Source organism: Cavia porcellus, unplaced genomic scaffold, assembly GCF_034190915.1.
Source record: "Cavia porcellus strain 051 isolate PalLab524CR breed Dunkin Hartley unplaced genomic scaffold, mCavPor4.1 scaffold_8, whole genome shotgun sequence".
NCBI lineage: Eukaryota > Metazoa > Chordata > Mammalia > Rodentia > Caviidae > Cavia > Cavia porcellus.
The window spans coordinates 5,336,493-5,618,844 of NW_026947491.1; the positions used below are offsets into that span (position 1 = coordinate 5,336,493).

A 282,352-nucleotide genomic window follows, 5' to 3' on the forward strand; every position below is an offset into this window, starting at 1 on the left:
TCCACAGCGGCGGGCCATAAGGCCTGGAAGACCCCAGAGCAGCGGCGGAGCCAACCCAGAGACCAAGCGGCGCCGAGCCCCCGCGGCGCGCGGTCCCCGAATGATGACGCGTTTCCTGCGCCCCCGGCGCTCGGGGCCGTGCGCGCGCGCTCGCCCTCGGCTCTAGTTCCGCGCCCGGAGCCGGCGGCGGCGGTAGCGGCTGAGGAGCTGAGCGGCGTCCGGGCGCGCGCGGGGGGGGGGGGCGGGTGGACGCGGGCTGCACCCTGGCAGACACTCTGCAATGAGACAGTAAATGCATCCCCCGGTAAGGCGCACGCCTCGCTCGGGTTTCCCTCTCCCTCCAGCTGCGCGCAAGCTGCATGAATTTCGCTCGTCTTTTCCCTCCTCTCCAGAAGGAAAATGTGGGTGGTTTTTCTGCCTCCCTTTTGCATTTCGTGCGCGGTGTCAATGTAGAAAACAACTCCTCGGGCGTCCTGGGCTCGTGTTCTAGGCGGGCTTTCTGCAGGAAAATAAAGACACACGGGCACGAGTGCACCTGTCCCAGCACACATGTGTGTCTCACGCCGCGCTCGCCCCGGGCGCCGCGCCTGGCACGGGCTCGCTCCCCGCCGGCGCCCGGAGCGCATTCCTGGTCGCGGGCAGCGGGGCTGGCCGGGGGCTCCCGCCGGGCTTCCGGCCGGGAACCGGGCTCTGCGGAGCAGCGCCGGGCGCAGAGCGTCCCCTCGACCCTGCCGGGCGGGCCCCGCGCCCAGAGTTGGCGAGGGCGGAGCGGCTTCATTCCAGCGCTGGCGCCGCCACTCCAGCGCCACTTTGCGCACGAGTCTCCCGCCGCGCACGGGGCCGCTGCTCCGTCGGGGCTCGGACCGCCGTCCCCACGCAGCCCTCTCCTCCCAGGCTGCCCCTGGCGACGCGAGTAGCGTCGGCTGCCCGCGGGCCTCGCCTTCCCTGGCTGCACGAGCTGTGGTTCCGCGCCCGCGGGGGGCTGAGGGGCCCGAGCCGGGGCCTGCGGGGGCCTCCGAGGTGCGCGGCCGAGGGCGCCATGTTCCCGGTGGGCGTGAGGCCCCGCGGGGCGGCGCGGGCAGAGTCAGCGAGGAGTCGGCCGGCGCGGGCGGGAGCGGTCGTCGCCGGGAAAGTTTGCGCGCCGATCTCGGCGCTGTGGCTGCGATTCCAGCCAGGGCGCGCGCGCGGCTGCCGCGCGTCGCGTGCCGCGCAGCCCTGCGTGGCCGCGAGTCTGGATCCAGGACCCAGCGCCGGTTGTCCCCGCTGGCCCTGTCCCGCTGGGACGTGGCGCCCACACTGCGAGGCCAGGGAACACGCCCCCTCCCCGCCGCCTCCCGGCCGAGCGCGGTGCGCGCAAAGCGTCCAGGCGACGGGCTTGCGGGGTTCATCGCGAGGCGGGAGGGGGCGCCCCGGGTCGCGCACCCAGGTAAGGGCCTGGCCGGGGCGACTGCATGCCGGGCTCTCTGCGCGATGCCAGCTGGAGAAGGCGCGGGGAGGGCGGCGTTGCCAGAAGTTGGGGCTTCAAGGGGCACCTGGGAAACTTGCGTTCCTGCTGCTGCGGGCGAAAGAGCCAGGGTGATTTGGGGAAAGGAAGTTGGGTCAGAATCGCTGACGCTGGTGGTGAACGCGAACCCTAGGTTATTTCCAAAGTGGAGAGGGAAGTGAGCTGGAGCGTGGCTGTCAAGGACACAATTAAAGACAGCAGGGTGCGGGGGCCGTGCTGGAGAAGTGGACCCCCAAATACACGTAAACTGCAAGCACCCTGGTGCCTTGAGCGGCGATTTTGCGCCCGCGCGTTCCCGGAGTGGCGTTGTCAGCGTGCACGTGCCACCCAGCCTTCTCCGAAGCAGGGAGGCGGCAACGTCCCGGGAGTGGGGCTGCGGGCATGTGCGTTTGTGGAATCTTTTACTTTCCCAAATAGACTTTCCCTCTGCGTGCTGAAGAGGCTGGGGAGGGTGCGTTTGTCGATCTACCTTCTGCTGAATGCCTTGGGCAACCCTTTCTCTTCGGCTTTTTTTCTCTTTCAATGAAACGTTTTGCCTTCATCATTGGAGAGGATGAAAAGATTTAAAAATCCTGAAGTGGGGATATTCGGCTATCTTTGTGTGCAGAGGGAGGCGGAAGTCTTCTCTGAGATGTTAGTCTCCGATCTGCTTCTTATCCATTTCATTAAGTGCCTCCCGGATGAGTGTCACCCGCTGAGTCTCTAAAGATTGTAGCCTCAGTTGAGCACTCATTTGGCACATTTCGGGAAAGTCTGAGTCCGAATGGTGGGCTGGCTGTGAGACAGGAGGAAGACCCTCTCTGGACTGGGGATTGAACCCAGGGCTTTCATATTGACCTGCATTCCCAGCACTTTAAATTTTTTTTCTTTTTGGAGTAGGGTCTCACCAAGACACTGAAGTTGCTCAGGCTGGGCTTGAAATTGCTGCCTTCCTGCCTCCTAGAGGGTTGGGGTCATACGCATGGGCCAACACACTCAGCTCTTTTATTATTATTTTGAGGCAAGATCTTGCTATGTAGTGCTCACTATGAACTCACTATGTAGTGCAGGCTGGCCTCCAAACTCTGTGTAACCCTCTTGGCTCAGTCTCCTGACTGCTGGGATTATAAGCAGGCAGTACTGTCCCCTAGTTTTTTTTATGTTATTTTATTTTTTATTGAGCATTAGGATAGTGGAAAACAACAACGCACTATTTCTCCAAAATTAGCACAGCTAATTTAGTTGAGAAAGCAGTCGCGGAAAGCTTCTATCCCTTTTGTGAAATCTCTAGCCTTAGACTAGGTCATACTGGGAAGCACACTCACATAGACTGTTGCCCCTCTCTTTGTATCCACTTCCATTTATCTACAAAATACTCAGAAATTACCAGTCTGTATTTTCGGTGTGGATGTTGCACTTTTCCTTCTAAGGGGAAAGTTGACTTTCAAAATCCTGACCCTTCAGAATACTGTTACTGGCATTCGTATTGCGGAGGACATAGGCTACAGGTGTGTTTTGAATTCATCTTCTCCAACTGCTTGTTCAGTTTTTTTGCAGAGACTGTTCCCGAAGTGTGTCTGTTATTTTCTACTCCAGGTTCTTTCTTCTCTATCCCTAAATTATGTGGATTTCTCCTCCCTGAACTTTGATGTCCTCCCCATATCAGTTCCCACAGACAGTTCAGGGTGATGCTGGGTGGGGAAGAATATAAAAAAATTTTTAATCAAATGTTCAGAAAAAATCTGCATGCCTAAAAATACGTAATTATCATTGTACTTTGTAACTATGTATATGCCATATATATATATATATATATATATATGTTTTGTGCATGTGTTAAAAATTATATAATTAACTTAAAAGAAAATTTATGTTGCAAACCCTCCAATCTTCGGTCCTAAGTTCATTATCTTAATATTTATTGTTATGCCTCTTCACAATGTGTTATAAACTGTGCTTTGTTGTCTCTTGTCTGATTCTTATTATCATAACTTCACAGCTTGATCAAAGATCCCACATTTTTTTTCATTAGTAAGATTTTGTAACTTCAGAAGGCTGGAGAAGGCCTATGCACTTGGGCAAGTTACTTGTCAATTTACCAAGTTGTGTGTGTACGTGTGTTCCATGGCCTGATTCTTGATCCAGTGTCTCCAGTTTGTGACTTGTGACATTATTACTCCAGAAATTTTGAGTCATAGCCTGTTCCTGGGGATTTTGAGTGGTGTTTGGCTAATACAGGAAGTACTAACCAAGAGTTAAATAATTCAAAAACAGTTTTGTTTGGTACCAAAAAAAAAAAAACCTTTGACGACCAGAAGAAAAATATATATAGGCTAGAATTATAGCTCAACGGACCCAACTGGTGCCTTTTTAATTATAGTACTTTCCCCCCCAGAACTTTTTAATCCTGTTGCTTTTATATTGAATAAGGGACTAGTTAAAACATAAGCCAAACAGAACTATTACAAATAATGGGATAAATGGTGGGTATAACCAGATGTTTTCCCTCAAATTAAAAGTTAAAGAATTTGAACTCTGCCAAATCCCCCCTCCCCCACTAATAAGCTACAATTTTGACAGGTAAAGTCTTGGAGGAAGGGAGGGAAAAATAAAAAAAAGAAATGAATGCTTACGGTTGGCCTTACTCGTTGGCTGACCGTCCAGGCGACCCTGGCTGAGTGGCAGGTGCGACTTGCATGGCAGCTGGTGGACAACACTGAGTCCAAAATGCTTTAGTCCTGGGGGCCTTTATGAGTGGGTTACCCAGAGCTGTGAACTGGCACTAGGCTCATTTGACTCCCATTTCACAGTGGAGTTTACAGAGTCGGTGCCAAGACCATGGTTTTGTTTTTCTCTTAACCAACAATTTAATTTTGGCCAAACTGTTGCTGTTCTCAGAAATGTAGAACAAGAAATGAAACATTGGTTTTTCTTTTTCTAGCTGCAGTTTTAACAAATAAAGTTCTATATGCATACCATTCACCCAGCAGTGAATGTTTCCTAGGGCCCAGGGTGTCTCTGTGCTGAGACCTTGGCTACCCTCACCCCACGCGCTGTCGCTGGAGCACGGTACTCCTGTGCTTTTTGTATCTGCTGGACTGGGGAGGCGAGATGATTCCATGATATGTGAAACAGAGAACAATAGAGGAAGTGCATGTGAGAAGGTCCTCAACCTAATAAAGAGATAGAAATTAAAAACAGAGGCGTCTTGGTTTTTGTACAAGGGGCACATCTTGCAAAGCTTGGTAATGTTCCCTGTTAGGTGTGTGTTTGTGTGGGGTGTGGATCCCTGACTCTGGGTGGATGTGTGCACTGTGCAAACCTTGGGGAAGACGTGGACACCTGAAAGCTAACAACCTGCATGGCCGCACGACCAGCAGTTCACACTGGATCCCACAGCTGCAGTCCTGTTGAACAAAAATAAGAACATTGGCACAGAAGGGTGTGGGTGAGGATTTTCCCCCCCAGGCCTGGAGTTTGAACCCAGTCCGTGTGTGTGCTGGTGGGCTGTCTGCCACTGCTCACAACCCCAGTCCTGTCTGTCTGTGCATATGTATTGTGCGATTAGCACATGATTTGTGTAGATTGTTTTGTGAGGGTTGCCCATGGTATGTTAAATAAAACTTATATGTGAAATAAAAGCTGACTGCAGTGCATCATATGTAGTTTGATCCTATTTCTGATTTAAAATGAAGAAAAGCCCCTGTGTACGACCTTGGGAAAAGATGCAGAAGGACACACACTGCTCAGTAGTGTTTACAATTGGCAGAGGGGAAAAGGAGGAGATCAGTAACCTCCATGCACACCTCCAGACAATTTTACAAATTATTCCATTAGTGAGTAGGAAAATTACCAGGCACCATTTGTAAAAAGGCTAAGAAATAATCACACTTACTTTCTGATGCCTTTTGTAGCCAGCTCTTATTTCTTTGGAAATTTTCAATTCTGAGATCTTCCAACATTTAGCAGAGGAAGGAGAGTTTCAGGCAAAGCTGTCTCCCCTGCCTGGAGGAGAGGAAGGGAAGGCAGAGCTAAGCCAGCTATTGGTCACCCCTGAGGGAAGGCAGGCAGTGATGGTGTGGAGAAGCTCCCCCAGATAGCAGTGGCCTCTCATACCTGTCCCCTCCCCCGCCCCGAAGTCCAGAGTGTGCTGCCCCCAGGCTGTGAACCCTGGTCTCTTTCCACAGTGGCCCTGTCTTGGCTGATTGCTGCCCTGGTTCAACTTTCCAGTGTGTGATTTCTGACAGCTTGATGGAACTGATGAGTTCTTGCCATTCAAGGGTGAACTGGAGTTTTGAGAGCAGTGGAACCTCTAACCACATTTTTCAAAGTCTACACTACTGACCATGTTGATAAGGGGTGGGGATCCAGAATTGTTAACCCCTGGGAAGCCCTGGCTGTTTGGCTAATTTGTTTAAGAATTGTGTGTTGAGATTAGGTTGTTGGCCTTCAAATTTAAATGCACTAGAATGAAGCCCATGGACCTGGGCTGTTAAAACCCAGGTTGTCAGGCTACAGTTTCAGATTGTGAAGTTTAGGTCCAGTCATTTGCATTTTACACAGATTCTAGGGTGAGATCCATCCTGCTGGTTGGGAACTGTGTTTGAGATCCAGTCTAGAGAGGAACCATCTGCCTCTGCAGATCATACGATTGAGTTCCTCCGTTTATCTCTTTGTGGATGAAAGTTAGCATCTTAAGGCAAATTTCTCATCAGTGTCACCAAGCTAAAAAAAAAAAAATGTTCTGCTCTACTGTCTGTTTTTTTTAAATTTAGTGATAATTTTATAGATGGGTGTGAGTTTGAGCCACAATAGAAGTTAGAGTATTGCTTGAAGGGCCAGGTGTGGTGGCACATTCCTGAAATTCCAGATTCAGCACTTGAAATCCCAGCATTCAGGAGACTGAGGCTAGAGGGTCCCAGTAAGATGGAGGTGAGGCTGGGCCCCAAAGTGAGTTCAAGGCCAGCTGCATGTGAAATCCTATCTTAAGAAGACCAAAAAAAGTATCGTTTTAAATATTCTAAAATGGATTCTCATGAGAAAGAGGAAAGGGCTGTTAGAGATTCTTTTTTTACCCATCATATAAATTCAGGCTTTGATGCTGTGGATTTTCTTTTTTGAAATAAAAGATGGGCTACATGTGAGGAGGTATGGAAAAGAAAATGATGGACAGATAATAACTGTGACTTACATTGTGTTAGAATCATGATTGGTGCCATTTTGGGAGGGAGTTAAGTGTAACAGCCATTCACCTTGACGTGTTTATTCTTTTTTTTTTTTCTGTCTTTTTCCTTTTTATCGGTACCAGGGATCGAACTTATGACTGCCTGCTTGAAGGCAGGCGCTTATGCCGCTGAGCTAAATCCCCAGCCCCGACAAGTGTTTATTCTAGTGCCACTGGAGGATGGAGGGCTCTAACAGTGCTCCCAAGCCACACTCGGGACCTGGCTCTCCCCTGCAATCCTTGACAGACCTGGATGACCCCCAGCTCTTGAGGAAGGTTTCCCCAGAGCCTTCCCTCCTCACTCATCCCCATTGTAAGACTCTTCAGCAGACAAACCCTTCTTCTGTTTGTGGCCACTTGGTTTTAGACCCTTTTATTTTTTTCTGGTGATCTCACTTCTAAGTGGGAAACAGTCTGACTGGTAAGGATAATGGTGGTGGTGGTGGTCACGGGACTGGATGCGGGTCCAGATGGCTCCAGAGGAGCTGGCGCGGGGCTCCTTTGTCAGCGCCCCGGCTTCCTGGTGCTCAGACTGCCCAGAGCGCTGCTAGCAGGTCATCGAGGCGCGGGGGCCCTCCCGCGGGAGCCGAGCCAGGGCGGCTGTTTACGGCTGGCACATAAACCGCCGAACAGACCACTGAGTGGACCCAGCGGCCCTATATTCAGGCCCCGGACCCGGGCTGCGCCCAGGTGCGCGCCCGCTGCGGCCTTGGGTACAGCCCGTTTTCCCAGAGCCGTAAGGCGGCTGGAGAGGTGTGGGGAGGTTCTCCCCTGAGGCGAGGAGCGAGAGGCCGGCGAGAGGGAGAAGGCAGAGCAGGGGAAAGGGGAGAGCCCGCAGCAGCGCCTGTCCGCGGCGCCTCGGAGGAGGGGGAGGGGAGCGGCCCTTTAGCCTAGCCTCGCCCCCGCACCGGAAGCGACCACCCGGGTTGGAGCGGCGTGGGGCGCGCGTCGCGCCAGACGCAGCGCGTGAGAGCGCGCACCTGCGCGTGGGCGACAGGGAAAAGGCGGAGGGGGGGCGAGCACGCCCCCGCCCCCGGCTGCGGTCGCCCAGCTTGTGGCGGTCTCTTTCCTCCGTCCGGGCGTGGACTGAAGAACGCCCTCTCTCTGGTCTCCTCCCGCTCACCCCCTCAGGAAGGAGGCGCCCCAGAGTCTCCACTTCAGCCCGAAGAACCCTGAGGGGCAGCGGAGCCTGCAGCAGGGGAGCGGCTGTGGAGCGCGAGCGTGGAGGCTAGCGTTTCCCGTGTCCGCCCCCGCCGCCGTCTTTCCCTGCCTCGCTGGGCGAAGCTGGCAGCGGAGCGGGGTCCCGTGGCCCTGAGCGCCTCTGGCTTCTGGCTGAGCTGCCCTTGCGGCTGCCGCTGCAAGTTGCCTCTCGGACACCCCGGCCGCTGAAGTCCGCAGGTGAGCGGGGGCGGCGGCTTGGGTTTTGTTTGGGATCCGGGAGGAAACGTTTGGGAACTTCACCTCGGCTCGCGGGGCTGGGGAGAAGGGGATCTCGCGTGAGGAGGGTGGACACGGAGTGGGGGAGGCACCGCGGAGCAGGGTCGGGGCGCTAGGGTCTCTCTCCCGGGTCATCCCACTTACGTGAGTGGGACATTCTTGTGCTCACACTAGCACTAGGAGAGGCCACTACACACCTCTTTAAATATTAAACAATCCTATGGCCAATTCATTTTAAGGAACGGGACTGGGAGGGAGCTGGAACTCCTCTTTGACTGGCCTGGGATTTCCCAGCTTCTGCAGCCCCAAGAAACCCCTGTAGGTCCCAGGAGACTGCACTGAGATCAGAACCACAGTCTGAGGTCTTCCCAGAGGGTACTGGGGACCCACCTCTCCCCCTTAAGATCAGAGATGTTGACTTAACCTTGGGACGACCTGGAGAGTGGTTCCAAGTGATTGTGTCTTTCACTGTTTGTGTTATGAAATGCTTCTTCTCAGACTGTATTTATAGTCTATTAATCACTCCTAACCCAGGGAATTACCCAAGCCTTGGATGTTAGAGAGTTGTACATTGTTTTCTAGTGCCGATATATAAATCTGTTAAACCTTAAAAGTCCTTGTCAGTTTCTTGCATATCACGGATCACTGGAATCACTTGCATTCTTGATTCCAGAGGGCCAATTAACAAAAGCACCCCGTCTTCCAGTGTAGTTGATAAGCAGTAAATACCCCTCTGTTCAAGGACAGATTAACATATAGTCTGTTAAAAGTGTTTGATCAAGGTGGTATATCATAAAACTTCACAAAACTTTTAACTTACTTTGGTGAAATAAGAAATTTTTATGTTTGAAAGACATCTGATATGGTACGGTGGTTACTGTAATTATAGTTGTACAATTGTGGTTACTTGTAGTTGCTCAACCAGCACAGGTTTTATCCTGACTTATATGGAATATTTAAAAATCCTGTTGAAGTGTCACAGGGCTGATAAAGTTGATTTTCTTTGTGTGTATCATGACTTACTAATGTTTTTCAGTGTGTGTATCATGACTTACTAATGTTAAGGAATAGCTTGAAATCTAAAGTCCCAATGGGTATTCATTGGGTATTAATCTAAACAGGTACATAGAAAAGTATTAATGTCAAATTGGGATCACTGATTCATGATACTTATTTGCACATTTAGCCTGTACAAGATTTAGCACACACCTTTCAATCCTGAAATGTAGGTAACTGATCCAACTTCCTTTTCATAGGAGTGGGCAAGAAAAGTGTAACAATCTTAGGAAACAAGTTCCTCTTACTCTTTACAGTTTTTCATATAAATTTATATGTAGAACATATTTGTGTTTGTGGTAATAGGTGGAGTTTCTGCTTAAAGTTGTAATTTTGTAAGTGCTAGTAATTTTATTACTTAGGTTAAGTAACAGTAATGAGAGCAGTGTATTAGGAAGTGATCTTAACATGTTTCAGCGTTAATTTAATGAGTTTTTATTTTGCACTGCTGAGGCACAAGGTTTGTATGCTTTCTGCCTTGAGGGAGTTTGCAGTCCAGGATGTAGGTAGGAAAGATACCGATTCAGCTATTAAGTTTAACATTAAGTTATTGTGATAAGCAGTACAAAGGAGAATAGGTTTTGAGAAAGTCAGGGTGGCTCAGAAGAAGTGAGGTCTAAGGGATGATGTAGAGGTTGCCAGCTAATTAGTGTGCGTGGGTGTAGAACACAGTTCCTGTTGGTTCCCGGATCCAGAATGTGTTCTGTTAACCTTCTGTCTGATTACAAAAGTGAAAAGAGTAGGCAGGGCTTGCTCAGTTGGCTCATGCACTATGGAAGAGGTCCAGGGAATGGAAAAGTGAGGAAGGAACAGCTGGCAGAAGCTCTCAATAAATCAGATGGCATTTGTCAAATTTTATTTTTGTTAAATGATAGACTCAGAAATCTTTTTGTAGGAGTGGTAGGAAAGTGGAAATGTTCAGTAGTGAAAGGTAGAGAAAAACAAGTATGAGCACAGGATAAACAATTTTTGTATCTTAAGGTCAATGTATGGGACATATGGAAGAGGAGGAGGATGAAGAGGGAGTGGAAGGCTGATGATAGCATAGCAGATCGTCGGCATCAGGGAAGGGTTGGAAATGAGCAGGCACACAATCTGGTTTTAGGAAGAGAGGAAGGAGGAACAGATTAGTGAAGAGATTGTTGGGAGATGGCTTGCCAGAGTACCCTGTGCAGTCATTGCATGCCTTCTCAATTCAAAACCTTTTAGCTTCTGCCTGAGGCCATTTCCTTGATGACATGATTCCTTTCCTCACACAGTAGTCCATTCCTTCTTTGAAGACCTTCTAAAAGGTTTTGCTTTATGAAATACAATTCTTGAATATTTTTTTCTGTTCCTTTGCTCAGTGTCAACCTATGTGATTCATTGCTTACTTTAAGGGTTCATTTGTCTTTTCACCTTTTTCTCTCACCTACCCTTTGAGTTACCTATGTTTATCTCATTCTTTATATTCTCTCCTTGTCTTCATAGCTACCTGTAAGCTAATGAGTGTCCATTCTCTTCACATGCCAGTGGATCCCTTCACCAATAGGCTTTGGTCCTCCTGCCTGTAACTTCCCTCGCCTGTTTTCCCTAACAACAACCAATTCCCATGTGAGGGCTCTCACATTGTTGGGATGATCCTATGGATTTGTCTTGTGTCACTTGTCGTGTGGCCATCAGTGTTTATCTGCTTACCTAGTTGAGATCTAAAAGACCTCCCTCCTGTTTCTCTCATTTCCATGGTCAGTAGTTCTGTTTGGTCTTTATCTCCTCAGTATTTTGTGAATGTGTTTTTCCTCTTCATTCCCACCTGGACTAGCAGTAGTGTCTCTGTCAATCTCTTTGACTTCACTGTTACCCTCTAGAAGTCTGTCCTCTTGCTGGAATAAGCTTTTTGATGTATTTTCTTAAGCATGCCGCTAACCCCACCTAACATTTCTTGTTAGTGCTCCTCAGCTTGGGCATTAGAGTCTAACCCTCTTGGCATGAGACTGTGAGGCCCTTTGTGTTCTTTACCACCACCCCTCTAATCCCAATTTAAAGTCTCCTCTTTTGTCACCCCTAGTTTGCACCTCGTGTTCCACCAGGCTAATTAAGTTTGGCATCTCTATATCTTTGCATGTGCTGTCTTTCCTGTGAAATTCAGTTCCCATCACACCTCATCCACTTGTGAAACTCCTCATCCCACCAGTGACTTTTTCTCTACCAATCCTCTCTTCACTAAGAGTCTTCCTAGTCCTCGTTCTGTTTCTGTCCCTTTTGGGGTACTTTTTGTGCAACTTACTTTGTCTTCTTCGCCAGTCTTCACTTTGTGAAGATTGACACTGTCTTATTCATCTTTATATTTCTAGTGAAGCTGAACATCTGGCACAGGGGGATGACAGTGAACATCTGTTGACGGAATGTTGAGTTGCCTTCGTTTTTAACTCCCAAAACCATACTGCTCACATCTTGATGGCCCTTCATCTGTCTAATGGAATTTGTTTGTATGCAGGCAAGTGCGTGTGTGTGCGTGTGTGTGTGTCCCAGTTATCCTTAATCCCTTTATTCACTTTTATAATGTTCTGATTTTTTGTGTGCTTGGCCATCCTCCTGGTTATGCTTCCATTTTAGTATTTGTTGGTTGTCATCTTTCGAAAGATTATTGATCTTGCTAAGTTGTCTATAAAAAAAAGATCCATGCCCTTACGTGCCTGTCAGAATGAGTTGCAAAAGAGATCATAGATTTCTGGCATGAATGCTCTAAGCAGGTAAGAAATGTGACTGCTCTTTGTAGTATGTTTGAACATGAATAACTGATATTAAATTCATTGTGATATGGGAGGATTTGTATATGGAGTCAGGATTGGGGATATGACTCTTGGTTCTACAGTTTCGTATATCTTTAGGTTGGAGGCTCTAGGCAAGAAAGAATAATTATTTAACGGGATTGTCAGAAGAATGAACTGACATAAATAACAAATTGTATTGTAGTAAAATGGCTTTAATGTTTGTGTACTTTTAAAAATACACTGTAATTCTGTTAAAATATAGGAAGTTTTTGTTGATCCTTGTTGGTTTCTGCCTCCTGAGTTTTCTGTACATCAAGATAAATATTGAAGTAACAGTAATCTTATTTTATGGCATTTCTATGTAGTAGTTATTTTATTTCATAAGAGATTTCAATGTGATTGGGAGGTGTTTACCATGTCAATGTGTTTTGGCTACTGAGTAGTGTATCCATATGTTTGCCAGGCATGCTGCTGAGCTAAATCCCCAGCCCTTGTGCTTAAGTTTTTAAACAACTAACTTTGTTAGGCAACACAATCAAGTGAAAGATGATTTTAAAATATAGCCCAAATTTTGTATTCATTTACAATAAAAAGTATTTTTTTTAGTTCAAAACTTTTCGATATAAAATACCAAAGAGGGAATTCAGAACCATTGGTGTAATTTTGATCTCTTTCTAATCACTGTCTTAATCCTTTCTGCACACAACTTTTGATGGTTTTTCATAACATTATAACGTTTTGCTTTGTTGTCATATTTGAATCATTGAATTAAAAGATTTTAAAAATACAAGTTCATGTTTAAACACTGTTTATAACACATTTCATCACTTATACCAGAAAATTCATTTTTAACCCATGAAAAACCACTTATAATACTTTCCCCTGTTGCATTTGCATATGTGTACTTTTTTTTTAGCAAAATCTTGATTATACTATTGTTTTCAAACTCATTTTTTCACCTAACAGTGTTTTAGAGATCTTTGTAAAGCAGTACATACAGATTTTCCTATTGCTGTTTTTAAAATGTATATATCGTATTCTAGGGAATGAAGGTAATATTAACAGTGGCCAAGAATTCCTTCTGTAGAACACTCAGAGTTCCAGGCAACACACTATTCCTAGCAAGAGAGCCCCCCCCCCCCCCATTCTTTAGATGGGAAAACTGAACCTGAAATGTGAAGTGCCTTCCCAGAGTCTCATTATTGTCGTGTGGAAAATTGGGCATTTGAATACAGGTGTTTCCAACTCAAGTCTGTGTGGTTTTTTGTTGTTGTTGTTGGTGGTGCTGGGGATAGAACTCATGAGCTCCGACTTGTCAGGCAGATACTTGTGCCGCTGCGCTATATCCGCAAGGCCCAAGCCTGTGTTCTTGGCCGATGTGGTGGCACATGTGTAATCTCAGCTCTTGAAGCAGGAAAATCATAAGTTTGAGCCAAACTTGAATATTTTAAGGACTTAGTGAGGGCTTGTCGAAAAGTTGAAAAAGGACTGGGGATATATATATCTCAATACAAAAGCTGTGGGGTGAGATCTAGTGTAAGGGCAAAAAGGCTACTAGCTATGTGTTTTGTTACTGAAATACTGATCTTGAATGTATTAAGAATAACAGGTATGATTGGAAAAATCTTACATTGTTTATAAATTAATATATATGATTTTCTTTTATATGTGTAAGATCAAAATATAAGTTCCATGTTAAGTAATTATGAGTTATTTTAATGTACAGTATTATCACAAATATTAGATGCTTACTCTTAGGCTGGAAGGCGGGTAATGTAAATTGACCTGGTTATAAAATTGGCTGAAATGAGCAATTTTTGTTTTCCTTTTTGACTTTATGTGAAGAAAGGGCTGAGAGAGTTGGTAGCTTTGTATGTTATATTTTACTGAAATCAGGATTTGAGTTCTTAATAAGGAGTTAACAGTAGGGTAATCTGAAAATCAGATAGTAGGTTTTTGCTTTTTTTCTTTAAAAAATTACCATTAGAAATAACTTCTTTAAAATGACTTTATAGCAAGAATTTTTCAGCTGAATTGCCAGTCAGACTGAGCTAAAGTTTTGGCTGTGGAACAGTCTGACTGAAAAATTAAAGATACCTCAGAATAAGGACCTTTGAGACTGAGAATCACACATTGCTTGAAGCATAGCTTGCAAATTACTTCTGTTTCCCTTGTCTTGAGTTATATTCTGGGGGCAACCAGGTCAATTTCCATGCCTAAGAATAAGCATCTAATATTCATGGTGAAAGAACTGTTTGGGAATGCCTAAAACAAGCATAAGAACAGAGAGATCTTCCCATAAACAGAAATAATTGTCCCAGCCAGGATGAGAAAAATTTCCTTTCTTCTCCATTGCTGATGGACATGGCCTGCCTCTGCTCTGTCCTTTTACCTGCCTGTGCATTTGCTGGCTGGGAGATAACGTCTTGTCTCAGAAGTTTCTGGAGTCTTATCTTACTTGAAATTAGTTTGGATCCCGTTTGTTGTCTGAAATGGAAAGAGAGGGAGAGTGAATAGGATAGGAGGAAGAGAGGGGTGGGCTTTCTTTCTCTTTGTTCCCAACTCTGAACAGCGTGCCCCATAGCATTTCACTACCAGCATTGGATTGATAAGCAGAGGCACTAAAGTACATATGTGGGTTTTTAATGTTTGGATACAGTTAATTGTTTCATTTGCTTCTTAAAACATTAAAAATTATAAAATTTTAAATGGTCTGTAAAATAAAATGTGAAACCATATGCTCCAGGGCCAGGGATATAGCTCAGTGGCACAGCACCAGACTGGCAGGAGCCAGATTGTGAATTCAGTTCCAGTACTAAAAGAAAGGAAAGGAAAAAAGAAAACAAAAATCTTATGCTCCAATTCTGTTCAGAGAATTTTATTCACTTTTAATAGTTATGGACTTTATATTTTATAAATACAGTTAAATATTTAAATGACAGTGCATGTATAACAAAAATAAGTATATTGTGCATGCTGGTTTTTTTACATTTTTATTTTAAAGAGAATAAATAAAGAACAAAACAAAGCAGATCAGAAAAAAACAATGCAAGCAACACAGGATTTGAATACAACAGGAAATCAACAATGGCTACCATATCTCTTTGTTTTCTTGAAAATAGTTGTCCATATCTTCACACACAATGAATTTAAACAAAACAAAATACTATAAAACCGATCAAAATAAAAGAATGAAAGCATTACAGGCCTTCAAAACCAGACAGTAGGAGAATCAACAATGGCTACCATAATGTCTCTTGTTCTCTTCAAAATAACTGTCCGTACCTTCACATATATTGAAATTAAATAATATAAAACAGACTAAAACCAATCAAAATAAGTAATAAAAACATTCCTAGACTTTACAGCAAGATGATAGGAAATCAGCAATGGCTACCATTATGTCTCGGTTTCTTCAGAGTAGCTGTTCATACCCTCACATGTAATAAAATCAATTCTCATAAACTCTTCAGAAGTTCTAGGTTTGTATAAGCATATACATGTACATTTATTTCTGCATTAGAGTGAAAGCAAAACAAAACAAAACGTATTAGGGGAAAAACAAGAAACAAAAGAGACAAAAAAAAATAACAATAATGGAGCCCAAAACAGTAATAATATAGACTTTCAAAACAAGGTGGTAGGGACATAATAACTAAGATTGTTATTTTGCAGTTATCTTTAAAAGAGTTATTCAGATTACCAGTTATAAACCTGTGCATGCTGTTTTATAAGCTTGTTTTAGGACCTCTTTCTATCTGCATATATGTAAAATTTATCAGAGTTGTTTTGCTCTCCCTATGATATTTTGTTTTATAGATGTATCATAATCTCTATAACTAGGGGTGTGTGTTTGTGTGTGTGTGTGTGTGTGTGTGTGTATGTGTGTTTGATCACAAATTTTCAAATGTAAACTAATCATAATCACTTTCCCACTACTAGGACAAAATTCTTAACATCCTAATTTAAAGGAGGGGAATTTATTCTGGCTTATGGTTTCTGAAGGTTCTGTCCAGGCGTACTTGGCTGACTCCAAGGCAGAAGTGCATGGTGGTGTGGAGGAGGAAGGCTGTTCATCTTCTTGCAACCAGAGAACAGAGAAAGAAGGGAGGAACCAGGGTTAGGAATACACCCTCTTTCTGTGTCACACCCCCAAGTGACTTTACTTTTCTAACCCAGCCCTCACTCCTGACACATTTAGCACTGAACCCACTGATGAGTTATGTCTCAGTCATATTCCAAAACTTCCACCTCTGAACATGTCAGACTTCGGGTGGGGGGATGTTTGAGGTCTAAACCAGTAACACAAACAAATGGTGCAGTGAGCCTATTTTTTATAAATACCTTGTGTTGGTGTGCAGGCATTTCATGTAATGACTCTGTAGAGGCAGAATTGTAAAGTAGGAGTACTCACATATTACATACTGGGGGTTATTTCCAAGTTGTTTCCCCAAAAAGCTCTCTTGCCACATACAAGTTGTGTTCAGACATCATAGACTTTGCCAATTTGAGGCCGTTTTGGCCATCTTGAACCTAAGATGCTGGCAGAACATTTCTGTAAATGGTTTATAGAATGCGAGCTCTGATAAGTATAGGCTAGACATGTCTGTTCTGGAATTAGCTAATGGAAGTGATCACAGTTCAAGTCAAATAGAGCTTACTACCTAGGAAGAAAAAATATTTAGGGACAAACATTTAGGCATACATCCTTAATGGAGATTCCTAAGGAATGAAATAACCTCTATTTCTGGAGATACTGCAACAAATCTTAGAGTAAGAACTATATAAAATACTAAGCTTAGTGAGAAGCATGTATAGAAACAAATGGGATAGTTGTCAAGTATGTGATGCTGGTTCTCTGTCATGGTGTGACACTGAGTTAGATTGGTGGAGAGGATGATAGATGTGTAGTTCTGGTTTTTGGCTAGGAGATAAAGTGGCGTGAGGCAGAGTAAAGGCAAAGCAAATGGAACTGTACTTGGTCAGTAAGCGTTTCATGAAAGTTTCATTTGCATTCTCAAGTTTACCATTTGTTGTGTAATGGAGAAGTGGTTATTAGGTGATGAATCAGAACCATATAATCTTTAAATATGATCCCAATGCTAATAAAGAAGTCAGAGGAAGTATATTTGCTTCTTGTCCCTGTTTTCCATGATTTTACTTGCCTTTTTTGTCATTCCATGCTGCTTATACTTTGAGACTATAATTCTAGTTGTATAAAAATTCTGAATTATCTTTCTAGTGAGTGGGTTCTTATTGTTATTTTTAGGAATTCTATTCATCTAAAAGCTGAGCAGTCTTACTCTAATATAGCTGTATCAGCTATGTTTTGATTTGTGTATAAATGTTTCCATTTATAATTTTTTAAGCCTTTTAGTAGTCTTCTAGAACACATATGTGGAGCATGTAGTTAGTGTTTTTTGTTGTATTTGTCTGACAAATTTTGTATTTTTAATGGGACATGTCTCTTTAATGTAATAGCTGATAACTTTGATTTTACAGCTTCTAATTCATTATTCTTTGCCCTGCCTATTCTATGCTGCCTTGTCTCACTTTTCTTCTTTTATTTTTTCTCTCTTTTAGCTTGACAGTGTAATTTCTTTTATTGTTCATTTAGTGGTTTCCTAAATGTGTCTTTGACTAGACTTGTATCATTTCTTAGACAGTATAAGGTCTTTATAACCATTTGCCTTTCCCTTCTGATTTTTATATTGTTGTTGTATATTTTAGTTGGTTTTATATTTAAGATCCACAAGACATTGTTGGTTTCTTTTCTAAGTCATTATTTATTTAGATCTGCCCAAATGTTTACTTTCTCAGTTACTCTTCATTTATTTCTGTGTCTCTGAATTTCCATGTGGGACGCTTTCTTCTGCCTGGAGAAGTAGTCTTTAGTTGTTTAGTTAAGTCTGCAGAAATTAATTTTCTCAGCTTTTGACTGTCTCAAAACATTTCTATTTTGTCTTCAGTAGGGTACTGAGTGTGTAGTTGTATGATGATAGTTTTCTTTCTGTCCTTTAAATAGTATGCCATTTCACTGTTTGCTGAACTTGATCTCCTTTTGGTGAGTAGTCAAGTGTAAATCTTTTCTTCTTTTGGTTAATCTCGCCACCTCCCACTCCCAACCTTGGGCCACTTTTAAGAGTTTCCCTTTAGATATGCTTCTCAGAAATTTGATTATGTTATGCCTCCTTGTGTTTTTTCATTGCATTGAACTGTGTTTTGGGTTTCTGGTATTTGGGATGATCACTTTCATCAGCTTTAGAAGGTATTTGGCCATTCCTTTCAAATCTTTCTTTAGTCCCATTGGAATTTAGTTCACTTAGCTTTCTTTGCATACATCTCTTTCTGATAGGTTCAGAAAAACTATGCTTTTCAGATTCTGTGTCCTGCTTTGGTTGTTTAGGACAACAGCAACAGTTTTTTTTAGATTTCATACACTGTCCAGGGGCAGCATTCCATTTATTGAGTTCTTACTTTCACCCGTTGAATTTTTCTGTTCTGGAATTCCATTTTGTTTTTTCTGTAGTTTTCGGGATTTTGCTGAGCTTTCCAGCTTGCCTTTCTGTTTCTTTTTTTAATCCTCTCATAATATGTATTCCTGGAATGGGGGTTGCTTTTGTATCTTTTGGGTCTTCTGAATTCTGGTGCTACTTGTCTTTTCATATGTTTGTTTGTGTTTGAGTCCTTGGTATTAAATATGAAGGGATGATCTGCATGGTACTGTCTTCTCTTAGAAAGAATTTACATATGCTTCTGGTAGGTGATTATGTTAGAGACACTAATAATCTCAGGGCATGTTAATCCATTCAGGGATTGAGATGATTTAAAACTAAACTTTCAACCCTGTGAGCTAAAGTACTTTGTTTCTTGGATATAGTCCTTTTGGGTCCTGCTCTACATTCTAAGGGGTTTACCTGCCTTTTGGACAAGTCCTAATCCCAGTTTATTTTCTGGCAGATCCTGGATCTGTAAAAGCTGTGATCATTTCAGCCTCTTAAGCGTAGCTTTTATTTTTTTTAAATTTTATTTTTTTGTGTTTTTGAAATGAGGTCTCTCTATGCAGTACAGCAGGCTGGCCTTGAGCTCACTTTGTAGCCCAGGCTGGTTTTGAACTCGATCCTCCTGCCTCAGCCTCCTGAGTGTTGGGATTACAGGCGTGATTCACCATGCCCGGCTAAGTGTTGCCTTTAGAATCCAATACTTGTGAGCAAAAAGGAGTTCCAAACACCAGGCAGCCTCTGGGTTTTCTTGCTGTGAGTCTTCATCTCTCAATTCTTTATTGTTTTGATTGCCCTCACACATATATTTTGTATTTTATCTAGTTTCTTCAGTTATTCTCAGTGGAAGAGTTGATCTGAACAATGCCTCTTTCTTTTGTCCTTTCTCTGATTTATGTTTTTGAGACATTTTCAAACACATCTTTGTTTTTTGGTGTCATGTACAATCTACTTCTTACTGCCCCTACTGAATTTCTGTGAAAAGTTACTCAGTTTTGTGGCCAAAAGCATTGTTTCCTGATTTCAGATTGTTCTCTTTTCATATACAAGTTTCTTTAGGATTTCTGAATTTTATAATTTTAATGACATTCTAAAAATCTCTTTTCTGTAAATTTTTCAGTGGTTCTTTGCTCCAGTTGATGCAGATCACTTTTGCCATCCTGAATTGTGTTTTCACTTCCTCAATTGGTTTAAAGTTTGGTGTTTGATCCAGTAAGAAAAAGGATCTTTTAAATAAAATAATTATGAATTTGCTGAAGTACTACTAGGTTAATTAAATCCTGCCTGATAGGAAACTTTTGACAGAATAGAGAGTTTTATACTCATCAGACCGTGTGTGGGAGTGGTGACTGTTCAGGGCTCTGTCAGCTTCTGGTGTTGCAGACATGAACAGATCTCTTAAGCTTAGATACCTATTGTTGATGTGGGGATACTTTTCTCTGAAGCCAAGAGTCTTTGGGAGAACCAGAACAACAATGTGCGTTTAAGTTTTTTGGGTTTTGCCCAGTAGTTAGATTATAAAATGTACTTTTACTGGTTGTAAGTAAGATGTATGTGATTCTTCTTAGTAGTTCAAGAACTATTTCATGAACATTTGTTGTATATCATAAAAGAAGGTAATTTTATGGTGTTAAGTGAATCGTGGAAAAGCTAAAACAGAAATTTTTTTATATTAAAATCTTCCACAAACACATCAGTAGTAGTATATAATGCCATATTAAGATTAGATCTTAAATAGGAGCAGGTTACTTTAGCCAGTATCAGCATGGCTAAGTGATTATTTGTGTAGTCACCACTTTCTGGGCATTATGATACATTTATTGAGAATGAGGGATTTGGAACCCTGGGGATCTTTATTGTGGAAATCATCCTCAGGAATTCTTATTCACATAGTTTGAGAAACATTTTCTGAGTATGCCTGAAAGAACAGAAGAGATACCTCTATTTGTGGTGCAATGCAAATATTCTGAATTTACTTCCTTGTGAATTTAAAACAAATAGTGTTTTAGAATGAGTTCCCTCTCTCAGAGAACTTAACTGTGTTCCTCTCAGGGAACTACTTGTGTTACTAGTCTTCTGTGTGTATTTGTGTTGCTATTCTTTATTCATGTGTGTTTAAGAAATGTCTCTCTATAGCTGTGGACATTAGGAATATTGAAAAGAACTGCTGTCAGTTATTTTCCATGGAAATGATCATGTGTTGAATTTTTTATTTAAAAAGGAAAAAAAGCAGTAAAAGGGTACAAGTAATACAGAATTTCAAGAAAAAAATATACAGTAAGAAATCACTAGTTAATAGATTGCATATTGTCATCTTAGAAACAGTTGTTCAAATTACAAAATTAAAGCATACAAAGTGGACATTCATACAGTGAGATTGCAGACAGTTCTGTTCAATGATCCAACAAAAAAACTCAGTAATATGTTTTTATATCCTACACACTTAAATATACATGCAGTTATATCGTTTAGGCCACTTTCTTTTTTTTTTTGTCTTTTTCATTTTTATCGGTACCAGGGATCGAACTCACGACTGCCTGCTTACAAAGCAGGCGCTCATGCCGCTGAGCTAAATCCCCAGCCCCTAGGCCACTTTCTTTTCCTCTCTTTTTTACAATAACAACTATACTTTTTGGGTTTTATTACTCCCATAGTTCTTATTACTTTTTTTTAAAGAGAATAAAACCAAATGTGACAAAACAAAACAGAGTCAGTTAGAACAGAAGGATGGACATAGTATATGATGCAAAAATAGAATACCAGGTGATCAAAAATGATTACCATTATGCCTCTTGCTTTTTTGAAAAGAGTTGCCCATATCATCAGTATAATAGAATTGAACAAAACAGTACAGAACAAGGCCAATAAAACCTACACTGGAGACCCTACAAGACTTCAAAAGAAGATAATAGTGAAACCATAATGGGCATCAGAGTAAATCTTATTGCCTTCAAAGTGGTTGCCTATACCCTCAAACTTCATACTATCCAACAAAACAGAATATGGTAAAATCAGACAGAACAAGATGGGGAGAGCAATACTGGGGTTTAAATCAGGTTAATAGGAAAACAAAAATATTGCTATAATATATCCTGCTATTTTTTAATTTAGTTTTCCCTTAATTAAAAAATAAGAAAATAAATTAATTTTAAAAAGTGGGAGATTGAGATAAAAGAGGACACAGTAACAGACCAACACAGGTCAGATCTGAACAATTTAAGCATCACTGTGTTTCACCACCAGATAACCTGATATAATAGTAGTCACCAGTGTCTCTTTCCTTGAATTATTTGAGTATAACTTCGTATACTATAGCATCAAACATATTAAGACAGTGTGAAGCCATTCAAGAGAACGTAAGAATTACGGGGTATTTAGAACCAGCTAACAGAAAACGAACAACAGTTTCTGTATTATCTCTTTGCCTATAAAAGATTTTGTTTATACTATCACATATAGTAAAATATAATAAGATACAACATGTTAAAACCTATGGAAACCGACGAACAACAGCTTGATGAGACTTCAACACAAGATGATATTAAATCAGAACTAGCTATTATGATGTCTTGTTTTCTTCAAAATTGCTATTCGTACTATCACAGACAATAAAATCAAACAACCCAGATTAAAACCATTCCAATTAATGAGTGAAAACATTATATGGCTTCAAACCAATATGATTGGGAATCATGATTACCACTTTTATGTATTCTTATCATTTCTTACACTAGGGAAACTATTTGGTATTTATACATGTGAGTTTGATTTATCTCACGAGTATGGTCTCAAGCTGCGTCCATTTATTTATAAATATCTTAATGTGATAATTCTTTGTAGCTGAGTAGTACTCCATTGTATAAAAATACCACAACTTGGGGCTAGGGATTTAGCTCAGAGGCATAAGTGCCTGCCTTGCAAGCAGGCAGTCGTGAGTTTGATCCCCGGTACCAATAAAAAGGAAAAAGACAAAAAAAAAAAAAAAAAAATAAAAAACCACAACTTTTTTATCCGTTCCTCAGTTGATGGACACTTAGGTTGTTTCCAAGATGTGGCTATTACAAATTGTGCTGCTATAAACATGGGTGCACATACATCACTGTGGTATGATGCTTTCAGTTCTTCTGGGAATATGCCTAGGAGTGGAATAGCTGGGTCAAATGGGGCTTCCAGTCCCACTTTCTGAGAAATCTCCAGACCGACCTCCACAATGGTTGCACCAGTCTACACTCCCACCAGCAGTGCAGGAGAGTTCCTTTTCCCCCACAGCCTCTCTAACATTTGTTGTTGTTGGTTTTCTTGAACTTGGCCATTCTTTCAGGAGTGAGATGATATCTCAGTGTGGTTTTAATTTGGATTTCTCTAATGACTAATGATGATGAACATTTTTTCATGTATTTATTTGCCATTTGTGCTTCTTCACTGAGAATTGTGTATTCATCTCAGATGCCTATTTTTGGATTGGGTCTTTGAATTTTGGGGGTCTGATTTTTTTTTTAATTCATTATATGTTTCAGACAGAAGTCCTTTGTCTGAGGGCCAGTTCACTAAGATTTTTTTCCCAGTTTGTGGGTTTTCTTTTCACTATGTTGGAGATTTCTTTTGATGTGCAGAAACTTTTTAATAAGAGGCGATCCCAATTATTGACTGTGAGAAGTATTTCCCATGCAATTTGAGTCCTGTTCATGAATTCTCTATCTACTCCTATGTATTCAAGGTTTTTACCCAATTTGTCTTCCAATAGATTTAGTGTTTCTGTTTTAATATTTAGGTCTTTGATCCATTTAGATTTTATTTTAGTACATGGTGATAGGCATGGGTCTAGTTTTAGTTTATGACATATGGTGAGCCATTTATTAAAGAGACTGTAGTTCTTCCAGTGAACATGTTTGGCCCCTTTATCAAAGATAAGGTGGTCGAGTGTGTTTGTAGTTGTGGTTGTATCTTCTAATCTATTCCACTGATCTTCGGCTTTGTTTTTATTCCAGTACCATGTTTATTTTACTACAGTTGCTTTGTAGTAAAAATTCAAGTCAGGGATTGTGATGCCTCCTGCCTTGCCTTTGCTGCTCAGATCTGTCCTTGCTATTCTAGGTCTCTTCTCGCTCCAGATGAATTTTAGGAGTGATTTCTTGAGATCTATGAGGTATGTTGATGGTGTTTTTATCGGAATTGCATTGAATCTGTATAACAGTTTTGGACAATGGCCATTTTCACAATGTTTATTCTTCCTACCCATGAGCAAGGGATGTCTTTCCATTTTCTGAGATCATCTTCAATTTCATTTTGCAGTGTGTTATAATTTTCCCTGTATAGGTCTTTCACTTCTTTTGTGAGAGTAATTCCTAAATATTTCATTTTTTTGGTAGCTAATGTGAAGGGTATGGCTTCTCTTATTTCTATCTCTTTGATTTTGTTGTTAGTATATAGGAATGCTATTGATTTTTGAGTAATGATTTTGTATACAGCCACAGTGCTGAATTTATTTATTATATCTAGGAGTCTGTCAATGGAATTTTGGGGGTCTTCTATGTAGAGTATCAGGTCATCTGCAAATAATGATAATTTAACTTTTTCTTTTCCTATCTTTACGCCTTTTATTTCTTCTCTTGTCTAATTGCTCTGGCTAGTGTTTCCAGTACTATATTAAATAGGAGTGGTGATAAGGGACATCCTTGTCTTGTGCCTGATTTTAAAGTAAAGGCCCTCAATTTTTGGCCATTTAGTATGATACTGGCAGTTAGTTTGTCATAGACGGCCTTTCTTATATTGAGGTAAAGACCATCTATTCCAATTTTTTGCAAGGTTCTTATCATAAATAAATGTTGGACCTTATCAGAAGCTTTTTCTGCATCTATAGAAATGATCATGTGATTCTTACCTCTGGGTCTATTGATATGGTGGATTTACATTTATTAATTTACATATGTTGAACCATCCCTGCATGCCTGGGATGAATCCCACTTGGTCATGTGTATGATCTTCTTGATGATTTGCTGCATCCTATTTGCCAATTCTTTATTGAGGATTTTTGCATCTATGTGCCTTAGGGAGATTGGTCTGTAGTTCTCTTTTTCAGTTGAGTCCTCAGGCTTTGGTACTAGAGTAATATTTGCTTCTAGGAATGATTTAGGAAGGATTGCTTCCCTTTCAGTTTCATTGAAGAGTTTGAGGAGTGTTGGCATTGTCTTCTTTGTATTTCTTGTAGAACTCTGCAGTGAATCCGTCTGGGCGTGGGCTTTTCTTTGTAGGTAAGGACTTAATTACATTTCAATTTCATTAATAAAAATTGGGTTATTCAGCAGTTTTACATCTTCATGAACTAGCTTTGGTACTTCATATGCTTTTAGAAATCTGTCTATTTCTTCTGTGCTATCAAACCTTTGAGAGTAGAGGTTTTCGAAATAGGTCTTGATGATCTTCTGTATTTCTATAGGGTCTGTAGTGATTTCGCCTCTTTCATTCTTTGTCGCATGAATTTGAGCTTTTTCTTCTCTTTTTAAAATAAGGTTGCCTAGGGACTTATCGATTTTATTTATTCTTTCAAAGAACCAACTCTGATTTTTTTTTGGATTGTTTTTTTAGTCTCTATTGCATTGATTTCTGCTCTGATTTTTATAATTTCCTCTCCTCTTTTGGCTTTGGGCTTGACTTGCTCTTCTTTTTCTAGATGTTTGAGGTATAGCAACAGGTTGTTTATTTGTATTTGTTCTGTTTTCCTCATGTGGGAACTCAGTACAATAAATTTTCCTGTGAGGACAGCTTTCATTGCATCCCACAGATTCCAGTAAGTTGTATTTGTGTTTTCATTTGTTTGTAGGTATTGTTTAATTTCTTCTTTAATTTCCTCTGTGACCCACTGATTACTCAAGAGTGCGTTACTCAGTTTCCATGTGTTTGTGTTTGAGAGAGAGGGAGAGAGAGAGAGAGGTCCGCCCCTGAGGCTAGGCCCACCTCACTGTTCCTGGCTGGAAGCTGTGGCACATTCCCCAAGTGAGAGAAAGCTCTGCCAGGCTGGAAATGGAGTCCTGCGGTTAGCATTTGTTTATTTTTTAATTTTTTTTGTATTTTTGTATTTTTACTGGTATCAGGGATCAAACTCATGACTGCCTGCTTGCAAGGCAGGCACTTATGCCGCTGAGCTAAGTCCCCAGCCCCGCGTTTGTTTATTTTTTGAGACAGGGTCTTGCTATATTGGTCAGGCTGACCTTGAGCTACCTATGGAGTCCAGACTGAGCTTGAAATTATGATCCTGTTGCCTCAGCCTCCCAAGTAGTGGGATTACAGGCATGTGCCACCATGCCAGACAATCTGATGGTTTCAGCTGTGAAATGTCATTAGAATTAGATTCTATTTCATTAACTTAATATATGGAAGATTCAGAATTACATATTTTAAAATAGGTTATTAACTGCTTCAACTTTTGAAAGCAAGAACATAAACACAAAGTTAGATCTGAGATTTGTAAGTTATTTTGTGTTTGCCAAATAAAATGAATTTCAGACTAAATAGTTCAGTAAACCTTTTTACAGAGTATATGCTACATGCTGGTCACTGTGTTGGGGCAATGAAGGTAAACAAAGCTTGTATTGTGGCTTGGTAAAGTTGACACTCTAGTGAGAATGAGATAGGGAAGGAATACATGTAATTAAGTTATTTATGTGTTGTTTAATTTAAAAAATTTTAAATTCTAATAGCGGTAAGGTATTAGCTGGTATGGTGGTGTATGCCTGTAATCCAAACACTGTGGGAGGCTTAGGGCAGGAGGATTACTAGTTGGAGCACAGTCTAGGCAACTGAACGACCTAGTGAGACTCTGTTTCAGGATTTAAAACATTCAAAAGGGGTCCAGGTGTAGCTCAGAGTGAAGGTTGTGGGTTTCACTTTCAGGATTGGGATAAAGATAAGGAACTTGTGCATTGTAATACACACAAGGAAAAACATTTGTGTGTGCCCGTGTGGAGGTGAGGTGATGGTGATGGCTTCTAAGTGGGCTGTTGTAACTATCTGCAGTGATCACTTGGAGTGGGATTATGGAGGTGAAAAAAAGTTCATGGAGTGAAAAGATTTAGTTGACAAAATAGAATTTGTTAATGGACTGCCTGTGGTGGTGAGGGAAAGGAACATGTCAAAGATGATTCTAAAGATTCCTTAGGATTTTGGTAGCAAGATGGTTGGTAGTATCTTTTACTTGGAAAGAAGTAAGTTTTAATGGGCAAAAAGAGCATGAGTTTAATTTTAGATATAATGAATGTGATGTGCCTTTGAGTTTTCCAAGAGGCAGGTGTTTATACTGCCAGTGTGGCAGTTTTTCTCAGATGTGGGTAAAAGAGTTTTGCCCTAGAGTAAGTTACAGCATTGGCAGTGGGGGGTGGGGAGGCGGAATCAGGTTTACCTGTTTACCTGGAGGTCACTTCCTCCTTCCCCTATTACAACTTCCTTTTTTATTTGCCAGTGCATGCAGAAAAAAGCTCCAATCAGCTCCTCACCTGTCATCAATGCCCACCCTAAGCACCACCCCCAGACAGAGGTTATATATATATATATCCCATTCCCATGTTCCAGTCAGAGGAACCCAGACTGCCTATGGTCACGTTCTATTCTCTCACATGCCTATTCTCCACGTCCTTGGACTTTTATACTTTGCTCTTTCATTGCGCCAAAAACACTAACATCATGGTGCCATGACTCAGATGGCAGAGTGCGTTAGCTCCTGAGAGCCCCTCCCAGGACAAGCTACCCTGCCTGTGAACTACCTATTTTTTCCTCTGGAACTGTTTACTTGCCACCACTAATTTGCATGCCACAAGGACCTTCCTCGCTCATCACAGGTGTCTTTTTATCCAGTCTGTTCATACTGAACACATTGTTTGTCCATTTGCCTGCTCTGTAAACAACTGTTCCTTTTTATTTGAGCTCAACAATCTTTTTCCCTTCTCTTTTACATTTTCAGATCATTTAATCAAGGTTTATTTGGGTTATAGATTTTTAAAAAAACATGCTTTCACCTAGGTTGCCAGCTGATCAAAATGATGCTAGAATTGGTTAGACAAAATCCCTTGGGCTGAGGCGACATTGGACAGAACTTCAGTTGACAAAAAAGTGGCCACCTGGTAACTTTAACCAGCTCTTGTTCATTAATCAGAGGCCCCAGTAATCTCCATAACCTTATGGGAGACATCCCAACTGAAGTTTTTATGACTATTCATTGTTGCTGATCTGATGGTATATTCATGCTTTCATATATAAAATTGGGATTGTTTATGATGATAAATGTTTTCTTTCAGATCCAGACATATGCCTTTTTCTTGTGCTTCAGCCAAGAGATTCAAATCAAGTCAATATGAGGTCATCAAATGATAATTTTTAAACAAAAATTTATGTAATATCCATCCACAAAGGACCTAAGAACCAATGAGTTCCAATTGCTATAACCTAAAAGCAGCTTCTAAACTTAACCATCAGCCCTACTGCTCATGCTTTGATTATATGTTTTATACTTTGAGTGTGCATGCTTTGATTAAAGTTTATTCTTGACAAAAAGGTGCCAAACCCCAAAGCATCATAACACATATACTAAATTCTTTTTAGATTCCTTTTACTGGGATCCATGAGACCTTTTCCAGAAAAATGTTCTATGATGCATATTGGGGCCATAATTAACTATACTCAACTGGCCTTAACTGACACCACAGCTGATCTCTCCCCTAAATAAAAAGGTAAAATTAATAAAACAGGCCATTCTCCAAAAATCAGATGGCATTAGACATTATAACAGCACAGGAGGTACTTATAAAATTGTGAAATCTAAATACGTGTATGACAAATGAATGACCTTATTAAAGTATCCTTCTTAGAGCTCCAAGTCCCTCTGGAGGTCTTAGGTAAGACATTCTCTGTACTTGTGCACACAGAGGCCATGTATAGTGTTCTTCCTGAGTTTTCAGGCCATTATATTAAGCTCAGTCTCTATAGTGGGTGTTGATGGCCAACCTATGCAGCCTTTGCAGACAGGGCCTATCCATGCACGTTGCAGACTCTCTTCTTTACCCATAACTTCCTAGCAATTCCAACATGTCCCACACCCCTTTTAGATAGGGGTCTTCAAAAGCTTAAATTCTCCTTTACTTTCTCCCTCTCTACAGCTCTTGTCCTCCAGCCACCCTCATAGTGTACCACAAAGCCATCCCCTCCCCTACCTTCTTCGCTGGTCGATCCCATAGTTTGGGATACCTCCAATCCCACCCGCACTACCCATGCCATGCCTATTTTAATTTGTTTTAAGGACCGTTCAATTTTTCCTTGCGTTCCCCAATATCCCATAGCTCCCAAATATTTACAGGGACTTAAACCTATGATCAAGCACCTTTTAGACAATGGTTTTCTTGAACCTACCCATTTACCCTGTAATACTGCATTCTTCTGCTATTCAAACCTGTGACTCTTAACGTCTAGTGAAGGATTTTAGGGTAATCAATAACACTGTTACCCCAATCCACCCAGTGGTGCCAAACCCTTACGTCATGCTCTCTCATATCCATTCCTCCACCACTCACTCTACAGTCATAGATCTCAAAAATGCCTTTTTTTTTTTTTTTTGTCTTTTTCATTTTTATCGGTACCAAGGATCGAACTCACGACCGCCTGCTTGAAAGGCAGGTGCTTATGCCGCTGAGCTAAATCCCCAGCTCAAAAATGCCTTTTTAAAAATTCCTTTGTGTTTATGTAGACTGACTGAGACACTCTTGAGGTCTCAACAACTTACATATGTCATCTCTATATAGTATGTGTCAGGGACACATACCACCTGCTTCCTTTCCTATTCATCAATTTCGCAGATACGTCTCTGGCCAGGACTGGCAAGTAGATATTTTACACATATGCCCTGCCACAAAACTCTCAAATATCTTCTCACCTTTGTTTGTACTTTTCAGGATGGATAGAAACCTTTCCCACAATCAGGGAGACTGCTGATATAGTTACTAAAGTCCTGTCACGGGAAATCATCCCAAGGATTACAACCATGGTGGAGCGACCGCTGCCTGTCTTCTTGGCAACCCCAGCAGCGGTCAAAGTTACTGGACTGCCATCCTGGTTCCACATCACTCAAGCTAAGCAGTACCCTCCCAACCCTGAATCTAACCATCCTGAGTGATCATCTCATCTGCTATCTCTCACCCATCTCCATCTCACCAGGGCCTCACAGCCACAACTCTCAGGCTAATTCATGTTTTGTTATCCAATTTGGTTCCTAATCCCTTAAATTCTATTAAGTATTTTTTTACAGCAGGAATCTTGACAGTCTTTCCTAAAGACTCCCAGATCATGCATAAAATCATCTTCATGTTCTCTCTACCTTCAGCTGTTTAGTTAAACGTGAGATCCCTGTAGATCTATGTGCTTATGTTCCTTATATAGTGACACAGCCACAGCCCTCCCCACCCCTGGGCCGTAATTTCCTGAATATGATTCAATCATCAGGCCTTATATTTCTCATGCTTCTTACTCTTTTCAGCTCAACTCCTAGACCAAAGACAAGCCCAACCTACCTACACTTTTAACTTTTACCCTTTCAGATGGGTAACTTCACTCCTCTTAACCCCATACTTATTTTTCAGATTCTGCCTCACCGTGCGCTGATGGAATAGCATATTTAAATCAAAGACACCTTTCCTTCTACCTCTCTTGGGTCCTTAAATCTGATAGTGCCTGCCTCCTCATAGCACCTTGTCTCTTTGTTTTTCTAATCTAGGATGCAGACATTACCAATGATAAAGTTGTCCTGGCTAAAACATCTGGTACCAGCTTCCACATGGTCATCAACGATATCCCATCAACCTTTCTAAATCAAAAGATGGTGCCCCCTTTCAGCACTCTTCAGAGTGAAAGACTTCACCCTGTTCCTAACAATAAAAAGACAGGAATGAAGTTTTGCCTAGAATAAGTTACAGGATTGGCAGTGGGAGACGGAATCTGAGGATGTTTACCTTAAGGTCACTTCCTCCTTCCCCTATTACAACTTCCTTCTTCCTTTTCCAGGGCATGTGAAAAAAAGTTCCAATCAACTCCTAACGCATCATCAATGCCCTCCCTAAGCACCACCCCCAGACAGAGGTTATATATATATATATCCCATACCCAAGGTTCCAGTCTGCCTATAGTTATGGACTCCTGTCCACGTCCTTGGAATAAAGGTTACTTTTTACTGTTATACTTTGATCTTTTACTGCGCCAGAAACACCAACAGTGGGCAGATGTGGACTATAGACTTGGAAGTCATTTATTTAGATAATGGTTGAACTGAGAATGGTAGACTACTACAAGACAGAAGCATGTGGAGAAGTAATGGGAAGATTGGGAGAAGGGTACTCATAGGAGCAAGAAGGGAGCCTTAGATTGTGTTGGTGGTGATGAAAGGTGAATATCCTTTGTGTTTCAGTACTCTCAGTCACCAGTGACCTTATTGACAGCCTTAGGTAAAATTTAGAAACAGGTTGAAAGTTTAGTGGGAAGGGAAGAAATAAAGGCTTAAAAGTTGTACAAATTTAGCTGTGAATGAGAATGAATGCACTGGTTGGGAATGTGTTTAATGGGCAACAGGTTTGAACATACTTAAAAATTAAAAACTATTTGACATAGTTTGATTCTATAAGAAAATGAGATAGTGTCCAATTTTTGAAAAGGAGAACATGGAGTTCTGAGTGCTAACTGAAATCTTCACATTTGGAGGAGCAATAATGCTAGCCTTCAGCCAGAGGAAAGGAATATTAAGACAGATAAAAATTTTAACAAAGCTGTGAGATCTCTTGCTGTGTACAAGCAGGAAATTTTCTGGAGAGTTGGAGAGTTAGTTGACCAGACAAATAGGATTACTAGTACTGTAGCAGTGCTAATATGGCTATACTGTAGGAGGAGATAACATAACATTGTAAGTTCTATGGGGATAGCAGTGTGTGTGTGTGTGTGTGTGCATGCACGCTTTTCTCCCCAGAATAGGAATAATGGTGTGAATAAGAAATCCAAGAATACTTTCACTGAGTACATACATTGGAGATTGGGGATTCCAAGTCAGTAAGGACATTGAAGAATGTAGGTTCCAAGTATATGTCTACCTACTGTGCAATCTTAAGTGAAAATTTAAAAACTCATGATACGGAAGCTATTTCGAAGCTAACAAGATATATTATGGTAGCCATTTCTGATCTCCTTTATCTTGTTTTGAAGACTAATATCACTTTCATTTTAAGCTTTGATTGGTTTTATTCTGTTCTGTTTTACTTGATTTTATCATGTCGTAAGGTGTGGACAGCTATTTTAGAGATAATGAGGAATTTTGGTAGCCATTGTTGATTTTTCTGTTACCTTGTTTTAGAGTCCTGTATTGATCTAATTGTTTTGCTTTAATTTGTTTTACTATTTCATTTTGTTCTGTTTTGTTCTCTTTAAAATAAAATTTGAAATGTCTAATCTCTTTTAAAAAATGGTTATGTATAAGCAGTGGTTAATATTGATTGATTTGAATTTTGTAGACTCAAAAGTGAAGGCTTTTCCTGTAACAGTATTTAATTCACCATTTCAGCAAATCATTCCCTGTGGCCTACTGTTTCTTTAACAGTACCTCATCCATGCAGCAGATTTTACTCATTTCAGGACTAATCCTTGTCTAAACAGATAATGGTAACATGTTAAATACATGGTAAATGAAATAGATTTTTACCTCAGGGTAATTTATAGACATCCTTCTCTAAAATCCTGTTGTCTAAGAACATAAACTTTTACAACCAATTCTTAGCTTTGTAGAGGCTAATTATCTATTTTACTTATATCAAGGTAACAAAGTACCCTTGTTTCTCACCCCTAAGCTACCTCTCTGTTTGTCTATTTTGTTATTGTAAACTCATGAGTAAGATGAGAAGTAGAAAATGCAGATAAATTAATGACTAAAGTGATTTTTTGCATATTTCTTTTTTCTTTTACTTTGATACTTATTTCTTTGGCTTATTGAGTTGTCAGAAGTGACTGTCATCTAATATTCAATGTGATAAACTGGCTGCTTTGTGGCAGTAGTACAGGCCTGGCAAGTGCAAGGTCCTGAGTTGGTTTCCTAATAAACACACACACACACACACACACACACACACACTGAGAAAAACTGGATTCTTGATGTGTGAGGATACCTCCACTTTATTTTGCTCATGAAAACAATTAATAGTTCCAGATAATAGTTAGAAATCTATGGTATTCTCAAGTGAAAAGTAGTTCATGGCACTTTATGGGCAGGAGCAACCTGTCTCTCCTGTCCATCTTTAGCATTTCTTTTTCTGACAGTCTTGTCCATAGTCCCAGGCATCCCCTGCTTCCTTTCCTTTCTTATCACTTCACATACTGCAAGCACATGAAATACTGGCACCTAGTAACCAAGGTAGATAGACTACAGTGAACATCTGGCTGGGTACAGAAGCATGGTAGACAAATTCAAATTATTATCACTGGACTCCGTTAACTCTAGGTAATGACCATGACTTTTAGTTCAGTACCATCAAGGCCTAACTCAGTTCTTGACATGTCTCCAGAAGTATTTTAATTTTGAATGAAAGACTTTCAAAATTATGTTTTTGCTTCTATAGGTTGAGAAGATGAGGCTTAGATTTAGTTGCATCAAGATTTATGTTCCTGTGACTTGACTAGTTATGCTTTAGTTTCAACTGTTCAAGGAGATAAGTGAATATAGTATACAATCCCAGCTGCCTAGGAATCACAAGTTGAAAAGTGAGGCAAGCAGCCATTTGTCTAGCAGGGAATTGGGGGGGGAATGGTAGTAGTAGTGTATAATTTTATTTTGTTCTCGGTGACCATATGTGCTGAATACTGTGCTATAGGAGGTACAGTGTGGAAGGCATGGCCTTTGCCCTTGAGGAACTTGTGTAATGTGCTGTAACGTAAGACACCATGTAAGAATGAATATGTATCAAAAGCAGTATGTAGTAAATTATATATATACACCTTTGTATTTGCCAGTTCCGTAAAATGAAAAAAATTTTCATGGTCTAGCATGAAGAAACCATGCATTTTCAGTTGATCTCCCAAAAGTAGGGACACAGAGCAGTTGGGGGAACTCTGTCTAGAATTTTATATTGGTGGCTTCTGCCCATTTGGTATAAGAGTAGAAAGGGTTTCTCTGTGACAGCCGTGTGGAGATTGAGCCTTTTGATGGTTTCTGTTGTATCGTGGGATGCCATGTTACAGCTAAGGAATTCTCCCCATCAGTGATGTTGAATAGTGCTCGGCATATTGTAGAGTTATTAATGTGTATGTTTGCATGTGCTGAAATTTAAGTCCTAATTGGTTTTTTTCAATTTTTGTTTTGTTTTGTTTTGAACTGGTGGGGAAATCAGCAAGCAAATCCAGTGGGAAGCAGCGCCATGCATGGAGTCCCACTGCACTGGAGCAGCTGACCCCAGCCTTTCCCCATGAGTCAGCGCTGTTCCTGGACAGGGGGTAGAGATAACAAAGGACATATCAGCCAGCAAACCCAGTCTGGGAAGCATCCCCATGCATGGTGCCCCACCTGACTGGGAATAGACAGACCCTAACCCCTTAAGGCATGTGGGCTGGCAAACAAGAAGTACCAGCCCACATTGGGGTATGGAATACCCGCCTCATCCCTCCTGCACCCCCCCCCCCTTCCTCCATAAGAGACTGGCATATCCAGAGAAATACAGGCTGTGATAGCTGTGGAGTGAAATGCAATTGGATGCCTGTGATGCTTTGGAGCTTCGCTAACATTGCAGGTCTAGGGCCAGTGGTGGGATCATGGGTTCAAAAGATAGTGGTACGCAGTGTGGCATCTAGGGTAGTCTCCTTCTGAGGGTTGTAGCCATCGATTCTCTATGGTCTTGTTTTGAAGTCCTATATCATTTCCATTGCTTTATGGATTCGGTTTTATTCTCTTGTTTGCTTTGATTATGTCAAATCCAATGGCAGGAGAAGCTCTTTCAAAGATAGCAAGGTACATTATGGTAGCAATTTTGGATTTACTACTGGCTTGGTTTGAAGTGTGGAATTCATTGTCTTATTTTTATTGTTTCTGTTCTGTTTGATTTTTTACTATGTCCAAAGTTATCTGCAGCTATTTTGAAGACATCAAAAGGCATCATGGTATCTGTTGTTGATTTTATAATGTTTTTAGGCCTGTGTCTCTTACACTAGTTTGTTCCAATTGGTTTTATTGTGTTTTAGTCTCTTTAAAATAAATGAAAATGAACTGGTGGGAATCTTGAAGATCCTCAGTGTATTACTTGGTTTTCCTTTGGCTGGAACAAAATGCCTAATATGTGCAATTTAAAGGAGGAGAGATTTATTTTGACTCACAGCTTCAGAAGTTTTGTCCATAGTAGGTTGGTTCCCAGATGCAGACATCATGTCCAACTAATTGCATATGGGAAGGAGCTGGCAGGGAAAGGCTGAGGAAAGGTAACTCTTCAAAGGCAAGCCCCCAGGGATCTGCTTCGAGGTCCCACCTCCTGACAGCCCATTCAGCCTTGAACTTATCACTGGATAAATCTGTTTTTGAAGTTAGTGCCCCATGATGTAATCACCTTCCAAAAACCCATCCTCTGAACATATGAGCTTTCTGGGGGACATTTTTTTTTATCCAAACCATAACAGTATGCTTGAACCTCTTTCTTGTGTTAGAGGTTGTACTTCACTTGAGCTGTGACAATGTTCTCTTGTAACTTGTAGCTTATTTTCCTTTGTGTTGAATTTTCTTTCTTTTTACTAAGTTCTAGCACAAATATTCCTAGATAGAAAATGAGTGTTAGGGGCTGGGAATTTAGCTCAGTGGCATAAGCACCTGCCTTGCAAGTGTGTGGTCATGAGTTCGATCCCCGGTACTGATAAAAAAGAAAAAGACAGAAAACAAAAAAGAAAGAAAGAAAGAAAGAAAATGAATGTTGTATTTGCACTAGTTGTGGGGAATAGCTGAGTATAGATAGAAAGAAAAGAAATTTGGGGAGGGAAAAGGTGAAATGGTACTTCCAGTGGGTTTATGAGAAGCACAAAGGAAAAAGAATTAAGGTACAAACACTTGGTTGGCTCTTTTTGTTTGCAAGCATGATGACTGGTTTCATTTTTACTGATAGCAATGGGGGGTATGAACTGATCCTATGATATGTTTGAGTTGCCAAACTCTTTAAGATAATTATATTTAGCATCTAAGTTTTATGCTACTCTCATGGTGTTTATAATTTAGTTAAGAGATAGTGCGTTCAACACCTTTACATTCTGGGAATTAAAGGACCAAAAGAAGTTAAATAGCAGTATAGTGTGTATTTGTATAAACAAAGGCTCCTTACTGTTGTCCTAGTGTCTGCAGTAGTGCTTGGCATATAGTAGATTTTTAGGAAATCTTGGTTCTATGGGTAGATAATGGTATTGATGGTAAACTAGAGGTTCTCTAGGGGCTGTGAAATTTGGAGAAAGTCTGGCATCTTGTGGAGTGCAAAGGATAAGTAATTTCATTCTGCTGGGTGTTGGAGACCACTACAAAGAGGCTCTGTGCAGCATTTAAAATTAACTAGTTGGCTTTCTATATTTGTGAGTCTGTCCTAGGCCTTGGCCCCTTGCCTGGCAATGGGAGTTGATTCATAGTAAGTGAACCTCTACGAATCACTGGTCCTGGCTGAGGCCTGTACTGGCCTATGAGGCCAGTACAGGCCAGAGATATCTCAAAAGCGAGACAAGTCCACAGCTGCAGACACTCAGCTCAAATATCAGTTATCAACTATCCCTGTCACATAGAGCATCGTTTTCTCATCTTTGACTTTCAGTTTATTAACCCTCTTTCCGGTTAAGTATGTTTCCTATTCAGAGCATCTTGATGGCTCCTGCCTCCTCATCTACTCTGCCTGTGTTTCTTTTTGTTAGTGTATCAAGGCTGTCTATATTAGAGATTATAGCCCACCTTCTCTACCTCATCTCTGCTATTCTATTTTTCTGCTATTATTTGTCCACTTTTTTCCTTCATTCCACTGTCTGCCCTGTTCATTGGGGCCTCTCTGCCATGGCTGCTGGAATCCTGGCATTTTTTTCTATCTCTCTCTAGAATGTCCTTCAGTATTTTTTGTAGGGTTGGATTGGTGGTCATGAACTCACACAGTTCCTCATGATCATGGAAACGTCTTGTTTCTCCTTTAATTTTGAGAGTGAGTTTTTCAGGGTACATCAATCCGAGTTGGAGTTTATTTTTTTTCAGGGCTTGGACTATTTCACTCCAGGCTCTTCTTGATTTATTAGTTTGTGTTGAGAAGTCTTTTGTTATTTTGATGGATTTTCCTTTATACGTAATCTGTTTCTTTTCTTTGACCACTTTTAATATTCTGTTCCTGTCGTGAATTTCTGGGATCTTGATTATTATATGTCTGGGTGTAGATCTTTTTTGGTTGCAGTTGGCCGGAGTTCTATATGCCTCATTTATCTGGATATCATTTCTTTTTCCTATGCTTGGGAAGTTTTCCTTAATTATTTCTGTGAATAGCCTTTGTAATTCATTTGTGTTTACTCCTGCTTCTTTGCTCATGTTTTTTATTCTTAAGTTATAGATCCTCTTGTCATCTTCTAGCCTTTGTATTGCTACTTCCTGGTTCCTTGTTATTTTTAAGAGGTCTTTTCTTTCATGATCACACATTGCAAATCTATCTTCAAATTTTGAAAGACTCACTTTGGTTTCTGTCAGGGCATTTTGCCAGCTTTCAATGGCATTTTAAATTTCCTGGTAATCTCTTTGGATCTGTTTCATGTATTCTAGGTTTTGTTTATATTCTTCACCAAAGGTTTCTCTTCTTTTTCTGGGTCCTTCCATTTTTTCATCTGTGTCTTCTTGAGAGGGGCTTAGCATTTCTTTTATTAATCTTTTTATGTCTTGCCTCACTTGGATTAGAATTTCAGTTTTAAGTTCATCTATGAGGTCATGAATGTATTTCTTTATGTCCGCTGATGTTGTGGCCAATATTGTACGATTGCTGTACTGGTTCTCTTCTGTATTTACCTCTCCTGGACTTACTTTCTCAGAGTCAGCGGCTGGAGGCTTTTTCTTATTTCTTTCTCTTGCCTTGTTTTTGGTTTCTTTCAGACAGGTGTATGGTGGAGGTCTCAGGCCCTTTCCTTATTGCTTGTGGTTTTTCTGAAGCGTGCTGGCTGGGGGCTTGCTGCCTTCTCCAGTTTGCTGTTATGTGAAGTGCACGCAGGGACAATGTGGGCTGGCCCCTCTTCTCTGAGCCAGTCAACGGGAGAGTGCCCTCAACACGTTAGTCTGTGCTGTACGGATATCACAGGTTCGAGACAGTTTCGTCCCTGGCCGTTGGGTCCCGACCAGGGACATGACTCAGCCCAAGCATGTCCCACCAGTCCTCATTGGGCCAGCGGTGACTGATTGACGCCCCTGAGGTTCCAGGTTCAGGCCTATCCTACCGGATTCCCATATGTCCTTCAGCCAGCCCCTACCGCGAGACCCAATTTCCAGCATTCACCATGAATTAATGCAGCTCTCTACCTTGGCTACACTCTATGCTGTGCCACGTCCTCCTGCCAAGGGCCCCAGACTCAACAACTCCTATTATCGGTGGTCAAGGCTTTAGTGCGACCATGAATTGTCTGATTCCACGGCATGCCCAGCACAGCACCGGACTGGTCCCAGTGAGCGCGTCTGGTTCCAGCCTTTTATCCACGTTTTTGCTTCCTTTCTTTCTTTTTCTTTTTCCTCAGTTTCTTCCCTGTCACGAGAATCCCTCTCCTTTCGTCTGGTCTTCTCCATGGTGTTAAATTCTAGCGTCTGAGTTGTTTTTCTCAGAGACTCTCTACCCTGCTACCTATCAAGCTGCTGTCTTCAGAATTCCGGAACACCTATTCTTTCTGTGCCTTTCTGTCCCCTTTCCTTATTCTCTTCCATGTTCTCTCTCTTCTTCTTGCCCCACTTGCCCTTCCAGGTGGGTCTGTCTGCCCTGGGGACCTCGTGGCCAAGGAGTGGCAGCCATATGCGTGTTCCACAGTTGGGCCTGTCTGTTGGCGACTGCGGTCCAGGTCTCGTCTGAAGTCAGGGCCACCATGGTGCTTTGGTTACCTACTCCCCAGGGTGCTGGCTCTGCAGCACCCTCTCCATGGGGATCTGCCACTGTGTGTTTCCACATCTCTCTGGTTATCCCGAGTTGTCATCATCGCAGTTCGTCTGAGATGATGAGATGCAGCAATTAATTTCGTTCTGTTCATTTTGGCTCATTATGCTTTCAGTGCTCTGAGGACAAGTACGTGACAAGTGCCTACCAGTGGATGGTGCCCTTCCTGCATCGCTGTGAGAAGCACTGTCCTGGCACGGCCAGTGAGCTGCTACGAGAGTACTTAGTGACCTTGGCTAAGGGAGACTTGAGGCTTCCCCTGAAGATATTTCAGCATTCCAAGCCAGATGTAAGTAGAAACCGCAACTTCTCAAATTGTTCAGCTGTGTTTTCTTGATAGAACTAAGTTTTATTTATAAGCTTATGATAGGCATTGTAAATGATTTTCCTGTAAAGTAAAAGACAACAGTTGTCATGCTGTTCCTTTTTCAGCAGCGTTTTGTATCCATTTCACCAGCATTGTGAGCATTGAAAATTTGTTAGTGATTATTAAATAGAAACACAAGGAAGTGTTATCCCCAGAATTCAATGTTACTCTGAACTAGAATCCAGGATTTAAATATTTGGAGCTAGTTTTAGAATTGGTGTAATTTGATAAGATAGGATGAGCTTTGCTTCCTGATATATGATTTTAATTGTTCACGTGCAGCATTTCCTTAAATTGCTGGAAGCCTCCATTGGCAAATGGCTCCACCTTTTAAAGCACATCTAGGTTGCTGTGTGGGCTCTCATTGCCCTCGGATCACCCTGCAGTGATAAACACACAGAGCTGAGAAAAGAAAACACTCATGATTCATTAGTTTGAAGGGGGTGTGAAGATTTAATGTTACATCTCATGCATTGTGTGTAGAAATGAGCTATGAAAATCATTTGAGTCATTGTAATAATTTTATTTTCTAATTTACATATATTCACAGTAACAATAAAACAGCTAGATGTGGTGGCACCTGCCTGTAATCCCAGCTCTCAGAAGGCAGGAGGATTGCAAGAATGAGACCAGCCTGGGCTACACAGTAAGTTCAAAGCCAGCCTGAACTGCATAGTGATGTTGTATCTCAAAAAACAAAACCAAAAACACATTAATAAAACAACTTAGGGAAGCATGTTGGCACATACCTGTTATCTCAGCACTCAGAGGCTGAGGCAGGAGATTGCCGTGAGTTCAAGATTAGCCTGGGTTTATAGTGAGTTTTCCATCAGCCTGGGCTACATAGTGACACCCTGTCTGAAAAAAAAAACTAAGTTCAGGGCCAACCAATATCCACAGAGTTACCCTTGGTCCTTTTCCACCAGAGGGCACACAGCAGGATGGCACAGGCCCTGTGGGACTGACTTTGTGACTATGTCCTGCACAGTAGACTGCGGTGCATGTGGGGGACCCTCAATGCCGTTCCCATTTGAAATTCCAAGTGAATCTGCTTCCCGGTGCTTTGATAAAACGGGAATGTCAGGAAATAATAGTCTCAAGCTGAAGTAGAAAGGAAAGCATTGCCTTCTCCTGGAGTAGAGCGTTTTTGTGTTTGGGGAGTTTCAGGGCCACTCTGGCTGCCTGTGTGTGGGCCTCTCCTGGAAGGACACTTCTTTGCTTCGGGCCCCCTCTGCAGCTGGCTTCTCCTGGCATGTGATTCTCTGGGCACTTACGCGCTCTGCATCACTGGGCTCTTTTCATGGTGCTTTGTAGCTGGCTTGCTTGCTTTCTTTGAGACAGAGTCTTGCTCTGGAACATCATTCTAAAGACTAGACTGGCCTGGAAATCATAGCAGTTCTCCTGCCTCAGCCTCCTGAGTGCTGGAATGACAGATGTACGCCAGCACTTTGTGTTTTATGGCCCATTTCCTTTTTTTTATTTTAAAAACAAAACAGTAAAAAGGGTAGAAATGATACAATATATTTTTAAAAGTAGGAAATTAACAGTAATTAACATATTGTATATTGCATCTTAGAAATAATTGTTCAGATTATAAGATTTAGGCATGAGAAAAAATGGCCAAACAATGAAAGCACAAACTGTTCTTTTGGATGAACTAACAGATTCGTAGTATAGTTATCTATCATATGTATATTCATATATCTTTTTCCTTCTTCCTCCTCTCCTTTCCTCCATCCCAGTTGTTCTTTTCTTTTGAGCATTGTCTTTCACTATCACAATATCTATTGTTCATTTTGGATCTTATTACTCTTTCAGTTTTTTTTTTACATTAGGGGGACAATATGATATTTACAAATGTGAGTTCGATTTATTTCACTTACAAGTATGGTCATGTGTTTTCTCCATTTCCCTTGAAAAAGCCTCAAGATTATCCTTCTTTGTAGCTGAGCAATATTCCATTGTATAGAAAGGCCACATCTTTTTTATCCATTCCATGGTTGATGGGCATTTGGGTTGCTTCCAAGATTTAGCTGTTACAAATTGTGTTGTTATAAACATGGGTACACATATATTGCCATTGTTTTCAATTTTGCTGGAAAGATACCTGGAAGGGGAATAGCTGGATTGAATGGACCTTTAATCCTAGTTTTTTGAGGACTCTCTACACTAGTTTCCACAGTCTACACTCCCACCAGCAGTGGAGAAGTGTTCCTTTTTCCCCACAGCCCTGCCAGCATCTGTTGTAGGTTGATTTCTTGATGGCAGCCATTCTTTCTGGAGTGAGCTAGACTCTCAGTGTTATTTTAATTTGCATTTCTTGAATGACTGGTGACTGGTGAACATTTCTTCCTGAATGTTTTTGTACAGTCCATTTCCTCTGGTTCGAGTGGTTCTTCTCTGTTTCTGATCCTTTGAGTCCCTGCTCTCTGGGAGCTTCTCTCCCACAAACTCTTTCGCCATCTGTCTGCCAGGAGGGGTCCTTACGCTTTTCCACTCCCGTTGTGCCCTTCCCGCCGTGTTGGGACAGTGGTCCATGGCTGTCTGGCCTCTACTTCTCATTGATCTCCATGTGAGCAGGAATGAACCCAGGGCTCCCAGAGTGGGCGTGCTCAGTGCGGGTGGGGACAGACTGGCTCTGCACAGGGCTGTTGCCTGCTGAGTCCCTTCGTGTGCTTCTCCAGGATTGTGCCACGCACCAGTCTCGCTTCTCTGAGGGCCCTGTATTTGTCCAGATGGCACAACATTCTCAGCCATGAAGCCTGGCAGAGAGGAGTCCACAATCCAGTTTACAGAACACAGAGAGAAAGTCATCTACGAGCCAGACCCTGCGGTGGACCTCTGTGCCCTCTGCAGTAGGTCATTTGGTCTGGCCACTGAAATGAATGTTCACAGATTGAAGGCATCGGGAAGAGATGGAACTGTGCCACGGAAGGCCACCGAGTGAGGACAGGAGCGTAAGAGTCAAGAAAGAGCTGGATATAATCACAGGGACGGGAATGTACGGGATGGCCTCAAACCAGTGTATGACACAGTGTGAAGAAGAGCTGAAATCAGAAAATAGTTAAAGAGAGAATGTGTTTTTAAAGATAAATGTAAACTGAGCTTGTCATTACAGCCTTATCCTGAAAGGATTATCTGCAAGTGTTCTGCATAGTAAGGAAATAATCCAAAAATAGAGTAGATATGAGAGTGGGGAAATAGTACTTAAGAAATAATAAATATGAGAATAGTATAAGTGAGCGTTCCATTATTAATCATGAAAATAGCAGGTCAGGAAGTGAAGACGAGGGAAGCACAGTGAGCATGTGGTCAGGGTGGGCGAGGCGGGTGTGAGGCAGGGGTCTGGCATCAGAGATCACAGGGTCTGGGGCTGTTGCTCAGGTGCTGAGGACAAATGGTGACACTGGCAGGGACTTTGATGGCTCCAGTGCACTCAACGCCTGGCCTGTTACACTTCACTCTGAAGTGCACAGCACTTGCAGTAGTCAGAATGACGACCCCCAAAATACGTGCACTGTCCATCTGGACCCTGTTACAGTGACCTGTACTCCCAAAAGGCTGGGCACATGGGGGACATCAAGCCACTGGAGGTCTCCCTGGTGTCCAGGTGAGCCCAGTCTGATCGCATGAATCCTTTGAGCCACTGACCTTGATGATCTTCAGCTCCACTCACAGATGACTGCCCAGTGTCCCAGCCCCGTTTCTTAGGCAGCTTCTCCCTGCCAGAGCCGCCAAAGGTGCCGTTTGTGTTACCTCTCCGAGTTCCCTTGATTATGGGCTGATTCCAGAGTGTCTGTGCTGTTGTGTTGGTCCGATTGTCCCTGCATTAGCACAGTACTGTTTTAATTATGAAGATTTTAGAGTATGTTTCAGTGTCAGATAAGGATAGTGTTTCCTTGCAGTTATTTTTCCTAACTCTTTTTGTTTTGAAGCTATTCTCAGATGTTTGTTTTTTCTATGTGAACATTGGTATCGGCTCATCTGATTCTAAAATTGGCTTACTTATATTTTTATTATGATTATGTTGAACTTGTAATGGTAAGTCACCTTATTTAAGAATAGGAGACATTATTACATTTGTTTATGTCTTTTTAAATGTCTAGTTTGGCACATCTCTTGTTAAATTTATTCCTGTTTTATTGTTTCTGTTATAGATGGAGCTCTGCCACCTCATTTCCTATCACTCTTTATTCCTGTGTGTGAAAGCTGTTGACTTTATTTGTTCATTTTGCTCCTTCAGTCCTCTTTCTTACTTGCTTGTCTTATCATCTGCCATTCATTATAGAATTGAGCATTCTACAGTGCTCCATTTTAAGACTGTTTTTCTCAACTGTGATTCTCTTGCGTTTTGCTTAGTGTCTCATATGGACAGTGGCCTGCTGCCTGTGATGCAGGAAACCTACATAGCTAAGCTCTTAGAAAGCGCCAGGTGAGCTGGCACCCTTCTTCAGTTCAGAAAGGGCAGATAATGGTTTTATAGAGACTGCTGAGATACTAGGACTAGAATGATCAAACTAAGGAACAGTGTGTGGGTAGGTTTTAGAGTTTGGCATCACGTGGGTGAGAGGGACAAGTATGCTGTAAATTTGAGCATCATGATTCATGGGTAGCATATATCACATTAGAAAAATATGCTGAGTGGCATATTCCAGTACCAAAAGAATACAGAGAAAAAGCGCTTCATGCATTAAGGTAGAAAAGGATTTATTCATTGACTAGAATGTGTTGAACGTATGCACAGGATCATAGAGATCTGGGAAGTTCCAACTGAAGTCAAAGTGAAATGGAGTTAACACTGAATTATTAGATTGGCAAGTTCTTGAAGAAGACATGTTAGGTGAGCAGAGGTTTTCAGTTATTCCTGTAGTATTTAGGTGTGTGGAATTCACAGCTCTGATCTCCTCATCCTTTAATTTAATCAAACTTGTTGGTTTACCAAACCCTAGGTCAAAATACTTGAAAGAAAACTTGTGTTTATGCTGAATATTTACAGCCTCTTTTGTTATCATTCCTAAACAGTGCAGTATGACAACTACTTAAATAGCATTTGCATTGTGTCAGATATTTTAAATAATAGAGTGGGAATTAAGCATGTAAGAGGATATATACCAGCAATATGCAGACATTATGCCATTTTATACCAGGCACTGGGGTGTCTGCAGATCCGGGGTCCACAGGGCCCCGGGGACCAGTTTCCTCAGGTGCTTAGTGACGTGGTTGGTGTAGGGACGTGGTCTCACATGCGGCATCAGGAGTGTGAGCAGAAGGCAGGAACACATCCTCTGCCTTCTCTTGTGCACAGAAGCACCGCTGCAGGGCTTTCACAGGGGGCTTTGAGCAGACGCAATCAAACACAAGACTCTAGAACGTCAGACTTGAAAGCAGGCCTGTCGTGTCTGTCTCCAGGAGGAACAGCTATGGAGCAGGGAGATGGAATAAAGCATTCAGGGCTCTGGCTCCTGAGACGGATGACTTCCCAGCTACCCGTGACTGGCAATGGTGTTCGGGGCTCGCGGGTCCTGGCGCCTCCTTGCCACATGTATGTTTCATCCCCACCTTCCCTTGGGCCTGGCTCCTCCTGCCCAGATATCCTGCAGGAATGCCAGAGCCCATGCTGCTGGATGTTGGTCCCGGCCTTGCCACTTACAGCCTCTAGCAGCTTGAGCACATCACTCAGCCTCTCAGCACCTCAGTTTCTCCTTTGTATACAATGGAAACAATGTAGGGTCATTATGAAGATTGAAAAATTAATACGGTACATGCAGAGCACTTAGAAATGGAACCCAGCACAGAATAAAAAGAGTTATCATATTAATTTTTTTTTTATCTTTTTAAGACAGAGTCACTATATAGTGTGCTGGCCTTGGGCTCACTTTGTAACCCTACTTGGTCTCAAACTTGGCGATGATTCTCCTGCCTCAGCCTCCCAAGTGCTGGGATTACAGGAGTGCACCACTGTGCCTGGCTGGTCATATTAATTTTTAATAGACTTTATTTTTCTGGGTGGCTTATCCTTATCTCACCAGTCACTTTGCTGCTTTGGTTCCCTCTTTGTCAAATGCTAGTGCCAAATTCAGGCTGTTACTTGTTTTCTTAGTGCCTTGAAGCTATATATCTAAATCCTTAACCTAGCTGCTTTATTTCCGTAGTAATTTTCAGTATTTTTTATTTATATCCACTGGTGTGATTCTCCTAAGAAAATGCCTTTGCCAGCGTCTGTCACTTTTCTGTTTTATATGTACTGTAAGTTTCAATTAGAATACAGGAATCCGTAGATAATTATTATAGAAATTATATTAATTTCTTTCTATATTATTATTATTATTATTATTATTATTTTTTTTTTTTTTTGGTCTTTTTCCTTTTCATCGGTACCGGGGATCGAACTCACGACTGCCTGCTTATAAGGCAGGCGCTTATGCCGCTGAGCTAAATCTCCAGCCCCTTTCTTTCTATATTAACTTCGCTGTTGAAAAGCGCTGTATGAACGCAGTTTCAGGCTTCCGCTTTAGTTTCTGTGGTAAAAGCATAAGGATTCCACATGTATTAATTTAATCTTCACAGTCACCCTCTGAGGGAGGCATTGTTAGTCCCTTGAGATTGCAGCATTTGGTTATTTTCATAGTTGAGGAAATGCTCCCCGGCTGGTTTGCAAGGGAAGCGTGGTATTTGATATAAAACGAAGCTGGAAGTAGCCACGCCTGTGCTCCAGAACACGGAGCACTGTCTGTGGTTTGTGTGACACTGTGTCCCGTTTGGCTTGTTTTGGATGGAATGTCAGCCCGTGGTAGTTAAATGAGTAATACATACTTCATATTTAAGAAGTAATAGGTTCTCACATTGTTGAATGTAAGTTAAGGAATTTTGTGTATTTTTGTAATTAAAACACAGAATTTGGCTTTAGGGTTAGAAATGGTGTTTTTAATGAATTGCCTTTCGAATGCATTGCGCTTTTCTGTTTTATCTTGAGTGGATCATAATGTTTTCGGCAGATGCAAAGCTAGGGGTTACAAATGATCTTTTCTAGCTGATTCTGTAATTAAAGTGTGATTCCATTTAGAATTATTAGAGACCCCAAGGTCTGTAAGCTAAAGAAAAATCGAAATTGTTTCTGTGGCTGATTAATTGCAGTGTTTAATATTCCATTGACAATAGTACTTGGATAGGGAGAGCCTGTAAATCTCTCGACATTCAGTACATGCTCTCTTTTCCCCAGCTCCAACAAAAAATTATCCCCGATCAGGACCAGCTGATGGCCACGGCGCTTGAGTGCATCTACAGCTGCGGGCACAGCAACAGCTCCCCCTCTGCTATGGCATCCTGGAGTGCCTGCCACAGAGAGGGCCTGGGTAAGCAATGCTGGGAGCCGCCCTTCCACCCGAACCTTAGCACGTTGCTCTCCCAGATGTTCAGCACAGTGGATGGCTAGAAAGTATAAAAAAGAAAATAAAATCATGAGCTACCCTGTTGTCTGCTAGTAAACTCCTATTCTTTTTACCAATATATGAGAAATTCTGAATTTTTAGTGTTATTATAATTGCTTTGCTGTAATTGTGCTAAACTTGATAATTATCCATTTAAGCAAAAAATTCCACCACCACAACAAAGAATCCTGTTAAAAATGGATTAATAGTGATTTATTTGCCTTTAAGTTGCATTTTTAATTAAGTGCTTTCTGTATTTGTAAGGTAATGGTATTTGTGATTTGTGTGTTCTAGGTCTGTCCTTATAGTAATCTTTTTAAGTAGTGATGGATGAATATTTATAATTTTTAAATAACTTTTGTTTCAGTGGAAATTTATATAACATGCTATTGGATTAGTTGTATGCAACTCAAATTTTATTTTCTCTTTGGAAGCAAATAACATTATTCCTCTACTCTTTAAATCTAGTACATGTTATAAACTCAGCATCTGGAGAAGAATATATGATCTTTGCAACACATAAAACAGCACTGAATGAAAAATCCAACCTACTTTAACCATTTGTGATTCTAACCAAGTTGCTTAATTTTTCTGCTTATCAGTTTCTTCATTTACAAAACACAGATTAGACAAGAAATTTCTTTATTGTTTTCTGTTTCCCTTTTTCATATTGCCTTGTCTTCTTTTTTTCTTCCTTTTTTTGAGGTAGGGTCTCTCTATGCAGTTCAGGCTGACCTTGAGCTCACTTTGTAGCCCAGCCTGGTCTTGAACTCACAACAATCCTGCCGCAGCTTCCCGAGTGCTAGGATTACAGATGTGAGCCATCACTCCCGGCTCTGCCTTGTCTTCTTTCAAGAAAACTCTTTTCTTTATGAAACAAATGATAGCAATCACCACTTTTATAATCACTGTGAAATAATTGTTCATGGAGTCTTAATAGTACTGAAATCAGGTGAAAGATTAATGGTTAAAGATTAATTTGCATGTTAACAGAATCTTATTCCAGAAATTTGTTTTTTTTTGTTTCTGATTTTAAAGGTTAAAAAAAATTTGAAGGTGAAATTGGTCAATTGAGGTTTGACTGCCATTATTCTAACCAATCAAAGTGGCATTCCTCATGGCCAGACCACCTGATGATATGTGCCCTGATGCAGAGTGGCACGAGTTGCTGGTTTTGCAGCATCCCTTCCAGGCAGTTGCACTGAAATTGTTCACCTGAATCTCACTAATCTATGGGCTGGGCTTCTAGTTACTACAGAGAATAGAAGATCACATTTTATAACACCATGAAGGAAGCAGCAAGTGCAGAATGCAGGTTCTATAAGTTACTTGATCTTCTTTGCTATAGAAAGTTAGTGACAGTTAGGAAACCAGATTGTTGGACAGGTGTAATTGCAAAACAAAGGAGTCCAAAGGGATGCAGTCCCTTTCTAATTTTTTTTAAGGAGAAAAAGAAAACAGAAAAAGGGTACAAGTAATACAAAATTTAAAAAATAAAGAGTAAGAAATCACTAGTTAATAGATTACATATTTTCGTCTTAAAAATAGTTGTTCAAGTTACAAAATTAAAGCATATAAAGTGGACTTTCAAACAGTCAGAGTGCAAACAGTTTTGTTTAATGATCCAAAAAAACTCAGTAATATGGTTATCTATCTTATACACTTAAACAGTTATAACTTATGCAGTTATAACCTTTAGAGCACTTTCTTGTCTTTTTTTTTCTTTTGTACGATGACAATTACACAGTTTGGGTTTTATTACTCCCACAGTTCTTACTACTTATTTTGAAGAGAGTAAAACACAAATGCGGCATATCAGAACAGAGTCTGTCAAATCAAAAGGACATAATAGATAATGTAAAAACAAAATACAAGGTGATCAACAATGGTTACCATACTGCCTCTTGCTATTTTAAGAATTGCCAGTTATAATAAAATTGAACAAAACAGTAAAGAATAAAACCAAAGCATTGGAGACATTACAGGACTTTAAAAGCAGGTAATAGTCAACCAGAATGGGCGTCATAATGAATCCTATTGTCTTCACAGTTGTTGCCTATACTTTCGAACTTGGTACTATCTAGCTAAGCAGAATAGGGGAAAATCAGTCAAAACAAGATGGTGAGGGCAATACAGGATTTCAAATCAAGTTAATCGGAAATCAAAGTAGGTTACTATAATGTATCCTGCTATTTTTTATTTATTTTTCCCTTAATTAAAAAGATAAAAATAAAAAAGTAAATAATTAAAAAAAGGGAAGATTGAGATAAGAGAGGGCATAACAACAGAACAGTGCAGGTCAAAACATAACCATTTAAGCAAAATAGTGTTTCACCACAAGATACCCTGACATAAAAATAGTTACCATAGTGTCTCTTTCCTTGAAATCTTTGAGTATAACTTCGAATACTGTAGCACCAAACATATCAAGACACTATAAAACCATTCAAAAGAATGACATTATTACAGGATATTTAGAACCAATTAACAGAAAATGAACAATGGTTTCTGGATAATCTTGTCTATAAAAGTTTTTGTTTATATTATCATCTTGTCAGCCCCATCCGTGCCTCCTCGGGGGTCTTCGTCCCCCCGAAATCTGGACTCCCTGACCTGCGCAGGCTGCCCCGATTGCCCCCAGAGACTGTTCCGGGACTGCAATACTCCCAGCACTTGCCCGGCCGCCACGCACCCCCTGCTAGGGGCCGTACAAATACCTTGTGTATTTCAATAAATAAGCATTCCGTGCAGGGCATGGTGGCGTATGCCTGTCTTCCCAACACTGGGGAGACTGAGGCAGAAAGATCGCTGCGAGTTCAAGGCCTGCCTTGGCTACATAGTTCGGGGCCAGCTTGAGCTATATAGTGAAACCATGTGTCAAAAACAGAGGATTGAGGGGCTGGGGATTTAGCTCAGCGGCATAAGTGCCTGCCTTGCAAGCAGGCAGTCGTGAGTTCGATCCCTGGTACCGATAAAAAAGAAAAAGACAAAACAAAAACAAAACACAGAAGAGTGACAGAGAAGCATTTAGTGATTGCGTGTGCGCGTTCATGTGTCCAGCCATCCATGTGTTCATTTCTGCATGTATCCACGTGTACATCTGGTGGTGTCCATATGTCCATCCAGCCATGAATCCATCTGACCATCTGTCTTATATCTGTGTGTCCCAGATGCTCGACGAAGTACCGAGGATACGGAGATAACTGAGCTGCTCTGGTTCCTCCAGTCTAGAGGGGAGAACCTGCAGTAAAGTTTCCACCTAATCTAGCATAATCTTATGCTCACAGTGCTGGAGGAGCAAAGGGAAAGGAGCTTCTGACTGGTACTGGGAGCTCAGTAGGGGAGAAGTTATGGTGTTAGAAGCCCAGCTGTCTCCATGGCAGAGACTTTAGGTACAGGGTGAAGAGTATCAGTCAGACTTGTGTATATTCATCAGGCCTGAACATGGAAGTATTTAATATACCAATTTTGTAGTGGGGTTTCGTTAGTAGCATTGTTTGTGTGGGTATAGGATACTCAATGGACTTGTGTCAAGTCGTGGGTTAATGAGCCCTTGTAACGGTCCTCCTGTGAATAAAGCTTCTTAGAGGTCTCTGTCACTTTCCTGCATAGACCTTGATGAGTGGGCTGAGGATTTAGGTCAGCTGCATAAGCGCCTGCCTTCCAAGTGCGTGGTCATGACTTCGATCCCCGGTACTGATAAAAAAAAATAATAAAAAGAAATACTTTAATGAGCTGCAGCCAGCCTGGGCTTTGCCTGGGCTTTTCCAGCCTTTCACTTGGTGTTTTGGTGTAGAAACAGTTCTAGTGTGGTCCTGTGAGCTTTGTCCTGATGTGGGCCATGCTCAGTCTTGGTACTGAGTCCTGATTAAACTCGTTTCTATTTTGACCTATGAGTGGAACCTTTTACTCAGTGCTCTTGAGTATTAGCAAGTGTTCCTTAGGGTTATAAAATGATCAAATGTGTTTTTTAATTGTAGCCTCGCGGTAACCGTAAACATGGTGCATCATTTATCATCACAAAAGCAATCAGAGGTAAATCTATTTTTTGTTTTGTAAATGATATAGTTACCTGTTTCTTTATATTTCATTCGTAACTGTGTTGTTTTAGAACGTTTAGGGATTTTGAAATGTGTTCTTTGGACTTCTCAAGTGGAGCATAACAAAACAAAGTAGTGTAGGTGTTGTCTCAGTTTAATTTTGTATACACGTATATAAGCAGATGCATGTATGCATGCCTGTGGATTTTCATGCACACGTATGTTTAAAGCAGGTTAGAGCCAGAGTACAGGAGTTTACCATTATGGGTGTTAGAAGAGCTAACATACTCAATTTTCATTATCACAAATGCTTTGAAGGTTTGAACGTTTAGACGATACACACAAATAATAAAAATTCATTACAGAAAATATAGAAAATAACTGAGTTTGAATTTTTTTTTCATTTTACAACCTAAAGACAATCTATTGTGCTTGAGACTCAGTGTGTAGACACACATGTATTCTAAACCAAATCATAAGAAGCACCATTACTATTATCTTGTGTTTCTTAAGATGGAAACTAGGCTTGCTAGGCAAATGCTCTGCTGCTGAGATATTTTAGGTATTGCTATTATGTTTTATGTCTTTGCAATAAAGCGTAAATTGGTATTTTGGTTTAATTTTTATACAAATAATTTAGCTCTAAGAGTAATTACTGTGGTTTTTCACCCATGGCTTCATGATAGCTTTTTGGATTAAATTTGACATCTCTAACCATTGTTACATTTTTGTAGTTAGGAAATACTTCAGAGTTCTAACACATAAGCTTAGAGATGATGTAAACAAATATGTGACCTCGTAACCATTCGAGTGTATACATTAGATTATTCTGATTTTAGGAGTTGCCTTCTCAATGTTTGGTTTCATAATGACTCAGCCTGTAGTGTATTTAAATTTTTCCTCTGTATAACTAATTTGAAAATGATTCTTAAAGGACAAATGATTTATATTTGGTTTTATTTTTCTTTTTATTACAGATTATTTATTATTTTTGCGCCAATACCTCTGGTACAGGTGAGACAGTGGTTTTTCAGAGACGCTGAAAATCAGACACAGATGTTATTCATAATTTATAATTATGTTCTCGTGACTGAACCCCAGGTTGTGATGGGTTTCTCAAGTGGAGCGTAATGATACTCATCTGAGCCCATTTCTAAGTAGAGATTTTTTTTTTGTCTTTTTCTTTTTTACTGGTAGCAGGGATTGCACTCACGACCACACATTTGCAAGACAGTACTTATGCCGCTGAGCTAAATCCCCAGCCCCCTAAGTAGAGATTTTAAATGTTTTGACCTGAGCTGAGGTCTTCTCCATGGATTGGTAGCTTCTGCCTCCTTCCTCCTGGTTAGAAATGTTACATGATGACCCTGCTGCTCTGGATAAGTGGGGACCTCATCTTGGGCCCATGTAGAGGCTGGTGATGTCCCTGGCTTTTCAGAAGCATTTTTTTGTCTTTACGTTTCCACCAGCTCTTTGCTGCTTAGTGTTCAGTGGCCATGCAGTGGTGAGGTTTCTTTGGGTTTCATTCTTGTGTGCTTTTGAATTCTTGAGTGGTAAGTATCTTTTCAGGCAGGGTGGTGGTTTTCAGCCTTAAAATTAGACATGTGGGGATTGCTTTGTAGACCTAGGTACTGCAGATTGCTTTTTCCCAGCCTGAAAAGCTCCCAAGGATGGGTAGCTCTGTGAACGGGACCTCAGCTTGTGTCTGTGCCTGCCATGGTTGTGTCTGCCTGTGCCTGTCCCTGTCCCTGCATGTACTCTGGGCCTTTTCAGCCTGCTTTCGGGATCTGGTGTTACAGGTGGAGAAGAAGATTGAGGAGAATCAAGGGAGGGGAGCCTGAAGCCCTTCTCACTGTGGGGGGGGGGGAGTGACTAGAGGATATGTCACCTGCGCTGCTCTCGATGGCCACCTTGTCCTCTCTGAAAGCGCACAGGTCAGGCCTCATAGGTGACTCTTTATCTCCCTCTTGAGAAACCTTTCTCTTTGAATTGGTCATCCTTGAATGACTAATTCAATGAAATTGAATTCTTCTTGAATTTTATTTTGAAATAAAGTTATGCTAAGTTGCCCAAATTGGACTTGAACTTGTGATCCTCCTGCCTCAGCCTTTCAGGTAGCTAGGATTATAGATGTGAGCTGTGCCCTAGTAGTCTTTTTCCCAGAAAGACTGTATTTTCTAGAAATAGAGAACTGTCCATGGTAAAATTTCAGATATTAGTAACTTTTGATTTTCGGTGTGCTAATATTCAAATTTTTTATTCTAATGGGGAAAAAATAGGTATCCCTCCCTGTATGCACATGGCAGTATTTACAATATTTACTTACTTGTTTGTGGCGTTCTTGATTAGATTAAGGCAAGCTAATGTGTTGTGGTTGGTTTTAGCCCTGCTCCTTTTTTACTCCCTGATGGCCTGGTTCGCTTGGTGAATAGACAGATAAACTGGCATTTGGTCCTTGCAAGGTAAGGTGGTGTGAAATTCACATAATGTGCTTCTATTTGAATTGACTATTTTTATTATGGGTGTTCATTTAGGGCCCCTTAAGACTTTCCTGCTCAGCTTTTATCTGTATACATTCTTTGTTGCTTGTATTGGCTAGAGGATCAGTATTGATCAGTGACAATAGGATGATAGGATCAGTATTGTCTAGAGATGTTCAGTCAAGCTATATTGAGTCATTTTTATGCTTTTTACGTACCTAGATGCCTACATTCCAATTTATTAAATTGGAATGTAGATGCCTATATGCATCTAATTATAAGGTTGAAAGATAATTACCGACCAGGAAGAGGCAGAGAGGAATGTGACTCCATTCTGCAGAGTCCATTGTGTCGACCCTTAATAGCAGTTTCACCACTGAAAGCCAAGGGTGAGAGATGACAGTTTTCTTAGGCAACATGGTTTTCATCCTATGATTGATAAACAAAACAGTTTCATATGCCATGTCTTGCCTCAGAGAAAAACTCCAGAGATGCTCTTTGTAAGAAATGTTGTTAACTAAACATGTAAATATAAAACCAGCCGTATGTCAACATAGTAATGTCAAGCAATAACATGTGGAGAAATGTTCAATCCTTTAAAAAAAAAGATGGGCAATTAGAGCTAAAAAGTGTAAAAGTTATTGTAACTTTGAAAAATAATTTACTCTGTATTGAAGGTATCAAATGAGTAGCTGTTGACTTGGGTTTTACAGTGCAGATATTCATAATGAGTTTTCGCATTCTTCTTCCCTGGGAAAGCAACGGGAAGCTGCTGGCTGCTGTTCAGGACCAATGTGTGGAGATCAGGTAATGGTTAATGCTGCTACTCTCTAAGGCTTTCTTTTTTTTTTTTTTTTTTGTCTTTTTCCTTTTTATCGGTAATGGGGATCGAACTCACGACTGCCTGCTTGCAAGACAGGCGCTTATGCCGCTGAGCTGAATCCCCAGCCCCTCTAAGGCTTTCTTTGAGAGAACCTTTACCTGAGAGAACCTTTACCTGGTTTTAATTTTTCAAATGATTGAACTGCTAAGTCGCTTACTTTTGTGTGGTGTCAGACACTGGCTGGTGGATAGTGCTTTTTTGAGGAGCTCCTCATGTTTCTACTTCCCCAGATCTCTGCAGTCTCCACTTTTTCAGTGAATAAGGCTCTTTTGAGTTCCAGAAGTCGTTCCTGTTTGGCCTGTTACTAAGAGAGCTAAACAGGTGCTCAGAAGGTGCAGAAAAGAGCGGGACAGCTTTTGCTCTGTCGGCCAAGGCTGCAGGTCAGGCTAGGGTGGCTGAGGATGATGGTTACATTAGCCACAGTAGTGGTGCTGTTGGCCCAGAGCACCCAGTGCTGTCCTGTGCTCCTTAAGATTGTGAATCTGGGGTCTTTGCTTTTTCTTTTCGGTGGTGTTGAGGATTGAACCCAGGGCCTTTGTATGGGGCTCCCCAGCCTCTTTTATTTATTTATTTTTGTGTAATTTTAAGGCAGACCTTGCCGAGTTTCCCAGGGTGAGCTCAAACTTACACTCTTTCAGCCTCAGCCTCCCAGAGGGCTGGGATCGTGGGCCTGCACCATCACCCCTGGCTGCTGCTGCGCCTTGTTGGCTCATGGTAGTTACCAGTGTGAAACCGTTGTCTTCATTTTGCGTATATTTTTCAGGTCTGCAAAAGATGATTTTACGTCTATTATTGGGAAATGTCAAGGTAAGGGTTTCTAAAATATTTCAAAAAAGAAAATTTTATATCTCCAATGCTTTGCAGTATTTATTAAATTGGAATAAATATTAAAGAAATATATATATTAAGGATTATGACTATTAAAAGTTTTAAAATTTGTGACTGCCTTTTCTTAATTCCTTGAATATTTTGCATTTTGGGTGGGTTTGAAATTTAAACTATTTTTAAAATATATAAGCCAGTTTGGGGAGGAAATATTTGTAAGTATCCATATTCTTTTACTTTGAATTCTTATTTAGTTATAAGTCAAAGTTGGTCAGATATAGTCTAATAAAAACATCTGGGGTTGACAGTTTTTTGATATATTTAGCAAAAATTTATTGAGTATAATATGAAATGTAATAAAAATACGGTGAATACTTACAATAAAGGGTACATTATAATTAATCTCCATGAAAATGCTTCCTTGTGCTTTGAAGGTACTTATTGAATTATCTTTGCCACTTCCTGCAGCAGCTGTGGAGTCGTCTTTCATGAGGGTCTTTTGCTTTGCTATTCTGGCTGCCTGGCTGCCTTGACGTCCTGAAAGAATTAAAAATGTTAAAAAAGGAGCTAGGTATGGTGGTGCATAGCTATAAGTCCAGCAGTTGGGAGCTGAGTCAGGAGAACTGTTGCAAGTTTGAGACCAGCTTGGGCTATAAAATGAGCTCAAGGCTATCCTGAACAGCATAGTGAGACCCTGTCTTAGACAAAAACAAAAGAAAACAACTCCCACACCAAACTCCAAAATGTTTCCATTTCCTGGTCATTGTGACTTTGGGGAAGAGCCAGGAGTTGCACTGCACCAGATCTGGTGACTGAGGTGGCTGAGGACACAGCATTGTGTTTTTACAAGGCGGCCTTTCCTCTGGATGGCATTTGGCAGCAGCACTCATCTATTTCTGATCACACCTGGAAAGACCCTCAGGAAAGAGGATTCTGGAGCTGGTACAGAAAGCAACCAGGATGATAGGACTAGTGTGTGTGAGCCGACGGGAGGATACTGAGGGAGATAATAGCAGTGTATCTTTCACTGTACATTTTTGAAATTTTTATTTAGTGCTTGCTGTATTTCTTCTCTGTAGTTTTTGATCTTGCTTTTTGTGAGCATGAGCTACCCTGCTGGGTGCTTGTGCTGTGACTGTGAGCAGAAGGCGTGGTCTTCTGTGAGAATGTGGAAGACGGGGCTAGGGGGTGAGACTCAGCCCCTGGGGCTGCACATGCTGCCATGATCTCCTCCCTCAGCTCTGCTCATCCTTTGATCGCTGCCTTGGGGTTATGAGTCTGTCTGTGGTTTGATCCACAGTACACATAGGTCTTCGTGATCTGCTCACTGTCTGAGAGCCCTGTCTCTGGGTCCAGGAACCTGCATGGGGACATGTTAGCTCCAAACCACAGCAGAAATGGGAGAACACGATGAGGAGGGTTGTGTTTGGTGAACAGCTCTGTTGCCTTTGTCTCCTATGCACGCCTGCAGTTCCTGTGTCCATAGAGCCAGAGTGGTGCTCTGGGAGTCACTGTGAGGATGACACAGTATGCTGGCATCGTATGGAGTGCTTCGCATGTGTCTTCTCATTTAACTAAAAGAAAAGAGCCTGAATGTTTTATCTAGAGCAATAATAAACATTTGACCGTGAAAGAGAACAAGGTGGAGGAACCAGGAATGGTGGAAGCCACGCGGGGTGGGGGAGCCTGCCCAGGCGCTGCAGCATGCCTTGGTGGTGTGGGCCAGCTTCCTTCCCAGGTCCCTCTCAGCCTTGTAGGTGTGTGGGGGAGCCAGATGGCCCTGGGAGTGTGTGCGACGCTGCTGAACTGCACAGCCCCCGTCCCAGCCCCGAAGCTGAGTACTTACCCGGTTCTTCCTTCTTCGAGGTTTTTGCTTCTCTAGCAGCTCTAGGAAGACTTTTGAAAAGTGCTGTTGGTGATCATCTTGTAAAAGCTGCGCTGTTCGTTCTTTTCCAGAACTACATCGTAGGTAGCTGGAAAACCCAGGGATATAGGCTTTGTTTCTGGTGGTAACTGAAATCTTAGCTCTTGATGAAAAGGCATGCTCTTGGGGACACGGGCTGAGGATGGTGGATGCGCTGTTGATAACCGCAAGTCTCCGTGAAAATGAGGCCCCCAGAGGAGTTTATTTCCTAAATCCACTCATCCCGTCAATACGAGATGAGGTGGGGAATGGGGACAGTGGAAATGTGTTTGCGGAGTTTAGTCAGCACAGGAATATTTTCTGGGCAAAGTTGTTCTCTTGCTGTTTTTTTTTTTTTTGTCTTTTTCCTTTTTATCGGTACCAGGGATCGAACTCACGACTGCCTGCTTGCAAGGCAGGCGCTTATGCTGCTGAGCTAAATCCCCAGCCCCTTTTCTTGCTGGTTTTTATGTAGCATCTGTGTATACATCGGTGTCTTTACTCTCGTTATCATTTTGTGTGTTTACTTCCAAATTTGATTTTTCTTTTTAACAGTCTAAAGACAGGGAACTGATTTTCTTTTCATTTTCTCCTATTGAAAAAACAAAAGCAAAAACAAAAAAGCTTTGTTGCCGGGTATGGTGGCACAGGCCTGTAATTCCAGTGTTCAGGAGGCCGAGGCAGGAGAATTGCTGAGAGTTCCAGGCCACAAAAAGATCAAGGCCAGCCAGCCCTACTTAGTAAGACCTTGTCTCAGAAAAGCAAAAGCAAAAACAGCAGAACAACAAAATGTTAACTGAGTGTTTGCAGCATCTTGTTTGGATTTAGTATAGAGGACCTTTCTTGGACTTTTTTTTGTAACAGGATTCGAACTCAGGACCTCACACTTTCTGTACAGGGGCTTATGCTGCTGAGCTAAATCCCCAGACCCTCTTCTTGGACTTTTTAAATATACTTCCGTTGTTTTGTTTTTTGAGATATGGTCTTGGTGTATAGTTCCGGTGGACCTTGAACACTCAGCGATCCTCTTGCCTCAGCTGTCTGATGTTGCAATCACAGACATGCACTACCATGCCTGGTGCTTTTTGAAATATACTTTTTGCCTAATCATAGTCAAAATGCAGAAATTTCTATATCAGGTATTTTTGCTTATATACAGAATATATGGCACAGAGGCAGATGGAGTGTGAATAATTTCCAGCCCCTTGTTAGGTGTGTGTGTGGGGGAGACTTCTATTAGACGTCTTGGGGACGGCAGGCCTGTTCTATTACTGTGCCCTATTGGCAGAGATGTTCCAGAAACAGAAGCCTCCTGTGTCAGGGTTGTGACACGTGCTCTGCTCCCCATCTGGAGTGGCGGTATCTAGGCAGACCTTGTTTCTGAGGGTGTCCAGAGTCCTCTAGGCCAGATAGTTAGGAAACAGCGATGTGCTATGACAGATGTACCTAGAGGTGTGTCGATGGCCTGGGGGTCACACAGAAGAGAGAAGTTGGCTCTGAAAATGTGGAGGGAGTAGTGGTGACCGTCACAGAGGCCTAGCAGGAGGAAGAGGCCAGAGGGAGCCATTTGGGGCAGAGGCTGCTGTGTGGAAGGCACATAGGTGTCCAGCGTGCAGCTGGGGACATCCCCGGGGTGGGCTGCAGGGCATGCACTAAGGGGCCTCTGCACCGTTTTCTACATGCCTGGGCTGCATGTGTTCCCTGCAGTGGCGTGCATGGCCCTTCTCACCAGCACTCCTTATGTGTTGTGCCTTTTGGGGGTTCGTCATTCTTATCCATTTTTGGGAAGCCAGTCCTCACTGGGCTTTGAATGAGGGCTCCCGGGTGACCGCTGATGTTAAGTATTTCCTCACCTCCCTGTCGGCCAGTTGTCCGCCTTCTTTGAGAAACATGGGTTTAGATCTGTTTCCTGTTTTAAAACTGAACTGTTAAAAAAAAAACAACAACAACAACAACAACAAAACTGAACTGTTTTCTTGTTGCAAATTTTGATTTCCTTGTATATATATTCTAGGAATTGACCCTTTGTCAGGTGGTCATTTTATTTAAATACTTTCTTTGTTTTTTAATTTTAAAGAGATTAAGACAAAAGAGGACATAACAAAGCAGATCAGAACAGAACAATGTAAGCAACACAGTTCTTCACCATAAGACAACCCGTAATTAACAGTAACTACCATAATGTCTCTTTCTTTGAAATAGTTGAGCATAACTTCATATACAATAGTATCAAACATAACAAAATAGTATAAAATCATTCAAGAGAGTGAAAGTATTACAGGGCATTCAGAACCAGATAACAGAGAACCAACAATGGCTGCTATATTTTCTCATTTTCCATAGAAAATTTGTTTATACTATCACACATAATAAAATCCAATAAGGTGCAGTATGATAGAACCAATGGAAACGGAAGGACAAAAGTATAGTAGGACTTCAGAGTAAGGTATTAAATCAGCACTATTATAAGTCTTATATAAGTTTTATATAGTCTTGTTTTCTTCAAAGTAGCTGTTTTCATATTATGACAGATAATAAAATCAAACAAGCCAGGATAAAACCATTCCAACTAATGAATGCAAACATTATAAGGCTTCAAAGCAATGAATGGGGAATGATTACTATAAACTCTTATGTACTCTTACCATTTCTTACTCTAGGGAGACTTTACGGTATTTATGTGAGTTTGATTTATTTTGCTTACGAGTATAGTTTCAACTTGTGTCCATTTATTTATAAATATCTCAATGTGATCATTCTTTTTTTTTTTTTTGTCTTTTTCCTTTTTATCAGTACCAGGAATCAAAATGTGATCATTCTTTATAGCTGAGTAGTACTCTATTGTATAAAAACACCACAACTTTTTAATCCATTCCTCAGTTGATGGACAGACACTAGGTTGTTTCCAAGATCTAGCTATTACAGACTGTGCTGTTATAAATATGGGTGCACATGTATCACTGTGGTATGATGTTTTGAGTTCTTCTGGGAATATGCCTAGAAGTGGAATAGCTAGGTTGAATGGGACTTTCAATTCCAGCTTTTTAAGGAATCTCCAGACTGACCTCCACAGTGGCTGCACCAGTCTACACTCCCATCAACAGTGCAAGAGAGTTCCTTTTTCCCACAGCCTCTCCAGCATTTGTTGTTGGTAGTTTTCTTGATCCTGGCCATCCTTTCTGGAGTGAGATGGAATCTCAGGGTTGTTTTAATTTGCATTTCTCTCATGATCAATGATGATGAACATTTTTTCATGTATTTATTTGCCATTTGTATTTCTTCATCTGAGAAATGTATATTTATCTCAGATGCTTCCCATTTTTGGACTGGGTCTTTGAATTTTGGGAGTCTGATTTTTTAAAATTCTTTATATGTTTTAGAAGTCCTTTGTCTGAGGGACAGTTCACTAAGATATTTTCCCCAGTTTGTGGGTTTTCTTTTCACTATGCTGGCGATTTCTTTTGACAGGCAGAAACTTTTTAATAAGATGTGATCCCAGTTATTGATTCTGAGAAGTATTTCCCATGTAGTTTGATTCCTGTTCATGAATTCTCTACCTACCCCCATGTCTTCAAGATTTTTATCTACTTTGTCTTCCAACAGATTTAGTGTTTCTGTTTTAATATTCAGATCTTTGATCCACTTAGATTTTAGGTTAGTACATGATGATAAGCATGGGTCTAGTTTTAGTTTTTGGCATATGGAGAGCCAGTTTTCCCAGCACCATTTATTAAAGAGGCTGTCGTTTTTCCAGTGAGTATGTTTGGCCCCTTTATCAAAGATAAGGTGGTTGAGTGTGTTTGCAGTTGTATCTTCTAATCTATTCCATTGATCTTCAGATCTGTTTTGATTCCAGTACCATGTTGATTTTATTACAGTAGCTTTGTAGTATAACTTCAAGTCAGGGATTGTGATGCCTCCTGCCTTGCCTTTGCTGCTTAGAACAACTGACTTTGCTATTCTGGGTCTCTTCTGGTTGTAAATACTTTTGGTCATGCTGTAGTCAGGGTGTAGGTTTTCTTTTCATGCTGATGACTGTTTTCCTTGCTTGGCAGAAGCTGTTTTAGTTTGATGGAATCTCATTTGTCTGTTTACTTTGGTTTCCTGTGTTTTCAGTGTCCCCACCCCCGCTTGCGCTGCCCAAGGTCCTGAAGTACTTCCTTCTGTTTCCTTGTAGTAGTTTCACTGTGTTGGATCTCACATTTAAGTCTTTAGCCTCTTTTGAGTTAATGTTTGTAACTGCTGAGGTGTAGAGGTCCAGTTTCTTTCCCTTGCGTGTAGATACCACTTATATTGGAAAGGTCAACCTCCCCTAGTCTTACTCTTACCACGTGTGTTCACAGTGAGCTGACTGTAGATGTGTGTTTTTTCTTGTGACATGCTCTTTTCCTTTGGTTCTGGTGTTGATATTTATCCCAATGTCATTCTGTTTTTATTACTTGGCCTTTGTGGTTTATTTAGAAATCAGATGACGTAATGTTTTTGTTCTTTTGCTCAACATTTTTAAATACGTGATTCCACACAAATTTTAACCTCTTTTTTTCTAGTTTTGTAAAGAATGTCATTAGCATTTTGATAGGAATTGCTTTGAAAGTGTAAATCATTTGAGTAATTTAAACAATTTTGGCTCTTCCAATTCATGAACATAGAATGTCTTCCCATTTTCTATTTTCCCTTCAGTTTCCTTCATCAGAGTTCAGGGTTTTCAGCACTCGGGAAGCCTATAGTGGAGGCTTATACCTGTAATCCCAGCACTCATGAAGCCAAGGCAGGAAGTTCGCCACAAGTTGGAGGCCAGTGTGAACTACAGAGTGAGACCCTGTCTCAAAATACAAACATTGAACAATTCATACTTTTCTTTTTGGAGCACTTTCACCTTTCCTTTGATTAAATTTGTTCCTAAGTTTTTTATTACTATTTTCCATTGCCATTGTAAATGGGATTGCTCTCTCATTCTGTGTTTCTGGTAATTCGCTGTTGGCACGTTGTGGCTCTCCTGGGTTTTGTTTGTTTTTGGTAGTGCTGGGGACTGGATCCATGAGAAGTCGTTTTCAGCTCAGCTGCCCCCTGCTTATGCTGCCAGTTCTGTGTGTTGATTTTATATCCTGAGACTTTGCTGAATTAATTTATTCTGGCAGTTTTCTTGGTGGAATCTTGGGGTTTGCCTGTGTAAGGTCATCTGTATGCAGCAGCAGTTTGGCTTCCTTTTTTCTGAGTGAGATCCTTGCTTCTTTCTCCTGTGTGCTTGCGCTGCCTGGTCTGTGTTGAATAGAGGTGTAAAGGCAGGCAACCTTGTCTACTTCTAGATCTTCGAGAGAAGACACTCAGCGTCTTGCCATGGCTGTTACATGTGGCCTCTGTTCCACTGAGTGGCTGGACCTGCTATGTCCGGTGTTCTCCTCATGGAGGCAGGTTGCATTTTACCATGTGCCTTTTGTGCTGCTCTTGAGGTTTTTCTGTTGTGTTTACAGATGTGTGATAAAGAAATATGGTAAACATTTAAAAAGACAGTATTTATTATAGTAAGACATTTGATCACCCCTCCCCCTATACTGCTCCCTGCTTTAAACCCACTCACCTCACTGTGCCTGCAACTTTTTGAAGCAGCTCCAGATGTCCTCCTCTGTGTTTTTAGTTGCACTGTCCTACTGCCTTGATGTCTTAAATTGATTCAAGGTATTGATCTTTTGTGGTCATTTTGACTTCGGGGAGAGCCAGGAGTCATGTGTGCCATGTCCTGTGCCATGTTTTATTTATTTATTTAATTAATTTATTTCTGTCAGTGTGTGAGCCACAAGGTAGGATAAAGACATTTGGTGACTGTGTAAATGAAGAGTTGGTAGAGAGAGGGCACTGGGCCTCCTACCTGTCTCTTTAGTGCTGGGCTTCTAATAACAGGAAATGGGAGCACAGAAAATAAACAGTAAGAACGTCAAACCTAGCACGGTTTAAAGTTTCTCAGGCCTTTCTTTCTCTTCTCTAATAGCTAGCAGCCTTTTTGTTGTGCCGAAAAATTCAGAATAGGAGAGAATCGAGGAGCTGGATTATTAGGATTATGAAGGTATTGATTATCGCAGTCTTATGATTGTGTGATTGTCTAAGGACAGTTCTAGATTTGTCTGCCTGTGTGCCTGTGCTCCCTTACTCTCATGCTGTGTTAGCATTGGCATTTGATACAGCTGAACTTCTCAGTTTTTGGTGTTAGAGGGGCTGAACTCATTGGGTTGGAATTATTTTCTGCCCATTCTTTCCGCTGCTTCTTGGTATGTAAGCATTTTGCAGTGTGCTATCCCCGAGCCTTTCCTGGCGAGGGCAGCGCGTGTGATGGTTTACATCTGTGCTGTGCTTTGCTACTAAGTGAGGCATTAGACAGCGCTGGGAAGTGGTGCATTATGCTTACTGTAACCACAGTTACTAAAACTGTTACTGATTTTTGTAACCTCTTCTCTTTTCCTTCTAGTTCCGAAAGACCCCAAGCCCCAGTGGAGATGGGTGGCGTGGAGCTATGATTGTACGCTGCTGGCCTACGTAGAGAGCACGGGCACTGTGCGGGTGTTCGACCTCATGGGAAGCGAGCTGTTTGTCATTGCCCCGGTATGATCCGCCGCAGACTGGTGACTGTTTGGGGGTATGTGTGATATCTCTGTATGGATGCTCCAGCGAATGAATGTGAGAAGGGAAGAGACAGATATAATAAACTATGACATTGAGACACTCAGGATCTAGCTGGGGATTTCCATCTGGGTAATCCTTAGTTTTGTATTCTGTGATGCATTGTGCAGATGTAAACCGCCTAGTAGTAAGTAAATTCTCCATGGAGGCTGTTCAGCCAACCCTCATGAGGAGGCGTGTCCAAAACAGGAGAGTATACTGAGCCATTTTCAGGCCACAGGAAGAATGAAGGGCTGGCCCTGGGGCAGGTCCCATGATGCTGGGGTGCGGGGTCCACACTGGCAGCAGGTGGAAAACACTGCCTAAGCCAAGTGCTTTTTGAATTTTGGAGAAGGAAAGGTCCATTCACATTTTCTCTGTATCAGCTGTGGGGAGCAACAGTGGAATAAGGTGAGCTTGAGCAGGCTTGGGACAGGAAGCTGGGTCATAAGGAACACTTGCTTCTGGCTGGATAGCGCTGGCATCCGGACAGCCAGCCAGCTGGGTTTTAAGTCAGGGTTTTGACATTGACTGTTGTCTGATTGTCTTTTGCCTGTGTTAACTGAGGATGCCCTTGTCTCTCCCCAGCCTTCCCTCATCTGGCCTTTTAAAGTAATTTTAGAACACTCCTGGGTTTTATCATAGCACAAAATATTGTTATAAAGTTCCATCAATGAAACGTCCATAGCAGGGACAACTTGGGGAGTTCAAATTTATTACATGAATGGAATAGAAATTGAAAGAGAAAGTGAAAAAAAAAAGAATGGTTGTAATAATTTGTAATTGTGTTCTGCTATTAAGGATTGTATGTACATTCTCAATATTCACGGCAGTTATGTGAGTGGATTGGTGTCAGTTTTTGAAGTTTAGGAAGGAGATTGAGGGGAGCAAAGTGGCAGCCCCTCTCCCTGGGTCTCTTCTAGGAATCGTGTGCACCTTAGCATCTGTATTCATGTAGATAGGACCACGGTGGGCAGAACAGTGCCTCTGACTCTGGCTGTGTCTTAGCATCTCCGAGGGGCTTCACAGAGAAAACCAAGGCCAGGACCCAGATGCATGCCTGGCCTGCCTGTACTTTCATGGGCTCTGCCTAAGTGACCCCTGCAGGACCTGGAGCTCATGGTGTTTTCAGGCTTTTTAGTGTGTTCTCATAAGTTTAGCACTGAGAGCCAGGAATTCCGAGAATGGTTTTCATTCAGGAAATGAATATGCATGGAGCAATCTGGGCAAAGTACACTGGGCTCAGGTTACAGGAGTCCCACAGCTCCTGGACAGGTTCTGAGGAGCTGTCTGGAGACGGAAGCTGGTGCCATGTGCTTGGCCCTGCAAGCCCTAAGGTCTCGGCAGGAGCAGCCTTGTGAGAAAGACTCAGACTGGCCCGTGCAAAGGAAGGACTGCTTCTGTGGGCTGCGGGGCAGGCTGGGCCTGGCCAGTTGTTGTCTGCGTCCCCATTGTGTAGGGTGTCTCCTGGGAAGAGTTGGCTGTCCCAGGGGCAGCGGGGCCTTCTGAGATGTCTGTTCCTCTGCAGAAGCCTCAGTTTTGTGAGGTTCTGCCTCTGGAATCCAAGGTGACTGGAGGCCAGAGGCTGTGACAGGTAGGTGAGCGTCCCTACAGGTCTCTTGCTTCCCTGTCCTCAGCCGTCCGAGTAGGCGAATGGAAGTGAAGACTTTTCCATTTAGACTACTGCTGGCAGTGGATGCTGACATTGGAAAGCTGCTTCTAGAGTTCTCTAGGGTGGAAGGGTGGAGAGTTCTGTCTGTGTTGCAGTGGATATACGGTTTGAATAAAAATGTGCTTCTCTACCCCTCTACTTCAAAGTTATGTATTGTGGTGTTGCCTGAGTAAATGAAAGATTACAGGTAATTAAAAAAACCAGAGCTGGGAGGACTGCTGTAGACCGGGCAATTGGCACTGGGCTTTCACATGCCCCCCAGTTGTGCATCGTTATTTATGGAGCATCTCTTTAGTAATGCAGTTTTCTTTTCTCTCAAAGGCATCGAGTTTTGCTGGTGATTTGAGCTGTGCCATCGCCGGGTTGATATTTTTAGAATACAAAGCCAGTGCGCAGTGATTAGCAGAACTCTTGGTCATCAATTACCGAGGAGAACTCAGAAGTTACCTTGTCAGGTAAAAGGCGCTTTGGGAAGTGTATTTGGTGCAGTGTTATTTCTCTGTTTCACATCAGTTAGTGGTGCTGCTTTATGTCCTGGCATGTTGTTATGAAAAGTTGGAAGTACAATTTGATAGTTGAAAGAATTGTATCTTAAACACTCATGTATTTCCAGTTGGATTCTATAATTAGGATTTTACTATACTATCGATCATATTTTTACCATTTATCCATCTCTGTGTCTTCTTGTATTTTAATGTATTTCAGAGTAAGCTGGAGATGTCAGCAGTTAGATTTAGCATGCATATCATTAATTAGGGTTCAGTGTTTGATGAGTTTTCTTTCCGGTAAAATTTATATTCTGTGAAATGCACAAATCTCAGTTGTACCTGTTGTGACTTAGTACCAGTGTGTACATTTATGCAGTCAAAACCCCTGTGGGGATTCTGGACGGTGCCACCATGCTAGGACGTTCCATCTTCTCCTTCCCAGCATCCCTTTCCACGTCTACCCCCAAACAAGTAACTGTTTAAAAAACTTGTTAAAAATCACAGTTGAGGGCCAGGGATTTAGCTCAGTGGCATAAGTGACCCCTGGTACCAAAAAAAGAAAAGAAAAAAATCACAGATGAGTTTTGTCTCATAATTCATAATTCATAATAGTGGAATCATGTATATGGATCCTTTTTGTAAACTTTCCTTTAATCAGCATAATATTTGAGATTCATCCATAGTTTATGCCACTCAGTAGTGTATTCCTGTCTTACTAGTGGTCAGTATTTTATGAATACCGTGAATAAATGTGTAGGTATCTGTGTGTGGCTACATGAGTGCTGAGTGGTTGGTTTATCCATTTTTCTGTTTCTAGACGTCCAGGTTTCCAGCTTAGGGCTGCTGTCATACAGCAGCTATGCCTATCCTTTATAAGTATTTATGAATATATATCATCATATCTCCTGATGTTTCCCTTCCAATGAATCATACAGTCAGTGCAGTTTATTTTTGTAAGAAACTACCAGACTTTTTACCAACAGGACTGTATCCATCAGTCATGTTAACACTGTCAGAGTTCTGATTGTTTTACATCTTTGATATTACGTGTCTTCCACGTTACAGATATCGTATTGGGTATGTAATGATGTCTGTTGAAGTTTAATGGTATTTATTTCTTGCTTACCTTCTGAAATTTAGTGTTGAAACAAATCAGAGCTACCAAGAGAGTCACAGTTTCAGCTTCAGTAGTCATTATCCTCATGGAATCAGTACTGCGATTTACCACCCTGCTCACAGGTAAGCAGCTGTTTGTGCTCTGACTCAGAGGATTACCGGGTGGGTCCAGAAACCTTGGCGTAGATCCAGAGGGAAGAGCCTCCCCTCAGTGATTCTCCTGTGGACCTGTTCATTCCATATTCCTGTGCGCAGTCATGTAGAAGACCTCGGCAGCCTGTTCCGATCATGCATGCACCTTTTCCTGCCTGACTGGTCTTCTCCAGCCAGCCAGGGCACTGGCCTCTTGGTTGAGGAAGTTTTCCTGCTTGCTCACCCCACCAAAGCACGTCCTCCTCGTTGTAACAAGAGTGCGACGGCACGGAGCTCACAGCCTTGTCCACAGAGCCCATGAAGGCCATGTCTTCTTGTGGAGGCTGCAGTAGGCATCCCTCTTGCAGGCTTCCTTCCTTGCAGGCTGAGGCTCTGCTGTCTGTCTGTCTGTCTGTCCGGCTCCTCCAAGTCCTGTGTCTGTTTCCCCTGCGGTGCCCCACCCTCTGTTACTCAGCTTTGTCAGTGAGTTTGACTGGAAGCTTTTGGCATTTTCTGCTGCCTGCTATTTGCCCTTTAGTTTTGTGGGTTAAGTATATGTGTATTTCACGAGTCAGCCAAGCTCTTTGGGTTTGTAACTAGAAAGAGTGTTCAATTTTGAGTCAGATTAAGCTAGTTAAGTTCTGGATTTTTGGACTAATCAGTGACTGCCGGCAACTCCTTACACTGACTCTCTTCTTGGTGGAAAGTGTATGCAAGTTTCGTATCCTGTTTATTCATCAGAGAATTTTATTGTGGAATCTTTTTACTGTGAAAGATTCCCCTCTCTTTCCTCTCTCCCACTCCTTTCTCTCCTTCTCTCTCTCCACCCCCCCCCCCTTCTCTTCCCCACACTCCAAAATCCTTTGGGCTGTCTGCTAATGCCATTTTGTCTCCCTGAGACAATGACCGAGATAATGACCATCTTGACTTTTGTTTCATCCCCTTGCTTTCTTTAGAGTTTGAGCACTTATAGTTAGCTTGATGTTCTGACTTTATGGAAATGGAATCATGTGCTCGTAAATCTTATTGTGTGACTTGCTTTTTCTTTTCTTTTTTTTAACAAGGTATTGGAACTGGAATGACTTGCTTTTTCATTCATGTTGTTGTAGTTCATTCAGTTTTTTTTAGTTCATTTTTAACCACTGAGGATATTTTATGAATAATACGCAACATATTTAGCCGTTCTCCTGTAAACGAAAACTTGATTTGTTTCAGCTGCTTCTATGTTATAAAAATAGCACAGTGGTAAAAGCTTCTATGTTATAAAAATATTACAGTGGTAAAAGTTATTGTGTACTCCTTTAGCACACATGCTGGCTGTGGAAGGAGAAGTGACTCTTCAGACTTCTGGGAGGGAACAAGGTCCTGGCAGGTGTGTCCCACGGTGGTTGTTCTGGATGATGTTCATCCTCTTGATGGTGAGATGTACGGCACTTTTAAACATCTGCTGGTCGGTAGGTGTAAAGGAATATCTCATAGCTGTTTTCAGTGATTTGAAAACCTGTGGGAGCTGTGTAAGAAAAGAGGGTTTCATGTACAGGGCCATCTGAGCCCACCCCCGAGGAGGGCATGTTCCAGGAGCAGCGCTGTGAGAACGCAGTGCAGGAGCCCTTGGGGCCAGGGTGTGTGACGCCGATGGAGGTGTGATTGGCAGGCCTGTGAGCAGTGGTGAGCACTGATTTCTGCGTGGTTTTGCAGCCCACAGAGCCCCTGTTCTCACTTGTGTTTATTCTCCTGTAGTTCATCCCCCCGCCGCCCCATGCTGGGGTCACACTGAGGACCTTTCTTGTGTGAAGAGAGGGCTGCACGCTGAGGTACATTTTCAGATTTCCTTTCTCCTTTTTCTTTGTTTTAAACTGCTGAGTTTTATGATGTACCTGTTATAGATTTACCCCTAAATCCACCTCACTGGTGGTATAAGTCTCTCTTCAGTGCATCATATATATTTGTGTCGTGCAGGTTTTCTCTCTGTGGAGAGGTCTGTCCCGGAACTTCCCAGTGTGCTGCAGTGTAAATTTACAATGGCTGATAGCTGTTGTCCTGGAGTCTCTGCCACACCCTGGGAATTGCATTCATGTGTTGTCTGGCTGCATTCTTGTTTCCTAGGTCCCTTGTGCTCTCTCACTTTCTGTTTTTCTTAGTTTATTTCACTGTTTTGGCCACTCACAGCCTTCTGTATCTTCCCAGAAACAACATGTGGTATATCAAAGACTTGCATGTCTGAAAATGGCTTGTTCTGTCTTTATGTTTAATTGATGATTGGGTTCAACAGAGTTGTAGGCTGGAAATAATTTTCTTTTAGAATTTCGAAGGTATTTTTTCTAGCTTCTAGTGTTGCTCCTGAGAATTCTAATGTTATTCTGATGTAAAGCCCAGTTTTGTTTCTCTGGTGTTTGTCCCCTTCTCACTAGACTTTCTTATTCATCAGTGTTCTGCTATCTGACCTTGTAATAGCTCACAGCAGATTTATTACTATCTACATGCTGGCTTCTTAGTTTTGGGTTCAAAATGTAACCACCCGAGGGAAGTTTAATTTAGTGGGCGGGGACAGCCTCTATTTAAATAAACATCTTAGAAAGTTGAATATATTCTTTAATCAAAAAGGAGGTTCTCTTTTTGGTTCTGCAATCATTTATAACTTGATAGCAGTCAGTGTGGAGATAGATGACATTAATGTTTCTGTGTGAAAATTACTATAAAACAGAGAATGTGTATAAATATTCTATTGTGGATGACGTTTTTGCTAGGTTGTTTATGTTTTCCATTATGTGGTCTTTTTTAAAAGAAAGAAGGTATTATTTTCGTCCTGTTTTTATTTATTTCCAGCTTATTTTTGCAAATAGTAGTGTGGGGGTGTGCTATTTATCATCTATAAGAATTTTACAGATGTGAAATAAATCAGCCAGGCTAGAGCTTGGTTAAATAGGGAACACGAACTCAGGGTTTTGTGTGATGCGTTTTTTTGTCTTAATACAGAGAGCACTGCTGAGGAAGAGAAATTGAGTTGATAAACTGGGTGACAGGAAGCAAGAATTAACTGAGAAGCTGTGGACTAAGCTGGGTGGGTATGCTGATTTTTTCCATATCCTGAGTCACAGCCTCATGGAAGCCCTGGAGCCATCTCATCCCTCGGCCCTGCCTCCCCTTATCTGCCCCCCCCCCCCCATTCTCCTGCCTCCCCTGCCTCCCCTGCCTCCCCTCCTCTTCCTTCTGTCTTTCCTTTGCTGTTGTTGGTTTTCTGGAGAATCACACCCAGGCTCTGGTGGAGAAAAATCCCTCTGCTCCTTTGCATTGTGGAAGAGCCCATGTGCAGTAACCATAGCTCTGCCATAGTAGTGTGAACCACCAGAGACGGCATGGAAATGAGCAAACCTGGTTGGGTTCCAATAAAGCTTTATTTACAAAACATAGGTGCTGGTGGATTTGGGGTGTGTGTGTGTGTGTGTGTGTGTGTGTGTGTGTGGTGGCTGCCGCTTGCTGACATTCGTCTTATGTAACTAACTGCAGGCATATTTAAATTCATGTATTTCTTGAAATGTCTTTGTTCTTTAAAGTCTTCATGGTATCAGACTGAGGCCTGCTGCCTGTGCGCACAGAAACTCATAGTATGGCATCAGTTTCTGCAGAAAGCTTCATTGAAGGTCAGCCAGTAAGGGAGAGGAAGGGCTTTGAAGATGGGACTCATTACTTGGGCAGTGCCTGTTATGGTCCCCCTGTTTTAGTCCAGAGGTGGGCCAGTCACAGGCAGCACCCTGGCTCCCGGCTCATGCTTGGAATCCCCATAGCTTTGGATCCTGGATCCTCTTATGAGTAGAAGGCTATGGCCCGTGGAGCAGACACAGTTTCATTTGTGCTTCCTGTTGCTGTCCCCTGCCTGGAATGTCCACTAAAGTAAAACTGTCTGCTCGGCCCTGTTGGGTTGGACCGACCCACTACAGCTTTGTGTGCTGAGGAGGAAGGGAGTAGGGAGGGGAGGGCAGTGGGCGGGGGAGGGAGAGCCTTTTGCTCAGCCAGGGGTGGGTAGGACAGATTTGTTCAGGCAGCACCTTATACCTGACAGTTACGGGATATTTAAAAGTAGCTAGACTTGCTGGAAATTCTCCAGACTGACCGTGGCATGATGTGTTGTCGAAGTATACTCCATGAACACGCTGTAGAGCTTGCGTGGTTTGATAGAACAAGTGTTGGTTTCCTCCAGCAAATGGTGGTTGCAGCTCCTTGGGCTTCTGGCAGTGTGTCAAGCCTGTGAGAGAGAAGGTGAATGGAGGTCCAGGACCAGGGTCTGTGTTGTCCACGGATCCACTTTCCACAGCAAGACAGGGCCTGGCACTCGATGTGTTGCTCAGCAAAGGAGCGGGAGCCTGATTTTGGAGGAATTGGTGTTTAAGGCTCAGGTGGAACATCCTGTAAACACAAGAGCTAAAGTAGGTCATTTTCAGATGTTTCTTAGGTGAAATGTGAGTCTTGTTAACTCCTGAGACTGTGAACTCCATGAGGGGGGAAGCTTGGCTCCTTCATGCTGTCTTTCCTGCACTGCTCGCACCGAAGCTCACATCTGAGTAAGTGTAAACACTCCTGAGATGGATGCTGCATTGACTTCAGTGGAAGTTGGTGACGTTAGAGAAAATGTCGGTGCAGATTACTGAATCTGCATGTGCTGAGTACTGGTCATCAGGATGCAGTGTCCTACTTCCCTGCTGCTGCTGCTGTGTGTGGGGCAGAGCTCCGGGCTAGGAGACTTTCCTAGGGTGGTGCGACTATCAGGGCAGCTCCCGTCCTCCGTTCTTGGGGTGGAGGGACTGTGACCTGGACGAGGGCTTGGTACACCGCAGCCTGTGACCTGGCTCTGCCCCATTGCTAGGAATACAGTTGACATTTTTTAGGTAGTTGAAAAATACTCAAAGCAGGTTCCTTGGTGACTCATGAAAATTGTGTTCAGGTATCCATAGAGTTTCTTTTGACACCCTGATGTGGTGTTTCCTTCTGTCCCGTAAAGGAGGTGTTATGAAGTAGATTCTGTGGCCCACCAGGGTCAAAATATTATGAGCTATCCTTTTTAAGAAATTGTTAGCTGGACTGTTCTGTGCCAGCCAACATCTGTGTGTCCAGTTTTGCTTGGGGGGTACAAAGCCAGAAGGATTAAATGTTACACATGTTCCCATATTTGATTCTGAATTCTGAATTACGTCCTAAGGAATTTAGAACCAGATGCCATGCAGTTTTAAGCAATTCTATATCTATTCATCAGGTTGCTAGGAGAACGATTTCATTATCAAACTGAGTGAGCAGAGGAGGAAAAATTTCCTGTTTTGTTTTTAATAAGCAGCCTTTCAAAAACCTAATTGATTTCTGTGATCATCCTTCAGCACATGTCAACTACTCAGTCGAGTGCTTAGTCACAATGTGACTGATAATGAGCTGTGTCTTCCAGACCCCAGGTGGTTCCTTTAAACATAGGGTGAAGTGGATCCTTGACCAGCAGCAAGATTCCCGGAGGCGTGGGGAGTTGGAGATTGGGCTCCCCATGCCTCTGCCTCCTGGACCCCAGGTCTGGAAGGTGTCCCAGTGTGTGTGTGTTCCGGGCCCTCCGGGATTCTGCTGCATCCCTGCTGTTTGACAAAGGCTAACTTTGTCTTGGCTATATGTATTTCTGCTTAGTTCTTCATCTAGTTGGTAAACATAAGCAAACTTTAATGAAGACACTGAACTAGTGGGTAAGATGTAATGCATCAGATAGGTGATGTTTCAGGTTTCCGAAGGGAGGAACTGCTTGTAGCTCTGACGGTTTGATCATGTGTGTGGAGCCTTAACTTTATGGGCCTGGTCCTGTCAAATCTTTCCAAGCCCAGGCCGCAGCTGTGCTAGTTCAGGTGCTGTTCCACTGTCTGACCCCTGCCCTTTCCATGTTGTAGAATTGTGGCACATAGAGCCTGCCCTTTTAAAGCATGGCTCCCAGCCTCAGTGTCCTCAGCGTCTTAAACCGTGATACTTAGGGCCTTGTGTCTGCCTCTACTGGTTTTTTTCCCATGTCTGGGTTACTGTCTCCTGTTCTTTGGTCTCTGCCTTTATTCGGGCTTGTTTAATTCTTTCCTCGCATGCGTGCATGTGGGTACACACTTTCTCTATCACTTAGTTTATTTTTATCGTCCAACGTCTGTGCCTGCTTGCAGCTTTCCACTCTTCCAGCTGTCAGAGCTGGGAGACTCAGCCCCTTCATCGTCAGGCCAAGACCAAGGACCGCTTCCTTCACCTCTGTGCACCTGTGCGTCTTGGCAGGCGTGCCCTGCTTGGCCTTTCATGGCTGAGACATGTCTGTGCTCAGTAATGTATAGGACAGCTTAATCTCCAAGGGTTTTTATCTGGTTTTGAGCATTTTAGATCGAAGAGAATATAGTATTCTTTGAAGATACCGGTGCACAGTATAATAACTGCTATTTTTGTTATTTGGCTATGAAAATTTGTTTTATTTTTTTCATAAAAAAGAAAGAAAAATCAAAGCCAGGGCCTCCACATTGCAATACACCCCCATCTTATTTTTATTTTTTGTTTTGAGACAGGGTCTTAAGTCATTCAATTACCCGATTTGGGTTTGAACTTGTGCCTCCTGCCTCAGCTTCCCAGAGTTCTGGGGTCACAGGTGTGTGCCTCCGTGTTCAGCTTGTCGTTTCTTTGTGACGTGCTGTGTGGTGCCCGTGTGCATCAGGTGCAGATGATGTGCGTATGCCTAGTGAGGCTGCACAGATGCTCACTGGTGTCTGCAGCATGCGGTGGCCAAGCTTCAGACGTTCCCCATGTCTCTGAGTGTACCACTGAATATTTAAGCGCTGCCTCTGCCCAGGTGAGGCTGTGGTTCCCATTTGAAAGCCGTTTGATTTCTCTTGGTGGTTTTGCTTAAAATGCTGACCTTCTAGGTTTAATATGTAGTCATTTTAATGTAAATTTTCTCATGCAGGTGGCTTTCCATGATGTGATGTTTCACTGCTTTTATCTTGTTCCTATTTACAATCTGCATCCTTTATTTTCTTGCTTGCAGACTTCTGCTTGTGGGTGGCTGTGAAGCCTCAGAGCCAGGCATCTGGAAGGCAGCCAGCTGCGGCCTGTCTGTGTGGAGAGTCCTCTCAGGGTCACCATATTACATGCAGGTCGCCAGCGGTGGAGACAGGGTCACAGTGGTAAGTGCTTGCCACAGCATTTTACTGTCCTAATTGGCTTTAAACAAATACATTGTCTGTAAGACTTAGAGGAAGAAATAATTTTGTCTTCAGCGAGGAAGACTAATTAATTCTGGTGCAACTATAATACTTCTTTCAAATATCAAATTTAATAATGTATGTTGAAGTGAACAGTATTTTCAGATATTAAAAAAATGACCTGGATTTGCTTATTTAGGTATCAGCATCTATGAGGCCCTTTGTGTTTGAGCAGCTGTTCTTAGCTCGCTCATGGACTGGCCCATTTCGCTAATGCTGTTTCCAGCCCTAGTCTCCTCATGGAGAAGCTGAGTGGGCTCTGGAGAAGCTGTCCTGGGCCCACTCACCACACCACTGGAGCTTGCAGCCCTTGTTCATAAGCACCATAGTGCACTTCTTCCTGTAGTGTTCAGTCTTTCTCAACTCTTCACCTGTGCATTCATTGATTCTTTCTATAATTTTTTATTGGGTCTCTCTCTCACACCAATGTTAGCCAGCTTTCTGTGGCTATGACAAGATTCCCAAAACAAACACTTCCTAAGGTATAAGGGTTCATTGTGGCTTGCAGTCTCAGAGGTTCAGTCCGTGGTAGCTTGGTCCTGTTGAGGTGTAGTCCCTCATAGTACAAGTGTAGCACTTAGTGTGGTTCCTGTAAGGCGGGTGGAGAGGGAAGGAGATGATGAGGTCCTCAGGGCCCCTTCAAAGGCATGGTGCTCAGTGGTGTGACTTCTTCCACTAGACCCTCACCTCCTAATGGCTCCCCCACCTCCTAGCAGCACCACAGGCTGGTGACCGTGTCTCTAACACATGGGTGTTTGGGGACCGTATCATGCTATGATGCACTGTGACAGCTAATCTCCATGGCAGTTTGGTGAATTCATAGCAGATGAGTTCATAGCTGAATGGACTGCTGGGAAGTAGGGCCTCATTGAGGGAAGAAGGCCTCTAGGTGCCTGTTTTTGAAGGCCTCAACTTGTCTTTGGCACTCTCTTGATCTCTGCTTCTTAATTGCCTTAGTGTAGGCCAACCTAGGGAACTTGTATATGACCAGGGGGGATGAAGATGAAACACAGACACAGAATTAGTTTAAAATGTGTGCTTAGGGTGCTCTTGTCTCCCTTGACAGAGAGTCCCGAACAACTGGCGTACCTTGGCTCTATTCACTCAGAATGGGCACAGGCAGTAAGAGTCAACCAGGATTCATCCATCTTCTACCATTCATGGTACATCTTTTAGTAAGCAAAACGATCTCAGAGACACTAACTTTCCCTGCCACCAGTGTGTCAGCACGCACTACACCGCCTTTCTCTCTAGGGCTCACAGAAGAGGCCTGTTAGGCCTTAATCTTCCAATCTGGTCTCCCACACCTTAAAGAGACAGCTTTCCCTGGCCACATGCCTGACATGTTGTTATTACTTCACCACAGACCTGGAAGCAATGGGATTGCATGTCACTGACTGAACCCTCTGAGTCCGTAAGCCAGGGAAGCTTTTCCTCCTTTAAGCCTTTGTCTCAGGTGTTTGTCATGGCAAGGGAAAGCTAACTCACACAGCTTCTTTTAGACTGCAATAGTGTTAGTGTGTGCTTGGCCCCTGCACACTGTGCTAATCCAGACAGTCTCATAAGCAATCAGTGAAAAGCCCTAATAGTTCTGTCACTTGCCACATAAAAATTGATAACCTTATTTGAGGCAAAGCCTGCTGTTGATACTGTCTGTCCTTGGTCCCTTGTTCTAATTGATGATCATAGGATTTAAAGAGAGTGCCCTTTGGAGGCTCCTCTGCCTCAGTTTATGACTTTAGAAGGGAGGAAAGAAGGAAAAAGTGGAAGCAGTAGCACCTCTCATTGTTTAAAGCTAAGCATGTGGCTGTTCCTAGTCTCAAAGGGTCTCAGAGTAGTTCTTCAGTGCCCAGAGAAGTGATAAAAACGAAGTGTTGGTGGGCACTACTTGGCTTACACGTCACCCCCCTGCATAAGTGACACAAAAGCAGGCGCTTGATCAGAATCACACGCCTCATGCTTGGCATGGTGCCTGTGATAGGCAGCAGTGCTGTGGTGGGCAGTTAGATGTCTCTCAAGTGAGGGAAGAAGCAGAAAATCAAGCTGAAGCACAATACAAATAAATGAGTTAGGCCATTTGCTTCAGTAGTGAGTTTGACATGTTATTTTTCTTAAAATAGATTGATTTAAAAATAATGTCCTGAAAGAATAAATGGTTTGGTATTGACAAGGAAGTAATGCAGATGTGCCTCTGAAAAGAAATCTCCAGCAGTTAAAGTAGTCCTCCATTATTATTTTTTAGCATCTGGCATATGCTGGAATCTATGTGATTTCACCCGCCAAAGCTATCTTTTTTTTCCCCAAATGAGATTGACTTAGTGTCTTATATGGTACCAGATCTTACATTCATTTGTTTGTAGCTCAGCTTATGCAGTGCGGGGCTTTTCTGTTTTTTCCCCACCTATCTACTCTGCCGCCTTTGATTCTCTCAGAAGGTGGGCTGGAGGACAGTGTGAGGGTTGTCATCACTGGCTTTCAGACAGGAGCTGACAGCTGAGAGCTCAGGGTAAGCGGAGGAGGGAGATGAGCTGGACTGACTCTCCCACTTCCTGTTAACTCTTCCCTTCCTGCAAAGCTGTGTCCAGGTCTGATTTGTGCTACAACGATTATGCCATTGTCACGAAGAAAATAAGGTTAAGGTAGGAGTTACTTGTACATGCTGGGCACACTGTTTCCTGTTTATAGGGATGTCTGAGCCGTGTTACAGATTGTAGTTTTATATGGAACAAATCAAGGCAAATCTTGGAAAATGTTAGAAGACTTTTTCTCCCTCAAATCTTACTTAAAGCAAATATGATGCCTGCAGGTTATTTCCAATGGTTTAATCAAAATACTGGTTTTTAAAACACTTAAGAATCTGGGTATGCAATGAAAATACCATCAACAAACCTCATAGATCTAGAGAAATCACTCCTAAAATTCATCTGGAACCAGAAGAGACCTAGAATAGCAAAAGCAATTCTAAGCAGCGAAGGCAAGGCAGGAAGCATCACAATCCCTGACTTGAAGTTATACCTACAAAGCTATTGTAATAAAATCAACATAGTACTGGAATCAAAACAGATCTGAAGATCAATGGAATAGATTAGAAGATACAACTACAAACACACTCAACCACCTTATCTTTGATAAAGGGGCCAAACATACTCACTGGAAGAACGACAGCCTCTTTAATAAATGGTGCTGGGAAAACTGGCTCTCCATATGCCAAAAACTAAAACTAGACCCATGGCTATGACCATATACTAAACTAAAATCTAAATGGATCAAAGATCTGAATATAAAGACAGAAACACTAAATCTGTTGGAAGACAAAGTAGATAAAAATCTTGAAGATATAGGGGTAGGTTAGAGAATTCATGAATAGGAGTCAAACCACATGGGAAATACTTCTCAGAATCAATAACTGGGATTGCATCTTATTAAAAAGTTTCTGCATGTCAAAAGAAATCGCCAGCATAGTGAAAAGAAAACCCACAAACTGGGAAAAAAATCTTAGTGAACTGTCCCTTAGACAAAGGACTTCTGTCTAAAACATAAAAAATTTTAAAAAATCAGACCCCTGAAATTCAAGGAACCAATCCAAAAATGGGCATCTGAGATGAATACACAGTTCTCAAATGAAGAAATACAAATGGCAAATAAATACATGAAAAAATGTTCATCGTTAGTCATTAGAGAAATGCAAATTAAAACTAAACTGAGATTCCATCTTACTCCAGAAAGAATGACCAGGATCAAGAAAACTACCAACAACAAATGCTGGAGAGGCTGTGGGAAAAAGGAACTCTCTTGCACTGTTGGTGGGAGTGTAGACTGGTGCAGCCACTGTGGAGGTCAGTCTGGAGATTCCTTAAAAAGCTGGGATTGAAAGTCCCGTTCAACCCAGCCATTCCACTTCTAGGCATATTCCCAGAAGAATTAAAAACATCATACCATAGTGATATATATGAGCCCATGTTTATAGCAGCACATTTATAATAGCCAGATCTTGGAAACAACCTAAGTGTCCATCAACTGAGGAATGGATAAAAAAGTTGTGGTATTTTTATATAATGGAGTACTACTCAGCTATAAAGAATGATCATATTGAGATATTTATAAATAAATGGGCACAACTTGAGACCACACTCATAAGTGAAATAAATGATACTCACATGTATAAATACCGTATAGTCTCCCTAGTGTAACAAATGGTAAGAGTACATAAGAGTTTATGGTAATCATGATTACCCATTATATTGCTTTGAAGCCTTATAATAGTTGCATTCTTTAGTTGGAATGAGTTTATCCTGGTTTGTTTGATTTTATTATCTGTGATAATATGAACTGTTATTATGAAGAAAACGACATTATAATAGCCAGTGCTGATTTAATATCATCTTACTCTGAAGTCCTACCATGCCTTTGTTCTTCTTTTTCCATTGGTTGTATCATATTGTGTCTTACTGGATTTTATTATGTGTGATAGTATAAACAAATTTTCTGTGAAAAATGAGATAATATAGTAGTCATTGTTCATTTTCTGTTATTTGGTTCTGAATGCTCTGTAATACTTTCATTCTCTTTAATGGTTTTATGCTAGTTTGTTATGTTTGATACTATTATATATGAAGTTATGCTCAACTATTTCAAAGAAAGAGACATTATAGTAGTCACCGTTAATTATGGGTTGTCTTGTGGTGAAATACTGTGTTGCTTACATTGTTCTGTTCTGATCTGCTTTGTTATTCCCTGTTTTGTCTTAATCTCTTAAAAAAAAAGAATCTGGGTATGTTGGTGTACCCCTTTAATCCCCAGCCATAAGGAGGCTAAGGCAGGAAAATGTGAATTTCCTGCCAGCCTAAGGCAACTTAGGTTGTAAGATCTGGTCTGAAACCAAACCAAGGCAAACCTTACAGCACAACACAGCAGAAACAGCGTATTAGTGATAAAATAATGTGGCAAAATATAAACAACCAGTTACCCCCGGTGAAAGATTTGCTGACAGTTTATTATGTGATAATTTTTACATTTCTGTAGCTGTAAAATTTGTCAAAATTATACATTGAGTAAAAAGGAGGAGATCTGGAGATGCAGAGGAGGCGAGGTGCACGTCCCTGAGCGCTGTGACTGAGTGCTCTGGGCCAGGGCATCCTGGGGGCTGCTCGCCTGGGGCCTCTCTCCGGGCTGTGTCCTGGCTGCGCTGGAGTGCTGCAGGCTGCTGCATTGTGCACGGTCCTTGTCTCCCAGACCCTGGTATGGGACTGGAGTCCCACAGAGCGGGATCGCCTGTGCACTGAGAAAGCAAGTACGAAAAATACTGAACTGGAAATGAGTGCCCTGCTGTCCGATCGACTGCTTGAAATGCTGCAAGTGTATTTTAATTACATTAGTGATTTTTAAATGACTTGCAGCTGAACTCAGTTGTTCTGCAGAGACATAAGGGCATTTGAGTTTCAGGATTGGCTGCTTTTGTCAGTGGCAGGTGGTGTTCTCATCAAACCCCTTAATGCTGGCTTGTAGCTGTGGCGGTAACTGGGGTAGCTATTGACAGGAGGACACTTCTGGTGTGTGTATTCTGGCCTCTCCCCAGGCTGCCAGGCTGTTCAAGAGACTGCAGCATTCAATACCTGCATTGAACAAAACTTTGAATTAATGTCAGTGCCGCTCCTGTATTTTTATGTGTTCATTTGTTCAGCACTGAATCGAGGCTACAGGCGTTAGGGATAGAAAGATGATATTGCCGTGTCCACAGCTGAGCACAGTGGGGACAGGAACCAGGCCAGAATTCAATACTGGGCCAAAAGAAAGGCCCAGCCTTGTCGAAGGCTGGTGCCTGAACTCCTGCACAGTCATGTACCAAGCTGTCTGCTAGGATCAAATGAGTTAATATATGTGAAATCACTGATAAACCCTAAGGTGATATCTGAGGGTAACCATTTTTGTCCATTTGTATTCTTAAAATCAAAATTTCAGATAAAACTACATTTAAAATAAAATTTGATGATGTTTTTTGGTGTATGTAGATCTGGGAATTGAGCTCTATTTAACACTTTAAACATTTTCTTATGTTTTATTTTTGAGATAGGATTTCAATAAGTTGCCTAGACTGGCCTCCGACTTACTATTCTCCTGCCTCAGCCTGCCTAGATTTGGGATTACAAACCTTTGCCATTCACTCAACTGAATTTGTTAATGTTTTTGATGCTACCACTTTACCTTGTTTTGACATCTTACTGTGTTTAACTAGTGAAATTTCCATCTAGATCTGAATTTATCCCTGATGATGCTAGGTAATAAAATGGTAACAGGAATGGTCTCAGTTGGGAAAGAAGCACAGTTGATTTTTTTTTTTAAGACAGAGTCTTGCTATGTGATTCAGTCTGGCCTTAAATTCACTATGCTGGCCTTGAACTTGCAGTGGTCCTCCTGCCTCAGCCTCCTGAGTCTGGGATAACGGGCATGTGCCACACACCCAGAATGCAGTTGATTCTGATTTGCGTCAGTTGTCTTAGAATTTCTACCTGTAGATTTAACGCAGGATGGTTTTGATCATGGATGTGTTTTGTAAGAATGTAACACCTGAATTTTTTTCCATACCAGACAGAGTATCACCAAGATCCTTGATCTCTACGAGTGATTTTTCATAACTACTTAAAGTCTGATTTCATTTCATGATAAATGGCTTTGTACATAAGAAACCCTTCCATTAATCTTTGTTCATGTGTTTTGTAGGTACCCAAGACACTGGGACTGCTGAGGATGTTAAATGTCAAGCTTCACAGCCGCCAGGGCCAAGAACAGGTAATGCAGATCTGCTTAACCTTGAGTCCTCAGATGCTGTCTGCAGAGTCCCTGCACAGTGGGTGAGGTCTGTGTGAACCCTGAGCATTTTCAGCTGAGTGTGTTTGTAACTGCACAGTATGAGTGTGTGCCTTAGCAAGCATTCCTAGAGCTGTTCACTCAAAGTTTGTGAATGTATTAATCAGTCTTTTTGTTTTGTTTTGTTTTTGAGACAGGATCTTGCTAAGTAGTATGGGCGACCTTGAACTTCCTTATGTAGCTCAGGCTGGCCTTGAACTCACAATGATCTTTCTGCCTCAGCCTCCTGAGTGCCAGGGTTCCAGATGTGTGGCACCACGCCTGGCAGTATGTATCAATCTTAACTCAAAAAATACAAAGAGAAACCATAGCAAATGAACTTATTCCTCTTGGTGATGGATGATACAGCCTAAAGAACTGTAGAGGCATCATATGCCATTCTTATTTTATCTTAAAAACTTACAAAGTTTTCATCTTATCCAAATTTTTGTTTACTGTTAAAAAAAAAAATCCTCTCTAGATGTGAGATCACTGGTGCTCCAGGGGAAGAGAACCCTGCAGTCCAGGGTTTTGGATAGTTCCCTTTGAGTTCCAGTGATGGGCCTGGAGAGTCACATCCCCTTCCTTTGTTGGGCAGAATCATGGCGCCTGGCAGTTGTACCCCCGCATATTCTGTACTGAACCACAGGGAGATGTGTGGAGAGCGCGCTGCTGCTGTGTTCTCATGCATCGTGGTACTTAGGCCTTGAGCTCGGGGCCTGCCTCTGCTGTGGACTTCCGCCAGTCAGTGGTTCCGGACAGCTCTCCACTGTCTGGCGCTGGGCTGGTGACACACTGGGTCCGGAAAGCGAATTGCGCTGTCTGTGGTTAAAACCTGGGGTTGCTCTCCTTGCGGATGCAGATACACAGAGCGCATCACTCACCCACCAGGGCCTTTGTTGGTTCCCTCTGCCCTTTGGCTCTGTGCTCTCCTGCTCCTGTAGTGGTGTGTGGGCCATTCCTCTGCCTGTGTGATTCTCCTTAGTAATCCCAAAGCCACTTCAGCTTGAACAGTGTTCAGAGGAACGCTGTTGTGCATAACCAAGCAAGAATGTGGCATTTCAGTGTCAGTTCATCTTGTTTTGTTTTATGTTTTGAGACAGGGTCTTGCTCTATAGTTTAAGCTGGTCTTGAACTCACTTTGCAGCTCAGGCTGGCTTTGAACTCATAGCAGTCCTCCCACCACAGCATCTTGGGTTTAGAGGCCGGCTCTCTACATGGGGCACTGTTCACTTGTTCAGTAGCCTCACTTTGAGCAAGTTGTGGTAGGCTGATACTGGACAGGCCAGTGAGTGCTGTGAACCTCCTCAGGCGTCTGCAGTGGACAGCCACAGATCTCAAGCCCTGCTTAGCCTGCAGGGTGCCTTGCAGTAAGTGCTGTCCACTGCTGTACCTTGCAGAGTGTCGGCGTGCAGCAGAGAGGCACTCACCTGCAGGGAATGCCTGGCTGGAAGCAGGTCATGGTGACAGCACGTGTCCTTGGGACTCCTGCTTGCCTGGGTAGAGAACCCCCTGGCACTTGCTTTTGGTGTTCCCTGCTTATGTTATCTGACCAACATAGTAACAGTGATACTCAGAACAGGAATCATTTGGGTTTGCTGCATAGGGCTCTTTATGTCCCATCTGGTACTCAGAAGAAACAGTTGATTGTGAGTTTGGCATGTGGACTGGCAGAAAGGAATTGGCTAGGTATCAAAAGCGCCAGTTTGCCTTCTCCACCCCCTCGAGGGGAGCCCACTGCTGGCCTTCCTTTTGGGGAGGCTTTGGCTCCTTTGCACACTGTCAGGGTCCTCCATGATAGAGCAGAGGCAGGGCAAGCGAGTAGTCTGTCCGTGTATTTGATCCTGCGCGGCACACTGGGCTAGAAGCCGGAGTGTTTGGCTTTTTAAGAAGACCTTTTGCGTTCAGTGTGCTATGCCCAGTGCTTCCCCCTAAGCATGTGCTGTCACGCATGTTGCCTCATTTGTATCAGTCTTATCTGTGGAGATGGCTGGTGCTCGCCAGAAGGGCTGGGGATCCTCTGAACACTTCCTCACTTTGGGCACATCATCTGATGAGCAGGAGCCTCATGGTCTTGTGGGGCACTGGCATTGCTGGGAACAGGACCTGTGTGCTGCAGCGTCTGGACACAGGCTTGGCCCAGTGGGTGCAGACAGGAAGGGGCAGCCTCAGTCAGGGGCAGTTCAGCACTTTCTTCTAGCTCGTCCGCTGACTGCTGTGTAAGCTCTCAGCGAGCTAGCTGAAATGGAAGCCAAGATGTATTCTTAAAAATAGCCAAGATTCTAAGTTACTTTTTATCTCTGGAAGAATGAACTATCTTACCACTCAAAGGTGGTGGCAGTTATGTTTCTTTTTTAAAATGTGTTCCTCCGAACTATTATTTTTTTAGGGGAGGGCATTACTGGTAATTAAACCTAGGTACCACCAAGTTGCAGCTATGGGTCTTTTTTACTTTAATTTTTGAGACAGGGTCTTGCTAAGTTGTGCAAGCTGGCCTCAGATCTCTGTTTGTCCTGCTTCAGCCTCCCAAGTAGCTAGTGCTAAATACACACCATGACTTGTGGCCTTAAGTGTTAATATATTTTTAAAAGGGACCTGCTTTTCTACATAGAATCATGCTGTTACTATGTAGTTCATTTCATACTATTCACTTGTCCAGGTATACAGTAGGCTAATAGATTGGACAGTATTAGAGGTTTAATAAATCAGACAGCCGGGCGTGGTGGCTCATGCCTGTAATCCCAGCACTCTGGAGGCTGAGGTGGGAGGATCGTTGCGAGTTCGAAACCAGCCTGGGCTACAAAGTGAGCTCAAGGCCAGCCTGAACTGCATAGCGAGACCCCATCTCAAAAAAGACAAAAAATAATCAAACAGTTAAGACAGTGATTATCATATGATCAACATTTGGTGAATAATGTTGGTGACACCTGTATTAATCCATCAATTTCATTATATTCATAATCATAGAACTAATAATTAGCAGTTTATTGGTTCTTTTCAAATTGCAATTTAATATACCCCAAACTCATATGCTGTAAATGTTCAACTTCTGATTGGCATGTCTTACCTTCTGAAGAGTATTACTCAGAGTTACTTATATTGCTTTGTAAAAGATAGTGGCTTGGAAATTTTTATAAATTTTTGGACAGGGTTTTGCTGTGTATCCTCCTGTCTCAGCTTCCTGAGTGTTGTAATTACAGAAATGGGCCACCATGCTGGCTGCCTTGAAATTTTTAAAAATCTTTTTTTCTTTTTCTTTTTATAGTGTTTTTGTTATTGTTATAGTGTTATTAACTAGACTTTTGTGGAAACTTTTTCTTAATTTGAAGGGCACCTTTTCGTTTTTTGTGATCCTGGGAATTGAACCCAGACCCTTTGCACTGAGCTACATCCCAGCTCTGTTTTTGAGGTAGGATGTTGTTAAGTTGAGCAGGCCAGACTGGAGCTTGGTGAACTTTTGTCTCAGCCACCCAGAGTGCTGGGTTTCAGTTGTGCACCATCATGCCTGGCCTCCTCCCCCCACCCCCTGTACCGGGGATCGAACTCATGGCCACATGCTTGCCAGGCAGACACTTATGCTGCTGAGCTAAATCTCCAGCCCTTTTTCTTTTTTTAAAACTAAACTTCCAACTTGAAATGGGCTAAAATGTCCACTGACCTCTGCGAAGCAAGGATTTACGTGTGTCAGCTGTAGATTCTGGAATGTGTGAAACAGTGCCTGGTGTGTGTGATATTTATTAGTGAAAAAGTGATATTCCTTAAGTGTTTGTGGGCTGTTGGAAGAGCTGTACTTATAAAATTACCTTATAATGATCTGAAGTTTCTTTGTTTAAGAATATGTAGTATTTCAGGATGTTTTGAATGTATACAGTATAATTCGTTACTTTCATTTTAACGTAAGTTGTATACTTAGAAGATATAGGAAACAAGAGATCACTGATTTTTGTTTTATGAAGATGGTAGGTAATTAAAGAAAGTGAGGTAGTTTTAGCTAATACAAGGATTTGACATTTAACATTAAAAACCCTCTCAAGAAAGTACGAATAGAAATTTTATAACGATATTTGAAAGAAGGTACAATTCCTACTCTAAATGTTGCTGCCCATAATTAGTGTTTTTAGTTAAGAGAAGATGGTTTGGACATTTGAGCTTATGCTTTAATGGGAGGAAGAAGGTATAAGAAATCCCATTAAACAAATGCGTGGCTTAATGACTTTTTGGGGAGCAGCTTTTATGGAAATATGCGCGTAGAGTACAGTTCACTCATCTAAAGTGTACAATTCATTGGCTTTTAGTATATTCACAGGAGACAGTCAATTCTGGTTGCAGCTTTGTTACCCTGAAAAAGACACTGTACCCCTTCACCATCCCTTGTTACTGTGGGCCCAGATGTCAGGGAATTCCATTCTTCTGAACACCAGCCCCACTGAGAACTTGTGACAGCGTTCGTGTAAAGTGGTATTTTTGGTTCAGTACATGTGCAGATTAGACCCTGTGAAGTAGACAGCAGAGTCCTCTAGGAGGGCCCCTGTTTGTGTGTGCAGAGCATATTCACAGTGAAGTGGGGGCGCCGCACCCCAGGGAGTGGCGGTAACTGGGGTGGTGTCTGCTTACCCACAAGCTGTGCTCTGACTTTGTGGTTTTCATGCGGGACGGGATTTTCAAGATGAGCCTCTCTCCAGATGGGAGCCTGCTTGCCACCGTCCACTTCTCAGGGAAGCTGAGTGTCTGGGCTGTGCCGTCCCTGAGGCAGCTGCGTGCGTGGGAGCAGCGTGAGCAGGTGGGTCCTACCTTGGTGTGGTGCCACGTCCTATGTCACATGGCTGTCCTGCCCCGCAGGACCTCGTAGTGTTGGTTGGTAACACTGTAGGACAATGAAGGAGGCACACACAGGACAACCTGTGTCCAGTTCTAACTGACCATGCAGTGCTGTGTACTAGGTGTCATCTGTTCATGGCATGCACTCCTTTTTCTCCTTGACATTCTCAGCCTCCAGATGAAGGTGTGAAAACTGCAGCAAAGCCCACGTGGTCAGGGTTGCAGGCTCAGACCCTGAAAGGTTGCAGTTCTTTCCAGATCTTGCAGCACTAGTGGTGTGCTTACTTCATGCTTCAAGCAAGTTTCCTCCTTGTCTCACCATGGTGACGGGCACTGACATTGTGCAGTGTGTTGGAACGACAGGGTCGCGGGAACACATGACTTTGTTGTTCAGTAACGGAGAATCCATCTCTTTCGGGTTTAATTTACAGGGGGACTGAAAGGGCTGCTCATACAAAGCCCTGCAGTGTGCCTGGAGTGAAGTTTAAACAAAAGCTTTCCTTCAGCTTGGTGGAGCTGATTAGTTTGTGTTTGTGTCCTTGAAGGTGAATTCTCTCCCAGTGGTTCCAGATGTGACTTGGCAGGTAGCTTCACCATCTGTTGTGGGTCAGGCTTCCCGAATGCCTGGAGCAGGTCGGTGATGTAATAAAGACAAATAGTATGAGGCAAATGGTAGAGGAATGGAGGAAGTGGTTCTCCATTTTCCGACGCTTCACACGTTTCAGTTGATTCCTTAGGTGTTGGTATTCTTTTCACTTTTGTGACACTTTTGGAAGATTTCCCCATTGTAGTTCCTTTCCTCATTGCTGAGACAGAATGTCCAGCAGCCAATGTTAAAGGAGGAGGAGTTTATCTCAGCTCATAGTGTGTAGAGGTTCCACAGTCAGCTGGCTCTGCTGCTGAGTCAGCAAGTTGCTTGGCACAGGGGCATTGCAGGGAAGGAGCAGTTCATGGTGTGGCAGGGCAAGGCAGAAGGCAGTAATCCACAGCCACAAGCAGACTTGCCTTCTTTCTGTCCCTTGTATTCTATCCAGGCTACAAACCTATCAGATGGTGCCACCCACAGCCAGGGTAGAGGACCCTTAATCCCAGCATCACAGATCCTAATTCAGGCACCTTTGAGATTCCCCACCTATGACTGCCTGAGGCTTTGGGGACCATCTAGACACAAGCTATAACACCCCCTATTCAGTTGCTGTGTTATATCTCTCTCACTCACTGGACCTTAGTTGAAATGGAAGCAGTGATCCTGGGCCTGCAGCCTTGCCAGCCACAAACAAGGCACATCCCCTCTGTGCTGCAGTCAGAGTGGGTGTGACTAATGTCCTCCCAGCAGAAACGGAGCATTCGCATCTCAGAGCAGCTCAGTGCCCTGGCTGGGGAGGGGCTCTGCTGTACTCACAGGGCGTCTGTTCCTTAAGTTCACATCACTCATGCTCCCCAGGGTGTGAGATGTGCTTCAGACCCACATTCAGGAGAAAGCCATTGTCCAGTGGTGAATGGATCCAAAGACACCGTAAGTTCTTGGTTAGGAGTGTGGGCATGTGGCAGCACCCTGCTGTTCCTTCTGAATTACAGAACGTTTACATTGGTGTAGTGTTTTCAGGTGGCAAAACTCCAAAGAATAAGGGCGCTCATTGCTGCTCCCTGTTCTGTTTTCTTAAATTATTTTCATTCCCCTAAATGAAGTATTGATCAGCTTCTGAGGCACCTGAAGGTTACACTTGTGGACGTCCTCGGGTATTGTGCCTGTCCTGGGAGGGCTGTGCATAGCAGATTGATAAGCAGCCTTTGCTATTGGCTTAGGTTCTAGGGACCCTTGTTCACCCGCAAAGATTAGTTGCGTCTTGTGGTCCCTGTGGGCACACACTCAGCCTTTTTTATTGGTGAAGCCTTTTATTCTTTGTCATTAGATTTATTTGATACCATTGTGATTTCTCTTTATTGTCATTTATTGACTAGATTTTATAGTTGTTCTACTCAAAAAAACATAAAAACTGTTTAAAAATCTCGCAACCTGGGTGTGACTAAGTGAGATTTTGTCAGGAGCTTTACACACACCCCCAGGAAAGTACCAGGGTAGGAAATCAGGGATTTTCAAAGTGGAAAGATAGGCAACTGCTGTGTCCATCATGCCTCGGTGGTGTCTTCTGCACAGAGACTCCTCAGACACTGGCGCCCTTGGCCACTGAGCCGCCATCCCTGGCCTGATCGCTGATCCCCAGCAGTCCTCAGGTCCCGCATCCATTGTAGCAGCCAGTGTGTCCGTGGGGCAGCGGAGGCAGTATGGCTCTTGGGCTGGTGGTACCTCTCACAGGGAGTCTGGGGGATTACACAGAAGCTGCTCCTAAGCTCCTTGTGACTAGCGGTTTCCCATGAGATCCTGAGTGACCAGGAGGAAACAGCTGCCTGGAGTCATGGAGGGGGAGCCTTGGTTGCTGTCACCAAGGACACTTCCTGGGCCGTGGCCATGGTCCCCATCACTACCCAGCATGCCCTGCCAGTTCTAGCCTTGGCAGAAACTTTAGTCTGAAGTTGGGAACATGGAAGGTATTTACTTTTATCCAGTTTTCCCTAAGAACCCTGGGGCTGTGTAGTATCATGACACTGGTTCCCCTGTGCAGCTTCCATTCTCCCCGAGTCCTCCTCCCTGTTCCCCGCTGTTGTCCGACTCTCCTGTGCTCTTGAACCTGTGATTTGTTGTAAACACACCGTGGATGTTGGGACCTGGCAGTCACCTAATCTTAAGGATGTTTAAGGATGAGCATATGGCAAAGAATAAAGGACAGTAGACTAATATGGGATACAGTGGTCCAGGAAGGTCAGAGCTCTTGTGCCTCAGACAAAGATGTCTCTGAATTGTCCACAATTTGCTGGGTATATAACATTAGAGGTGTATAGAAAAGTGCAGGAATAGCTGAGGTAAAAGGCCACAAAAGAGAACAGGGCCTTGTGAAGGTGGATCCAAGACATTCCACGCAGCACAGTCTTCACCTAGTGAGAGAGTTCTTTAAGCTCTAAGGTTGGCAGCTTTTGCTCTGGAGTTCAGAGGCAGAGTCAGTGCCCACAACTGTTGTCATCCTGCCTTCAGAGGTGTCACAGGGTCACAGGTGCTACTGGCCTCTACCATGACCGTTGTCATAGAGTGTTCTGTGTCTGCATGCCAGCTGCTGGCTCTTTAAGCAGTTTGCTTGGGCCTGGGATAGACTCATACGTTAACAGAGAAAGCCAATTGATTAATTCTAAAGCCTGCTCAGTGCTGCCTCAGTGTGGTCTCCGTCACAGGATGTCAGCTTCTGCACACGCACTAGGTGCCTGCAGAACACTTGTCTCAGACCACTGCAATTTAGTGGGATGGAAGTGCATCGGAGTTTCTCGGGCAGTTTACAGAGTGTGCGTGCTTCTCAGCATCTCATTCCTTAATGAGTACTGTTCTCGCTTGGGTCTGCGTTATACAGCAAGAAAGCAGTATGCCGAATTTCGATGTCATGTCCCCGATTCGTATGCCCAAGCGCTTTCTGTGAGCAGGTGAAGGCATAAATGCACAGAGACATGTGGAAGAGAGCTGCTTTGTTAGGCTGGTGAGTGCCACCGTGTCCAGCACACACTTGCATCCCCACAGTGAGTTTAGGAACATTCGTTTATGCGTAGTGGGTTAGGAGTTACTTTTTGCTCACTCGTTTTTTTACACGGTGTTTTTGTTATTCAACAGTGTATAAAAGCCCAGGGATAAACCCTTTTTCTCAGTGGATGTAATACAGATTTCTTAGGCCCTGGCATATGTGTGCAGCTCCATGTGCCCTGAGCCAGGAAAGAGACTTGTGAAGCTGTCCTTGGTAAGCCTGTCGCTTCGTAATAGGGGTTGGGGCCCTTGGGATAGAGTGCACAGAGGTACCCTGAGTTTTCTAACTGTATCCTGGGAATCTAGCACATTAAATTGAATATTTTAGTTTGAACTTTATGTATTACTAAAGTCATGCGTGCTGTAGAATGGTCACAAAAGCTTATATACATAGCGGTTCTTTAAGATAGAATACCTTGTCCTTGTATCTGTGATGACATGGGATTCCTGATTTATGAACATGTGGGCTGTGAACTTTCACAGATATGAACGAACCTCACATTTACTCTTTTTATGCTTTATGTTGTGAAAATTTGCTAATCAAATGTTTGTATTTTCGAGACTTAGTGTATTTATGTCAAAGGTGTATTGTCAGACTTAGGAATGAATCCAACTTATAAGTGTTCTCCTGCAAAGGAACTCATCTGTAAGTCGGGACTTACTGTGATAGCAAATATAATAAAGTTCAGCTGCTTATTGAATCTCTACTTAGCTCTTGAGCAGGAAGAGTGGACAGTCTCAATTTTTGCCTTTAAGGTATTCATAGTTTGAAAGGGAAATGGTAAACAAAAGATTAAATAGCATGTTAAGATTATAAAAAGATAACTATCTCACTAAATTGCCCAGGCTTGGCTCGAATTTTAGGTCTGCCTGTCTCAGCTTCCCAGAGTGCATGGATTACGGGTGTGTGATGCGTCTCCTGGCTCAAGATTCCATTTTGATGCAGGGTTTCTGACTTTGTAAGCTGACTCTTTGTTTCAGAGTATCTACTCACAGTTGCTACATTTGGTCCCAGCTTTTATCTGGTATCTGAGGTGTCAGCATATGAGGTGACTGCAGTGCGACACAGGGCTGTCTCCTGGTGTCTGTTGAGTGACAATCTTTGGCTCAGGTGAGTGACTCGTTGTGTAAGGGACTCAGAAGTGTGGAGCTGTATGAGGATATGTGAACAGTGTCACATTGCCACTTAGCAGAGCCAGAGGTGTTTGTGTGTCGCGTCGCCGAGTTCCTTTACAGATGGAACTGAGCTAGCCGCAGCCTTTTCTGCCCAGGCAGGACTGAGGGGCTGGGCCGGCCAGGGGCAGAGCTCTGCATCTCTTGTGGCCTTGCTTGCCAGAGGCTGTGGTAATACATTCAGGACCTCAGCAGGTGGGGCGGAGCTGAGGACTCCCTGTAACTTTGCTGGAATGGTAAACACAGCTTGTCTGGCCATTCTTCGTGCAGTTTGCTGCTTTGTTAGTTTTTATAATATGCATTGTGCCACTGAGCATTTTCTCTGTAAAACCTAATGATTAAAGATGGTTGTGGAGGCACCTATTCTGATTTACTTCTATCCAGTTTGGGGTTGATTAAATACCTCAGCTTTCACTGTCAATATGAAAACCCATCTGGCCAGAAATCTGTGAGTGTTAAATTTTGTTCATGTCTGGAGTAGACTCACATTGCTTACATGATTTTCATTTCAAATATTTCTCATATGTTTGTATCTGTACATGTTGTGTTTGGCCTTCATTTTTCTCTAAGAAAGTTTATTTTTTTGCCTCTTCATACTTCTCTTCCCTGTTGGTATTTTCTCTCTACGCCTAGTAGGTGTTAGCCTAATTCTGCTGAGGGCAAGTTAGGGAAAGGGAAGCAGGAGGATGGCAGTTTCAGGAGTCGTCTGGGTGGCTCCCGCAGCTGTCTTCACACCTTTGGGAACTGTGAGCTCCTGGAGAATTGGCACAGACTGTGTCTCACCCATGGGCTGCAGGGTCGGTAAATATTTGTGGCATGCGAAAGCACAGGAAGTGTTTGGTTTGGGAGTGTTGGCGGCGCAGACTTCATTATATTTGGATTCTGGTGGTTCAAGACGTTCAGCAAATCCAGTCCTGTCCAGAGCAACACTACTGTCACCCCATGGCCTTCCCCGCTGCAGCCTCCTCTTGGAGCCTGCTATCCTGTGAGGCCTCTGTGGTACGTTTGACTTTGCAGACGTGTGGCAGTGGGGTATATTGGGGCAGAAGGCCCAATTGCTTTCCTTACCATTTTCCTAAGGGTCACGCCATGCTGCACACAAGAGACAAGAGCACGACTTGTTTGTTTAGTAACAGATGATTTTCTCCAGCTCACCTGAATGTAGAAGCAGAAGTTTTACTTTCCTGACCTGGCATCACTCCAGGCTGGCACCATGAGGGCATAAAACACTGTTCCCTCTCTATGCTGGCCAAGTACCATACATTGGGCGTCCTGTTCCCAGCCCCAGCAAAGCCATGAAGCCATGGGTGGGCTTCCTCACCGATGAACCCAGCACCCTTTGGTTTCTCCAGATAGTGGTTCTTCAGCTTGTTGCGTGGGATCCCTTGGGAAATTTCAGTATGCTCTGTGTGTCTTGTGCAAGGCTCAGTTGTTATTTTGCGGTTGTTGGGGAGGAGTCGGGATTAGGTTTCCTCCATGTGGCTGGTATGCTCCAGAATGGGTAAAATAGGTGCCTGGGCATTGTGGATGCTCATGGTTTGTGCAGGGGCAGTCACAGCCTCAGAAATTAATTTGAAAGAGCCTTGAAAATGACCAAGTAAGATACCAGTTTAGTTGATTGCTTTCTGTAACATGTACCTTATTGGATTCTAATTCTTTAAAACTTCATCTTTTTTTTTTTTTTTTTTGGTGTTTAAGTTAGAATGTCTCATTTTTTCCTTTGGCAGATAAATTGCCTTTCATTGAAACCTTTTTTTCTGGTAAAGTTTAAAGATTATGCCTTTGTTCTCAGGGCTAGCGCTAAGTGAGGTGCAGTAGTAAAGGTTGGGAAGTTTTTTTAGCTGATGGGAAGAAATAGATTTCCTGATGTTCTAAAGCATGAGCTATTAATAAGTTGGCAATAAAATATGTACACTTTCTGCATTAGATGACAAAGTACATTTTGGTTGATTTCTTTAGTTAAAATGTATTTCTTTTTTTTTTTTTTCCAAATCCATTTTATTTCAAGAGAAAAAAAAATAAAACAAAATTTCAAAACATACCAATCAGGGGGCAGCATACACGGTGCACTGTCATCCCCAGATCATTCACCCAGAGCGTAAGACATCTGCATACAATGTCCTCTTACCTCAATCCCACCCTTTTTAAAAATTAATCTATTTTTTTCTTACATTTTTTTTCAATTAAGGGAAAACTAAATTAAAAAATAGCAGGATATATTATAGTAACTTTAAAAAAATTTTATTTAAGGAGAAAAAAACAGAAAAAGAGTACAAGTTATACAGAATTTCAGAAAAAATAAACAGTCAGAAATCACTAGTTAATTACATATTGTCATCTTAGAAATAGTTGTTGAAGTTACAAAATTAAAGCATATAGATGGGACTTTCAAACAGTGAGACTGCAAACAGTTTTGTTCAATGATCCAACAAAACTCAGTAATATGGTTATCTATCTTATACACTTAAATATACATGTAGTTGGGGGCTGGGGATTTAGCTCAGCGACATAAGCGCCTGCCTTGCAAGCAGGCAGTCGTGAGTTTGATCCCTGGTACTGATAAAAAAAAACGAAACAAAATATATATATACATGCAGTTATATCCTTTAGAGCACTTTCTTTTCCTTTCTTTTGTACAATGACAGTTACACATTTTGGGTTTTATTACTCCCACAGTTCTTATTACTTTTTTTGAAGAGAATAAAACCAACTGTGACGTTACAAAACAGAGTCTGTCAAATCAAAAGGATGGACATAATACATACTGTAAAAACAAAATACAAAGTGGTCTACATTGGTTACCATAATGCCTCTTGCTATCTTAAAAAGAATTGCCTATATCATCAGTTATAATAAAATTGAACAAAACAGTAAAGAACAAAACCTTAAATATTGGAGACATTACAGGACTTCAAAAGAAGATAGTAGTCAACCAGAATGGGCGTCATAATGAATCCTATTGTCTTCAGTTGTTGCCTATATCCTCGAACTTGGTAATATCAAGCAAGACAGAATAGAGGAAAATCAGTCAAAACAAGATGGTGAGAGCAATACAGGGTTTCAAATCAAGTTAATAGGAAATCAAAGTGGGTTACTATAATATATCCTGCTATTTTTTATTTATTTTTCCCTTAATTAAAAGGATAAAAATGAAAAAGTAGATAATAAAAAGGAGATTAAGATAAAAAAAGAGGGCATAACAACAATACAGCGCAGATCAAAACATAGCCATTTAAGCAAAATAGTGTTTCACCACAAGATAATCTCGACATAAAAGTAGTTCCCATAGTGTCTCTTCCCTTAAAATCTTTGGGTATAATTTCGTATACTGTAGCATCAAACATATCATGACAATGTAAAACTGTTCAAGAGAATGACAGTATTACAGGGTATTTAGAATCAACTAACAGAAAATGAACAATGGTTTCTGTATAATCTCCTTGTCTATAAAAGTTTTTGTTTATATTATCACATATAATAAAATCCAATAAGATACAAAAGGTTAAAATTAAAAAATAGCAGGATATATTATAGTAACTTTTTTGTTTTTCTATTAACCTGATATGATCCCCAATATTGCTCTCCCCATCTTGTTCTGTCAGATTTTACTATATTCTGTTTTGTTTGATAGTATCAAGTTTGAGGGTATAGGCAACCACTTTGAAGGCAATAAGATTCACTAAGATGCCCATTATGGTTTGACTATTACCTTCTTTTGAAATCCTGTAAGGTCTCCAGTGTAGGTTTTATTGGTCTTGTTCTGTACTGTTTTGATCAATTCTAATTATACCTGACGATATAGGCAACTGTTTGAAAAAATAGCAAGAGGCACAATGGTAACCATTTTAGATCACCTGATATTCTATTTTTACATCATGTACTATGCCCATCGTTTTGTTCTAACTGACTGTTTGTTTAGCCACGTTAGGTTTTATTCTCTCCAAAAAAATAATAAGAATTGTGGGAGTAAAAAAACCCAAAAAGTGTAATTGTTACTAAAAAGATAGGAAAGGAAGGTGGTCTAAGGGATATAGCTGCATGTATGTTTGAGTGTGTAGGATGGAAATCCATATTACTGAACTTTTGTTGGATCATTGATCGGCACTGTCTGCAATCTCATTGTATGAATGTTCACTTTACATGCTTTAATTTTATAATTTGGACAACTATTTCAAAGATGACAATATGTAACCTACTAACTAGTGATATCTTACTGTATTTTTTCCTTGAAATTCTGTATTATTTGTACTCTTTTACTGCTTTTTAAAAAATTTTATTTCCTTTCTTTTTTTTCTCTTTAAATAAAAATGTTAAAAAAAGATATCTGCATTCAGTTGTCTGAACAAGCACAAATCTTTCTTTTCAACGAACTCAGAGAAATCAGCAGTATAACTACTTTAACTACTTTTTATATACATGTTTATACATATATAATACATATACCTGTATTGTTTCTTTCAGCTTCTTACATTACTGAGATAAAAAATGTTGATTTATCTCACTTATGAGTGTGCATCCATTTACCTATAAAAGTCTCCAGTTTGCCATTCTTTATGGTGGAGTAGTATTCCATTGTATAAAAATACATTTTTAAAAATTCCTTCCGCAGTGGGCATTTAGGTTGTTTTCAAGATTTAGCTATTACAAATTGTGCTGCTATAAACATGGATGCATGTGTATCACTGTGGTATGATGTTTTTTAATTTTCTTGGGAAGATACCTAGAAGGGGGATAGCTTGTTTGAACAAGACCTCTAGACCTAGTGTGTTGAGGAATCTGCACACTCATTTCCTCAGTGGTTGTACACAGTCTCCACTCCACCAACAGTGAAGAAAGGTTTCTTTTTCCTGACAACTCCTCCAGCATTTGTTATTGGTTGATTTCTTTGATAATAGCCATTCTTTCATAGGTAAGGTGGAATCTAATTTGTATCTCTTGAATGCAACATGTGAACATTTTTTCACATACTTATTTGCTGTTTGTATTTCTTCACCTGAGAAGTGTATATTCATCTGAGATGCTCATTTTTTGGTTTTTAAATCTGGGAGGATTGATTTTTTGAGTTCTTTGTAAGTTCTCTATAGTAATCCTTTGTCTGGTGCAGCTGGCAAAAATTTTTTCCAACATTGTGGGTTATCTCTTCACTGTTGGTGGTTTCTCTTTTGCAAAAGCTTTTCAATAGGGTGAGATCCCAGTTGTTGGTTTGTTTTGATAGTTCCTGTGCAATCTGGGTTTTGTTCTTTGCCTACACCAATGTCTCCAAGAGTTTTACCTACTCTATCTTCCAGCAGATTTAATGTTTCTTTTATAATATTAAGATCTTTGATCTATTATGATTTTAGCTTAGTACATGGTGAAAGATATGGGTCAAGTTTTAATTTTTGGTGTGCGTAGAGCCAGTTTTTCCAGCTATCTTCCAGTGAATGTGTTTGACACCTTTGTCAAAGATAAGGTGGCTTAGTGTGTCTGGAGTTGTTTGTGAATCTTTCAATCTGTTCCATCGATCTTAGGGTCCGTCTATTTGTTTTGCCAGTATCATGCTATTTTTATCACACTTTGTTAGTATAATTTCAAGTCAAGGATTGTGATGCCTCCTGTCTTGTCTTTGTTGTCCAAGATTGCCTTTGCTGTTCTAAGGACTCTTTAAGTTCCAGATGAATTTTAGGATTGTTTTCTCTAATTCTGTGAGATATGCTATAGGAATTTTTTTTTTTGTCTGTTTCCTTTTTATCGGTACCAGGGATCGAACTCATGACTGCCTGCTTGCAAGGCAGGTGATTATGCCACTGAGCTAAATCCCCAGCCCCTGTTATAGGAATTTTGATTGGGGTTGCATTGAATTTGTATAACAGTTTTGGAAGTATGGCCATTTTCACTGTATTGGTTCTTCCTACCCAAGAGAATGGGATATCTCTTAGTGCTGATTAATATCCTCTTGTTTTGAAGTCCCATCAAGCTTTTGTTCTTCTGTCTTCATCGGTTTTAACGTGTTGTATCTTATTGGATTTTATTATATGTGATAATATAAATAAAAACTTTTATAGACAAGGAGATTATACAGAAACCATTGTTCATTTTCTGTTAGTTGATTCTAAATACCCTATAATACTGTCATTCTCTTGAACGGTTTTACATTGTCTTGATATGTTTGATGCTACAGTAATATGAAGTTATACCCAAAGATTTTAAGGGAAGAGACACTATGGGAACTACTATTATGTTGAGATTATCTTGTGGTGAAACACTATTTTGCTTAAATGGCTATGTTTTGACCTGCGTTGTTTTGTTGTTATGCCCTCTATTTATCTCAATCTCCTTTTTATTATCCACTTTTTCATTTTTATTCTTTTAATTAAGGGAAAAATAAATAAAAAATAGCAGGATATATTATAGTAACCCACTTTGATTTCCTGTTAACTTGATTTGAAACCCTGTATTGCTCTCACCATCTTGTTTTGACTGATTTTCCTCTATTCTGTCTTGCTTGATAGTACTAAGTTTGAAAGTATAGGCAACAACTATGAAGACAGTAAAATTCATTGTGACACCCATTCTGGTTGACTATTATCTTCTTTTGAAGTCCTCTAATGTCTCCAATGTTTTGGTTTTATTGGTCTTATTCTTTACTGTTTTGTTCAATTTTATTATAACTGATGATATAGGCAATTCTTTTTAAGATAGAGGCATTATGGTAACCATTGTTGATCACCTTGTATTTTGTTTTTACATTATGTATTATGTCCGTCCTTTTGATTTGACTGACTTTGTCCTGGTATGTCACATTTGGTTTTACTTTCTTCAAAAAAAAAAGTAATAAGAACTGTGGGAGTAATAAAACCCAAAATGTGTAATTGTCATTGTACAAAAGAAAGGAAAAGAAAGTTCTCTAAAAGATATAACTGCATGCATATTTAAGTGTATAAGATAGATAACCATATTACTGAGTTTTGTTGGATCATTGAACAAAACTGTTTGCAGTCTCACTGTTTGAAAGTCCCCTCTATATGCTTTAATTTTGTAACTTCAACAACTATTTCTAAGATGACAATATGTAATTAACAAATGATTTCCTACTGTTTATTTCTTCTGAAATTCTGTATAACTTGTACCCTTTTTCTGTTTTTTTTCTTTTTTCTCCTTAAATAAAATAAAAAAAAAGAGAGAGAGAGAATGGGATATCTCTTTATTTTCTAATATCTTATTCAATGTGCTTTTTCAGAGCACTGTAGTTTTTAATGTAGAGGTTTTTTATACCCTTTGTTAGATTGATTCCTAGATATTTCATTTTTTCTGTGTGTGAAAAGTGTTGTTTCCCTAATTTCTCTTTCAGTGAGTTTGTTTTGTGTACAGGAAGACTATGATTTTTGAGTGTTGACTTTGTAACCAGCTATGTTACTGAATTTGCTTATTAAATATAGTAGTCTTTTGATGGAGTTTTTGGGGTCATCTACGTAGAGTTTCGTATCATCTGCAAATAACGATAGTTGAACTTCTTTCTTTTCTATCTTTACTCTTTTTCTTTCTCTTGTCTAATTGCTTCTGCTAAAGTTTCCAGGACCATGTTGAATAAGATTTGAGACAGTGGACATCCTTGTCTTGTTCTTCATTTTAGAGAGGAACAAGCTTTCATTTTTATCCATTTAGTATGGCTTTTAGCAAATTGAAATAAAGACCATCTGTTCCAATTTTCTGTGTTTTTTTTTTCTTTTATCATTAATAGGTGCTGAACTTTGTCAAAAGCTTTTCTGTATCTTTTGAGGTGATCCTATGATTTTTGTCCTTGGCTCTGTTAATATAGTATATTACATTTATGGATTTATATATGTTGAACCATCCCTGCATCCCTGGGATGAATCCCACTTGATCATGATGTACAATCTTCTTGACAATTTGCTGCAGTCTGTTTGCCAGTATCTTATTGAGGATTTTTGCATCAATGTTCATTAGAGAAATTGGCCTGTAATTCTTTTAGTTGGGTACTTCTCTGGTTTTGGTATCAGAGAATTAATGCTTGCTTCTAGGAATATATTCAGAAGTATTGCTTCCTTTTCAATTTCATTAAAGAGTTTGAGAAGTAGTGGTGTTAGGGTTAAATTTCTTGTAGAATTCAGTAGTGAATTCTTGTAGAATTCAGTAGTGAATCAGTCAGGGCCTGGCCTTTTCTTTGTTGATAGGTTTTTAATTATATCTTTGATTTGTTTTATTAATACTGGATTATTCAAGATTTTTATATCTTGATTCAGCTTTGGTAATTCATATGTATCTAGGAATCTGTCTATTTCTTCTGTATTTTCCATCTTATTAGAATATATGTTTTCAAAGTAGGTATAGATGATTTTCTGGATTTCTGCAGGGTCTGTTGTGATTTCACCCTTTTCATTCCTATTTGCATGGATTTGAGTCTTTCCTTTTTTGGATAAGATTGGTTAAGAGTTTGTCAGTTTTATTTAATCTTTCAAATAACCAACTCTTTGATTCATTGGATCTTTGCTTTTTAGTCTCCAGTGTGTTAATTTCTGCTCTGATCTTTATAATTTCCTTCCTTGTATGAGGTTTTGACTTAGTCTTTTTTTGTAGAAGTTTAATATTTATATGTGCTTGCACTGTTTTCCTGATGTAGGTATTTAATATTATAAATTTTCCTCTTAAGATTGCTTTCATTATGTTCCACAAGTTCTGATATGATGTATTATTATCATTCAACTGTAAAAACTGTTTAAGTTCTTATTTAATTTCAGCTGTGACCCATTGAAGGGTGCAATTAATTTCCATGTGTTTATGAGGTTCTTATGGTTTCCTTTGGCATGTGTTATAGATTAAAAACTGGCGGTCAACTTAACACCAGCGGAATTAAATCACCATGATGCTGAGCATAGATGTTCCACCTGAGGAAAGTTGCCAGCAAAAATAGAGACATGGAGAAGAAGAGAGGCATTGAGGCAATGAGGCATTGTGGGTTTCACTAAGTGTTGATGTTTCAGCTGTTGGTTCTCCTGGAGGAGTTCTTTCCTTTACATTGAGTATTGCTTCCTGGCTCTGGAGGGGAGGAGGTATGCCACTTAATCTCCAGGACAAACTTGTGCTGACTTCCTGGCATCAATTGACTGTGCTTGTTGTCGGAGGAGCTCGGGACCTCTGTGTTGCTGAGGATGACTGTGGTGCTTTTCAGGACAGCTTTGGTCTTTGTTTTGAGCATGACTTCTTGCCTCCAGCATAGAACCTATCAACCTATCAGCACAGCTCCTTCAACTCCTTCAACTCGCTTCCTTTCTAGCTTCCACTGCTGACCTTTGGGCCTTCCCAGCACGGATTGGTAAAAGAGACTGGTGTGGGTCCTTCTTTTGGGCTCTAGACCTCCAGTTGGACTTGTGGGAGGCACTGTCATGCGTTCTGGGTCTTCATGTGGACTCATGGAAGACATTGCTGTGGGATTCAATTGGTTGAATTGGTTGAATATTTTATGTCTTTGGTGTTGTGGATAGATTTCTTACAGTTTCTTATGTTAACTCTTGGGTGAACGTCATAACATAATATTATAAATTCCATGTCCTGATTTTAATTGTTCTCTGCACAGCCCCTGACTGCAACAGCATGGATTTCCAAGCTTATTACACTATGGTCTGATAGTATGCATGGGATAGTTTCAATTCCTTTGCATTTACTTAAGCATGTATTATGAGTCTGTATTGTGCATTTTGGAGAATATTCCATGTGCAGCTGAGAGGAATGTGTATTCTGATGTTGTAGGGAGGAACACTCTAGAGATATCTACTAAGTCCATTTGTTCAAAAGTTTGATTTAGTTCTAATATCTCATTATTGATTTTTTTTTTGTCTAGTTGATCTATCTTTTTGTGACAGTGGGGTATTGAGGTCTCCCAAAACAGTTGTGTTAGGGCTTGATTTTTCATGTCCATTAGTAATTGTTTTATATAGTTGGGTGCACTAGTATTTGTTGCATATATATTTGTGATTGTTATCTCTTTCTCTTGGATTGTTCCCTTCACAAGGATGTTGTGATTTTATCTCTCTAAATCTGTCTTGGCTTGAAGTTCACTTTGTCTGCAAATAGAATAGCTACCCCTGCTTTTTTCTGGATTCTGATTGCATGGAATATTGTTTTCCATCCTTTGAATTTCAGTCTGTGAATTTCTTTTTGAGTTAAATGTATTTTTGTATGTGGCATATTGTTGGACCTTGCGTCGTGATCGTTCTACCAGTCTGTGTCTTTTGACTGGTGAATTAAGACAGTTAACATTGATGGTTATAACTGAAGGGTATTGACTTCTCCTTGTCATGCTGTTTTCCTGATGCTGGCTCTCCCCCTTGCTCTTATTTGTTTGCCTTCCCTGGTGTATTCCTTCTGTTGGGGTTCATAGAGGTATAGTCCTTTTTATCTCTTCCTAGAATGTCCTTCAGAACATTTTGGAGTGCTGGTTTGGCGGTCGTAAATTTCCTCAGATGTTCTTTGTCATGAAAGTATCTTATTTCTCCCTCAATTTTGAAACAGTTTTGTGGGTACATCAATCTGTGTTGAAAGTTGTTTTCTTTTAGAACTTGGAGTACTTCACTCCAAGCTCTCTCTGACTTGAGAGTTTGTGTTGAGAAGTCAGCTGTGATTCTGATGGGCTTTCCATTATAAGTGATTTGTTTCTTTGCTCAACAGCTTTTAAGATTCTACTCTTGTGTTCCCAGTTTCTGGAATCTTGACTATGATACGCTTTGCTGTAGTTTTTTTTTGATCATGGCTAATTGAAGTGCTGTATGCCTTACTTCCTTGTATGTTAAATTCTTTTTCTTTACCAAGAAAATTTTCTGCCTTGATGTCTGCAAACATTTTTTTAAAAATGTCATTTGTGGTATTTCCTACTTGTTCACTGACTTCAATTAATCCTGTTATATCCTTCTTTGTTTCATCTAGCAGCTGTTGGATTGATTTCTCATGGTCCCTTGCTATTTTTGAGAAATCTTTCTTTTTCTGGTTACTAACTGCCTATCTTCAATGTCTGAGATCCTGTCCTCACATTGTCCTAATTTTCTTTAAATACTTTCAATGGAGTTTTTATTCTTCTGGATATCTGCTTGAATCTGCTTTATGGATTTCATTTCTTTCCTATGCTGAGCTTTTCTTAAACTCAACTATTTTTGTCTGTGTCTGCTCTAATGTTATTAAGCATAGTGTGTATTTTGGTAATCTCTGTAGTTATCTGAGAGATTATTTCTGATTTCGTTTTTTCCAGAGCCTCATTCAGTTGCTTTGTTTTTACTACTTTAGGGATGCCCCGTGGCAGATTTTCATACTGTCCTACCTCATTGTCCCCTGGATTTGCCTTTGGTGAACTGGATGCCTGGAGTTGTATTTTGTTTAGTTGTCTTTTCATTTCTTTTCTCTCTCTCTCTCTCTCTCTTTTTTTTTTTTTTTTTTTTGTCTTTCTCCTTTTTTTCGGTATCGGGGATCGAACTCACGCCTGCCTGCTTGCCAGGCAGGTGCTTATGCCGCTGAGCTAAATCCCCAGCCCCTCTTTTTCTCTTTTAATTCCTGGCATGATGTTTGTAAGTTACCTATGATGGGTTGCTTTTTTGGTAGTATTTACAACCGTTAGGTGATGACTACGTCTCTGAGGTATCTTCTAGGTGTAGCTGGTTTTGGGTTTTGGATCTGTTAGAAGATCTTACCGCTTCAGTTTGTTGGGGATGAAGTTGTTGCTTGTTTGGCCTAGTCTCGGGTTCTGTGGCACTGTGGCACTGTATTTTCTGTGACCCTTAGTTAATCTCAGTCATGGAATACCAGGACCAACCATGTCAGTTTTGGCTATAGTGGTACCAGTAGCATCAACACAGCCTAGAAAACAACAGACTGAGCTCACCCTTAATTTGCCACTTTTAACTGTATGGACTAGACTTGTGATTATATCACAAAATGTAAAACCAGAAAGTTACATGCAGTATATAAGACCTTCATGTGTCAATTTTGGCCTTGGGCATTAAATTTAAAATGCATTAAGGAGAGAATAGAGAAGTGGGAGAAAGAGATTACAAGTAAAGTTGGAGGATGAAGACTAAAGGAAAAAAGATGGAAGAGATAAAAGCAAGAACAGAACAGAACCACACCCACAAAGAAGTTAGGAACTCCCGTTCACTCATATAAAACAGTGAAGGAGAAAGAGGGAAAAAACATGAAAAGAAAAACAAACGATCTACTTTCAGGATTTTCTCAGATTTCACTAATAGACAGCCTGTGAAGACAGAGTCCGGAATCATGCTGATCTCTCCCAGCAAGCCAGCAGTAGCTTTTTGGCAGGTTAGCGGGTAATCTCAGCAGGCCTGTCCTGAGACCAGACACATTGTGTTCACTGCTGTCTGAGCAATTACTGAGAGTCTGAGCCTAGCTAGGCTCTGCTAGATGGAGCTGGCAGCAGTTCTGGGTTCTGAGCTCAGCTGGCCCATCTCCAAGAGCTCCCGGCCAATTGCTGTCTCCCATGGGAGAGAGCCAGCCAGTGCGGTCCTCCATGTCCACTGCTGCATCTCTCTACAGAGGTTTCTGGGGTTGCCAGCATCACTCTCACCATGACTGTGTGTCTGCAGGTTCAAACCGTTCCTCTCATGCTGAGTTCTGTCTCAAGCAGAAGGTGTTACCAGCTGCCACCTTTTTCGTGGTGGAAGTGTTTCTTTTCATTCTTTCTGTGAGCTTTAGTTTGCCCTTCAGATTTTTCCTGGATTCAGTGGACCCACATTCCTCCTCCTTGTTTTCCTTATGATGCTATATTCCAGCGTCTGGATGGCTGCTCTCAAAGAGGCTGTTTTCTGTGCTGTTTTACTGCTCCACCATCTTGGTCTCCTCTCTGTTTGTTTTCAAATGTATTTCTTTGTATAACATGTTAAGTATTTGTAGTTGATAGTAATTGTATATATGTATAGGATACGTTAGTTATGGTGTGAAACTTTAGTACATGCATGTAGTGTACAGTGATCAAATTTATCATATCCTAGCTCCCTGAATATTTGCCACTTCAGTGTTGAGAACCTGTGAACTCGTCTCTTGTAGTTTTTTTATAAAATATGTAGTAAGTTGTTACAAAGTACAGCAACCCTATTGGTGACCCTTTTTTATTGTTTTGTGTTGTCTTTTTTTTTTTTTTTTTGTCTTTTTCCTTTTTATCGGTACCGGGGATCGAACTCACGACTGCCTGCTTGCAAGGCAGGCGCTTATGCCGCTGAGCTAAATCCCCAGCCCTGTGTTGTCTTTTTTAGAGTTAGATTTCAACTAAATATTCAGTTTTTTTTACTGGTCTTTCCTCATAGTCTTTCAGCTCTGGAGATGAAGTAAGGAACATTAAGCCCGGGGGTGTCTGGCAACGGTTTAACCTCTATCGCTGTACAAAATTGGAGAGATATTGTCATATGCTTGTTTTTCTAAAAGATGAATATAACCCTACATTGGGCAAGGTTAGAGTGTAAATGAATTCAATTTGAAAAGTGTATGTTGTATGTGTTTTATATAGTAAAGCTTCAGTCATAGAAAGTTGAAGGTAGAATGCAAGTTGGCTTGTTGAGGCTCTGAGTGTGCAGTGTTGCTCAATTTACACGGAGGAAAGCTTGGTGTGCATAGCCCATGCTGGTTCATAACCACACAGCTGCCTGCTGTGGGGTGTGTGTGTGCATAAAATGAATTTTTTCTGCACCCTTCTTACATTTGTATTAACTGTCTAGTTGTGAATTTATTGTTCTTGTACCTGTTATTTTCTTTCTAAAATTGAATTGTAATTGCTGCTCTGAAAAATTTTTTAAGTGCAAATGCTTTTCTAGACTGGTATAGTGAGGAAGATTTCCATTAGTTGAAAGGTAGAGATCATTGGAATGTATCAACTGTGTGTGCTGTTATTTTATTTTTTTTATTTTTTATTTTTTTGTGCTGTTATTTTAAAAATTCCACAAGTCTTGATGATTTTGCCACAGTTTTCTTATTTAGCTGACCCAAGAAGTCACTGCATGTTTTCATATTTAGCCAGGCTATGATGACCTTAATCCAGATTGGAGGCTGTCAATTGAGAAGAGAAAAAAAATAAAAGGTGAGTTGTAAGAAATACAATCATTAAAACCTTAAGGGACTTCTCTTATATGAGGTGTCCTTTAGATGATATAAAAAGTCTCCCAGATACTTTTGCTTTACTTTAGAAGAAGAACTTAGAGTTCACAGGGCCAGAACTAGGAATAGAGCCAGGGTTCTGATTTTAGAGCTTTCCCAAGGCTGAGGCAGATCCCATGGGGCCAGCTCTGAGGTAGCACGTGGAGGTTAGAATTTAGAGCATGTGCCCAAGGGAGCTAGCTGCAAGAGAATCATCACAGGGGACCTGGTGAAGTTTTCTCTGGGTGGGAGGAGGTTAGAGTTAGGCTGGTAGGACAGGTTAAAAAGTTTATCTTCATTTGGGGCTGGGGATTTAGCTCAGCGGCATAAACGCCTGCCTTGCAAGCAGACAGTTGTGAGTTCGATCCCTGGTACCGATAAAAAGGAAAAAGACAAAAAAAAAAAAAAAAGTTTATCTTCATTTGTGAAATGCTGTGCTTTCAAAATGCACTCATTTTATTGTTTTGTTGTCTTTTTGAGAGAGGGTTTCGCTATGCAGTCCTGGCCTTGAATTCACTTTGTAGCTCATGCTGGCCTTGAACTTGCAGCAATCCTCCTGCCTCAGCCTCCTGAGTGCTCAGATTATAGGTGTGTTCCACCATGTTCAGAAGTCATTTAATCTTTATAAATAGGAAGAATAAAGATTTGCACTTAAATAAATTGTCATTTAATTAGTTATAACCAATAAATAAAAACTTCAGGCTTACAAAGGGTTATTTTGAGTATTTTAATTTTTTTTTTTTTTTTTTTTTTTTTTTTTTGTCTTTTTGAGATGGTCTTGCTATGTAGTTCAGGCTGGCTTTGGGCTCACTTTGTAGCTCAGGCTGGTCTTGAACTTGCAGCGATCCTCCTGCCTCGGCCTCCTGAGTGCTGGGATTACAGGCCTAGCTTTAATTTTCTAATTTTGATGAAGGGGTCATTTTTCTTTTTTTTGTTTCTCCCCTCTTCTCCCCTTCCTTCTTTCTTTTTTGATGCTAGGAGTTAAATCCTAGCCCATTGCATGCTAGGAAGTCTATTTACTGCTGAGCTACCACCCCAGCCCCAGGATCACATTATTTTAGGTGAAACCATCAAAGTTAAATTTCCCTGAGTTTTTCTGTGTCTCCTATGAAATCAGTGATAGTCACAAATTTCAAAATATACATTGTATTTTAAAATTTGAATTTAAAAAGCACTGAAAATATTGATTATTGTCATGTATATCATGTTCCATACTTTGAGCTATCTGCTTTTGTTAAATGGTCATCCAAAATATTCAGGAAGACTTTTGTGAAAAGTAGTAATTTCTCAAAGCGGAAGCTGAAATGAAATTAAATGACTCTCCTCTTCCTTCCTACTTTCAGGGATGTAAGCCCAGGAGCATTAGTATGCTCTGGAAATTGCTCATTTATATGAATTAGCTTGGCTTTTGTTGGGAGAAAATGGTGTTATGGTGTTCGTTTTTTTTAAAATAATGAGTTATTTTCATGGTACTAAGTTGCAATGCAAAAATATCTTTCTCCTTAGTTTAAATGTATTTTAAAATTTATAGTTTATTGTATGCATTGTCTGTGAACCATTATGCACCCTTTGTAGGGCAGCTAAGGTAAAAAAAAAGTGCAGTAAAATTATGATAAATATTACAGTGTTTCCTGTTGAATTTTTCAGTTTGGGGTACTGTAATTCATTTTAATCTCTAAAAATTCTTTATTGATCTTGAATAGCTTTTCTTTGTAAGTTAAATGGTTGGGAGGAACTCAGCCCTGGCAGCTGTTACATACCTGTGTTATTTTTTTTAGAAGATGTAATTTCTCTCATTGTTTGTCTGAAGGTGACTGATATTCAGTTCCTAAAACCTTTTGTAACCTTTGTGTACGCGCAGTTCATACACACCTGATTTTAACTTACCAACTTGAACATGGTGACATGTGTCTTCCCTGAATAAATACCTTTTCCGGATTTTTTGTTGTTTTTGCGAGGAGGAGGACTGCGTTTACCTCTGTGTCCCTAGAGCTTTGTACTTTGACTCTAATTGCCAGCACTTGGATATTCTTTCAGAGAATTCCTGTGCCATTTTGTGCCTCTTTCCTAAATAAAAATTTGAGTGATTACTTCAGTTTTATTTTGTCTCATTATTTTAGATAGCTTTAGGGCCGAAATAGTAGGGTGAGTTTGGACTAAGTTGATCGTTATGTTAAATGTGCTGTCTTTATTTAAATGCCTGACTTTTCTTCCATTAGATAAAGAGTCCTTTTACCCACTGATAGATGTCAGTTGGTGGGCAGATGGTGCTGTGACTCTGGCTCGGTCCTCCAGGACTGTCACAGTTTCCTCCGTGAAAACTTTGAAGAATTTGCTGGGAAGATCTTGTGAGTGGTTTGAACCATCGCCCCAGGTCACTGCTGCCCATGATGGGGGATTTTTAAGTCTGGAGGTAAGGCTTTCTCCTTGAGAGTAAATGCATTTGCTCCCAGATCTAAGTAGCTCACTTATTTTAGTTGTCTCATGATCTGATCCTGTCTTTAAAAACAAAAATCTCTGATTGGAATGGGTTAAAAAGAAAAATTTAACAACTTAAAAAGAAAAATTTCATTGTGTGGTGAATTTTGAAAAAAAATTGCATTGTAAGAAAATGAAGAAAAAGCATTTCTTTTACTGAAATGATAGATTTTCTCCCTAGATTAGTTATCTTAAAATGTGGGCTGGTGTGCCCTGTTTCAGGTGTTGCCTCCTGTTCATTTTCTTAAACTGTGATACTTTTTGGTTCTTGTGGGAAGAAAAACTTGTTTATTGTGACAGAAGGCTTGAAAATAGCGGCTGGTTTTTAGGTTATGCTTTGGTCTTTTAAAGTTTTTGCCTTTCATAAAATCCTCTGTAGCTTTTATTTCAGCAACATAGACTGACAAATACTTTTTTATCGAGTTTCTCACCAAGTCTAAAGGTGCTCTTTAAGGAGAAGTGGCTCAGTACTCTGAGCTGGCTGTGGTAATCCTGGTGTGCAAGTTATCTCCAGCAGCCAGGCATTCAGACTGGGAGAACTTGGTGACGTGGTTAGCCGTCTGCTATTCTTGGAAAAGCAAATAAATCCTTGCACATCCATTCCCCAGATAGATGAAAAGCATCATTTTATTTTTCTGCAGCAAATATAGCAATTTCAAAGGTATCAGAAATTCACATTCTGGGCTGCTTTGTCAGGACTGTTACAGGTAATATTTTCAGGCTGGTTGTAACCTACTAAGACTGTTGCTTAGTAGGTTTTGATTTTGGAGTCGTGGAGCTGACCCTTTAGTGCATGTTTCTGGAGCTCTCTATGGACCTTCATTTCAGAGTTCCTTTGGTTTCCAGCATGAGTCACAAGGCATGAGGCGAAGCACAGGAGAATTAAAAATGCTGTTGTCATGAACTCTGAGAGGCTGACGTTAGCTCCTCCCTGTTCATTTCACATTTTTCTTGTCTATCCAGTGTGAGATTAAACTTGCACCCAAGCGCCCTCGTTTGGAGGTGAGAGCAGGAGATGAAGATGACGGGGAAGAGGATTCCGACTCCGAGCATGGAATGTCGGCCAAGGCTCGCTACTTTGGTTACATAAAGCAGGGCCTTTACCTGGTGACGGAGATGGAGCGATTCGTGCCTCCGCGGAAGCGGCCTCGGACCATTACAAAACACTATCGTCTGGTGAGCCCGCGTGCCACCACCCCCGAGGAGCTGTTCCAGAGGAAGGTGAGGCAGTGTCTTTATGGGGATGAGGAGGCATTAACGAGGATGTGTGGTTACTGATGCGGTAGACACCCTAATATCACAGTGCTTTTGAAACTGATGCTGGCGTTTGCACCTGAGTAATCAAAATCAAAACAGGAGCAAAGAAGAATTCATGCTGGCATATTATCTGTCTGTCCTTAGGCAGTCCCCTTACCTGTGTCAAGCATAGCAGCCTGTTCAGGTTCAGATGGTGAGGGCAGGTCTGCTTCCTAGTTGGGGGCTTTCTTGGGAAGCCAGCACTGCCACTGCCTTGGTGCCCGTTGTCTGTGCCTTTCCCGTAGGGCTCGAGGCACTCCTGGCACTAGTTTGCTGTTATTGGACTCTGAGCAAGAGCTTTCTCCACAGATCCCTCGTCTGACAGTGTTAAGTGAGCGCTGATTCATCTACTCCTCAGTGCGTGTGAGCTGTGGATGCCATAGTGCACACAGGAGTTCATGAGTGCTGAGTGTGAACTCATCTGTCGTGTCACGTGGTGGCCCTGTGGCTCCCTGAGCCATATGACACTCCTGTGTGTTTTGTCTAAAGATTGAGAGCGAAGAGTATGAGGAAGCCTTGTCTTTGGCTCACACCTATGGCCTGGATACGGACCTCGTCTACCAGCGGCAGTGGAGGAAGTCAGCTGTCAATGTTGCCTCTATTCAGAATTACCTGGTAATGTTGCGTCTTTTGGCTTGGGTTTTGTTCTACAAGTTCTGTGGTGAGGACTTCACAGATGCAAGAGCTTGTGCTCATCTGGGAACATGCTTTTGTCAGGAGCTATTGCTCTGCAGCCTGACTTTGTAGCTAAAGCTGTTTGGACAGTTATTGACAGACTGAGCTTGGCCCAGGCTTTTCATGGTGTGTCGGGGTTGTGTCCAGCCAGGCCCAGCCAGGCCCAGCCACAGTTTCCCAGGTTGCAGTCAGAGATGGGAAGGGTAGTGAGTTGCCTACTGCCAGGGTACCATGAGTGGAACTTATGGCTGAGAAAACCCCAGGACTGCCACAGGAACCCAGCTGCTGCTCAAGGCTCAGGACGCAGGAGCCGGGCCAGCAGGAAGATTGCTGCTCACTGGCTGGCCAGGCTGCCCACGGGATTCCCGGGAAGCAGTCCACCCAGGGTACCCCTGAGCCTCAGTGGGAAGTGTAGCTGCAAGAGAAAAGGGAAGTGAGGAAGTGGTTCCGCCTTATATGTACACAGGTTACCACCATCCCACCTTCAGGGCAGGTGTAGCACTCACAACATGTCCTGGCCCTCCTTTGCACAGAGGGGGATATTTACAAATTAAGAGCCCTGGCTCCCTGCTGAGTCTCAGTTAAACTTCTGAAGTTCTCAAGTTGACACAGTGTATCAACAATAACAAATGGTTGGTTGTTATGCTAGGGCAAAGGAAGCAGGGGGGTTGTGGGGAAAGGGAAAACACAGACTGTTGTGCCGGACTTGCATAATCTTATGTTTCATCTAGGACAGTGAGCTAAGTGCATGTCCTCAGTGCACAGCATTTCCTGAAACACAGTGAAGGACAGTATGGGCTCCTGAAGGAGCTGAGAGCTGCCAGGAGAGACAGCAAGAAGTTTCAATTGGGGGCACATTGAATTCGATGAACTAAATAGGCAGTTAGGAGTAAGAGCACAGGCCAGTGACTGTGAAGAGGGACAGGAGGGGCATAAGCACAGTCTTCGCTGTGGAAGAGCTGAGAATCTTTCCGATGAGACAAACTTCACACTTAAATGTGTAGAGATCAAGGCAAGGAGATTGCAGACGAAACTCTGGGAGCTTGGTCAGGTCGTGGGCAGTGTAGACCCAGAGAGGGGAAGGAAGGCTTCCAGGCAGGTGTTCAGACCGGAGGCTGAGATTCGGTCTAGGCTTCTGCGAAAGGAGAGAGGAAGGGCCCCTCCCCCTCAGCTGTGTCTGCCAGGTGCCGTGATGGCGTTCTCCATGGGCATCCGGTGCACATGGAGTCTGGAGCCTCTCACTGCCCCTGCTTGCCCCTTCCTATTGACCCTTCAGCCTCAGAACCCTCGCCATCCTTTCAGAGCGCCAACTCTATGCCTTGGGCCTTTGCATTATTTTTAAGACTCAACTTCATTGATTTCTACTCTGACCTTTATTATTTGTTTCTTTCTATGAGTTTCAGATTTAGATTATTCTTGTCTTTCTAGGACCTTGGTATGCATCGTTAGGCTTTTTGGGATTTCTCTATTCTGTTTGTGTGTGTATGCTTGGAAGACATTCTTAAAGAGGGTAAAGGGCCAGGCGTTGTGGTGCACACCTATAATCTCAGTATTGGGGAGGCTAAAGCAGGAGGGTTGCTGTGAGTTTGAGGCCAGTCTGAACTACACAGTATGACAGTGTCAAAAAACCAAGAAATCAAACACCTCCCTCTAAAAAGAATAAAGAAGATGAGACAAAACCAAGAGTACAGATTCAGGGATAGTGTGCAGGATGTGTGCAGCTGACTGCAAGCCATCTTGTGCACTACGCTACCTCTTCTGGTTGAGGTCTGGTGTATAGCAGATGCCCGGTGAACATTTTGTTGGCAGATGAGCGCTGCAGGGAGCCCGGCTACCAGCCCTGGTGTGTGGTGGCCATGAGCATGGCTGTACTTGATTAGACATCAGCTTGGGCTTGGGTGGGTGTTGGCATCTTGTGATGGGCTGGCTGCCTTGGGGACAGCTTTGTCCTCTGGACAGCTGTTGTCAGGTGCTGTAAGATGCCATGATGCTTAAACGCCTCTGCTTTCATTTTCCTTTTTTCTAGAGTAAAATAAAGAAGCGCGCATGGATGCTCCATGGGTGTTTGGAGCGTGTTCCTGAGACCGTGGAGGCAGCCCAGGAGCTGCTGCAGTATGGCTTGAAAGGCACCAACCTGGAGGCCCTGCTTGCCTTGGGCAGTGGAGCGGACAGTGGCAGGTGGGTGATGGAGGCTTTGCACCAGGACCAGGTGCTTGGGAGCTGTCATGCTGGGAAACATCCCTTTGTGACCTGAGGGAGCAGATTTCTTCCTGTGTGCTCAGCGTGTTCACCTTTTGACTGGATGCTGCGGGGACCCAGGTTCTGTCCTTGCTGGCTGAAGCAGGGCCATTTCAGAGGCAGGATTAGGATGCTAAGCAGGCCTGTCCTGCTGCCAGATGGGTGCCACTGGCTGGCCTCTGCCTGCTGCCTCTCCCTTGGGAGAGGTGCTGTATGTCATATGAAAGTGCCTCCAAAGCCTCTAAGCACCATTTGTGTGCCCCTTTTTGATACTAGTGGCAGTACAGTGACATGACCAGAGCCAGCGTGGTGGCAGCAGTCTTGCATGTCAGCAGGTATGACTGACTTCTGGAAGGCCAACATTCGCTATCATTTTAATATCATAAATTGGAGGGGCTGGGGATTTAGCTCAGCGGCATAAGCGCCTGCCTTGCAAGCAGGCAGTTGTGAGTTCGATCCCTGGTACCGATAAAAATGAAAAAGACCAAAAAAAAAAAAAATCATAAATTGGAACAATCAGATTTCGAGTTCTGTGGGCAGCACTGTCTCTGCTACATACTGGCTGAAGACCGCACCTCATGTGTTTCTTAATGGTTTGCATTTTCTTGACTTAAAATCTCTGACTGTTATGGATGACTTTTTCCTATCTCTACTATGGATTTAATGTATAAATCAGTTTTGCTTGCAATGGGAATTTTTTTTTTAAACAATGAGCTAGAAAGCCATTTAATAGCTTTATAATTAGTTAATAATTAACTGGAAAGTAAGTTGCAAGTAAATCACCTGAAATATGAGAAAGCAACTTTTCGTGAAACTATAAAAGCAAATCAGAGTGGATTTGCATTTTCTTTTGCTGCTGCAGGTTTACACTGCCTGGGGACGTGGACATTGGCACTGTTGCCTGTGAGGTGCTGTCACCCACCTTAGAGGAGCCTGCCCAGCAGCGGAAGGAGAAGGTGTCCAGGGAGAGACACGAGCTGCTTAAACTCTTGAGTTTCTCTGAGTAAGCCATCTGTTCCTGCCGACTTGGTAGATCCCCTGAAATAACTGGTGGTTTCACTATGTTCTCTTCTGGTGATGATGCCTGTGACTTATTTCAGAGACTGAAATGCGTGGGGTGTTGTTTTACCTTTGTGCTTTTGTCTGCTGTACCAAGAACTCTGGGCTCTGCAGGGTAGTAACTGTTTTCCCTTGGATTTTGCTCCCGGAGAAATGTTCTTCTCTGTAAGTGTAAGTGGTTCAATGTGGTTATCTGAACAGGTGGAGCCTGGAACAGAAGGAGCTTTGCCGCTGTCGGCTGAAATTACTGACTTTCTTAGATCGACTTGCAACATACAAGGTGAGGAGTGGCTTTAATCAGATCAGCATCTTCATTGGGTCTGTTGTTATAGATCTTGTGGCTGCCCTAGTATCTTATATTCTTGGTCTTTAATGCTATTTATGTGGGGGGAATTAATTTTTCACAGAAGCAAGTTCTCTTGGTACTAGTTATAAAAATCTGATACTGAAATGTGGGAAGTTGTTTGGTGAGGTTGGGGAGTAAAAAGGCTTTAGCCATTTCAGTGCGTCTATGCTTAGACTTGCAGCCCTGTTTACTTTTATTTCATACTTTACTTTAAGGTACAGGTACCCAGCTGGCTACAGTGCTAACTTTAGTACACAGTGAGCTTTAACAGGCTTCCCATGCATACTCTCAATTGTTCTAGCCTGTGACTAAGCTCGAGCAACTTCACATCGGCATCTCTAGGGATGCAACACTGTTGCCCATGTTGGGCAGCTTGTGGTGCCTGTGCAGCCAGAGCCCTCCATGTGCTATTAGCCTTGGGGATGGGGGGGACACACACACACACGTTTCAGGGTGTGCCCAAGGCATAGATCATTTTTTCTGCGTGAGGCTCCAGGCCTGAAAGAAGTTTCTGACTACTGTGCTTGGCTTTGCACACACATCATCTCCTCATCCAGGCTGAAGAATGGCTCCTTCCAGGGGCAGAACGTGTGGTGCCTGGCACCAGTGTAGGGGACCATGGACACTCGATAGACTCCGGCTGTGTTGTATGGTGCTCATGCCAACAATAACAGACATTTAGAACTCTGACCTGGTTCCTCACCCTGCTAATGTAGCTAAAATATTTTCTAACCAAATTCTGAGAAAGCTGCTACTGTGGCTGTTAGAAAGCATTGGTAATGGCATATATCGTTTGATGCAAACGAGTTAGGAAGAATTCCCGATGCTTTGATTTGCAGATGCAGCTAGTTGGGCTGTTGGATGGTGATAGCATCTTAAGCATGTCCCCTAACTTTGTCTGTGTCCCCTGACAGTTTGAGGCAGTGTCTTCTAAGCACGCCATGCAGTTCAGAGGTCTGTGTAGGCACAGGCTGTTATTTCTGTGTGTCACCTTGGTTTATTGATTGCTATTCCTCACATGGCCGTAGAGTGTACATTTGTTACTACATCATAGGAGTGACATTTAAAGTATTTGATGAAGCGATTTTTCTTAGGGAAATTAAGAAAACATTTGGAAAATAGATGATTTGGGATGGATCTGGCTGTTACGATGTTGTGGTGGAAATGCTGAGTTGCAGTGGCTAGCTAGTTAGTGGTAGAAATGCAGAGCATGGCTTATTTAATTATCTGTGAGCAAGGACGTAAAGATGAAGTTCAGTGGATTTACTGAGGTGCTTTCTCTGTGCTACGTGCCTCCCATTGCTCATGGCAGAGCGGTGATAAGAGCAGTTTTCCTAGTGTACGTGAAGTCTCCCCCCGGGGTGGGGGGGAGTGTTTGAGAAGTCTGTGCTGCATGTCCCTTTACAGCTGGTTCTTGAGGCAGCCAGGGTTTCAGGGCTGGAGGCTTGGCCAGGACTCTCCCTAAGTTAGGGCTCCGTCTTCTTTGCTCCTGCAGAGCTCAGAGTGCTGCCCGACTCACTGGTGGAGAGGGGAACATATTTGTTGAAGGAACTGTCCATTAGAGAAGTACCCACACTTCTGTTGAGGACTCTTAGCTGTTACCTGATGTGATAAAAAATTACAGTGACTATTAAAAACTTGTTGCACTCTGCCACAAAGCCCTTTCAGCTCCTTTTCCCTTACTTGGAACCCCCTCATCCCATCATGCTTGACACTCTCTGTAGCAGTTCTGGAGTCTTCTTTCCTGAGGGTCTTTAGCTGTGTTGTCCTGGCTGCCTTCATGTCCTGAATGGATTTAAAATGTTTCCCTTTCACGGTCATTGTGATTCTGGGGAAGAGCCGGGAGTCACACAGTGCCAGATCTGGTGACTAAGGCTGATGATGAAGGTACACTGTTATGTGTTTATTAAACTGAAATTGCCACATATGTTTGATCCATGAGATTTGATCACACAATACAATGAGTGCCTAAAATTAAAAATTTATTGCAAGTAATTCAAAACCCTTTTCTTTGCCATGAACACACTTACTCTTGATAGTGTGCCTTTCAGCGTAATAAATTGTTCACAAATTTAACCATTCACTGCATTTGTCAGTCGCACCTTGGGTCTGTCAGTCACTATCTCATGGACTTAGCCTAACTTATGTCCTGGCAGTGCTTCGAGGCAGTGGCTATTGTCTTCCCAGTTTTATGGATTGGGGAATGAGGCTTAGAGAAGGTGCGTAGTTTGCCCAAATAAATAGGAAGAAGAACTGACATCAGACCTCTTGTTAGGGCCGGTGGTGTGAAAGAAGAGTCTGTGTGTCGGGCCACAGATGGGACACAGAACAAGGGCAGGAGAGATGCGGTTAGGAGAGTCTGGTGCATTTGCAGAGGGCTCCTCTGGCAGAAGGAAGCAGGTTGAATTTTCATCAGTGGTGTAGTGAGTAGGGGAAAGCATGAAAGTGAGGATGGAGAGAGTGGTTGTGGGTTTGATGATAGAAGAATTATTGGTGTGCTGATGAAAATGAGCCAGTAGAGGGCAAGGAGGATTTTATAGAGTAGAACAAAGAGATACTTCACAGGGTTACAAAAATCGACAACAGAGACTGGCATGGTGGCACATAGCTGTAATCCCAGCACTCTGGAGGCTGTGGCAAGAGGATCATACAAATTCGAGCCCAGCTCAACTATACAGTGAAACCCTGTCTCAAAAAAAAAAAAAAAAAAAACCAAAACAAAACAAAAAAGCAAGTAAAAAAACAAGAAATGGAATAAAAATGGAAAGCATGGGTGGAGGTTGGAGATGTTTCTGGGTGCAGAGATGCTTTCTTGTTCTTGTTGGGAAGGAGGAAGAGCATGCAGGTGTGGGCGCAGGTGCAGGTGCAAGCAGGTTTGCCACTGTTGTGTGCGGCCATCCAGGGGCTGCCTAGGGCATAGGAGAGCTGGGCTTTCCGATGAGGCTGCAGCTGGCAGAAAAGGACAGCAGAGGTCTGGAAAACCTTAAAGCACCGTGCAGAAGTTCGTAAGGAGACCACAAAAGGAAGCCTCCTAGGGAGGTTAAGGTGATGCGGTTAGGAGAGAATCGTGCTAATATGGATTTGAGTTTTGTTGTCCTATCAGTGGTTTTTTAAAAAATGTTTTTATTGTGAAATCTTCCAAGCATTCTTAAAAGTATAAATAACAAGCTGATAACCTTTGATGTACTCTTGCTCAGCTTGACCCATTTCCTAATCTTATTTTTTATCCCCAACTTTCCACTTCTGTCTTTTCTTTCAGTTACTTTAAAGTGAATCCCAGAAATCCTATAATTTTACCCATAAACACTTGAGTATGTGCCTGTAACTGATGAAGACTTTGAAAAATAACCTCAGTGACATTATATTTCTAGCAACAGCTGTTTTCTTTTTAAAGATTATTTTTAAACAGTTGGTTTGTGTTCCTGCTGGATTTCAAGCTACTTGGAGAAAAGGAATAGGCAAGGAAAATGTGCAGGTCAGGGAGTCGCCAACACCTGTCACAGTGTCCCTTGCATATAGTGGACACTAGCAGATATTTGGGGAATGAATGAGTGGCTCAGTCTGCATTTTACAGAACCTGAAATGGTGTAAAATTAACCCGAAGTCCATGTGTAGAGATGGGAGGTGCTTCTATGCTTGGCCTTGGATAGCTGTGGCCTACTTGTTTCTACAAGGGGGTTAGAGTTGGTTGTCCACCAAGGTGGTAGTTAATTTCTACTGCCTGTTTCATTTACTTCTAGATTAAAAAAATATTAGCACTTACAAGTAGGATCCCTTTTAAAATCATAGCAAGGACTGGGGTTATGGCTCAATGGCAAAAGTGCCTGCCTAACAAACACAAGGTCCTGAGTTTGATTCCTGGTACAAAACAAAGTAAAATAAAATGATGACAAGAGTACAGTTGTGTACTTTACTTAACCACTGATAGCTGAAATTCATTAACTCAGAGCTTATTTATAAGGTCTAGTTGTAAAGGTTTTTAATGTTTTCTTGTCACCCTTCATTAAAGGTCTATTCATTAAATCTGTTTCTCCTCAGGAAATCCTAGCAGTGCCTCTTGCTTCCGAACAGAGATACGATGCTGAGTTCTTTAAGGCCTTCAGGAGGCAGAATATTGTTCTCTCAGCAAGAACTTATGCTCGGGTAATTTCGGTAAACAGAACAGTGATCGTTACTAATGCTCTCTGACTCTTGGAGCTGTACAGCCAGTGTTATGCATGCGTGTACCGTTGCACTGTCATACTAAATTGTCATATTAAGAAATCTGGAGAAAATGGAGTTACATTTTTAAAGATTTTATTTATCAGTCAGAGTTTTCAAAATAAATAATTTTTGTAACATTAGATTAAAAGTATATGTGCTAAGATGAAATCAAAACTCAGGGTTTCTAAGTATGCCATATCAGAACTACATAAAAAGTAAGTTTTGAATGTTGTCATATAGACTTGGCCCGTGTTGCTGAGATTCGGGTTGCTTCTTACACAGGAGAGCAATGTACAAGCCCTGGAGATTCTGTTTACCTACCACGGCGCTGACCTGCTTCCTCACCGCCTGGCAATTCTCTCCAACTTCCCGGAGACCACTTCCCTGCATGAGTATGCTGCGCTGCTGCCCGAAGCTCGGTACATGACTCCCTTCCACCACATTTTACCTTCTTCTGAAGCTATAGAACCTTTTTGTTTCATGCTGAACACCTTAAATTTAAATAAACAGTAATTTAATGTGATCTACTTAATTTTCCCCCGGTAATGTAATTATTTTCAACTTATTTTTTTAAATCCTGAGGCGAAAATGTGTTTGCCTTTAACAGGATCACCTTAACTTAATGGACAAAATCTATTTTTTTTGAAAGCCTCTGACTTTCCTGCTGTGTATTCAGTACATACTGTGTTCTGGTCAGTGTTAATTTGAGCTTGTCCTGTCTCTGAGGCATTGAACTGTAGTTCCCACAGTATCGGGACACGGAGTATCTGCGTCCTACAGTGCTCAGCAACCTGTCTTCCTTTTGAAATTCCAGAGACACAAAGACAAATAGGGAATTGAAGCCCCACTGTTGTTAAACACCTGCTTCCTTTTTTTCATTTTAAGAGTGCTGGATAGTTGAGTTGCAGCGGTGGCAGTCGGTGTAGATGTCATGGCCAGTATTTCCCCTCGTGGTTTTCTGGAGGCGGGAATGGCAGCAGAATGTATTTTCCCCATTGCGTAGTTCAGAGATGGGGAGGCTGTGTGTGCCAGGCTGGAAGGGCTCTTACGAGAAGGGGGCATGCAGAGCATGCGGTGAGTGGGTCAGTCACAAAGTCGAGGTCTCCATCTGTGAGACCATTTGTACGTAGCAGTGAGCGCGCCCCTGGTGAACGTGGCTCCATTATTAACTGCCTGATCTGTCTTTTTTGGTTTCCGGTTTGCGCGTCTGTAAAGGGAGTTGACAGTTCCTCTCTTGCCTATTCACATTGTATCATTTTAGTGGCAGGTAAACCCGAATCTGTGACACCTGCTGGAGCCGGTAAGGATGCAGGGGTTGGGTCGGAGGTGGAACAGTCGCTGTGCCAACTCTGTGCCCAGAGACACATGTGCTCGGGTGGAAATGGAATGGTGGCTCCCTCACTCTTGCCTGGCTTCCCCCACCCCATATGAGTTTAGGCTTACGTGCTAATGAATAGTATGCACAGAGTGATCACCAGCTATCTGACACATATTTCTATCCGGTTTCCAAATCATTTTCTGTGATCTCTGCTCTTCTGAAGGCAGGGTATACAGAAGTTTAGTAGCATGCTAGTGTATATATATGAAACCAGCCTTGGAACTCACCTTTATTTAGTGTTGAAAGTCAGTATGTTCCACCTAAGTGGTATACATTTCTTATTTTGCATTACTGTTAGTACTAAAAAAAAACTGATAAAAGAAAGAAAAACTATCAGATACTTTTTTCATCTTCAAATAATTTTACATATTTACTTTTAAGTCTTATTTATTTTTAGTACTGGGGACTGAACTCAGGCTTGCCAGGAAGGCACTGTACCACCAAGCTGTATCCCTGGCCCTTCAAAGAATTTTAGATTTTGTGATATGTAAATATATTTTATAGGAATGTTTCAGAATAAAAATTGTCTATTGTTTTCTGCCTTCTTACAAAGCAGATCTGTTCTGAATAGCGCTGATTTTTTCAGCTAAATTGCTAGTCTACAGAAATGGATTGCTGCCTGTCATAGTGCTTTTCAAAGGTAGTTTCTCCTTAGATTTGAATGCATTTATATTGTTTTCTGGTGATTGTTTGAACATTTCGCTTTAACCTGGAATTTCAGAAATGGTTTGGGAACAGTTTCCCAGTGTCTAATGCTGTGCTGTCTTTGAATGCCCTGGGGTTACTAGGGGTATCTTCCTTGGGGAGATATTTAAATTACAGGAAGCACTTTAGTCTCACAGCAGAGAGTATTATAAGATAAAGCTATTAAATCATTGTTTTGGGATTTGACATTAAGAAAAACTTTAGGTCTCTGATGTCATGAGTCTTTAAGTTGCGTTTATCTTTAAATCCGTTGTGAAAAATAAGTTTTTTCCCTCTTTCTTTAATTGGAGTAAGAACAATAGGATTTAATAGTAATGTGTCCATCCTCTTATAATTTAGATTATTGAAAAAGCCACAGTAAATGCTTTAGACATAATCAGATCTTCTGTGAGATCTCCCATTAGTTACTCATTTTTTCATGCTCTTTTTGTTCTGCTGATCCTTTTAGCATGGTTCTTTCACCTGTCAGTGCAGTCAGTCATTTCCTCCAGTGCAGTGCCTGTCTCCTCCTTGCTCCCCTCTTCACCTCCCACCTTGGACCCCAGGCTAAGTGTGGACAGAGCCAGCTGCTGTGGCCCAGCCAGCAGCAGCACATGCTGGGTGGTGGCTCAGAAGAGGCACAGTGGTCAGGCAAATGGGAGGCTCAGGATTCTGGGAATGCACATCCTGCCAGCACCCTAAGGAACCGAGGTCCAAGGTGCAGCTGCTCTATTAACCCATTGTTAAGGCTGATGTCATTTATGCTTCCCGGAGCTGGGCCCTCGAAGATGCATGAACTGCAAGATACTTTTGGAAAGTTCCCCTTTTGAGTTGGTGTTCATTTGCAGGTGATGGGGCCACCAGCTGGGGGGAAGGCTGCTTCTGAGAGCCCCTGGCTCTTGCTGACTTCCTGCGTGCTGGGCCTCACACACATGGCTGCCCTTTAGCCTGTGGTCACAGGGACACCGTCCCGACCACGAGCATGTCCTGCCCACAGCTTCTGGGGGTGCTTTGTGTGAGGAAGGGAATGTGGCCTGCTGGTTGCGCTGCCGGGGTTATGAGAAAGGTACTTTTTAAAAGAAGTTATGTTGCTTCTATTCATAGTGTGTAACCTGTCTTGTGTGTGGCCCGCGGTAGTTCCTATCCCTTGCTGAGCCATGGGCAGGGCTGGTTGTGCAAATTGAACACGGGGATGGACAGGTCTCTGTGCAGCCTTTTCTGCTTTCTTCTTCTCTTGCTGAGAGCTGAGAAATCAGGTGCCTAGAGCCTGTGCCACACTGTGGCCTGCCCAGCCTTCGGCAGCTTCTGAACTTGGGTGCTGTGAGTGACCCCAATCTCTGCATTCAGGAATTGCTGGTCTTCTGGTGCATGAAAGCCAATTTCACCTGCCTGCTTCTCTTTATGCTACCACAACTCTTTCTACACTGGATAAAGATGAATTCAAATCAGAGGCGAGAGGCTGCGCTACTGCTACTGCTGCTGCTGGCCTCCGCTGGGAACTCTGATACTTCTCGGGTGGTCAACAGGGTCTCCGGGCTGGAGGGGACCTGTGCCTTCGCATCCTTTATCTCATAACTCATGGATCTGAGTGGTCAGATTTTTGTAGTTCTGTATTACTTGTACCCTTACATTATTTTGTTTTGTTCTTTTCTCTTTTGCCTTTTAAATAAAAAAAAAACAAACCAAACAAAACAAAAAACAGTAGAAAATTTATGCCAGAAAGGCAGAACTTCAGTATGCATTTAAGTTAAATTCTCAGCACAACACATTTGAGTAGGGCAGTTGATTTACCTTATAACCTTATAACTTGAATCACTGCCAGAGAATTTCTCTTCTTATCCATTTCTGTTGTGAAAATAATAAAGCTTTACCACTTCGTAGACTCTAGTTTCCAACTAACTATATTTTGCTGAAGAGCTCATACCATTACTAATCATTTCAGTGATACTTCTTGTGTCTAGTACGTAATCTGTATTGAAAATGCAGATCTCATCTTGGGAGATTTTTATAACACTGTGTACATTAAAGAATTGTGTTTGCTTAGGGGCTGGGGATTTAGCTCAGCGGCATAAGCACCTGCCTTGCAAGCAGGCGGTCGTGAGTTTGATCCCTGGTACCCATAAAAAGAAAAAAGAAAAAAAAGTGAAAAAAAAAAAAAAGAATCGTGTTTGCTCTAATTAGAAAAAGCATGACACCTTGCTAGGTTTATTTTTTCCCTGTTCTCGACTCATTGTTCTAATTTGTTGTTAGTTTGGAAGAGTGAACAATCTCACTGTTGTATCAGCATGTTACTATTTTACTTTTCATTCCAGTGCTTTGCCATAAAATATTCGTTATTGACATGGAAGAAAATAAAATAGTTATTTTATTTGGTGACAAATGAAGTACTGTGATTGTGGCAATCATTCTAAATCATTTCAGATGATTCATAATTTCAAAAATGTGAGCTGAAAGCCCTGTGAGTTGTACCTGGTACATGCTTTGCTAGCTGAAAAGCAGGAGGTCAGTGAATGGCACAGTGTCCTTTTTACCTTATCGGAGTAACAGGAGCCTGGCCTGGAGAGGATTTGCTGCAGCCCGCATCACTGCAGGGCGATGCTGTCGATTAACCAGTTGCTACGGCCCTGCCAGCCTGCAGGTGTCCCGCTTCTCCATTCCAACCATCCAATGGTCTCCTGTCTCTCTTCACATGAGGCCCAATCTTCCTGCCGACATAATATTTGTGTGTTTATGAATGATGTTTGTGCAAAGCATGTTTCATAACCTAATAGTTGATACATTTTCAGAAAATCCCCTATGGATGCTCAGGCAAATGAGAGACAGTGTTCTGTTGAGCTGTAAGAGCAAGGCAATGAAGTTTGTTTTTAGATGTTTTGTGTTTATTCTTAGCTCAGTACGATTCAGTTGCCCTCCGGATTCCTGGATATTGGAGCTAAAAGCCCTGTGAAGTCGAGTTTAGACCCTGCATGGTAGAAAGGCCCATGCCGGAGACCGTGGTGCTCTGGAAGATGTGTTGCGTTGCTGTGCTGAGTTACATGCTGGGTTTTCTTCCCCTTTCTTTTACATTTACTTCCAGCTGTATTCCATCAGGGCTTGTCTTCATCCTTTCAGATTTTTTTTTTTTTTTGGTCTTTTTCGTTTTTATCGGTACCAGGGATCGAACTCACGACTGCCTGCTTGCAAGGCAGGCGCTTTTGTCGCTGAGCTAAATCCCCAGCCCCCCTTTCAGATTTTTTGTTCACCTCTTCATGATGCTTTGCAGCCCTCTGTCATTGCCCATCCTCAGTGTCTGCGCTGATCATTTAAAATGAACCAAGACGCAGCGTCCTTTCCCAGCTCGTGTGTCTTCTGAGTGGCTGGCACATGCATGTGTGGCGAGTGGTCACCATGTGGTACACTACAGACACACGTTTCTGTGACTGGGCGAAGCTTGTTGGATGATCCCGCTCTGGACCGTGAGGTTCTGGGCCAGGGACCGTGTGTGTCATGTGAAGCTCTTGGTAAATGTTTCTAAATGTGTGAAATGGGCTCACAGCCATACCAGGTTTTAAATCCTTTGCCAGATACTTTCTTTGAAGAATTTTTTTTACCGTTTGAACCTTTCTGTGGTTGGAGATCAGCAGTAAGGTGTTTTGCACCACACACACTGTCACTGTAAGCTGTGTCCTGTGGCACTTACTGCACGATAGGCAGGAATCTTGGTGCTGAGGGCCAGGAGATATTGTTACATATTTCTTGTGAAACTGAGAAATGTGAATTTCAAATGTTTGTTTATTCTCTTTTACATTCAAGTCATCGTGGTGATTCCTTGGTGATTGTTCCTTGGCGTGAGCGGAAACACAGAGCTCAAGATTGGTGTGAAGAGGCGGAGTGCAGGTTGGTAGCGTGCAGCCTAAGCATCTGCCCCTTGCGGGATGGTGAGAAGGGCACCCAGTGACAGCACTGTGTGACCGTGGTCTCTTTCTGTCCCCCTCTCTGTCTTTGCCTTTCTCTTAGAATTGCATACATGTTTTGCAGCCTTTGAGTTGGTTGTTAACTGTTCCCTCTGTTGCAGGGCGGCCGTGGAGCCGAGCCTACAGGATGAAGGCGAGTTCCTATATGCTGCCCAGCCTGAGTTGCTGCGGTTCCGGACTGCGCAGCTGGCGGTGGCAGAGGCGATAGACTGGTACCAGAGCAGGGCCAAGGAGATCGAGCGCCACGCTGGCCAGGTGAGGCCTTCTGTCACCACTGTGACTCAGAATGCCATGTGGGGTCCTGGATACGGGCTGCGCTGCTGGCAGTTTAGGAGCGTGACTTCAAGGGATGAAGTTAGGGGTGAATTTCTTCTTACTTTCGTTGGTGTATCTTTTGCCTCAGAGCTTTTATGTTGCTTTGGATCTCACTGGGCAAATATGTGCAAGAAAAGTCCAGAATCCTTTTTCACACATACGCTTTGGCTTCTGATTTTCTGCGTATTTTTAATACACTTAATAATACTGCCTTAACTTCAGTGGTTGTTCCTGCAGATCAGTCAGCCTGGATGGGTACAGAGACTCGGTTGACTGTGGTTTTGCTCTTCAGGAATCCTTCTCACAATTGTTCCTGCTGATTCCTAAGACCACACCTGGTTTCCAGCAGTCCTGTCCCTTGATTAGATCCATAACCTCAGGTCTTGAGTCCCGCATGACTCACAGAGACAGGGTGTGCTGAGCCCTAGAGTGGCTGGGTTCAGATCTTGGCTCTTCCACTAGTAAACCGGGGCCCTGGGGCTGATGCCTCCCTTGGTACCTTAGTTATCTTGTGGTGTTGGTTCCAATCCTGGAACTCTTAAAAACAAAGATACTTCCTTCCGAGTGCTGGCTGCTCTGCCAGCCTGAGGGCCTTGTAAGTGGAAGCCAGGGTTGACTTCATCTCAGAGAACAGGGATTAGTGATGGAGCAGAGGCTGCTGAATGCACTCTGAGGACTCATTCAAGGTCTGGTCAGGGGTGACTTTTCTTTTTTAAGCCAAACTTTTGGGTGGTAGCCAAGAACACTTTGCATTGGTTTCCCAAAACCACAGGAAAGTGTGTAGGATCTTGAGATATCTCAATGGTGAAAATTGTCTTTGGAGAAAACCAAGTCAGTTCTCTATAGTTTAGATAGATAAACCATGGTCCTCAGAAACGGGGTGAGTGCCCTGTACAGCGCCCTGGCCAGAGCCAGGTGAGATCCTGGTCACTGTGTAGAGCTGGGTAGCAGAGAGCAGCCACACAGACCCCAGGGATTCAGAGTGAAGTGGGCACAGTCTCAAGAGAGCAGCTGTTTTCCTAGCGATATATGAAGACTCACAGTGTCCTTTGGAGAAAATACTTAGCAATACTTTCTTCTTTAGCACAATGTGAGAATCATAGATACTGTGTTCTATCTTCAGAACTAATTTCCAAAAAATTAATGTGATAGCCTAGTTGTGGATTATGGGATGAGAAAAGCATGTCAGTGCTTGGCCAGGCCACACGAGGCTATACAGTCAGCTCACAGTCACTTCGGACGGAGTGTAAAATTGCACAATGATTCAGGTGTGTGGTTAAATACCACGAATTGCTGTCAGGGTTGTGAACAACTAAGGCATGTTAAAAACTGTTAATAAGGGCTGGGGATTTAGCTCAGCGGCATAAGCGCCTGCCTTGCAAGTGTGTGGTCGTGAGTTTTAATCCCTGGTACTAATAAAAGAGACAAAAAAAAAAAGCTGTTAATAAAACTAAGTAAAATCTTCTTCTGCTTTATACATTAGTTATATGAAAGGTAAATTTAATATAAATTCAACCACACAAAAACAGAACTTTGCATGACAGTTAAATAAATTGACCTGGCCTGTGATGGTGAGAGCTGGGTTTTGGATGTCTGAAAGGTGGATAGAAAGCAGGCAGGTTGGGCTCAGCACTGCCTGTGCCATGGGAGGTGCCACCTGACAGCTGACCCTGCTGGCTGGCCGTGGGTCTTAAACGGTACTGGTGCCTCCCTGTACTTTCAGTCTCCTGGCGACCTCTTCTGTTCCCATTGAGAACTTTGGTCCTCAGGCAGTCCTCCCGGTTCCTGTTGCGTTACCTTAATCAAGGTGTCAGCACTTCACTCATATGGAGAAACCTCTCCAAGGAGCGACTGACCAAGAGAGCTGTGGTAGGAGTGGTGAGATGCACCATTGTACAGGCAGACGTGGCCATCATAGTATCATCTGGGTTAGCATCGTGTGCTCAGCAGACACTTCACAGATACAGCCAGAAGCCCACATTGGAACCATTATTCACTTACAAAAATAGTGATAAGCTGGATGTGGTGCCACATACCTGTAATCTCAGCACTCGGAAGCCTAAGGCAGGAGGATCATTGCAAGTTGAAACCAGCCTGGGCTACAAAGTGAGTTCAAGGCCAGCCTTAACTGCATAGTGAGACCCTGTCTCAAAAATACAAAAACAAAACAATGATAAAGAAAAAGAAGCACATCCTAAAATGCAAAATAGTCACTTTAAAAAATTATTTTTCCCATTACCTTGTATCTACTTTTATTTTTAAAAAAATTTAAAGATTTTTTCTTGTGTCTGTTTTTACAAGCGTTTCAAGCTTGTGACAAAATTGAATAGGGAGTACTAGGAGTTCCTATGTACAATGGCTACCTTCCAGTGTCCTTGTTAGTAACGTTTTGCACTTGAGTGTTTCCTGTGTTGCGGTCGATGAGTCATGGAAGTGAATGGATAAGCAGTGAACATCCAGATGCGTTCCTAAGTGAGTGGATAAACTGTCAGTAGGCTCAGATCCGTGCGTCCAGTAAGGGCACACTGACTGATCCAGACACCTTCCCTGAGTGAACAGATAGATTGTGGTTCATTCTGGTAACGAGTATGGGACGCACCTCGCATGACTGTGGCTGTGTGACAAAAGCCACTCTGAAATGCCTACGTTGTGTAGCTCCAGTCCCATGATATTGTGGGAAATATTTCGGTGACAGAACAAAGCTAGTGTAGGCATTGTCGTATGTGAGGGCCATGAGAGATGGAGCTCAGAGCATTTGTGGGGCAGTGCAGCTGTTCATAATGATGCTGTAATGGGGGTCCCATCCATGGCATCTGACAGTCACCAAAACCCAAAGATGTGTGGCACTCTGAGTGCTGCCTGGTGTGGACTGCGGGCTGTGGTGAGAGTGCTCTGCCAGCATGGTAGTCTGTTAGGAGGAAGCATCCCACCAGTCGGGCATGGTGATGTTACTCTGTCCTTGCCTCCCTCTCTGACACACCTGACACACCTCTGCCCCCACCTGACACACCTCTGCCTCCTGGGTGCTCTGATACCTCGCACCTGGCCATTCCTGTCCTCTTTGGATCCAGAAGACCCCTTAGCTGCTGCTTCCCTTGAAGGAGCAGTCGTCTCTCTCTGGGTCTGCAAGATCTCGAGAGGCAGAGACCTTCTTGCCGGCAGTTTCTTTCGCAGCATCTGGGATGCTGCTAGTACATGGCAGACCTCTCTCAGTAGTTGTTGGGCAGGGCCGGGAGAGCTGATGTGCGGAGGCCACAGAGAGAATGTGTCGGTGCATGTGTTTGAAATCTGAACTGGGACAGTTGGCAGACTGCTGCACATCCTCTTTTCCCCCTTTTGTTCATTTTGCATTATTGGGGATTGAACCTAGGACTTCACTCTGAGTCTACCCTTAGCCCTGTTTACTTTTCATTTTGAGGCAGAGTCTTGCTGAGTTGTCGAGGCTGGGCTCGAATTTGTGATCCTCTTGCCTCAGCTTCCTAGAGTGCTGGGATGACAGACAGTCATGTGTGCCCTTGAATTCTTTGCTTTTTCCTGGTGAGGTGTACGCATCTGAATTGAGCTGTGCATGTCTGTACTGGTTACTGCGTCAGCTGATATTGATTGGAGCTCTGTGCAGGGGAGGCGCAGTGGAGGAAAGGAATGGAACAGGAAGACTTTCTTTTTAGGGTCTTGAGTGGTTAATGAGAGTGAGAAGAGTATTGGGTTCTCACTGTTCATTATGTTCTTTTGCTTGTTCATGTGATGGGAGAATGAAATAAAGTGTGTTCAAAACTGTGCTGTAAGAAAGACTCTGCGCATTTAAGATGGTTGTCGCTTCCTTAATATCAGAATCCTCATTATTCTAATTTCTACCTTCGAAACAGTCCGATGGTGATGTAGTTGATAAAGAACCATAATGTTTTGCAGTTAATAAAAGACATATTACTGGTAGAGTTCCATAAAAAGGTGGCTATGGGCTTAGGCCCTGCCCTGGGAGCTGCATCTTGAGGACGTGAGGAGTTGATGAGAGCTGGGCACTCACTGTCCCCCCCGATTCCAGGTGGACTGCGCACTGTCGCTGATTCGCCTTGGGATGGAGCGGCAGATCCCCGGGCTGCTGCTGCTGTGTGACAACCTGGTCACCCTGGAGACGCTGGTGTATGAAGCAGGCTGTGACATGACCCTAACCCTGGAGGAGCTCCAAAGAATGACGGACAGCGAGAAGCTGAGATTACTCATGAGCAGTGTGAGTGTTGGCTTTGTTTTCAGTCATTCCTCATGTCCATGTCCCTTCATTGATGCATGTCCCCTCCCAGGAGCAAAATGTCCTACAAGCCTGAGAACTTGGTTGAATGAGAGATGGTTTCTTAACCTTTTCACTGAATTGAACCATGTGGGTAAGTTGTGAAGGATCCAGAGAGCGCCGGCCTTTTTCATGTGCTTGGTCTGTGACTGTTTCTCCTGCTTGCGCTCCTGCTTCTCACTTGTTCCGGCTGTCTCTTTCTTTCTCTCCCTCCTGCATCCCTTTTCTTGTCATCTACTCTTCTCCAGGTCTTTCTCTCTGGGCCGACTCTGATTTGCTTCTGATCCTGGCACCCTGCAGTGGCCTTGCCTTGTGCTGCTGTGATCACAGCTGCTTTGCAGAGGTGCAAGCGCATCTCCCAGTGACCCAAAGGTACTTGTGGGTTCCAGGGACCATAAAGATGATATTGAAGGGCAAAACAAAACCAAGAAGGGGAAAGGAAAGGCACCTCTGGGCTGTTCATAACAGAAGTCTTTCCCAGTTGGCTCCTTTGCTGTCTCTGGTCGCGTATTTCTTTCTTTTTTATTTTTTTAAGGAGGGTAAAATTAAACAGAACAAAACATCATAAGGAAACAATTTTAAAAAAACATGGATTTCAAAGCAAGACCGCTGGAGATCTTCACTGTCTATCATATTATCTCGTTTCCTTACAAATAGTTGTCCACATCTTCACACACAGTGAATACATACTGAACATTATAGTACTAAACTAATCAGAACAGGATGATGAAGGCTTTTTAGGTCTTCAAGACCAGACAATAGGGAAGTCAACAATGGCTGCCATAATGTCTCTTGTTCTCTTCAAAACAGCTGTGCATATCTTTATCTATGTTGAAATTAAGCATAAGAGACTAGACTAATATCACTCTGAACAGTGAATAATAGTATTGCTAGATTTTATATCATAATGCTACATAATTAGCACTGGGTATCTTAGTGTCTCTTCTTCAGAGTATCTGTTCATTACATTGTGCATTATATAATTTGTTCCCATAAACTGTTTAGAAATTCTACACATGTGTGAATCTCTACATGTATACCTATCCTTTCTGTATTACAGGGAAAAACAGATCAAAACAAGACAACAAAACAAATTCCTAGAAAAACATGAAACGAAAAAGACATATAAAACCATAATATTAGGTGAGCTACAGTAGTTACTATGATGTCTTTTGTTATTTTCAATAGAATTGTCTACATCATGAGACATAATATAATTGACATAGCATTACATAGCAGTTTTAATAAAAACACAACATTGGAGACATTGTGGGACTTAAAAAGCAATTAATAATCAAACCGGAATGGGTACCCTATTGCATCTTGTCATCTTCAGAGGAGTTGCCTCTACTGTTAGACTTGATACTGTCAAGCATACCAAATTTGAATAAAATCAGTCAAGACAAAACAGTGGTCTAACAAACAAGATTCAAATAAGATCAGTAATAGGAAGACAATGTAAGTAATATAGGGCTTCAGTTTAAGTTAATAGGAAATTAAGGCTAGTTACCATAGTATATCCTGCTATTTTTGGGATAGCTGTCTGTGCCCTCAAATCTAGTCTGAGTAGACAGACTGGAACAAAATAAAATTAAACAGCAATAAGACTAATGTGGCTTTTAAATCCTGATACACTATTAACAATGTTCTCTGCCTTCCTTTTTTAGACAATTCCTCCCCTTTCCCTTTCTCAGGGTGCTTTGTATATTTTGGGTCCCACTAACTCCTTTAGTTTTTAGATTAAGGGGGGCAACCTGTTATCTGTCTAAGTAGTGTTGAACCTTTTTACCCCTGAGCTTGATCTTGAGCTATATTCCTTTACTTACTAAAGCTTCAAGGTTTTCCTTCTTTATAGCTGAGTAGTTCTCCACTGCACAAAAGTATCATGACTTTCCAACCTATTTGCAGCTGCTGGACAAGTTGTCCCTATTTCTTTCTGGTTCCCTGTCACATAGAGCATTGTTTTCTCATCTTTGACTTTCAGTTTATTAACCCTCTTTCCGGTTAAGTATGTTTCCTATTCAGAGCATCTTGATGGCTCCTGCCTCCTTATCTACTCTGCCTGTGTTTCTTTTTGTTAGTGTATCAAGGCTGTCTATATTAGAGATTATAGCCCACCTTCTCTACCTCATCTCTGCTATTCTATTTTTCTGCTATTATTTGTCCACTTTTTTCCTTCATTCCACTGTCTGCCCTGTTCATTGGGGCCTCTCTGCCATGGCTGCTGGAATCCTGGCATTTTTTTCTATCTCTCTCTAGAATGTCCTTCAGTATTTTTTGTAGGGTTGGATTAGTGGTCATGAACTCGCACAGTTCCTCATGATCATGGAAATGTCTTGTTTCTCCTTTAATTTTGAGAGTGAGTTTTTCAGGGTACATCAATCCGAGTTGGAGTTTATTTTTTTTCAGGGCTTGGACTATTTCACTCCAGGCTCTTCTTGATTTGTTAGTTTGTGTTGAGAAGTCTTTTGTTATTTTGATGGATTTTCTTTATACATAATCTGTTTCTTTTCTTTGACCACTTTTAATATTCTGTTCCTGTGGTGAATTTCTGGGATCTTGATTATTATATGTCTGGGTGTAGATCTTTTTTGGTTGTAGTTGGCCGGAGTTCTATATGCCTCATTTATCTGGATATCATTTCTTTTTCCTATGCTTGGGAAGTTTTCCTTAATTATTTCTGTGAATAGCCTTTGTAATTCACTTGTGTTTACTCCTGCTTCTTTGCTCATGTTTTTTATTCTTAAGTTATAGATCCTCTTGTCATCTTCTAGCCTTTGTATTGCTACTTCCTGGTTCCTTGTTATTTTTAAGAGGTCTTTTCTTTCATGATCACACATTGCAAATCTATCTTCAAATTTTGAAAGACTCACTTTGGTTTCTGTCAGGGCATTTTGCCAGCTTTCAATGGCATTTTAAATTTCCTGGTAATCTCTTTGGATCTGTTTCATGTATTCTAGGTTTTGTTTATATTCTTCACCAAAGGTTTCTCTTCTTTTTCTGGGTCCTTCCATTTTTTCATCTGTGTCTTCTTGAGAGGGGCTTAGCATTTCTTTTATTAATCTTTTTATGTCTTGCCTCACTTGGATTAGAATTTCAGTTTTAAGTTCATCTATGAGGTCATGAATGTATTTCTTTATGTCCGCTGATGTTGTGGCCAATATTGTACGATTGCTGCACTGGTTCTCTTCTGTATTTACCTCTCCTGGACCTACTTTCTCAGAGTCAGCGGCTGGAGGCTTTTTCTTATTTCTTTCTCTTGCCTTGTTTTTGGTTTCTTTCAGACAGGTGTATGGTGGAGGTCTCAGGCCCTTTCCTTATTGCTTGTGGTTTTTCTGAAGCGTGCTGGCTGGGGGCTTGCTGCCTTCTCCAGTTTGCTGTTATGTGAAGTGCACGCAGGGACAATGTGGGCTGGCCCCTCTTCTCTGAGCCAGTCAACGGGAGAGTGCCCTCAACACGTTAGTCTGTGCTGTACGGATATCACAGGTTCGAGACAGTTTCGTCCCTGGCCGTTGGGTCCCGACCAGGGACATGACTCAGCCCAAGCATGTCCCACCAGTCCTCATTGGGCCAGCGGTGACTGATTGACGCCCCTGAGGTTCCAGGTTCAGGCCTATCCTACCGGATTCCCATATGTCCTTCAGCCAGCCCCTACCGCGAGACCCAATTTCCAGCATTCACCATGAATTAATGCAGCTCTCCACCTTGGCTACACTCTATGCTGTGCCACGTCCTCCTGCCAAGGGCCCCAGACTCAACAACTCCTATTATCAGTGGTCAAGGCTTTAGTGCGACCATGAATTGTCTGATTCCACGGCATGCCCAGCACAGCACGGACTGGTCCCAGTGAGCGCGTCTGGTTCCAGCCTTTTATCCACGTTTTTGCTTCCTTTCTTTCTTTTTCTTTTTCCTCAGTTTCTTCCCTGTCACGAGAATCCCTCTCCTTTCGTCTGGTCTTCTCCATGGTGTTAAATTCTAGCGTCTGAGTTGTTTTTCTCAGAGACTCTCTACCCTGCTACCTATCAAGCTGCTGTCTTCAGAATTCCGGAACACCTATTCTTTCTGTGCCTTTCTGTCCCCTTTCCTTATTCTCTTCCATGTTCTCTCTCTTCTTCTTGCCCCACTTGCCCTTCCAGGTGGGTCTGTCTGCCCTGGGGACCTCGTGGCCAAGGAGTGGCAGCCATATGCGTGTTCCACAGTTGGGCCTGTCTGTTGGCGACTGCGGTCCAGGTCTCGTCTGAAGTCAGGGCCACCATGGTGCTTTGGTTACCTACTCCCCAGGGTGCTGGCTCTGCAGCACCCTCTCCATGGGGATCTGCCACTGTGTGTTTCCACATCTCTCTGGTTATCCCGAGTTGTCATCATCGCAGTTCGTCTGAGATGATGAGATGCAGCAATTAATTTCGTTCTGTTCATTTTGGCTCATTATGCTTTCAGTGCTCTGAGGACAAGTACGTGACAAGTGCCTACCAGTGGATGGTGCCCTTCCTGCATCGCTGTGAGAAGCACTGTCCTGGCACGGCCAGTGAGCTGCTACGAGAGTACTTAGTGACCTTGGCTAAGGGAGACTTGAGGCTTCCCCTGAAGATATTTCAGCATTCCAAGCCAGATGTAAGTAGAAACCGCAACTTCTCAAATTGTTCAGCTGTGTTTTCTTGATAGAACTAAGTTTTATTTATAAGCTTATGATAGGCATTGTAAATGATTTTCCTGTAAAGTAAAAGACAACGGTTGTCATGCTGTTCCTTTTTCAGCAGCGTTTTGTATCCATTTCACCAGCATTGTGAGCACTGAAAATTTGTTAGTGATTATTAAATAGAAACACAAGGAAGTGTTATCCCCAGAATTCAATGTTACTCTGAACTAGAATCCAGGATTTAAATATTTGGAGCTAGTTTTAGAATTGGTGTAATTTGATAAGATAGGATGAGCTTTGCTTCCTGATATATGATTTTAATTGTTCACGTGCAGCATTTCCTTAAATTGCTGGAAGCCTCCATTGGCAAATGGCTCCACCTTTTAAAGCCCATCTAGGTTGCTGTGTGGGCTCTCATTGCCCTCGGATCACCCTGCAGTGATAAACACACAGAGCTGAGAAAAGAAAACACTCATGATTCATTAGTTTGAAGGGGGTGTGAAGATTTAATGTTACATCTCATGCATTGTGTGTAGAAATGAGCTATGAAAATCATTTGAGTCATTGTAATAATTTTATTTTCTAATTTACATATATTCACAGTAACAATAAAACAGCTAGATGTGGTGGCACCTGCCTGTAATCCCAGCTCTCAGAAGGCAGGAGGATTGCAAGAATGAGACCAGCCTGGGCTACACAGTAAGTTCAAAGCCAGCCTGAACTGCATAGTGATGTTGTATCTCAAAAAACAAAACCAAAAACACATTAATAAAACAACTTAGGGAAGCATGTTGGCACATACCTGTTATCTCAGCACTCAGAGGCTGAGGCAGGAGATTGCCGTGAGTTCAAGATTAGCCTGGGTTTATAGTGAGTTTTCCATCAGCCTGGGCTACATAGTGACACCCTGTCTGAAAAAAAAAACAAAGTTCAGGGCCAACCAATATCCACAGAGTACCCTTGGTCCTTTTCCACCAGAGGGCACACAGCAGGATGGCACAGGCCCTGTGGGACTGACTTTGTGACGATGTCCTGCACAGTAGACTGCGGTGCATGTGGGGGACCCTCAATGCCGTTCCCATTTGAAATTCCAAGTGAATCTGCTTCCCGGTGCTTTGATAAAACGGGAATGTCAGGAAATAATAGTCTCAAGCTGAAGTAGAAAGGAAAGCATTGCCTTCTCCTGGAGTAGAGCGTTTTTGTGTTTGGGGAGTTTCAGGGCCACTCTGGCTGCCTGTGTGTGGGCCTCTCCTGGAAGGACATTTCTTTGCTTCGGGCCCCCTCTGCAGCTGGCTTCTCCTGGCATGTGATTCTCTGGGCACTTACGCGCTCTGCATCACTGGGCTCTTTTCATGGTGCTTTGTAGCTGGCTTGCTTTCTTTCTTTGAGACAGAGTCTTGCTCTGGAACATCATTCTAAAGACTAGACTGGCCTGGAAATCATAGCAGTTCTCCTGCCTCAGCCTCCTGAGTGCTGGAATGACAGATGTACGCCAGCACTTTGTGTTTTATGGCCCATTTCCTTTTTTTTATTTTAAAAACAAAACAGTAAAAAGGGTAGAAATGATACAATATATTTTTAAAAGTAGGAAATTAACAGTAATTAACATATTGTATATTGCATCTTAGAAATAATTGTTCAGATTATAAGATTTAGGCATGAGAAAAAATGGCCAAACAATGAAAGCACAAACTGTTCTTTTGGATGAACTAACAGATTCGTAGTATAGTTATCTATCATATGTATATTCATATATCTTTTTCCTTCTTCCTCCTCTCCTTTCCCCCATCCCAGTTGTTCTTTTCTTTTGAGCATTGTCTTTCACTATCACAATATCTATTGTTCATTTTGGATCTTATTACTCTTTCAGTTTTTTTTTTACATTAGGGGGACAATATGATATTTACAAATGTGAGTTCGATTTATTTCACTTACAAGTATGGTCATGTGTTTTCTCCATTTCCCTTGAAAAAGCCTCAAGATTATCCTTCTTTGTAGCTGAGCAATATTCCATTGTATAGAAAGGCCACATCTTTTTTATCCATTCCATGGTTGATGGGCATTTGGGTTGCTTCCAAGATTTAGCTGTTACAAATTGTGTTGTTATAAACATGGGTACACATATATTGCCATTGTTTTCAATTTTGCTGGAAAGATACCTGGAAGGGGAATAGCTGGATTGAATGGACCTTTAATCCTAGTTTTTTGAGGACTCTCTACACTAGTTTCCACAGTCTACACTCCCACCAGCAGTGGAGAAGTGTTCCTTTTTCCCCACAGCCCTGCCAGCATCTGTTGTAGGTTGATTTCTTGATGGCAGCCATTCTTTCTGGCGTGAGCTAGACTCTCAGTGTTATTTTAATTTGCATTTCTTAAATGACTGGTGCCTGGTGAACATTTCTTCCTGAGTGTTTTTGTACAGTCCATTTCCTCTGGTTCGAGTGGTTCTTCTCTGTTTCTGATCCTTTGAGTCCCTGCTCTTTGGGAGCTTCTCTCCCACAAACTCTTTCGCCATCTGTCTGCCAGGATGGGTCCTTACGCTTTTCCACTCCCGTTGTGCCCTTCCCGCCGTGTTGGGACAGTGGTCCATGGCTGTCTGGCCTCTACATCTCATTGATCTCCATGTGAGCAGGAATGAACCCAGGGCTCCCAGAGTGGGCGTGCTCAGTGCGGGTGGGGACAGACTGGCTCTGCACAGGGCTGTTGCCTGCTGAGTCCCTTCGTGTGCTTCTCCAGGATTGTGCCACGCACCAGTCTCGCTTCTCTGAGGGCCCTGTATTTGTCCAGATGACACAACATTCTCAGCCATGAAGCCTGGCAGAGAGGAGTCCACAATCCAGTTTACAGAACACAGAGAGAAAGTCATCTACGAGCCAGACCCTGCGGTGGACCTCTGTGCCCTCTGCAGTAGGTCATTTGGTCTGGCCACTGAAATGAATGTTCACAGATTGAAGGCATCGGGAAGAGATGGAACTGTGCCACGGAAGGCCACCGAGTGAGGACAGGAGCGTAAGAGTCAAGAAAGAGCTGGATATAATCACAGGGACAGGAATGTACGAGATGGCCTCAAACCAGTGTATGACACAGTGTGAGGAAGAGCTGAAATCAGAAAATAGTTAAAGAGAGAATGTGTTTTTAAAGATAAATGTAAACTGAGCTTGTCATTACAGCCTTATCCTGAAAGGATTATCTGCAAGTGTTCTGCATAGTAAGGAAATAATCCAAAAATAGAGTAGATATGAGAGTGGGGAAATAGTACTTAAGAAATAATAAATATGAGAATAGTATAAGTGAGCGTTCCATTATTAATCATGAAAATAGCAGGTCAGGAAGTGAAGACGAGGGAAGCACAGTGAGCATGTGGTCAGGGTGGGCGAGGCGGGTGTGAGGCAGGGGTCTGGCATCAGAGATCACAGGGTCTGGGGCTGTTGCTCAGGTGCTGAGGACAAATGGTGACACTGGCAGGGACTTTGATGGCTCCAGTGCACTCAACGCCTGGCCTGTTACACTTCACTCTGAAGTGCACAGCACTTGCAGTAGTCAGAATGACGACCCCCAAAATACGTGCACTGTCCATCTGGACCCTGTTACAGTGACCTGTACTCCCAAAAGGCTGGGCACATGGGGGACATCAAGCCACTGGAGGTCTCCCTGGTGTCCAGGTGAGCCCAGTCTGATCGCATGAATCCTTTGAGCCACTGACCTTGATGATCTTCAGCTCCACTCACAGATGACTGCCCAGTGTCCCAGCCCCGTTTCTTAGGCAGCTTCTCCCTGCCAGAGCTGCCAAAGGTGCCGTTTGTGTTACCTCTCCGAGTTCCCTTGATTATGGGCTGATTCCAGAGTGTCTGTGCTGTTGTGTTGGTCTGATTGTCCCTGCATTAGCACAGTACTGTTTTAATTATGAAGATTTTAGAGTATGTTTCAGTGTCAGATAAGGATAGTGTTTCCTTGCAGTTATTTTTCCTAACTCTTTTTGTTTTGAAGCTATTCTCAGATGTTTGTTTTTTCTATGTGAACATTGGTATCGGCTCATCTGATTCTAAAATTGGCTTACTTATATTTTTATTATGATTATGTTGAACTTGTAATGGTAAGTCACCTTATTTAAGAATAGGAGACATTATTACATTTGTTTATGTCTTTTTAAATGTCTAGTTTGGCACATCTCTTGTTAAATTTATTCCTGTTTTATTGTTTCTGTTATAGATGGAGCTCTGCCACCTCATTTCCTATCACTCTTTATTCCTGTGTGTGAAAGCTGTTGACTTTATTTGTTCATTTTGCTCCTTCAGTCCTCTTTCTTACTTGCTTGTCTTATCATCTGCCATTCATTATAGAATTGAGCATTCTACAGTGCTCCATTTTAAGACTGTTTTTCTCAACTGTGATTCTCTTGCGTTTTGCTTAGTGTCTCATATGGACAGTGGCCTGCTGCCTGTGATGCAGGAAACCTACATAGCTAAGCTCTTAGAAAGCGCCAGGTGAGTTGGCACCCTTCTTCAGTTCAGAAAGGGCAGATAATGGTTTTATAGAGACTGCTGAGATACTAGGACTAGAATGATCAAACTAAGGAACAGTGTGTGGGTAGGTTTTAGAGTTTGGCATCACGTGGGTGAGAGGGACAAGTATGCTGTAAATTTGAGCATCATGATTCATGGGTAGCATATATCACATTAGAAAAATATGCTGAGTGGCATATTCCAGTACCAAAAGAATACAGAGAAAAAGCGCTTCATGCATTAAGGTAGAAAAGGATTTATTCATTGACTAGAATGTGTTGAACGTATGCACAGGATCATAGAGATCTGGGAAGTTCCAACTGAAGTCAAAGTGAAATGGAGTTAACACTGAATTATTAGGTTGGCAAGTTCTTGAAGAAGACATGTTAGGTGAGCAGAGGTTTTCAGTTATTCCTGTAGTATTTAGGTGTGTGGAATTCACAGCTCTGATCTCCTCATCCTTTAATTTAATCAAACTTGTTGGTTTACCAAACCCTAGGTCAAAATACTTGAAAGAAAACTTGTGTTTATGGTGAATATTTACAGCCTCTTTTGTTATCATTCCTAAACAGTGCAGTATGACAACTACTTAAATAGCATTTGCATTGTGTCAGATATTTTAAATAATAGAGTGGGAATTAAGCATGTAAGAGGATATATACCAGCAATATGCAGACATTATGCCATTTTATACCAGGCACTGGGGTGTCTGCAGATCCGGGGTCCACAGGGCCCCGGGGACCAGTTTCCTCAGGTGCTTAGTGACGTGGGTGGTGTAGGGACGTGGTCTCACATGCGGCATCAGGAGTGTGAGCAGAAGGCAGGAACACATCCTCTGCCTTCTCTTGTGCACAGAAGCACCGCTGCAGGGCTTTCACAGGGGGCTTTGAGCAGACGCAATCAAACACAAGACTCTAGAACGTCAGACTTGAAAGCAGGCCTGTCGTGTCTGTCTCCAGGAGGAACAGCTATGGAGCAGGGAGATGGAATAAAGCATTCAGGGCTCTGGCTCCTGAGACGGATGGCTTCCCAGCTACCCGTGAATGGCAATGGTGTTCGGGGCTCGCGGGTCCTGGCGCCTCCTTGCCACATGTATGTTTCATCCCCACCTTCCCTTGGGCCTGGCTCCTCCTGCCCAGATCTCCTGCAGGAACGCCAGAGCCCATGCTGCTGGATGTTGGTCCCGGCCTTGCCACTTACAGCCTCTAGCAGCTTGAGCACATCACTCAGCCTCTCAGCACCTCAGTTTCTCCTTAGTATACAATGGAAACAATGTAGGGTCATTATGAAGATTGAAAAATTAATACGGTACATGCAGAGCACTTAGAAATGGAAGCCAGCACAGAATAAAAAGAGTTATCATATTAATTTTTTTTTATCTTTTTAAGACAGAGTCACTATGTATTGTGCTGGCCTTGGGCTCACTTTGTAACCCTACTTGGTCTCAAACTTGGCGATGATTCTCCTGCCTCAGCCTCCCAAGTGCTGGGATTACAGGAGTGCACCACTGTGCCTGGCTGGTCATATTAATTTTTAATAGACTTTATTTTTCTGGGTGGCTTATCCTTATCTCACCAGTCACTTTGCTGCTTTGGTTCCCTCTTTGTCAAATGCTAGTGCCAAATTCAGGCTGTTACTTGTTTTTTTAGTGCCTTGAAGCCATATATCTAAATCCTTAACCTAGCTGCTTTATTTCCGTAGTAATTTTCAGTATTTTTTATTTATATCCACTGGTGTGATTCTGCTAAGAAAATGCCTTTGCCAGCGTCTGTCACTTTTCTGTTTTATGTGTACTGTAAGTTTCAATTAGAATACAGGAATCCGTAGATAATTATTATAGAAATTATATTAATTTCTTTCTATATTAACTTCGCTGTTGAAAAGAGCTGTATGAAAGCAGTTTCAGGCTTCCGTTTTAGTGTCTGTGGTAAAAGCATAAGGATTCCACATGTATTAATTTAATCTTCACAGTCACCCTCTGAGGGAGGCATTGTTAGTCCCTTGAGATTGCAGCATTTGGTTATTTTCATAGTTGAGGAAATGCTCCCCGGCTGGTTTGCAAGGGAAGCGTGGTATTTGATATAAAACGAAGCTGGAAGTAGCCACGCCTGTGCTCCAGAACACGGAGCACTGTCTGTGGTTTGTGTGACACTGTGTCCTGTTTGGCTTGTTTTGGATGGAATGTCAGCCCGTGGTAGTTAAATGAGTAATACATACTTCATACTTAAGAAGTAATAGGTTCTCACATTGTTGAATGTAAGTTAAGGAATTTTGTGTATTTTTGTAATTAAAACACAGAATTTGGCTTTAGGGTTAGAAATGGTGTTTTTAATGAATTGCCTTTCGAATGCATTGCGCTTTTCTGTTTTATCTTGAGTGGATCATAATGTTTTCAGCAGATGCAAAGCTAGGGGTTACAAATGATCTTTTCTAGCTGATTCTGTAATTAAAGTGTGATTCCATTTAGAATTATTAGAGACCCCAAGGTCTGTAAGCTAAAGAAAAATCGAAATTGTTTCTGTGGCTGATTAATTGCAGTGTTTAATATTCCATTGACAATAGTACTTGGATAGGGAGAGCCTGTAAATCTCTCGACATTCAGTACATGCTCTCTTTTCCCCAGCTCCAACAAAAAATTATCCCCGATCAGGACCAGCTGATGGCCACGGCGCTTGAGTGCATCTACAGCTGCGGGCACAGCAACAGCTCCCCCTCTGCTATGGCATCCTGGAGTGCCTGCCACAGAGAGGGCCTGGGTAAGCAATGCTGGGAGCCGCCCTTCCACCCGAACCTTAGCACGTTGCTCTCCCAGATGTTCAGCACAGTGGATGGCTAGAAAGTATAAAAAAGAAAATAAAATCATGAGCTACCCTGTTGTCTGCTAGTAAACTCCTATTCTTTTTACCAATATATGAGAAATTCTGAATTTTTAGTGTTATTATAATTGCTTTGCTGTAATTGTGCTAAACTTGATAATTATCCATTTAAGCAAAAAATTCCACCACCACAACAAAGAATCCTGTTAAAAATGGATTAATAGTGATTTATTTGCCTTTAAGTTGCATTTTTAATTAAGTGCTTTCTGTATTTGTAAGGTAATGGTATTTGTGATTTGTGTGTTCTAGGTCTGTCCTTATAGTAATCTTTTTAAGTAGTGATGGATGAATATTTATAATTTTTAAATAACTTTTGTTTCAGTGGAAATTTATATAACATGCTATTGGATTAGTTGTATGCAACTCAAATTTTATTTTCTCTTTGGAAGCAAATAACATTATTCCTCTACTCTTTAAATCTAGTACATGTTATAAACTCAGCATCTGGAGAAGAATATATGATCTTTGCAACACATAAAACAGCACTGAATGAAAAATCCAACCTACTTTAACCATTTGTGATTCTAACCAAGTTGCTTAATTTTTCTGCTTATCAGTTTCTTCATTTACAAAACACAGATTAGACAAGAAATTTCTTTATTGTTTTCTGTTTCCCTTTTTCATATTGCCTTGTCTTCTTTTTTTCTTCCTTTTTTTGAGGTAGGGTCTCTCTATGCAGTTCAGGCTGACCTTGAGCTCACTTTGTAGCCCAGCCTGGTCTTGAACTCACAACAATCCTGCCGCAGCATCCCAAGTGCTAGGATTACAGATGTGAGCCATCACGCCCGGCTCTGCCTTGTCTTCTTTCAAGAAAACTCTTTTCTTTATGAAACAAATGATAGCAATCACCACTTTTATAATCACTGTGAAATAATTGTTCATGTACTCTTAATAGTACTGAAATCAGGTGAAAGCTTAATGTTAAAGATTAATTTGCATGTTAACAGAATCTTATTCCAGAAATTTGTTTTTTTTTGTTTCTGATTTTAAAGGTTAAAAAAAATTTGAAGGTGAAATTGGTCAATTGAGGTTTGATTGCCATTATTCTAACCAATCAAAGTGGCATTCCTCATGGCCAGACCACCTGATGATATGTGCCCTGATGCAGAGTGGCACGAGTTGCTGGTTTTGCAGCATCCCTTCCAGGCAGTTGCACTGAAATTGTTCACCTGAATCTCACTAATCTATGGGCTGGGCTTCTAGTTACTACAGAGAATAGAAGATCACATTTTATAACACCATGAAGGAAGCAGCAAGTGCAGAATGCAGGTTCTATAAGTTAATTGATCTTCTTTGCTATAGAAAGTTAGTGACAGTTAGGAAACCAGATTGTTGGACAGGTGTAATTGCAAAACAAAGGAGTCCAAAGGGATGCAGTCCCTTTCTAATTTTTTTTTAAGGAGAAAAAGAAAACAGAAAAAATGTACAAGTAATACAAAATTTAAAAAATAAAGAGTAAGAAATCACTAGTTAATAGTTACATATTTTCATCTTAGAAATAGTTGTTCGTTACAAAATTAAAGCATATAAAGTGGACTTTCAAACAGTCAGAGTGCAAACAGTTTTGTTTAATGATCCAAAAAAACTCAGTAATATGGTTATCTATCTTATACACTTAAGCAGTTATAACTTATGCAGTTATAACCTTTAGAGCACTTTCTTTTCTTTTCTTTTGTACAATGACAATTACACACTTTGGGTTTTATTACTCCCACAGTTCTTACTACTTATTTTGAAGAGAGTAAAACCAAATGCAACATATCAGAACAGAGTCTGTCAAATCAAAAGGACATAATAGATAATGTAAAAACAAAATACAAGGTGATCAACAATGGTTACCATACTGCCTCTTGCTATTTTAAGAATTGCCAGTTATAATAAAATTGAACAAAACAGTAAAGAATAAAACCAAAGCATTGGAGACATTACAGGACTTTAAAAGAAGGTAATAGTCAACCAGAATGGGTGTCATAATGAATCCTATTGTCTTCACAGTTGTTGCCTATACTTTCGAACTTGGTACTATCTAGCTAAGCAGAATAGGGGAAAATCAGTCAAAACAAGATGGTGAGGGCAATACAGGATTTCAAATCAAGTTAATCGGAAATCAAAGTAGGTTAATGTAATGTATCCTGCTATTTTTTATTTATTTTTCCCTTAATTAAAAAGATAAAAATAAAAAAGTAAATAATTAAAAAAAGGGAAGATTGAGATAAGAGAGGACATAACAACAGAACAGTGCAGGTCAAAACATAACCATTTAAGCAAAATAGTGTTTCACCACAAGATACCCTGACATAAAAATAGTTACCATAGTGTCTCTTTCCTTGAAATCTTTGAGTATAACTTCGTATACTGTAGCACCAAACATATCAAGACACTATCAAACCATTCAAAAAGAATGACATTATTACAGGGTATTTAGAACCAATTAACAGAAAAGGAACAATGGTTTCTGTATAATCTCCTTGTCTATAAAAGTTTTTGCTTATATTATTATATATAATAAAATCCAATAAGATACAGCCTTTTAAGACCGATGGAAACAGAAGAATACAAGTTTGATGGGACTTCAAAACAAGATGATACTAAATCAGCACTGGCTATTATGATGTTTTGTTTTCTCCAAAATAGCTGTTCCTACCATCCAATCTTCTCTGCCTCATTTCTGTTGAGCTCTTTTTCTGTCGTTTGTTGTCAGTTTGTCTTCTTCATTTCGCTTTCTGCTCCATTCATTGTGGCCGCTCTGCCACTATTTCTGGAATCTTGGTATTTTCCTTTTTTAGAATATTCTGCAGTATTCTCTGTAGAGTTGAATTGGTGTTTGCAAATTACCCTAGTTCCTCTTTATCCTGGAAGCACCTTGTTTTTCCATCAATATCTAGGGACAGTTGTGCAGGATATATCAATCTTGGCTGGAGGTTATTATCTTTCAAAGCTTGAATTATTTCCCCCCACACTCTTGGTGATTTGATAGTTTGTGCTGAGAAGTCTGCTGTAATTCTGATGGGTGTTCCCTTGTAAGTGATCTGTTTCTTGTCTCTGACGGCTTTTAATATTCTTTTCTTATATTGGATTTCTGGAATTTTGATTATTATATGCCTGTGTGTAGCTCGGTTTGGGTTGTAGGTGGCTGGGGTCCTGTATGCCTCATACATATGAGTATCTTTACCATTTGCTAAATTAGGGAAATTCTCCTGGATTATTTCTGTGAATAGCTTTTGTAGTCCATTTGTTTGTGTCCCTACTTCTTCTGTTATGTTCTTAATTCTTAATTTATACATCCTCTTATCATCTTCTAGCCTTTGTAATGTTGCTGTTTGTTTTTTTGTCATTTTTAAGAAGTTTTTCATTTCATGCTCCCACATTACCAATCTTCCCTCCAGTTCAGATAATCTATTCTTAGTTTCTTTCAAGCTGTTATGTTAGTTTTCGATAGAGTTTTTAGTTTCCTGGTAATCTCTTTGAACCTGCTTCACATATTCTATGTTTTCTCTATTTTCTCCATCAAACAATTCTCCCCTTTTTTTCTGTTCTTCCATTCCACCATCTGTTTTTTCTTGGGTGGTGCTTAGCATTTCTCTAACTATTCTGCTTATATCGTGCTTCAGGTTGTTAATAACTATGAGGCTCTGGAGATAGCACTTTATGTGTATTGGTGCCGTGTCTGCTATTGCATGTTTCTCAGGATTGGGGGCTGAGGACCCTTTCTTGTTGCTCCCTCTTCCCATCTTTTTTGTTCCTTTTATACAAGCGTATATAGGAGGCCCAGTTTCTTTCTTTGTCAGTTACAGTTCGTTTGAATTGCGCCAGCTAGGTGTTCCTGCCCACTGCAGTGTACTAGGGAGACACAGACCTGGGCAGCCTATGCTGGGCCCGCCCCTCCAGGTCAACCTACCGAAGGCTTCACTACTAGGGTGCACCTCCAGGCTCTGGGACCTGGTTTGGGCTAGCTTACTGGCTCTTGGTCAGCGGTGTCACCCAAGTCAGGCACTCCCCACCGATCCAGCTTGAGAGGGGAATATGTGACTGAGGTCACTGCAGCGCCCTGTTCCGGCTAGTCTGCCCAGTCCCAGTATGTCCTTTGCTGAAGCCTCCTACTCTATGGAAGTGTCCCCGATCCGCTCACTCACCACAGGTCAATGCAGGGCTCCCGGCCAGTCTCGCTCTCAACTCCATTCACCGCTTCCCACTCTCAGAGCTTTCGTGCCTCTCTCTTTGCTGTGCTGATTGGTACGCAGCAGCGGCTGCAGGAAATTCAAATCGTGGCTTCCAGTGGCACGGGCCCCAGCTTCTGCACTGAGACCTTATTGTTTCTGTTATATCACTGGGATTGCGTTTCCAGTTGGTTTCTCTTAGTGTAGTTCGTTCCTGGGTCGGCAAAGTATATCTCCCCTTGCTTAGGACTTCTCGCCCGGCACCATTCCTGGATTTTAAATGCAGTTTCTTAGAGAGCCTCCAAAGCTGCTGCTATCTATCTGCCATGTTCTCCCGGAAGTCCCCTTTCTAATTTTTAAATATGATGCATAAAAAAGTTGAGGTCAAGCAGCTGTAAGGTTTATCATGGATATTAGATGGTTACCTACTTTATCCTTAAAAACATCTTCAAAAGAGCAGATACTTTGATGGATGATTTTTCATCTTTGCCTGCCTCCTTTAAAATATGATGCTCATGTTTGTTGATTTTTCAATTTTAGATCACTGTTGACTCCTTTTCAGAAATCCATTCTCTTCTCCATTTCTATTCCTTCTATCACTTTTAAGTTAAGAAAAAATAGAAAGAAAGCGTGGGCCTTTGGTAAAGGCAAAGCTGGATGGTGTGTGAGATTGTGCTGAGTCCTTCTGCCTGTCTCGTTCAGCTGGCGACCTGACACAAGGGAAGATGAGTGCAGGCAGACCCAGCATCTTTGTTACTGTGCAGATGTGACCAGTCACAGGTTGCCACTGGCAGGGGGCCAGCAAGACTCCGAGAACCAAGGCCTTAGGTAGACAGAGAGGGGCAGAAAAAGAGAGCGCATCAGTGCGGCTTTGTAACAGGGTCACTCCCACCACATAAAAGCATCCCACTGTCCACGGCATGGCTGCATTCAGGGTTCCCTCCCAACAGCACCCAGTGAGCCGCAGCGGTTAGCAGTCCTTCCTCAGTGGCCTGGAGGGAGCCCAGTGCTTCCTCCAACGGCATGATGCCTTCTCTTGTTCCTAAATCCATGGGGTGAAGCCTTTGACTTCCAGCTCCCTTCTGGAAGGGACAATCACTGTTAAAAGTTTCCATCTGGCTGAAAAGTCTTTAGGTGTACACTTACGATTGCAATCACCGTGATGGAAATACACTGTGTTCTTCACTATGTGTGACGAATGCTGCAGAATGATAATGTGAAACCCTCAACTACAGATTGAGTAGTTCATTGCAGGTCATGCTGGTGAATGCCCTGTTGAAGGCCATTAGTGGACTACTCGTTTAGCCCTGTGGCTCAGGGTGAAACACGGTTCAGAAAGACAGCATAGTCTGTGTAAGCCGCACTCACTAGCATCTTGCAGAACTAACCAGGGCAGACTGACCATTGTAACAGTGAGGAGGCATTGTGTTTGCATTAGGGCATTAACAAATGCCCAAATCTGGCACAGATTTTTACTGGGGCTTTGTGTTAATAGACCCTGAGGCCTTGCTGGAATTCAGCTGGCGGGTTCTCAGAAGCCAGTTAGGGCCAGAGTGTCTCCCTTGGGAACCAAAGGGCCACTTGCAGCTACTGCTTTTTCTGCAAGTAACCTGCTCAGGGCAGTGTTCCTGGGACAGTCTTTTTTTTTGTGGCCTCTGTCTTGATACTGGTTCTGATACTGGTTGCTGCCCAGGCTTCCTCTGGGGTTTGATTTTTGTGTTGACAGCCTCTCCGACGTCTCTGCTGCTCCCTGGTTTTTCACGGCCAAGGCAGCTGTGGGTGGCAGGGCACCCTGAGCTGTGTGTCCACAACCCCAAGGACACCATGGGAGTGCACGGTGGGGCCGCAAGGCCTAGGGGAAGGCCAGTGGCAGGACCATGTATCCCCATCCGCCCCGCTGGCGGCCAGAGCAGTAGGGATCAGCAGTGGGCTTGCCCTGTGCTGCTTGTGAGGAGATAAAATGACAGCAGCTGATGCATAATTCTTTTTGGCCTCAAAAAGTGGCAGTAGAGCATGTCAGGAAACACAGCTCCCCGTCTTATGCGGTAGGCATTGTTTTGCTCCAGGCTCTTCCATCTCTGTCTGCTGCACATGCAAACCGTGGAGTGTACTTGCACAAGCCTGACACTGCCCTGCAGTGTAGCTGTGTCACGGGTGAAGAGTTGGAGAAATGTCATTTCCCCACTTATAGGAGCTTGTATTTTATCAGAATTAATTTTAATTTTCTCTTCCTTTATTCTTTAGTAAGAAGACACAAGCGACCTCAGCTCTTCATGACATGGTGGACCAGCTGGAGCGGATTCTTAGGTGTGGGTAGGGGCTGTGTCAGCTTTCTTGGACCTGGTCCGGGTGGCTGTCCTTCACCTTGCCGTGGTGTAGTGGCAGTGAGAGGCACATGTCCAGATCTGCCTTCGCCATATGCTGGTGGAGCGGCCTGTGAAGCCGGGGTTTCCTTTGCTGTAACAGCTCACTCAGGAGAATCACAGATTTATATGCGAGCCAGCATTTAAGCCCCTCGCAGGAAAATTTAATTTCTGCAGCAGTTGCTGCAACTATAGGGCACACTTTTTTTTTTTTTGTTACACTGGTGCCTTTTGGGGGACTCATGTTTATCAACTACTTAGATGTTCTGGACTGTCTAGAACCTGCCTATAACTAGTTTGAGGTTCTTCACCGTTATAGTGAAACTGAGCTTGCTGTCTGGAAGACTGAAATAGTCCTCATTTGCCATTTAGGAAATCTAAAGTTGTTTGTTTTAGTTAATTTATGCATACAAGTACATTATCATTAGTATTATTATTATTTTAGTACTGGATAGTGAACTCACGACCTTGTGCTTGCCAGGCAGGCATTTTATGCTGCTGAGCTAAATCCCCAGTCCTAGTGTATTATTTTTAAGTATCATAAATAAAAACTTAGAATTAAAAACTCTATTCTATATAGCTATACAAATTATACATAACATAGCTTTTGTACCATAATGTGTATAGTACAATACAATTTGGAGTTCAGTAAACAAAGCAATTTTATTTGCTTGATGAAGGTTTGAAAACATTGTGAGTTGTATTTAAGGAAACTGAGTGTTTCTGTGTATCACAGTCTGAGCATGTGGAGAAGGAGCTCTTCATTTCACCAGGACTTCTGTTCATTACTGGCCTGATTCTTGTTACTCTGCTGTGAAAATGCTGTGTATGCATTTAGTAAATCAGCCTTTTCCTTATGAATTGGCTCATCCCGCCCTGCTTAGCACCCCAGCAAGCCCCAGTGTCTCTTGAGTGATGCTTAGTGGTTGAGTCAGTATGGTCATCATGCACAGGTCTGAAAGTCACCTGGACCCTAGGGATCCAGAGAGCTCAGCGAGACCTAGAGAAACACAGGCATGATTTACTTCACTGCATCCCCATGACCAGGGCCCATCCTGATGATCACGTCTGTAGCTCAGTGAGACAGTCATGTCCTGCCATAAGTAGTCATTGCTCAGTGTAGTATGATGACATTTTAGAATAAGAGTTTTCACTGGGCGTGATCCCAATACTTGGGAGCCTGAGGCAGGAGGACCTCTATGAGTTCGAGACCAGCCTGGGCTACAAAAGTGAGTTCAAGGCGATCCTAAGCTATATAGTGAGACTCTGTCTCTAAAAACAAAATAACCCCTCTCAAAAGAAGAAAGAAAGAAAGACCAAAGAGAGCTTTTATTCTTGTTTCTTCTCATAGGCACACATAATGGTAAATATTTTCTTATGCATAACATCAGGTGAAACCTATCTTGGCCGAGTTATGAATCTGATCGCTTGCCCTGTCGAGGGCAGTTCCTAAGTGGTGAGCGTTGGTGAGCTGGCCCAGGGTGTGTGATCTCACAGTAATGGGATGGGAGGTCTTGGAGACCCTGAGACCTGGGATCTGTGGCACACTGGCATTTTTATACTGACTGACTGTTCTTGGGGGTGATGGAGCCAGCTGAGTGGCCAGGCTTTTCACCTTTGAGATGCTCTGTTCCCTGCTTTTCCAGCTGCCTTGTGGCCTTGTTTGTAGGTGTGAAGTTAAAACTGGGTATCAAAATTATCCATTTGACTTGTTTTACTGGCTGGTGCTTTGAGAACAGAGAATTTATGAAAGGTAATTTTTGAGACAGACACATCATCCTTTAAAGAATATGTTGTTTAGTCCAGGAATGTATAAAAAAGACAAAAATGAAAACAAAGCTTTGTAAATGGAAACGTTAGAAAAGTAAAAGCAGAGAAGGGAAATGGGAATACGATGGCTATCATCATTATATATGGCAGACATGTACTAATAAAGTAAATAAGATTTTAAAATTAAAAGTAATGCCAGTAGGCTGGTCCGATGGCAGTGGGTTATCAGAACTTATTAACATTAGTGTCACTAAAGTTGGTATACCACCCCCCCACTGCTAAATTTGACTGGCTTTAAAAAAAAAAATTAAAAAAAAAAAAAAAAAAAAAAGTAATGCCAGTAGGGAAAAACAAGATTTGATTTGTAATTATGAGCCCTGTTGTTAGTGAGAATTAATGTAATACATGTGTGAAGTCGTGTTGTAATGTATGATACCCTAACCCTAAAAAGTACCAGACACCAACGTATCACTTAGATGCTTTCAGCTTCTTGACTATCTCTGTTTGGCAGCAGGATTTTTACCAATTCCTCTTGCACTTGCAGCGTGTCAGAGCTTCTGGAGAAGCATGGACTGGAGAAGCCAGTTTCCTTCGTGAGAGACACGCAGTGCGACATGGAGGAGGCGCGCAGGCTGATGGTGAGGCTGGCCAGGCACACAGGCCGGAAGTGAGTTCCTGAGCTGCTCGGGCGCGAGGGGGTCCGGGTTCAGCGTTGCTTTGTTCTTCTCCAGCCCCGTGGGTGAATTAAAGCTGGCGAGTGAGGGGCCGCGCCTACTGGGGTGGGGGCTCCATTTGGTCAGTCGTGATGTGTGTGAGCGCAGACTTGCACAGGTGTGCTGCACAGGCACACCTGCCTCCCTCTGTGCCCCTCTTCTTTCTAATCCCCCCTCCCCCTGCCGTACCCTGTTGTCATCAACCTGACCTCCCAGCTGCCACCACAGATCTCTTCCCAGCCCTTCAAGCACCGCTTCACATCTGCTGGGTTGGTGTGAGTGGATGTTGTTGTTTCATTTGGCTTCTGATGCTCAAAGTCATTGTTTTCATCCATGTCATGTCATGAATCAGTGGCTTCTTGCTGAATGATATACAGATTTATCTCACCTGTGTTTAAGGACAGTGGGTTGTTTTAGGCTTTGACTTTTACAAATGCAGCCCCCATGACTATTTGTGTGTCAGTTTTTATGTGGGCTCGTGCTCGCCTTTCTCCCGGATAAGCCCTGTGTGCAGAGTGCGGGGGTGGGGGTGGGGTGGGGTGGGGTGGGGGGGTGGTCCTGTGCGTGTGAGGAGCAGCAGCAGCAGAACCGGCCCGATGCTCTTCAAGGTGTCATCCATTTCTCTCTGTGACTGGCCTTGAGGAGAGTTTCAGTGGCTCCATGTCCTCTTCCGCACCCAGGAGTGGTCAGTCAGTCTCTTAAGGGTGGTGATTTTCATAGGTGTGTAGTGACCTTCGGGTTTAGTGTTAACTGCATTTCTATAATGATGAGGGAGCTCCCTCTCTAAGCACATCTCCAGCTGCATTTGCTCTTTGCCCATTCTCAAAAGCTGGACTGTTTGCATTCTTATTGAGCTGTGAGTTTGCTTGTGCGATCCCTGTCTATGTTCCTTGCTACTTAAGTGCTTTGAAGCTATTCCTTCCCTTTATTCTTTGCTCTGACCTGTGTCTTTTAAAATTGTACTTAAAAATCGAATTCTTTTTAGTTTGCTCTTTTTTAATAGTGCTTTTGTTAATCTAGAAATGTTTGCCTTTAAGCTTTTCTAGCAAAATTTTTAGTTTTATACTTATAGATTCTTAATCCACTTTGAGAGTTAATTTTCTTTATTGCTCAAAATACAGGTTAAAGGTTTTTTCCTGTTTGAATAGTCCCACACCATTTCTTGAAAATGCTGTTGCCTTGAACTCATGGCAATCCTCGTGCCTCAGCCTTCTGAGTGCTGGGATTATAGGTGTGCACCTCCACATCTGGCCTACTTTTGCATTTTTATTCTGCTCCATTAATTTACTTGTCTTTCTTCCTATACTTTACTGTATTGGTTTTTGTAGGTTTATAGTAAGTCTTGAAACCAGGCAATATTAGACTCCTGACTTTGTTTCCCATTTTTATATTTGTTTAGCTTCCCACAACCCTATGAACTTTAGGATCAGCCTGTCAAGTGTTGTCATCCAGGATTTTGCAGGGATCACTGTAGTCCAATTTCAGGAGTATTTCTGTCCCATAGCATTATTCATTTTTCCACTCCGTGAACACGGCATGCCTTTCCATTGACGTGGGCCTTTCATTTCTTCTGATGATTTTGTGATACGCAGTGTGCATGTCTCCGGCTCATTTCGTAACATTTATCGCCTGTTGAGTCAGCTATGAGTGGAATTGATTTCTTCTTTTCAGATCCGTTATTCCTACTGTACACATTATTAGCTCAGGTAGTTTTTCTGCAGTCCCCTTGTCCTGAGTATGGAGAGCTGCCTGTGTGTGGGATTGGGGTGAAGGGAGGCTGCAGAGTAGCAGGTTGCACAGGACAGTGTGTGCCTGTCACCAGGGCTGAGCTTGTGGCCTCCTTCACAGCCATCACTCACTTCTTGTTACTTTATAGAAACAAATTTGATGCTGTGTCCTCTTTCAGGTTTTCCCCATTCACACTGTAACACGGGCTCATAATATTATATTAATTTACTCATTCTGTTTATCATGAAGTATTTCATTTTGTGACTGTAACATGTTGTGTAACCTATGTTACGGAGTTTTAGACTGTTTCTCAAGTTTTGCTTGTTATTACTATTTCTGCTGTGAATCATTTTGTACTTAACCACCTTTTATTTTTAAATTTTTTTCATTGTTTTGAGACAGGTCAGGCTTGTAGATCAGGCTCACTTTGAACTTTGTGGCTGTAATCCTCCTGTCTTGGCCTGCCAAATGCTGGGATCGCAGGCTTGTGCCATCACACCAAGCAGTGGTCTTTTAATACATTTATGTGCTTCTCTTGAATACCTGCCTACAGTAGGTAGAACTGCTGAGTTAGAGAATATCTCTAAGTTCGACCTTAGGAGATTGTGTGTGTGTGCATCCCTCCAAGCAGAGGCAGAATGAATGTGACCCCACATGGAGCAGTTTCCTCTCTGCATCCCTGAGGATCCCAGCACATGGATGCACTTGAGTGGGTGGCATCTGTGTGGAGACTTTGTTCAGTCCTAGCATCGTGACTGAGGCAGAGATGGAGGTCAGAGAAAATTTCCTGGGTCCTTCAGTAAAGATATTTGAAATAAACCACTTTCTCATTTTTATTCTTCACTATCCTTAGGGTGCTCAGTGTTTTTAACAGAGTGTGTGCAAAGATAGTAAACTTTTAAAAACTAGAACATTTGTATCTACATTGACTTTTGTCTCTTGGTTGTCATCATCTAAAGTAGTAATTTATCCTAATGAAGTTAGCAATTTTGCTGTTTCTTTTTGGTACTTCCTTTAGAGCCTGCTAAAAGAGAGACAGGGAACCTGAAGGCATTGGTTAATATTCACGTTTCTTAATCACACATTTACTTGTGAAGTTTTGTTCACATCCCTGTGTGCATGTTTTGTGAACTATAGATTTTGACACAAATGGCTTTGCCTTGGTGTCATTCTTGATGTGAGGCTCATAAGTAAGAAAGAGATACAGTGCTTCTGGTCAGGCTGGAGAGATTTCCAGCTTCTCACAGATGTCTCAGGGGCTCCCTAAGCACTAATGTACCACCCTGCACAAAAACTAGCAATGAATCTGAAGGGCATTTCAAGGTAGGCGCTACCACAGTGCTCAGTGAGCGAGCCAGCATGGTTGGACCTTGTAGTTTTGTAGTAGCAAAGCTCAGAGGTGGGCACTGTGATGGCAGGGGTGGGGATGTTGACAGAGGTGCTGATACGAGAGGGCCATCGGCATCTGCAGTGGACAAGAGCTGGCTCAGGCTTCCAGGTGGCCGCAAGAAGCTTCCATCCTCGGTCTGTCACAGGGAACCTTGGGGAAACCCCCTCGCCTTACGCAAGAGTGCTATAAGTGTGGGTTCACAGGCCCAGGGTGAAATAATCAGGACTCTGCAAGAGAAAATTGAAACATACAGTGTATGTTTGGTTTTTAGGGGTTTAGCATTACAGTTTAATCTAAATTAAAAAAAAAAAGGGCTAAGGATTTAGCTCAGTGGTACAAGTGCCTGTCTTGCAAGCGCACAGTCATGAGTTTGATCCCTGGTACCCCCCCCAAATAAATAAATAAATAAATAAATAAATAAATTTTTAAAAAGAAAAAGAAAAGTCAAGTACTCCTAAAGCAGCATGATCCCTACTACGTGTCTTTAGGAGCTCTCTCTGCGTCTTCTAGGAAAGCCTGTGTGACTTTTCTCTCTGCGATTTGCTACTGCTCTGTGCTCTGTCCTTCTCTCCTGCGCCTGCCCAGCTCCCAAAGAGTCCCCTAGCCTTGAAGGTGCTTAGTTACACAGGAGCCTTACGTCTGCCCCACTCCACCCCACCCCATGGCAAGGTCATGGCCTCCACACTCTGCAGGGACATTCACTCAATAGCTCCATGATACGCCTTCACACACCTATAACCAGAGGGTTCTACTGCTTTAGGCTGCTCTGCAGTCGCTGTGCCACTTATTCATGTTTGCGTGATCGTGGGCTGCTCCTAGTGGAAGGCCTGTGGGTGCTGCAGTCTCCCACCCTTCCGCTCAGTGCATTCCCATGCCTGAGGATCCCTTGCCTGAAAACGGGTGAGAATTTTGCCCCCCTTCAAAGCAGCCCACTGGAAATGAGCCCTGATTGTTTTGTGTATGTGCTGTGGCTGGGCCTTTGAGGCTCCAGTCTTCTACTTATTCTAATCTGTCCTAAATTCAGGTTTTACCATTTTGAGTGCAATATTGTTTCTCCCTGGAAAATGCAGTTCCCCTCCAAAGCTGCGGCCAACACTGTTTGTGTTTAGGAATCTCTTTGTGTAGGACAAGCCCCTTGCTTAATTTCTTTGAGTTCTGCTCTTGATTCTTATTTACTGACTGTGTTCTGAAAAGGGCCATTATAAATAATGTGTTATAATTTATTTTAATTAGAACCTCCGCGCAGGCAGCCATGTGTGTGAACACATTGCCGCCATCTGTCCCTGTGTCGATGGCTCCCAAGGAGCAGCTGTGCGGAGAGACTTGGATTCAGCGAGATGGTGCCTAGCTCTGACTTGATCAGGCTGCCTGGTCAGGCTCGCTGTGACTTGCCTGCCGCACACCGGTCTGAAGGGGCCTCCTAAAGAGTTCAACGACCCAGGTCACAGTAGGGGAAACACTGGATTATTCTAGCATACTCGCAAATCTGTCCATTTGTTTTATATATTTGCATGTTGGTGAATCATTTTCTCTTACGCCTTATTGCATATGGAGCAAGAGTAAATGTGTTTTGTGTAATATAAAATGCTGTAGGCAAGTGAAGCATGTGCTTATTAAACACTTCAGGCGATTCTGGGCACAACGGCATGTTCTTGTAGCTCCAGGTACTTGAAAGGCTGAGTCAGGAGGATCACTTGAGCCGGAGAGTTTGAGGCTGGCCTTGGCAACATATTTAGAGCTTATATCCAAGTCCAAACAAACAAACAAGAAAAGTTGGGAGGAAAAATCCTTGAAATTATGTTTTCCAATACTTTTCCCATAGTAATAACTATTATAGACACAGAGGCTTTGACTTTATTTTTAATGCACAGAAGTGGTAATGTTTTGAAAGATATTTCATAGGTAAAAGAAAGACACATCTATGAAGAAGCACCATTTAGTTGGTTATGGCAAACACAGAATAGAATCAATCTCCTCCTTTTGAGCGTTGAATTTCATAGTTGTGGAGAAGTTGAGGACTGTGCAGGAGACAGGGACGATGGTCTCAGCCTTCCCAGGCAACAAGGGCACACAGAGCTGTGACCACCCTACCCCTCGCCTTTGTCACCATGCTTGGAGCTTGGGAGGCACACAATGTTTGCAGCTAGACTGGTTCACAAATGTTGGGTGCTTAATATGACCCAGAAAAACCATATCTCTTTACAGATTCTGGAACGAGTTACTGCTTGTAATTCAGAAAAAGGGAATCTGAAACTCTTAGCTGACTTTTTGTTTCGGAGAGTCTTCCTGCAATGCCTGTGTTTGACCAGAGTTGACCTCACCCTTTCCTGCAGTGGCCCTGAGGTGGGCTTTGAGAGAGAATGTGAGATTCAGGAATAGTAAATGATTTGCTGTAGGACTGCTCCACTAGACTGACTTGTTAGCAAAGTCTTTCTTGCTTTTTTCTTCTTTGTAGTACTGGGGATTGAATTCAGGGGCTGCCCATTGGTCAACACCCCTCTTTTTGTTTTCCAGTGGATCTCACCAAGTCACTAAGTTGTGCATGCTGGGCTTGAACTTGCCATCCTCCTGCCTCAGCCTTCTAGAGTCTGAGATTGCAGGCGTGGGGTGCCACCAGGCCTGGCCATTAGTAAAGCCCTCTCCCCTGCTGCAGAGGAGTCTGACCGTGCACTTCCTGCTCTGTAACTTCACAGAGCAACACAGCCAGTGTGCAGGGGTCTTGCTGCCCATGTGACCTGTGGGGCCGTACATCCCTGGAAGGGCTGTGAATGAACCAGGAGAGCTGCAGGGCGAGGCCTTTGGCTTGCAGGGATGCAGTCTTTGTGGGTCCCTAAGGGGGCCTTGGAAATCATGCCCATGGACTCACTGCAAAAGACACAGGGCCTTTCAGAACAGGAAGCTGCCTCGGAGTCAGGTGGGGCAGAGTCTTTTGGTTGCTCTGCTCCTGGGCTGACATGTACTTTGAGTTGCACTCCAGACTGTGACCAGTGTTCTTTGATTGCCCTGCTGGTGAGTGGTGGTTCCAGGCCTCTGTATGGCAGTGGCCATGGCCCATGGCTGCCGAAGGCCTGACAGCTCTGCTGAGGTTAGAGACTCCTGGGAGCTGTGAGCAGAGGTGAAGCTGGGAGCAGCTGTCCCCCAGTAACTCCTGGGCCTCCCAGCTGTGCCCGCTCCTGTGCTATGTCCCACCATGGACACACCCCACTCATTCAGCCCACATTTAACATGTAACACTCTTCCGATGTTCTGTCCAAGCGGCTGATGATGGGCTGGCGTGGTCGCAGCTCTGGCACTGAGGTCCAGCTGTCCCCTAAAAGTCCGAGTGAACTATCCTCACTGAACCCTGGGGCCACCACGCTCCAAGAAAGAGGCGTGAGAGCCGCTTCCTGAGCTGTCCCTTTTTCTGCAGGCAGCCTCCTGTGGGCGAGTTGCACTGGAGGACGCTGCTGCAGGACATGCTCACGATGCAGCGGGAAGTGTACACATGTCTGGATGCCGACGCTTGCTATGAGGTAACTGTGGGGCTGTCTGCGCACTCCCGTGTCCACCTCCATCTCTCTATTCTTTGTTACAGCAGTGGCTTTAGTAGGGTAGCCCCCTGCAAGCCGATCCTCATCCCCCGCCTCCACACTGTTGGTGGTCATGGGAAGGCCTCTCAGACAGCTCAGTTTCTGCACCTCAGAAATAATGTTCTGACTTGATCCTTTCTTCTTGCATCTCTGCTGAATCACACTAGCCTCTGCTTGCTTCCTTCTGCCCTGCCCATAGCGCCCCATTCGTGCTCAGCATTTCTTCTGAAATAAAACGTTGTGTGCACTGCCTTCCCTAGGGTTCTTGTTTGTTCTGTTGTCAGTAGAGGAAAGTGTGGGTCTCCGTGCTCCGTACAGAGAAATGGCCGCACCTTTGCCTTTTCCGCTGCCCGCTGCCCTCAGGTGCACCCGACCCTGCTGCCCTGTCTTTCCGGCTCCTGACTCTGCCTACATTGTGTCCTCTCCTGCTTGAAAGTCCTGAGGAGGCTTCAGAACTCAGCTCTTCATGCACTAGGCCACTGTGGTCCCTTCCTGGAGTTTGCATCTTCCTCATCTTTCTTCTCATGTCTTGGTTCCCACACCTACCTGTGCTGGCGAGCTGCTGGGCAGGCGGTGTCCTGTCTGGTCCTGTCCTGTCAATATCTGTCTGGTCTCATCCTGTCATGTCTGGTCCTGCCCTGCCCTGTCCTGTCCGGTCCTGTCCTGTCTTGTCCTGTTCTGTCATGTCATATTCTGACCTGTCCAGTCTGGTTCTGTCCTGTCCAGTTTGGTCCAGTCTGGTCCCTCCTCAGGTTCCCAGGGCACACACAAGGAGAACTTAAAGGGCTGGTCACAAGACAGATCCTTGGCACATGGCAGTCTACTCATTATTTTGTAAGACATGTATATTACCAGTAAATTACTTATGGTTCCTCTTGGGAAATGATCCAACTAACTCACTTTGAATGAAATACAAGTTAAAAGAGATTCACTATTTGAATTTTCTTCTCAGAGAGGCCAGCTACAAAACTATATTATGGTGAAAGTAGTTCTCTATTTTGTGAAATTGTTTAGTTTTTAAATTGCAGGTGATTTTAACAAAAGAACAATAGTAGAGGCTGTTAGGAAATGAATGATTTATGTTTGAATATCAGGTTTTTAAATGCTTGAATAATTGTATTGTTCACAGTGAAGATTAGCCTCAGCCTGTATTTAGCTGCCAGTGACTGCCCTGTATACCTAGCTGTCTCTTGTACATAAGAAATCGGGCTTTTTTTTTTTTTTAACATTGGAATGACATTTTGGTATTTTCTTGATTGTGACTATAATTCTGATTCTGACTAAAAAATTGGCAGGAGGTATATTACACTTGAGTGAGTTGGTTTTTCTTTTTGGTTTTTTTGTTTTTGTCTTTCTGAGGCAGGGTCTCACTATGCAGTTATGCAGTTCAGGCTGGCCTGGAGTTCTCTTTGTAGCCAAGGCTGGTCTTGAACTTATAATGATCCTCCTGCCTCAGCCTCCTGAGTGCTGGGATTACAGTGTGCCCCACCATACCTGGCTTTGATTTTGAAAGTATTCTTTCAAAATCAGGGGACATACTGCATTACAAATAGTTTAGTTCCTTTTTTCAGGGTTGGTGTGTTAATGATGTTTGTCCATAATAAGTCTTTGTCTTTGAGAACATAACAGTTTGGAAGCCTAACATTTTGAAAGATTGTAGATGATGGTGGATAGACTCGGTAGAGTTCTAAGCAGCCTTTTTTTCTCTTTTAAATTGCTAGATTGTCTTATTACCTTTTGACTTTGTGTCCTTGGGAAATACATTATAAACTCAGGGCTGTAACTAAAAATGTGAGATGCATCTCACAAGACAGAATCCACACTGTCCATGACAGCAAGAGCTTGTGCAGTCTGGGCTCCCACATAGGTTTCTCAGCACCGCTCTCAGTTCTTGGCTTTTTGGAGTGAGCAGAGCTGTGCGGGGCAGCAGTCCTGTGGGGCACTCCAGCTAGGGGTGACATGTGCTGCCAGTGGCTACAGATGCCATGCAGGCTGCTCACTGGTAATTTGCTTTCTGTTACATTGTCTTCTTGCAGCTGGTCTCTCTTGAATACCATGATTGCTTTTTTCCTTTTCATGTAGGCTTATCCAGAAATGCTAAAGAAGGGATGATAAAGGAGTCCAATGCTCCTCTTACTTAAAAGGAAACTTGATTTTCCCTGAAATTTTGTTTTTCATTCTCAGTTTCTGTGCTGTCCTCAATGTGTGGAAAAACAGGGCAGTTGTCCTTGGGACACTCTTGTACCAATTACAACATCAGCAGTGTCGGCTTGGGAAACACGCTGTTTCACACGTATCTGAGAGTCTGTAAGCACTGTCAGTTGAAGTGCTCATCTTACGTGGGGTGCTGTGGCACAGGCCTGTGATCCCGGCACTCAAGAGGCTGAAGTGGGAGGACTGCAAGTTTGAGCCCAGCTGGGTGACTAGGCGAGACCTGGGTTCCCGAGGAGGCAGCTCAGGGTGAAGACCCTGAGCTCAGGGTCTAATTTTGATCCCCCAGAAATTTTATCTGAGTGGGTTCTATTTCTTGTCAAGGAGAATATGATATTTTCATGAATATCTAACATCAGCGTCACATACTGTTGCAGCTTCTGTGAGGAGGTGCACCAGTGACATCTGTAGCTCAGCGGTAAGGTTTATAAGACTGGATGCAGATGCTTTGACACAGTTATAAGTTATGTGGATCAGACCAGGCGCTTAGAGTTCCAGCACTCAGGCCCTGTGGCAGGAGGGACATTATGTGTAACACACCCAGTTTCCACTGAATATAAATTTCACATACTCGACTCAAGTATTCATTTAACACCTTAAATACTGTGCTTTAGTTTACCCAGTGAGATCATTTCTCATTTTCCTAAAATGCCTCTTAGTATGGAGGAAAAATTCAGAGTACAAGGTGAGTATATTCACGGTGGCGGGAACTCCTGCCTCTTGGTGAGGGGTGTGCATTCTGAGCCCTCTTGCGACTTGAGGCTTCCCTTCCCGCCTTCCGGTTTCCTCTCTCCCAGATCTTTATTGAAAGCCTGCTGTGCTCCAGTCGCTTGGAGAACATCCAGCTGGCCGGGCAGCTGATGCACTGTCGGACCAGCTCAGCAGATGCTGCGGCTGGTGTGGCCCAGAAGGGGAGGCTGCAGTACCGGCTGGGCCCTGAGAAGAGCATGTACTTGGTTCTGAGCGCCAGCAGGGAGTACTTCAACTCCTCCACCAGCCTCATGGACAGCTGCATGGACCTGGCCAGGTGGACACTGCTGCAGGGAGAAGCAGTGGCTGTGGGTTGCGAGCCACTTCCTCCTGACCATCCGCCTTTCCCTTGAGCTCTGCTGAGGACTTGCGCTGACCCCCACCTGTTGGGAAAGATTCACATCTGACTGCTGTGCACCTGTACCCTGCGCAGAGCAGCCATTCCGTTTGCTGACCTGGCTCCGGGGCAGAGCTCAACAGCCCCAGCCCTCTTCCTGGCTGTTCTGTGAGCCCACCCATTGTGACACTGGAAAGAAGGTGTGACAGGATGTAAATGTCCACAGTCAGTTATGCAAGCTTGTGCTGATCTTTTCTATTTGCTCATGATTTGAAATTAGTTTTATTGTTTTTAGGAAATTAAAAGGGTTTACTAAACATTGATCAAGAAAAAATATATCTCCTTGACAAATCTTAAAAACCTCTAGAAAGTTTCTTGTATTGGTCTGTTTTTTACAGTGATGAAATACCTGAGGTGAGACACTTAACCGAAAAGTAAGTTTGAGCTCACAGTTTTGGAGGCTCCTTCTTGTGGTTGTCAGACTTTCAGTTTCTAACTAGGAGATGCTTGTGTGTGCACCTTTTCTTTTCAAACACACTTCTGGGTTTTGCCTATGTTTTCCTAGGATGTTCATCTTTTTACTCTTAATTCTTAGGGCCTTTTTTCTTTTTCGAATTTGCCCTTTGCTTGGCTTAGATTTTTTAACAACATTGTGAACATTGACTTACCTTTCTGATTTTATTCAGAATTATAAAGTTTTCAGTTGCTGTTCTTTTTCTTATTCTGTCTTCTGTGTCATCCTTTGAAAGATCTTTAATTTCTAAGTCCACTAGAATTTTCTTTGTATTGTTTCTTAATATTTGATTATTTCTCACATTTAAATTGTAGGACCATTTGGGATTTATTTGGTTGTACTTGTGGTAGCCATGTACATTTATCCCCTACTCCCACTCTCAGCAGTGAGAGCTGCACTTTATCCCCTGCGATGGCCTTCCTAGAAAGAACCTGGTTATCTCAAACCATGTTATTGAATCTGGCAGAGTCCTTCAAGTGGTAAACATGTCTTTCTTTTTTTTCCTCCCAAGGTATTTTATTTTTATTTCAAATGATAAAAGTATCAACTCAGTGAGCCTCTGAGGCAGGGTGTTGAGCCTGACCCTAGCATGTTTGGCAGGCATTTCTTAAAGTTCCTTTACACCTGGCCTTTTTGCATCGCTTTCCCTCGCGTGGCTTCTGTCCCCTGGGGCCGCCCTCGTGTGTAAGCTGGCACTGACCACTCATCCTGTGAGCTGCAGGGTGCCCATCTCAGTGTTTTCAGTTACACTGCACACCACCACGCCTTGTGTGCTCTCACTGGCTAGAGGAGTGTTAGCTGGCTTTCTCTAAAGAAACCAAAACAGACACACAGTCCAAAAACTCAGTGTTTCCATGTTCCTTCTAGTTCCCCAAACTTCACCCCTTAGCTGTTTCTAAAGACAGTTTCTTATGTGTCCTTTCAAAAACAGTTTATCAAATGTTGTCCTTTTCTTTTTTTAACTGACAAGTAATTTCTTACTAATTACACACACCTTTTTATACCTTGCTTTTCCAACATATTCTAGTAGTCTTTCTGTGTACACACTTACAGACTTGTTACATTCTTTTCTGATAGTTGTAGGACATTCCATTTTCTGACTTCATTGAATTTTTAATTAGTTGCCACTTTGATGTATTTCTCTTTTCATTTAAAAGACCATCTGGGCATCTGTAGTAAGTCTGTGAGCATGGAGGAGCCTATTGTAGAAATTTTGAGAGCTGCAGTTTTTGAATTTGGAGTTAAGTACATTGGAAATCTTGATGGAAGCCACACATAATCAGCAGTATAGATGTGAATACTGAGCCTAATGAACTGCCACCGGCTGCAGAAGTGGCCGAGCAGTGTCTCTCAGGTCCCTTGGGCTCCTTCCGGCAACCTTGACTTCTAGATCCCTAGCTCTTGCTGCCCGTGTGCTTTCTAGTCTCCCGACCTAGGGCTCCTCTGCCTTTCAGAAGATAAGTGCATTCAATAAGTTCTCTTCCCTGCTCTTTCTCCGGGTTTTAAAAAAATTGGTTAAAATATTCTTTAGGCGTCTCCTACTCTCAGATTGGCCAGCCTCTTGAGGTTTATCTCAGTACTGATTCTTGCTTTTCCTCGCAGGATGACGCTTTGCAATATGCCATTGCTTTGCTTCTTCTGGGAGACTAAACTGAGGCAGAATCAAGACATTCCTGTTCTCCCTAGAAGGGAAATTGACATGATCTAAACTCTGTCTTTTTAAAGAGATGGGTTTCTGATATAGTTGCTGCCTTTGCACTCATAGTTGTGACGTGGCCACACGGTGTCAGTGTAACCAGAGACAAAATGCTCCGCTTCCCGGAGCTTCTATCTGGCTTTGTACAGAAGCCAAGGTTGATACTTGCCTGGACTCACCTTGAGGATTAGGTGAGGTAAGAAAAAGCAGGAGGAGTACCTGGGATGAACTAAGGTTCAGATAAACATACTGTTGTACCTTGTGTTGTTGCTGCTGCTTTTTAAACCATTATCTTGTTTCCTGCAGGTGCTGCTTACAGTTGATAGCAGATAGGCCCCCTGCCATTCAAGAGGAGCTTGACCTAATCCAGGCCCTGGGGTGTCTAGAAGAGTTCGGAGTAAAGATCCTGCCTCTGCAAGGTGGGTTTTCTTCTTAGCATTTCATTGTTAGTAATCTGTTTGTAGTGTCTTTTTTTTTTGTACTTTTAAAAAAAATTTTATTTAAAGAGAAGAAAAAAAAAAGCAGAAAAAGGGTACAAGTTATACAGAATTTCAGAAAAAAAATAAACAGTAGGAAATCACTAGTTAATAGATTACGTATTGTCATCTTAGAAATATTTGTTCAAGTTACAAAATTAAAGCATATAAAGTGGACATTCAAACAGTGAGACTGCAAACAGTTCTGTTCAATGATCCAACAAAACTCAGTAATATCATTATCTATCTTATACACTTAAATATACATGCAGTTATATCGTTTAGAGCACTTTCTTTTCCTCTCTTTTGTACAATGACAATTACACATTTTGGGTTTTATTATTCCCACAGTTCTTATTACTTTTTTTTGGAGAGAGTAAAACCAAATGTGACATAATAGAACAGAGTATCTGTAGCATCTTAATCAAGTCTATATAAGAAAACCTTTTCAGCTGTACCATTTATGCAGGACTTTCTTTCTTCCTTCCTTTTTTTTTTGGCTTTTTGAGACAGGATTTCACTGTACAGTTCAGGCTGCTCTTGAACTCACTTTGTAGCCAGTCTGGCCTTGAACTGAGCAATCTTCCTTCCTCAGCCTCCTGCATGCTGGGATTACAGGCATGTGCCACCTTGCCTGACTGATTCATGTGTTTTTTTTTTTTTTTTTTTTTAACCTCAGGTCTTATTAAAATCATGACGATCAGTCAGTTATTGAAAAGCATTGTCAGTTATTCTAAGCTTGAGCTTATTCTAAGCTTCTCCCTCAAACATTTTTTTTAGTCACAGAAGAATAGAGCACAGTGCATCTTTTGGTCTATCTTTATCTCTTATTAAGTCATTACAACTTCGACCTTGTATATATACATGTATCTGCATTTTAGCTTTTTATATGCAGCATGATTGGAATATGTGGTAAACATTTAGATTTTTTATAGTTCTATTACAGTAAAAGACACATTCCCACAAATTCTCTCAAAATCCTCTGCTCATTTGAACACACTCCCTCCATTTTCTCAGCAGCTCTTCCCGAGGGTCTTTAGCTATGCTGACCTGGCTGCCTCCATTTCCTGAATGGATTTAAAATGTCTCCCTTGCATGGTCATTGTGACTTTGGGGAAGAGCTGGAAGTCAGTCACACAGTGCACATCCAGGAAATAAGGTGGATGAGATACAGTGTCATGTGTTTCTGTTGTTTTGTTATTTATGTGTCTTACTTTTTTCCTTGCTGAGACAAAATACCTAACATCGAAAGTTAGAAGAGGAAGGGTTTATTTAGCTCACAGTTAATAGAGGTTTCAGTCCATAATTGGCTGGCCTAAGCAGGGTGCCTCATGGCAGAGGGGTAACAGTTGATGGCAGCAAAAGACTGAAAAAGCAACAAGTGAGGAGAGAAAGAGAGAGACAGAGACACCCGTGCCTCTTTCTGTCCCTTACATTGTATGTCTTAGGATGGGTGTGGTGTAGCGCTCACAGCCTTAATTCCAGTATAGGACTGTGAATCACTCTGAAACTCTAGAAGCCCACCCCCATGCCCCGTGAGGCTTTGGGTGGACATCTGTGCACACACCATAACACTATGTGTGTTTATGTGTATCTGTTTTTATTAGTTCATGTTTGTAGTTTGTAGTGATTCCTTCCATTGTGAGAAATAGGCACATGTACCTAATATATCAATTCTTTTTATTTCCCTTTCCCTCCTTCTCCTTCCATCTCTAGATATCACAGTACAGCAGTCCATGCATCATGACTCAGAACAGTAAAATGTTGGAAGTGGCTGGTATGCCTGCCTGTCAGCCCATAAAGAAAAAGAATATTTACACACAATGGCACAGTACCCTGCCATAAAGAGAGATGAACTTGAGTCATTTGTAGGAAAATAGATATGCAGGAGACCACGTTAAGTGAAATAAGTCAGACACACAAGCTTAAATACCACATAGCTTCTCATATGTGAGAAGCCCACAGTATAAGTAAAGAGCCAAATAAGAGGCAGGCAGTAGGAAGCAGGGACTCAGATCTTGAGTAAAATGATCCCAGGCCTGCACTCCATGGAGTCATGCTCAGTGGCAGCACTCACAGTAGTTTTGAACACACCTCGTAAAGACACTCGAAAGAGAATTTCTGGAGCTGTTGCAAAAAGTGACAAGAATGAGGGGACGTGTGTGCTGGAAACAAGGGAGCACAGTGGAAAGAGAATAATTGCAAGTTGTCTTTTACTGTGACAGGATTTTAGCATTTTAAACTTGTGCCGTGTATTTTGATCATACCTTGTGTAATTCAGAGTGATTGAGTATAGAAATGTCTTCTCCCAGTCCCTCACCTGCTGTTGACTTTTGAAACTGGTTTTCTGGGGCACTCACGCAGTGTTTTTGCCGGCAGCATCTGCAGATGAGCTGTGAAGCTCAGCATGATTCGCTCCTGTGGCCCTGCCTGTGCTCTGAGCAAGTGCCCGAGCCTGGCAGCCTCTGGAAAGCTGGAGCTCCAAGGTCCCGGCTGCTGTCTTGCTCAGCCTGTACCTTAAGGCTCCCGTTCAGAGGGATGCCAGGGCCCTGTGGCCAAGAGAACACCAGCCATGTGAGCTGCAGGTCCTTGTCAGGTCTCAGTGCCTCCGCCTTCCCGGCATGCTGGCGCAGCTGCTCAGCACTTGCATGGCCACAGGCCTGGCACTGTGTTGTCACTGTGCCTCATCTTGGAGCCTTGTCTGCCTGCGCTTCAGGATTGGTATTTCACATCAGACAAAGATGAGTGTCACGAACTAAGCTGTTGTTAACAAGTGAACAGAAGACAGTAGAGAGCAGCGTGGAGGAAGGACTCTGTGTCTGTCCCCTGGGAAGTGTCTGTTTCATGTGCGTGCTTTTCTCTGTGGTCTGGGTGCCACTGTTGGTGTCAGACTTTCTTCATGCTCAAGTGAGTGGTTTTTGACTCAGTTACGCCAGGTGTGCTTTCTATCATCTGCTACTTTGCCTCGGTGGCCGGGCCAGTCTCCCAACACTCCATGTTCCTCTCACTTCTCAAGTGGAGGCACGGAGTGAGCTGGGTGGAGTCTCGGTAGGATCGGCTGTGCGTCCTCAGGCCCAGGATGCACTGTCCTCTTCGTGGTCCTGTGGCACAGATCGGGTTTTCTACGTGACTGTAGAGTTGGTTCGGCCTTATGCTGCCGCTGCCCTCTCATGCTGTGCCACCCTTCCTCTTTGGGTCGTTCCTTTTCCTGTTCTCCTCTGAGTCTCCTCTTTACCTCTACCCATACCTCTCTGTTCCCCCTTTCCCAATGCCTCTTCCCTTCACTTTAATAGACATAATTACTAATGAAAAGACAGTTCCACCAGCCTCCCGCAGACATGTGGCTGAGTTCCACCACCTGTGGTGGATGGTGGCACCTTGAAGGTCACCTTCTTCACGTGGGGCTGAACACAGTGTTGCCTGGACAGCCTGGCACTATCCCAACATACCGAGACACCATTCCCTAGTGGTCCTAGACTCTAGGAGTGTTTCCGTGTACGCTTGACAGAGGTAACACACATTCATTGATTTGGAAGATGCTCCAGGGGCAGTTATGTGTGTTGCTTGATTTTAGGGTGATAAAGTCTAGGCCCCAGAAGCTCGGGTCTCATGCTGAAGGTGACACAGGTACACAGCTGGAACCGAGACCCAGGAGGCCTGCCCTGTGCCCTCCATTTGTGAGCGGTAGTCCTTTGTTCACAGAATTCTCCCGCCTCAGGGAGAGACCACCTGCTGCACATTCATGCCTCCTGTCCTGCTCAGCCTGAAGTTCTGCTTCAAGACAGTCACAGTGGCTATGTTGTGGACTCCAACACCATCCCAAATGACGGCCTTGGCTGCTTCTCAGCTGTGCTCGGATGGCATTTGCTGTCTGTGCCGAGTGTTGTGACGAAACCGGTAGGCAGGGTAGTGTGTTCATGTGTTCTTTTCCCGAGATATGTGTGTGTGTGTGTTTGTGTGTGTTAATAATTTAAAAAGCATTTGAGATGTAAGTGTAAGAGCTATAGAAAAATGAGGTATCTTCAGTTATTAACAGATATGTACATGCATTTTTTTCTCAACTTTGCCAACTCAATCTTTCAAAGAATCTCAGAAGTCAAACACTCCCTTAATGCATGGACAAATAATGACATATAAGGCTTGAAGGTATTAACTGAGAAATCACATTTTGAAATATAGTTACTTGTGCCATAAAATCAACAGTAAGAGAGCTGGTGTAGCAGTTACAGAGGAGTTCAGAAATACATAAATAAGGTAAAAAGCCATTTGAACACAGTCATCACAGTGTTAGAATCCCATTCTCCAAATGGATTTCATATACGTAAGTGTTACTGGCTTGCATTGCTCACAACACCAGGAGACAGAGCACTGGGCTTGTGTGTCCATCTCTGCTGTGGGGTTCAGTTCCTGGCTGGATTTACTGAGCTGGACCGAGAGCATAACTGGTGAGGAAGCCCCCAGCCGAGTGGCTGAAGCTAGTGTGCCCTTTGGTGGGAGTGGTGATTCACCTGAAGGCTGTGAGAACTCCGGGCCTTGGGTACTGGGGTGATAGCATTCTTGGCAAGTGCTACCGGGAGCACTGGATGAGGCTGGTGACGTACCTGTAAGATCGTCATCTTGTGTTACTGAACCTGGAAAAAATCCACGAATCTGTAGCTGGTACTCAGGAAAATACCCATGACTGTTTTAAGTAGGTTATGGAAAAGTATGCTTGTGTATGTGTGCGTGCGTGCTGTGTATGTTGTGTCTGTGAGATAGATTGTGCTATAGTGAAAAACTCCAAATCTTCTTGGCCTTCACAGCTGGCTGGTAGTACAGTAAAAGACACATTGCCACTGATGACTCCCAGATCCTCCCGTTGCTTCAGATGCACTCATCTCATTGTTGTTGCTGCTTTCTGCAGCAGCACTGGACTCCTTCCTGAGCTTCTTTACCAGGAGACAGAGAGAAAAAAATCTGGTGACTGCTGCTGCTGAGCATCATCCCGCAGAAAGGCAGCTCATAAAAACACAACACTATGTCCTCATCCACCTTAGTCACTGAATCTGGCCCTGTGCAGCTTTCAGCTCTTCCCCCAAAGTCACACTGACCATGAAAGGGACACATGTTGAATCCATGCATGGCATCAAGACAGCCAGGACAGTGCAACTGAACACCCTCAGGAAAGAGGATTCCAGAGCTGCTGCAGGAAGTGGCACAGACAGTAGGATGAGTGTGTCTGAAGTGAAGGGGAGGAGCTTGAGGGAATTCATGGCAGTGTGTCTTTTAACGCATATTTTGTTTGTTTGTTTTAAATGGAAGCAGTAACTTACACTTTATAAGCACCATGTATTCCCAAAACATATTTGATGCCATTTAACTAAAGGTTTGTCTTTACTTTGTGCCTTTCGTTTTCTCATAATGTGAATTTGCTGCATGAAACATGGTCCATTTCCTGGATGTCTACCTTAAACCAGAGGAATGGGCTTAACTTTCAGAGAACATTGTTGAATTGAAACAGTGGTTGCTGGCATGACCCTGCCCTGCAGAATAGTGGTGCCACAGAGGTAGAAAAGGGGTGTGTGGGATGTGGGGTGGGTTTTGAGGGATGAAGCTAGAGTGGAAGGACTGGCACTACAGGAAGGATATGAAATTTGCTGCGACAATACAGCCTCCTTTAAAGTGTGTCCTAATTTGGTGCTTGAAAAGATGATACATGTTTGTACCTTTGGAATGATTATTCATTGGCTGGCTTTAGAAGTTTGGTTATGTAGAAAATAGCCATTTTGCACATTACTTATTCAGAGGCAATGCTAATTCTATTGTTTCTGTAATGCACATTTTCCTTAGTTTCCATTGGTCTGGAGATGGTTTTCATTCTGTCTGGTGGCCTTATCTTAGGGTAATCATGACATCATTTTGCAATACCCCACTTAAAAGCCTCTACTGTCTTTTCTTTTGTAGTGCGGTTGCGTGCTGACCGGATCAGCCTCATAAAGGAGTGTATTTTGCAGTCCCCCACTTGCTACAAGCAGTCTGCCAAGCTCCTTGGCCTTGCTGAGCTGCTGAGGGTTGCAGGTGAGGCTTTGGAATGCTAAGCTGCAGGATTGGCATCTGTCATTCCCGACGTCTTTTTCGCTGAATATCAGGCTCAGAAAAACATCCTTTGGGCCACAGTTGTGTCACTGGGACAGACTGGTATGCAGCTGGGCTGCGCTTCTGGGGTGAAGGCAGCCTAGAGGACCCCAGGCTGGGTCTGGCAGGCTCAGAAGGGCCCTCCCAGCGTCGTCAGCACTCTGCCCACACTTATGTCCCATTTTGTAAATACCAGTGGGATCTTTAAGATAAGCCCTGTGACATTGTGTGTGACCTTCATCCACTCACTTCGTCTATGAGCCCATTTATATCTTTGCTTTTAAAGCATGGGCCTATTCTCTTTCCCTTACCTTAGTGATATCAAGGCTACTCAGTTGGCTGTAGACTGCTCTGCTTTTAGACTTGCATCTGCATAGTTTAATTAGCAGCTGATATTCATCATTGATCTCTTCAGAGCTGAGGCTCCTCCCATGGACAGTGGGTAGATTGAGAAGTCAGAGTTGCAGTTACCCTCTTGCCCCCTGACCCTTTAAAATCAATCTACCCCATGTGTTTTGTGTTTGAATTAATTTGAAAATCACTGCCAATGAGCTTTTAGGTGGATTGCTGACGCTACGATCACAAAGCATTTATCTGTGCTTGCAGGTGAGGACTCAGAAGAGCGGCGTGGGCAGGTTCTGACCCTGTTGGTGCAGCAGGCCCTCTGTTTCCATGACTACAAAGCAGCCAACATGCACTGTCAGGAGCTGATGGCCATGGGTGAGCAGCGCTTGCGTGGTCCTGTGCCATGTGTTGCATGTGTGTCGAGGTGGGGGAAGGTGTGTTCTGAAAGCAGCCAGGCTTCTGGAAGGCTCACCATAGCTCTGCTATGGACACATTTACTCAGCAGCCACAAGCATATCTGCAGGGTGTGTATCTATTAATACTGTAATGGGCTGGGCCATCCAGTTTATCTGAGATGTGGTTGCTCTTGATTCTGTGTTGAAACTATGTTCATAATCATAAGAACAATTTCATGTAAACTATTTTCATACTATTTTATGTGTTTGCTGCATAAATGAAAAAGTAAGATTTTTTAAAAGTATATGCAATATTTGATTCCATAAGTCAGTATTTCTATTCTTGAGTCCAGTGCTTTTCAAGGTCATGTTGAAAAGTTGGGGAGTAGTTTGCATCCTTAAAACTTTCTGTGTTGGAATTGAGATTCCTGTTCCCAGAGGGCAGGTAGTTTGTGGTAGAGGTGTCTCACCTGGAGGACTCGCTTCCTGGTAGGACGGGAAGCAGTCGTCCCATGGACCCTGCACCCGCTTGTTTGCCTGTCCCTAGTACTCTGCACCGGAGTGAGTACTTGAAGCCCAGTCCGTTGCATCCTGAAGTCATGGAGTTGTGTGGGAATGATCCATGCACTTTTATTGTTTTTCTTTGGAGCTGAGGATTAAACCCTGGACCTCATACATGCTGGGTATGCGCTGCCCCACTGTGCTGTGTGTCCCAGCCTGACCTGTGCCTGTGTGTACGACGACTCTTAGCCAGAAACCCTGCTGGCACTTGTGATGATGAGGAAGGCTCCCTTGAGGATTGTTGTGATACCTGTTGAGACTCTTGCTGTGGTGCACCAGGTAGTCTGAGCTGTCAGCTGCTCAGAGGGTGGAGGGCCAATTCCAAGGATTAATAAACGTGTACGTTAGAAGGAAATGCAGCTGGCTGCTCCACAGGCAGCAGCCAGGAGAGGACAGAGAGCCTGGTCAGGGCAAGCAGGTGGAGGGAGTGCGGGTCTCCTTTAACTGTCATACCTTCCTTCAGGAGGGGGAGGCCCCGGGTGGGGCAAAGTTAGTTATGAGTGGGCTGGACTTCAGAGTTCAGGTCAGCTGTGGGCCAGACTATCTTGGCTGGCACCAGCCTCATCCAGTTTTCCCACATACCCTGCCTTCTTATCTCAAGGAATGCAGTGACTTGCTTGCTTCACCAAAAGCTTGCTTTGCTGTCTAGTCTTAGTGCCAAAAGTTGTAGCTGCTTGCTTGTTTTCTCTCAGGCTTCAAAGTCTTGGTGCTGCCCCTGGAAAGACACCTACTGGGAAGACTGATTGGATGGATATAGCCCCTAATGCAATAGGGATAGGAGAGCATTGCAGCCAGAACCAGAGCCAGGGGATCATGGGCAGAAAGCACTAAGAAGAGATGTCCAAAATAAGGTGCTCCAGCTCAGTGGTCTAATGGGGTGTGTGCTGAAGGCAGGCCTGGATGATTGGACGCCGTGACTGAGAAAGGAGGAGCAGGAGCAGTTCCGAGGATGTGGGCATTGCAGTCTGCTGGCTTAGCACCAGGCTTGATGACACTTAGGTCTGAGGTCCACCAGTGGGGGTGGGGGCGAGGCCTAGCCTAGAGGAACTGGGCAACCTGGCTGAGGTCTGGTGAAGGAGAAGACCTATAGCAGTTGTTATAGACATTCCAACCTAGAAAAACTCAGGACAGCACGTCCCACCCTAGGTACTAAGTGCTAATCCATAGAGGAGCTGCGTCCTTTAGTGTCAGTGAAGCAGTTTTGTTTCATGAAGTTTGGAATCATCATGGATCCTGAATTGATGTCATATTAATACAAATGGTTTATATAGAGAGCTTTGCCGTAATAGTCTACAACTGTCAGGGTAGTACCTGAGTTAAATTTTACTTCATGTATTTGTGAGAATTTATTCTGGATTGAACCCTTTATTCTTAGAAGAGCTGCTTTTGAACCAGAGCTCCTTTGAATAAAGAAATGTGTTTGAAGCGCTCACATAGTAACATTGTGTAGGAGAAAGACCTCTCCTGGGAGTCGGTGGCTCCCTCTGTCCCTGTCCTTGGTGGGCTGCCTTTTCCTGTGATGTGAACGCTCCCACGTGACTGTTGGTCTTGCTGTCACTTTATGTAGCACTGTGCACTTTCAGATGCAGTTTAAATACTGTTCTTTCAGGAACCCAGAGGGAGGGGTTATCATTGTCCCTTTGCAGTGGCGCAGGGCACAGAGTGCTGAGCAGCTGGATAGGACCATGGCCTGAGCCTTGGAATTGAGATAGCCACCTTTATACTGAGCGAGAGCTTGTGCTCATTTTCAGCTAATCTAAGCTTGGGAAGTCGGTAAGCAGCACATCCGGAGTACCTCTGAACGCCTTGGGTGAGAGCTCAGCTTAGTCTTTGTTCTCTTAGACTCTTACACATTGCTGCCAAATGTATCACTAATAACTATAGTTCTGCTTTGTAAAACCTGAGCAGGAGTCCATTTTGTTTGTCATCTTATATTGAGTGTTACTTTGCTACCAGAAATCATTCTTTTGCTGTTGTTCTGGTTTTGCAGGTTACTCTCAAAGCTGGGATGTCTGCAGCCAGCTGGGACAGGCAGAAGGCTACCAAGACTTGGCCACTCGACAGGAGCTCCTGGCTTTCGCACTGACCCATTGCCCACCAGGCAGCATTGAACTGCTCCTGGCAGCCAGGAGCTCTCTGGAGGCCCAAGTGAGTGCTCCAGGGTACCCTGGTGGGCTTTCTGGGTTTTTGGTAATGTGAGAATTCTAACATGTAGAAGAAAACCCGGTTGTCACACATAAGAGGTTTGGGAATATACAGCAAATGGCACAGACTACCTCAAGACAAATTGGAAGTAAGTTACGAAATAAATTGTTGAGTCTAAGGGGATAGTTACATTGTGAAGAAGTTGCAATAAAAATCATGTGGGAATGGTCATGGTAAAGAAGTACTGGCCCCCTTCTTGAGGCCCCTTGGGTGGGCCTGGGTTTTGGCTAGGGATGCTGAAATTTCCTAAAATGCACAGCTCAGATGTGGCTTGGAGAGGACCAGGCTCACTGAGCAACACTAGCAATCTGAGTATCCTCACAGTTCACATTTCCATCTCACAGGTGGTCATTGCATTGTCTGTCAGGTTTTTCACTGTGGACTCCCACTCCTGAAACTCTTACTTCCTTGTGAAGCTGTTTATAAAGTCCTGAAGGAAGCCAGGTGTCAAACACTGTACTCCATGAAACAGCAGTTTTTTCTCTCTAAAGGAGAAAGTACTTTTCAGTTTAAAGCCTCCACTGTGATGAGAGGCAGATTTAAAAATGCATCTCCTTTGTGACCTAACCTGTTCCCATTTCAGATTCTTTACCAGAGAGTGAATTCCCAAATCCACGTGGAAGGAGGAGAGGGTGTCAGTGTCTCGGCAGTGGTTGGTAGGGCCCCTCATGAGGTGAGCTGAAGGGGATGGAATCCACTTTGGGGAGTGGCTGGAGTGCATTGAGATGAGATGGGTCAGCTGACCTCAGTGTGAGTGGGGCATGCCATGAGTGTAGTGTAACATTATACAGAAAGGTCACAAGACAACTGTCCAGCTCAACAAATTATCACCTCCCCAACAAAAAAAATCCATGAAGTCCCTTTGCAGGTAAAGCAGTAGCATGTAAGCAGCTACTGGGTCTCTTGGCCTCTTCTCGTAGAACTTTTCGCCCTTCTGTCCTCTTGCAGAGATCACCACTCTCCTGGCTAGCCCCTATAGCCAGTCTTTGTGGTTTTTATTTTTATTTTAAATAATTTAATACCTGCTCCACTCTAACACAGTAGTGTAATTTTCGGTTTTTTATGTTATACTGTTTTATCTGTTTTTTATGTTACGTTTTGTTTATGTTTTATGTTACACTGTTAATATTATGCTTACAAGATTCATCTGTGCTATTAGAATATGTATTACAGTTTATCCATTCTAATGTTGAATGACACTTGTTTCTATTTTACGTCAAAAAATAATCATTGTGTACATGTATGTAGCAGGCATGGGCACACAAATATGCCTGGCACTGAAAGTGTGCATTGTTATATGTAGATGTATCCAATCTAACCAGGTAATGCTGAAGTACTTTTATTTTAACTGATCATACTTTTAAAGCAGTGCATGTATATTAGCCAGCTTTCCTATTGCTGACACACAGTACCCACCACCCACAATTTAGAGGAGGAGAGGTTTAATTTGTTGGCTCATGGTTTCAGGAGATTCAGTCCATAGTCATCTAGCTCTGAGGCGGGAACACAAAGGCAGTAGGGTGTGGTGGAACAAAGATGGTGGAGCAAAGATGGTTTGTGGTGACTAGAATAATAGGAAAACAGCACCAGAGGAAGTGGCCAGGGACCAGACATGGACCTCCAAGACCACGACTCCATGACCTTCCCAGACACATCCACAAGTATCCTCCAGCAATCCACTAGGCAATCCCAGAACCAGTTGGTTGACATTACCAAACCTAACCATGACAATGGGATTATCACATATGCCAATTCAGTTCTTCAGTACCTATCCTTTTAAGCATGTAGTGGTATCTAGTTATGATTTTTAAATTATTTTTTGTTTTGCAGAAAATAAAACTAAACAAAATAAAACAGAATAGAGGCAATCAAAACAAAACAATGAAAGCAATACAGCATTTCAAAATAATAGGAAATCAACAATGGCTACTATTATGCCTCTTGTTATCTTCAAAGTAGCTGCCTATACTATAAAATATAATAAAATCAAATGAAACAGTATAAAATCAATCAGAATAAAGCAATGAAAATGATAGAGGACTTCAAAACAAGATAATAGGAAAGCCCCTGGAATTTAGCAAGAAATCAATAATGACTATATTAATGTGTCTTATCTTTGAAATAGCTACCTATAACATCAGATATAATAAAATTAAACAAAACAGAACAATGAAAATGGTCCCCGACTTCAAAACAAGACAATGGGAAATTAATGGTGGCTACCACCTTCCCTTTTTAGACGTTTTCTTCCCTTTCACTGTCACAATATCTGTTGTACATTTTGGATCCCACCATTGCCTTCAGTTTCCTACACTAGCGAGACAGCACAATTTTCATCCATGTGAGTCTGAACCATTTCACCCATGAACATGATCTCAAGTTGCATGCATTTACCTACAGAGCCCTGTGATTGTCCTTTCTAGCTGAGTAGCTTTCCATTATATAAAAATACCATATCTTTCTTATGCATTCTCTGGTTAATAAGCAAGCTACCCTGGCTTTTTCCTGGTTTCCTGTTGCATGAAGAATTGTTTTCTCTCCTTTGACCTTTAGTGTATGAATTTCCTTTTGAGTTACATGTTCTTGTATACCACATATTGATGGATCCTCTCTCCTACTCCATCCTGCCGGTGTTTATTTTTGTTGGTCATCTATGTTAATGACTATGGCCACTGTGCACTGGCTCATCTCTGTCATGTTCTTTTCCTGCCATTGGCTCCCTACTTTTCCCCTCTGTTCAGTTGAGTGCTGCATTCCGTGATCTCCCTCTGCTGCTGTTCCTGGAAAAATGGTCATTTTTTATCTCTGTCTAGAGTATCCTTCAGTACTCTTTGTAGGGCTGCTTTGGTCATCATGAATTCCTTCAGCTATTCTTAGTTATGAAAGTATCTTGTTTCTCCATTAATTTTGGAAGATACTTTTGCAAGTTGTTTTCTTTGAGGACTTGAAATACTTTATTCCAACCTCTTCTTGACTTGATGGTTTGTGTTGAGAAATCTGTCATGATTCTGATGGATTTTCCTTTATAGGAGATCTGTTTCTTCTAACAGCTTTTAATGTTCTGTTCTTGTGCTGAATTTCTGGGGTCTTGATTATTGTATGTCTGGGTATAGATTTATTTTGATTATGGGCAGGTAGTTGGAGTTTTGTATATCTCACTTATCTGTATGTCAGGTCTTTTTCTCATGCTTGGGAAGTTTTTGCTATTACTCGAGTAAAGTCTTTTTATGTCATTTGTGTTGACTTCTGCTTTTTCGCTGACACCTGTCAGTCTTTTTTCTTTGCATTGTCTTGCAGCCGTGGAATTGTTATTTCCTGGTTCCTTCTTTCTTTTAAGAGATCTTTCCTTTGTCAATCACTAGTTGCAATCCTTTCTTTAAGGTCTGAGAGTTTATCTTCACTTCTGTTCAGGCAGTTTTGCAGCTTTTGATGGAAGTTTTGATTTCCTGAAGTCTCTTTGAATCTGTGTCATGCATTCCAGTTCTTTCCTATATTGCTTATTCACTTTCCATCATTTTCCTATGCTGCTCTTTATCTATGTCTTCTTAAGATATGCTCAGCAGTCCTTTCATTATGCCTGTCATCTCTTCCTTTACCTGAGATATTATTTCTGTTCTGATTTCTTTTACAGCCTCATGAACTAGTTTCTTTACTTCAGGTGTCATCATCCCAGAAATTTCAAGTAAGCAGCTTTTAATTTCTTCCATGTGTGTTTCTCTTGGACTTGTTCTGTGCGGGCTGGAAGCCAGAGATTGCCTTTTGCTCCTTTGTCTTGACATTTTCCTGGATTCTTCTGAACAAGCCAGTTGTGGGGTCTGAGGCACTTCCTGAATTGGTCACCCATCCGCATTGCAGGGGAATGGGTCAGGCACCTGGGTTTCTCCTAACCTAGGTTCCTGGGGAGGCAGTGGAGTGCAGGTTGGACTTCTCCAGACATAATTCGGTTTCTCCGTGGTGTGGCTGGCTGGTTCTGCTAGTTCACATTGGCTATAGGTCCGTGATGGTGGCCATCAGGCTTACAGGGGTAGGGCTGGCTGCTGCTTCTCTGGCTCAAGCTGACTGCTCGTAAGAGGGTCCTGATGCTGCCTGTGTGCACTCAGGGGTTGGGCTGGCTCTCTAGTTATGATTTTGATAGTCACTTTTCTAATTACATGAAATGGAGTTATCTCGGGAGAGATTCCTTTTGCGAAGTACCTGTTGTTTTATCACCCATTTTGTATCAAAACTTTTGTTCTTTGTCTTTTCTTTGTTGAGATTTTTATGGATCAAGTTACTGGAACTGATTCAGTATGTGTATCTCATGGTAGTCCATCTGGGAGAGAAAAGAGGAGGCACATATCCCTGACAGTTGTTTTCTGTAGATCAGTGTTTGATATGTGGGTTTAAGTTTTTCATGACCCCCACATCATGGGGTTGGGCTTTTTACTTAAATGACAGCAGCCCAGTTTCTGATGTTTTAACTGGGTAAATTAAGAGATAACAATCCTCTTTACCACACTATCCCGTCAAGTGGTCATCTTCTCCATAGTGTAAAATTTTGTTCACTCCTCTAGCATTTATTTTGGAAGATACATGAGACCAGAAGCTAGGTGCACACGGCTTTTTCTTGTAAATTGGCTGAAGCTATCTTAATGAGCACACTGGTACTCATGCACTGTGTAGTACTTTTTGTACTTTGGTACAAAACTTCTGTTGTGGAATCTGTTCATGGAGTCAGGGCAGAGGTATGTAGGCTTTGCCCACAGTAGGTTGTGTGCAGTTCCCAGCCCCTTCTTGTGTAGTGCTGGGAAGTCAAGGCACTGTACCAGAGCTGTATACACAGCCTTTTTTGTGTTTATTTGTTGTTGAGGCCAGATCTCACTAAGCTGCCTGTGCTGTCCTTCCACTTGGATCCTGGAGCTGCAGCCTCCCAGAGTGCTCGGGTTGCTGGTGTGTATGGCTATAGCCAGTCCCATTTCTTTTGAATTAAAAAGGAACTTGGTGAACATATTGGACACATGTGTGTTCCTCTTCAGTGCTGAGTGACTCGAGGCTCTCAGTGAGGTTTGTGGGGTGACATTTCGCCTTGTGAAGTCTATGCCTGTATCTGCTGCAGTGTTGGACACAGGACTGCTGACCACTAGTGCTGTCCTGGTGAGGGAAGTGATCCACAGCTGTACGGGCCAGAGTGGTAACCACCAGTCACATGCAGCTTTTGAGCACTGGAAACATGGCTAGTGTGAGTAAGGAGTTGCATTCGTAGTTATATTTAACCTTCATTTATAGTCAAATAAAACGTATGGATTACGTTGGACATCACAGCTGTGAAAAATCCAGCATTCATTGGAGCATGCACAACAGTGTGCAGACTGGACTTGTAGTTGTCCTCCCTAGCTGGAAGCTGGAGCATTTCTAGGAGCCCGCAGGTTGTGGAACGCCTCATCCCTAGATATGTTTTCATTGATTACCATATCACTTGGCAATTACTTGGTTTGCCCCAGTGCACATGGAAATACATTGCTGTCTGCTGTATTTGCTGTGTAGGATCGAGCAGTGCTTACAGTAGCCAGGGACCACCGGTGCTTGGTGGGTACACGTGAAGGAGGAGTTGGCTCTGAGAATGCAGCTGAAGCCCTGCTCTCCTCAGAAGAGCTGTTCGATTAGCACATGTTCAGGACTCGCAGCTGTGCTGGTCTTGGGGAACTGGCATGCACACTCATGGCATCTCAGTCCTGGGACTCCCCTTTCCCCTCCTCCCATGTCTCCTTCCATCTCGACAGTCTGCTTCCTTTTTTCCCGCCGTCTCTCCTTATTTTGCTTGATGACCTTCTTTCTGTGAAATCTTAACCCAAGACTTGGGTCCTTTGGGCCTCTGGTCCCCTGTGTCCTGCTCCATCTCCCTCCAAATGTCTCTGGCCCTGGCTCTTGGGCTGCCTTTCAGATGTCTGTGAGTTCCGGGCTCTGCTGCACCCTTGGTGTTGCAGGTAGTTATGGCCCTTCCTCTGCCTCTGCTGCCCTTCTTGTCTTGTTCTGGGACTCTCACCCCTTTCCTGCTGTTCCTCCCTGCTGTTTCCCTTGATGCCTCCAGGTGTTCCCTCCCCTGTGTTGCCCAAGCGTGCGTGCATCTTTCTGATTCTGCATTTTGTGCTGTGATGTGGTAACTGGAAGTGTGTCATTAATCTCTGTTCTGTCCTCACAGAGTGCCTGTCACATAGGGCCTGGTGAACCTTTGATAAAGCGCATAATGATTAGGCTGTGTTAAAAAATAAAAACAGGAGGTAGAGTTTTAATTTTAAAATCCACAGGATGAAAATGAAGAACTTTCACTTTGTCTCACAGGTGCTGTGAGATCCACCGGGTTTAGCTGAGGTGAGGGTTGCGTCACCGCTCTGTTCACTGTGGAGTCACCATAGCTTCCCAGTGAGCTCTGCTCCCTGAGCTTACCTGTGAAAACCTCTCGGGGCTTTTGAGTTTCTCATTTTTTACTACTGCAATGAACCAGAAAGGATCGGCTGGGCCCCTCTGTGGCTTCTCTGAAAAGAGTTGCAAATCTCTTAGGGACGGAAAGGGATTCTTCCATGTTGACTTCGTTTCTGGAGTATTTTTGTCCTTAAAAGCTTTCCTGTCTTCCTTTGTTCTGCTCCCCCAAATCATAATAGATATAGAGCCCAGAGAGTTCCAATCCAAGCCCTCAATGAACACATTATGGCTTTGATTCATGAAGCACATTTCAGGATGTTATAGCTGCTGTTACTAGATTAAAATAAAGTGTGAGCTGTAAGATGCTGTGTTTCAAACATCAACAGCAGATATAACCACATTAAATTATAACTCACAAATGAGAGCTGACTCTGTAATCTGTGTAATGCCCAAGACTTTCATTACCTCAGTTGTGAAAATAATGATTTTATTTATATATCCGAGCAACATAAAGATATAATTGTTATATTGTAGCATTTGCATTAGTACAAGTGGATACTACAAATTTTAAGATAATGCTTTTATCTCACTGAACAAGATTCTTGCTTATAAATAGAACAAAATGCAGACTTTATGAAGTAATTACAAAATTACACATTTCCGGTTGGTTATTATGCCTTTTAGATGAAACAGAATTCTGCCACTTAGAGCATATTAACATTTTTGTTTAACTAGTATTAGTTATATTACTTAGCCAATGGTGTTTTCTCCAGATAAATTTAATTAGAGTTAGAAATGGATTATGTACAGGGTTCCCATTAAAAAAATCATTTTCACTGTGGGAAAACTTGTTATGATCATTTCAAGTGGCCACACATTTATGCAATTGGACTAATTAATGTTTAAAACTCAAGCATGGTCCACGCATGGAACTATTTGGAGTGTTTTAAATGGATTGTTTAGAAATACTATACTATTTTTAGAAATACTGTGCTTAAATAAAAGCAAGTGAAATGGCAGTTGTTTCAGCACCATAGCCAGCACCAGTTCCTGCTCGCTGTTGATGGACAGGTGAGTTGTGGCCACTTTGCTCTTAGGGTAATGTTAACGTGAATGCCAATATTCAAGTTCTTTATGAAAATATGTTTTCAGTTCTCATGCAGGTACCTAGGAGTAGAATTGCTATATTGTGTAGCATGTTATTGTGTTTCATGTTAGAAAAAACAGCCAAAGTATTTTCCAAAGTAGCTGCCCATTTTTACATTCCCACGAGGCATGTGTTTAGATTCCAGTTCTCCCTCCTCACTGCCTAGCTCTTTGTCTGGCTCTGTCCCTGGAGTTTTGACTAAAGCCATGCTCACACATATGTCTCATCATCATGTTGTTATTTGTATACCTAGTAACTAATCACAGTGACCATCATTTGGTGTACTGATTGGTCATTCCTATATCTCTTTTGGTGAAATGGCTATTCAGATAGTTTGCCCATTTTTTAAACTGGGTCATTTGACTCATTAGTAATCTAAAAGAGTTTTTTGGTTTTTGGTATATTTTTCTTTTTATTCCAGATATGTCTTGTATCAGATTTGTGATTTGAAATGTGTTTCTCTCAATGTCTGACTTGAATTTTTATTTTATTAGTGGTGGTTTTTGAAGTGCAAGAGTGTTTAATGTTGCTAAAATCCTGTTAATATTTTTCCTTCATTGCTTATGTTTTTGATGTCCTAAGGAATCTGTGCCTAATGCAATGTTGTGAAGATTTACTCCTCTGCTTTTTATCTAGTTTTTTAGTTCTCACATTTATTGATGTGTAATAATAAAACTATGCTTTTATATGAAATAAGGTAGACATGACATGCAAAAAGATGAATTTAAACATTACAGTATACCGTATACAAAAATTAATGTAAAAGAGCCACATGTTTCTTTTTATATTTCATGTTAATTTGTTCTTAATAGATTTAAATATGGGATATCTTATTTCTTAAAAGTAAAAAAAAAGATGGCAATTATCTGTGGTAAGATATTAACATCTGCTAACATTATTAATGTATACCTGGATAAATGGCGTGACTATACTTTCTGCTTTTTAAAATATAAAAGTGATTTAATCCACAGGTGTTGCTATACATTAAAAGCAGAGTTCTCCCTTTTTTTGCTCTGATGAATCTCAGTGCTCAGAAGTTAACACTTTTAGCCCGTGCTTACCCTTCCACATTTTTCTGAGATAGACAGCTTTCCTATGTGGCTCTGCTCTGACTGCTTGTTCTTAACTAAGGTGAATCTGTCCTTGTTTTCACTTTGCAGCTTGAGCTTTATACTCTTGTGCATAGACTCTGGCCTCGTCATTCACTGTATGTTGACCACTTAGGTAATGAGAGCATGGTGTTCATTGGGTGTGTGTACCACGATTTATTTGTCATCTCCTTTCCTTTTGAGCATTTAGACTGTGTCCACTTTTTTCTATTTTATACTGAACTGCTTTGACCATTTAATGCATGTACTTTTGTGCCTGAGCACTGTCACTCAGGGCTGGGGGTTTCCTGACTCTGTGTAGTTTCTCTGCCTGCAGTGTGAGTGTACACTTTGTCTGTTACCATCTGATGCAAGCACTTTACAGAAAGATACTTTTCCTGTTTCTGACCTTGTCTGAGGAGCATTCTCTGAGAAGGCTTGGATGCACAGTCCTGATGTAACATAGGAGGGTGGCATGGTTCCGAAATGCTCAGCATGCCCGCTGGCACCCCTTGGTCTTCACCATCCGGGCACACAGGGCTCTCCCTGGTCCAAAACCATTGAGCGTGCGGGCAGCTCTCCCTGTCTGCCTCTAGGTACTGTGTTAGCAGGGACAGTCTGCTGCTTAAACAGGGAGCACAGCACAGGAAGGGGCAGAATTGGCGAATCTACAGCTTAGATCTCCATTCTTCACCTCCTCTCAGCAGTTAGAATTCCAGGGTTGTTGACTTTTACCCTGCCTTTTTTCATAGCACCTGTGCCTACCTGCCTGCCTGCCTGCCTGCCTGCCTGCCTGCCTGCTTGCCTGCCTGCCTGTCTTGTCTGCCTTTTTGAGACAGGGTCAAGGATGGCCTAGAGCTCACTTTGTAGCTCAGGTTAGTCTCAAACTCATAATGATCCTCCTGCCTTAGCCTCCTGTGCTAAGTAAGGCATGTGCTACCACACCTGGCTCCATGCATTTCTAATACATTTGTTTTGTGATATTTTCAAGGAGCTTTTAGCAATAAGGCATAGGGTTTTACTTTTTCTCTGGGTCTGCTGTTTAAATCCACTTGCAGACTTTTCTGAAGATGATGCATCTGCCTGGTCTGCTTGTTTCCGGGTGGGGTATGGTACTGCCTTCTCTTCCAGGCAGAATTATGGTGTTGCTTTCTCAGTGGCTTAGTGTGTACCACTCTGAGGACTTCCGCTGCATGCCTGGCTTAGCAGGGGCTGCATCTTTCTCGTCCTCTCTTCCCTTACTTATTCTTTGCGAGGCCTTGGCTCCTCACCACTTTGCCATAGTAGCTTGCCTCTGCTCACCAGTGAGCTCATGTTACACACCTGTTCAGCTTGGACCCTTCCACCCACCCCACCCCTGATTTATCACTGTGCTCTCAGGCTCCTTCCTGTCCCCACAGCACCCGCCCCAGAACAGTGGTCTTCCTGCAGAGGCTCCCATGTCAGGAAACTGCAGCTCCATCCTTTCAGTTGTTCTCATCAGAAACCTTCCTGTGGTCCTTGACTCTTTCCTCAGCACCACATGGCTGAGTTTTTGGCTCTGTGTCTCACAGTGGACTTGGAATTGGACTCCTTCCCATTACTGCCACTCCTTCACTGGCCTCGTGATTCTGCCTCACTGGACCCCAGGAGACACCATGGGCCTCCCACTTATACTCCTTCTCCCCCGTCTGTGCTCACCAAGGCAGCCAGAGTGATTACTTACTGCACACACCTTGCCTGACTGCGCGCACCTTGCCTTAAAGTATTTCACTTGGAGTGAGACTAAGTTACTGCAGGTCCCATGAAGACGCTAGTGCTGTCCTCTCCAACATTGTTTGGCTTTGTGTCCCTCTCCCACCTGCAGCATCCGTATTCTGCCTTCAGACATCTCCAGCATGCCTGGCAGCTAGGCCCCTGTGCTGGCTGCTTCTACTCAATGCTTTCCTCCCTAACATGAGGTTGATAGGTCCCCTTGGCCCTCGCAGGAGTCTCTGAAATGTCACCTGATAGGATTTTCAGTGCGGTTAAAAAGAGAATATAAAAATAAAAATGGCCTTTATTCTAAGGATGCAGAGAGAAACTCCATGACCACCGGGGCCTGGCTTTCTCTGCTGTACACGTGCTGTGGAGGGCATACGTATAGTTTTTGTCTGGGGTGGTGCCTAAAGGTGGCATTGCTGATGCTGGAGTAGCTGATTGGAACTCTTTTCTCGCCACAAGTAAGTTGCCTGGGGGACTGGGAAGATGACCTCAAGGTAAATGTCTCTTGGTCCCGCCTCCCACTGCTGTAGTGTCCTATCTAGGGCAAAATCCTTTCATCACCTTATGAAAACCTTCCCGCCCTCACACATGAAGCCCTTGGCCCCCACACAGCCACACTGTACTCTCTTGCTGTCTGGTGTCACTCGGCTGTCTCTCCTGGCACGCTTTCTTTTCTTTCTTTTCTTCTTTCAGTGTGAATTCTCCGAGGCAGTTGTTTGGTTTTGCACTTATTTCCAGCATCTTGGAACACAGCTGTGTCCTAGGCGCTTGTTGCCGTAGTGATGAACAAATGAGGGAAGTGTCCTCGGCCAGGGTGGGCAAGTGAGCACTGTGGAAGGGAGGGTAGGAATGGGCTTTGATTGGGAAGGTTCTCACTTCTTGGGGTAAGGGCAACTGCCTGATTTGCCCCCCTTTCCTAGTGTACTATAGGGCCCTCAGGAGCAGGAAGCATAGCTCAGTCCTAAACCTAGGCATGTCAAAAATAGGTGTTTAGTAACTTACTTTGTGGGTGCATTTAGAATCCAAATACACCAAAAGTAATTTTAAAAATTGGCATAGAAATATGCTTTGTACACATCTATTTTTTCTTGAATACATCTTCCTTAATCTCGATCCAAGATTGCTAGGAAACTCAAGAAGGCTGGTCCTTGAATCTCCTGAAGTCGTCGCCTCTCGCCGTGCGTATCTCTTCATGACTCTGTCTGTGGAAGTGCATCTGCCCGTGCATTCAGTTTCCCAGGGAAGGAACTGACTTTCTCCAGAAGTGTCAGGGGGCTCCTGCTTTGCAAGGGAAAGCAGCTGAGAGGTAGCTGGGGCTGCTCTTCAGCACCCGAGCTAAGGCAGCCAGACCTGAAAGTGGTGGGCTCCATGGAGTGTTTCCTGCTGCTGCTTCCGGGAGGCGCTTATCGTAGTAGCCCAAGGAGTGCAGTCTAAACGACTTCAGCTGGTGACATTTGCAACAAGTTTTCACTATAGAGAAGCTCTGTCTGTGCTTGTGTTGAAGGGGAAGGGCTAGCAGGTTGGGTTGAGCACTGCCTGACTGTTGTCACCTTGCTGGTTGCTGCGTACCTTCTGCCAAATCAGTCCTTCCATTGCTGGATGACTTGGGAGTGAGTCCATCATGCACAGTTGACAATGCCGTGAGCTGCGAGCTGTGCCCCCATGTGTGACGCTGCCCTTGTTCCTGTGGTCCTATTTGGTAATGGAATTTTTGTTGTAGGATTTGAAAAATATTATTAGTGCTTAATGAGTTAACCTTAGAGTCATGTAGCACACTTGACATTAATGAGATTTAATGTTAAATTTTATGCTGGGAATTGTTGATTTGGTTTTGGGATTTAATGTATTCTAACTGTTATACATTCCCAATTAATTAGCCATGTGCCTCTATGAGTATAAAAAATGCCAGCAGTAATTACTTCAGGAGTGAATTTTGCCTAACGTCTTTTTTCTCTTCTCATTATTATGATGTTGAAAGAAAACTATTTTCCTTTTTGGGACTCTGGCCACACTATGATCTTGATGATGGCTCTTGAATTCAATGCTTATTCTCTGGTCTAAATGAGCCTCTTCTTTCTCCTCTGCAATTCTCCTTAGGGTAGTCTCTTACAGAAAATCCTTTTATCACACAGATTTCTGAGTATGTGAATTTCATTTAACTTCTGAAATAGTCTTCTAAAGATCCTGTCTTAGGCCAGCCCATCCATGTGAAGAAGAAATAAAATGTAGGATCATTTTATGAAATAGAATAATGCTTTTATGGCTCACATATTTAGGCATCTTTTAATTGGTTTGATCTACCTCCAAATTAAATTATATTCTGTTTAAGCACTATATTTCTTATCATGTTTATATTTTTAATTCTGTACTTAGTTTAGTTGATTACATTAAAATCACTCAGTATGCCCTCTCAATTAAGAAGGTTCTAAAGATGAATGGGAATTGAAAATATGGTATGAAAGCTTCTTTGAATAACATTTACCTAAATAGACATAACATAGTAGGTTTTTGGAAATATGCCCTCAAACATTTTAATGGAGTAGTAAGACCAGACTTCTTAGACATACTTGTAGCTCCAAACTGCAGAAGTTTTCACATACTCTAAGGGTATAAAACATAGATAGTGCCCCTGCTCCTGAACAGCTTACTGTTGTATCAGGACAGACAAAAACAATTATTATATATATGATAGAAAACACATTTAAATTGCATATATAATCTTTATGAATGGATACAAGAATGGTAGTACGTGGTCTTAAGGTTCTACCTAGAGCAAAAATATTTCACGTCAAGAAAAACCTAGGAGAACATTTTTATAACCTTGGCATAGGCAAAGATTTTTTTCAGATGTGGTACAAAAGGAACAATTACAAAGTTACAAACTTGAATTACCTAATTTAAAGTGCCATTAAGATGATGAAAAGGTAATCCACAGAATAATAAAACATATTTACAATTAATGCCTGTAATACAGGATATGTATCCAGAATGCATCAAAATCTTGTGCATGTGAGTAATAAAGACAGACAAGATACCGGAAAATAGGCTAAAGGCTGCAACAGCTTCACAGAGGCCTCTCAGATGGCCCAAAAATATATGACGTGGCATCCAACTTCCTTATCACTGCAGAGGTGCAAATCAAAACCACTGAAAGGTGTTAGGTACTTAGCAGAATCGTGCAGTAAGAAGGCATGAAACATCATGAGTCATACATGGAGACACACGACTCAGTATTGCCAGTGAGAATGGAGACTGGTGCAGCCACTCCAGGAAAATCCAACTCAGTGTAGTAAGTCTGGCCAGTTTCTTGCTGTATGTCTCAGCAGTTCCACTACCAGCTGTTTACCTAGAAATTCACACTGTTCTCGGAAGATAATTGCTGGTGTGGTCAGGGCAGCATTACTGGTATTCGCTCAAAGCTGGCGTCTACCCCGTGCTCATCCACAAAGGAAAGGGTAAATCCTGGTGTATTCGCAAGTCTCATTGGAGACAGTGATGTGTTGAAGAGTCTTCAACTATCTACAGAAATAGGAATGAATTTGTGTAGTGTTGAATTTGTGTTCATGTGAAGTATAAAGGCAGGCAGAATACTCCATGCTGTGCAGGTTGGGACAGCGTTTGTCCCGGCAGTGGCGTGGCTAGGGTGAGCCCAGGGGTGGCTTCTGGAATTCTAGTGGCAGCCTATTCTGGTCAGAAGGCTGCCGTGTGTGTGTGTGTTAAAAATCAGCTAGTTATATGTATTCTCTTCATGCACTCTCTGGAAATTTCTACTTCAGAAACAATGTGTTCTAAAGGTCTGGAGCCAGGGGCTGGGGTATGGCTGGATGGTAGGGTGCTGTCCTGGCATGCGTGAGGCATTGTGTGGGTTATCAGAAAGGGCCTGGAGCTGGGCATGGCTTCCCACATCCTGGTCCCAGCTTCTGGAGAGGCTGAGGGGCCAACTTCCCTTGAGCCCAGGAGTGCAAGACCAGCGACAGCACAATAAGACTGTGTCTCAGAATAAAAAGGAAAACAAAGCCTATGTGTGGGTTAGAGAGAAAGATTACATGCTGGCAATTGTCTTTACTCATGGGACTGTGAATAAATATCGTCCTTTCTTCTCCTACAGTTCTATTTAAGGCCACCTTTTGTGAGCTTACCTGAGTTTTATAACATAGAAAAATAAATTAGTTTAAGTAAATGCACATACTGAGCACGTATGTGTGTGCGTGGCCCAGCACCCTGGAAGAGTCTCTCCAAGATGACCAAGGAAGGCATCCACCCTGGGCAGCTGCAGGTTTCAGCTGCGCCCTGCACCCCAGAACATACTCAGTATCACAGACCTAGCCCTCCGCTTTCTGGCTGTGATCTCATCAGGTCATTGCTTGTTTGACTCAATCAAGTTCAGTTCTAGCTATTATAAAGAACATTTTTTTTTTGCTTTTAATGGCAAATTAAGAGCTTATAAAGTCACTTAAAGGATGCAGGCTTCAGGAGAGTTGGTAACAATAACTGCTATGGTGTAGATCAGGATTTTAGATCTGATGCCCACAGGGGTGCAGGTGGGGTGGGAATCTGGGAGGGAACTTGCCTGCAGTGCTGCGCTGACAGTGCCAAGTTGCCGAGATGTGGGTGCGCACAGCAGCGTAGACGTGAGCCGTGTTACCACCCCAGGAAAACATGCCAGAAATGGAAACACGCAATCCACCAGCAGGAAAACCAGAAGTGGCAGAGTTATGGTTCCTACTGTAGTCTCCCTCCTGGAGTTCATGCACTGTGTGCCTTGGATCCAGAGGAGAGCAGGTCACAAGTGGAATGTCCTTGGGACGGAGTCAGGAGACTTGCTCCTTTTCCCCTGTTAGGGCCTAGGCCTGCGGCGGAAAGAGCTGCAGTACCAGGCTCAGCCTGAAGCCTGGGAGGCGCTGCCATGATTGATCTTAATACCAGCAATTTAACATGAGTTTCCCTTTATTAATATGCCGTTCATTTTTCTAGGTTGTTTTCATAGTTAAGTTCTTATTTGTAATTTTGATTTTTATCAAAATTTTGACTACTCTGATAGTCCTAGGTAAAAAAACTCATTGGAAACCATGTGGTTTTGGCTTGTTTTTATGGTGACAGCAGTCCAGAATAAATGCAGGTAGCCACAAGCAGCCAGGGCTGGGTAAATCGTGAGCACTGTTACTTGGCGGACTCGCTCCCTTTAGAGGTAGGAATAAAATGGAGGTTTGTGCAGGAGTGGTCAAATGAGAGGTTTGTTTTCTGTTGCTGTGAACTCTGCAACTTTAAAACACTGCAGTTGATTATTTTACCGACATGCCCTCAAGCCAGAAGCCTAACAGCTTGCGTGGTCTCTGCTGGTCTCCCAGACAAGAGCCCAAAAGCTGCAAAGAGAGGAGAGTTCCTACTGCTTGACCCCAAGGGTCAAACCCCCGTGTCTTTGGACCAAGGTCCGTGTTCCCCTGCTGGGTGTCACCTGAGATCAAACCAGGCCAAAAGGATGATGTTTAACATGTCTTTGTCTTCATGTCTGTTGTCTGGGCATTCTGAGCAGTCACCTTGTCACCCTCTGCTCTTTACTTATGTTGTGTGTTTTTGTTCTTGCTTTTTCGGCCGGTGAAGGCTGAGCCAGACAGTCCAGGCAGCGGCTCGGCTGACTTGTTGCGCTGGACCACTGCCACCACCATGAAAGTCCTGTCCAACACCACGACGACCACCAGGGCCATGCTGCAGGCCATCAGCAACAGGCAGTGGTGGAAGAGGTCTCTGACTTACCTCCGGCCCCTCCAGGTGAGCGCACAGCATTGCAAAGCCAGGCCCCTGGTGTACATCAGTTCTTAGTGCTGCTGCATCTTTGATGATTAAAATAACCTCTGGGGAGATCTAGGCCACCTGTGGGATAGAAGGGAGCCATCTGTTTCACAGAGTGAGATACACACTCGTGGAGGTGCAAAGGACACTGGCACACATTCGAGGGGGGGTGTCGTAGGTAAGAGTTAAAACTGAGTGGGTAAAAAGAAAATGTTTACTTTGGCGGTACTTCTGGCTTGTAGTTGGGCAGAGTGAGGAGCCAGCTTGGGCCATATCTCAGACCTTGGTTACACTCTGAAAGTGCCATCAGGACCAGCATGGAGCAGTTGAGTTGCTTGGAGGGACAGTTCAGCTATTGCTTTCTCTGCTGTCTTCTTTGTGCTCTCGAACTGCAGGCCTTTACTCTCACATTAGAAAACCATACCAGTTTATCCCAAACACTCACTGAGTTTCCCTTCTTTCCTTCCTCCCTCCCTCTCTTCCATTCACCCATCCTTCCTTCCATCCACCCATGGATCCATCCTTCCATCTGTCCTTCCATTTTCCCTTCCATTCATTCTTTCATCTGTCTATGCTTCCATTTTTCCTTCCTTCCATCCACCCACCCATCCATCCATCCTTCATCTAGCCCTGATCCATGCAGCACATTCTCTTTTTCTGTGGGTTAAGTGCTGTGCTCTGCACTGAAGACAGAATGGGCGACACATGCAGTTAATTCTCTTCTGGATGGCACATCCCTTTCACTGGTAGAAATGCACAAAAGCATCTGTGTGGTGCTGTGACGGTGGTGGTGAGGGCTGTGGAGATGAGTGAGGTGAGGTAAGTGGATCCCAAGTGACACTGGAGAAGGAAGTTGAATGAGAGAGAAGTTAGGCTTCTCAGAAAAGCACCGTTTTGGGCAGCAATGTGATTGAGTCTTGTAGAAATGTACAGAGCCGGGGCTGGGGATTTAGCTCAGCTGCATAACTACCTGCCTTGCAAGCAGGTGGTCGTGAGTTTGATCCCCGGTACCGATAAAAATGAAAAAGAAATGTACAGAGCCTTCCCGGGTATGTGCTTGACATCCTGTACAACGTAAAGTAGATGTCCCACCTGAAACAAAATACCCCAGAGCCACAGTTAAAGGGGAAAAGGTTTATTTACTGTTTATTTACAGTTTGCAGAGATTTCAGTCCACGGCAAGCAGGCAGGCATGAGCAAGCAAGGGGCAAGCACGGGTCTTTCTGTCCCTAGTATCTTACCCAAGCTACTCGGGGCTGGCAGCACTCACACCTTAATCACAGTGCCCTTGAGCCTAGCACTGCACCACAAATCTATCCCAGTGTCACACACTTTAGGTCCAGCCATCTGTGAAGAGCCCCTACCTCTGACCATCGGAAGCTTTGAGGGGCATTGAGACAGAGCCATGACAGCAGTCAAGTGTGGTTTGAGCAGCACAAACAAGCAGGAGGAGTGTGGGGGTGAGAGCAAAGGGGAGCAGGATCTTACCCTGAAAGTGCCACATGGGCTTTGGTGTGACGCAGCTGCGTGGCTCTGGGGGTGGAGGGGTGCAGTATGTGCTCACGGCTATCATAGTGAGGTCCTGTTGGTGTTATGCAGGCAGCTGCTGGCAGGAGTGAGGGGAGCAGTGTAGTCATTCTCTGCAGGACAGAGCTGTGGCTTACACCGGAGCGGCTATGAGCAGCTAGCAGAGAGGGGCGTGCTGCGGCTGTGCCTAGCGGCTCTGCTGACATTTTGCACATGGGACACAGGGCAGAGGAGGCCAGAGGGTGTGAGCCATGCAGCTGGGTGAGCTGTTCTGCACCTGAATTCAGGGTGAACCTAGGAATCTCTCATCACTTTGTACTTCATGCTGAATTATGATTATGATCATTTTCCTTTTCTCTGTTGGATGTTTCAAGGGTTTCATCCTTAAGTAAAATTTTAACACTGTACTTTTTTGTCTGCATTGCATTCTCCTTGCCAGACAAAATATCCACCGCCTACAAGTTAAGAGGAAAGGTTTATTTGGGCCCAGGGCTTGGAGAGGTTTCAGTCTACAGTCAGCATTACAGACAGGAGATGCTCGGGACATGGCAGACCAAGAGCAGAAGCTCCAGGGAGAAGAGTGTACGTACATGTGTACGTGCATACATATCTACCTACCTGGATAGAGCTATCTCCAGGCCATGCCCACAGGAACTCACCTCCCGCCTGCACACCCAGCTGTGATCCCCTCAGTGAAATGAGCTAGTGCCACATACCCACAGTCCAGGGTCACAGTGCCACTCTCATGAATCAATGTCAGACACCCATAGTCCAGTGTCAACCACCCATAACCAATGTAACATACCCCCATGATCTAGTCTCTTCCCCAAAGCCCACCTGTGAGCCCATGAGGCTTTGGGGGAACGTCTAACACTAAGCTACAGTGTTTCTTAAACATCAGCTGTCATAGCAGCAGCAGCAGCATCTTTGCTGTTGCCCTCCTAGTGCTTGGCAGGAGGTAGTTGCACTCACCTGGTAGAGTATCTCTTACTTGGTTCTTCCAGTGAGGAACTTAAGTCTATCTGAGGTGATCATAAAGACCATAATGAACTCTGCTAAGGAACCTATGGGGTTGTTCTCGGGGAGGCTGAGAACAAGTCTTCAAGGTGTGTGTGGGTGAGAGTAGCTGTGAAAGCATCAGTGAAGGAAAGAGGCAGTGTCACTGTTCCCTTGCTATGAATAGGTCAGGCTTGAGTGGTGGCTGGGCTGAGCTGGGCTGGGCAGAGTGGATCCCTCAGGCAGCCTACCTGGCCTCGAGGACCCTGGGCCCCAGGATGCAAGCAGGGTGGTTCAGTGGAGTGGTTAAGACTGATTAACATCTCAAAGACTGGTGTTAGTCAGCCTCCTTCAGATCTTCTGCTCTTGGCTCTTTACTGGTTTTTCCAGCTGGGCAGCAAGGCACCCAAGATGACCGCCTGGAGTCACTGTCCTGGCACTGAGGAGGAGGACTCACTCTGTGTGTGAGGATGGCTGCTTGATGTTTCTGACTGAGGTCAGAGGAACCAGAAAACAAGAGGTGCTAGCAGCAGGTCGCAGTGCTGCTCTTCTGTGTGCTGTCACACCTAGGTCCCTTGCTGGATGTCTGTGTCCGACCCCATCCAGTCACAGAGGCACCTCAGGTTTCTCCTGAAATCCCCTTCCTTCCCTGGCCCATGCCCATTTCAGTCACTAGTCTTCACATTGTTTTGCTTAGGGGCAAGAATTCGGTGGCTCTTACTCAGCTGGAACTGTAGTCAATGAAGACCTAGGAAAGCAAGGATGTCATCCTTTTTATGAATCAGTCATGGCGAATCCCTTTGTTGCTGAGGTAAGAGCAGTATCTCTCACACACAGGCTTTCCTGTTGTCTACTGTGGACGGTGTAAAGGAAAACTGAAATTCTCCTGCAAGTGTACTTCCTAGGCATAGTGCTAGCTTGTGACATTCATTGGTTTTATGTGGATGATTTCAGACACATGAAGACATTTATGAAATGAAAATCATCTGAAATGCTAGATAAAATGGTACACATTAGTGAGAAGTTACTGTTCAAGTTGCCAGAAGCTGTAGCATCCCACAATTTTGTCTTCTAAGAACTCTTAAAAAAGATACCCGTTAAAAGGTGGACCTTGCTTTTGTCCAGTCTGGCATGCCCTTCGACACCTGTCAGCAGCCCCCTGTGGAGAGCTTTGCCGAGGTGCTGCTGAGGACTGGGAAACTGGCAGAGGCCGAGACAGATGGGAATGAAGGGTTTCCGACCACAGAAGGTAAGAGGGTGGCTCCCCACCCCGACGCAGTGTTAAAGAACCACGAGCCTGGGTGCATGTGAAGGGGAAAAGTTGTACAAGAGAGTAGAACTTTGTTAGCTTCTAAACTGCCTTGCTCTGTAACTGCTTCACGGTCTTGTAATCACTTTCTTGACTCCTGTAACTATAAGAGCATAACCGAACATACAAGATGCCTGACTGTACCAGACTTCATGAATCTATCCTTGGAACTAATGATCTCACCCCACTAGCTGACCAGAAGAATGGCCAGGCTTTTCTGTCTCACTTTTGTACCTCCTGCTTGTGCATCACATAAAAGTCCTAGATCACCGGACATCAGTGCCTGATATTCTGGGAGTGATTCCCATCAGTGCCCATTGACGTAAATAAATCTGCCTCCAAATTCTGGGTGTCATTTTGGTGTTTCTTGTGCCACCGCATATGGATGGATGAGGAAATGGTAGTGCAGTTTTCAGTAGTTTCCAAATGTCAGAGCCAACAGTACCATTTATGCCTCCGTTCACTTTAAAGCGTTTACTAAGAACCTGTTATTTCTGTGGATGCCAATACAGGATTTAAAAGGATGCATAAGATGTAATTCTTAGTCTAAAGTAATTCCCTTAGCAGATGGTATCAGGTGCTCAATACCTGTTTCTTTCTTTCTTTTATTATTAATCAATTATAGATCTGATTGATTATAAAGATTTTCTTTTTTCTAGTTAGATTTTTTTTAAGACGGGTTCTCGTTCTGTAACTAAGGCTGGCCTTGAAGTCACTATGTATCCCTTTCCTGGGCCTCAGGGTGATTCTCCTGCCTCAGTCTCTTGAGTGCTGAGGTTACAGGTGTGCACTGCCACACCCAGCCAATTTAAGGAGTTTTCTGTGTGGTGGCATAGATGTAAAGTTCCTGAAAAAGAAGGAAGTGCACTGTTTCCTCCTTATCATCTTTATTTCTCTTTAGGGCTTCAGGGTTTATCCCTTGACTTTATTCTTCCCTTTTGCTTCCTCTCCCTCCTACCATCCTAGTGAGTACCTCACGATTCAAAGGCTGCTGCTCCTCCAGCCATTGAGTCTGTATTCTGGGCCAGAGCAGTGGGTGGTGTCCTTGGAAGTTCTGTCTGCGACTCCCATCACATATTTCTGTCTCCTCTTGCTGCCAGCGTACTGGGATAGTGCCAGCCAGGCCGCCTGAGCCATCACTGTGTTGAGTAAGGGCAGAAAAGCATATGTGGGCAATAGAACTGCAATTTCCCCCCAAGACTGATGGTATAACTTTTAAAAATAATAATTTTCTTTAATAGTATTTACATACAGGAAGAGGAGAGATCAGTACTGCTTCCCACTCACTGTGTGGGTTCTGGATCCTGGAGGCTTTTACGACCGTTATCAGCTCCCTCTGTTTCTAAGCTGTATGTTTTCCTTACTAAGTTTAATCTTGCAGTCTGGGCTGTGTTTGTTCTTTCTCCAAAAGCCTGTTATCTAATTCCTGGTGGGGTTTAGAAGACCTCTGTATAAAACTGTACTAGCATTACCCTTCCTCCACTGAATTATTCCTCGTTGCTTCTTTCTTTCCTTTTTATTGCCTGGTGGGTCACGGTAACGTGTGACCTCCAGTGCAGCGGGTATGCGAGTTGCTGTGGATGCGTGTCGGCATACCTGGTCCATGGTGCTTTGCTTTCTTATGTCGCTTGCAGGTTACATGCATGTGAGCCTAAGGATCTCACAAAAGGTAAACCAAAACCAAGAAAAAGATTACTCAGGTGACACGAGGTCTGAGAGACGGAGCACTCGTGCCGGTTGCTGTGTGCTGAGGTGACTGCTGTGGCCAGGTCGAGTACTTAGGCAGGAGGCCTGGCTTCGGGGGTGCTTCTGCCAGGACAAGGAGTGCTCAAAGGGACTCTGGGGTGGTCGCCTGGATGACAGGCTGTGCTCCAGGCTTGTTGCCAGCTCACCTAGGAAACGTCTAGACCCGGGGTATCAAATCATCGTAAATATCTAAAATAAAAGTGCAGCCCTTGCAGCTGTGCGGCTGTTAGTGATTCAGAGCAGCTTTCCTGAGTTGGAGTGAGGGTTTTTACTGCCTGGTGAGAGTGATGCTGCCTTGTAGGTGAACCCAAGGTCAAGTTTCCTCATGACTTCCAGCTCACGGAAATCACTGCAATGTTTCCTCCCTTCCCTTGGGCTTAGTATAAGCTTTGTATTTCATTACACACATTCAGAAATGTTAGCATGTGCTATGTCTGTGAGTAGCATGTGTGATCTAGTAAGACTGCTGTAAAAGTATGTCTGTGGGAACTTAGTGACAGATGCAGTCCCTGCCCTGGGGATACGTCCGTGGGCGTGTCCCTCCTCAGCGTTATTGCCCTTCTGGTTGGCTTTGTTTTCCCTTGTTTGTTTCTGTGTGGCATTCGTTTCAGGTCTGTGGGGTACTTTTCAGAATGTCTTTAGTGGCAGCATATTGTCATCACTTGAGGACGCCTTGATTTATGGAAAGAGCTAGATGGATGGTAAATAAGGGGAAGATTGAGTTGATGTTATGACAGAAAAGATGGGACCAAAAGATGGTTAATAATGGGACTTCAGTTCCCAGGTGGGCCTGAGCCTGGCTCTGCCCACGCTACACGAAGGAGAGTCCTGCAGCAGCCTGGAAATTCACTGCCCCTCGGGGATTCCTCCTCCAGAACAGGATAATTTTGATGAGTGGCTTCAGATGTGCGTGTTTGAAAATTGGCCTCTTTCGTGCATAACGAGGGGAAGTAGCTGAAGAAAATTAAGGTGGACGTGGAGAATGACTTGGCGAGGTTGCAGTTGAAGGTCATGCAATAAAGACCAGCAGAAAAATGAGATGGAGGAATTATCAGAGGGGACACAGTTGGGTTTCCTCTTACAGCGGGGGCTGGAAGCACTGCTCGACACATGTCTGTTGGACATCAGCACCAAGTGGCAGCTGTGGGCTGTGTGTGCGGGGGAGTTTGTATAGTGTGTAATTGTGTGTAACTCCTACCAAGGAGTCCAGGACCTCTTGTGGACTGAGTTTACATAGTTTTTCTCGCTTTATCTTGTAATACCCAAATTCACAGCTTAATCTGTCCATCCTTCAGTTTTTAATAGTATTCTAGGATACAGTCACTAATACTGTATGCCTTTGTGCCCATAATTGCTCATACAAAATTTGTTTGGGGGCCTTCGTATTGTATTTTCAAATTATCTATCTGCACCTTTTCTCTTGTTCTAACACATTCATTCTGGAAGCGCAGGGACTCTGGTCCTTATCTTACAGTTGTGTCTAGTTCACAAATGTTTTTCATTTATCTTGAGTGAATTAGGAAATGGGCTCTGAAATGAGTGACTTTGTTTGGAAAATGTCTCCTAAACTATGCAGGTTTTTTGGAGACTTGATTGGCCATCCATTTGGTTCACGCAGTTTGGAAAATACACAGGAAATGGATATTTAGAGAAGTACAGAGAACGCTCATGTTTTATCCTATGAATCATCTATGGAGGACATTGAATTGTGATAAAATACCCAACACTCAAAGTTAAAGGGGGAAAGATTTATTTAGCTCACAGGTGGTAGAGTTTTCAGCCATAATCGGCTGGCTCTAAGACAGGGTGGCATGGACATCACAGAGGAGAAACAGTTTATGATCTCAGAAGGTAGCAAAGCTACAAGGGTTGACCCCAGCTCTTTCTGTCCCTCCTATCTTACCTAGGCTACTAAGGGCAGGCAGTGCCTGAGAGCCTAGCATTGCACCATGAATCCATCGCAGCATCACACACTCTAGATGAGCCACCTCTGAAGAAGTCCCATCTGTGCCTCTGTGGGGCTTTGGGGGACATGGAGACACAGCCACAGCACACCGTCTCTACGGTGTGATCCTGTAGCATGTGTGCCTCAGCGAGCTGTTTCTATCATTGAAATCTCTTAGGAGGTTCATCATCACTGGCATGGATATCAGCTCTGCTCAGTTATTATGCAAATGACTGAAATACTCATCTGACCAACGGAAATCTGGGGTATTTCTGAAGTCAGATATCACTTACTTTGGGTGCTTTAGGTGCCACTCTCCTTCTTCAGTGAAAAGCTTGGGAACCTGTGTTTTAAAAATGAAGCCTTTACATTGATTATCCATGAGCACCTGGTATTTTTCACTTAAGCCCTCAGTATGTAGAATGCTTACTTATTAATACTAGCCACATACGAGCACAGAATTTATTGACAAGGTGCTCTCTTTTATTAAAGCCATGACACTGGTGGGTTTTCACTCATAAAATTTTGTAAAGAAGTTGTTAGGGATAGTTTAACGACATGCACAGAGCAGATGATTGACTTTTTGCGTGGGTGATGAAGAGGGTTGTTCTCAGAGAGTGAAGTCATGGCAGTAGTGTCATAATCAAGAGGCTCATCCTGTCTTTGCCCGCGCTGGGCTGCGTTTATGGCTCTGATTTCAGGACACTTCAGTACTCGTGTGACTGCCTTTCACATTGGCTGTCACCACATGCAGAATTTTACAGCCTGGCCTGTAAAAGGACGCGGCCTCTGGAACCGTGGCCATGGATACCTTCACCCCACCTGACACTGTCCCAGTGGGTTCCCTCCTCTGGGCAGGGTCACTGCTTAATGCAGGTTATAAGATTTGTGTTCAGATGGTGCCAGGGGTTTCTATGAAAGAATCTTGTGAGATAATTATCTGCTGCAAGTGTGCAAGTGTGGTGGTCCATGTGAACGTGCGAGGGTCCCACACACAGTAACACTTGCCCCTGTCTCAGTTCTCCTGCAGCTGGCGAGTGATGCTTTGCCCAGTGACATGACCTTGGCCCTCGCTTACCTCCTCGCCTTACCACAGGTAAGTTGGTCCTCACAAGTGGCGAGTTTTAAAGAACCCAAGGGCTCTGTTCTGGGGACCCTTCTCAGTGGAAGTGTCTCGCCTGCTCATGCTCACCACAGCTGAGAGGACCCTTGGTAGGTGTTGGCAGTGGCAATTATGCACATTCTTCTGTGCTGCCAGTTGGTAGGACTCCTCTCCACCTGGCCTGGAGGTTTGTGGAGGTTTAACTGCAGGGAATCCTGCAGTCTAGTGTAAAGCCTGTCTTTCATCCACCTGTCCCTCAGAGCGCCAGCCTAATGGCGTCTTCTCAATTTTCACGCCATCACATTTAAGCATAGCTTAATCTTGGGTGACGGGGTGGAAGCTTGTACCAGATTCCTGGGGTAATGACAAGTGACGGAGTGGCTTGTAGTCTCCTGCTCACTTCCTTCATCCGCATTGACGACATCCCGCTCCTCCCTAGGTGTTAGATGCGAACAGGTACTTTGAGACGCAAGCACACTCAGCCCTGTCCCTCCAGCTGGCAGTGTACTACTACAGCCTCCAGATCTACGCCCACCTGGTGCCCGGCTTCAGTGACAAGTGCCACCCTCTGTACAGAGTGAGTGCCCTGGCCCCACCATATTCCCGAGGCGGGTGGGTTCGAGCTCTTCCTAACCAGGTGCAGCCCACAGCCCTCGGGGCACCATTGCCGTCCATCTGCACTGAGAAGTAGAGCTTCTCACACTTGCTGTGCCTGTGACTCTTCCCATATTCGTTAGAGAAATTGTATTTCAATTACCCTCCTGAAGAACTGAATTGCCACATTTGGGAGGAAAATAGTATCTTGGTTACTTTTCTCTTATTGCTGGGACAAAATACCCAACACCCAAAATTAAGGAAGGGAAGGTTTATTTAGCTTACAGTTTTTGGAGGTTTCAGTCCATAATCAGCTGGCTGCAAGGCAAGGTGGTGTGGCACTAAGGCAACACTTCAAGGCAGCAGCCAGAGCAAAAAGGAGAGAAGAACAAGCCTCTTTTCCTCCCTTACATTGTATACCAGCCACGCCCTCCCTCCAGGGCAGGTGTACCACTCACAAAGTCTCTGTGCCCTCCTCTTGTACAGGATGAGAATATTTACAAAGTAAGGATTCTGGCTCCTTGCTGAGTCAGTTAAACTTCTAACTCTCTGAAATTGATACAGTGTATCAACCATAATAACATAGAATAAGTCAGTTCATCCCACCTTACATTTTTAAGTTTTTGGTGTTTTTTTATGCTTATATTTTTTATAGTCTGTGATATTTTACAGTATCACTCTGATACTGAACCACAAACAATTTTGAAACTTACCCAGAAAGCCCTTTGCAGTCTTGCTAAGAGCCAAAGGCTTTCCTTTGACAAGTCTCGCCATGGAACTTGTGGAGGAAAGGGGTGTGTGCGCTCTAAATGGGAACCTAGGTGTGTGGAGCAGATAGGACGGTGGGCAAAGGCAGCTGGCCCCTCCCTGTCTCCAGCCTCTGTCCCCTCTGCAGTCACTGGGCAACTCCGAGGTCCAGTGAGAGCAAATGCTGTGGAAACTCAAGGATGCTGCACCTGCGGAGGTACATGAGAGACAGGAAATGAGTGCTGGGTGGCCGGGAGGTGGAGCATTTTGAGAAAAGCAGTAAATATCTAGTAGAGGCAATAGGTGAGAGGCATAGACCTTCCTTCTTTCCACACCTGGAGGGATCCACAAGGATTGAGTTTATGGTGGTGATAGGAGCCATGCCTAGCTGTTAAGCTGGGCACACTGTGCTGATTTCCAGTGTTACTTCTTCAATGCAAAGAAGAGAGTGTCTCTTTGTGCATTCTTTCTGCCACATGGGAATATGAAAGTTGCTCTGCAGGGACCAGAAACTTTCTGCAGGGCACATAAGACCCTTGGTAGGTGTTGGCAGTGGCAATTATGCACATTCTTCTGTGCTGCCAGTTGGTAGGACTCCTCTCCACCTGGCCTGGAGGTTTGTGGAGGTTTAACTAATGGTCAACTTGAAACACGGAACTGAGTGTGGTGCTGGGTGTGGAAGATCCAACTGAGGATGGTTGCCAACAGCTAAAAAGAGAACTGGAGTGGAGATGGCGCACTGTTTGATCTTCTGGAGAAGCTTGTCTTGCTGGCTTTCCTGCTGTGAACTCAGCTGCTATCATTATTGGAGGAGCTTGGGTTCTTGCTGTCACTGGGGATGGCTATGGTTTTTTAAGGGAGGTCTGGTCTTTACCACATGCATTGCTTCCTTACTCCTATGCCGATCCCTCAGCCTGCTGCCTCAGATCCTTTGTCCTGCTGATGCAGACTTTCTAGCTTCCACCACTGAACTTTGGGCTTTCCTACTGCTGATCTTTCATACAGACTTGGATGAGACTTTGTTGTGGGCTCTAGGCCTCCAGTTGGACTTGTGGGAGACATTGTTATGGGCTCTATGTTTTCATCTGGACTTGTGCAGGACATTGCCATAGGATCCAGGCCCTCAGCTGTATTCTTTGGGTCTCTAGCGTGTAGACAGATTTCTTTCACTCTTCTGCATTTGACTCTTTGGGTGAAAATTATAAAATAATCCTATGCATTATGCATCCTGTAGTAAATCTGTTCCTCTGTAAATACTGACTGCAACAGAGTTTGTATCACAAGTTACATCAGAATGCAGAGAGAATGTCAAGTGAGGTATTGTGCTGTTGAGGCTGGTGATGAGTGTGGAGATACAGTGCACATCAGCCCAGCCTGCAGAGCTGGTGTCAACAAGCAAGCTGGCTTCTGAGTGCTGTCCTTAGACCAGGGAGCTGCAGAAGTCACTGTGCCCATGGTGGAAATTCAGAGTGGTCCCATGAGAGGTCCAGCCAGCAGATAGAAGGAGACTAAGTTAAAAGGCAGCCATAGCCACACTGAGAACTGAGGCATGGGAACCCCTTGTATCCAAATCCATTGCCAGAAGTAGTGTCTATGCAGCTGGTTCCTAAGTACTCTCCAGTTACAGTTAGATTTGGTTTGTCTACTCCATTTTTCCCTTTGGCTGTAGCCATATAGGACTTAGCACATGCTCTACCCTTTGATAGAAGTTGTCTTCCTGTTTTTCGAACTGTATTTGTCACTTTTTCATCACTCAGGCAAAAATTCCTGACACCTGTAACTCAAAGGAGGCTAGATTGATTTGCCTCATGGTTTCTGTGGGCTCAGTCCCTGGCTAGCTAGATCTGAGGCTGAAGGGGCACGGTACAACAGTGTGGCAGAGAAGGGCTGTTTGATCCATGGCAGACAAGAAGCAGAGAGAAGGGAGGAGCTGGGGGCATACCCTTCCAGGTCACACCCCAGTGACCACCTCCAACCAGACCCTGCAGCACGTTCAGCCCGGGACTCATCCGTGACGGATTCACAATGAGCACAGCACTGTGATCCATACCTTCTAGGTTCCCCATAGGGTTCAGTCTCGTTTGAACACAGGAGATTTTGTGGGGGACTTTTTAGATCTAGACCGTAGCACTGGCCTTTCTGCTACTGGTACCTGAGGACTTAGCTAAGATATAAACTCTTCTAAGGAGACTTCCTGACACTTGCCCAAGTCCCATTCTTGTAGTTCCCTAGCACCCTGTGCTTACTGTGTCACACTGTATACAATCAATAGCTCAGTGTCCTCCGAATAGACTGAGTTTCTGGGGGGCAGGGCATGTATGATGGTAGTGCCTCCCTTGGTACGTAATATGTGCACACAGAAAATTTTCTAAATGGATGAAAGGTGGCTGTCTAGCTTATTATGTATGTTATTCAGGTACAGGTGTTTTGACTGAAGATGTTTCCTTGTGATTTTTAGGAATAGGACTTAGTATCTGCATAGGGGTAGGGAAAAATTAAATAGAATAAGGTTGACTTGCTCAGTCCACCTGCTGCTGCATTTAAAGATTTCTTTAAATGGTTTTTACCCACGCTTGCAGCTGTTTCCTTAAGAGGAGCAAGGGAGACTCTCAGGTGTAGGTGGCAACACAGACCGGACCCTGGTCAGTCTCTTGTGTGGGTCTGGTGTGTTAGGCTTGCTACCCCTAGAGATGCTGACTGCTTGCCTGAGTTAGTGGTGTGTTTCCGAGAACCAGGGTAGATTCTGGGGTTTTCTGTAGTACAGGTGCATGCTAGTTCAGGACCGAAAGAGCCAGAGGTCTTGCTTTAAAAGTGGGAGAGGTTTTCCAGGTGAGGCACAGAGCAGAGGCACTGAATGCGTCCCAGATCCACATCCTGTCTTCGCAGCCCGCTGTGCCTGCTATCTGTGCTGGCTTCAGGCAAGGTGCGCCTTGGTTAGGTGACCACAGCTGAAGGGCCAGTGGGTGTGGGTGGGCACTACCCTCTCTGACCTCCCATGCTCATCTTGCCATAATACATGTCCAATGGGTCATCCATTCCTTCCGCAGGCTGACCCCAAAGAGGTGATCGGGATGGTCACCAGGCACGTGACTCACTGTGGACTCAAAGCCTGGCCGGAGGCCCTGGCCCCACTCACCGCGCAGCTGCACCACTACAATGAGCAGCTTCTGGACTTAACACAGGCACAGCTCCTGCAGGGCCTGGGGAAGGGCGTGGACGTGCAGCGCTTCACCACTGATGACCAGTACAAGAGGGAGACCATCCTTGGGCTGGCAGAGTAAGGGCACCTTTGTGTCTCGAGGGGCTGGGTCCGAGATGCGCACAGACGGAGCTGTCAGAATGCTCGTCTTAGTCCTCTGATGACCCATGAGTGCTGCAGCTGTCCAGAGCTTGGCCCCTCCTCCTGGCCATAGAAGAGATGCATATGTCTTTCCAAACAGCAGTAGATGCTTGCGACTCAGCAAGTGCTGAGACTGCTGGTTGTAAAGTTCCCCAAGCCTTTGATTCCCCTGTGCCAGGATGACGACATGGTAGAGGAAGTAGGAGAGGGTCAGAGACAGGTGACATGATTACTGATGGACTTTTAAAAGTCAGATTGCTGAAAATCTCACTCTCCCAAGTACATGTCAATTAGGCATGGTGGTGAACGCCTGTAATCTCAGCTTCTGGGAAGGCTGAGGCAGGAGGATCTCGAGTTTGAGTGCTGGCAGTTTAATGTCTTGAGTTGTGTATAAATTAGATCCCATTAACATAATATGCTAGGACCAGACGTGGTCTCTGCAGGTGCCTTTGCCTGCCCTGGGCTTCTGTAAGGAAGAGGAAGAGAGGCCACTACTCTTGTCACCTCTGTCAGAGGCCAGGAGTGGCTGTGCTTCTCCTATGGGCCTCCTCCCTTCAAGGGAGGTGCAGCCCCTGTGGGAGGATGGTGCATTTTGATGCTTTCTGAGCAGGTGTTGCCTTGGCTTTGAAACCTTAGTGTATGTTTGCTGTCTAGTTTTGATCAGTGAGAAGTGCCCCTGTCAGAAGGGGAGGCTGCGCGCCCACCTTCGTTGGTGCTGGTTTGCAACCTGGGATGTTGTGTTTCTTACATCACAAGTCTCTGAATGCTTAGCAGGGTCAAGGCCTCAGGCATACTCCAGAGACTTTATCTGTCACTCGTCCTCCTCGATGATGTTGAGATGGAATGTGGTTTCCCTGTTTTTAGCTGGGAGAGTAGGTGCTCAGGGATATGCAGTCAGTGGCCCAAGTTCTGTAGCTGGTAGCTTGCGTCTTTGAGCAGGCGCTGTCCTGAGTCAGAGCGTCACACCTCCTCAATGCCCTCTTCCTGCCCCTCAGGGCAGCACTGTGCCCGGCCTTGGGACTGAAGTGGAATCGCTGTCCACAGAGAGTGACTCTGCTCCGTCCATGGTGCTTTAAACTAACAGTGAGCCTGATGACAAGAAGGGTGTGTCACCCATCTTCATTTACATCCTTGAGAAAGAAGCTGAGTTGTTGGGATAGCTGATAATTTCATACTGGCTTGGCCTTGTTTCCCACTAGAGATGCCTACCCAGGACCATGCAGGGTGTGGGGAGATCCCAGGACCATGCAGGGGTGAGCAGAGATGTGCAGGGACACGCAGTCCCTGTCACTCACCCTCTTCTCCTGGAGGTTCCTGGTTGTATAGCCACTCAGTGCCTGGTTTGGCAGCTGTTGTACACTAGAAAAAAGAGCTTCATTATCTTTGTATTATACCAAAACACCTGTAATGTGACTCTAACTGTTCTGTATAAGTTTTTCTTCTCCCTTCTCCCTCTGGGTGACCTAATTGATATGTTAACCATTGCGGCCCACTACAAATAACAGATGTGGTGCTAAAATAAGGTAACAAGGGTTGTTAATTGCTGCTAGACTCTTCTGTTCTCTGCTGAGGAAAACAGGATCTTCCCCATTAGCCATATCCTGATCCACGCCCACGACCCTCTTACTTTATAGTGATATATACTTAAAGGTGGCAAATATAGAGGAACAAGACACACAGCTTTTACAGTCTCCAATTGCACTGTGTCGCTGGGCCCAGGATGAATCAGCGCTGCCTTTTTAAAATACGTTTTTCCCTCATTTTTTGAACTCAAGTTTGGGGGCTCATTCGTGGATTACAAGAACAGCTACCGGCAACGCTGCAGCAACTCTTTTGGAGGCTCTCAGAGCTTTGAGGAGCTGGGCTGGCCACGCAGCCAGGTGCTGATTCTCAGCCCGAGCACTTCTCTTTGGTTGGCTCTTGAGCCTCATGCCGAGTTCCCGCACCTTCTGAGAGGTCTTTGTGCAGAATGAAGGCGTTCAGGGAGTGGTGTCTGAGATCCTTGGTTACATTTTGCTGGGCCTGTTTTCCTTTAAAGTGTCTAGCTAGCATATGCTGTTTGAAGCATGTCCTAGAGGACAAATACATGCTTTTGAGAAATACATAATAGACTCTCCTCTACATTCTGTTGCGTACAAAACCACACTGTGGTCTTTGGATGGCTTGTTTAAAATGCCGCAGTGTTCCGCAGGTTGGCAGTTTGGCCAATTCTGATCTGGATTTCTGTGTCTCAGGTAGACGAACTGTGTAACCTACGCTGTCCTCTCTGCTGCTTCCCTCACACTGTGTCCTGCAGCTGCCTTGGTTTCCTTGCTCTTTGTTGCCATTTTTAACAGCCAGGTTCTTTCCTTTGCGTGCCTGTCTTTCACTGTCTGCACCTCTTGGATGACACCGTCTCAGTGGCCAAGCAGGCAGCGTTGAAGAGTGTGTGACACTCTGGTTCCTTCCTAGCTGTGTCAAGGGGTAAACGCATCCACACAGCTGGGTGTGGGGGTGCAGATGCCAAAGGCAGGAGTGCTGAGGCAGGAGTGTCTCGAGTTAGAGCCCAGCCTGTAGAACTCAATGGCTTAGTGAGACCTTGTCACAGGGTGCAGCCCAGCACAGCTCCAGACAGGCCTGGGGACAGAGCTTAGTGAGCAGGCCCTGGGGGAAGGTCGGTTGGGAGCCTCCGGTGTGGACCAGATGCAGGTGAACGGCTCTCGCTGCAGTGGGGAACGAGCTCTGAAACCCACTTCCTGCGAGGCGTCTTAAATCTGCACCCTCCAGTGTCCTCTGCCCACCAAGTCCTGTGTTTCTTTGCTTCCCTCCCCTGTGCCTGCCGGCTGTCCCGAAGAACGCTAGAGGAGACCGTGTATAGCCTTGTGCTCTTCCTGGCTCAGCGCTGCGGCATCTCCTGCTGGGAAGTGTTCATGACCCACCTGGAGTTTCTGTTCACCGATAGCGGGTGAGTACCTGCGGCCATGCCCTGCTGTTGGGAAGAATCTGGAAGTACTCGTCCAGCAGAATTTACAGTTTCCCTCCTCAGCTACAGTGATGTATATCTTGGCACATTATCCTCTCCTTTACCCTTTCAGTACACTAGTGTACTCGCAGGCCTTTTTAGCCTTTATTTTTCAGTAGCTCTAGTCTCACATTAGATAATTTGATCTGCTGTGTGTTTCACTGAAAGATTTTTTGCTGGGATTCTGCTCCCATATTAGACACGACATGACGCAAGAGCCGCACTGTGGCTGTCTTGGAATGTGCAGTTTGCAGTGGGGGCAGATGGTGGTTATCGATGTCCTGACTCTGTGGGAAGTTAGAACTGAGTCCCCTGTGTGGGAGTCTGACAGTTAGGGCGCCACTGAGGTGCTCAGCAGTGATTGGAGAGTCCCTAGTCCTGCTGAATCCCCACCATCAGGTGTGAACAAGGTGGAAACAACCTGCCGGGGTGGGCGGAGGGGAGGCTGTGGTGTCTGCTTGATTAAGCCTGCAGTGGCAGCCTGTGAAAGGACAGTGTGAGACCAGAGGGTGTAGAGACACAAGGGTGATTTGAAAAAGGGGGTGAATGACTGACTGCATTTTTAAAAGTTGGAAAAGGTACAATGCCACAGAGTCCCTTCGAAATTCTTCCCCTCACTTCAAACACACTCAGCCAGTGGTTCTTGCCACTTTCTGCAGCAGCTCTGAAAGTCCTCTCTCTGGGTGTCTTTAGGAGGTGTAATAAAAACTGCCAGCCTTAGCCATGGGATCTGGCACTATGCTACTTCCTGCTTCCTGAAAGCCAAAAGGACTTCGAAGGAGAAATGTATGTTTCTGAATCTCTTTGGGACACGGAGGTGGCCAGGACAGCCAGCTAAGAGGACTCTGGAGCTGCTGCAGCAAGTGGAGGGAGTATGCTCGGAGTGAGGAGAGGATTTTTGTGGGGACTTGTGGTGCTGTGTCTTTCACTGTAACTAATTTTGAAAATGAAGCACACTCCATTTTTTGGTCATACCTTGCATGTGTGTGCATCTTGCCCTTTTCCATGAACTGCTTTGTGTACCTCAGGACTCCGCCAGTGGAGGTCATCCCTAGATGTCACTCAGAAGCTCTTTTTTTGGGAAAGAGCTCCACCTACTGCTTTTCTTTATAAGTGGCCTGACTCAGGCACTTTGTTTCAGTAAAGTGAAGAGCACCATACTTACTGCAAGTTGATACCTCGCTGCTGAGTGAATTCAGTACAGTTCCCTACACTCCAAGAGGAAGGGAGCCGTGCTCTAGGTAGATGATGTGCTGAGGCGTGGCAGATCTTCCCATCCTTCTCTTCCTGTCAAGACAGCAGGCTTCTCTGAAGGCCAGGCAGGGACCTGACCTCTACCTTCAGCCCCTCGTGGCTGCCGCCCCAGGCCTCTTTTCTAGGGAGTAGATGGAGCCGTTTTCACTGCCCTTACAACCAGGTATAAATTACTTTCAGTGAGCTAAGGTCAAAGGCATGGGAAGAATAGAAAGTGACAACCCAGAGGATTTATATGGTCTCTTTCCAACAAGGAGACCAAGCGTTTCAAATATATGAACCAATTCGCCCTCCTCTGATCCCCGGGAAAGGGAGGCCATGTGGGGGGAAGTGATTAGAGGCAGATAGGAAGGCTTTGTGTAACAACCTTGGATTATCAGGGAGCCAGCATGGTTTCCTATCGCTCCCATTTTTCTTCCTTTATTTTTTTATGGAGAGTGAAGCAGGCTGACCTTTCCGAGGTTCTCTGTATCTTTCTATTTCCCTGGCTGAGTCTGATGAAGTCAGGAAGGGAAGTCAGAAAGGGAAAAGGTGGTAAAGTAACTCCCCGTTTAGTGGAGGTACCTTTGCTTCGATTCCTGACACCCTGGCACCAAGTTGAACATTAATTATCAGGCTAAATAAATGAGCGAATTGCAGTATGAAAAAATCAATGGTAAGGTCATATCAAAAATGAAAATTAAATATTGTGGATAAATAATTATGGCTGGAGGAAGTGCCCACCAGATTTTCTTCCAACTGCATCTGCCGTTTGCTCTCTGAGACTCTTCCATAAGTGGGAATTCTTTCTTAGCATGTACCTGCATGCCCCCAAGGTCACACTGAGTGTCGGCGTGTCAGAGGAGACTCTGCGTTTGTTCCCGGGTTGCTGAATTCCTCTCTAGGGCCACACCTCATCCGAGTGCTGCCCCTGCTATCATTTCCCACACAAAGCAAAGAAAGTTGGAAATGGTAAAAAGGACCATTGCAGAGGCAAAGTAGAAAGGTAAAAGGATTAGAGGAATGTCACGGGAGAAGAGATTACAGGAATTTAATCTGTTACATGCAGCTTCAGGCAAAGGAGAGACAGGAAGAGATGGTGTTTACAAACTGCACCTCGCACTGGGGGAGACGTGTGCAGCCCAGAGCTCCACGGGGTCTAGTGAGGACCTGCGATGTCAGGAAAATAAAGGGAAGCATCGCTGGACAGCATTGATCAAGGGTAATGAGGGAATTTAAAGGGGTGGGCAGATGCCATGAAAAAAAAAGCGTAACAAATGCGAACCAGTGGGGATGAAGATAAAAACACATGGGTATACCATCCTTAGGGAGTCTGTAAATCTCCCAAATGCTACAGTGAAACACAGGTAGCTAGCTGGTAGCTTCTGGTGTGGGGTTGATGGGGTGAAGATGTTGGGGTGAAGAGGATGGGGTGAAGAAAGAGGCAGGAGGTGGCTTTCCCACTCCCAGGGCTATGCTAATTGGGCTCTTGGATCTTTGGATAGTGAGAGCTATTTTGTAAGCCCAATGGAATGAATGATCCTGGATATATATGTAAGAGAGCCTGCTGTCAAACAATTGCTAGGAGGCCTGGTATCTTCAGACAGTCTTTACGCAACAATCTTTAATATTTTATTTCAAACAAAGAAACAAACGAACAAAGACAAGAACTCTTCCAAATTCCTAACACATCCTTAAGCTACAATTTAGGACCAACTGCATCATCAAAGAGAAGTAAAAGGAATTAAGAAATGTCACGTACATGCACAAATGTCCCACGATTAATGCCACAGTCATATACATGCACTCATAAAAATAAAATTAAAAAAGAAAAATAAAAAAGTAAGTTATTTATGCCCAGTGATGCACACACAGGCGACTAAGTCACTTGTTCCTCAGAGATTCTAATAGGAGGCCTGAAATCCAACGACTTTTAGAGAGCAACCTGATAATTGCAAGATGGCGTTAGGGTGGGGTGGGAGACTTTTCGTAGGTCTGGCCTGGGATCGGGCACAAGTGTTACAAACATTCTGTTCCTGTCGCAGGCAGAACTGTGAAGATGTGGGGTTTGGGTGGTATGTATTGTTCTCTCTGAATTAAAGTCTTCTGGGTTTTTTTTTCTTTTTTGTTCCACTTCTTTCAGGTGCATTCTTTCCTTTTATGACAGGTCATGTGATAAACCCGAGGGGAGTAATAAATGCCAAAATGCTGTTATAGCTAAATGTCATTACTTTTGTTATTTTTTGGAACAATTGCTCTTTTAGTTTTTATTAAGATTTAGTGGAAATTGCAATTTTCTATTTGAGCTTGAAAGTAACCTGGTAAATTCATACCATCATCCATGTACTTTTTGCACAGTATGATGATTGCTAAAGAAATATGAGGCTGTCTTTTGTAACTAGATGCAAAAGATAGTGTGAATAAAGCATTCCCCAAAGGGAACTGCATGGATTTGAGAGCTCTACTGAATGGCAGGTCTTTGAGAAATAGCACTGAGAATCTAATTGAAATGTGTACAAAAAGTAAACACAGCCCTATCTTGTTTTTCAAAATTATACAGAAGCCTGCTTTTAAGAAAATGCACAATGATTTAAAAGCAATGTCTCTAAATACATGAAGTAATTTAAGCTGTTCATGATGTTTAAGGAGCTGCATTACGATATAAATGGGTGCACTACTTAATTTCATCAGAAATTAAGTGATGGATCTCGAAGTATTTAGTAAAATAACTGAGCCACTTGATGGTATGGTTTTAGAAGTTTATTTTATAAAAGAAATTATAAGAAGCAAAGCAATTACCACGTAGGTTCGTAGCCTGTGGTAATCACAGTTCACTGTTGGATTCTGGGGGAGACAATGTATCTTAGAAGAAAACAAAGTTATTATAAGTGGTGTGTGTGTGTGTGTGTGTGTGTGTATGTGTGTACATGTGTGCGCGTGTGTGTATGTGCATGCAGCTCCAGCTAGAAAATAAAGCTTGCCTCAATAAGTCTCATGCTGGCAGGAACATGCTAGCAGGCACGCATGGCCACACGTTTGCTTTGCTCAGTCTGTACCGTCCCATGTATGACATTTTTGGCAACAGAACAAACAGAGCTGGGAGTTGTCCTGTTCTTCTCAGGCTTCTCAGGAGGCTCATCTTACTGCTGAGCTCCTTTTAGACAAGATGGAATATATAACCCTACTTCTCCCCATCATGATTTGTGGATGACAATTTTACTGAAGACTTTCAAGATCCACTAAACACTAGTACAGATAGTACTGAGGATCAGTACTGTCATAAGGTATCATAAGATAGTCCTGCATCACAGAAATGCAGCTGTGATGTACGCTTTGTAACCTTTGGTTATAGTGATGAGGACATCTTCAGCTCTGTCCATTTGGTGAGGCCTTTCCTGTTTTGCTTGTTTTCATTTGGACTTTGTGACTGATTATTTGGGACATTATTCTGCATCAATCTCGTAGGCAGACTGATGGGTCTATGTCTGTGATTTCCAAGTGGATGCTACAAGGTTTTGTCTCCCCAGTTACAAAACCTTAAATTCCATTAGTATTTCCCTCAACTGCATGGCTTTGTTCAGGTGAGCTGATTTCCTCATCCTTTTCACTGTCCTGCTGATACAGAAAATGGCTCTTCCTGCTAGAAAAAAAAGCTCACTTGTTGCAAAGGGCAAACTTTGCAGTGCTAATTTGATGAAAAGGGTTTTATAAAGCTTCATAACTTAGGTAGGAGACAAATAACTTTTAGCATGAACAGATCTTAGATATGTTTGTTTCCTTTATCCCATAAAATTATGGTTGAGAGTATTATTTATGTTCCAGTTTTATACAGCTGTCTAGTGTACAAAACAGGTCCTGAAGCAGCCAGAAACTAAATGAATAGGGACACCCAATAGAAGTTAGATTGATGTTCAAGTTTATAGCCACAAAAAATTTCAATAACATTATACAAATTTTCTTTTTTTGCATCAGTTAGAATTTAGATATGCCCAAATAGCTTACTATGGTTTGGATAAATATTATCCTGAGGTCTGTGCCCTAGGGGCTTGGTCTCCAGCACAGTGATTTGGGGAGGGGGTGGAATCTTCAGGAGGTGTGGCTTAAGGGAGCACTGTCTTTTGGGGACATGGCCTTGAAAGTGACTGTGGGATCTTGGTCTATTCTTTTTCCTTTTTGCTTCCTGGCTGATGATAGAAGCAGCTTCACTCAGCCACAGCCTCGCCACCATTGCCATCCAGGATGTCTACCAGAGGCCCAATGCAATGACTGTGCCTTGTACTAGACTTCAGCCTCCAACACTATGAGGTGAAATAAAACCTCTCTTCATAAGTGAATTGTCTTGGCTATTTTGCTATAGGACAGAATACTGACTAATGCAGGTCTCTTGCATGAAACATTGCTACAAAAGATATTTTTAACTACATATGTATAGAGAGCCTTTCATGGTCCTCATCAAAGTCTGGGAAGTTTATATTTATAATGCCATGGGAAAGTTATTGGAATCCTAGCAAGTTAATTCTAATTTACTGCTACCAGTACAATGCATGGTGAGAATAAGGACATTGAGATATTTGTGGGGAGCCAAAGGAGTCTTAAGTTCACCTAGGGTGATGGTTTACCAGAATAAAGGCTTTGACCCAGGGCTGAACCCAAGTTTTATTAATTTGTGGAGAAAGGAGTATCTCGAAGATGAGTGACCATGAGAGTGGCAGGAGTATATGGGTGCTGTGAGCTGAACTAGGTGGGAGGCCTGAAATCTCCTCTGCAATATTCAGAGAGAAAGATATACAGAAAGAGCCATCCGCCTAGCACAATTTGAGGTAGTATCTAACTTTTTAGGGTCACTGCATCAGTTCAGATGTGTTATCATTTATCCCCTGGGAAGTCCTAGCCATAAGAGGCTAGGACTTGAAGCTCAACATCTTGGATCATGTTTGTCCCTCCTGCCCAGCTCACACATGTTTTTTGGAGCAAAGGAGCAGGACATCACTGACCTGCCACTGTTTTTCAAAGACTACACATCAATACCTCGGTTAAATCAGTTTGCACTGCTCAAAACTAATCGAAGGGATAAGGGAATGTCCTATCTAGCTCTGTATCAATACATGGAAACAGGACCAGGCTTGGTCAAGATGGAGATAATTGTTTTCCTTTAAAAGAGAGTCATCCAGATGGTTTTCTACATGTATGTGGTTCCATTATTCAGATTTTCTCACCTGTTTTCCTTTTCTTTTGCTTACACTGGCCATTTACTGAGAATAACTATTTAAAAATTATCACTTGAAATCTTTTAGCACTTAAAAGTTATTATAAATGCTGTGAAACTACCAATATAGCACTTGATCAAAACCCATGTGGATACCTAGGAAGAATAGTCCAAAATACACTTAGGAGGACTTAATCTCTTTGACAAGTGAAAAATATTATACATAGTGGAGTACCTGAAGATTAGTAGGTGCTGTTTCTAACCTTCTGTGGTTTTGTTTTTTATAAAAGTGATCACTAAAAAAACCCTCCCTTTTATTAGTACATTTTTTAGTGCATAATGTTTAGATTCCTTGTGTGAAGTTGATACATGTTCCTACCACATCCTAATTCCTTATTTTCCCCTTTCCCTTCCTTCTCTTCCACTCCCTCTTGATCATCTCCACATTTGAGAAAGATGCATATCCCTATTTCTTACCATTTATTTTTATTTTGTTATTTATACCCTGGGTTTCTCGTATAAGAAAAATCATGTGATTTATTTCACATGTGTTTGACTTATTACACTGTGTCTGGTTTATTTCACTTAACATTATGGTCTCAAGGTGCATCCATTTCCCTACACAAGACTCAAGTTTATCTTTCTTTATGGAAGCATACACTGTGTGTAAATACCATTTTTCTTCATTCATCCACTGTGGGACATCCAGGACATGTCCAAGATTTAACTACTGTGAATTCTGCTGCTGTGAACATGGGCATGTGTGGATCATTATAATATGATGTCACTAATTCTTCAGAAAGGGTGATAACTGGGTCAAATATAATTTCTAGTTTCAACTTTTTGAGGAATCTCCATAGGATTTTCTACAGTGGTTGTACTGGTTTACATTCCCACCAACAATGTAGAATGGTTTCTTTTTCCCTGTAGCTTCACCAGCAATTGTTACTACTGTTTGGTTTCTTGGGACAATTTAAGTGAATTTTATTAACTCACTTAAAATTACAGAAATAGTCTAGTAGACAAGTACCTGCTTTAATTATTTGTAATTAAGTAACTTTATGCTTTTTCTCCTCTTTCAGTAAAAAAAGTGAGATGATAAAATCAGAATACAAAACTAACCAATCTTCTGTATACATAATGATAAGTAGTGATAATTATGCACCATTAAGAACACATATTCTTAACACAAATGAGCTGCAAAGACACTAGTCTGAGTTTCTGATAATCCAAAAGTTATTTCCCTAGCACAGCAGGGAGAATTCTTTTCTTCTGGAAGGAAGGATGTCCCTAAATCTCTGCCTCTTTGCTAGTTGCTTTTCCCTGCAGGGAGCCCTGTCTTAGTAGGAGCATAAATGCAGGTACCTGTTAGCTAATCGATTATTGGGATTGATTAGCAAATAAGTGCTCTCCACAAGCAGGGATATGAGATGAGGCTGTATGGATTTCTCTCACTCCTCACTGTGTCTGTGAAGTAGATTGGGTGTCACTCCAGTGTGGAGAGTGCTTGTTCATTTCCCTTTCCCCACACGGGCTCTGCAGGTCAGTGGTGTTCCTCTCCTCCTCAGCAGGGAACTGATCAGCTATCCAAGGTGAGACCTGCTTCCTCCAAGGTCTCTGACAGCTCCCTTCAGAGTTGGCCTTGTTTCTCTCCTCCTAGTTCCAGGAAGCCTTTTATTGCAGAAGTTGTGACCTGCGCTGTGTCTCAAAGAAGGAGCTGGAGGCTACTAGAAGAAGGAACAGAAAACAAAAGGATGGGACTGTAGTGTGACCTTTGTGGACTCTGGTGGTGATTGTTCCTTCCAAAGAGAGGCATACTCCATGCACTCCCTTCTGGAAATAGACCTAGCTGGAAAATAATCAGCCTTGAAAACTAGAGACCAAAGTGCCCCATCGGCTAAGCAGCCATCACAACCCTTGGCTCGGTAATGCCTTGTGAGGACAGGTTGACGAGGCTGGGGGTTTTAGCTCTAGGTTTCCAGGCTGATTATTTTCCAGCTAGTCTTATATTTAAGGAAACACAGTAGCTACATGTATTTAATATGAATCTCCAAAAGCCAGTCTTATATCTACATCATATATGCAATCATATATCAATATATGGGCACATGATATATGAGAATAAAGTTAAAAACAGGAAAAATGATCAAGGCTTTGTTTTTTAACATTCGTTTAGTTTTGAGCTAGTCTTGGCTAAGTCAATAAAGGACCCCTGCTGGCCTCAGGCTCCGGGAGCCCTTGGATTACAGGAGTGTGGTAAAGGTTCAGTTCGAAGATTTTATTCCTAAAAACTGTTTTCAGGACTTTGTCTCAAGGAAATTTCAAAGTTGTCACATGAGACCAGGGCTAGATGAAGACTCTATTATAAATGTATGGTTGTTTTTTCAAGAAGGGAGCAAAAACTGGCTAATCCCTCCACTAGGGACCTACTTGCGGTCCATTCAGCCTTCAAAGAACACTTCACAGGAACTTGGCCTCGGAAGGGCACTTCCGTGACAGCTGCTGGTACTCTGAATTGATAACCATGAGGCCTTTAAACAGAGCTACACCCTGAATCCTTTTCTAAAATTTAATTTTTGAGACAGGGTTTTGCTAAGTCTCTAAATTTTCTATGATGGATTTCAACTTTCCATCTTCCTGCCTCAGCCTTCTGGGGTGCTCCTAACTGCAACCTAGTTTTAAAAGCCGGTCCCCAAGTAGAAGAGGAGTGGATGCCAATTCTAAGATTTCTGATTCCTTCCAAGGAATTTCCTTTCCCTTTCCTTTTCCCATTCCCTTTCCTTTCCTCTCTCTCTCTCTCTCTCTCTCCCTCTCTCTTTCTGTTTCTTTCTTGCATTTTTTTTTTGAGACAAGTTCTCACTATGTAGCCCAGACTGGCCTTTAACTCACAGCAATCCTCCTGCCTTGGCCTCCAGAATGCTAGGATTACAGCTGTGGACCACTAGGCCAGGCTGACTGTGTTCTTTTGAACAGTGACTTGATTGATGTGATTTTTCCTACACACGAGCCTTGTCCGCATGAGGGTTGGATAGCTTATATTTGTATGCTTCAGAATACCTTCCTCTTTCCAAGTGGTTTTGCAGCAGATCTGAAAGGAAGGTGTGGTTAGTTACCTCCTCTCCACGAAGCCATCCAGGGTCCTCATGAGGAGGAGCCCTTGGTTTCCCATCCTTAGCTGAGGGTCTTGGTTCTTGCAGACATGAGCCGGGACTTGTTGAGCACTCAATTTGCAGTGGAGCAGGAGGCTCCAAAGAGCCAGAGTCCACCGAGGTGCAATTCATGCCTGTCCTTCACTGGTGGGGACAGGATACTCAGAGACCTGCTGTTTTCTGTGGCACAGATGAGCATGGAGGGGTTGGGCCCTGCTCCTACCAAGTCCTGGTGGTCCCAGGCTTCTCCCCAGAGGAGATGAAACAGAGGGTACAGACACCTACCAGGGTGAAGAATGACTCCACCCACATCTTCTTCCCCCAAAACTGCAGCTCCATCTCACTCTGCTGCCACTCCACCTGGCCAGCCTGCTGGCCACCTGAACAAGTGTCCCTGCTCCTATGGGTACCCTCCCTGCCACTCAGCAGTCTCTGCCTCCTGTCACTGTCTCACAGGGGTTCTCCACACTCACCAAGCCTCCTCTGCTCTGCAGAAAATGGTGTCCACTTTCAGCGTCTGGGTGCCAAGTTCTCTCTGGGTGATCTTACGGTATTTGAGTGTGTTTTTATTTGTTAAGAAATGATAATTTTGCTTCACCCAAATTATAGAGGCATTTGAAGGGGTTATCAGTTGGGTCACAATGTTTGGAAGATGTATTGGGAACGAGTCTAGCTCCGGGCAGGAAAACAAAACAAATTTTGACAGTTTGGAACTGACTCAGACCTGTGCAAGGGAACACACCAAGCCTCTACTGCTAAAAATGGTTTGCCTCATAGGGAGAAAATGTAGGAAGATGGCATGCATTTTTCTTCTCTTCACTTTTGCTCCTAGAGAAGGAAAAGCTGTAACTCTAAGGTCCTACCATAAATAATTAACTTCAAACTGTATGCAGAATTTTTGTCATATTCCAAACAGATGCATTCAGGAGATCTGATTATGCCTTTGGGTTAAATGTGGAATTTAAATTTGTGGCAAGGTAAACATGGATTTTACTGATGATTGAATCATAAGGAAAGGTGTGCAGAGGCCAAGAACATGAGATTCAGATTCAAGGCAAGGATTTCACTCTTGCCTTTGCTACTTACTAAGCCTGTCCCTCCGGGAAAACTCATTTATCCTTCCTCAGTCTTAGAGATTTTAGCTGAGAACATTGCTGTCTGCCTCAGAGACTTGTGAAGATTTAATGACATAATGTATATGGATTTTGCACACTGTGGAATATTATAAAAATCTTAGCAAGTATTTACCTTTGCTCTTTCAAAAGCAGAAACATATGATTTAAAAATCTATACATTGAGTTGGCTCTCTCTCCAGTCAATGAATTGATAGAAAGGTTACTGCAAAAATAAAGCATCATGCTATTTTACCTTTGTTAGCTATGGGATGCAATCACTTACATTTAATGTTGTCTGATGGTGTTACTACAAACACCGGCGTCTGGGATTATGAACTCAGAACATCAGAGCTAGAGGAATCTTGCAGCTAACTCAGCCCAGTTTCCCTTGATCTTGTGTGATGAGGTCCGGGGAAGGAGTAATGTTTGCCTTGTTTCACCAGCTTCCTGTGGGTGACGCAGGGCACCAGTCACACACTGAGCACTTCCTCCTCTCTATTCACAAGTGCCACACTTGTGCAACAGGAGAGGCAAATGGCTGTGCAAGAGGTGATCAGCATAGGATGAGCCTTTAAATTAAAAAAAAAATATTACAGTCAGTGACCTGTTGCCATTAATATTACTCCCTCTCATTCTAATGCATTTTCTCTATTGTTCTTACCACTTTTTAAGTCATTCTGGGAGTCCTCTGTTGATATCAGGCTACTTCAGCTCTTCCCTGAGGTCAAAATGGCCAGGAGAAAGGGATGTTTTGAATCAGTTTGCTTATCAAGGCAGCCAGGACAACACAACTAAAGATACTCAGGAAAGAGGACTCCAGAGCTGCTGCAGGAAGTGGCAAGCACAATGAAATGAGTGTATTTTTTCACCTTTTTTTGGTACCAGATCAAACTCATGATCTCATGCTTGCCAGGCAGGTGCGGTGCCGCCGGGCTATATACCCAGCTAGAAGGAGAATATTGAAAGAGAAAGGAAGTATTTTGAGAGGAACCAATGGCAGTACGTCTTTATTGTAAGTTTGCAAATTGGTGCAATCTTGTACTTTTGGGAGACTGCCACCTGTCAACCTAACTGCCTGTGTTTCATTGCTATGCAGTTTCTCAGGGGCAGAGCTATACAGCTTTCCTGGGCAGAGCTTTGTACCAATGAAGGAGCACCCCTTTTGCCAACCAGCTGTGGGTGCTCAGTGAGCCTTTAGCTCCATTTACTCACTGAAATCCAGGATTCTCCGTGGTGGTTTTCCCTGAGGCTGAAGTACTGTTGGTCATCTAAGGCCTGGGCAATGGTGCATGACAGTGGTAGATTCCATCGCTTGTCTTTTAACCAAAGTTTTCAACTTCCTCCAAGTTTCTTTAAAGGAATGACTTGCCTTTAGGAAAAGGGAAATTTTTGTTTGTTTGCTTGCCTGTTTGTTTGCCCTCTGTTTTTTACTAAAAGTGAAAAAGTGAAATGGTACAGGAAGGGAGGACTTCAGGTTTTGCCTTCTGAGGTTCTGCATCAGCCGTGCATCTTGACAATTCCTACAGAGGTCAGAGAGACAGGAACGTGGGTCCCTGAGCACAGGTTCCCCGGAGACCCTCGAGCAATCAGAGGAGCTTTTTGTTTTTTGCTTCTGATGGGAAGAAATTTCCCACTGGCCTATAGGGCACTTTAGAAATCAGGTGAGTTCCTTAAGTGCCTTTCTGACAATCCTTTGATAACAGAGGCATGGTCGTAATTGTCCTGGAAAAGGTCCCAGAAAGAGACTTTCTGAAACAAGTCCCCAAACGTCCTGCTCTCATGGCTAATGGCCCTGCTCACAGATTCTTCCCAACGTCTGATGGCCTTGGCTTGTGTCCGCCTCTCTCCCTTCTAGCCCTGATAGGAGGAAAAGGGCTGTCCCCCAGCCTGATGTGGCCACTCAGGCAGGGTGATTGTTCTTATCTCAGGGGAAGACAGGATTGCAGTGAGACGCAGGTCCAGCACTGGGGCGTGGGACCTGGGTCTGGCTCTGAGCTTTCCACTCTTTCCCGCAGTGAGACCTCATCTCAGGCCTGTTATTTTTCATTGTGATGTTTCATTCTCATGGCCTTCCATTAAACGGTTTGGGGTAATAGAACAAGGCTTTTATAATCACAGAGATTGGAGTTCAGCTGCCACCTACGACTCATACTGTTGGCGTTCTGGAGCAGGAAATGCAGAACTAACAAGTCACTGCTTCCTTATGAAGAGACCACTGCATTCATGTTAGGGAGAGTTTACACCAAATCCGTGCATTGCTTGCTACTAATGTTTCTGTCTACTGTGTAGAATATAACGGATTGATATGATAAGATGTGAATGGAAGAGAGAGCAAAACAGAAAGGAGAGAGTACTATTTCAATTAGTTATCTTTCCACAAGATCAAGAAAGCCAAATGTTTTGTATTTGTGTAGCCAGTTGCTATACCAAAAGGCTTTCCTGGAGGTGATAAATTTTAATTTTTTTGTGTGTTTAGCAACATAAGTACAACATAAGAAGAAAGAATCATGCTGAAATTCCCAATAGTACCTTCTTAAAATGGTGAATTGTCATGTCACTTTTGGTAGTAGTTTCCGTTTTGAATTTGGTGGAGAATGAGTATCTTCCATGGTCCAGGAACAAGATTTAATAAAGTTGTTTGATCTTAAAAAATTGCAAAAGATGATCCATTGTTTTTGGGGACTTGATATGTTGGAAGGCATTGAGAATGGAAATTCTACATTCAGTCTTTGTTTTTTTACGGGCTTCTTTCATGGCGTGGCATGGATGCCAAAATTGCTGAGCGTAAACTGGGATGTAACATTTAGGAAAGTGGTTTTACTTTTCCAGAATGATCCTGGGGTTCAACACTCAGACACCATTAGTGAGTGGACAAATACCACTCAGTAGACTGTGATGGGGAAGCATGAATAAAGAAGCTGTATGACAGTACAGATCTAAAAGAAAACAGATCAACTGTTATTGTAATCCCAAATACTGTGTATGGTAATCCAAGTATCACAATCTCTTTCTCAGTCTTCCTACAATCCAAAAAGTTGTATTAACAATTCCATTGAGACGTTATTGGAATCCTGGCAAATTAATTCTAATGTACATCTCCAGTATGACCCATGGGGAGAGTAAAGACACCAAGACATCAAGGGGTCCTAAGTCCAATCCTGGTGAGGATGTGCAGACAGAAGCCCTGATCCTAGGCCTCTCCCAGAATTTATTATCTTGTGAAGAAGGGGCTAGTTTGAGGATGAGTGACAGAAAGGATGGAGGGAATTATAGAAGTAACTCGAGCTGGCTGCCCAGGTAAGGAGAAAAGCATCTTTGTAAAATGCAGAGATAATGACACGTAGAAGGATCAATCTGCATGATACAATTAAGGTAGCAACTGAATTGTTTTTGAAGGCTGTTATGTCAGTTTCTTTTTTTTTGATCATAAGGAAAAAATTTTAAGAAACACGGATTTCAAAACAAGTCCACTGGAGATCTTCACTGTCTATCATATTGTCTCTGGTTTTCTTCCAGATAGTTGTCCCCATCTTCACACACATTGAATACATACTGAACACTATAGAACTATCTAATCATGCTAGGAAGACAAAGGCTTTTTAGGTCTTCAAGATGTGACATTGGGGAAGTCAATAATGACTGCCAAAATGTTTCTCATTGTCTTTGAAGTCGCTGTCCTTATCTTTACGTATGCTGAAATTGAACATAATAGACTGATATCACTCTGATCAGTGAATGATAGTATTGCTAGATTTTATATCACAATGCTACAGATTTAGCACTAGGAATTTTAGTGTCTCTTCTTCAGAGTATCTGTTCATTACATCGTGCATTATATAATCTGTTTCCGTAAATAGTTTAGAAATTCTCCCCATGTGTGAATCTCTACATGTATATCTATCCTTTCTGTATTATAGGGAAAATCAGATCAAAACAAGACAACAAAACAAATTCTTAGAAAAACATGAAATGAGAAAGACATATAAAATCACAATATTTGATGTTCTACAGTAGTTACTATGCTTCTCTTATTATTTTCAATAGACTTGTCCACATCATCAAACATTACATAATTGAAGATAGCTTTATGTAGCTATTTTAATAAAAACACAACTTTGGAGACATTGTAGGACTTCAAAAGCAGTTAATAATCAAACCAGAATGGGTATCTTATTACGCCTTGTCATCTTCAAAGTAGTTGCCTCTACTCTTGGACTTGATACTATCAAGCATACCAAAATCAAATAAAATCAGTCAAGACAAAACATCAGTCTAACAAACCAGGTTCAAATAAGATCAGTCATAATAAGACAATGTAACTAATACAGGGCTTCTGTGTAAGTTAATAGGAAATTAAGGAGAGTTACCATGGCATAGCCTGCTATTTTTGGGATAGCCCTCAAATCTAGTATGAGTAGATAGACAGGAACAAAATAAAATCAAACTAAACAGAGCAATAAGACTAATGTGGCTTTTAAATCCTGATACACTATTAACAATGTCCTCTGCCTTCCTTTTTTAGACAGTTCCTCCCTTTTCCCTTTTTCAGGGTGCTTTGTGTATTTTGGGTCCCACTAGTTTCTTTATTTTTTAGATTAGGGGGTCAACCCGTTATCTATCTGAGTGGTGCTGAACCTTTTTACCCCTGAGCTAGATCTTGAGCTGTATTCCTTTACTTACTAAAGTCATAAGATTTTCCTTCCTTCTAGCTGTGTAGTTCTACACTGCACAAAAGTGTCATGACTTTCCAACCTATCTGCAGCTGCTGGATGAGTTGTCCCTGTTTCTCTCTGGTTCCCTGTCACATAGAGTATCATTTTCTTGTCTTTGACTTTCAGTTTATTAACCCTCTTTCAGGTTGAGTATATGTGCTATTCAGAGCATCTCAATATATCCTGCCTCCTAATCTACTCTACCTGTGTTTCTTTTTGTTAGTGTATAAAGGCTATCTATATTAAAGATTATGGCTCACCTTCTCTGCCTCATTTCTGCTATTCTATTTTTCTGCTGTTATTTATCCACTTTTCTCCTTCATTCCACTGTCTGCCCTGTTCATTGAGGCCTCTCTGCCACTGTTGCTGGAATCCTGGTATTTGTTTTTCTCTCTCTCTAGAATGTCCTTCAGTATTTTTTGTAGGGTTGGATTAGTGGCCATGAACTCCCACAATTCCTCCTTGTCTTGGAAACATCTTGTTTCTCCATTAATTTTGAGAGAGAGTTTTTCAGGGTACATCAATCTGGATTGTAGGTCATTTTCTTTCAAGGCTTGGACTATTTTCCCCCAGGTTCTTCTTGACTTGATAGTTTGTGTTAAGTCTGTCATTATTTTGATGATTTTTCCTTTGTAGGTGATCTGCTTCTTTTCTCTCACCACTTTTAATATTCTGTTCTTGTAGATTTCTGGAATCTTGATTATTATGTGTCTGGGTTTAGATCTGTTTTGGTTGAAGTTGGCTGGAACTCTGTATGCCTCATTTATCTGGATATCATTTCTTTTTCCTATGCTTGGGAAGTTTTCTTTAATTATTTCTGTGAATAGTCTTTGTAATTCGTTTGTGGTTACTCTTGCTTCTTGGCTTACTTTTTTAAATCCTAAGTTATAGATCCTTTTGTCATATTCCAGACTTTGAATTGTTATTTCTTGGTTCCTTGTTATTTTTAATAGATCTTTTCTTTCACAATCACACATTGTAAATCTCTCTTCAAGTTTTGAAAGGCTAACTTTAGTTTCTGTCAAGGCATTTTCCCAGCTTTCAATGGAGTGTTTAATTTCCTGGTAATCTCTTTGGATCTGTTTCATGTATTCTAGGTTTTGTTTATGTTCTTCACCAAGGGTTTCTCTTCTTTTTCTGTGTTCCTCCATTCTTCCATCTGTGTCTTCTTGAGAGGGGCTTAGCATTTCTTTTATTAATCTTGTTATATCTTGCCTCACTTGGATTAGAATTTCAGTTTTAAGTTTGTCTATGAGGTCTTGAAGGTATTTCTTTATGCCCGCTGATGTTGTAGCCAATATTACATGATTGCTGCACTGGTTCTCTTCTGTATTTACCTCTCCTGGGCATATTTTCCCAGGGTAAGTGGCTGGAGGTTTTTTCTTATTTTTTTCTCTTGTCATGTTTCTGGTTTCTTCCAGCCAGGTGTGTGGTGGAGGTCTCAGGCCTTCTCTATATTGCTTGTGGTTTTTCTGAAGCATGCTGGCTGGGGGCTTGCTGCCTTCTCCAGTTTGCTGTTATCTGAGGTGCACGCAGGGACAATGCAGGCTGGCCCCTCTCCTCTGAGCCAGTCAAATGGTGAGTGCTTTCAGCAACTCAGGCTGTGCTGTGGCTGACATCACAGGGCCAGGACAGTTTCCTCCCTGGCTATTGGGTCCCGATCAGGGGCATGACTCAGCCTAAGGTGATCCCACCAGTCCTCTCTGGGCCAGGGGCGACTGATTGACACCACTGCAGCACCAGACTCTGCCCCACTCCAAGATGTCTTCCAGCCAGCCACACCCACTGAGGGACCCAATTTCCAGCACTCACCAAGAATTAATTCAGCTCTTCATCTTGGCTCCACTCCACGTTGTGCCGCGTCCTCCTTTCAAGGGCCCGGGACTCAACAACTCCCATTATCAGCGGCCACAGCCTCAGTGCGACTTTGAATCATCTCACTCCAGTGCAGGCCCAGAACAGCGTGGGGTGGGTCTCAGTGAATGCATCCGGCTCCAGCCCTCCATCGACGTTTTTCCTCCTCCTTCCTATTTTCCTTTTTCCTTCAGTTTCCTCCTGGGGTGGTGAGAATTCCTCTCCTCTCATCTGGCCCTCTCCATGTGGTCAAATTCCAGCATCTCGGCTGTTTTTCCCAGAGAGGCTCTCTACCCAGCTACCTAGCAAGCCACCATCTTCTTGTTTCTGTTGGTCAGTTTCTGATATGTAAACTTTTGTGCCTCTGGGACTCACAGCCTCTTTATCTACAGGCTCATACCCAGTTGATATTCCTGAAGCTGACTGGCTTTACCATTCTGCTGTGGTCATATCTTTTACAGAGAGCTCTACGTGAGGAAATGGGAGACTGTCTGTTGGCTTTAGAGATCACAGAACAGTGCCTAGCTTATTTACAATGCTTAGAGCCAGTTGAAGACAGAAGGAAATACCATAGTCAGCTCTGTACATATCAGAATATGAAAAAAAAAATCTCAATACAATCAAAGTCACAAGAATTGTTCTGTATGCAAGGGGAGTCACTCAAATTGTCTCCTACAAACTGCAGTTCATTTTATTCTATACTTGCATTGGAAAAGGGACTTTGAGTCAATATTGACAGGGGGTTTTGGGCAAATAAACTAACAGGGAGAAGTATTGATGTTTTAAGAGAATTTTTCAACTTCCTGATTCATGAGGAAATAAGGTTTTAGTAATTAATGGAGAAAAATAAATGGATTGTGTCTCCATACTGATTATATTACACAGTGTGCTCTCTTTTATGCTTTTGTTTTCAATTACCTTTTTTTTATTTCTAGGATATTTATTACCTTCTATCCAAAGTGAGAATTTTTGTCTTGCATGTCAATAGCATGACCCTAATCCTTCCACATCAGTTAAATGAGATCAAGAAATTCCAAGCAACATTAATAAAGCATATTTCTGGGTTTGTCTTGGCGGTCATGAATTTGTGATGTTGAGTCTATGTCTGCTGTTCCTTTCTGGTGTTACCCCGTACTCTGGGGGCCACCATGCACTAAATGACTTTGCTCCCCTGTGCCCTTTTACCATCATGATCCTGCTTTGAGCCAGAAGACCATGGACTGCAGCTCCTGAAACCACTAGCCAAACTAATCTCCTCCTCTGTTACCCTGTGGCTGTTGGATAGGGTATCTTAGAGACCAGGAAGCTGAACAGTGCAGACAGGAGACCTTATGCTTGGCAGAGGAGGCCATATGCACTGAACGTTCCTCTAAAGCAGCAGAAAAGGTGCCTGGGAGGGAGACAGGTATTGATTTTGAAGACTGTATCCATGAGGAAGTATCTGTAATAAAAAATAGAAATCAAGACCAAACTCATTTCTAGTGACATTGATCTAAGCTTTGGTAGGCTTAGTGTAACCAAATACTATACAATGGGCTAGGTAGAAATAAATGCCTATTATAACACTATCTGACTTCATTCTCTTTGGCATATATATATAATTCTCTTTCTTCTTGAAGTTTATTTGTTTTTTGTTTGTTTGTTTCCTTTTGTTTTCTAATTTATTTTAGGCTGGGTTATTTACGACGGACCTTATTTTACTGGCTGTGACTTTTCTTTTGCATATATAAGATTTCTATATTATCATAATGCTTACAAAATTGAACTTCTTTGTTCACAACTAGGTGAGATTTGTATCTCTTCCCACTCTGATTTCCTTTGATCCCATCAGTTCTCATGTGGGATGGTGGAAAGGGTTTTGGGAATTTCACTAATGATGACTCTAGTTTGGGATAATTTAGTCTGAGCTTACTTTGACATGTGGTTGACAGACAACCATGCATAATTAAACTTCTGCTAATTGGCCTAGTTTCTGTACTGATTTATCAGTACTTGTGATAAAAAGATGCAGGGCTAGAGATGCTACTAGGAATTAAATATGTCCTACTGGAAAGGTGTTTGGCCTTGGAAGTAGGTCAATGGTAAAAGGATAAATGATTTAAAATATGTCACATTGGAAGCTTATCAATGAAAAAATTTTTTTCCCAAAAAGTATTTGACAGAGAAATATTTGATAATAATCCTCAGAATTTACATGGCATTACAAACTATCATTTATGAAGCTAAAATGAAGGTTCTAAATTATTAATAATTTTAAAAAGACAAATCCAATAAACCAATCTAGAAAAAAATTAAATTATCTTTGTTTTTTCTATCAAAAATAATGGTACAAAATCAAAATGTGAAGATGCAATCAATGAATGTACAGCTAGAATATATAGGAGAAGCCAGGCATGGTGTCACACACTTGTAATTGTAGCACTCAAAAGGTTGAAGCAGGAGGATCACCACAAATTCAGAACAGGCCTAGGGTACACAGTGAGTTCAAGACCAACATGAACTACATAGCAAGACCCTGTCCCAAAATGAAATATATACCAAAGTATATAGGCTGCTATATAATATTATTTCTCCTTGATTTTTTAATGTTTGTGACATTTTCAAAATTTGCACCTTGTAATTTCCTTTCTTTTAAAAATATTCATGTTTTTAATTTTGTATCCTTGTCCCTAAGAAATAAAGACTTTAAGTCCCAGAAAACTGGCCTGTCTTTGGGCTTACCTTTCCCACATGTACCGCATCATTAGTAAGAAAAAGAGGTGTAATGGCTTCTTTGTTTTAATAGTGATGAGCTACAAACAGTTTGCTTTAATACTTACTGTTCCATTGAGTATAAATCTTACCACCAATTGTCCAATGTTTCCAACACCAGAGACACTAAAATGAGAAAAACCAATGTTTGAGACACTGGAATGTGGTATATGGCTTAGCGTATCTGAAATAGAAAGAGGCAACTCTTTAGACTTCAGTGAATTTAGAGGACTCATTCCATGTCTCATCTGCCCTCAGCTGCTCTGTCTATTTAAGCCCTAATATATTTAGCAATTGGTTATCAGGAAGACAGCAAGTTAGAGACAATATAAGAATAAACTACAATGAGTCAGGCTGGGTTTGAGTTTTAGCTCCTCTAAGTAACACCTGTATGCGAGCCTGGACAGTGGTACACTCTCTTTGCACAATGATGTCTTCGTGTGTGGCATACGGCTTAACAGTGTGAACCTCACAGACTTGCTATGCGACGTAAACCAATATATATAATATATATTGTTACATATCTAGTTGGTTCAATAGCTAAGTTATGCTAAGTGCTTATAAGCAGTGTGAAAAGCAGTAAATTGTTGGAGATATTTTTAAGAATTTAAAGACTGATAAAGAAACCAAGCTCAATAAACTACATATTTCACGTAACAGAATCCTAGTTCTCCAAAAACCTTAGAGTGAAGAAAGAAATATGTCCCAAGAACAATTTAAAATGATTTTTATTTTACAGTATAATAGTATCAATTACTTCAATGTGTGAATCAATGTGTGTGTATGTGTCATTAAGGAACTAACACAGGATCTCACACATGCTAGGCAAAAACTATGCAACAAATTGAGCATGGTGGTGCACACCTATAATCCCAACACTCAGAACACTGAGGCAGGAGGATGGTTGTGGGTTTGAGGTCAGCCTGGGCTGCAGAGTGAGCTCAAGGCCATCCTGAATTACATAGCAAGATTCTGTCTCAAAAAACCCAATCAAACCAAACCAAACCAAACCTCCCTTTCCTCTTCTACTTTCTTCTTTTTGTCTTTCACAATCACATCTTTCTACTCTGCTTCCCTTAAGTGGACATCATCTACAAGAAAAAATGCTCCAAACATTTCCCAGTGCTTTATCTCTTTGAATTCAGTGTTGTTATTTGGAAATCTAGTTAGAGGTGAAGCTCTGGCATTTGCTGTTACCCCTGAAATCACAGCACCCGCCATCTTTCTGTCTACAACCTAGGATTTTTCTTGTTTTTAGAAACTAGCATACTTTTAAAAAATGTCAAAGATTTCAAAATAAGTGCCCTATTTCCTTATTTTCAAAGAACTTCTTATTTTTATCTCTTTGGTCATGGATTGCTTGATTCATTATTATTACTACTTTCTTGAAAATACCATGAATTCCTTTGCCCTCATTTCCCTCTTTTTTAACCACCTCAGAAGGAAATTATTATTCATATCCTTACTGTCTGCACCTGGGCAGTTAGATCTGACTGAGAGAAAATCTCACAAGTAAGACAATCACTTGTGTTTCCCTACGTGATCACTAAGTGGAAAGGAGAATTGCCTAGGATCCTTCCATGTGTCCCTAATAGCTCTTTTTATCATGGTCCAAAGACGACTATTCCAAAGCTAATTCTCTCCTCAAACCATCCCTTCATCTTTTTCAGGGATGACTAGCTTCGTCTTTCAAATATAAAACTGAAGCCACCAGAAGTGAATGCCTATATCATTTTTGACATAGAAGCCCTCTTAATATACACTGTGTGACAGCTGATGTTCATCTCTCAGGGGTATGCATCTAGGATCATAAATTCTAAAACTCAGATGTACCTCCTCTCCTAACTCCAAGGTGATTATGTGTGGATGCTACATTACTCCTGAGAGAAGTTTCTCTGAAAGGGAAGATAAAGTTTGGATTTTTGCCGTTTCACCACTCCAGTGTTGGTGTAGAAACTCGGTTGTCCTGTTTTTGTTTTTACAGACCTACAGACTCGAAAGAGGAATTCTCTATGAGAAGTACCTGCACGCAGATATAAGCCCCACCTCGTCTGAGAGGAAGGATGCAGCCTACAGTGGGAAGGACCTTCTTGTGAGGCTCTTTGTCACAGACATCTTAGTGTGTGTTACATCAGCCCTGTTTCCTGTAGATGCATTTCTCAAATAAGACTGGATTTCAGTGGCAATAGCTGCAGATTAAGGCAACTTCTGGACTCCAAATGGTGACAGAACGCTCCCCCTTTGCTCACTTCTCCAAATCTATCTGGAGAAATAGCTCCTGATATTGGGACCACTCTAACATCCTTCAAATCTGTGGAAATATGCACATATGCACATCTCTCCTTTCACTCCGTCATCACTGTACAATGCATTTCTCCAGCTATCAATGACTTCACTGTTGTGCTGGATTTCTTGCCTCTTGCATTTCAAATGTCTCCACCTTTAACAAGTCACTTTCTCCCATGTAAATTAAAAATTAATTTTAATTTTTCTGGTGATTTTTTTCTCAGTGGCCTGGGAACAGTCTGCAACATTGCCCACTTACTTTTTTTTTTTTAAATTCATTTGGTATCTTAATACACTTTTTCCCAGAAACTGCTTTATTTTCGGTGCTTCCTTTAATAACCAAAAATGTCTGCCATTATCCTCTGTTCTTTAGTTTATTGGTCACTGATGGCTGTGTGTATTTTGTTTTGAATCTGAAAGTTAAAAAAATGTAAAGTTTCATCCTAGATGCCCATATGCCCAACATCCAGAATCAATACGAATATGCTGTAATTCATTCCAGTAATACAGTTTCCTTTATTCCCCAATTTCACTTCCAAGGCTACCTCCCTAAACTTTGATCTTGAATTTGTTGTGTTTCCTACTGCTCCGTTTTATAGATGCCTTTAAAAAATGCCTTAATGCTATCATGCCGTGTCACTAGGCAATGGACTGACTCCATATTATAATAGTAAAAGTCTGATTGGTTTATTTTGTTTCTTACTGTATCTTATATATGAACACACTACATTATTTCTGCATTTATATTATTTCAAGTTTTTCTGACATATGTTTTTGAATTTTTCTATAATTTTAACCAAGGAACAGAATCTCAGTATAGGAAGTCTGTTCATTTCAGTTTCATTAGGTTTCTAATTGCTTTCTAAATTAGTTTTATAAATTGGTAATGTCAGACATCCTAAATTTTGTCAATTATCGGATGCATAGGCAGCGTCTTCTCACTGTTTCATTGATTCACACATTCCTGGCTTCCTGTGGGGCTGTATCTATTTTTGTATTTACTAGTTATTTTCCCCTCTGGGAATTGTCTGTTCCATTCAATTAATTCTTTTCTTTTTTCCTTAGTGAATTTATTACATTATAAATATTGACTGGTTGGCATTCTTTTCATTTCCTGAAGATCAAAATGCCTTGTTTGGTATACGGTAGAAGCATCTTGTTCCAATGAGACTTCTTTGTAATGCTATATCTATACCTTTACATTCCTGAGACCTAAAATCCTGATTTTGTATAATCAAAAATGTCATTTTTTTCCTTTTTCTTGTTTTAAATTGTCTTATCTAGGAATTTTTTCACATTTTTAGTACTCCTGAAGATGTTATGCATTTTTGCCTGAGCAAATACAAATTAGATTTTATGCACTGGATATTTAATGCATCAGGAAGATTCTTTTTCTGGCATGTACGGTAGTGCTCTAGACTTTATTTCACATTAAAAAATTAACTGGCCATCTTTCCAAGTAATGTGCAGTCACGTACTGATGCGTACACTGTACATGCCAGGCACAAATGCACATTATGTTCTTGTCTGGTTCAGGTGTCTCCACTGGATATTTTCTGTTTACATCTGAGCCCTTCCTTTAATTGTTTCATTACCATAGATTTTAAAGTCTCAAGTCTCACAGGGCAAGCCACCTTACCTCTTTTAGTCTTTTAGAATTCCTTTGGGAAATGTCAGATAATTACTCAGTCGAGTAATTTTAGAAATAATTTGTTGGTCTCACAAAAAATCATGTTCAAATTTTGATTTAAATAACCCTGAACATATGGATTTTGGGGTGGGAGGAATGGACAACTTCAGGATAGTGTGATTTTCTATTTATGAGCACAGTATACATTCTCTTTTATGTAATTCCTAAAATCTCCTTCAGTAGTACCTTATACATATCACAAGATGATTTGTCTTCATATTTTGTTGTTTATTTCTATATGCCTTTGGGTTTATTCCTGAATGCCTTCAGTTACTTTTGTGAACGATTCCTTTTTCTGTGAGAAATATTACTATTGGTATAGATGTTAGGTATTTATTTTTGCATTTTGATCTTGAATTTGTCAGGGCTTCTACATTTTCTTAAGTATACACATTTTGTATACAAATCATCAAAATGTTACTTAAGAATGATCAATTTTACTCTTCATTTTCTAGTTCTGAGAATCCTTTTGAAAAATAGTTGCCTGTGTCACAGCAAAAGCAAGATGAAAGTGTCTAGAAGGAGGTGCAGACAAGGAGCAGCCCAGAGGTGGGGCTCTGGCAGGCGGCACTGGAAGGCCTGTGAGCTTCAAGCTGTGGCTCACGGGGGCGTTCGGTCACTGTACAGTTCCTGGCCATCGCATGGACCAGATGCCTCTTTCCATGGGCGTTGGCCACTGTGGCTCCATTCAGCTTGGACTTTGCTCCCTGGACCTGTGTGTGCAGTGGTCAGGGAAGTTGTGCCTGTGCCTCCATGGTCTTCCCTTCCCCTCCCATTGTGTGGCTACTACCAGTGCCCAGGAACTAACTTTCCAGCAGCAGAGACCCCTACTGAGACTGGTGAGCAGTTTCCATTCTCCTTGAACAAATCCAACTCCTGCAGCACTGGATTCCATGACTCTGCCGCTTATTCACACTGATACCAACCTTAATCAACTTCCAGTTCCCTAAGCATACCCCTGCATTTGCTCCTTTAGACTGTCTCCCATTTTTTCCCTGAAAGTTTAAGAATTTTAATCATAGTCAAACCTGAGATGAAGCGCACAAACCATTTGCACCTGTTGCTCAGATTATTTCCTGGGTGTCCCACACTCTGAGGGCATTCCTTCCAGAAGCTTCTGCAGCAGTTATTCTTCACCTGACTTAGCTCATGTCTTCCTGGGACATGTGTTACTATGATGATATAAGTCACACTTCCTAGGATGCCTTGTGAATTTATTATTTCAAAATAAACCATGCTTTCCCTGTTTATTCTGGTGAATAAGCATTCAGCATATTTTATTGAATAAATGTTGATCTAAATATTGTTTAATCCATTTTCTACTATCTAAAAGATGCACTAAGAAGTGATTACAGTCACATCTCAGATTTATTACACATGGAATTTGCGTCTCGCTCGTACAGCACTCGACTTAATAGTTTTCAAAGAAGGGATGGTATAACAAAATACTCTGCCCACCATTGTCATGCATTTCGTTATGCTTTTGCTAGATTTCTAACCCTCTGGGCTTTTATGCAGGTAAATCCAATTCATCCTTTAAAACTCAGCAGGAATCTGAAAATACCTCACCCACAGAGGCTTTGCATCATGGGGTACTGGCTGGTGATGTCTTCCACCATTGTTTAATTCTGAAGTGTGGTCTTGTTTCCTCACTAAAATGTTAAGATATTCATGAAGTAAATGTTGGTGTACTGTTATGGAACAGAAATGGCACTTTGGAATGAAAATTTTTTTATATAATGGGAGAAGTTGAACTTAATATAAATTAAAAATGTATGGATATTTTTATGTAGAAGAAAATGCATTTGACCATACTATTAAGAAGATAATTCACACTCATGACTGAAGAGACGGAGATAGTGGAGGACACTAAATTGTGCAAATCCTCAGTTTAGACCGAGGAAATAAAGGCTTACTATTGTGTGTGTGTGTGTGTGTGTGTGTGTGTGTGTGTGTGTGTGTAATCCTTTTAGTCTTCCCATGTAAAAAAGTCATAGATACTAGCAAGATATGCATTTTATTTTAGGGAGAAAAGAGTTTTGTGTAACTTGTAAGCTCTAGAGAAGTAGGATACGCCTTTTCTCCCCAAATAAGTAGCAAAGGATGAAACATATATTTATTCGATATATCATGGCTATGAAACAATAAATGGTTATGAATTATTTTCAGTTTCTAAACAAAAATTTGAGCAAAGTGATTACTTCATGGCAATATTTGACTTCAAGTGAGATACAGAATATTTTAAAGTTTGCTTATGTACCCTCAAAAGGCAACACACATGCACCAAGTGTGATACGTCTGAGATCCAGCTGTTATCGAGCAATTAAAATGAATCTTTAATGCTGGAAGTTCTTTTGAAAGGCGAATTGCTTCTTCAAGCCTGCTCATGCTGCACATAAACCGCCACCTCAGGCCAGATGATGAGGGGGACTGAACACTGTTGGTCTTGTGTGCCAGGGCGTGGCTAACTCTACAGAGGAGCATTTCCTAGGTGTCTCCTGCTTCTCCCATAAACTGGAGCATTTTCTGCACTGGTTGACTACCTGCCCTCCCAATTTGGCCAAATTGCGAACTTGTTTTTCCATTTTCAGGGGCTTTTCTTATACTTGGACAAAGTGACATGCACAAACCCAGAGCCCAGGAACCCAGATGGCTGGGGCCCAGGTCGACCAAGCTCCAGCCTGGTAAACCAGGAGAGATGAACATGCAAACCACGGCGCAGGGGCAGGGTGGGGCTCAAATGTGGGGCCCAGGATGCTGAGTCCAGGAGCTTGCAAGTAAGTTGTTCACATTCACACATTCTAGAAGTCTCAAATTTCATTTAAATTATTTATAAAACTTCTACTTTTTCTTATGCTTTAAAACAGGCTCAGTTGCCAGGAGTGGTGTCACATGCTGAGGGAGGAGGATTGAGGCTAGCCTGAACTACATAGTGAGACCCTGCCTCAAAAATACATAAACAGATAAATAAAATAAAATAGACTCAGTTATTAAGAGATAATTTTGAAAATTCAGTAAAAAACGAAGTCACCTCTCTCTGGTCAACCTCTATTCCTATTTTAAAGTCTAATTTTTTAAAAATTCCATCGTGCTTTTTTTTTTTTTTTGTAAATTGGCTCATGTCTTTTTACATAATTGATGTCATAGTGTATGGGTAACACACAGCCAAAATTAGAAGGAGAAATAACTACCATAATTATTATCTTATTATTAGTATTAAATTTGTGCTTCATTACTTATAGAATCTTTGCCATAATTTCTTTAGCAATTTCACGTTGTTGGACTCCTCTGTTAGTGACTTGTCATGACTATGAAGAGAGTGTGATGAATTCCTCCAGACACAACATTTTTCTCATTTCCAGATCTTCACAAAGTGGTGAAATTACTTGGTCACCGCCGGCCACATCTTATCTGACGCACTGGCTGCCTCTGAGAAACTTTATCATTCTTAACACTGTCTTTTTAATAACAAAAATGCATAACGCTGATTCATCTCCAAAGCTTAAAAAATGGTGCTCTCCACTGGCAAAGCATTTTGATATCATACATGGCCATGAAACAGTCAGCAATGACCCTGTTAGGCCTCTTGCAGACAGCAGGAAAGTAAACATTTCAGCCCCTCCTCCACAGAAAACTGCAATACGAGATCTTTCTCTCTGAGCTTTTTGGGCAACCCCCTCAGTAGCAGTTACCAGAAGAATTGTAGGGATTGAGAAAGTGTTTCCTTATTTCGAATCCTTCTTAATTTTCCTTCCTCTTGCATAAGAACTAGGGGTAACACTACTCTATATGTTGTGAGACTTACCTTGCAAACTTAGTAAATTATCTTTCCAGATAAGGTACAGTGATGGGTGAGAAGATACAAAAAACAGAGCTACCTCTCATATCACCCCAGAACCTCAATCAATTTCCCCCAAGTAGACCTTTAACAGGACTGAGATCAAAGAAGTAAAAGATTGTTAGGAAGGTGACAGGCAAGTCATAACTAAAAATTGTACTTTTAAGACTGTAACTTTTGGAACCCAGATAAAGTCAACTAAGAGCATTACGTTGGTTAAATCTAGACTCCTTTCTTTCTAGACCCTGAATCACAACCAGAATTCCTCAGAATGCCGGCTCCACTTATAAAGTAATGAGCAGGAAACTGATCCTCAGATAAAGGAACAGGTTAAGAGAATTTAAAGAATACTCCGATTATCCATCTAAAATATTCTGTCCACACCTGCAATATGGAGCTGCATCCTTCAGGGGATGGGGCACATTTTCCTGGGGCTTCCACCCCCTCGATAGTTCCAAGAATTCAGCACCTCTTTCTGTTTTGGGCCCATATTCTGTTTCTTTTGAGTGAGTACTCTTTGATTTTGCATAGTAAACCCTTCCCAGGCCTCTCATTGACTAGTCCTGAAAATCCTTTCCCTATAGCAAGAGTCAGCAAATTTACAAACTTATTCTACAAGATGGGCAGGTTAGGTTCTCTCAGCTCATGTTAGGTTAGGTTCCTCTCAGATTAGGTTCTATCCGAGCTCCAGGAATCGCCTGAGGCCAGCAAGCTGATTTGCATGGACTTGTGAGTCTGGCACTGAATGGTGACGTCACTGGTTGAGATTTCTATGTAGCAGGATAATGACACATGCAGGGAGAAAGCAGTAACAACAGCTCTGATTTACTGTGTACCTTCCTTTCCAGGTTCTGTAATAAATATTGTATGAAAATTGAGCCATCTCATGCTGCTCCAATTTAAATTTTTAATATTTAAGTGATGAAAAGCATGTTTTATCTGTTTATGAGATCCTCGGCTTGGTGGAATGGTAGAGGTTTGTTCTCTTCCTGCTACTGGTTTTCAGTGTCATAGTGTTATGCATCCCTTACCTTTTCCTGCTCTGATCTTGGGGATGCTAAATGGACCAGATGAGTGTCATGTCAATGCATTGGTTCTTATTGGCTCTCTCTGACTCGAAGTCAGCCTGGACTTGTGTTCCTTGAGCTGCCAGGCTGCTGAGGTCAGCATGTGCACATTTCCTATCCCTTACTGCTCGACTTTTCTGCATTCATCTCCATCTGATCCTACTTGAAAGAGAAGAGGCAGGAGTGGTGCAGGTCCTCTGTCTTTCTCGACAGGAGCAATTTTTCTTAGGATTAATGCTTTCTGGCCATTACAGATGCACAAATGGCTTGAATAGCACTTTTGCAGATTTCTTTGCCATCTCCTTGCAGGAAGTTGTTCCTAAACATCCATGATGGGATGTGGATGGCTGATGATTGCTGCTCTCTCTCCCTTAGCTTCTGAGTCTAATGGTACAGCTCCATCTTCTGTCTGCTGGGATCAAATTCAACCCTCCCAGAAGTCTGCATGGCTGCTGTTCTTTCCACATGACTAAATCCTGGTTTCCTCTAGCAGATCTACTCGCCTTTAGGCACATAAGCAGCTGTGGGATGAATTTTCGTGCACATCCTACAACCAGAGCAGCTCCAGCCAGCTCCTCGTTTCTGGGCTTCTCTAAGGAAGAAGATGCACTGCTCTCCAGAATCCAGGTGACACTGCTGGACACCCACCACCTCTCACCTCCAGCACTGCTCTGGTCCTCTGTCAACAGTGATCATGCATTCTATGCCCAAAGGAGATGGTGAAGAGCTGATACCACTGTAATCAGATGTTGCTGTGAAACTCTAGAGATGGCAGAGATACAGCCTGGCTGTCAGGAAACATGAATTTAAATGTAGCCTTTGCTGGTTTTAGATTTTTGTAACTTTAAAAATATCACTGAGTCATTCAAGTCTCAGGAGTCACAAGAACATAATATTGGGCAAATCAGAAAGGAAAATAGAGTGTGAATGTGCTATGGGCCATACATACCAACCCTGAGATTTCATTTTGTGTTGATATGGGTTTCTTAAATTTAGGGGATATCCACCCATTTGCCAAGAGGTGGCTTTGTTTTTACAAAAGAATCAGGCTTCCTGAATAACATGGGACAAAGATACATGTGCACAGTGTGTGCAGGAACGAGTTTTTCTGTGAATAGTATACTGGATCTAGCATCTGAGAATAAAATTTTTCATTCTTATATTTGTTTGTTTGAGACAAAGTCTCACTACATAGTCCAGGCTGGCCTTGAACTCACTCTGTAACTGTGTAGTCCAGGCTGCTTGTGCTGATCCTCCTACGTCAACCTCCCAAGTGCTGATTACATTGTGTGCCACTATGCATGGCTTCATTCTTTCATCTGGTCCTTGCTGAAGGCTCAAGTGCATATGGTTTTGAGGGCCAAGTAAGGTGCATGCAAAGTCAGTAGTGCAGGTGGTATAAGAGTTTAGTAATACAGAAAAGACAAGTTTGTTTAGTCCAGAGTACATAATAAGAGGGACAGCAAGCGTATTTCCAGGAGAGGAATTGCACAGCCCAGATGAGAGGCTGGAGTTTGTCAAGGGGCAGGATGTATGTTAAGGATCTGTGGAGCAAATCTAGATATCTTAGAAATGCTATTTCTGGTACAACTGGTTTTTATTGATCTTTTAGGAACAGCTTTGCTATTTCCAAAATTGTACACTAAGTTGCAAACTGTCAAGGTTTTTTTTTTTTTTGCTTAAGCTTCACAAAATGCCCTTTGGACTTACACAAGGATGTCTGCATCCTTCAGTGTTTGGGGAAAGATGGGTCATTCATTAGCTCATGAGGGGACTGAATAGCTCTGATATTTATTTTTATCTTGTGATGTTCTTATTTAGTATCAGTCCAGAGCCACATGAATGCCCAGTGCTTGCTGGGTAGGCTTGTATCACCACAGAGTGTTAACTTCGAGTGTTAACTGATGAGTCACCAAAAGAATAAACTGGGATAACTGTCCCTCACCTTACATCTGACCTCTTCTTATAAACACGCTGGTTTTCTCTTCACACACCCAATATAACTGAGATAATCACAAATCGTTTTCTCAGTTTATTTCTCCTAATTGTGTGTGGAATTGATTTCCAAAAACCATAGAAAAGCATGACATTCCTTTCAATACTTCATCCATCACATGATGGTAACACCGAAGCTGGGATTTGGTCAAGGTCTTTGGCAGTGGAATAAACCACTTAGTTTGACATTGATGCAGGTACATCCACGAAACACAGGTGAGATAATCCACATTCCTTGCAACCAGAATATTTACATTGGTGTGTGCTTCAATTCTCTTATCACTTTGGCTAGACCACCTCTGTCTGCTGGCATCGATTATATTTTTCTTTAGTGCTCTCAAGTTAACTGCTATGCTTTGGGCATTGTTTAGTTAGTTTTCTCATTGCTGAGACAAAATATCTGACACCTCAAGCTAAAGGGAAAAAGGTTTATTTAGCTCAAATACGCAGAGGCTTCAGTTCATAATAGGCTGGCTCCAAGGCAGGGTGGTACATGACAGAAGGACAACAGGTCATGGTGGTAGAAGATAGAAAAAGTAACAAGAAAGAGAGACAAACTTCTTTTTGTCCCTTATATTGTATGCAGAATGCCAGGAGTAGGGAAATGCCAATCAAATCAGTGGACTGGTCCAGCAATGATTCACCCTTAATCCCAGCATAACACTAGCCACCTCCACCAAAACCCTGTGACCACATGAGACTATGGGGGACATCTAGACACATCCATAACAGGCATCACAAAGGACACTTAACAAAGTAGTATATTCATTGATTCAAATGTAGGTCTATGTTCCCATTGTAATTCTTTGCATTTACTATATTCATTTCCTAAAATGCTTGCTCCTTTTTTCACTATTCTGCTTTCTAAAGTATAGATCTAGCTTAATTTATGAAGAAATAAGAAAATTAGCTCCATATTTTTTCTCTCAGTTTCTGTGGCAATCTGTAGCTATTCCCCAAGGATAGTTTACTGGGTACCAATCACTTAGCATATTTAAATATTGTTTATAGGAACTTTTTTTTTTTACTAATCTGCAAGCTAAGAAACTGAAACAGTAAATAAAGCCCAAAATGTACAATAGATATTGTAAAATAGGAAGAATTCTTCAAAAAGAAAGAGAAACCAGGGAGCTGGGAGGGGAGGAAAGAAAGGAAGAGAAAAAAGATAAAAGAAAGATAAAATGAAAACAAAGCTTTGTAAATGAGGAGAAGAGAGGTCTAAAGGGAGGGGCAGGGATTGGGAAAAAAGAGGAATCAGGCTATATCTTGTCCAGGAACAAATTTCCTATGATGAATATGATCATTATGTATATCTAAATTTTACCCATAAACTTCACTTTAGAAAGTAGAATCCATATCATATTTCAAGGAGGAGGAATTGAAAAGAGAGGAGTTTTCTATGATCACAGAATGGAAATTATGATCTAATAATACAGTTGACCTCTATGATTTATTAAATATATAGAATGGAAGCCTATCTACCCTCTTGGAATATTTGGGATTCCAGATTCTGACTCTATCTGAAGCATGATAACCAGCACTCAGATTATATCTAAAGTAAAAATATGCAGTAGGTAAAACTATGGCAAAGGAATAATTGGATTATGAGGAAAAATTGTGCAACTAGAAGAGATTTTTATTACACAGGCTCCTCCTGATCCCCAGAACCTACTGTGAGGCAAGGAATCTACTGTTTTCTGTGTTGCATCTGTCCCAGCAATGAGGAAAGTAACTAAGACAGGGACTCTTGAACTTTGTTGTTGGAAAAGTAAATTGGTACAGCCATTATGGAAAACATTATGAAGATTCCTTAAACCACTAAAAACAGCACTGCTTTTTGGTCCAGCATTTCCACTGCTGGACATACACCCAAGAAAATGAAATCTTTATGCTAAAGAGACATCTGTGCTCCTGTATCTGCATCTTGAGGGTTTCTGTTGTTGAATTGTTTCAATTACTCACATATTCTGGATATAAATCCCCTGACAGATAAATAATTTGTATTTTTTATTTATTCTTTATTGTGGTGCTTTTTTTTCTGGCTTGCACTTCCTATTTCTCTTAAGTGTGCATTTCCAATTTTTTTCCCTCAGCTTGAGTGCAATGTTATATTTCCCTACCTTATTATCTAATGTATTTATGTTTACTGTCATGCAGTTATATACAATATTTTTTTTATAAATAAGGGTCTTTGAATGTGGGTTGTAGCTTCCCCCCATTCTTACTGTCAATTTTCAACCCTTCTGAGTAAGTACTTGGGCTCTCAGGCAGTTTCCTGCCTTTAAGGCCCTTTAAAGGAGCCTGCTCCAGATTAGCTATCACTGATGTACACAGTTTGCCTTTTAATAGCTTAAGTTTTGTTTCTATTATCATCAAATTCCTCCTCCTTTCTTCTGCTTCACCCCTGCTTATTTAAAAGTTACCTCCACAGCACGTATTTCTCTGTCTGGATATTTACAGGGTTTCCTTCTTAATTCTCAGAAGTCATACGCATGCCCTGAGACCTGAATAGATGAGGCTCCCTTTTAACATGGGATAATTTCTGTCGGCTCAGCCATGGCTCTTCTTTCATCCCTTTAATAACCGCTTTCAACACATTTACTCCATTCTTTTCTTACAGTGCCCTAATGTACTGATGACTTAACTCGTTTTATAGACTCTTTCTCTTCTTTAATGACAGAAACCTTTTATTTTGTGCTAGATTCCAGGGGCTTGAGTTGGTTTTCTAAATGACAGCCATGCACATTCTAGTATATATTGAGAGATAATTTAACAATTTTGCAGTCGGACACTTATACACAAGGACTTTCTCTCACCCTTCTCTTTTCCTTCCTTTTGAGGCATGCTAGTTATTATTTCCATCAATTTAATATCTCCCTAAATATTTAACTCATTAATATCTGGCATTTCAATATTTTCTGTATTTTTAGATTAGTTTTTTCTTTGGTCTTTCAGTTTACTCTTTCTCTTTGTATATTTCTTGGATAATGGGTTCCTTTTATTATTGGTTAATGATATGGTTTAGATCCCAAAGCTTCTGGGGTTCAAAGGCAGGGCATTTGGAAGGGAACTGGGTCTTGGGGCTGCGGAACTTGTCAACTGATGCATTCATTGAAAATTCATACAGGTGCCCCAGGTGGAAGTGGTCAGTCTCTAGGGAACAACAGGACAGGCCGTCACCTTCCTAGCCCTTCCTCTCTCTCTCTCTCTCCTCCGTGCTTCCTGGCTGCCCTGAGGTGAGCACCTTTCCCTCTTCCTCACACCCCTGCCCTCTTCTTTCTGCCTTGGAATCAACCAACCTTGGGCTCATTCTGTGAGCCAAAAACAGACCTCTCCTCTTTAATTATGGAGGGACGGAATTTTGTCCCAGTGACAGGAAAGTGTCTAAGATAGTTCATGTTTGTAAATGTCTGAAAACACCCATTTCAATAATAACTAAGACTTTTTCAGCTGTGCTGAAGATGCTGTGTTTGTTTTTCCTCAGAGTTGGAGCTACAACACAAGGCAGAGTAAACCCCTGCCTTTCCCTCACAGCCTGTCCAGGACAAATGGGGCTGGAGTAACTGAGCAGCCTTACCTCCTCGGTACAGAAGCGAGCGGAGGACCTCACATGCCACGCACAATACTGGGTGACTCCTCCATTATTGACGGCTCCACCCTCCAGTTATTGATGGCCACATTCAGCAGGCTGTGTCCTATTGAAGTAAAAACAAATGGCAGGACACAGAGGAGGAATTAATTAGGAGGAGAAACAGAGGAGGTTTTCTTTCAGTCATAGTTTTGAGTTAATTGGCATTACTTTATTCTTTTGGATTTTATTTACTTGCTGTTTACTTATTATTTGCTCTATTACTTCATATTCTTGTTCTTTAATCCAAATTTACATTAGAAGTACAGTGTGTCTTAGATGAACTGTAACTTCTGGAAACTGCTCAGTCATCAAAACTAAGCTGGCAAGAAATTGACAACAAACTCTCCTTCTCTTCCAGCTGTGAACTCTAAAGTTTCTGTCTACATGTACAAAAGATAAAAGAAAATAAACATTTGCATTTTGTGCATAAGGGAAAATCTATTGTCTTTTTCTTTAAAAAATGACAAATGGGCATTTTTAAGTTTCAAATTTACATAAAACTCAACAGATTTTTATCAATTGTTGATATTATATTCACGTGACATATTTATTGCAGTTAGTGAACCAATACCACTGCTCTTAACTGATGTCCATATTTTTTTGTTCAGATTGCCTTAGCTTTTACATGATGTCCTGTTAACGAATCTGAGCCAATCATTTTTATTACTCATTTATTATTGCAAGACTGCATCTCACTAACTTGTGAAATTTCCCAAAATGGGTTCTGACTTACAATCCCCCTGCTTCAGCCTCCCAGAGTGCTGTAATTACAGTCATATACCACTATGCCTGGCTTTCACATTGATTTTAATAATATTTTCTTTACTTCCTTTTGGCTGTAGCAGTTTATTAGATATTCCTTATTTCTGCTAACTTTAGTAGCTTTAGAAAATTCTGGTTAGCTATTTTTAGAACACCATTCATTTGCAATTTGTTTTTTTGGAGTTATGGTTTTTAAGGGGAAAAATAAAATGTATGTTCATCACATCATTTCAGAAGCACACACTGTTGACATGAGTGTCACTGTATCCTGATTCTGATACCTGGCAGAGGCGTTTCTTAGGTTTCTTCACTGTGCAGTACAGCGTAAGTTTTAATATCATGTTTATTGGAGGGAAGGAACTTTACTCAGTGCACAGTTACGGAGCAGAGAGTTATGCTTCTGCTACTTGAAGGCAGAGCATTTACAGAAACTCCTAGAAGTTCTTCTCTATGAGAAGCTTGTCTCTTGTCCCCATTCATTTTAATCAGTTTTATTTATATTAGTACAATCTCATATGTACTTATTTTATATCTTGGATTTAAGAAGCCAATGTCACTTTTGTTTTGTTCCCTAAACTTTTCTGGTTTTGAGGATTGGTAGCTTTTCAGTTGGCTTCTGTGTCTCTCTAATGAATGTCCCTGAATATTGGTTTTGTCTTTCCTACCTTCTGGCAAGATAAGGTCCTGCAGGCTCACCTTCTGTATTTCCTGCCCCAGTCTTAGGAAAGGTCATTTCTCCATAAAGTGCTGACTCCATTAATGCAGGAAAGTGTTTGAAACCAACAGTTGGTTTTCAGGCATACTGTGTGCTCGCAAAGTATTATCCCCAGCCTCTCCCATGTGATACAGAGAGCATCCTCTCCATATGTCAATAGTCTATATATGGCTAAAATGTGAGAAAACAGTCTGGTTCTGTGGTTGTGAATATTTATGTTTCCTGATATGCTTTCTAAGCAGAGGATCCCTCAATCAAACTCTTGCTCACTTGGAGTCAGAGGTTGAGTTCCTTAAAAAAATTAAAAAAACAAAACAAAACAAAACAAAAAAACAGGTGACAGAGTGCAGCTTTGTTCTTCCAATCCAGAATCTGGCCCAAGAGTAGCAACAACAGAAAACATGGAAGTCACACTGACTTGGGCTATTTTTTACACATACAATGGGATTTTCTGCACACTTCTATTCATCACTTCTAGCCCAATATTGGCTGCCTTTACCTGGCTCTTGGTTTCTATTTGTCCCACGGCTTCCAATTTAACAACTCTAAATATTGCCTTTGTTGATCCTTGAATTTACAATATTCTCTCTATGTTATTTTGCTTACATGAGCAGTGTATTTTTAGCTTTATTATTGCTCTGAACATCTCACTACTTTCTTGAAATTTCACTTCTTTTTGCTATTGTTGCTTTGCCCTTCTTAAAGAGAGAGCAATAAGTATGGACCAGTTTCTTAAACCTGTAAGTGTAGCAAGATGTGGACCTTTAGGAAAAGCTAGCATACTTTATTTACAGGCATTTCTTTGTAACAAAGAACCTTAGCTGTATTTCAAGCTAGAATGAGCTTCTCCACAGCTTACCTAAAAAGAAAGCCCTGACAAGTAGCTGAGGGGTTCTTTGAGCTTGTTATATCTCAGTTTCAATTATGATCATGAAAAGTTGAAATAGGAATCTATAAATCAGGGCCCTACATCAGAAGAATGCTTTTCCTTTCTGATGCATTGGAAACTGGAGCAGAGCACCAGAATAATTTTTTACTTGTTTACAAATCTCATGTGATGCTATAAAAATTTCTGAATGTGTGTTGACATTGAACTTTGGTTTCATGTTTAAAAAATTAGGTAAATCTATCTTTTTTGCTTTTGATAATCTGTTAGCAATGTCATGTTTTTGCATAAAAGGTCTTTCTAAGATGCAAATATGTGCCCCACACATTCTTATGGGAGTTTCCATTGCCCCTGGGATCTAGTCCTCCATTCATCTCCAGTGGTTTTTATATTGCTCCTACACTGATGATTTTCCATTGACATTATGCACTCTTCCTTGTAATGAGTATGCCATGTTTCTACACATCTGTGTCTGTGCCTGGATGTCTTACTGTGCTATGTTGAAAAGCCTATTAGATCCTGATAGACTATGTTCTAATATTAATCTTCTGACTTACATAGTACATAACATTAGGTGATTCTGGTAAATTCCACAAGTTCCACTCTTTTTCCTACTGTAAAATGGGCAACAAAGACATTGAACTTACGTTGTCAAATTTTAATGTAATGTGTGAGAACACATTACATCAAGAATTTGCTACTTACCTGGATACATATAGGTTGTTTAAATGCCCTTTTAATCATTAGATAATTTTTATTCATTCTTCAGGGATTAGAGGAGCTTCCCTCTTTCCAAAAGAGAGCCTTTATTCTCTCTGCCTTTCCTGTCCAGCCAACTGTATAATAGTTTCCAGTCTTGAGTAGAGGGACCCTGTCTTACTTATTTTAAAATATCCAAGGAAATTCCCTTTTCTGGACTATGTTTAGTACTGAAGGATTTGTTAAAATAATTGACATTAATTTTATTGGCCAGGCCACTTAAATAAATTTAAACTAAGTTTAGGATCCTATGCAAGTTTAATTATGAGCATAAATCAAGTATCATGTTCTAAACTCTGCGGTTCCCATCTGTCCAAACAAGCAATACTTTTCAATTCCTAGGCCATCTCTCCAGTTCCCATTCAATGTGAGGTTTCTTTTATCATCAGTTATTACAAGCACAGTAGCATAATTCCTTGGGGACAATTTCAAACAGATCTCAGCTTTAAATTCTTATGACTTTGGGGCTTTATCGTTGTATTTGACACAAATGCAATGAAAATATTTACATCATTGGTACGTGTAGAGTTCCTTGGATTTGAAGCAGCCTTTTCTTCCTGAAAGGTCAGTCTTGGTCTCTATTTCCTTGAAACAGATGAATAGCTCAACCAAAGCCCTTATCCGCCCCAGAAATGGTAGGTCTGAGCTTTGTCTAACTGTACCTGAGAGATACAACCACTCCTATATATGCTTAGTGATTAGTGAGATCTTGTGTCAAGCTAAAACACAAAAATGGCTAAGTAAGTAGCTCAGTAAGTCCAATTCTCAGCACCACCCCCAACTCTCAAAAGCCACAGATCCCAGGTGATTCTCAAGTTCCTACCATAGATATGCCTTGTGGAAAAGCAAGGCAGAGTGATTTTTCTGGGTTAACTATTGATTAGTAGCCATTTAACCATGACAGCAGCTGCATATATCACATTTCATTAAACACAGTAGTACAAAGCTGGGAACTCAACCTCTGATAAACATCTTAGGTTCACACACTAAATCAGGCATGTGTGACCATCACATCATTTATTCTCTCTTGGCGGTCTAACCAGAGGCTGATCCAATATGCACTTTTGAGACTTTTGGTGAAGGAGAGTCTCTGAGTTTCTTTTAGAGCATGGATCTCCAACCCGTGGGCAATCTGTAGCTTATTAAGAGTTTGAATTTACAACAGGAGGTGAGCAAGGTGGAACAGTAATCTTTAAAAAATTTTTTTAAATTATTTTGAAGGCAGTAAAATGCAAGAGAACAAGATGGAACAAAGCCAATTTAGACAGTGTAGTGAAATTGATACAGAACTTCACAGCAGGTTACTGGGATAACAGTAATAAGTATCACAGTATATCTCGTTATCTTCACAATAGTTGTTCTTTCAATTGGGTATATAAAAAACAACTGAAATACAGAACATTACAGAACTTATCAAAACACAATATTGAATAGAGCAATACCATTAACCAGAATAAATCAGAACAGTGATAAAAATGTTTTCCTTCAAAGAAGTGGTAGAAGGAAATCCCCCTTATTTGCTACATTGCATATGGTCAACCTGCCAAGAGATGCTCAGATCTCTGGCTTCCATTTGTTAACGGAGGTGGGGGGGGTGTTTTATTATCTGCCCGCTCACCAGTTCAAGGCCACATATCAGGGAGGTGAGCTGATTGCTTGCTTTCTTAGCACCCTAAGTTCCAACATGGCATGGATCTCAGGAGACGCTGGTGGTTCACCCCCTGGGGTGGCTGCAGGCTGCCACAACACAGCCTTTTACTAGGTGGGCTAGCTGGTTGCTTGGCTTCCCAGTACCCTAAGTTCCAACATGGCTGGACCAGTAATCTTAAGTTTCACTTGTCTTCCCATCTGCTTTCCATTGCTAAATCCTCACCTATGGCTTGCTTCCTGGTAGCTCAACAGTGGCATTAGATTCTCAGAGGGCTATGAGCCCTACTTGGAACTGTGGGTGGAAAGGATCTGAGTTGCATGCTCCTTTTTTAGAATCCAATGTCATAGTAATAGAAACAAAGCAAGTGATAAATGTAATGTACTTGAATAATCTTGAAACCATCTTTCCCTGTGCTTAGAAAAATTGTCTGCCTTGAAACTGGTTCCTGGTGCCAACAATGTTTTGGGCCATTTCTTTACAGGATCTACAAGCAAAGTAAAATCTACATTCACACTAACACAGTTTTTGTCATTTCATTCAGTTTTTCTTTCATGTACAGTGAAGTTTCCCAGAGGCCACATGATATGCAAAACTTCAAAAAGACTGTATGTCTGATAATGGAATGCTAAATAATGGAAGTCTTGTCATTAAGTATTTGTTAATAAAATAGAAATTTTCATAAAATGCATGCACATGAAGTAGATTTCTGGTTATTTTAAGTGACAATAAAAAACTTTCTATTTTCTCAGTTTTACTGAGAAATACTATAGTTATTTATAAATATGTCATGTATAAGGAGATTTCTTAGAAGTCATCAACAAATTTTGAATAAGAACATGTTGAGTTTTTATACAAGACAAAAGAGATTAACTTCAGGGTTCTTATAGAGATTCTATCACACAAAACACAAAGCACTATGAGAACTTCAGTGCACAATAGGAATGGATGGTATTATTTTTGCTAACAATCATTTTGGAGTGGAGCAGGGTTTGGACTCCCAGTGGAAATAATTTAGATCAACCTCATGGTTTTCTTCTCCCCTATAGCTCTTTCAGCCGGTAGTGGCAGCTAGAGAAGTATACTCAACTATCATCATTATGTGTATATTGTAGGTTTTCATTGCTTCCTACGGCTTGAAAGGTGCCTGTTATTTCAAGCTGCTGGAAACTGAATGTGCTTTTATGACAGAGAGTCATTTAAACTTTCAATCTCCTTTGTTTGCAGGCAAAATATCTTTATTCGTTATAATATTAAGAATTAATTATTTGGCTATGGTTTAGAAATACAAATTGAAGAAGTACAGTCCCCTTCCTTAAAGATCTTGTGGCATGTGGTCTAATAAAGAGCATGTGCACATTACTCAGTTATCTTTATGTACTGTGACCACTGAATCAGTGAACATAGTGGAGAAGCACAGTGAAAAGTGAGAGTAGGGTCATTACAGCCACTAGGAGGAACCTTGAGAAAGGTTTCTTGGAGGAAGTGTTGTCTGGTCCAGGAGTGATAAGTTGAATAACTCAGATAAGGATATGAAGGGGGAAAGAAAGAGAATGTAACAAGTAGGGCAGGCTACAAAATTAAACCAAGATACCAGATTGCTTAGCACATTTATGAACTCCTACAAGAATAAGATATTTGGGATGGCTAACCTGAAAAGTGGGAGGCAACTAATAATAGAAGTACAGAGACTAAGCACTTAATGTGAATGACCCTTTGGGAATCTGAATGCAATCCTTTATTGTAAAGGGACTTGGTTAAAGTTTTCAGAATCAAAATAGAGTCACTTTCATCAGCTCTACAAAAATAAACAAATAAAATCAAGAGGCTGTAAGGAAGAGTTTTCATGCATCATTGACTAATAGCAATTATCACAAAATTTTTACCAGAGTCACAAGGCCACTATAATTTCACATTAAAAAAATACTTCTGCAGCAACATCTACCCAGACTCTGTCTTCCCCCATGGAGTGGTGCCACCTTCATTATAATCCTACTATTGTTTCAAAATATCTTATGGAATCCTCCTTATTTACCCTTTAAAACCCATTATTTGACCCAACTTTCTTGAATATCTCTATAGTTTAACACTTCTCATTTAAAGACTCTAGATTAATGTATCATAATTCCATAGAGAATGTTCCTCTGGTTATTATTTAAGTTGACAGTTTCATTGGACAAAGTAAGATATAGTTAAGAATCATGGGTTCTCTAATGGTCTATGAAAATGTCTCATTTTGTAGCCTAAACACCCCTGTCATTAAGAAAACTGGCTTTAGTTTTGCTAAGGTCACAGATTATCTCCCTGTTACTTCAATTATTCCCAATAAACACTAAAAACAAGCAAATAAGCAAATATAGTCTTAATGGTACCACTGAAAGCAAAGTCAAGAAGTGGGAAATTCCAGTGTCCAACTGTGTCCTTCACCCAGAAAGAATCTTCTGCATGTCAATGAGCACCCCATGGAGTGGTGCCACCTTCATTATTAATCCAACTATTGTTTCAAAATATCTTATGGAATCCTCCTTATTTACCCTTTGGCTGCTATATTTACCTCCTTATTTACCCAGATGGCTGCTATAAACCTCAGTGTGAAGGTTTCACAAGGCAGAATGCAGAGCAAAAGCATCATCCTTTTCCATTGACCAGTCTCTTTTATCACAAAGGAAAGTAATTTCCAGAACTTGTGAATTCAGTCTTTCCCCTAGGTGAGAACTACATTTAGCCTAGTATAAATATTATTTAGACAAATCATGATTAATGGTGAGTGTGGGACTGAAGATGGTCCTATCTGGGTACATATAGGATCCTCGTAGCAGGAAATAGGGGAGGACTAGATGTTATAGAAACATCAAAACACCCCACACAGCCAGGGTAGCTCCACTTGACCCAATATGCAGTCTAGCCCATTTCTGTAATTCTTTTGATTCTGATTCTGGAATTCTAGCTGGAAGTCTGAACTCTTGGAACACTACTGGGCTTCCTGGTCTGGTTTATCAGCTGCACTTTTGATTTGCTCTAGGTCTTCATGCATGCATATTGCTAAACACTCAAACATCTTTTCTCCAGTCTCCACTCCTCTGTTCCTTACCTCTTTTCCATTAGACCATCAAATACCTCTTTGCTCAACTTCCCGGAGTCTGCTCACCAAAAAAAGAGTTGTACATTTTATTGTGAACTATTTAATGCATTTTACAAGGAATGCGTAGATTTTCTAGCACCTTTGGTAGTTTTTTTATTGAGAGTACTCATTGCAGTAAAGATTTTAGGCCATCCTCTTTTGAACAGGCGAATCTGGGAAAGAAAAACACAATCAAAACAAATAGTGAACTTCAGTCTTCTACAGTCTTATGTGATGAGATACTGATTATGAAAATGTGTTCCTTACACTGGCAAAAGCAGTATTGGCTGTAAATGAGTGTAACATGTATATTGGAAGACCTGAATCAGAAAACTTGAGATGGGTCCAGAACTGTACTTTAATAATCTTTCCTGGAGATTCTGATACACATTAAAGTTTGATAACCACAGAAACAAAAACATAGTAAATCTACAGTGAAGTTTTACAACTTTGATTAAAGCAATACATCTTTCTATGCTGTTTCCATTGAGAAAATCATACTTATTGATGATAAAACACCTGCCTGAAGAAGATTAAATGGATAACCATTTGTCAAGTGGTGAGCTTAATTTTTGTCACTTTTTGGTAGTATAAGTATATACTCATTTTTCTCTTCCTCACCTTTCTGAATGTTATTTGTAATATTTTTTGAATTCCACTTTTTAATGTTAATTGAAGTTACACACCAATTACACATCAGAAGAGGTTCAGCGTTCAGTCTCTCTTTGGAAAATATCAGATTGTGTTAAGTATGGACTCTTTCCTTTTTTTGCCTGTGATTTCAGTGTTTACCTCTGCCACCTATATTTTCACTCTCTAACCCCAGAGATGTTGCATTTATGTTACAAAATGTGTTCTGCAAAGGTGGTTATATATGATTCTTCAAGGTGCACGCTCTCTCCTTTCGTACTGCTCTTTCATCTCTTATTTCTGATTCATGCAGCTGGTATTTCATTTATTTGAAAGTAACTTTGCTTCAGGATGAAAACCATGCTTGAAGATGCCAAGTTTCCTGGCTGTGGAATCACAGTTGCGAAATACCACTGTCTGTTCGCATCCTGCCTGAGAAATGCACTCCGCTTGGGGCTGCAGTGGCTGCAAATGGTCTCGGTTAGCAGGACTGCGTGGCTCTGTTTCTCTGTGCAGTGTCACAGCATAAAATGGGCATCGTTTGTGGGACTGCACATGTTTCCCGTCCTAGTTCTGATTCTCTTGAGCAGGATGTTGGCTCTCTTCGGCGTGAGTAATGAGGGATTCTGCTTCCAAATGCTTCTAAAAAGAAAGACTGGCTAATTGTTTTCCCTGAAGAAGCTAATTGTAGGAACTACAACTTAATAGAAGCCATAATTTTGTAAGCCCCTCCTATAGATACACAGTGTACTCACATTCATTTGCAACATCATGTTGAGTCTATGCCAATCCTGCAAAATAGATACTATACCATCGTCCTACAGAGGAGGATACTAAGGCTCAAAGAAGGTAAGTGCTTTTCTCAAATATCTACTAATTAGGAGCCTTTCATTTCTCCCATCTCTCTTTGATGCAGCCTCTGTCTGTCATTCTGAAAATGAAGGCACATTATCAGGATTATATGATGTACACCTGTGTACTAGCAATTTTGGTGGTAATAAAATTTGACAAAGAGTATATGACAGATAACATTTGATGTTAGTACAAATACTACCATGATATATTTAGTTGTTATACTGCTGACTTTTATTAGTAGATGTTTGAAGTACATAATGATTACATTCACTATGAGAAATTGGTACAGGTACATAGCACACTTTAAGAGATTATTTATCTATAACCACATATTAACAGCAAACCCAATAAAACTTGCCACTTCATTTCTTTCCTTCAGAAAACAGGGACAAATGTTTGGAAATTTAAGTTGTTCACTCTGTGGTTGTGAAGATGCCCTGTGGAAGGAGAAAGAATAAGAAATCAAATAGACTATATATGCCAGGGAACAACGCTACCTTCACAACCTGCCTGAAAGGCTCAAGCCTACAATGAAATTGTCTTTGAGCAGATAGAGATGTGCAACTCACAGAGTTGCTGTGATGATTGAGAAGGTGCCTAACACGTTTGGTGAATAGTAAAACATTCCAAATGTCTTAGTTTATCTGCTAAGAATGCTGCACAAGTACTTGGAAGTGGTGATGGTAGACTTGCTTTGTAGATTTTAACTCATAATCTCCCCCTCTTTTCAGAACATTCAGCTATTTCTGCTGTAGGGAATTTTTCAAAACCCATACAATTGAAACATTTGCTTTTTCCATTTGTAGAGATAATTGCTATTTTCTAATTGGCCTTGAGACAGTCGAAGGGAAGTATCTCTTCCCTCGGGCTCCCATTCTCATCTGTAAATCTGCACATTATCTTTAAAACTTTATTATAGTTATGTGTACTTTTTTGCTTATTCACTGAGCTGTGAACTCCATGCTAGTAACTCACATTTAGGTCTTTATCCCTAAAGCATGTAAGTTACTGGCCCATGAAAAGCACTTAATAAATGTATGTTGCCTGAATGCATTTTCCCCCTAAATATACCAAGGAATGCTTTATTATACAATGGGAATTCCACCGGGATTTTGTAAAATATTTTGACTATAAATATCTATATAATACAACTTTAAAATTGCTTTACACACATATTAATATTCCAAAGTAGCAGTTATAAGTCAGTGCTCAATATGATCTCAGAAAACATTTTCTGAACTCCTATATGAGCATCACTTGGAGGAGGATTTTTCAGCATTTTTTCCCATAATATATATTTCTAGAAAAAAGCTTCTTGTGTGTTTTTCGAGTGTTTTGAATAAAGGCCAACCGTAAGCCAAGTATTTCATGAAGTCAATTTGTTTTGTTTGTTTCACATTGATTCGAGGTTATTCATTTCCAGTTAGTTCAGAAAATCACATCTGAGTTAAGAGAGCTGGGACTGGTATCTTGCAGAAAGTGAGAACTAGAAGTATGTAAAAATGAGGGTTAATTTTGCACAAACAATGTGAGGGCAGGGAGTTAACTGAGTAGTCAGTGCTGCATAGGGGTCATTAATGTACTAAAGTTTGTAATTATTTCTTACTGATAACACTATTAAAAAGCATTACTATTTCCCTTGGAAAAAAATTGAAGAGTGTAGGTGGACCAGCAAAAGGAGATGTGGCATGAATCCATAGAACCAAATTTCATCCCCATTTTTTCCTAATGTAGGTTTGAACTCAGTTTTGTAGAGGAAAATGTACATGAAAATATCCAGTATATTATATCCATGGTTCTTAAGATGGCTCAGTGGGCTTAGTGAAATATGAAAAGAGAAGGAATCAAAGGACTAGGATGACCAAAATATCTACAAATGTGCAAAGACATGAGCTGTCTGGTGGTGCATGCATTCTGGAACTGTGGTAGCAGTGGCCATGTGAATCTGTGTGAGTGCAGAACTACACAGAGCAAAGTGTATCCTCGTGTACATGCACATGTGGTGTGACAGAAGAGAGCCAGGAGGGGAAATGATTAATTCTATAAAAGCGTAAAAGATGGTGGACTTTGCAGTCTTTTTATTTTTAGTACCGAAGATGGAGCCAGGGCTTGTGCAGTGAACTATACTCTTAGCCCTTCTTATTTCTGTTTTAAATTTTATTTTGAGACGGACTCTAAGTCACTAAGTTGCTCAGCCTGGACTGAAAGTTGAAATCTTCCTACCACAGCCTCCCAGAGTTCTGGGAAATGTGGGTCACCAGCCCTTCCATGTCAATTTCATGGCTGTGAGATGCTAGGATAGTCACACATCAAGTGTAACCTTTGAGGAAAACTAGAACTTTTAGAGTATGTAACATTGCTCTGTATTGTTTAAGACTCCATCTAAATCTGTAATTGTCTGAACAGAAGAGTTCAAACTAGGAGTTTTTGTAATAAAAATGTGTATAAATATGGATCTCTCATTATTTTGTAAAATATGTGACCTACAAGAAAAGCCTAGAAGGGATTAAGTTATTCATCCATCCACTGTGTGGGAGACAACTTGAGAGACTCCCCTTGAATGCAGGACAATTACTGCAACTTTGATTATATGAAGACTTGTTTCCTTATACGGATATGTACAGAGCTGACTATGGTATTTCCTTTTCTCTTCTACTGGTTCTAAGCATTGCAAATAAGGCCAGCTGAGATACTGGTATGTAATCTCTAAAGCCATCAGGCATCTCCTGTTTTCTCACATTGAGCTCTCTGTGAAAGGTATGAGCACAGCGAGATGGTAGAGCTCCAGGAATGTCAACTGGGTATGAGGCTCCAGATAAGGAGGTTATAAGTGCCCACGTCACAAAAATTTACACATCAGAAACCGGCAACAACAGCATCCTAAAACAATTCAGTTGTTAACCTTAATTGAATTATGCAAGTTGATCCTTCTGCATATTTTTATCTCTGCATTTTGCAGAGATGCTTTTCTCCCCATCCGTCTAGCCAACTCAAGTTACTTACATAGTTCTTTGCATTCTCACTGTCACTCATCCTCAAGCCACTGTCCTTCTTCACAAGATAATAAATTTGGGGAGAGGCCTGGGATCAGGACCTTTGTCTGCACATTTCATGGGGAGTTAGATTTAGGATCCCTTGGCTGACCTTAAATTGGAATCTGTCTTGGTGTCTTTACTCTCGCTGTTGGATGCTTTGGAGGTAGTAGATTGGAATTAACTTGCTGGGATTCCAATAGTGACTCAGTGGGATTATCAATATAACTGTTTGGACTGTGAGGAAGACTGGAAAAGTGATTACAATGCATAGATGGCTCTACTCAATATTTGGGATTACAATACACTTGTCTACCCATTCATTCATCTGTCCATCTATCTGTTCATTCATCTGTCTGTCTTTTTTTTGTTTGTTTTTCATTTTTTATTGGTACCAGAGATCAAACTCATGACCACCTGCTTGCAAGGCAGGTACTTATGCCGCTGAGCTAAATCCCCAGCCCCTATCTGTCTGTCTTTTAATCCATCGATGCATTTACTGATTATTTCTTTCTCTCCTTGTTATAACTTTTTCCTGTTTTAATGAGCTATCATCAACAAATAGGGTTTACATTTATTTAAAGTGTACAGCTTGATACTCTGATATATGCCCTCATTAAACCCCATTCCACTAGGTAACATACCTATCCCATCACACAGTTACCAGGGACTGTGTATGCATGTGTTGCATACACAGTGTGTGCTTTGCAGTGAGAGCACTCAAGATCCACCTTTGTAGAAAACCTCAAGTGTGTATCACAGTCTTATTAACTACATCTTCACATTGTATGTTAAATCTCCAGAACCTGCTCATTTTTAAATAACTGAAACTTTGTACTCTTTGATGATCACTTCCCATGGGTGCCTTTCCCCAGCCTCTGGAAACCAGCATGATGAACTCTGCTTCTATGAGTTTTGACTATTTTAGACTTCACACAAGTGATCATAAAGTATTCATTTTTTAGTGTCTGGTCCATTTCACTTTGCATAATGACCTTCAGTTTCTTCCATGTTGTCACAAATGGTAATGTTTTCTTCTTTATCCAAGCAAAATAATATTATATATACTGTAAACTGTGCTACATATCTGTGTGTATCATGCATCTTTAAGCTTTCATGTGTTGTTGGGGATTTACATTGTTTCTGTGTCTTGGATATTTATGAATAATGTGTCAGTGAACATGAACACAACATTTACTTCATCCATTCCTCTGTTGATGGGCACAGGTCACTTCCAAGATTTAGCTATTAGGAGTTGCGCTGCTATAAATATGCACGGCACAGATCACTGTGATATGATGTCTTTAACCCTTTGGGGAACATACATGTTAGAAGAACAGTTGAGTCAAATGGAATTTCTGTTTAGTTTTTTAAGGAATCTGATTTCCACAGTTGTGGTACTAGTTTACATTGCCACAAACAATGCGTAAAAGCTTTTTCTCTCTGGAATTCTCATCTGTCTGTATTTGTTATTATTTGACTTCTTTATGGTAGCTGTTCTTTTGCTTTAATTTCCATTTCTTTGATGGTTAGGAATGTTGCACATTCTTTATGTATTTATTAGCTATTTATACTTCTGCTTCTTCTAAGTTTCTATTTGCTTCACTTGCCCATTTTTTATTAGACTTTTTATTTTGAGGAGTCTATTTTTTTCTTTTGTGTTTAATGTATTCTTTATGTTAGTCTTTTTTACAAGCCATAGCTGGCAAAATTTCTCTCCCATTCTGTAAGCTCTGTAAGCTCCCATTCTTCACTCTGCTGGTATTCCTTTGCTTTGCAGAAACTTTTTGATTTGGTATAGTTAGTTTGTTGATACCATATGTTATTTCTTGTAGAATTGGGGTTTTGTTCATAAAATCCTTATCTACATTTTGTATGGAGCAGTTGAAGCTGGAGATTGATCACATGTGTGGGGCTAAAGCAAGGCCAGCCCTGAAAACACAGAGAGCCCAAAACAAGCCATGTAAACAAGCTGTTCCAGCCTCAAGAAGGCAAAGGGCCCAGGCCAGCCAGGCAAACAAGTTGCTAGGTAGTGGGGTTGAAACTGACATCTTCCTCTTGAGTGTATAAATAAATGTGCTACAGTGGTTGAGCAGTTCCTTCCCTCCCATCAGGAGAGTAAGGGCTCCACTTGACCCCAGCTTTTGTCTCTTTATTTTCTCATCCTCTCACTGCCCTTCCCTTGGGAACATCTAGAGCTGCAGCTGGTCCCTACAACACTTACGTCTTCAAGAGCTTTACTTATTTTATTTTCCAGCAGATTAAATGTTGCTGTTTTAGTGTTTGGGCCTTCATTCATTCACATTTTAGTTTAGCATATAGTGTTAGCTGTGGGTCTAGACTCTTGCATGCAGACATCCTGTTTTCCTGAAGGCATTTGTAAAAGTGGCTATATTAGCTCCACTGTGTGTTTCTGGTTTCTTTGTCAAAGCACAAGTGGCTGAATGTGTTTGGATTTGTTTCTGTGTCCTTTATTCTGTTCCATCAATGCATGTTTGATTTTGTGAAAATATCACATTGGTTTTTTTTTTCACTATACTTTTGTAACATAAGTTGAAATCTGGGATTTTGATGACTCCTGGATTGCTTCTGTCATCCTCATTTTTGTTTGTTTGGTTTTTGTTTTGCTCTTCTGGATCTCTTCCATCTCCCTATGAATTGTGGGGTATTTCTCTTATTCTTGGAGGAGTACTGCAAGTATTTTGATTGGGATTGCCTTAAGTCTACCTAGGAGTTTGGAAAGTAACACCAGTGTGACAACATTGGTTTTTCTTACTCAGGGGCAATAGATATTGTTACCAAGGTTTCAAAAGCAACAAATGCTGGAGAGATTGTAGAGAAATACAAGGCTCAGAGACTTCCAGTAAGATGGCAGAGCAGTGAGCAGGAGAGAAGGAGACTCTGAAATTTCATGTCTGGACCCTGGAATATAGCAACATGAAGAAGAGAAGAAAGAAGGTAATAGTTCCCAGAACCCAGGAAGGACCTGAGGAGAGACTGAAGCCCAAGGGGAGAGTAAAGAGAGAAACCAGCAAAGGAGAAGGAGGAGGCGAGTGGAGCTTTCTCCCTGAACTCTGACTTACCTCACAGGAGGGGCTGCTCAAACCTGCAGGTGCAGAGTGACTACAGGCAACCCCAGGAGCCTCCACAGACAAGCACGGCAGTGGAGCAGATCCACGAACTGCAGTAGACTGCAGTGGCCGGTAGTGAGTTTTCACACTGGGACATCCTGTAAGAGATGGTGATGGGCCAGGAGCTGTTTTGGAGGAAGGCCAACTGAGCTCAGGACTCAGAGTGACTGCTTGTTCCATCTAGAGGCACTCAGCCCAGTTCAAAACCACAGGGACCTGGAAACTGCTGTTAGTTGGGTGGGTCTGGTCCCAGTCTCGCAGCTGAAGACCAGTTTAAACTTCAATGGAAATAGAGATGCAGGATCACTGGGATTATCCTCTACTTCACCGTGGAGCTGCTCCTGGCTTGCAAGGACTGACTGACATGGATATGAAATCTTCATACACTGTCAACCAGTAGCAGCAGAGCTGCATCATAAAGTAGACTTTTTTCTTTTCTTTTTTTCTTTCTTGTATTTCTGATTGTTTGCTTTTTTTGTTTTTTTCTTCATTGTTCTTGTTGTAAGTGTGAACATGGTTTCTAGTATTGTTGCTCTGCTTCTTCTTCCTTTTATTATTATTTCTTCCTTTAATATTATTATTTCTTCCTTTTCTCTTACCTCCCTATCTTCTGCACCAGTTGCCCAAAGTTTGCATGATCCTCTTTTGTACTTCTGTCATGCTTTAATCTCTCCTTTTTCTTCTGTTCTCTATTTTCCCCTTAACATCTTATAAATTTTCTCCCCTGAGGGTAAAATTGACATACCAAAGACTTACTTATTGTACAATTTTCTGATTTGATTTAGATCTTGTTATATAACTGGAAATCTACCTCATGCTGTTAAAGGTGGCAAATTAAGAGTCACCTCAATTTATTATCTAGGCTGTGTTTGAAACTATTGTTATTGCTGACTGTACCACTTTTGCCAAGGTGACACTGTTCTAACCAGCTTCCTGGTACACCAAGCTGAAATTGCCTAAGGGTCATAAATAATACTATAGGCCAGTGACAGAGAACAAAGGGCTGGGCCAATTAGGTGGCAACTTATCACCCCTAGTAAATTGAAGAGGGATAGATCTTGCAACAGACTCAAAATCCAATAGCTAGTTATACCTGGAAGACACTTGTGAAAATAGTAATTCCCTAAAGGTTCCATATACTAGCAATAATGCTACTCATCACAGGCAATTTTCAAGCATCAACCAGGGAATTAAACTAAGATAATATACAAAATGAGAAGACACTAAACAAGATGCAACCCCAGAGAGCCAGCTCACCAAAGGCAAACCCAGGGTGCAAGGAGGTGAAACTGTCAAAAAGCTGCTGCCTGCACTCTCTGAAGGGGTAACAATAAAGTAAATGAATAAGGCTCTAGAAAAGAAACAAATGAGAAAGAGTTTATCAGCTAACTATGGAGACAGTGACCATAATGAAAGACATGCTTAGTTTCTCTAGATCAGAGGCAGATAAAAAATAGAAAAGCTTAAAAAATAATTCAAACTATGAATGCCCAACATAGGAAAGAAATGGGATCAGAAAAACAGACTCAAACAGATACCCAAGAGATTAAAAATTCCTTTGAAAATATAGGTAGCAGGATGAGCCAATGTGAAGACAGAATCTCAGAGATAGAAGATGGGATTGTGGTTAGAGACCATGAAAAGTAAGATTTCTTAAAGACAGTAAGGGACTGCAAGACATTAATCTAGCAGCTGCTAGAGGATGCAAAGATGAATAAAATAAGATTAATTGGAATCAGTAAAAAGCATTAGATAATGAAAATGACATAAATAAACCTGTTCACATATATTATGGCCAAAACTACCCTGACAGGGAAAAGAATTTGATATGTAGATAAATCAGGCATAAATAGAACTACAATTAGCATGTTCAAAAAAATCTATAGAAAGTCACATAATAGTCAAAATTTCAGAAATTCAACATAAAAATAGAATATTGAAAGCTGTAGAGGAAAGAAACAACTCACAAAGAAAGCCCATATAAATCATAGTAGAAGTCCTCAAGTCAAGGAGAGTTTGGAGTGAAGTGTTTCAAGTTCTAAAAAAAAAAACAAAAAACAAAAAACAAAAACAAACTCCAACTCAGATTTATATACCCTGCAAAATAGTCTTTCAAAATCAATGAACAAATGAGATACTTCCATGACAAAGAACACCTGAAGAAATTCATGAACAGCAAACCAGCACTTTGAAGTGTTTTGAAGGACATTGTAGAAAGAGATGACAAGGATTGCAACCCAATGAAGCCCAACAGAATGAATCCACCAGGCAAAGCAAACAATATAAATAACATGACAAACGTAAGTCAATACATATCAGTTACAACCATCCACTTTAATGGTGTCTATTCACCAATCAAAAGATACAGACTGGCAAAATGGACCAAGAAACAAGATCCAATGGAATGCTGCAAGCAGAAGCACATTTAATTTAAAAAGAAATTCATTCCTACAAGAGAAATTTATAATACCCATATCAGGAAAAGAGTAAGCTCAAATAAACAATATAATTTGAAACTTAATCTTCTAGAAAAAGAAAATATTAATGCAATGGAAACTAAGAAAACAATACAAAGAATCAGTGAATCGATGAGTTGATTCTTTGAAAGTTTAAATATAATTGATGAACACTTAGCCAGCCTTAAAAAAAGGAGGAAAACTCAGACCCGTGCAATTAGGAATAAAAAGGGCTAAATCACAACACATCTTGTAGAAATCCAGAACATCAGCTTTACCTACTTTGAGAATTTGTATTCTAATAGGATGGAAAATGCAAAAGACGTTGACACATTCATAGATACACATGAATTATCAAAGCTGAATCAAAAAGGTATAAAAATTCTAAATTAAGCAATGCCAGTCAATTAAATAGAAGATGTAATTAAAAGCTCACCAAAAAGAAAGCCCATACCATTATAGTTTCACTGTTGACTTATGCAGGTATTTGGAGATGACCTAATACTGCTATACTGAAAACTACAGTACTCTAAAAAAGGAGATTGAATGGAGAGATATTCCTTGCTCTTAGGTAAGAAGAGCCAATATGGTGAAAATTGCCATACATTCAAAAGTGTTATACAGCTTTAATGTAATTCAAATCAAAATTCCAACAACATATTTCACAGAATTAGAGGAAACAATCTTAAAATTAATTTGGAACCAGAAGAGACCCAGAATAGTGAAGACAATTCTGGGCAACAAGGGCAAAGTGAGAGGCATCACAATCTATGACTCCAAATTATACTGCAAAGTTACTGTGACAAAAACATTATGTTACTGGCAAAATAACAAACAAACAAACAAACAAACAAACAAAAAACCCAAAATACTAAAAACAAACCTCAACAAAACAAAGCACCGGACCTGAGGAACAATGGAACAGATTAGAGGATGCAGAAACAACTACAGATACCTTTAGCCACCTTATCTTTGAAAAATGGGCCAAAAGGGGCTGGGGATTTAGCTCAGCGGCATAAGCGCCTGCCTTGAAAAGCAGGCAGTCGTGAGTTTGATCCCCGGTACCGATAAAAAGGAAAAAGACAAAAAACAAACAAACAAACAAAAAAAAGAAAAATGGGCCAAACATGTTCACTGGGAGAGAGATAGCCTCTTTTGTAAATGGTGCTGGAAAAACTGACTTTGCACATGCCAAAGATTAAAACTAGACCCATATCTTTCACTATGTACTAATAATGAATCACATGAGATTCATTATAATCAGTATGATCAAAATGGATCAAATATTAAAGCAGAAGTGTTAAATCTGCTTGAAGATAGAATAAGTAAACTGTTGAAGACATAGATGTAGGCAATGACTTTATGAACAAAACCCTGATCACATAGGAGCTATCACAAAGAATCAACAACTAGGATTTCATCTTATTAAAAAGCTTTTGCACAGAAAGAGAAACTACCATCAGAGTGAAGAGACAGACTACAGTGTGGGAAAAAATCTTTTGCCAGTTGTTCCTCAGACTATCTAGGATATATAAAGAACTTAAACATGTCAGACCAACCAAATTTCAAAAAACATTCCAAAAATGGGTTTCTGAAACAAATAGACACTTCTCAGATGAAGAAGAAGAAATGGCAAATTAATGTATGAAAAATGTCTGACATCATTAGTCATTCAAGAAATGCAAATCAGCAGAATGCTAGGATTTCATCTCAACCCAGAAAGGATGGCTATCATCAAGAAATCAACCAGCAAAAAATGCTGACCAGTCTGTGGAGAAAAAGGAACCCTTCTCCATTGTTAGTGATAGTGTAAACTGGCGTAATCACTGTGAAAGTCAGTGTGGAAATTCTTCAAAAACCTAGTAGTAGAGGTTCCATTAAACCTAGTTATCTTGGCATCTTCCCCAAAGAATTAAAAGCATCATACAACAGCGACATGTGCACACCCATGTTTATAGCAGCAGAGTTTGTAATATCTAAGTCTTGGAAGCAGCCCATCACTGATGAATCGATAAAGAAGATGTGCTTTTCTATACAATAGAGTGCTACTCTGCCATAAAGAATCATAAGCTAAGTGGATGCACCTTGAGGCCATTTTCTGAAGTGAATAAATCAGACACGTGTAAATACTGCATTGTTTCTCTCATATGAGAAACTGAGAGTGTAAGTAATGACCAAAATGTATAATAAATGTTGTACAATAGTAAGAAAATATTCAGATGGGAAGAGGAGGTAGTGGGGGGGGGAAGAAAAAATGATGACAAAATTAAAAAGAGAAAAGACATACGAGTATCATTATTTCAGGGGCACTCTGACCCAGAGGACAAATACTGTGCCACAGAAATATGCCTGGGATGGAGATTTCACTCGTCAGGTGAGGGAACAGTAGCCTCCAAAGGAAGGGCAGGTGCTTGGCATGGGATGGAGGTGCAGGAGATTGACGGTGCTCCGAAGGGGATGTGTAGTATTCCCTAGTGAAGATGAGCATTAGGAAAACTTCCTTGAAACCCACAGATCTTGAAGAAGTACTCACATTTCTCAGCTGCCACCTGTCCTGACTCAGAGAAACCACGAAAATGCCACCTAGCAGGCCCATGGGAACTAAAAACAGAGGTCTGAAATAATTTTAGCTTTTCACAAGAAGTGGCCTCTTCTTTTCCATTGCTGGGGCAAGGAATGAAAATAAGTATAAAGTAAGGGATGAATTAGACAAGGAGCTAGGGCACTGCCTTGTGGAGAGAGAGAAAGAGAGAGAGAGAGAGAGAGAGAGAGAGAGAGAGAGAGAGAGAGCACAGATGGGTATGGTGACTCTGGGATGCTAAAGCAAGAGAATCCTTGCCTAGTCAAGATATCAAGATATATTCTACCTCAAAAAAATAAGTAAAACTACAGAGTGCATCTCCTAGGTAAAAGGAATGCGTGTTTCTCAGAATGGTCAGGTTTATTCTATGGAAGTCAAGCAATATTTTGAGGCTTCTGCTGGGAGAAGGTTACAATAGTGAAACTCAGCAGATTCACAACATATGTGATGTCTGCATTAAGGAACATTTTTATGCTAAGAGATATACACTGTATATGGACAGAAACCTAGGGACTGTGGTCATGGCCTCACCTTCCTCTGGCTGAGTGAGCTGGGAAGCATGAGAATGCGGTGCACTACCCTCTGGGTATGGCCATGCTTCTGCTTAGTCAAATGATCACTATCATACCACATACCTCCAGGATATTTGCTCTCCTATGTCCTAAGCGTCACAGTCACCAGTCTCTGCTTCTCTACTGGAGATGAGCAAATTCCTGCTTTTCTGTTACCGTAGTGAAGGCCCTTGCCTTGAAACACCAGACTCTTTATCTCACCTGCTTTTCTAGAGTAGTTTTCTAGTAAGCATCTCTACTGCTAATTTTGGAAATCTTGAAAATCTAACTCATAGTTTTCTCACTCTGAGTCTTGGAATCACTGATCAGGCATGAAGTCCTTGGGTCAGGAAGACCAGGAGTCACCACGGATTTTCTGCTGTTCCTCAGGCTGTCCTACTGTGTCCATCCACAGAATTACCTTCTGCTTCCAGGTGAGGCTCTCTGCATCGTTAGCACAGGAAAATTCTGGGTATTTATTATTTATTTGTTGGTGCTCCTCAGAATGGAACCCACTGCCTTCTCATTGAGCTACATCCTCAGCCTACTTTTTAAGTTGTTTTTGCTATAAGACAGGACTTCGCTAAGTTATTAAGTTAACCAGCCCAGACATGAATTTATGGTACTCCCAACTCAGCCTCAAAGAGTATTGGGATTACAGGCATGTGCTACCAGACCTTGTTAAAATTCTGCTTTTTACTATGACAGAATTATGCTGTGTAGCCAGGCACTCCTGCAATCTAGCACTTAGGAGGCTGAGGCAGGAGAGTTGTTTGCAAATTTGAGACCAGCCTGGGCTATAAAGTAAGCCCACATCCAGCCTCAACTGCATAGTGAGACCCTGTCTCAAAGACAGAGAGAGAGTGGGGGGGGGAATTGTGTTACATTTCTCTTTTTTGTGTTTTGGGGCAGATAACTCAAATAAAATGTCCATTCCTTGACATAACAGCAACATGTTTTGCCCAGGGTATAAAAATATAGATTAAATTAGTGAACAATTCATTCCATAGATTTCTGTGCTAAACCAAAAAAACTGAGAGAGAGAATTACCCACGGAGTACAGGAAATACACCCCAAACCAAGTTAGTTTTTCTGATGGTGATTTCTAGAACACTAAGAAAATCTTTGAGACATGGTTTCCTCCTCTGTACAGTGTGGACGGCTGCTGAGAGAGCTGAGTAACAGTAGCAGGGCAGTGCTGTACTGAGTCAAATTAGAACCAGGGAAAAAAGGAAAATTCAGTAAGACTGCACTGACCAGTCTTTAAACTCCTAGTAAATTGCTCCCACAGACTTCTGGTATTGTTTTGATTTTTTAAAACTGTACAATTATTTGTCATGATTTCTTTGGCGCCTCTTTTAGATTTCAAGCTTGAAATAACTCGTTCATTCCCTTTGCTTGTCTTGGTCTTAAAACACAAGGTTTGCCATGAATCTGGAGTCAGTGAATGTTAAATACATGTATTTATGCTCATCCATGGCTCTATCATCTAAATTCATAAAGTAGGTCAGGCTAAATGCCTTAGAGAAATTCTAATGCAGGGATTGTTGAGCTTAACTCAAAAGAAAATTGGATTAATTTGGTTTAACTCAAAATTATCACCTGTTTCATCCCTAACATAGGAAGAAAAACTTTAGGAAGGATGAAGTAGGTTTAAAGTGTTAACTCTGTTTTTTTTTCTTTTTGTGAATGAAGGTTAAGAAGCTCATAGTTTTCTTAACACTAGAATACCGAGTACAGATTAGACCTATTTATTAAGTTTCTAAGTCCCTATAAACTGCTTATTTGAACAAAGTTATTAGAAGGTGAGGGGAAACAACATTGGTAGGAGTTTCACCATACCCTATGCATTCCAAACCATTTATTTTTATTTAACCTCATTTTATCAGGGTATTTGAAACTAGAGAGATTCATTGATGAAATCACAAGTGTTTGAAAATTCACCTTTGATGTTATCTATAATTTTTTAATGCCTAAATACTACACTCAGAAAAATATAGTAGTCATGAAATATTGGAGCTAAAAGGTCTTTTTTTCTGGTCCCAGGACTTGAACTCATGACCTCATGCTTGCCAGGCTGAAGCTAAAATGTCTTAAATAAATTCCAACCCAACAGTTGTGGAGGTATAAGCGTCTCAGAGAAACATAACAAAACACATGTGTCATAAGTGTGGTGGCCTCACCTGTCATTCTAGCTCTGGGAGGCTGAAAAAGGAGGATTTCAAGTACAAACCAGCTTAGGCAACTTAAAGAAAAAAATTAAAGGTCTGGGACTATAGCTTACTCTCAAGACCTTGAGTTCAATAAGTAAATAAAAATAGGTGGTTAACAAAATAAAAACTAGCTGGTGATTTAGCTCAGTGGCATAAGCTCCTGTCTTGCAAGTGCGTGGTCAGTTCATCCTCCATACCGATTTAAAAAAAAAAACCTAAAAAATTTCAAAACCTGACACATGTGGCTTTTCCAGATGTCTCAGCGAGTGCAATGGCTGCAGCTTCATGTCCCTGCCCGTGGACAACCTGCTGCCAGCCTGATACATGACTTGGGTGGGCGTGCCCCCTCATCAGCTGCAGGAAGTGGGAAAAGCTGAAAGCCCTAAGCTTGCTCTAACCTCATTGGATGGAGTGGAGAGCCCAGGGGGTGGGTCCACATCTGAATCACGCAGGTGTCAGAGCTGGCAGCAGGGCCGATGGAGTCTTGGGGCCTCAGCCAGCTCCTGTGGGTTTCCTTATCAAGTAGTGTTGAAAGGCTGTGCACCTGGGAGACACAGTGGCTAAAGGCACATGCTGAAAAATCCCACTGCCAGTCTGCCAAATTAGCTACCACCACTTGTTAGCTATTTGATCTTAGCTACTTGACATTTTAAAAACCTTAGTCTCCTCATTAGTAACAGGGAAATATCTACTGAGTTAACCCCTGGTTTGCAGTGGTGATTAAGTGAAGGCAATGTACCATCATTAGGTGCCCAGCAGGATGGTGGTCTTTTTTATCAACTGTCACCTAGACTGATAGCTGGAATTAGTGGTTTGGTCTCCAGGGTCTTCACTGCTGTCTCAGCAACACCAGAAACATCTTCTGCTTAGTATACTTGATTTATGGACTAATTTACTTATTAGAGTTATCTATTCATTAAAAAAGACTTGTTGAGGAAAGTACTTAGTAGTCACTGCTGTATCTTGCGTTAGTGTAGCATCCCTGGCGTCTTTGTGAGAGGAAAGGCCGCACATGCTCTGGTCTTGTGCTTTGTTTTCTGCTAGGACTTTCTTGAAATGGGTCATCCGTTCCCCTAGCACGTGTACCCACAGCTTCACCAAGACCACCAAGTCTTCTGAAGTCAACTCTCACATTTTTATACAGCTTGCTGCATACATTTCCATTTCCTGCTTTTGACGCTTAAGTCTTGAGAGACTGCTGCACTTCTTGTCGTTTAAAAAGTACTCAGGAGCTGTCTTTTGGTACCAAGAATGAGACAAAGTGTAAACAATCACAGCGTTAAGTGAAATAAATTAGACACACAGGCATACATGTGGGATGGTTTTTCTTATGTGATAAGCCCAAAGTATAAATCAAGGAGCAAAATAAAGGCTAGATAATAAGAATCAGAGCGATAGAGCTTTATCAAGTAGGGAAGAGATCTAGAGATGGAGAGAGGGGGTTGGGGAAAGAGGGGAAGTGAATTAAGTTGTGCAAGTACCAACTCCCCATGATGAATATAGTCACTATGCATGCAAGCATGTCCTAATAAAAGCATTTGGTAAGTTATAAGGACTCTTAAAAAGGACCTCTCCATCCTAAAAGGTAAAGTTGAATCAGCTAACATAGAGTCAATACAATTAATGGATCATTACCTACTGATTTGTACAAACTCCACAGTTACACTCACAGTATTGTAATTGGAACATGCATGTGCTTGCTTGAGGGTCCCTGTGTCAGTCAGCTTTTCTGTTACTAGGACACAATACCTGACACCCACAAATTAGAAGAGGAGAAGTTTAATCTGTTTGACAGTGTAGGGAGTTTCAGTACATAGTTAGCTCGGTCCAAGGCAGAAATATCATGGCATAAGGGAGTGTTAGAGCAATGGTGCTTAGTTCATGGTGACCAGGGAGCCGAGCAAGGGAACTGTACAAGAGAACATGAGATAAAGGACTAAGTGTAGTATCCAATACCGCCCCTCCATGACACACCCAGACACTCAAGAAATGTGTGAGTCCCAAAACAACCAAACAAACAATGAAAACCAACAATCACAGTCTCGTGAAGATCCTGTCTCTTCCTTCTCCTTTCCCCCCACTTAACATCCTACGGAACACTTAACTGTGGATTGACTTGGTGAATAGCAAGAGTCTGTCACTAAGGAGAAAGAAGTGAAACATGGATAGAAGGTAACTGCAAAGCAATATGCTTTACTTTGGTATAGGGAGGAGGATGGATTATTTTAGGGACTGTGGGTAGGTGAAGAAGTGTCAAAAAGGACTTCTAGCAAGGGATAGCATCTGATGTGATGTTTAACTAAAATCGTTTCACACCATAAATGCTAAAGATGGCAATCCTTGTAAGAGTCCCACAAAATAGTATAGTTATTCTCTCCACCTTCTCAGTGCCCTGTACATTCCAACCCTCTGCTCTGCATCTTGTCCTGCTTTTTTGGACATTCACCTTACCTGTCCACACTTCAACACTGAGTTTAGATGTGGGACTTGTATTGGACAATGGAATGTGTACAGACTGACTAAAACATTCCAAGCAAGAGCACTACTATGCTTTAGTTGGTTTGATGGTCCTCCTTTTGGCAAGGAGAATAGATGTGTTCAGTATTGCCCCTGCTCATTCAGTGCAGGCACTAGTATAAGAAGACTTAAGAAACAGCCACACAGAACCTCATCTGACCCACAGATAAAAGTACATGATGTGTGTAAGTAATAAACTTTTATCATCACAAGGTACAAAAGCATTACAGTTTATGTGGTAGCAAGATTGGCTAGAAAAACTCTGCAAAATATTGTTATCTCTACTTCTGATGACAGAACTAGATATGGAAAGGATTTGGGTAACAGGCTCCATCATGAATTTAATAAGAAAAGAGGTCCATGACTTACAGGAAAGTATACCGTGCTCCATATTTTTCAAAGCATCCAGTCCATAAGCAACAGCTTATGTAAGGGAACAGACATGGACAATTTAGTATGTAAACAACTTGGTATTTCTGAGTTAAGCATTGTAAAGAGTATCAGGGATAGTTACAGATGAGGATAGGATAGCAGATAAGTAGGTTTGATCATGGATGACCTTTAAATGTGTTAACATGTTGACTTGTAGCTAAAGAACTAATGCCTGAGTTGATGTGTCAGGCAGTAGAGATAAAATACTGTAGGTTGGGGGCTTATGCAAGACAAATTTGTTTTCTGATTCTGCTGGGGGTAGTCTAAGGACAAGATGCCAGGAAATTGGTGTCTGGTTAGGCCTTTATTCCTAACTTGTAAGAGGTCACCTTTTTCCGGTGTTCTCTTTGCAGGGAGAGAGGGAAACAAGAAGAGGAGAGAGGAAGAGAGGGAGAGAGAGAGAAGAGAGAGAGAAGGAGGAGGAGAATGGGAAAAGAAAGAGACAGGAAGGAGGAGGAATGAAAGAGGAGGAGGAGGAGAAGGGAGAGAGTGAGTTGAACAGGTGCCCTGTTATCTCATGCTTTTCTTATTTACTTTTGACACCACCCTGTAAGACCTGGTCCTACTCCTATAACTTCATTTAACTTGAATCACCTTGTGTCTATATACAGCTGTACTAGGAGTTAAGACTGTTGAGGAATGAATAGTTCAATCTGAAATAAGTACTTTGGAGGAAATATATTGAATATTTTAGAATTTTCAGCGCTCTGTATTGATCTGCATTAAATAAAATGCTATAAATTTAAGCTTACAGCAACCACAGATATATTATGCTTTTATTCTAGATCAGTTAACCATTTTACTATATAAATCTGCAAAGGAGGAGAGATTTTGGCCAAGGTCACATGAGTAATTAATCCCAGCCAAAGGAGAAGTCACAGTCTTCTAACTCTCCCCGGGTTTCTAAGAATCCAAACCAATCATCTGGTTAAACAAACTTCTTCAGCAAAGTGCTGATTTCTGTCCAAGTCTAGATGCTTTCCTTGAACTTCTGAAGTATCTGTTTTTTCGCCTCAGGTAACGTTCTTCCAGGAACCCTGAATCTGCACAATGCCCCTCTCATTCCATCAGTCTCTGTTGTCACATTTCCATCTCAATTCCTGCCCCAGGTGATACTGCTCCCTGGGAGAGGAAACCAGCCATCACTGCACCCCTGTGCTAACCCACTAGCTTGCTGAAGTGTGCAGATAAAGAAGCCTGGAAAAAAACTAATAAAAGTTTTCCTAATGATATGTCAGTTTTTCAAATTGCTTCTTTCATTCACAATCACTTTCAGGCCATGATAACATGGGAACAAACAATATTTTATGCAAATTTTCAAGTTAAATAAAAGCATTGCTAGTCAGTCAGTTAGGTTCCTATGCTCAGTGCTGTGTTCCTCAAAGGAGAGCACTGGTTCTGATAAAGACCAAAGATGGAATTTATCTGAATCTAGCTCCAAGGAGGTGGAGAGGCCTGTTTGCCTCAAACTCCCATCTCCCCATATTCAGGTGGGCATGGGTGCTTACTTTAAGGAACAAAGGGAAGAAGGAGAACAGAGGGAGGATATTTTATCCCCTCTGCCACCTTCAGCTCATCTGCTTTTTCTTGTGGAAAGGAAAGCTACTCCAGCCTCCTGGGTCTGCATGTTCTATCACTTCATCTGGGCCGGGGAGGAGGAGGTGTCGGACATGTGCTCAGAGGAGGAAGCTTACAGAAGCTGCTTTTCTCTAAAAGAAAAAAAAAAAAACTCCAACTTCTAAAATTCCATGTTGCACTGCTGGTTACAAAAGAACAGAGATGGGACTCTACCAGTTAGATGCCTTCTTCCATGTGGGAGTTCTCTGCAAGAAGTTCTATGTATTCGGTCAATGATAATAATTTCATTGTAGATAAATCTTATAATTATAGAGTTGTAGCAGCTACTGTAATCACAATATAGATGCCATTAAAGAAGCTGATGTAAGAATGACTTTCTAAAAACTGTAGGTTATTCTCCTACCTCATTCAATAAAGTAATAAGTATTGATTTAAATATCTCGGGACATCATTTATACTCATTTTAAAGTGTAAAACTCATTAAAAGCAACAAATATTTTCTAATTTATAATATAGGCTAAGAAATAGTCCTGGTATTCAAAGTAAAAATAACACAGTAAAATAGTGGTTCCAGGATCGCTCCCCTCCACTCACAGGAACCTGACCAGTGCCCCAGGTCTAAGCTCCCTGACCTCTGTCCTGATACCCACTACATAGCCTGGCCTATAACGAGCTTTTCTCACCATCTGCTCCTTAAAGGTTCATGCACATGGACCACATCTCATAAAACCAATTATAACAGACGGAATTGTGGGTAAGGTCATGCGCAGTAGACACGGCTGCCAGCCCCAGGCCATGTCAATCACGCTGCCAATATGCTCTGAAAGAACCGATAGAGGCGCGCTAGGCTCAGCACAACTTTTGAGTTCCTTGAACCCAACACATTTAGCTTTTGTGCCATCTGCGTTTCTGTAGTGGAAGCCCATCACTCTGAGCAAACCTCATTCTTTAAACATCGCTGAACACAGATGCTTTTTCTTTATTGTCCTGTGCTAGATCCAATTCTTTTTTGTGCACTGGAACTTGAAAACGTGTTCCAGAGTCCCATCACCCATGGCAACAAAAAGAGGTGAAGTATTGTTTCCAAACGTCTTGAGACAAAACGTCAGAGTAAAGCAGTGACACTATTCAAAGTTATTTCCAAGTAATTAATTAATTTTTCATCGCACTGGAAATTAAACTTCGGGCCTTTGCACTAAACTATTTCTCCACCTCTGCAACTTTAAATTTTCTAAAAAATTCAAACAGGATCTCTCAAAGTCAGGTAAGCTAAAGGCTGGTCTTGATCTGGTCCCTTCCACACAGATTTCTGGGATTATGATTGTTTCCACTTCCAAAATGCTATTCAGTATTCATTAGTCTGCAGTTTGACCTCACCAGCACGAGAATGCCCGTGTAAAACTGGGCTTGCTGACCTGTGTTTGCCAGTCACTGGGTCCTGCACAGCTCCTTACACCCTTCTTTCCTCTTCGGCTTCTTTCACTGGCTGCTCTTCTTGATTGGTCATTCCTTCAATATCTTCTTGAATCATTCTGTCATATTTCTTCTGATTATTTGGTCTTGAACTTGAAGCCTTTGTTTCCTCTTCTTTATTTTAATTTTAGCACTTTATACTCCAGAACCCTGTCTTGGCACTTATTGTTTATTTTAGCTCACAGTTTGCAGAGTTTTGAGCACATGGTCAGCTAGTTCTAAGGGAAGGGAGGAATAGCAAATAGTCCATGGCAGGACAGTCAGGAAGCAGAGGGGCATCAAAGAACAACACATATATATGCCTACCTTGACCTACCTTTTCCCACTAGGCTTCACCTCCCAACATCATACTCAGCATAAGTCCGTCAGTCGATGGATCTGGTGCCCATGATCCGGTCATCTCATAAAAGGCCCACCTATGAGCCAAGAGGCTTTGGGACTCATCTAGATATAAACCATAACATTCAGCCAAATGCTGGTTCTCAAGTCTCTTTTCTCAGCTCAACACCTTGAACCCTGGGCCTAAGGTGCTTAGCAGACAGCAGCACTTGAGTGCTTCCTAGAACTTCAGATCTGCTTCTCCATGTGGAAGATCTGCTCTTTCTCCGCTCTGCATGCCCTGTGGTACCTTCTGTCTCTGTGACTGACATCAAGAATAAATCCAGCTCCTGTGCAGAGGTTTAGTTGTCCATGCACGTTTTCTATTTCATACAGGCCTCTAGAATCAATCTAGTTTGTTACCTGCCATAGAGATTCTATGTAACAACTATTATATGTAGACACGGCCATCTCCAATCTCATATCTCTGTATTGTAATAGCCTTATAATTGGTCTATTGTCTCCCCCACACCCCATTTGTAATCTTCTGGCACATTTTCAATGGTTCATAAGGTGAATCAGTTTTCTTTCAATTCATCACATTCTTTTGCATCATAGAGTAATGATAAAATCTAAATTTTTGAGCGCAACATTCAAAGCCTCTATTACGTGCCCCGATCTTGATTTCTCATCCTTTTTTTCAGTAGTTTTCATCCAATTTTCTTGTAATTTTAAATTACTCATAGGTATTTTTCATTGCTCACCTGTCCTAAGGCTGATCATTTTCTCCCTGAAATTTTCTACTCCTGCACTAACTTCTTGGAATACCACTTTGTTTTGTGCATTTTGTATACTGTGATACTTCTTTGGGATAACATATCAAGATCTCTCACTACCACAGTGAGAAGTGACCTTTACAATAACCTGTTGTGCACCTTACATAGTGATTATGCAAATGGGTCGATACCTCTATGTCCTCCTGGACCATGTGTCCCTTCTCTTCCTAGGTGTGATGCCTAGAATGCAATAGGAACGTTGCTATAAAAGTGGCTTTTTAATGCAAATGAACAAGAGAAAATAACTTACCAATATCTAAAGAAATGACAATATTTAGCAGAAGTTTTTGGATAGGGATTAAAAAAATTTCTGTGTTTCAAAAGCAAGATAGGAAACACAATTTCTGGCTTCGAGAAAGATTTCCTAAGGGATATGTCATTGTTTCTGGTCTATGGGAGATTTAAAAACTTACAAAACCAGGCTGGCAACTTATCTTTTATTCCTAATATCCTTGATTAAATATATTTGTTTTGCAGAAAAGATTCCTGGCAAATTGCAAGTTCTCTCTATTTGTGCAACTGCAGTTTCCAGGACAGTTAGCAGTAAAACCTCCACATCCTATTGCCCTAATTTATTTTTTTCTCTTAGACATTTCTTCTCCCTCTAGCCTTTGCTACTCAATACTTTAGTAATGTCTAAAACCAGAATCCTAGGTGTTTTTGTTTCAGGACCTATCTATCCCTAGAAAATACTATTTTTTCCTCAGAAATCCTCATAAAGATAGAGAACATTAGCAGCACCTCTGTTCTTATTTTACCTTTCTATTGGACCTCTGAGATTACTAAGGAGATGTCTGTAGACAAGTAAAAAAATACTATATATGTATTTCCAAGGCATTGTGTCTAATGATTTGTAATGAATTTTAAAGTTGTTTTTGTTTCTTATAGAAACCACAGAAAAAAATAACTCTTTACCTGTCGTATGGATTCAAAAAATATTTTGGTTTGCACTATTTTAGTCTTACAACCAAGTGGAGAGCAGTGTTGAACTGACTTTGCAGAGGTGAGAAAGCAAACTCAGATGAATATTTTCATCCAAAGATACAGTGGTGGTAAATGCTAACATTGAAGCATTGAGACTGTTTTCATTTAGAATTTTCTTCAGGATGGTATTTTCTTTGGGCTTTTGCTATTGTCCTTTTAAATACTTTATAAGAAGGCTGTGAAATCTTAGCTGTTTTTGGACCAGTTCTATACAAAACAGAAAATCAACTCTATTTGTAAGAGGTAGGAGACTATTAGACTGCAAAGTGGTGCACTTATAAGGCCAAGTACTTCAAATTTGTAATAATTCAGATTATTGCTCTAGTAGTATAGGATAAACATACATAATAAAAAGCAATGAAAATTGCATTAGTCAGCATTCTGTCAGTGACAACAACCTGAAGGATTACCTGAGGAAAGCTTTGTTTTGGTTCACGGCTTTGGGGGGATTCAGCCCATGGCGGTTTTATCCATTGCTTTTTGGACCTGGGGTGAGGAGAAGCAACATGGTTGGACAGAGGACACTTTTAATGTCATGGTAGCCAAAAAGCAGAGCAAAAGGAAAGGCACCATTGGAAAAGGGCCAGGGCCAGATCTAGTCCTCAAAGTCCCCCCTCCATGATCTTCTCCTTTTAACTGAACCCTATCTCCTGTTACCTTCACTCCCTTTTGGATCCATCAAATTATTCATTCATTAGTGGATTATTTTACTGCTTCACTTAGAGCTTTTATGGTCAATCTACTTCCAGGAGCCCAGTAACCAAACCTCAAGCATAATAAGTCTTTTATGGGATGTATTTTATCACAACAGTAAGAAGGACTTGCAATCACTCACCACCAAAACAAAACTTAGTGGCAAGAAAACTGGAATCACCAAGAATATTTATTCATGCATTCGTTCATGTCTCTGTTTATTTACTTAAAGAATAACTTGCATAGAAAAATATTATAAACCTGCTATGTGCTGGTTCTTTTTATGCTAGAAAGATAACTCAGTGATAAGTTACTTTTAGGATAGATCACATCATGACAAGAATGTTTTCATTTGAAATCTTATTCATATGAAAATTATTATGCATAAATAGATGTCAGAATATTTTGAACATATGATCTGCCAAATCACAAAATCTACTGTTGATAAATACTCCTGAAATTAATTTCAGAGGTTCAAACCAAAAAATATGTTGCTTTTTCTAAGGAACTAGCTTATTCTTTGCACAGTAAGACTGAATTGTGACACTCTGTTCATACTTGTCTCTTTAATTTGGTGACTAAAATATTTAAATATTTTTATTTTAACAGTACAAAACAGAATAAAGCCAATCAAAACAAAGCATTGAAAGTGATACATAACTTTAGAACAGGACAATGGATCATCAATAATGCCACCATAGTATATCCTCACAATAGCTGTTCATTTTCTCAGACACACTAAAATCAAATAAAACAAAACAATAAAACCAACAAAAACAGAACATTGAATTAAGTAAAACAATAAATCAGAATGAAACAAAACAGTGAGAATAATATTGGATTTCCAAAACACGACAGAAGGAAATCCCCCATATTGCTATATTGCATACTGTTATCCTCCAAATATATTCTTAAACTGCTGGCTTTAGTCCTGCAAAGTCAATCAAACAATACAAGCATTTAGTTGTTTTTGTACTTCAGTTTCTATCAACTCAGCCTGTTCTATGAACCAGCTGGTTGCTAATGGGGGGTGGGTGGGTGGCTGGAGGGTCTTGATTCTCAGCCCATGTGCCTGCCGGCTCATAGGAAAGGTGACCTGGCTTCTCTTTTTCCTCCCTGCTTGATTTATGTGGCTCACAGGAAGATCAAACTAGATTCTTGATGTGCTCTTCCCAGACTTGGCATGGCCTCTGCAGACTCAAAGAAACAGTGGACTGGCTTCTCTTTCCCTGGACTCTGCATGGTCTCTGGTCACTAAAATCTTAAAAGTCAATTTGCTTTGGTTACTACAAGGTACACACAAAGAAAAAAAGAAAGAATCATATTCAGTAATTTATGTAACCATAGCATTTATGGTTAGCTTTCTGAATTTGAAAGTTTTTACTATCCTCTTCTGTTACTGCTTATTTTGCCTCTATTTTTATATTTTGTGTATTGTGAACATCTCTGTGAAGTCTATTTAAGTATTTTTAGTGACAAAATCCAAAGATGTAGTAGAATGTATGGAAAGAGAAGTTTGGATTTATGAGGGACGTTCAGAGTTAATTTCAACAAAATTTGCCACAATTTCAACAAAATTCTACTACATGATGTTTGTCTGCTCTTGCCTGGTACAAGGTCATAAATAAGAAAATCACTGCCCCGTTACTCCAAGACAGCCCACTCCACTGAGGGCAGCTCTGGTTATTCATAAGTTCAACCTCCTGTTAGGTGAAATCTGCCTCTGACAGAACTTTCTTTTCCAAATTCAAAGCTTTGAATGTTATTTAAAATTGTAAACAAGGGAACAATAAATAGTGCTCTCTCTCTCTCTCTCTCTCTCTCTCTCTCTCTCTCTCTCTCTCTCTCTCCTACTCCCTTTTCCTCCCCACCTCTTTCTCTCTCTTTCTTTACTTTGAGATGACAAGAAACCCAAAGCCCAGTTGTTAGAATGAGAGGTGTTAATAGGATCTGGAGGAGAGGCACACAGTTTGATATTCAGTGTCAAAGACAGCTTGCTAGGCTGTTTCTTTATCAAATCTTCATTACCCACCACACTAAGTCATTACTTACAAGCTTTAGCATCGAAGTGCTGCTCTGACAACCCTCAACAGCCTTTCTTTCTCTCTAGAAATAAATACTATTGATCAGCAGAAGCCATACCTAAAGCTGCCAGGAATGTGTGAACCTATTACTTTCTTCTATTAAAGATGAATATATTCTGGAAAGAAGAGTTGATTCTCCTTGGATTTGTGGTCACTTATGGTTTTCCCTTGTAACCCATTTGTAACATTTCATTACACACTGTAATGAATAGGGTTTGGGATAGTTTTGTTTAGTAAAGAATTTTTGTCTCACTGCTTTATAGGGAAAGATGCAAAGTGAGGCTGTGGACATCTGCAAGCTGAACACACTTGCTCTGATTTATAAAGGGTTATGAGACCAAGTTTTGGATCCTAAGGACACTGCAGTGTCCTTCTGTCCTACTTATCATTTTTCTTTCCTGTCTCTCAAATGACTTCAGGCTGTGTTTTTCTATAGCTTTTTATATTTCAACCCTCCCTCAAATTTCAGCAAACGCTTCTTAACTGACCACCTTACCAACAGACCACTTCTTTTCTTTCTCTTTTGTCCATCTTTCAATTTTCTTCTGTAATCAATATGCTTCATCTAAGCCCAAACCCAGCTCAACACCCCAGTACTCATAATTTCCAAGTTTTTAGGTTTCATTTCATCCCAGATCCAAATTCATTCTCAAACTTCAGATGTCACACCTCATGACTCACTTCTCATTACGCAACCCATTCTATTCCATCCATCAGATCCCTTATTTTTCAGTTTCAATGAGCTGCATCCCATGTACTTCCACATCTGCGTAACTGTGCCCACAGTACAATGTAATGGCTAATGTGAAATGTCCACTTGGTTGGCTTGGCAGCTGCTGGAGAAAAGCACACTTCTGGGTGTGTCATGAAGGTGTAATCTTGGGTACCATATCTGGTCCTTGGCCCCCTCCTCTCTGACAATTTTGTTTCCCTGCTCTGCTTTCCAGATGATGTGAACCAAACATGATCTTTGCCAACCCCGTGTCCTTTTGCTATGATGTTCCTGACTTGGAATCCGCTGACCCTGAACTGCATCTCCTGAAACTGTGAGTCAAAATAAACCCGTCCATTTTTGAGCTGTGAATGCTGAGTGCATCCTGTGATAGGAATGATGACTATTACACATTTTATCTTTTCTTCATCTAGCTGATTTTGTCCTCTAAGAGCTTTTTCTGTACCTTCTGTTTTTGTCTCTCATGCAGATCCCTTGTTTGGGCATGCCTGTCAAGGCACTTACCACATTAGACTTTAATTACTTGTGCTTGAGTTTGAATCCATTATTCCTAAACATGTTGAAGAGAGCTCTTGTGGCTTTATCAATCCTCAAAATGTAACTTCTGGCTTTGTTCTTGATGCAAAGCAAGTTTCTGATAAAACTCTATTAACTTGAGTAAAAGACTAGATAAATCAATGAAATAAACTGTAGCAAGGTGTACATATCTTGTCAAAACAATTTTAAGCTCCAGAAAACAAAAAGTGTGATGTCAGAATAAGGACACCTGGATGATAAGCTCCAGAGAACTGTAACTCTCAGTAAGATGACCTGGAAGGGACATTTGAGAGTTCCCAAGGGTTCCAAGCAAAGCCAATCCAACTCTTCATGTGACAGGGACAGAAACTGATTCTGAAGGAGGCTGAGGGGCCACTTGGGGTCACAGAACCTCTGCCTTAGAGCTGAAAACAGAGGTTCCCATTACTGCTCCTCTGTGACTGTGAAATGTTAGTCACTTCATTTTTACCAAAGCTGCAGTGGTATATGGTATATGCTACCTTCATAAAAATATATATATTACTCAGTAACCCATATGGTTAGAGGCAGGAATTCTAAAAGAAGACTGTTCAAATCACAGGAGTCTTCAAGTTTTCAAGTTTTACTGGGGATGATTTCAGCATTTCTCTAAAATACTCTCTTGGCTCATCATGAGTTACGAATGCATTAACACCCCCATGAAATGTAACCAGGAAAATCTGTTTCACCTGGAGGTGTGTAGTCTAATTAAAAATGAATAAAGCCTGAATATCTCAGTTTCATCCTCATACTTATTTTTTGTTCTATTATGAATATATTCCAATTATATATATAGCCTTTCCATTGGATATCAGAAGATAGTTAAATTTCTCACCTTTAGGGAAACATAAGGATAATTTTGAGCAGACATTCTTTAGGCTTATTAATGATAATGTAAGAGGCCCTAAAGAACATTTTAATATTTCTAATGCTAAAATAGATATTATGTGATAACTTTGAACAAAATTACATAGATTTATTAGAATTTCAAGTTAGTTGAAATGATTAAAACTGGAGAGAGCACACTGATAGACACTATACAGGCAGCCTGTGTTTCTTTGCCCTACAACAGATGGAAATAGAGAGTTAACCATGACAAAACCAAAACAACACAGTTTATTTGGTAGACTTTTTATTCCTCAAAATACTGTCTACATGTCCCACAAAACTTGCATTATATTCCTTGGTTGTATCAAGATCAAAGTTCTTGGTAAGATGTCATTCCTTTTTTTCCAAGTCTGATATTTTAAGACAGAAGACTGGGGACTTGGATCAAAATAGTTCTTTCACTATGGATGATCCCTGAAGAAATAAAGAACTCGGGGGACTAAGGATTCTCCTGAGCCAGATTTCCCAAGGATCCTTGAAGTTAAGAGAAAACTTGAAGAAACTCAGATATTATATTTGCAGTGCTTGGCTAGGGGCTCATGATTAAACAGACTGAGAGAAAGCTCTAGAATCTCTGTTAATATTTACACAGTGAATATCACATTTAAGTGAGTAGGTGTGAAGCATGGAGACAGGAGAGTTTAAGTGCTCTCAGTTGATCTGGAATAGAGTCTACATTTCCTGAATCCTGGGTACCATCACCTCAAAGTGACAGCTCTCTGTAAGTCTGCAGAGAACACAAACAGTTGACAATAAACTCATTTACAATTTATGACATCCCCAAATTTGTTTCAGAAGAAGAGATACAAAAACATTTGAATAGAAATGACACTATTATGAAAGCACTTCATAATCCCAGCACTCAAAGGCTGAGGCAGGGAAATCACCCTGAGTTTAACACCAGCCTGAGTTACATAGTAGAATCTTCTCAATCCCTCCCCTCAAAATTAAAAAAAAATATATATATAAAGCACTTCTCGGTAAATTCTAGGACTTAACTTTTGCCACTTTTTAATCTTGTTTTTTGAGAAAAGCTTTATTTTGGTTCCCATTTTTCAATTACTGATGCATAGAAAATATGAATCTTTAAAAAATACAACCATTATGGAAATTTCTCAAAGTGGTAAAATTAGAAAATCCATATGACCCAGAAATCCTTCTTCTAGGAATCTTTCTTCTTGAAAGAATTAAGAATATCATGGGATAACGATACATGCACACCAATGTTTATGGTAGCGTGATTCATAACAGCCCAATCCTGAAAGCCGCCTGCATACCCACCAACTGATGACTGGATACAGAAAACATGGTGTCTATACCGAAGGGAATACTGTTTGGATGTAAAGAAGGACTAATTTGAGACATCGTAAGAAACTAGACACGTGTTGAAAACATAATGTTGAATGAAATAAGTCAGAAACACGAGCAAAAATACCAGAGTAACTCTCATTTGAGAAAGGCAAAGCACAGAGGGCAAATTAAAGGATGCTAGAAGGAGACAGGGGTCCATCTCTTGCAAACAGGAAAGGATCTAAGAGACCACAGGACGGAGGAGAAATAAGGAGGATGGTGCGCCACCTACAGGAACCTCGTAACCGCAGTGAATATGAACATTATATGCCGCTGACACTAATCAAGATTAATATCAACAAGAATGAAAAGGGAAAGGGAGGTTTCCAGCAGGAGGGAAGAGGAGGGGCATTTGAAAAAGAACCAAAAACTGTGTCAGTGCTTGAACCCACTCTCCAAGACGACTGTAAAGGGCATGTGCTGTGTGCATGCGATGGTAAAACAACATTGGTATTGAAGATACCCTCTGAAGAACAGAAGACGAACAGGTGGCATAACCAGTATCTAGCTTGTTTCTTACGGGAATTTTTGCATCACGCTCCTTCAGCCCTTTCCCCTTCCTTACCAGATCCTTGACCACGAACTTAGGGGTCATTGCTCACCGTGCCCTCAGAGCCTGTTCAGCTCAGCTTAGGGAAAGAAAGCATGAGGCCGGGTCTTCCGCAGCAAGGATAATAACCCCTTAGAGAAGTAGCCCTAATGTCCCATTTGTACACTTTTCTGGCAAATTATTCCTTTGCATTTGCCTCTTAAATGATCTCTATGTAGTAGATAGCTCACATACACAAATCTTATGGAAATTAGTTATTTCCCTAAAGCATAGCCATTTTTCTGCTAGGCTGAATTATTAAGACTTTTAAAAAAGTTTTTCCTTGAATTATTTTCCTTCCTCCAGTGGTTGATTGGTGATGGCTGAAAATAAAATTAGAAGACATCCCTCAACTGTGAAATGACTCATGGAAAAAGTTCTCTTTTGAAAGTTATTTGATTAGGAAAGTACTTTATTCCCTTAAAATATCCTAGATGAAATGTCCAACCCTCTCCGACTGATCTAATGTTAGTACTAGAAGGGACCTTAGTTCTGTTTTATACGGTATCTTTTCCTGGATGGCAAATTTAAGATTCGGATGTATTTTTCTGGCTGGGGAAGAAGACAAAAAAGAAACAAGCCTCCAATATCTTGCATTCTTTATTCATAATGATTTCTCATGTTTGCATACTATTTTATTATTTACAAAGCACTTTCTTCCATAATAATTTACAAGTATCATCAATCAATAAGATAGGAAAGGCATTTATAAATATCTTATATTATAAATAAAATAATTAGCAAAGTCAAAAAAGACTTTCTGATTTAGATAACTGTTGTTTCTCCTCACAAATCTACCTTAAGATTTGGTGTTAGTAGAGGCATAAATAAAGGAATGATATTATCATGATTTTCAGCTATTTTTTTTTCTGGATAGCTTCCTAGATAAAATTATTGTCAATAGTGACATTGATAGAAATGTTCCTGCATTTAGGAACAACCTGCTGTACAACAGTAGAAGGAGGATTATACACAACTCTTTATGTTTCTTATACTATTTGCTAGCAGAATGGTAGGCGATAAGAAAAAACTAGGATCCAAAGGAATAGAAGTCAAAAACCTAATGTGTACCATGAGCTGTTCAAATCGCATGAGTCAGAGTTTGTTCCCACTCTGTAGCTGTGTTAATGCATTATGAGAGTTATGGGACACAGCTGTTAGGGTCACTGTCACCTCTCCATTTTGCTGAGCAGTGCTGGAAACACAACACAGGCACAGCGGGTTCCAGTGTTTACCCTTTTTCTCAAAAGATGTTCAAAAAGGTAGTAGCTCATGGCAAATATTAAGTCAATAACTATGACATATAAATTAAAACCAAGCTCTAAGTGGGTATGGACTACAGAACTCCACTGTGAACTAAGATATACCAATATTAGATGCTTAGCATGTATAGGGAAGTAATAAAAGACGGCATAGTTGGTTAGGAAGAAAACCCCAGTTTCTGTGTAGCACAAACTCTCAGAACCAGGTGAAAACTAAGCAAAAGAAGGAAGTAAAAGGAGACAGCATTCCCAAGAAGAGCACAACCTCTCCCATCTCTGCCGTCTCTCCCTATATCTATGGTCAAAAGCATTGGATATAAGAATCACCCAGTTATTCTGGAAAGTTTGATTTCCTTCAGTTGTAGTATATAAGTTGCTTTCCATTCACTGGGACAAAATATTAAATATCTACAACTTAGGAAAGGAGAGGTGTACTGTTGCTCAGGGATTCAAAGGATTTAGTCCATGTTTGGCTTGCTTGCTGGAAGGCAGACAGGTCTGGTAGAGAGGCATGGTGGAGGGGCAAGGCAGCAGAGGGATGAAGAGCTGGGACAGGAACGCACACTTCCATGTCACATCCACTGTGCTCAGCTCTTCCAACCACCTCCTAAAACAGCAGTTCTGCTGTGAAACCATCAGCAGTTTGATCCACTGGTGGACCCTTATCATCCACCCAAGTCCCAAGGCCACCACCCACAAACATATTAGAGAGCTGAGGGGTATATTAGGACATCTGGGAAGACTGAGTTGATGGTGTCGGTATATACCCAGGGAGCAGCAAAAGGAGAGCCCTTGCCAGGCTTCAAAAGAGGCCAGCGAGAGAGGACTGCAAATCCTAATGCTGTGCAAGGCGATGTAGTCAGCTGTTACAGTTCACCTAATGCCTCACTTTCTTAGGCAACTTGAAGAACCATCACATGAAGAAGTTAAGCCAAATACGTTTTAATCTACAAGTGAAAATCATGAGAACTGGGAATGTCAAAGATTTGCTTAGGACCATGTGACAGTCAGGGTGGCATTCGATCTAGGGACCTTGGCTCATGGTTCATGGATGTTTGCTCCAGTGGGTTTCCCTTACTTGGGTTTGACCTTTTACAGCATAATCCATCCATTCATCTTTACATAGCAGCATGTTGTGCGTTGGGCTGGGAATGGGTCATCTCCTTCCCTCAGGGGATAAGGAATACAAAGTGCTTATGTTCTCCTGACTTCTGTGGAAAATTCCATTCTGGTCACCTTTTATTCTTTCTTTCCTGTCGATATATAGCTATTGGAGAACTGATTTGCTCATTTTGGGACCCAAGAGTGTGCATAAGAATCAGAAACCCCACAAAGCCTAGAGCTTTGCTGTTTCAAGAGATGAAGTTTGTGGAGATTTGGTATAACAGCGATAAGGAATTAATGTGGGCCACTGCAGGACAATAGCACATTTAAGAGACTAAGTGAAAGAATGGAGAATTTAAGTAACTCAGTTTCACATAGCTTTATTTAGTAGGGAAGTAGCATTTTCATTTTACCTTTTATTTTTTTACTTTTTTGTTAATCCATGGGTGCATGCTCAGTGAGTATCAAAGTTTACAGTCCAGCACTGTCGAGTGGGTTTCTCTCTGCAGGAAGAATGGCATCTGGGATACTGCTGATCTCTACAGGCCCTTATGCTTTCTGGACTGTGACCTTGGATGGGACAATAAGAGCTCAACACTGGACGGCCCCTTTGACATAGGTCCAAGGGTCGGAGTTGGTGGAAGAGAAGCAGAATCAAGCAACTATTGTTTGTTTCTGGGTTTTACAAAACACAGGCTGATAGCTTTGGGATCCCTGTCCTGCCTTCCTGGGGAGAGAAGCCATGGAATCAGGACAGACACTTTGTCCAAGGATGAAAGCAGGGCTCAGGTACAGATGGGTCTTTCTCTGTGTTATCTCCCAGGTGCCTGTGTATGGTAGGTGGAGTGAGAAGAGAGAGCCTAAGGATCCAAAGATGTGGCTTAACAACTAACTCAGGCCAGGATCTGTGGGATCTGCCTGTCCTCACAGTAATTGGCGAGGCTGAAGCAGGAAGGTAGCATGTTTGTTCCCAGCCTGGGCAACTTTGCAAAAGTGTATCTAGAAAAAAAAATGCAACAAAGGGCTGAGGATTTAGCTCAGTGCGAAGGCTCTGGTCCAATTCCTAGTAGTGAATAACAGCACTTGGCACATAGAATTCAAAAGTTATAATAGGTCTAGTTGAATTTCTGGCCTTTTCATTGAGTACCTATATCCCCAGACAAACAGTGGGGCTTTCTTAATCACTTTGCCATTGTAAAGGACAGGTGTGAATGCGGTTGGAAATTGGAAGCTATTTTATCTCATAAGAGTCAATTGTGCTGACCTTCTTGGAACATTGTGTGGACTTTATTTTGTTTTTGAATCTTAAAATAACATCTTTATCAAAGGTGAGAATTTCATATGTTATATTTATATTTTTCTTTTGAAACACCATTCTTAGTAAATAGCTTTGTAAAAACCAAAAGTATACTTGTCATCATGGTGATATTGCTGATAGTATTATGAATAGTAGTAGGTAATATTTATCAGGTTCTTGTATATGAAATTTGCCAAGGATATATATATGACCATAAGGCAAGGTATGAAACATTGTTATATCCATTTCATCAATCAGGAAACCAAGGCTCAGAAATCAAAGGTAGCCTGGATAAAAAACTTGGCCTATGGCAGAAAACTGAGAAGAAAATTTGTCTTCTGAATCCCAAATTTTGCCCTTATCCAGTGAAAAATACTATTACTGGAAGGTCAGAACTTGGTCTTTAAGGCTACAAATCTGAGACACGGTATACATCAAAGCTTGTGGTAGATGCTTAAAATATTTATTGAATTGAATTTTCATTTTGACCTGGTACAGTGGATTTTGTTCCACCACAAATGTCTAAGACACTGAATCATCAAGAAGTTCATAAGAAAAGTACTTCCAATCAGACTACAAGTTTTGGTAAGAAAGTGTCAATCCTCTTAAGGTTTGTGGTCATACTCATGCTAAAACATAAATACCACAGGGTCCAGATAGCTATGGACCACCTCACTGTGATGAGGCAATGACCATGTTCTGCACATTTCACCCACTCTCTGGCTGCCAGGTAGACTGGCAAGTCCGTTGGTCTCCAGCATAAGGGGCAGAAAATAACATATAGGCTCATTTCCTTCAATAGCCATTGTTAGTTTATGTCTAGGTGGTCCCCCAAGCCTCACATGGTCATGGAGGCAGCTGAATCTAGTGTTTGTGATTGATTTGCTGGCTAGTGCTGGGATGGGTGGTCGGAGTGCTGCACCCACCCAGGGGCGGGAAGCTGCATACAATATATGGGAGGGAAGGAGGTGGGCTTTCCCCTTTTGCCCTTTCACTCGTACCATGTTTGGTTGCCATGAACAGCTGCCTCTTAGTGACACCACCCTGCCTTGGAGCCAGCTGAGTATGACTGAAACCTCCAAAAACTGTAAGCTAAATAAACTTTTCCTTCATTCAATTTGGGCATCAGAAGTCAGGTATTTTGTCTCAGCAACAAGAGAAAGGTAACCAAGACAGCAATTTTCCCAGAGATGCATAGATCACATGAAGCAAGTGTCTAATATTCAACTGAATAGAAACGAAAGTTTCTGTGGACAATAAATGAATTCTGCCTTTTTAAAAAAATCCTCTTTCGTCTCACATCATTACATAATATTAATTACTGACCTCTGCATCCCACTTAAATCCAACATTAAAACAAAATAAAACTTGCCAAATATAAGCAAGGACTTATTGATTGATTAATGACTTGCTTGATTATAAGAATAATCTTCATGAGAACCAGATTGGGACCAATTTTTTTAATTCATTAGCTGTAAAATGTGTTTCAAGCTCCAACATGAAAAAAAAAAAAAAACTCACTTGCTGTATACAACTTACCACAAGCCTTTAGGTCTGCCAATTCTTTGCCAAACTACCATATAACATAGTTTTTCTATGTCTGTGTCTCTTGCTTTATCTTTTATAAAAAATGATCTTTTTAACTCAACTTTGACATTATTTGGCCTTTGCTTTTATTATTTATTATATTTATAAAATTCTCTTTACCACCAACTCTGCCTGCATAAATTCTATGCACATGGTTTGGTCCTTGGAACTCAGGGCAGGAAAAACTGCTAGAAAGTAGAATGGCTGTGATACAAAATATCTGTACTTCCCCTTATCTCAGGCCCTATCTTGTATTTCTCTGAGTTTTGTAAACACTTTTTCTGTCCTGTTGAAATTATGAGCCTGCCTTATGCATCCAAGAAACTCTTGACCCTAGTACAACTTAGTGAACAGAAGAAACCCAGATACTTTTAAGACTGCAAGATAGAGGTTATTAACTTAACTGAAAAACAAGGGAATAAAGCACAAAGAGGTCAAGCACGTTGCCCAGGCTAAGGTCAAGTGGACTTGGCAGAACCTACCCTGGTGCATACAAAGTTGTTCTACACCTCAGACGTGTACGTATTGAGGGAAATTTGTGAACAAAACTATATCCAATCTCTTCTATATTACACAACCCATCCTTCTGCAGAAGGGAAGGAAACGAAAAAATGAGTACACAGAATAAATCTATACCATGATAGCCAGAGGACCCGCCAGTGCAGGCAGGAAGTGAGAGCATCTTGGGACAGGTTCTCATGATTATTCACTTTCATACATAGTTTCTTTTGAAAGGATGCAGGGAAAACATCTTTTGGCAAATGTAGTAACAAAAATAAAGCCTTCCTTGTTCCTTGCCACTTCATTTTCTAACCCTGTGTTTCAATCAGTATTTAAAATAACAAAGAAGAAGGCTGCACAGGTCTGGAGCTGCTCTCCTGGGAGAGTTTGAAAATTAAAAAGAAATCACAGCCCTGGACCTAACCAGTTTCATGCTTGTTTTCTGATGATGGCACCAGGTTGAAACACAGTGAGGCTGTGGGATTATTTTCAGGAGTGATATTGAGGTTCACCTTTGACAGAGATGCTGTATTTGGAGGTAGCCACTGCCAAAGTTTTTCTCTACAGGAACAGA

At 42.0% G+C, this 282,352-nt stretch overlaps 1 pseudogene; it reads left to right on the top strand.

Annotated features, from left to right (window-relative positions):
* Nucleotides 1–85,306: 85,306 nt before the first annotated feature.
* On the top strand, nt 85,307–238,094 carry LOC106025319 (NBAS subunit of NRZ tethering complex-like; annotated as a pseudogene).
* Nucleotides 238,095–282,352: the final 44,258 nt, after the last annotated feature.